The following is a 284,141-nucleotide window of genomic DNA, read 5'->3' on the forward strand; positions in this document are numbered from 1 at the left end:
GAGCTCTGTATCTTGGAAATATAAACCTCATTTGTTAGGACTTTGTTGACAGTCTCTTTCCTGGACCCTGGAGCCCGGGTTGGCTTTTCTAGTTGTGGGTCAAGGAGTTGTTGTTTGATTTCAGGTCCAGTCTTGTCTGTCTTACATATTAATGTGTACCTTTGAACCAACCATTTCCCATCTGTAAATCTCAGTTTCCTCAGTTACCAAGTTGAGATAATAACAGTGGCTCTCTGCCACTGTGACCTGGGACCTCTCTCTTCACCTTTGCCATCGGAGCAAAGCCTCATTTCCTTGGACCGGGTGAGATCCTGGTTGCAGACTGCTCTGAAGGGCACGGGGTCAAATTCTTCCAGGAAGCTTTTAATTTCTTAGAATCGTTTTGATGTAGATCTCTCCTTGCTGTGCTCTCATGCTTCATTTTCTTCCACACAAATGTGGAGTTTTTATGTTAAAAACATCCATATTTTGTGAAATAAAGAAAGATCTCAACCCCATTGGGGGTGTTATTACCATTTGTGCGAACTTATTCAACCTCTAAATAGCTGGCAAAATGGTGACCACTGATACTGCTACTAGCCTCAAATATTTGTTCATATTTTACTAGGATAGGGCTGGAGTTTCCAGGGCTTACAGTATATAATTATAAATATATATTATTTACGTTACCAATTTGATGCTGGATGTTATTTTTCCAACTATGGACATGCTGCAGAATATATATTATTTTAATGAAATTGAATGGTCACATTCTATTATTTTCTGTCTTCAAGAAAACCTTTTGGAATCAGTTATGTGGATAGATAACATGGCTTGAAAATTTGTAGGGTGGGAGACAATGCATTTAAATCATCCAGCTCATGATGTGATGCTCAGTACTTAGTAGGTGTGAGGATGGTTATTAAGTGCAAGCATTTACTCAGTGCCAGCGCTGTGCCTAGGACTAGTTAGTAGCCTAGAATACATGGGTGAATATCATCCTCACCCTCAGGGAACTGAGAGCTGGCTTTACTTATTAAATGGTTTTAGATGCCTTTCTGGTTATACTCCTGCCTATGGGGACAACCTCTTTCTTGCTTAGAGAAGAACAGGATGGTGGGAGCCTGGCCTGAGGTTGAGTTGGACCCTGTCCTAGGGCACCCATGCCCCAGACTGTTCACTGGACTTCTCAGCCACAATATAGCCACTTGTCTCGTAAAACCTAGGTTCCCAGACTACCTCTTATTATAATATTTCCCAATTAAAATTCATATACTGAAACTAGTAGCTTTATCTAAGTAACGGGAAAATAATCTTACTGAACAAATTCATCTCAAGAATGTTATTAAAGGGGCAGGAGGGGGAGATATTACCCAATTTCTATATTCATTCTTTTCTTCATGAGGTTATTCAACAATCATTTATTGATCTTGACAGATAGTAGAGAGACAAAATAAGGAAGATATAGTAGTTCCTGGTTTCAAGGAATTTACATTTAAAAACTTTAAAAACCTTTTTGAGCTAAGTCAGAGAACAACCAAATTATTACTTTATTTTCTGCTCAAGGCAAGTCATCTCTGGATATTCCAAACACGGTAATTTTATGAACAAAATTATATATTTTGTATATTGTAAATTTTATATCGTATACTTTTATGAACAAGTTATATATTTTATATGTCTATCCTAGCAAAGTGACCCTAAATCCTTAAAGTGTATAAAGATAAGTATTACATATATTTAAATTTACCCAAAACATCCATATAAAAGACTTCCTTCTTTTCTATGCCTTCAAAATCTTTGGAAATTCATCTTAAAGTGTGGCTTACTTAGCTATATGTGCAATTCAAAATAATCTATGTTAACTGAAAACACCAAAATTCCAGGTAAAGTGGGGCAAGGATATTTGGGTTTTCAGATGGGAGAATGATGGAAATAGAAGAAATTTTAGAGGAAGGTCATGGTTAAGAGCACAGGCAAGGATTAAACCCTGCTCCATCACTAAATCGTTGTGTAATCTCAGACAATTGGCTCGACTTCTTTGAACTTCAGAGTTGTAAAATAGGAATTATAATACCTAACTCTAAAGGTTGTCATAAGTATTAAATATGAAATGTTTGTAAGCGCCCAACAAATGTTAACTCTCCCATTTTATGGATGAGGATACTGAGAATCTAAGAAAGGCTGCTTACCTGTCTGAGATCACACAGCAAGCCAATGGCATGAAGTCCAAAGCTTCTTCCATTCTATATCGATGTACACTGAGGCAGTTACACTGTATTTAAGTCAAGTACTGCCCCTGAGCTCTTAAGCATACACAAGGATCCCTGCGAATTTTTTTTTTTTTTTTGTGGATGAGGATGATTCACCCTGAGCTAACATCTGTTGCCAATCTTCCTCTTTTTCCTTGAGAAAGACTCGCCCTGAGCTAATATCTGTGCCAATTTTCCTCTATTTTGTGTGTGGGTCATCACCACAGCATGGTTGATGAGTGGTGTATGTCCACGCCTGGGATACGAACCCGCGAACCCCTAGGACTTGTAAGCCTGTCTTGAACCTAGACAGTGTTCCCTTCTTGCTTGTGCATTTGGGTGTTTATGTGTGTGTATGAGTGTGTCCGTGTCTGTGTTCACAGAGACCTATGACTCTGGTCCCACCCCTTCAATCCCTCCTAGGGGAAAGTAGGGGTCCTTTGTTATGCACAGGTCTTTTGATGGAATTGCAGTCTTTCTGTTTAAGGAAAAGAACAGTCAAACAAATTTAGTCTTGACACTTTCTTAATCATTTGAATTCAGAGGCTTGATGAATATTTTCCACATGGATCTTACAGAAAGATGTCTCCAGGCCCAAGAGAATTACGTGAAGACTTATGGAAGTTCTTCCTATAGATCAGTGATTCTCAGACTTGACCATGGCACAGAATCACACAAAGGGCTTGTTAAATCTCAGATTACTGGACCCCACCCCCAGAGTTTCTGATTTGGCAGGTCTGCCCTGGGGCCCTAGAATTTGCATTTCTGGTAAGTTCCCAGGTGATGCTGATGCTGCTTGGCTGGTGGCCACCACACTTTCAGAAGCACTGCTTAGATCTTCATCAAAGAGTACTTCCCAGCCTAAAGAATGATGACACTGGGCAAAGAAAGCCAGCAGACTTAGTGTTTTCAGAATGAGTTCAATTGTCCAGAAAGTGCCAGCAAAAAGAAGAAATACTCCTTTATAGATGGGTTCAGGTACTAGAATAAATCCTACAATGATTTATTCTCTGTGACTAGTGACACCTCGTTGAAAACAGAAGAATTATTTATCAGCTGTAGGAAATTAGAATCCCATTTTCAAAGGATAAATTTTCTTTAGATAGATGGGAAGAACATGAACTTTGGCCTTCGGGGCTCAAATTGTGATCTACAATTTATTTGCTTCAAAACCTTGAGCAAAGTTGGTTAATTTCCCTAAGCTCAACTATAAAATGCAATTATTAACACTTAATCTTGAAAGGCTGTTATGAAGGCTTAACATAGTGCTTGGCTGAAAGTAAGAACTGAATGAAAAGTAGATATTTACGTATTATTCAAAAAAATGGTCACTTTCTTGTCATATGACTTTAGAGTACTGAATCAGAGAATACGAGTTCATAAATGTCTCTAGGCTAAACTTCTAAATATCGTTTCCCTTCAGTCTACCATCGCAACTGAAATTCATATAATTCAATTAAAATTTTTTCATTGATTTAACGTCAAGTTAAGTAGGAGTAGTGGTTCTATACTTCATTCAATTCAATGTGCATAAGTTGTAGGCAAATAGGTCTGAGAGAGTTAACTCTATGGAAAAGTGATTTTGATCATTCAAAGATATGAAAACCACTTGTTAATTAGTTGTTGACATTTTTGAGGCCTGCAAAAATAAACCAAACAAACAAATAAAAAAACTGACTGAGAGTCAGAAAATTTGATAAAAATCATTTATAGGATTATATAGAAAATGTTTCCTATAATTTCTGGATAATTTTTGGAATTTTTAAGAGCACTTTTGCCCACACAGATTTGTTGTCTTGTGTGGGGACTTCAGTGCCTAATGCTCACTTAAGAGGCATCTCTGCCCAACTTCACCAACTCCATAGTTTTCCATTTAAAACTGGTTTTCATGAATTGATGGCAAATGTGTGTTGACAACTTTCTTGATTGGGTAAATGCTCACATGGCTTAAATGGTCAGTCTTGTCTCTGATTTCTAAGACTTTATTTTTCTTGGAGTAGTGTCAGGGTCAGTGCCAAGGAGAGACATTGAACTTAATTTCTTATTCCTAATTGGGTAGCCCCTTATGGATGACTATAAGTTCATTGGTTAATTGATTCTATTTGACAGCCAGATAACGTGACTCTACTCTCAAGGAAGTTATGTGTGGACTGAATGGGTTGCAGCAAGAGTCATGGCATCAGGCTTGGAAAACATAACATAGTAACTTACCACCCCGATTAACCTCTAGAGGGAGCTCAAGATGTCGCTTCCTCCCTCACTCCCTCCATTCAAAGATGAACAAGTTGCAAGTGAGTAAAGGAATAAAAAGGCATTCTCGGGGACACATGATTGAACATGAGGTTCAAGAGAAGAGCTTTAAGTTGAGGAAAAAAGGGTCTTATCTAAAACACTTTTCTTTTGTTTCATAAGTTTGCTGTAGTTGGGTAGTTTAGCATTTTCTCTAGTAGGACAGGATAGGGAATGAGTCACTTAGGCGCATCTATTTCAGGTCTTACCCCACTTTTGATTTAGATTAGCTTTGTGTACTCCTTTCAACATCTGAGATCCAGGAAGGCCAAACCAGAGGAGAGAGGCCAAGAAGAAGGTTGTTTGACTTACCTAGAATATGCAACATAGAATATGACACAAAATGTGATAAGCTAAATAGAACACCAGGTGGCGATTTGGGGCCAAGGCTTATCTAATAATAATGGGCATCCATTTGGGCATATACCAGTTGAGAATTTTGTAGTTGATGACAACAGGACAGGGATTCTGTAGGCCAATAATGTCCTCCAGTCTCTTTGTCCTATCAGAAGTAGGGTGCATCAGTAAAAATATTACCTCATTGTTACATCGTGCATTTGCCAACATTAAAAAGTGCTCTAAAATACATTTAGATCACTTATAAAGTATGTGAATTTATGTGTAATGCTTATACTTGCACAGTAAAATTTTGGAAGGCTAAGCAAGAAACTGTTGATGTTTGTTGCCACTCAGTCACTTTGGGTACTGGTTACCTCTGGGCTCTGGGGCAAAAGAAAGGCTTTATTATTCATTGTACTCGTGTGTGTGTGTGTGTGTGTGTGTGTGTGTGTTACTGGGTGCTTCTATTCCTTTTCGATAAATGTTATACACTGAAATGATCACGATAATTATTTCTAGGTTGTAGAATTAGAAGTGATTTGTTTCTCCCTCTCTCTTTTTATATCTTTCTCTGTTTTCTGATTTTTTTGCAATCATTATCTGTTACTTTAAAACCAAGCAAAAATAATTGAAAGAGATTCCTCATTTAATCCCTAAAACAACCCTACATAATGAATGATATTAATCTGTTTCAGTTTCTAATAGGCTTAAATAATTTGTCTAAGATCTTATCTGGCAAAACTGGGACTCAAACCTGGTTTTCTGACTCATTCCACTATGCCAAGCAGGCCTGATTGTGATAAGGAGAGCAAAATCTTAAGTCTTCTTAATGTCCACTCCCCCTAACAGGCCCCATCAGTCCCAGCACAATTCCATGATGTTTTCTTCTAATGCTTCATCCTGATGAGTCCATTTGGACTTTGGATGCCTATGAGTCAAAGATTTGGGAGATTATGAAAGAAGGGAGATTATGCACCATAAAGAGTACCAAAGGACTGACCTTCTGTTACGCATGTTATTCAAGAGGTTACATTCTTTATCTTTTAAAGCTATGTTTCTCTGGATACATTCACAGGGACCAGGAAGACTTATTAGAATTCAGTCCCTACTGTCAGCAGAAAGACAATTTACATGTGGCACCAGCTCAGACATGCTTCTCCTAATTCATTTGAAGGGCACTGAAGGAGAGCAGCAGAGTTTAATATTCGCCTGCAGCCTCACTGGTGCTTGTTAAGGTGGCTTTATGGTCTCATTTTGGCCTGGCTCCTTTCCAGAAGGATTTACCAGAGTTCTCATGGAGAGGCCACTGAGAGCTGAGGTGAAGGTGAGCCCAAGGCCCAGAATTGAATTCCTGCTGGTCAAAGGATGTAGCTGATCAGACAGGAATGGCCAACACCTAGAGTAAGTGCCACCAGTCCTGCCCCCGTGGCTGTGGCAGTTACGGCTAACTGACTTCTTGGCTGAGTTTGCATATAGTCTCAAGACCCTCATCACATCACTCTAGGAAGTTACAACCAATTGACTATACTAGTCATGCAACAAGTTGAAACCTATTTGCCACTCCTGAAAATAAAGTGGGCATGGAATAGGAAAGTGCTAGCTGAGACTTTCTGGGTTTACTTGCTTAGAACACCACCACCACCAGATTTATTTTATTTGATGATTTCAAGTTTACAACAATCCTAGACACCTTTCTTTGATGGTATTCCAGGTTCTCTTGATCTCTTGAGCTTGCATCATGAGGAACTAAACATAATACATCATTCCAAGAATGATCTGATTACAGCAGAGGAGAAAGACAGGATGCTTACCTTCCTCAGTCTCAGAAAGTTCTACATCTATTGGTGCAGCAACATTTATCACCTCCTAGAACGTGTCTTACTGGTGATCTATGTCTACCCCATCCTATAGAAGAATGTTTACAATTTAAAAAATTGTTTTGAACCCACATGTAGGGCTACACATTTATCCCTATTAGATTTTATTGTAAGACTTGATCCATTGCTCAACATCTGGTAGTCCTTGGTGGAGAATTCTGTTGTAAAACACATTTTCTCTTCCTCAAAGTTTTTCTTACCCACAGGTTTGATTAACAATGTCCTCTGTCTTCATTTATGAATGATCCATGATATTAAATGTCTCTATATCTCTGTACAAGAGGAGAGTACCATAGGCCCTTCTCCTTCTCTGGTTAATGTCCATCTGTTGTTGAATTCTCAGCTGCTATCTTTTTCCTGGGAAGACTTTCTTAACCCCCAACTCTGTTACTTTTCTCAAACGTGTGACCTTGACAGATCAGGTGACTCATCTGTGAATTGAAGGATTAAGCATTAGATTCTATGGAAAGTCTCAGGATGCCACCCTGGGTTATTTGCAAACATCTTGGGTACGTTTATTACCATCTCCGTTTAGTCCAAGGTGTCATTTGGCTTGTCAAGAACTTTTCCTTTCAAATTACTACAAAAAACGTAGAACTTCTCTGATCTTAAAAAAACAAACAAAAATCTAAAAATACCCTGTTGTAAGTACTAGGATTCCTTATTGTTTAAGTTCAAAGCAGATTAAATAATAACTGAGATGAGAAAGTTATTTATATATGGAAATTTTTTGCCACTTCAGGCAAATCGAATTCCAGTTATTCTTTCCTACCATCCTTCCTTCTTGCCTTCATTGACTTTGCTGACTGCTAAATAATTAATTATTGATATAATTATATATATATATACACACACACACACACACACACATGCATATGTATATATATAGTCAGCTCAGCTACTAAATCAAGATAGAGGAGATCAGTACTTTCCTTCCCAAGGGATGTATCAACCATCATTAAAGATGCAGACAGAAAAACAGCAATTTGAGCCTCAGAGAGCAGGTTGGAAAAGAATAATTTACAGTTGTGTTTTTGCTGCTGGCATTACACTAAATCACACCAATCCCCTTCATTTGTTAGGCATACTTTCAGTCTGGGATCAGAACAAGTCTATCAGAGTAGTATTTTTTCCCCCTATTTTTCGCAAATAACATTTTATTTTTCAGAAATCTAAGGCCAAGAAAATGAGAGAGTTGCCTGCTCAGATACTAGTGACTTACTTGTACTTGGATCACAGACAGAGAAATACAGGCGAGGTCGGATGTGAAAGCCTGACTCAGGGCAGTTGGGAGGCGGGGGACAAAAGTCTTTTTTCCCCTTTTCGTGTTCTGAGAGCCTCAATCAATACCCCACTTGTAACTGCACCAAGGGGCACAGGAGCAGAGAATCCAATACAAATGCATTAAAACCTTTTAAATTTGACACAGTGCAAAAGGAGAAGCATTCTTGACATTGAATTTCTTGCATCAGGACAATCATTTCAAATCATCTGGGCAGGAAGTCTTTTGGAATAGAAAGGATTTGTCAACTTAGCATTATCCTTTGTCTTCTCAGAATTTTAAGATGTTTTTAAAAAAATTAATATCTTATGATTTGGCTGAAATTGTCAACAATGATAATGTTGCTTTGAAATTTCTACGGGCCTTCGATATAGATGCATAAAACTTGGAAATCAACTAGATTAATATTACCTATTTTAAAAATGATAATTTTGAGGTTTAGACAGAATGCCTTGACAGTTAATGCAGAATTGGGACGAGCAAAGTTCTGCTGGGTCTCCGTGCAGATTGAGCCTCAGGGTAAAGGCTTTTCAATCGGACCATGTTCGTGTGAGGTCATCAGCTTTCTGCTGTTGTCATGGATATTTCACAATTAGAGGGATAGGAGCCTTGTATCTCTCCTAAGTAGGAAACTGTAGCTCTCACAGGTTCAAACTTTCTTGAGTCTATTCTGAATTGAACACTTTTTAGACAAAAAGCCTCATGGCTTAAAAGCAAAAAGAAAAAAATAAACAAAACAGGCATGGAAAGAAGAACAACATGGAGAAACAATGAGGGAGCATTTTGCTTTGGTGGTGTCAAGGTCACTTTTAAGTATTTAGACAAAGTGCACTTATTGTGAATAATCAGATGCTTTTTCTTTTGAAATTTATGCTAATCTCATCTCTTCTCTTTTAGTAATTTTATTTTTTTTTGCTAATGTCGATTGATTGTTAGTCTGTCATCCAGTGTAAATATGAGTAAGTGAGATCATTTGCTACCCATAAGATGATGGCTATTTTCAAAAGTAGAAAGTGAATTTTTCAATGCCCCGTTCCCTTTGATTCATTTCTCTCTCCCTAACGCTCTTACCCTTTGCCAGATTCTGTGATATACAATGTTGGTTTCACTGTGATATATTAAGATACTGTGATTCTTTGACCTAATTAGGGAATCACATCAACAACTTTAGCACTACCTACAAACCATCTAAGCCATCCTACTTGTCTTCCTTTTCTGTTTTCAATTTTGAGCGACTGTTCTTGGTTCTCTTGGTCTACAGTTGCCGATAAGAAGAACAGCTCAAGCGTCAGGACAGACAGAACGAACCAAAAAAAGATTCACAGCCACTTACTCTGTGAGTCGTGGCTTCTGAGATAAAAGTTGAGGCTGCTAAGAGCCGACTCACTGCTTCGTTGACTGCTCCCTTCATGGGCAGAGTGCTTTGCAGATCAGTGAACTTCTTCCTCTGTTGCCACAGTCTTCACATCCCCTACTTTGCTCCCCTGTAGACTTTAGTGCTATGAAACAAAGTTTTCCTAACACCAGGGAACTGCCTTCCTCCCTCTGAAGCTAGAATCCAAAGGAAGGAAAGGCTCAAACTGAGCCCCACAGAACCCCTCGCAGTGGCATCAGTACCTCTGTTGTCCTTTTTTTAATTCAAAGTAAGAGTGCCACTCTGTTGAAGTAAGTACAGAGAGATGCTGAGAAGTCAGCTTCTTTCTGCCAAACTCGCTTTTTCAGGATTCTGGGGCAGAGTCTCAGCAGAGCCTTCTAAAGACACAGCCACATCCTCCACCTGGGTTTGGAAAATCATGCCTCCTCCTTTCTAACTCTTCCACCAGCCATCCACACTTCTGTCGTCCAGATTGCAGCTGACAATTCTCTTATTGATGTGAAAGGCAAAATAGAGACCTCAGCCCTTCTGGAGTCATTTTGGGAGCTCCAGGACTGACAAGACCCAGTAGAAATGCAGTTTCCCTCTTGAAAATCAGAACTTTTTTTGTATGTGAAATTACTTTGTAAATTCTCCCCTGGCAATTTTCATGACAAGAAAGAGTCATTTTGTAGGCAAAGGAGTAAAGTTCTTGTGCAGTTATCTTTTAAATGTCAGGGTTTAAAAAATATCAAAGATAAGTAGTTCAAGGGAAGGAGAGACTTATGAAATTTACAAAGCATGCAGAATATTGAAAGGGTTTATTGCAAGTTAGAATTTTGTTTTCCTAAGTCTTGGTGTTGAGAATCTGGCTTTGGATTTAAGGACTACTGTCATCGACAAACAGATGTTTACTGAAATTCATTTTATCTATGCCTTTAGGATCACAAACAGCAGTTCTTTCAGATTATATTTGGAACTAGATCAACTATTTAATCCATGCTTATTCTCCATCGCCACATGGGCATGGGGACACACGCACACACACATACACACACACACACACACAGCCCATTCCAAGCAGACATTTGAAGGAAAATATAACCTTGAAAATGAATAAAAAGAAGAATATACAAATTGCAAAGGTAATATTAAAGCTAGAGAAAAAAAAAGACCAGGCAATAGACACTGTTCCTCAGAATATGTTATTTCAGTTAATTCCCTTCTGTGATTATTCATTTCACAACTGAAAAAAAAAATCAGTGTCATCTCAGCGTTGAACAAATCTAATGAAATCTCTCCATAGAGAAGATCTATGGTCCATAGTAGCAGGTGTTGTCCATATCTAGCAATTATATGGGTATTATTTAGTATTTATTAAACAGCATAATAGCAGAGTGCTATAAAATGAATTCTTTTATCTAGTTCTTCCTTCCTTTGAAGTTAATGTTAAATGGACAAAAAAAAAAAAAATGAAGTAGAGAGAGAAAAAGACAAATACCTTTGGGAGAATGCTAAAACAGTTTTGCAAGGTTCAATAATACATGATAGAGTACAGTTGATTCTGTCCATGTTAGAAGTATCTTGAGGATAAAGTATGTTGATGAGAAGGATGCATTTCTAGGAAATAACGAATCTTAAGTCTATATGATGAAGTAAAAACAGGCCTCAAAGTCAGACACTCCAGGGGTTCGAATGTTTTGACTCATACTTCCTAGGGCTCCATTGGTACAGAGTAACCAGAATTTTTGATATTGTAGAAATTTTGAACAACTTTTATTCACCACTTAGTTTGACCTGGGCATCCAGGGAGTGTTTCTCAGCTGCTGCCTCAATGCAGAGGGTGATACAACCTCAGCTCTGCCCATGAATACTTCATACCTAGGCCCAGCACAATATAATAAGATGAGCCGATTTTGTTCTATCAGAACCCCATAACCACATCTCAGAGTTCTCTTCTGTTCCCAACTCAGAATCACATCTCTAGTCTCGGTGGGACTAAGTTTTCTAAGACTCTCTGGTGAAGATATTTAGTCCTAATTAGCCATCTTCTCTACCTCCTTCTACTCTTTCTAACTCCCGAAGATTCTCCTTGCCTAATAATTTCCCCATAGAATTCTGGCTTCTCTACTTCCTAGACGTGCCATCTCAATTAACTTCTCTAAAACTGCAACCTCACTAGAGAAATGGGTAGAACAGTAACTGCTTCATCACTGTTGTAAGTATGAAATGAGCACTGTATTTGGCAGAGAGTAGATGGTCAATAAATGTTAGTCTTCTCTTTTATCCCCATCCTCTGGGGACATCCTTAAATATGTCACAGGGAGACCAGGTTTCTAAGAGAAAAGGACCTAAGACACCTCCTGTTGGTCAGTCCCAGGAACGTCCCTTCTCAGAATATTGCCATAATTCAGGATCATAAATATTCTTTTAAAATAGATACTGATTTATTCATTTAAATTATTTGTATCATTGTACACACAAAACAGTAAGCTAGGGGCCATAACAGATTACTTTTGCCCTCAAGTAATTTACAATGTGGAAGTGGTAGGCAGATACATAAACACAACCATATTATAATAAAGAATGAATTAAAAGTACAGCATTACCCGAAGGATTCTGAAAAAAACTATTAGAACCAATAAATTAATTCAGCAAACTTGCAGGGCACAAAATCAGCACATAAAAATCAGTTGCCTTCCCATACAACTATCAATGAACAATCCCCAAAAGGAAATTAAGAAAACAATTCTATTTATAATAACATTACAAAAATAAGATACCTAGGAACAAACTTAACTAAGGAGGCTAGAGACTTGTACAAGGAAAACTAAAAATGTTGCTGAAAGAAGTTAAAGAAGACACAAATAATTTGAAAGATGTCTCTGTTTATGGTTTGGAAGACAATATTAAGATGTCAATTCCACACAAAGCAATCTGCAATTTAATACAATCCCTATCAAAATCCCAAACTACATTTATTTTACAGAAATAGAAAAGTCTATCCTAAAATTCGTATGGAATCTCAAGAAACCCTAAATAGCCAAAATAATCTTGAAAAAGAACAAAGTTCATGGACTCACACCTCTTGATTTCAAAACTTACTCTGAAACTACAGTAATCAAAACAGCGTGGTACTGGCACAAAGACAGGCATGTAGATTAATGGAATAGAAGAGAGCCCAGAAATAAACCCTCATGGATATGGCCAAATGATTTTCAACAAGGCTGCCAAGACCATTCAATGGAGAAAAGAGTCTTTACAACAAATGGTGCTAGAAAAACTGGACATCCACGTGCAAAAGAATGAAGTTGAATCCTCACCTTATACCATATACAAAAATAAACTCAAAATGGATCAAAGATCTAAACTTAAGAGCCAAAACTATAACTTTTAGGAAAAAAATATAGGGGAAAATCTTCATGACATTGGCTTTGGTGATGGTTTCTTGGATATGACACCAAAACACAGGCAACAAAAGAAAAAAATAGATAAATTGAACCTCGTCAAAATTAAAAATGTTGTGCATCGAAGGACACCACCAACAGAGTGAAAAGGCAACCCACAGATTGGGAGAATATATTTGCAAATAATATATCTGATAAGGGATTAATATCCAGAATATATAAAGATCTCCTACAACTCAACAACAAGAAAACAACCCAATTAAAAAATGGACAAAGGACTTGAATAGACATTTCTCCAAAGAAGATATACAGCTGGCCAACAAGCACATGAAAATATGCTCACTATCACTAATCATTAGAGAAATGCAAATCAAATCCATAATGAAATACCACTTCACGCCTATTAGGATGGCTGTTATCAAAACAAATAAAGAAACCTGAAAATAACATGTGGTGGTGAGGATGTGGAACAAGTGAAACCCTTGTGCATTGCTGATGGGAATGTAAAATGGTGCGGCTGCTGTGGAAAGTGGTGTGGTGGTTCCTCAAAAAATTAAACATAATTAGAAATACCATATGATCCAGCAGTTCTACTTCCAGATATTTCAATACCCAAAATAATTAAAAGCAGGGGTTTGAACAGATATTTGTACACCTATGTTCATAGCAGCATTATTCACAACAACCAAAAGGTGAAAACAACCCAAATGTCCATTGACAGATGAATGGATAAACAAAAATGTGGTATATACATACAATGGAATATTATTCAGCCTTAAAAATGAATGAATTTCTGACAAGCACTACAAAGTGGATGAACCTTGAAGACGTTATGCTAAGTGAAATAAGCCAGACACAAATGACAAATATTGTATAATTCCACCGCTATGAGGTACCTAAAGTAGTCAAATTCATAGAAAGTAGAATGGTGGTGGCTAGGGGCTGGGAGAAGAGGGAAATTGGAAGTTATTGTTTAAGGGTACAGAATTTCAGTTTGAGACATGAAAAAGTTCTGGAGATGATGACTGTAATGGATGTACAACAATGTGAACATACTTAATGCTGCTGAACTGTGTGCGTAAAATGGTTAAAATGGAAATTTTGTTTTGTGTCTTTTACCACAATAAAAAAGTGCAGCATTAAAGGGATAAGGTCCTGTGGGAACAAATGAGACCCTAGTTTTGACTGAGGGTGACAGCAATACTTCTCAGAGGAGGCACTGTTTGAAGAGAATTTTGAAAGATTGCTGGAATTTTTTGATCAGTGTAATTGGAGTCCAGAGCTTTCAAAGCTGAATGTAATTATGCAATGGCTTGTTTAGCATAAGGTGAGGTAGGCCACATTCATTCCATGTTCAACAGATATTTACTGAACACCTACTAAGTACCAGACGTTGTATTAGGCATTGGAGATTCTGTAGAGGACAAAACAGCCCCCCATCTCCATCATATAGCTTGCATTCTACTGCCTGGGGTGGGTGGGGGATTTAGTGGGAAGTAAGCTTGGTAGAAGGAGAACAAATGGGAGATGCCTTTGGATGCAAGCCTAAAGAATTTGGACTTCAGGGAAATACTAGGACCTTCTTTGTGGCTATAATATAAAATATGAATTGGCCAAGTGAGACAAAATCAAAGGAAGACCAGTTGAAATGAATGAGTCACACTAAATGAGAAGTGATGAAGGTTTGGACTAAGCAAGTGGCGGTGGAGAATGAAGAGGAAGGGATTGGAGAGATAGAATCAACCAGGGATGTCAAATGGATAGAGAGGATGGGTTAAAGACGAAAATGGCTTTGATAGTTTTTTAGCCTGGATGCCCGGGAAGAATCAGGAATCTAACCTTTAAGTGTAGCGTCCTCTTTGGAAGGCCAACAAGATCCTGAGAGAAAGATCAACGATTTATAATAATTGACAAGAGAAGGCAACATGAAATCCTTTCTGTAAAGTTCAGCATAGGCTACAATGAAGATGCCCTCCAGAATTTCGTTTATGGTGTTCTATCATTTAACTACCATTTATTGTGGTGGAAGGTTATTTCTTTGACTCTCCCCACATATCTTGCTACTTCTCGTATTATGTTGTTGAAAATGTCTTGAGAGTTTAAATAAAAAGTTGTATTGGATGAAGATAATTTTATTTCATTTGAGGTATCTGATGAGTGATTCGACCAGTGTAGTGAGATCAGATTCTCACCAAGATGACAGATCGATCAGGGAATTGTGTCTGACCCTTCATGATAATTAGGTAATTTCTTTAATCCAACTCTGGGAAGATGTTTTAGATAAGCAAATAGTGAATTCAGATCAGCTCTGTTTATGATATCACACAGTACGCTTACTTAATGATTCAACAGCCATGCTAAACAATTGAGCCTTTTAAAGAAGCCGTGTAAGATGAATGTTAATATAGTCTTATAATTGCCTTTCAAATCTTAGGCAAAATGCTGATTAAAGTTTACATTATGGTTCCTGGTAGAGATGAGTGGAAATTAAATATATATTTATAAATATTTTAATATCATAAACCACATCCCAGCAATCGATTTGAGCAGCAGAATAAATATGGCCTCTATTACTTTCAAGTTTCGTTGTTCATTTTAAAATGTCCTTGGAACGTCACCTGCTCAAATCCACTTCTCCTGCTCTTTGACAGTGAGTTTCCCTGGTTAGTGGCTAACAGTGGTGCCACCTGTTCTGTGGATATAAGGGGTAAATGTGACGTACTGGGCATTGTAACTTATGCGGGTTCTGACTCAGTAAAGATGAGCCCCAAGTGGGAGCCCGGAGACCTGATTCTAATCTTGGTTTTGCCTCTACTTGACCTTGAGGAAGTTATAATACCCCTCTAGGCCTTGATTTTCCTATTTGGAAGATGGGAGAGTAGATGACCTCTCTGACAGAAAGTAAACTGCATGTATTGTGACCACAAATAGACATGGCATGGCTGAGAAGGAGATTGGCTGTCGCAATTAAAATGAACCCATCAGGACCAACTTCACATCCAGCAGACTTGGCTTCAGAGTTATGCTTTTAAACCAGTAAGACTGCAAGCTCCCTGATTTCAGGGACTGAATTTTTTTCTTCTTTGCATTCCCAGCACCTGTCTCATAATATGTACTTGTCTAATTTTCATTTAACAATAATTTGTTGAGTATCCTTTTCGTGCTCAACTGGTTAAGAGCCCAGGCTCTAGAATAAGACTGCTTGGTTGCCTGAAGTTGGACGCTGGCTTGTCATTTACTAGATGTGGGACATTGGGCAAGTTAACTTCTCTGTGCCCCAGTTTCCTCATCTGTGAAATGGAAGTAATAAAATACTTCTTATTCTGGGGTTGTTGTGAACATTAAATGGCATTATCTGTAAAAGAAAGCTTAGACATAGTATCTGGCACAAAGTAATTGCTTAATCATTTTTTGTTGTGATGATGATGAGGAAGAGGAAGAGAAGGGAGAGGGAGGAAGAGACCCCCTGGGGCACGGTAAATGTGTACTGAATAAATATGAGTCTTCACCCTTTGTCTCCATCTATACTCCAGATCTGTCCTCATGTTTTCTTGACTTTGTCACTTGAACCAACACTCTTCTAGGTTCCTGCTTTCTTGATTTGGTACTTAGGCAGGCAGGTGCCCTTTCTGGTCTCTTTTGTCTCCCTTGGTTTTTATTTCTATTTGATGTTTTTGTTTTAAATCAAAATTATACGTGAACGTGGTTTAAAGAGGCAAATAGTCTTATAATTCTCATTATGAAAACAACAATCCCTTAAACCCTTTTTGCATCTCCTATTCTGCAGAGGCAACCAATTTCAACTCTTTCAGCTGATTCTTTTGACATTTACCTTCGTATCTTTAAGTAACATGCTTTTATTGCAATTTCTTGATATTCCACTTTTAGCCATAATCTATGGATTTCCCACTATGGAAAAGGAGGATTTATCTCTCTGTAACCACTGCCACCCCGTATGCACGTGCACACCTCTTATCTCTGCACCCTCCCCAGTAGCTATGCTTAGCATTGTGCTTGGGTCGCTACTCAGTGTTTATACTGCTATGAGTATGTAAATACTATTCACAGCTGAGCCATATAGTGTACATGATTTATTTTCCTTTCATAGTCAACATTTTTTTTCTTGGACTTAGTAATTGTTTGATGATTGGCTTATTTTTCTATGGCTCTATAGTTAACTCATCCCTACACTCTTCCCCCATTGAGTAAATTTCCTCTGAATATGGTCAAATACATTAAGAATTAGTTTTAGTCTTATGTCTTGAAATAATTTTCCCAAACCTTCTGACCAATCTGCTCCCCAGCTGTTGCATTGGGAATCTTCCTTCATCATTAGCCATCATTATTCCTTTGCCCTTTCTTTTATTAATTCCACATGTTCTTTTTTCTTGGTTTACTTTCTCATTTTGATGAAGTGTGGCCTCCAGTACTTTCCTGAGGAAGATAGCATGGGAAGCAGATTTTTGAGACCTTGCATGTCTAGAAATATCTTCATAATATCCTCACACTTAATTAATAGTTTGGCTAGATATACAATTCTAGGTTGGAAATTATTTTTTCCTCAGCATTTGAAGAGTTGCTCCATTCTTTTTTTTAGCTTCTAGTGTTGCCATTGAGAAGTCCCATGACATTCTAACTCTAGAATCTTCCTATGAAAGCATTCTTCTTTTCCCTCTCCAGAAGCTTGTAGGATGTTTTTTGTATTTTCAGTGTTCACAAACTTGATGATGATATGTCTTGGAATAGGTTTACTTTCATTTACTATGTTGGTCACATGATGGCCCGTTTATTCTGTAAACTCATTTCCTTTAGTTCTAGAAATTTTTATTCAATTATTTCTTTGATGATTCCTCCCCCCATGTCACTCTTCCCCATCCCCACCCCTCTCTTTTCTCTTTCTCTCTGTCTCTTCTTCCTTTCTGGAACATTTATTACTTTGACATTGAACCTAGTGGGTCCTCTAGTTTTTAAATCTTTTTTTCTCCTATTTCCCATTTCTTTGTCTTCCTGCTCCCTAAAATCTTCCATTATTCTTTTGAGTTGTTTTCATTTCTGCTATAGTATTTTTATTTCCATACTACTTTTTTTCATTCTTCAAATGTTCCTGTGTTTTATATCACCCTTTTCTTGATTCATCAATTCAGTATCTGCTCTTATAAACTCATGATTTAAGTGCTAGATTTTTGTTTAGTAGTTTGCTTAGTTTTTTCCTCCCAATACTTATTTTTCCTTCAAGTGGTTTTTTTTCCTTCCTGTCTGTCAGTGTTTTTAGAGGCATGCCATTAATAGCTGAAGATCATTGGCTGTCAGCTCATATTTAAGAGTGGAGCACTCAGAAGCTGATGAGGCTTGTCAACTCTGGGTCTCAATAGGGGAGCTGTCTGACTGTAGTATTTCCTTGAGGAAACTCCTATGTCCATATCTTTAGTTCTTTTCTTTTGGACTGGTCAGATTCCTCAGAAAAGTGTCTTCCAGTCTCTTGCTTAGTACGGATATGGCTGGTTTCCAGCATTGTAGAAGAGGCAGATGTAGGGAAAAGGCTAGGGTCTCAATATTCAATATGGAAGCTTTTACTCCTCATGGCCCCATCTCACTTTGGTATTCCTGACTTAACCGTGCCTGAGTGCTCTGAGTCCAGATACCCCACGTTTTAGTATATTCAGAGAATAAACCTCACCTTTATGTTGAGATAAGGGAGGAAATCTTGGGATCCAAGTGCTGTTTAAATACTTTCAACCAAATCTTTTTGTTTTTTATCCTACCTTTACTCCATTGCCTAAGATACCTAGTGCTTGCTAATTGCTGAGCCTCTTGGAGGATCATGAGGTATAAAATGACTCGCTTCTTGTCTTTTCTTACTGCTGGCTAAATTACCCTTGTTCTGCTAAATCAGTTATCTCTTATCTACCCACTTTCCAGCTTCTAAAATTATGAAATTGTGTTGCTGTTGTCTCTTCTTCCACATTATTTGTCCTTGTGGGATATGTCTTTTAAATATCTCTTTCCTGTTGTTTTAATAGAATTTTAGGAGTGAGTAGAGACTATTACTTAAGTTCTGTCTATTGTTTTAATTGGGAGACCAAGTATGTATTCTTTCCTTATTGTTGGAGTCAACCCATGAATCTCTTCACAGCAGCCTCTACTTGCATAGTTCTCTCCTAAGACCTCAGATCCTTATAAACTCCTCCTACAAGTCCCTTTCAGTTTCATGCATCATAGCATTATAATTTTCTTAACATCTTACGTGGACCTCAGACCAGACACTGACAGAATCTGTCTTCATTTATCACACGCATCTGCTCCAGACTTTTCTTCAGCTGGTGAATGTCAGTGACGGGGTCTATATTTCAAAACTGGCGAAAAGGAAAACCATGGGTGGATCATGTTTTATTTTAATCAGTTTTACACAACCGGAGAGTGACTGCTTATTTGACTGAATTTAGCTCTATCAATTTGGACTGTTTCTGAGCTTAAGAGAGAGAACACACAATTTAAACTACTTTAAGTATTCATTGGTTCACGACATTGAAAAGTTTAGGGTAGTTCTGGTGTCAGTCTTGGTTTGGTTCAGGGGGTCAGATGATATCACTATGTATTTCTCTTTAATTAAGCTTGCTGGAACAGGTTTTGAAATGATCAATTCCTAAGACAGAAATCCAAGAGAGTAAATGATGATAGTGTATTGATATTATATGTTTAAAAAGTAAGTATCATACCAACACATAGTATGCACTCAATAAGTTATTATCATTACTATTGTTATTAGTGATGGATTAGTCATTCCACTACTGCATTTAAATTTTTGCAATAACCCTATGTGATATTGCTATTTTTTTAAATTTGGCATTCTTTTTATTTTTTAAAATTTGTTTATTTTTTGTTACTATTATACCCATTTTATAGTTCAGAAAAGCAAGGTTCAGAGAAGTTAATAAAGTTTTCCATAGTAACAAGGCAATAAAGTAACACAGCTGAGGTTTGAACTGAGACACTATTTTCAGGGCTGAATGCTTAGTGTCAATGCACTACCGACTTTAAGAATGGCAATCTCATTCATTGATATTCACTACCCTTAGAAACAGGCTCTTTTCATCTCATTTGACTATCCTAATGTGTAGTATAGTCTCTCTATTGAGATGGGAAGACTGAGTTTGAAAGCATTTAGATGATTTTCCCAAGCTATTCAGCTCTGCATAGCAGAGCTAGGAGTTGGAGCCAAGTTGCATTTTTTTCCTACCCTACACTGTGCTACCTCTGTACTGGGTTGATAGTTTTAACTTCTGGATGAGCATCTAGTTGGCATAGCATTTTTAATCCTTATTAATAGATGAGATCTGGGCAGCTATATATTTTATTGTTATCTGAGAAAACTAAGCAAGTGGGAAACTGAGAGATCACAGAACGTGAATTGGCTTTCCAGCCTTATTGAGACGCTGTTGTACCCAGCTCTGGCAGAAGACTGGAGGCAGGAAAAGGCAGGACTGATGGGATGGGGTGGTCAGTAAGAAAGTTTACCTGATTTCAGGGGGCTTGATATCAAGAACAGAGACATTGGCATTCTGCAGGGCATCTTCATTACCCAAATTAGATTCCAAAGAGGTCCAGAGTGGAGGGGTTTTGTGAATGAGCTTACACATTACACAGGCTTGGGTTTGAATCCTGGTTTTACTATTTATTAGCTGTATGACCTTGAGCTTGTTTCTTAACAAGCCTGAACTTTATTTTTCTTATTACAAAATGGAGGTAAAAAAGTGAGCTGAGCTCATAGAGTTGTTGGGCGGGTTAAATATGACAGTGGAGTTAGGCACTCAAGACTGTGCCTGGCACTTAAAATGGGTCAATAAATATTAGCTATTATTAACAGTATCATTCAGATATGAACAATAGGGATCTTGTTGAGCTTTAGAATCTCATGCCAAAGATCTTTTCTAGAAAACAGATCCTAGTCTCCAAACTGAAGAAGAGCGATTCCTTTCCGCTACTGTAAATTTCTTTCACGTTTCTCTTCCCCTCCCCTTCACCCCCATCTTCTGCCATACTGCCTGCTATCTTAGCCCCAAGTTCTCTGCTTTGACCTTTTCTGAATAAAGCAATTTTATTCTTTGACATTAGCCTTAAGTGTATGCTTAAACTTTGTCTGTAATGAAAGTTTAACTGCAACCATTATCCGTATCTCAGGCCCTAAATCACCTTTGAGCAATTACATACCCAGAAACCTGACTGATTACTTTTCAGCTTTGCTGAGGTTTATCAAAGCTAAGGCTGGGCAGAAACTGCTCTTGCTTTATAGGCTCCTGATGTCAGGTGGGAGGGAATGAGTGGAACCTCAGGTTGAAGAATCTTTCTTTATTCCCATGCTCCAGGTCTAAGTCTATCTTTTCTGTATAAGGCAAGAATATAATTCTCGGAGGCTTCAGGGTGAAATTCTGTCTGTGGTGGATGTCACAGAATCATAGAATGTGAGAACTGGGAAGAGGAACCTTTAGGATCATTGTCCCTAGAATCTTGGTGTTTGTTCTAAGTGCCATGAGGGCAAGAGGTGGCTGAGGGGGTGGGTTCTCAGTCTTCTTGTTTTCACCCTCCACTTTTTCTCTTTCATGTATTGGAATTCAGCTAAAAGGTTTTTACAAAATCAAATTGAGGTTAGCTGCTAAATAAAATATTATAAAACCCTTAGCTAATCAGTGTTTTTCATTTCAAAAAATTGAGGTCAGAAAGATCAAGTTAGCTGTTTTTTAATTTATGCAACAAATATTAATTGAGCATCTTCTGAATGCCAGACATTGGGCTAGCTCCTGAGAATACAATGACACACTCAAAGTAGATCAGATTATCATTAAGGCATTGGCTCTTAGAGGTACTGTTGAACTTGTCTATCCACTCTGGACAGCAGGATTGTGTAAAATCATGTATGTTTTATAAAATATAAATACATCTTTCTGGTCAGTCTCACTATGACCTTTCTTAAGAATATTAATTGAGATTCGATATGATTAATATCTAACCAGATTTTCTTGTTTTTGTTTATTTTTGTCCTATTCCTTGACTCTAGCTTCTCAGGGAAGGGGTTGGCGAGGTGAGGTGGAGCATATAGTCGTATAGTTGTAAGGGTTCTGGTGGGTGTGGGAAATTGGAATTTTAAATTTGGCAGGAAGTGATTTAGCAGAACCTGAGGCAGCCTTGTGGGGAAGAGGTTATGGCTGACCTAACCTTAGGGAGGATTCTTATACCTGCCCACTATTCTGTAATGATACTACATTATAGATGATAATGATACTACATCACAGAATGAACTATTTAAAATTAACTTAAGTGCAAATAGGAACACCTCAATAATACTCCGTGACCACAAATGTGATTTTGCGTTCAACTGGATTTGCTGGATTCTGATGAAATCCTCATCCAGGTGTAGAGAAGGGGAAACTCCTTGTCCTACTTTCAATCTAAGTGCTTTTCTTTCATTGTTCCGATCCTAGGAGTTCTTTTTTTTTTTTTTCTTGTTAAATTATCTTATCCAGATTAATGAAAATCCTCATTGGGCCTGATCATTTTATTTTTAATAGGGTCAAGTTAATACAGTTGTAGAGGGTTCTCAATCTCTCTTTGCAATTATTCAAAGTTTGGATTTTAAAAATATGACATCTTTGTTAACTGATTCTATTTGCTTTTTGTTTCCATGTAATGTGTAATGTCAGATCTCAAAGGTGCAACCTTCCTGGAGCTAAGTGAGCATTCTTGCTGTAGCTGCTTTGGAGGGAGGGTCTGGGACTGGAAGGGGCAAGAAGTGAGTAGAGAGAGGAAGAGAAGAGGGAAAATTGGAGGCCAGCCCGGTGGCATAGTGGTTAAGTCCGCACATCCGCTTCAGCGGCCTGGGGTTTGCAGGGTCGGATCCCAGGTGCAGACCTACACACCACTCGTCAAGCCATGCTGTGGTAGCGTCCCATATACAAAATAGAGGAAGATTGGCACAGATATTAGCTCAGGGACAACCTTCATCACCAAAAAAAAAAAAAAAAGAGAAGAGGGAAATAAAAAGATGATCATTATAGACCATCTTGGGTTTTTTTTTTTATAAATTTTTTGTTTATTGCAGTAACATTGGTTTATAACATTGTAAAAATTTCAGGTGTACATCATTGTACTTCAATTTCTACATGGGCTACATCATGTTCACCACCAAAATACTAATTACAACCCATCACCACACATGTACCAAATTATCCCTTTCACCCTCCTCCCTCCCCCCTTCCCCTCTGGTAACCACCAATCCAATCTCTGTCCCTATGTGTTTGTTTATTGTTGTTATTATCTACTACTTAATGAAGGAAATCATACGGTATTTGACCTTCTCCCTCTGACTTATTTCACTTTGCATTATACCCTCAATGTCCATCCATGTTGTCACAAATGCCTGGATTTCATCGTTTCTTATGGCTGAGTAGTATTCCATTGTGTATATATACCACAGCTTCTTTATCCATTCGTCCCTTGATGGACACTTAGATTGCTTCCAAGTCTTGGCTATTGTGAATAACGCTGCAATGAACACAGGGGTGCATGTACCTTTGCAAATTGGTGTTTTCAAGTTCTTTGGATAAATACCCAACAGTGGAATAGCTGGATCATATGGTAGTTCTATCCTTGATCTTTTGAGGAATCTCCATACTGTTTTCCATAGTGGCTGCACCAGTTTGCACTCCCACCAGCAGTGTATGAGAGTTCCCTTCTCTCCACATCCTCTCCAACACATATTGTTTCCTGTCTTGTTAATTATAGCCATTCTGACGGGCGTGAGGTGATATCTCATTGTAGTTTTGATTTGCATTTCCCTGATAGTTAGTGATTTTGAACATCTTTTCATGTGTCTGTTGGCCATCTGTATATGTTCTTTGGAGAAATGTCTGTTCAGGTCTTTTGCCCATTTTTTAATTGGGTTGGTAGTTTTTTTGTTGTTGAGATGCATGAGTTCTTTATATATTTTGGAGATTAAGCCCTTATCAGATGTATGGTTTGCAAATATCTTCTCCCAATTGTTAGGTTGTCTTTTCGTTTTGTTGATGGTTTCCTTTGCTGTGCAGAAGCTTTTTAGTTTGATGTAGTCCCATTTGTTTATTTTTTCTATTGTTTCTCTTGCCTGGTCAGACGTGGTGTTTGAAAAGATGTTGCTAAGACCGATGTGGAAGAGCGAACTGCCTATGTTTTCTTCTAGAAGTTTCATAGTTTCAGGTCTTACATTCAAGTCTTTAATCCATTTTGAGTTAATTTTTGTGCATGGTGTAAGGTAAGGGTCTACTTTCATTTTTTTGCATGTGGGTCTCCACTTTTCCCAACACCATTTGTTGAAGAGACTTTCTTTTCCCCATTGTATGTTCTTGGCTCCTTTGTCAAAGATTAGCTGTCCATAGATGTGTGGGTTTATTTCTGGGCTTTCGATTCTATTCCATTGATCTGTGGGTCTCTTTTTGTGCCAGTACCATGCTGTTTTGGTTACTATAGTTTTGTAGTATATTTTGAAATCAGGGAGTGTGATACCTCCAGCTTTGTTCTTTTTTCTCAGGATTCCTTTAGCTATTCGGGGTCTTTTGTTGTTCCATATGAATTTTAGGATTCTTTGTTCTATTTCTGTGAAAAATGTTGTTGGAACTTTGACAGGGATTGCATTGAATCTATAGATGGCTTTAGGAAGTATGGACATCTTAACTATGTTAATTCTTCCAATCCAAGAGCACGGAATATCTTTCCATTTCTTTGTGTCTTCTTCAATTTCTTTCAGCAATGTTTTATAGTTTTCGGTGTACAGATCTTTCACCTCTTTGGTTAAGTTTATTCCTAGGTATTTTATTCTTTTTGTTGCAATTGTAAATGGGATGGTATTCTGAATTTCTCTTTCTGCTACTTCGTTGTTAGTGTACAGAAATGCAACTGATTTTTGTATGTTGATTTTGTATCCTGCAACTTTACCATATTCGTTTATTACTTCTAAAAGTTTTCTGGTGGATTCTTTAGGGTTTTCTATATATAAAATCATGTCATCTGCAAATAGTGACAGTTTCACTTCTTCCTTTCCAATTTGGATCCCTTTTATTTCTTTCTCTTGCCTGATTGCTCTGGCTAGGACTTCCAATACTATGTTAAATAGGAGTGGTGACAGTGGGCATCCTTGTCTGGTTCCTGTTCTTAGAGGGATAGCTTTCAGTTTTTCACCATTGAGGATGATATTAGCTGTGGGTTTCTCATATATGGTCTTTATTATGTTGAGGTACTTTCCTTCTATATCCATTTTATTCAGAGTTTTTATCATAAATGGATGCTGTATCTTGTCAAATGCTTTCTCTGCATCTATTGAGATGATCATGTGATTTTTGTTCTTCATTTTATTAATGTGGTGTATTACGTTGATTGATTTGCGAATGTTAAACCATCCCTGCATACCTGGAATAAATCCCACTTGATCATGGTGTATAATCTTTTTAACATATTGTTATATGCGATTTGCTAGTATTTTGTTGAGGATTTTCGCATCAATGTTCATCAGTGATATTGGCCTGTAATTTTCTTTTTTTGTGTTGTCCTTGTCTGATTTTGGTATCAGGGTAATGTCAGCTTCGTAGAATGAGTTAGGGAGCTTCCCCACCTCCTCAATTTTTTGGAAGAGTTTGAGAAGGATAGGTATTAAGTCTTCTTTGAATGTTTGGTAGAATTCACCAGGGAAGCCGTCTGGTCCTGGACTTTTATTTTTGGGGAAGTTTTTGATTACTGTTTCGATCTCCTTACTGGTGATTGGTCTATTCAAATTCTCTACTTCTTCTTGATCCAGTTTTGGAAGGTTGTATGATTCTAAGAATTTATCCATTTCTTCCAGATTGTCGAATTGGTTGGCATATAGCTTTTCATAGTATTCTCTTATAATCTTTTGTATTTCTGAGGTGTCTGTTGTAACCTCTCCTCTTTCATTTCTGATTTTACTTATTTGTGCCTTCTCTCTTTTTTTCTTGGTGAGTCTAGCTAACGGTTTGTCTATTTTGTTGATCTTTTCAAAGAACCAGCTCTTGGTTTTATTAATTTTTTCTATTGTTTTTTTGGTCTCTATTGCATTTATTTCTGCTCTGATTTTTATTATTTCCCTTCTTCTACTGATTTTGGGCTTTGTTTGTTCTTCTTTTTCCAGTTCCTTTAGGTGCATTGTTAGATTGTTTATTTGAGATTTTTCTTGTCTGTTGAGATAGGCCTGTATCACTATAACCTTCCCTCTTAGAACCGCTTTTGCTGTATCCCATAAATTCTGGCATGTCGTATTTTCATTTTCATTTGTCTCCAGGTATTTTTTGATTTCTTCTTTGATTTCTTTGTTAACCCAGTCGTTGTTCAGTAGCGTTTTGTTTAATCTCCATGTATTTGTGGCTTTTCTGATTTTCTTCCTATAGTTGATTTCTAGTTTCATACCGTTGTGGTCAGAAAAGATGCTTGGTATTATTTCAATCTTCTTAAATTTATGGAGACTTGTTTTGTGGCCTAATATGTGATCAATCCTGGAGAATGTTCCATGTGCATTTGAAAAGAACGTGTATTCTTTGGTTTTTGGATGGAATGTTCTGTATATATCTACTAGGTCCATGTGTTCTAGTGTGTCGTTTAAGGCCAATATTTCCTTATTGATCTTCTGTTTGGATGATCTATCCGTTGGTGTAAGTGGAGTGTTAAAGTCCCCTACTATTATTGTGTTACTGTGTATTTCTGTTTTTATGTCTGTTAATAATTGCTTTATATATTTAGGTGCACCTACATTGGGTGCCTAGATATTTACAAGTGTTATATCCTCTTGTTGGATTGTTCCCTTGATCATTATGTAATGCCCTTCTTTGTCTCTTTTTACAGTTTTTGTTTTAAAGTCTATTTTGTCTGATATGAGTACTGCTACCCCAGCTTTCTTTTCATTGCCATTTGCATGGAGTATCTTTTTCCATCCCCTCACTTTCAGTTTGTGAGTATCTTTAGGTCTGAAGTGTGTCTCTTGTATGCAGCATATATATGGGTCTTGTTTTTTTATCCAGTCAGCCACCCTATGCCTTTTAATTGGAGCATTTAGTCCATTGACATTTAAAGTAGCTATTGATAAGTATGTACTTACTGCCATTTTTTAACTTTTTTTTTTTTTCCTCACTGTTTTAGTAGTCCTTCTCTGTTCCTTACTTCTTCTATACAGAATTGATGGTCACTTTAGTTTGACCTCTGTCTGAAAGCTGTACTCTTTAACTCCCCTCCTCCCTCCTTTTATGTTTTTGATATCATATCTAACCTCTTTTTTGTGCATTTGTATCCATTACATTCTAATCATGGAAATAGATAATTTTTTCTATTTTTGGTCTTCTCTTTTCCCCTTAAATCAGTCCCCTTAACATTTCTTGTAGCACTGGTTTCTTGGTGACAAACTCCTTTAATTTTTGCTTATCTGGGAAAATTTTGACCTCTCCTTCCATTTTGAATGATAACCTTGCTGGGTGGAGTATCCTTGGCTGTAAGTTTTTTCCTTTTAGCACTTTAAATATATTGTGCCATTCTCTTCTAGCCTGTAAGGTTTCTGCTGAGAAGTCAGCTGATAGCCTTATGGGGTTTCCTTTGTATGTAACTTGACATTCTCTTGCGGCTTTTAGGATTCTCTCTTTATCTTTAATTCTGGACATTTTGATTATGATGTGTCTTGGTGTGGGCCTCTTTGGGTTTATCTTGTTTGGGGCTCTCTGTTATTCCTGTACCTGGATGTCTGTTTCCTTCCTTAGGTTAGGGAAGTTTTCATCTATTATTTCTTGAAATAGATTCTCTGCCCCTTTGTCTCGCTCTTCTCCTTCCGGGACACCTATAACACGGATGTTAGTGTGCTTGATGTTGTCCCAGAGGTCCCTTAGACTGTCCTCACTCTTTTTAATTCTTTTCTCTTTTAATTGTTCACCTTGGGTAATTTCTTCTAGTCTTTCTTCCAGCTCACTGATCCGTTCTTCTGTATCCTCTACTCTGCTTTTGAGTCCCTCTAATGAATTTTTCATTTCCAGTGTTGTATTCGTCATTTCTGATTGGTTCTTTTTTATATCTTCCATTTCTTTATTGACATTCTCACTGAGTTCATCTATTCTTCTCCCCAGATCAGTGAGCATCCTTAACACTCTTAGTTTGAACTCTCTGTCAGGTAGGTTGCTCATTTCTGTTTCACTTAGTTCCTTTTCTGGGGTTTTGTCCTGTTCCCTTACTTGGAATGTATTCTTTTGCCTCCTCATTTTGCCTCTTTCCCTGTGCTTGTGTCTACATCTTAGGTAGGTCAGCTACGTCTCCTGCTCTTGGATAGGTGACCTTATGTAAGTGATGGCTTAGGAGGCTTCCAGTGTGCTTCCCTCAGTTCTCAATGTTCCAGGGGTGGCCCCTATGTGGGCTACGTGTGTCCTTCTATTGTGGCCTGTTAGCTCTCCCTATAGGCGCCCAGGGAGGCTGAGTTATGCTCCTGGCCAGCTGTTGTTATGCTCAGCTGCTTGTAGTTGTTGTGGGCCCTTCAGTCTCTTTATCAAGTGTGGGGAGCCCCAGCACAGTTGGCTGTAGGTTCTAATACCACATTTGTGTTGCAGTATTTCTTTTAAGTGAGTAGGCCCCCAGTGTGGCAGGTTGTTAGGCTCAGGGCCTTACAATTGCTGTAAGCCTCTAGCCTATTAGGTCTCTTGTCAGCTCTCTGGGGATTGCAGCTGGGTGGGGCTGGCCTCAGGCACAGGAGCACCCAATTGTTTCAGGCTTTGGAAGGTGGGGCAAACCTCCTATGTGGGTCTTTGAGAAGCACAAGTCTTCTGCAGCTGACAAGCCCTGTTGCCCACAGGTCCACACACACAGTCAACACAGTCCTGCCCCGTGTGAGCGCCCCGACCTCCCCAAGCGGACCAAGTCTCACCACGGCGGGAGCCCCACACACTCCGCCACCGCCCCACACTCTCCACCTGCTCCTTGTGCACACCCTGCCCGCTCAAGTCTGCTCAGTTGCCAGGCTGCAGAGAATCCAGTCACCAATCTGTGCAGGCCCACAAACTGCCTGAGGGCTTGTTGTTGGGTGGGGCCAGTCTCTAGGGTGGGCTACCTGCCCTGGCTGAGCTGGATTAAATCGGTGCTCTAGCGGGTGGAGCAGACCCTGGGCTAGCAGGCCTCAGGGAGAACTCCAATGGCGTCTGTGTCAGCACGCTCACACCAGGCCACAACAATGGCCACCGCCAATGTCCCAGTCCCTGGAGAGGTCTCACCCCTCGCCGAGATGCACTCAGGGCCTATTAGGTGAGTCTCTTGTCACCAAAGCACTGTGCACCTTTCTTTCTGGTGATTTTAGGATGCTTTCTGGAACGGGTGAGTTTGTGCGCGGGCCCTTTAGGAGCCAGTTTTAGTTTCTTTGTGAACCGGGTTTTCTGGGGGTGCTCCCCAATGCTTTAGTAGCAGGCAAAGTCAGATATTATGCCGCTGGTGTCGATTGTGCTGGGTCCACAAAATGCCCACAGCGGGGGTGCTCCCCGGCTCAGGACCCCGCGCCTCCAGGGAGGCTGCGTACCTGTGAGCTGCTCCCGGCGGCCGTGAAGCTGGCGGCTTGTGAAGGCGGCGTTTTTCCTCTCCGGAAGGGAGTCTCTGCCTCTTCTACCTCAGTTAGGATTGTCCGTTGTTGCAGGAGTTCCTTTTATCCAGTTTTCACTTCTGTCTCAGGGGTAATTTTTCCATGAGTAGTTGTAAATTGGCTGTGTCCACGGGAGGAGGTGAGTTCAGAGTCTGCCTACGCCGCCATCTTGACTCCGCCCTGCCATCTTGGGTTTTGGACAGCCAAAAGAAACCTGAGGCCTGAGGACTATCACGAACTTTTTTCTTCTCACTACTAGAAACACATAATAACACTCTGTAATTACTTCTCGTTTCCTACTCTGTGACGTCATCCCTGTGAGAAGCAGCCTGGGAATTTGTGGTTTGACTATCGTGCACACACTAATGTGTGGGCTACAGAAAGAGAACTTAGATTAAAAAAAAAAAAAATATGAATGAAGGTCTAAATAGGTGTTGCTTCATTTGCAGTCTGAAAACTCCCCAATCCCTACTACTGTATCCTAGATAAAAGTCAAAGCAGCTAGAAGGCTCATCACATAATATATACAGTTTAAGGCAACACACTGTGCATAGTCTTATCTGTTTCAGATATGTTTGACCTTCATTAATACAAAGGACAATCACAATGACAGCTGAACTTTAAAACAACTTCAGGACCTTGTGATATGGAGAGTCAAAAGGAGGCGTATTGGAGACAGAATCTGTGGGTGACTGATAATAGCACCGAGGTCCCAGGGACTGACTTTGCAAAGTAGTTCTACAGTTACAGGGAGTCTTACATCTGTACAGCAAAGCAGTAACTCTGCTTAGAATCAGTCAGGCAAAAGTCCGTAACACATTAATTGCCCAGGTTCAGAGGGACAGGAGGTTGGTGTCCATACTCTACTTCTCTGTAAAAGGGGGCATGTGTTTTCTCCATTATTCTTCTTTTCCAAGTCATTGATCAATATTATATTATTTCTGCTTTTATCGATTATAACAAAATGAACTACTAAATTCTGTTCAAAAAGGAAGAATGCTAAGAGAGCTGAAATTTAATGTCCTCTAATATATTGGACGGTTCTATCTCTTTCTCTGATATATATATATATATCATCTATATCTATATGTATATCTATACCTATATCTCTATTTGTATCTATATCTATATCCAAAACAGAAGGCACTAGCAAGGAAGGAACAAGATAATCCAGATTTGTTTTTTCAGCTGGGTCTTTCAATCTTGCCAATTTAGTAGTTGGGCAGAAATGATGTTCTCTTTTGCCATAGAAAGTCTTAACCATTGAGTTGAATGTCTTCCATTGCTTAAAGAATTATTATATTTTTCATCTTGATTTGGGAGGCAATGAGGTAGCATGAAATAGGACCGCATCTTTAGAGTCATCTATACCTGGGTTCAAATCTATATTTTTTCCCCTCACTGGCTCTACGACCTTGGGAAGGCTACTTTTCTGAGCCTCAGATTTCTCATGTGTAAAATGAGGATATTGCTGACGTTGTAAGGTTGTTATAAACTTTAGAAGGAAATCAGAATGTTCCAGAAGAGAGCAAGGCGACTGACTGAACAGAGTTAAATGGCCCCTAGGGAGCTGATGCCGGAGTCTGGTGTTCAGGTAAAAGGCTCAGGTGTTGCTTTCTCTTATTTTATCCAAATTGGTTTTCCTCGTCTTTGCTATTGCTGGCCTTCCCAGCCACCTGTCCAGCATCACTACTGCATTACTCTCCCCTGTGGCTTTGCATTTTAGAACATGCTATCTTTTCTCAGATGGTTGGAGTTAATTTAAGACAAAATAGGTTCAACAGCTCAGCAAATAACAGGCTGCTGAAGAAGACAATGTAGTTAGAAAAGCAAACATTGAAAGACAAGAAAACAGATTACTAGAAATCTTCAGCCTAAATCAAAGCTTTGGCAGGGAGGGCAGCTGTGAAAATAAACTAGATGGTAGCGGAATGCGAAGATGCTGAATTGCTGGTCAGAATATTTTAAGTATCTGTTTAGAAGTTTAACTAAATGGGAGGGAAGACTGTCCTTTGTGTCAACATTTGAAAACTTAAAATTTGCTTGCTCCTTCCCTTTTGGAACAATGCCTGCCCATTCTATATTCAATTAATTCAATCATTATTAAAATGCTGTCCCAACTGGGGCCAATCCATTGCTCTAATAGACGTAGAGTGAAAAATTAACCAGGAATATGGTCTTCATTTGAAAGACAGTAGTGATGTGTTCTTATTCTTAGAGAGAGGAGCTCTGGTTGCTATTAATCTGTGAAAGCAAATTAACATTCAGAACAGCTCTCTTAAAACGGCAGATCAAGTAAGAATCCAACTTTTCTCATTCTACCCAGTGCAAATATACCAAAACTTCACGCTTATACATAACATCTTTCACATAAGTCTCTGTTGGTGATTTCACCTATTTCTCCAAGATTTATTGTGGGAGGGAAGGGGATTGTGTGTCTTTAAGAGTAGACCACTTGTTTCTAAAACACTTGTGTCTGCTATAGTTTCTTCAGTGAGAACCAAATAGCTCTATTCCCACTTCTGTTCCTGTCATTGCCTCTGACACAAGAACATTAATTTGGTACCACTATTTCCATCATAATCGTTGTCCTGTAAACAGCTTCATTATGGACCATTTTTAGTTCCTTTTTACTTGTGTTTGTCAAAATCTAGAGATTGCACAATGAGGATAAGAATGCAACTTTCATTAGGAGTCAGTGAATACTTATTGGCTTCCATGACAACTGTGATAATGACATTGTAAGAAAGTGTCAGGGCTCAGCCATGGAGCACAAGTTTGTGTGCATGGGTATGTGCATGGTCCCTGGGGGGCTTAGAACAGCCTCGTGTGAGAGAAGGGTAGAGATACAGAGTGCAGAGGGTGTCTGTAAGTTTTCTCATGGATGGCGCTCGTCAATTAAGTTCCAGTTCCTAGAACTAGCACTTGCTTCTGCTCATGTTCATTACCATTAAGTGCTTTTCAGAGGTAGTGTTATATAGGGAAAAGGATGCAGGCTGACATTATTTGGAATACCAGCTCTGACTTAACCACTTTGTGGCTCAGTTTCCTTATCTGTAGAATGAAGATAATAATAGAACCTCCTTCATAGACCTATTGTGAGAAGACATGAGTTATGAGGATAAAGCATTTGGAAAAGTACCAGGCACATGGTATGCATTTATAGTGTGCAAGTTGCTTTGCATCTTTGGTCTTCTGTTTTTCCCAATAAAAAAATTTACAGTTTTTCCCATCTGTAAATTAGGTAATAATTGCTTTTCAGGGTTGTTGTAAAGATTAGCAATGATAAATGTAAGGGACTTGGTCTTGGCTCTTAATGAATTAATAAGTGTCGGCATTAGCTTCTCACTGAGTACAAAGTAGGTCTAGGAATCATTAAAGGAGTGTTTATGTATAGTCCCCCCCATCGGTTCATTGACATCTTCAACCCTCTAGCAGCATAAGGATAACAAAGGCTCTCCACTATTAAGCTGCATTGGTCATTTCCTTGTTCTAGACTGACTTCTATACTTTTCTCTTTTTCATCTTTGTCACAAGTTCTAGACAATTATTTTGACTCTCCCACTATTAACTGTCTCCCTTTGTCTTCTCTACTGCAAGCTTGGCTGCAGATAGACTTAATTCTCACTGGTCCCCCAAAGATAATCACACAAGCCCTTCCTTTTAAACTCTTTACTTCTAATCCTTGGGAGGAGGCAAAAAAAACACACATGGCGGGCCGGCCCCGTGGCTTAGCGGTTAAGTGCGTGCGCTCCGCTGCCGGCGGCCCGGGTTCGGATCCCGGGTGCGCACTGAGGCACCACTCCTCCAGCCATGCTGAGGCCGCGTCCCACATACAGCAACTAGAAGGATGTGCAGCTATGACAGACAACTATGTACTGGGGCTTTGGGGGAAAAATAAATAAATAAAACCTTAAAAAAAACACACATGGCAAAGGAATATGGGTTTAGGGATATTCCACTGTAGTGCATAGAGTCCTGACTTCTGGTGGGTGGTCCCTAAATCCCTCTTTTATTGCCTGAAGACCTTTGTTGGCCTTCTGCTCTTTTGTTTTATTCCTGCTGCTGGAATTTAGGCAACTAGACCTCTTGATGCTGAGGCCTGGACATGTAATCTAGGCACCCATATGAGTGAATTCACATCTTCTCAGGGCTACTCGTGTGCAGCAGGCCATTGGTATTTCTGAGACCTGGATCATATTCGAGAAGAATTGCTCCTTAAGTTCCTCACCTCTAAATCATGCAGATGACCTCCCTTAGGCTCTTGCTGTTTTCCCACTTGGGGAACATTGTTTCCTTCTCCTCTTTATCTATTTGGAGGCAAAGCATTCTTCAAGGTTCAACTGAACACACCTAATATCATAACGCTGCTCCTTAGTATTTCAGGCTTATCAATACCTATGGCATACATCAGGCATTGTGCCTACCCTGGTCACCCCTTTTACCAAATCCCAGCCAAATTCCAGCTCCAAAATCCTAAAAGATTTAGCATTTGTCCATAACGGTTAATTTTATGATAGTGAACAGTTACATTGTGTAGTATTTTTATTTTTCTCAAAACTATCTCCTATCTATGACTTTATTTTATCTTCATAGTAACCTTATCAAACAGGGAAGTTATTTTTATTTTCATTTGACATATAAAGAAACCAAGCCCCAAGGAACATGTATGTGTTTACATCTTTGTGGGGAGCAAGTAAATGACCTGGGGAAGATCCCACAGCTAATCTGTGGTCAAGTTGGAACTGAAATGCGAGGCTTCTTTCCTTCAAACCTGCACTTTACCCACGAGATCATCTTACCTTCTCATACTCGGTTGTGCCCTTGATGTTTTAATCCATGAATATGATTAGTTCCAAATTCCCCTCTCCCTGCTCTCACACACACCTGTAGGAGAAAGCTCTTATCAGTGACCTTTTAATTCTCATTATAATTAATATAAAAACTGTTGTGTTTTATTAATGAAAATTACATCCAATATTAAACTGGTAATATCAGTAATATTTGTGCATAATTATATACAGTAGGTAAATGTAGGACTTGTCATTTTATTCACAAAATATAAGCTTTTCTGAAGTGGATGGAGTGCGTGGGAGCTGCAATAGCGGCTCTTGTTATCTTCTCAGTTGATTAGAGACTGCAAATCAAGACAACTGGCTGAAGCATTCCGAGGATAGAGGAGCTGCATCTGCACACAGTTTTTAAGATAAAACACTGAATTTTTTGCTGAAACACAGTATTGCAGTGTGAGAGTGTGAAGAATTAAGAGTACCTGAACCACAGACTGAGACTAAGAACATCAGCCTGATGGAAAACTTGACATTCCCTTCCTTTGTGAGAACTTAACCAGGCTGCTCCCTTGTGTGGTGTATACATTGTAAGAGCAAATTTAAAATTCTCTGTGTTGACGGTGGTGAATACATGTATACATATATCAATCATCAGGTTGTACATCTTAAATTTTTAATTGTCATTTATAACTCAATAAAGCTTGAAAAAAAGAAAAAAATTCTCCCTGTTGAAAATAGGGAAGAGACTCACTCTCCCCCATTCCCTCCTTTTTCATAGAGAAATTACTTGAGGAAATTTGTAATTGTAGGTTCTTACTCTGTCTCTATGAAATGTATGTAAATCTTTTTAGAAGTTAAATAAGCCTTTTGTCAGCTTCACATCCCAGGAATGTCTTTCTAAGGACCTGGGATCTATCTCTCTGAAATGTGATCGTCCAGGAAGATAGTGCCTCATCTCTCAATTTCTGTGGGAGGGTAGAAACCTAACTTGAGCAGCTGCCTCAGTCTAAGTTGCAAAACTGTGCTTGTCATAAACATATGAGAAGTTTATATTTCCTTTGGATGAAACCAATTAGCTAACACAGATGGTCAGCCCAATTACCAAGTGAATTTAGGATAAACTATTGTGACAAATGACACTGTCAAGTTCTCTTACTTGAGGACTAGTTATTGTTTATTTTGAGAGCATGTCTATAACGGATTGTGTCTGCTTGACTATATAAAAGGGTGAGATTTCTGTCTATTTTTGCAATCTCTTAGCAGATTTCCTGTGAGCACATTTGTTTTAAGCTTATTCAATAATTACATTGTTTTCTTTCCTCTGCTTTGTGAAGAGGTTATCTGGGTTGGGAAGAGATTTAAAAAAATGTTTTCCAACAACGTGTACACCTTATATGAGCAAAAACTTGTAAGGAAAACATTGCATTGCATGGCTCCAAACAAAGGGTTAGTTCCTTGAGAGCTGTTTCTGGGTCTTCTGTCCATATTTTTGTAGGCCACAAAGCACTGAAAATATCATGATGTGGGACCTTTACTTAAATCTTGTGTGGTTACTTCTGTGTTGTGACCAACAGAAGGCCGTGAATAAATATTTCATCTAATTTGTTATACAGTCAACTTGCTATATAACAAAATTATGCTGCAAGGATTTTGTTTAATAGTGAGTAGAACATAGCAGCATTGAGCTAGTTGCTGGCGTTTAAAGGTGACGCTGGCATGCTCATGAGGGCTGGAAAATAGAGGCATTAGGTCCAAGCCTTGCCTCTTCAACCTGTGTTGATATATCTTGAAGACTCATCTGGGTTCAATAATTCTCAGTGTTTTGAGACCTGTTCTATAATCTGACATAGTGTCAGTAATACATTGATTTCTCTCAAGAGAAGAGGGTAAACCAAGCAGCCAAGTTTAATTTTCTTTTTCCTGGTGTTGCCATCTTATCTTCTCCCATGCACAAACATTATTGCTTCTTCTGTGGTTAATTTTCTAGGCAGAGAGGTACCTCTGCTCTTCCTTAAGGCTTTAACTCCTTAGTGGACCCACCCATCCATCCTCCATCACTTAATACCAAAGTGGGTGGCAGAGAAAGCTTAGGCAGTGCACCTTTTTGAATTGTTGGCCCATTTCCTAGTGGTATCAGAAAAATATATCCAGACAAAGCTACACCCACATCTAGACCTGAGGGTCAAAGCTAATGTCCCCAAGCTCTGGTATTAAGGACACAGGACTTGCACAGCCTGCATTCGGGAAGCAAGTCTTCTATAGGATGGGAAGGAGTGGAAAAGATTGTCAACAGTGGTTGCTATAACTGGCTTAGTAAAAATAATAAACTAGGGGCTTTGAAAATGTCTTAGACATCTGCTTTCCACTTTGTTCAGGCCATAACATGTGGGTTTAATTGAATTTCACAGGCAAGGAATAAATGCAATCCAACATAATAGAACACGTGGAGGTCAACACGGTGCCTTCAGGACAACTGGACTAATAGGGGGTCAAGCCCATGTGGAGAATTTACAAATGAGATGACACTGGTGAAATTTGGGCACAATAGTGCCCTGATGAGGGAGCACAGCTGCTCAGCATCCAGAATCATTCTGTGTTGGTCTCCATTTCAAGCTTACTGTTGCCTTCCTAAAGTTTGGTGTCTCATCACTGAGCTCCTCAGTCCTGTTGAAAAGTAGCAAAGGGGCAAATATGACATCCATACATTCTCAAATGATCAGATCAAATTTGAGGGTTTTTTTTTTGAAAGACTTAAACAACATCTCATCAGTTTTCTGATTGTGCTGATTTCTCTCCTCCCCTCTGCCTTTGCTGCTGTCTTGATGATATTGTGAATATTGAAATGAGTTCATAACAGGAGTAGTTCTACCCAAGTTTACTTCTCGTAAAAATAGAGAAAGCAGGAATACCAGAGAGTCCACTGGGCTTAGAGTTAGACAGGTGCAGCTCTAAATCCCAGTTCCAACCCTTGGCAGCTGTGTGAACTTGGGCAAGTCACTGAGGCTTTCTATGCCATTTTCCTCGCTAGGGATGCAGGATTAATGGAGCTAACGTTCTGGCCCATAGGAGTCACTGCACAAGTGTTAAGTGCATTTGATTCTGAAAAAGGAAGTGTGAGGATAAAGGCAAAAGTTTTCCAGATGGGTTAGAATTTGTAGATTTCAAAGCAGTGGTCCCAAGGTGGAAATGCTCCCTGGGGATATGTCAGAGATAGAGAGAAGGGGTATGTGTATTTCTTTAAACATCTTTAAAATTTCTGTTGTTAGAAAAAATAAAAAGACCAGGGAAAACAGTTCCACAACATCTTCTTAACTATTGGAGGATACCCAGAAGATAAGTAAAAAAGGCAAAGTTGGAAAGAAGGAAAAGAAGAGAAAAATAACTGTGAAAAGGAAAAATAAATAGGAAGTACAAAATAAGACGAGACGTAAATGAAAATATAAAGAAAATCATTGTAAATGGTCTGCACTTGCCAGTTAAAGACAGAGTTTGTTCTGTTGAATTAAAATGAAAAGCCAGCAATTGGCTGCTTATAAGAGACAGACCCAAAATTTTAATCTTAAAATGGGAAAAAATTTGGAAATGAAAGGATGGGAAAAGATACACCAAATATTAACCTAAAGAAAACTTTAATATATAGATATATTCCAAACATGGGTTTAAAAACTTAAAGAGAATTATTATAGATAACTCCTAGATCAGAGAATAGAGCATAATTGACATCAGAAAAATATTTAAAATTGGACTATCAATAAAAATACTGCACATCGAACAACTAAATTAATATAGTGAGTCCTCAACGATTATATTAGGAAAGAAGAAAAACTAGAAATTAGCAAACTAAGTTTGCAACTCAAATGTAGACAAAGAAAAATAGAGTAAACTCAAGGAATGTGGAAGAGTAATTAATATATGTAACAGTTATTGATTAACAAGAAAATGGGAGCTGGTCCCATGGCCTAGTGGTTAAGTTTGGCACACTCTGCTTAGGGGAACTGGGTTTGGTTCCTGGGCGTGGACTGACACCACTCATGCTTTGGAGGTGACCCACATACAAAATAGAGGAAGATGGGCACATATGTTAGCTCAGGGTTAATCTTCCTCAAGCAAAAACAAAAAGATTGGCAATGGATGTTAGCTCAGGGTGAATCTTCCTCAGCAGAAAAAAAAAAAAAAGAAAAAAGGGTAACTGAAGGTCAAAATCGGATTATTTGAAAAGTATAATAAAATAGATATATTTTTGGCAAGATTAATCAAGAATAAAAGGGAGAAGGCTAGCAATAAAAATATGAGAAAAAAATGGAACATACACAATTATAGCAGAAATTTAAAAATAATACAATCTATTAAGAACTCTGTAACAATAAATTTGAATGTAGGCAAATGGACAATATCCTAGAAAGCTATGCCTTACTAAACTCAAAAGCAAATAGAAAACTTGGATAGATATGTAACCATTAAAGACAATAAATGAGTGGTTAAAAAAATCTAAAAAATAGGCAAAATCATATTGCCAAGAGGACTTTTCACAGGCAAGGACTATCAAACATTCAAAAACAGCTAATTCAAAGTTTATGCAAACTACTCTAGAGGACAGAGAAAGACAATGTTTCCCAGTTCATTTTCAGCCAAATATAATCTTGATATGGAAATCAGATGTGAGAAAGAAAAATTAGAGATTAATCTCACTAGTAAATCCAGATTAAATAGTCCTAAATTTAAAAAAAACACGTTGAATCCAGGTATGTTTAGAAAAGAATACATTATGAGCCATTTGAGTTTATTTCAAGAATATATTAGAAAATTTATTAATGCAATTTACCACATTAACAGATGAAAGGAGACAAAACATATTAGATGTAGAAAAACAAGTCAAACAACAGCAATTACCCAAACCTCTTAGCAAACTAGCAATAGTAGTAGGAACTTCCTTAACTGTGTGAAGGTATGTAACAGAAACAGTGAAAAAGTATGGTGCCTGATGGGAAAATATTAGATGTATTTCTTCTAAAGACCAGGACAAACCAATGATGCATCTGTCACAACTTCTATTTTATATTGTATGAGAGTCTTTAACCTGTGTAATAAGACACAAAAATGAAGTCAAAGGTATAAAAATTCAAAAAGAAGAAAGAAAACTATGGTTATTTTCAGATTCCATTATTGCCCACACAGAAAATCCAAGAGAAGCTGAAGATGAACTAATAGAATTAATGAGTTCAATACAGTGATTGGATACAAGACCAATATATAAACATCTTTAATGTTTTTTTATGTCAGCCACAAACAGCAAATGTAATATAAAAAAGATAATATTTACAACATCAAAATAAAAAAATGCTTAATATTTTTATGGAGAAAATTTTAAATCTGTGTTGAAATATGTTAAAGACCCAAATAAGTGGAGAGAGATGATAGGATTGTGGATGGGAAGTCTCAAATCATAAAATCCTCATTCTCTAAAAATTATTTCGTAAATTCATATCATTTGCATTCAAAGTGCCAAAGGGATTTTCCGTGGACCCTGACAAGCTCATTCTAAAGTTTATATGGAAAAACAAGGGATCAAAAATGGTCAGGGCAATTTTGAAGAAGATTAAAATAGGGGGACTCAACTTACCAGATATCAAGTTTCCATATAATGTTTTATTAATTAAAACAACATGCTATTAACACAAAGATAGAAATATGAAACACAGTAGGAAGCCTGTTCAGAGATATATACATATGAAAACTTGATATATGACAGAGATAATGTTGTAGATCAGGGGGAAAGGAGAGGCTATTTAAGAAATGATTCTGGGATAATTAGCTGTCTTTATGAAGAAAGTGAAATTCAATCCATTCCATACAACGTATTCTAAGATCAATCCTGTTTGGATTAAAAATCTGTAAGAGAAACAAAATTTAACAGTTTTTAGAACACAGTATTGGAAAATATCAGCAGGACTGTTGTATAGAGAAGAATTTCTTTAGAAAATGAAAAGAAAATCTATAAAGGCAAAGATTGATAAAATGAACTATGTTAAATATTTAAATCTCTGCATCAAAAGATAGCAAAAACAGTGAGAAGGTGTTTGTCACGAAATGAGACAAGTTTTTTTTTTTTTTTGCGGCCTTTTGTGACTGATTTTTTTTTACTTAGTGTAATGTTTTCAAGGTTTATATATGTTATAGCATGTATCAGTATTTCATTCCTTTTTTTTTCCGTTTTTTTTTTTTAATTTTTTGTTTATTGCAGTAACATTGGTTTATAACATTGTAAAAATTTCAGGTGTACATCATTGTACTTCTATTTCTGCATAGATTACATCATGTTCACCACCAAAATACTAATTACAACCCATCACCACACACATGTACCGAATTATCCCTTTCACCCTCCTCCCTCCTCCCTTCCCCTCTGGTAACCACCAATCCAATCTCTGTCCCTATGTGTTTGTTTACTGTTGTTATTATCTACTACTTAATGAAGGAAATCATACGGTATTTGACCTTCTCCCTCTGACTTATTTCACTTTGCATTATACCCTCAAGGTCCATCCACGTTGTCACAAATTTTTGAAACAAAAATAGCAGATATGGGATCATTGTGCAGCATACTTGGAGAACTGCTAGAAGACACGAAGATAAAACAAATAATTTAATTTAATAATAGATAAAAGAATATGATCAGATAAATCACTGAATAAAAAACTCAAAAGGCCAACAAATGTGAAAAATGCATAATATCAAGACTACGGAGGAAAATGCAACTTAGAACAATGAGGTATCATTTAGTATCAATGGAGACTGACAAAATTAAAATGATTAACAATTTCAATTGTTATAAGGAAGTGGAACCATGGGTACTTTTATACACTGCTGGGAGGAGTGTATATTGATCCAATGACTTGGGAGGGCAATTGACAATAGCTGGTAAAGGAGAGCCTACCCTATGACCTACGTATTAGAATGTTCATTGAAGCATTGCTTGTAATGGCGAAAAAATTGGAGACGGTATAAATGTCCATTAAAAAGATAAAAGATAAATCAATTCTACTATATTCGTACAACAGAATCCTTAACAGTGGTTAAAATTAATGAACTAGAGATAAATGTATCCATATGAATAAATCACAAAAACATAATGCTAAGTGAAGAACGCTAATTGCAAAAGAATACTCTGTTAGTTCAGGTCCTCTAAAATGCAGGTGCCAAGACAAAATTAGATGTGCAAGTAATTTATTGGGGGGAACACCAGTGAACGAGAAAGGGCGGGAGCTGGAGAAGGTGGGGAGAGCTTTCAGACCATGAGGCAGGTCTAAGTCCTGTGGCGGAGCCAGGCTGATAGAGAATTTAGGAACCAAAGTTGCTCATTAAAGTAGGCCTGCATTTTGCTGGAATGGGCCTGCACTGGCAACTCTCTTGTCCTCAGTTATGGGCTATAAGTAGCCTGTGGGAAGAGTAGCGCAAGGCAGGGGTGGACCCAGAAGGCAGCAGCTGAGGCAGTCAGACAATTGCTGCCCCCTAGAGGAAGATCTGAGTGGCACATTTTCATGGCTAGCACAAAGACATGCAGTATGATTCTGATTATATAAAGTTAAAATCTGCAATATCATTCTCCGTATCGTTTGTGGATTCATAGATATAGAGGAAACATTTCAGAACACATCTTGGAATAAGGGACAAATTCAGGATAATGATTGACTACAGGGGCCGGGAAAGAGGAAAATGGGAACAGGCAGAGCATATAGGAGACTTCATTTTGTAAACTTTTATTTTTAAAAACCTCAATGGTGATTACACTGGTATTTACCATATTAAATTCCCTATTGGTTCATTATCTTAATGTATTTTGTAATAATAATACACTAAACTTAACTACTTAAGAAGCAATGTAGCAGGTATGGGTTACAAAAGATGGTTGGGAAATCTCGTTTTAATGGAAAAGCAGAAGTTGGGGATAAGTGTAGAACTCAAAAGTTTTCATTCACTGATGTGAATCAAGTGACATGAAACAAAGTAATCACCGAATGAAGGACAGCTTTACTACAGATCAGCTTTCTTTTCCATTTTGGAGCACTGCAGAGGAAGATATTTTTTAACAGAAGATAGAGGCACAGATTAGTCTGCGTGACAATTGCAAACATCTCAACACACGGAAGGGACTCTCCTTGTCTTGAGAGGAGGGAAACGTGGAACAATGCCATTGCTGTTATTTTTCTGTCATTGTTTCGTTATTAATATTTGGTCACTGGTGTTAGTGTTTTATGGAGATAGCTAAGAGTTTAAATAGGTCCCATTGAGAGTGGAAAAAGAGAATTTAATTTGTAAATCTTATTGTTTAGGCGTCTCAATTCCAGCCCATGATATCGTAATGGATATAGGGCTTTATGTGTTGCGGTGGAAATAATAGAGCAAATGCTTTATAGCTCTTTCAATGTGCCAGGGACTATTATAAACATTTTACGTTTCCTAACTCATAACTACGTTATGAGTTAAATAAGATCCTGATTTTACATTTGCAAAATAAAGACACAGAGAGTTCAAGAAAGTTGTCCAAGTTTGTACAGCTAGCAAACTCCCTACAATGTCTTCAAGGTCCTGTACGATCCTGTCCCCTGCCTACCTCCACCTCATATCATGCCACCTATCTCCTACTCCAGGGACGTAGGTCTTTTTTGAGTTCCGTAAACTCATCACGTCTTCTTGCCTCAGGGTGTTCACCCATAATGATTCCGACCTGGAATGTTATTTCTCCCATTATTCACTTTGGTGAAGTATTTATTTAAAACTTTTGCCCAATTTTTATTTTTTGTCTTGTTATTATTGAGTTGTAAGAATTTTTGTCTATTTTAGATACTAGTCCTTTTCATTTTTGAAACAATGTCTTTTGGAGAACAAAGTTTTTAATATCTATAAACATATACCTGATAAAGCACTTTCATCTAGAATTCACCAAAGAAGACATATAGGTGGCAAATAAGCACATGAAAAGATGCCCAACATCGTTTGTCATTAGAGACGTGAATACTAAAACCACATTTCCTAAATGAAAAGAATTCATTTAGAGAAATGAATACTAAAACCTCATTTAGGTACTACTATGCTCCTGCTGGAGTGGATAAGATAAAAGTAACTGAACATATCAAATGATTTTAGAGATTAGTCAATTTTATTGATCTTCTTAAATTACCAACTTTTGGTTTCATTGACATTCTCTGTTTTTCTATTTTGTATTTCTTTGTTTTCAGTTCTTCATGTATTACTTTTATTCTCATGCTTACTTTAAGGATAATTTGCTATTCTTTTTCTAGTTTCTTAAGGTGGAATCTGAGATCATTGTTTTGAAATCTTTCTTCTTTTTCTGATATACGTATGTTTAATGCTGTATAGTTGACTCTAAGGATTAGTTTAAATGCTTCCCACAAACTTTGATATACTGTGTTTTCATTTTAATTTAGTTGAAAATATTTTCTTATTTCCCTTTTGATTTCTCCTTTGGCTCATGGGTTATTTAGAAATCTGCTCATTTGTTTATAAAAATTGAGAGTTTTCCAAAAATTTTTGTTCTTGACTTTAATTGTATTGTAGTCCAAGAACATGTTTTGTATGATTTGAACCATTTCAAGTTTACTTATGCTTATGATCCAGAATATAGTCTGTCATGGTAAATGTTTTGTGTGCGCTTGAAAGTTATGTGTATTCACTTGTTGTATGGAGTGTTCTTTAAATGTCAATTAGGTCAAGTTGTTTGACCTTATTGATTTGCTGCCCACTTGTTCTATCAATTACTGAGAGAAGGGTGTTAAAATCTCCCACTATAATTACAGTTTGTTTATTTCTCCTTTTGGTCCTATCAGTTTTAGCTTCATGTATTTTGAAACTCTGTTCTTAGGCACATAAACATTTAAGATTGTTACATCCTCTTGCTGAATGGATCCCTTTAACGTTGTAAAATGACACTCTTTATGCCTGATCACATTCTTTGCTCTGAAATATGCTTTGTTTGAAAGAAATGTTGCCCCTTCAGCTTTCTTTTTATTAAAATTAGCATGGTATATCTGTTTCCATCCTCTTGCTTCTAACATGTTTGTCTCTTTGGGAAACATATAATTTGTTCTTATTTTTTATTCATTTATTTTTTGTGAGGAAGATTAGCCCTGAGCTAACATCCAATGCCAATCTTTCTCTTTTTTGTAAGGAAGATTGGCTCTGGGCTAACATCTGTGCCCATCTTCCTCTACTTTCTATGGGACACTGCCACAACATGGCTTGACAAGTTGTGCATTGGTGTGCGCCCGGGATCCGAACCTGCGAACCCCAGGCCGCCGAAGTGGAGCATGCACGCTTAACCACTATGCCACCAGGCTGGGCCCTGTTCTTATGTTTTTAAAATCCAATCTGACAATCTCTGTCTTTTAATTGGGATGTTTAGACCATTTATATTCTATGTGATTATTGATACCGTTGAGCTTAAGTTACTATCTTACTATTTGCGCCTATTTTTCCCACCTGCTCTTTGTTCTCTTTTTCCCTTTTTCTGCCTTCTTTTTGATTAATTGAATAGTTTTTTTTTTTTTTTTGTGAGGAAGATTGGGCCTGAGCTAACATCTGCCAATCCTCCTCTTTTTTGCCGAGGAAGACTGGCCCTGGGCTAACAGCCATGCCCATCTTCCTCTACTTTGTATGGGACACCGCCACAGCATGGCTTGCCAAGCGGTGTGTCAGTGTATGCCTGGGATCCGAACCGGCGAACCCTGGGCCGCCGCAGTGGAGCGCGTGCACTTAACCACTTGCGCCACTGGGGCGGCCCCAATAATTTTTATTATCCCGTTTTATCCTTAGTTGGTTTGTTTAGGTGTTGCTTTAGGGCATGTAGCTTTAACTTATTACACTGTACTTTTGAGTGGTACACCGCTTCATGTCTAGTATCGGAACTTTATAACGGTATACTTCCATATTCTTCCTCCCAGGCTTTGTGCCATTTTGGTCATACATTTTACTTCTATGTTATATTATAAACCCCATAATATATTGTTATCATTTTGCTCTAACAAGTGATTTTAAAGAGATTTTTAAAATTAGAGAAAAAAATCTTTAATATTTACCCACATTTTTACCATTTCCAGTGTTCCTCACGCCTTTGTGTTGATGCAGATTTCTGTCTGGTTTACTTTCTCTCTGCTCCAAGGACTTTTTAAAAACATTTTGTAGTACAGGTTTGCTGGTGATGAATTCTTTCTGATTTTATATATCTAAACATGTCTTTATTTTCTTTGGTTTATAAAATATATTTTTTGGCTGAGAATAGATTTAACAGTTGACAGTTTTTCTTTCAATAATTTAAAGATGTTGTTTTACCGTCTCATTATGCGTTGTATTTTCCTGCTCCTTTGCGTGCCTGCTAGTTTTTTGATTGGATGATAGGCATTGTGAATTTTACCTTGTTAAGTGCTGGATATGTTTGTAGTCTTATAAATATGCTTGAGTTCGTTCTAAAGGTGTATTTAATTGACCTTAAAGTAGTTTGGTCCCTTCAAGGCTTTCTGTTAAACTTTATTGGTGAAACCAGAGCCGTCTTTATTCCAGAACTAATTTAGTTTCATTATGAGCCAATACCCTTATGAATACCCTACCCCGTGCCTGGTTAATTACAAAGGTTTTTCTTTCTGGGTTGTAGGAACAGAAATACTTCCCGCTCTGTGTGTTCTCTAGGGTTGGTTCCCTCTGTTCCTTTTAGGTGGTTCTTTACCTGGCCTTGAGTAGTTTCCTTACCTGCATGTGCTGGTCTGCACTCACATAAAGATTTGAGGGGCACCTTCTACAGATCTCTGAGGTTTTCTCTTTGTGCAGCTGTCTCCTCTTTGGTGCTCTGCTCAATGAACCCCAGACTTCTTGGCCTCTTCAAACTGGGAAATCTCTCTCCTCAATTCAGTAGGATCACTGGGTTCCACCTGGTTTCTCCCTCCCTCTGCTGAGGACTGAAAACTCTCCTGGGACAGTGAGCTGGGGCAATCATAGGGCTCACCTCATTCATTTCCCCTCTCTCAGGGATCACTTTCTCATGCCACCTTATGTTCAACGTCTGAAAATAGTTGTCTGGTTTCTTAATTACTTCAGGCTGGAGGTAGAACTGGTCCCTATTACTCCATTTTTGCCAGAATAAGAAGTAGTTTCTCAGCTAATACTTAGTCATAATTTTAGCCTCTGGTTAAATCTCTCACCACAGATATGCCTTTCCTGATCACCGCATATAAGGTAGGCTCCCCCTGTTCTCATAACATTTTGTTACTTTCCTTCAGAGTCCTTACAGAATTAAAGTTTATAGTCATTTGTGGGTTTGTTTGTTCAGAGTCTATGTCCACTACTAAATAGCAAGCCTTGAGCAAGACTATATCTGTCAGATTTCCCTTTGTATTCTTAATGCCTAACACAGTGCTTGGCATGTGGTATAATTCCAAATATTTGTGGAATAAAGAAATGACTGTAGGGCAGGGACAGTGCACTTCTTTGTGTCACATCTGTGTCAATGTATTCTTATTTGCATTTCCCTCAAAGTCATTTTGTTGGAATATTGCTGGAATGAAAGTAATATTGGAAATGCAGGTTGGTTATCTCAGAGTATTTTCATCTACTTAGCTAACAAAGAGCAATGTTTACTTCAGTAGACATGTGAGGCTGTTAACATTTTGTTTTTACAATATGTTACATTCTAGTCTGTGTACATTTCTACCTATCATAACAGTTGTGGGTGTATGTGTGTGTGTGTGTGTGTGTGTGTTGTGGAGAGTGGCTCATTTGGACTTACTTAGTATCCCTAGTTCCAAACCCAGTCCCCTCTTCTTTGTCACAGATATGGCCGCTATTATGAGTAGAGTTTGTAGACTTTCAGATTTTTTCCTATGATTTTATATATAAAATTTGGCTTTGTATATTTCAAAACTGAAATTGTGTTGCTAGGAGAATACACATTTATGCTTCTTATAACTTGTATAATTGTTCTTTTATCAATATGAAGTATCCCTTTTTGTCTCTTTTAATACTCTTTTTGCTTTAATTGTATGTTGATTCATATTAGTATCACTACAAGATTTTTTTTTTTGATGGGGTGATTTGCCTGATATTTCTTTTTGCAGTCTATTCATTTTCAGTCTTCTGATGCCTTTATTTTTCTTATCCATTTAATAGATGAGTTTAACTGATTTTGTATTCACTATAATTTCTGATATGTTTGGACTCATTCTTGTCATTTAATTTTATATTTTTATTTTCTCTGCTTTATGAGTTATCTGTTGCCATATACCTGATGACCCCTAAACTTCACAGCTTAGAACAACTGTAATTGTTTTATTATCTCTCATAGTTTCTGTGGGTAAGGACTTCAGATGAGGCAGAGCAGAGATGGGTTTTCTCTGTTCTATGATGTTCTGGTTCTCTGCTGGAATCATTTGAAAGCTCATTCACTCATACGTCTGGTAGTTAATGCTGGTGTTGGCTAGGAGTCTAGCTGGGGCTTTTTGACTGAACATCCTCACGTGGCCTCTCCATGAGCTTGGCTTCCTTACAATATGGTTACTGGGTTCAAAGGGCAAGTGCACTGAGAGGCAGAGTTGGAGAGAAGCCATTTTCCTTTTTATGGTCTAGCCTTAGAAGTCAGGAAACATCACATCCACTGAGAATTCTGTTAGCTGAGGTATTTATAAAGTTCTGTCCAGGTTCAAGGGAAAGGAGCACAGACTCCATCCCTCAATGGAGATGCATCAACAACACGTTTTACTAAGAACATATGGGATGGTATATATAGTTGCATGACCACCTTTAGAAAATACAATGTGCCTCATCTGGTTTACATTTTTACCTTTTTTCCTCTATCTTGTTGAATTGATATAGTTTGCTTCACTATAGTTTTGATATAGTTTGCTTCAAAGTTATCATTTTACTTTTAGCTTACTAGTGATTGCTTTTAAATTTTTAATATACATATGTAAACTAACATTTTGCTAACAAACTTGAGAGTTAATTCATATCTAGTTATATCAAACAAGGTAAAAGTAGCACAATTTTACTTCTCTCTGCCTGCCTGCACTCTGCCAAAAATCATGTTGCAATTGACTGGAATTTTAGTTTATGTTGGTTATTAAAATCAATCTTAAAAAAATGAGCATTTACTTTATTTTCTCATTTCCTTTTTGCTTGCTGAGAGATGACAGCATGAAATGCTTAATTTACTGAGGGGTCAGATCGCCTGGGTTTGTTGGAATCTCGACTCTACCACTCACTAGTTGTGTGACTGGACAATTGGCTAATCTGTCTGAGCTTCAGGTATTTTGAATTTAAAATGAGAGAAGGTTCTAAATATTACCTATCTTATAGATAGAAAAAAATCAATGAGAGGATATACACAAAGTACTCAGCACAATGCCTGACGCTGAGTAAACTTTCCATATTGTTTAAAATATTATCTATAGTTTCTAAATATGTAACTATAAAAGCTTCTTGTATTTTCTTTTATTATTAATATCTTCAACTGCTAAAGATCTTCCAGTTTTTTTTCTTAGTTACTCTTGTCTTTCTCTCCGGGTATTACATGACAAGTACATTAGGTATACGGCTTGGGTTTGTTGTGTAAGCACCGACACTCCTAAATATCAATTCATACTTTGATTACTCCTATATCAGTTAAACAAGGACATTCTTTTTTTTTTTTTTTTTTTTTTGTGAGGAAGATCAGCCCTGAGCTAACATCCATGCTAATCCTCCTCTTTTTGCTGAGGAAGACCGGCTCTGAGCTAACATCTATTGCCAATCCTCCTCCTTTCTTTCCCCTAAAGCCCCAGTAGATAGTTGCATGTCATAATTGCACATCCTTCTAGTTGCTGCACGTGGGATGCTGCCCCAGCATGGCCGGAGAAGTGGTGGGTCAGTGCGCGCCCGGGATCCGACCCCGGCCCCCAGTAGCGGAGCGCGCGCACTCAACCGCCAAGCCACAGGGCCAGCCCCAACAAGGACATTCTTAATGAAAGTGGAGAGGAATTTTTTTTTTAAATCACATAAGATTGATTCTGACATTAATAATTTGAACCAGTATCTGTCATATATCCTTGGTATAAGATTAGAATATCTTGAAAGGCATTTAGGCATGTATCCTAGATGGAACAATGTATGTCAGGATGAGGGACTAGACTGTGAACTAGTGATGGTTGATTCTTCTCACTTGCCTGTGTCTCGGGGAAGATAATCAGTACCAAGACAACCTATCTGTGGAAAGTCTCTGTCTTGGTTGGCTGGTACCATGGAAATATCCTAACTATTTAGGGACGTGATTGATTAAACCCACAGATTAGCCAGGGGTTATAAATGTAGTCTCAGTGGAAGATAGGGGCTGGGGGAGGGAGACAAGGTACATATGCCACTCCAACACTTAACGCTATGTCTCTGGAGGAAGGAATTAGAATTGTCAAACACATGTTAGAATTTTCAAAAATACCTGGGAATCATTAGGTGTATCCATTATAAATCATTATTCATGGTCCTATTTGTTCTCTGAAAATGTGATAAAAATCACAAAATATTAATGAATATAGAAAAATAAAAGCAAGGAAGCCTATAAGTACTCTGGCATAACTCAGCTACTGACAGCATCCATTTCAGGAAAAACTCTGTTGGGGTTTTGCTCTCCCACTGGAATAAATGTGTGTAGTCATCTGGACATCTGCACAGGTTAGCATGGCATGGTACCTCAGTTATAAATTGCGTTCAGCTGTGAACAACCAGACTTCTAAAACTAATGGTTTGAAAAATTAGGGGTTTTATTTTTCCAGCATAAGATATGTTTGGCATGCATGGCTGGTATGGTAGCTCCCCTGTGTCAGAATACAGCCTCTTATCTGCCTCCTTAGTCTAAAAATAGATGATTCACTCTTGGTTTTATTTCTGAATTACGTGTAAGAAGAAAGTACAAGGCAGAGGAAAAGGGCATTCACCAAGACAGCAGGCCATCTTTTGAGGATTTTTCCCAACAGCATCCCCAGCAACCTCTGCTTATATTTTATTGGTCGGAATTGTGTCATATGGTCACTGCTATTTTCAAGGGAGTCTAGGAAACAGAATTTCTTTCTCGTTCTCCTTCTTCTTCTTCTTCTCCTCCTTCTCCTCGAAACATATTATGGCTCCCAACAAAATTTGGATTCACTTAGTCAGGAAGAAGAGAGAATGGATATTGGTTAGGCAACCAGCAGTCTACGTCTTACTTGGGTCAATTAAAACAAATTATTCTTCAGTCATTCTGCATTTCAACTGTGATTAGTTTTGGTTTCTTTCTCGGCTATTTTGACTATTTGAAATTAATGTCATTATAAAATTTTCCTTTTATTCTCCCCTGGAAATTTTTCTTATTATCAATCATTATCCAAGAACCTTGTCTCTTATTTGTATTTTAATTTCTTGCTCTTTCCTCTTTGTGATGTCCCTAATGACCAATCAATCCCTCACCTAATTAAGAATGCTTGGGTAAAGTTGAGTAGCAATCATTAGAAGTTCAGATTTAGAAGAATCAGAAATACTGTAAGGTACAGTGATGACTTAGGGTTATAGAAAACAGGACATGTGCCTGTTGGGGATGGAAGTTGGAAAGTAAGGATTTGGGGGGTTCAGCAGTAGGTGGCTTGATGGTGGCAATTGTAGTACAGATATACCAATGTAAAGGGGCAGCATGATTCACCATTATGGAAATGATTCTGGAGGTTATTATAGATGACCTTTGCACCCAAGTACAAAATCTTTTGTCATATCCCCGTTTTGCAAACTAACTGTGGGACAAGTTAAATTGGCCCCTCTAGGCAGTGACTCCAGTCTGATTGGTTATGATGGAGGTAGAAGTATACAATCAGGGAGATGAGAACTCTTTTAGGAATTCTATTTGCATGTGGATTTGGGAGGGTTTATAGGTATCCTAAGAAGACTACCTTGGTCCTCTGGAAGAGGCACTTGTCCCTTGAGGCATGTAGGAAGAGGAGCACACTACACAGTACTCATATATATATATATATATATATATATATATATATATATATATATATATATATATATATGAGCAAACCTCTTTCTTGGCATAAAACCTGTTTCTTGTGACATATCTATTCTTAAGAAATTTCTGGGGCAAAGAACAAGAATAGCACAGTGGTTAAACAAGTGAGCCCTGATTAAGACTGCCTGGTTGTGAAATCTGACTCTAAAACCTACAAGTCATTTCTCAATGGGCAAGTTATTTGACTTTTCTCTGCCTCACTTTTCTCATCCATAAAGTGGAATTATTAGGCCGTTTTGAGGATTAAATGAGGTAATACAGGTAAAACACTTATGACAGTGCTATTCACATCCTAGACGCTCAATGAATATTAGAGATGATTCTTAACATTGAGGGACTGAGGGTGGGGACATGGAGAGTAAGTGCAGAATATTTGGAATCTGTTCTCATACTTGTGACAATTTTTTACTTATTCATTTCTCAGGATATCCTTAAGGAGAGCTGGTGGGTGTGCAGGTGGTTAGAGGAGATGGCGTAATGCACTCGAAAGGACTCAGCTCAAAGCTTTCGAAGTTCTGGATATGCGCTTGGAGAAATCACCTTAGCTTGTTGAGCCTCAGTTTCCTTTTCTTCCTGCCAAGAATATTTATCAGTGTTCTTTCTACCTCACAGGGTTGTCGTAAGATGGAATGCTTTATAAATTATAAAGTGCTGTAGCTGTCTCACATCCTTTTTGGAAGCAGCTGTGTATAAATTATAAATAAAAAGTACTATGCAAATATAAGGAATTATTACCGTTGTATATTCTGGACGTGCCATTCTGATATATGTATCCACTTAATATGAGCGTGTGTGTGTTTGCCAGTGTATAAAGGCACCTAGTTCTAAATGACTGTGTGTGTGTGTATGTGTGCGTGTGTGTGTGTGTGTGTGGTTGGGAGAATGAAATGCATATATATTGAAAAATGTAATGCTTTATGACAAGTTGATTATCTCTTAGAAGGAAAAGGAAAAGAAAACTCTTAAGTTGTCCTGAAAATCAAGTCATCTCACAGTCATCTGGGCATCCACCAGAATGCCCAGGCACAGCTGGCTGAAAACACAGCAGCCATTCATCAGTCAGTCCTGGGAGGCAGTGACCAATGTGTATGTGCAGGTGCTGGGAAGAGCAGTTCTTTGAGCACAAAATGATCTTGGGAAAACATTTTCAGGTTTTTGTCTAATTATCATTTAAACTGAATTGATATTCTCAGGTAAACTGGGAGCAACATTGTCATGGTGCACCAATCTTGGCTGCTTGGGAACTCTATTCTAGTCATTTTCTATTTTGTTTTGGGTTTAAGAGGTAAAGAGGCATCGACATATCGTATTTAATTTGATTAGATGAGAAATGGTCATGTGAGGTCTTCATATTTTTGTAATGAAGCCCATATTCTTAGACCTGAGGAAAGAAAGACTGTTTTACTTGGCTTTTGCTTATTTTTCCGGGCTCATCTCATCCTGATCACTGTTGGAAATTTTCACTCCAACCATTCTGAACAATTTGTGATTCCCTAAATAATATGTTCTCTCCTCCTTTGAACATACTGTTCCTTCTGTCTGCAACATTCATACCTTAAAACCTATCTCTTCACTCTGCTCCAGCAAGTCTCCTCCAGCTCCCCAAGACTGGATCACGATTCCCTGCTATCTGGTTTCCCAAGGTGGCCATTATGGTGCCTGTGACCTGGATCACAATTTCTCATGTACCTGTCTCTCCTACTAGTCTATAAGCAACTTGATGGCAGGGAACTGGATAAACTTGAATTTCAGTTTTAACTATGCTGTGGACTGTATGATCTTAATCAAGACTACCTCTCTAAAGCTTATTTTCTTCATCTATAGAATTATTAGACTAATACCTGCCCCTTTAACCTTGCAGAATATTATAAGGATAAAAAATAGATACAAAGCAAAACCAACATAATGTACAAGTTCTTTTTAAGTGCTGTGGAAATAGTGCATTTATAGATTTTTTTTGTCTTTTTGATATAAACATTATATATTGGTGTTCTACCTCAGAAGAAGATGAAGAGGTTGGGGGACTGGGGTTCTATTGAAATAGAAGAGATTATAGATTCCTTAGAGATTAGGAATAAAGTCAACCATATGCCTGTGGACCTCGGGTTTAGCTAGCTGGAAGTCAGCGCTACTTCCATGGTAAATAGCCTAATAAACTTAGTCTCTTAAAAAACTGTGAAGTCTGTTTTGGGGGGAATCATTGTCATTAGGAACTTGGAAACGGTTTTGGTGTAGTGAGTGGGTATGGTAATGGAGCCTTGTTTCTGAAAACATTGTTGGAGTTTGAGAGGGCCGCCAAAATAACATCCCTCTTTCTGGTCTAAGTGCTGTATCAGTTGAGAATTAAGACAAAAGAGTAAGGCAGATGAGAGACAAAAATATCACCTTTATTGTTTGTAAAGCTGATAATGGAGATTGAGGTTTATAACTATAGGCAAATAAGCTTGTTAATACTGAACTCTGGAATTATATAGACGTTTTCACTCAGTCACAGGTAGTGCTGGACCCTTGTGAAACTATCAAAAACATGGAGGGCAGAGCTGTACACACGTTCCTTTTGGGAGGGCTGGCACCTAATGGGACAGAGAAGAAGAGAATGGTCTACCTGTATCCAGATACATTTTCCCAACTCACCCATCAGATTAGGTGGCTTTGCCTCTTCTAGAGAAGACTGAGTCAGAGTATGGGATAATGGCAGGAGTTTTATTCTGGTCAAGCTTCCTCCTCATGTGAAAATAATAAACACACAAAACAAGAGTGGGAAAGAAGCGTTACCTACTTAACATGAATCTTCTGGCCAATTTGTTCCTCCTGGGGAGTACCATTTCTAAAGGATTGTTTATTCACAAGCCATAGTTGAGTGATTGGTTTATCAGGGAGCTACAACATGATACCATCTCCTATCTCAGACTTCAAGACTCTGGGAAAGGAAAGGAACACCTGATATAATAGAAAGAAGACGACTTTTGTTGCTGCCCCTAAACTCATCTTTCTATAATGGAAAACTAAGCTCACAACTGTTAAAGCCATCTGATGATTGGTAATACCATACCTGACTTTGTGCCATGAATTTGCATACCTCACAACACCTCAGAGATCTTTGGTTTTATTCCCATTTTTTGGATATAGGAATCAAGACTCAGAGAAGTGAAGTAACTTGCTCAAACTCATAAAGACAGTAAGTGGGATTCAAAGTCAGGATTGTCTAATTCTAAAGCTCATTCTATTTCCTCTTTATTGTGAAAATGAAACAAAATATAGTCAGAAAATGGGGAACTCGAGTTCTTCTTCCTGCTGTTCTCTGACACTAGATGGGTATGGATAGTGTGATTCCACCTTAAATCTGGGTCCATATGAAAACTTGATTCCTGGGTCCTGTTTTGCTTCCCTAGAAGTGTGTTGGTTTCTCCATCAATCTATGTGAGATGAATAACAGTCCAGGCATGTGGATGAACGTGATGGTGGGTTAGAGTGGAAAAATTTTGGCAGCCCAGAGAATTGTTTTACAGCTGTAATTATGCCACTCTTGGCTGCTTAAATAATAATAAACAAAATACGTCTTTTAGAAAGGACTGGAAAGAACTCCAGCCAGTCGGAGAGATCACTTAGAATATCTGTCTCTATATTCTAAACTTTCAGCAAGATGAATTTGAGCAACTGTGAAGAAGTATCCAGAGTACATTTGTGTATTAAAGTATAAACAGTTGCTTTGTGGTTTACTCTAGGCTCCCCATATATCCTGATCTAAATGGCTTCTCCTCTCCAGTGATGCTGGATATACCTAGCTATAAAAGAAAAACCTACTGTTCTCCTGTGTGTTTCTCCTTTACCTTTCCACTACTACCACACTCACAACACTTCATTTCTGGTCACCAAATATGTGGAGGTTTTTCTCCACAACAAGTAATTCTCTGTGACACCAGCTGAGTGTCTTACAATTTAACTCAATTCTGACACTGTCTACCTGGAGGCAGTGTCAGATCCCACAAGTTAAGGGTTCAGTCCCTCAAGACTGCTCCCACACCACTTGCCTCTTGCAAATAATGTGTCCCCAGGTTACCCACAACTCCTTTCTAATTTGGCTACAAATGGGAGGTTCCCATAACCTCCTCCTCAGGTTCGATTAATTTGCTAAACCAGCTCATAGAACTCAGGGAAACACAATAAACATTTACCAGTTTATTAAAAGAAATGATAAAGGATATAGATGAGCAGCCAGATGAAGAGACACATAGGGCGAGGTCTGGGAGGGTCCAGAGCACAGGAGCTTCTTTCCCTATGAAGTTGGGGTGCATCACCCTCCCAGTATGGATGCATTTGCCAACATGGATGCTATCTCAACTCCATACTGTTGGGATTTTTATGGAGGCTTCATCACATAGGCATGATTAATCATTAACTTCATTTTCAGTCCCCTTCTTTCTCAAGAGAATGGGGGGTGGGGCTGAAAATTCCATGCTTTTAATCATGGCTTGTTCTTTCGAGTGATCAGCCCTCACCCAGGAGCCACCCAGGAGTCCACCCAAAGTTGCCTCATTAGGACAAAAGACACTTGTATCGTCTAGGAAATTACAAAGGTATCAAGAGCCCTGTGTCAGGAACTGGGGTCAAAGACCAAATATTAGAACAAGAGGTCTCCTAGTGCTCTTATCACTTAGGAAATTTCAAGGGTTTCAGGAGCTCTGTGCTGGGAACCAGGGGCCAATATATATTTTCTCTATTATCTCACATCAGCCTAAAGGAAAACCCTCCTGTGTCATTACTTAAATACCTTATGCTCCAAAATGATTTTTAGGTACTATGCTTGACTGTTTCTTAGCAATAAAGGCATAAAGGTAGCACCCTAGTAAAATAGAAAAACTTGGGGATTTGGAGTCAAATCTGGATTTCAATCATGGCTTCCTACTTACTGGCTGAGTAATTTTGAAAGGCTCAGTTTCCTTATTTGTGAAGTGAGAATTCCAGCCTGTACTGTTGGCTATGTCTCTGGAGTATTAATAAGTCAGATGCAAGCACAAGGCACTAATATTTACTGAGCTACCATCTCTGGGAGTACTTTGAAGGATATCACTTAATATTCCCAACAAGGAAGCTGGAGATTCGCTGCATATGCTAAACTGTACTGCATATTCAGGATTTCTCTCCTCCATCCCTTTCTACCCAAAAAGATGAGGAAGAGTTCCAATATGAGTCAAGGGTAAAATGGATTTCAAGAAGAGCCAGAATTCATAAATGTATAATCTATTTCAACATCTATCATGATTGTTGCCATCTCTCAGTGCTGTTATCACTCACCTCCTTAAAGGAGATGAGCAGGAAAGGAATTCTGGGGGAACAAACACTAATAATTCTTAGCTAGAAATTTGACTCCAAATCCCTATATAATCTCCCATGCTGTTGAATGTGAATATGTATATAAACAGACTCCTTTTGCCTTTGTGATGCAATGTCCAGATTCAAAGTAGGCTTAGGTACTTGAATCTCCCATGGGAAGAGAGCCTACCCAAGAAGGAAGCCAACAGAGGAAAGCACAGCCTGACAAAGAAGACGACAGAGAGGAGAGAAAGGAAGACTTAATCCTCGTGAAATGATCCAGCTCCTGAATCCAACCACTGCTAAAGACGTAATTTCTCTGTAGATTTCAGTTAATGAGCCAATAATTTCCTTTTTGCTTAAGCCAGTTAGAGCTGGCCTCTGCCACTTGTAATCAAAAGATTCCTGCCTAATATAGACCTGAACAAATGGACGTGGCTATCAGGAGATGGTTGTGACAGAAATGGCAGAGAGAAAGTTGACATAATTTCATAACTGAGTTGAAATGGAGCTTTGGAGAGGAAAAGTAGAACATGGCTTTGGGGTTGATATCCTGAGTGGTAGAATAATCATAATAAAGATTGTTTCCCACCGTGCTGGATTTCTGTTTTTGTCCCTCCAGATACACTCTCTCCACTTTTCCACCTTGCTCTTTGCCCTGGAATCCAGACTTGTGTGAATTACATACACAAAAGCTCCTGTGTCACCTGGCTGATCGTAAGGTGTAGCCAATGGGGAGAAAGCAGACTACATCCCTCTGGGTCCTTCACTATGAGGTCTCCTAGGGCCATCTGTATCTCTGAAAGAAGATCTTTGCTCTTCTCAAGGAGCCTGATCTTCATGATTCTGTCATTCTAGGTTCTTTAGGTCATCTCTCCCACCTTACATCTTTCAGGCTTAGCGTAATCACAGTCCTGGTGCTGCTAGTCTCAAGGTCCTGCATGTCCCTTGTGGTTCCTCTACTCCCACCCACGTCTTTGTAATTAATCCCTTGGTGAATCAACGCTCCTGGAATTATCCTAATTTGAATGTTCCATCTGTTTCTGCTTGGGATAGCAAACAGATACACCTCCTCTTGATAACTAATTCATAAAAGGACATGTTTATGCTGAAACAGTTTCCTCATCCATACAGAGTGCTTTACAGTTTTCAAATTTTCATTTTTCTTGTAATAACCTCATGAGGTAGGCAGGTCAGATGATGTTATTCCAATTTTCTAAAGGAAACTGAGTTGGATAAGAAATACTTGTCCTAGGTCACACAACAAGTAGGCTACCCTTGAACCTATGTCTTCTGACTCCAATTGTTGTGTATTTATTCTATCACATCTTTATTTATCTGAAATGAATTAATTTGATTAATTTTATTAATGAATTAATTGCATTTTACTGTTTCTCTTTTATCTCTAAACCAATAGCTAGGTCTTATAGGAATAAGCATAAACAAATATAGTTCTCCATTAGATAGATGCATTCCTCGTTAGATAGACATGTGGTAACACTGAGACAGTGAAAGAGGAAAATTGTCTAAATGAGCACATAATGCATCTAGATTCTGCATATGAAGGGCCCCCTTAGACAGACTGCAAAAATGATTATAGATGTGTTTTCACACCTTAAAACAACAAACAGTTCAATATGATTTATGTAGTTGAGATAGGCTAACACCTCACTAGTATAATAGCTGAGTCATTTGTCTTAGCAAGTATCTTGTTATTGGCAATCAATAATACAGCCGAGATGACTGATGGCTTTGTTTTCTTGTGGTGCCTCAGCTGGTCTAAATTATTTATTTGACATATTGCCTCTTGGCAGATGTGAGGAAACCAATGATAATATGCTTACATTGCTTGGATGTACATCCAAGAGGGAAAAAAGGGTATTTTCTTCCTGTCCTAATCCTTGGTCATATTGTATAGGTAGTGATATATTTTGTAGAATTGTCATGTCATCTGCTACATGTATTGAGAAGAAGAGGCAGTGAGGTTTTTTGAAAGTGCTATTCCTGGTTGTCCATAAATGGAATAAACTTCATTACTGTCAAGAGCACGATTTATTGGCAGGCATCTGACGTCTTCCCAGCCACAGTGAATATATGTGGGCTGAGGGCCCAGGGCTCTATATACTACGTTTTATTGTGGCTTATATGTGAAGATATCTTTCTTTCCCAAGAGACAGGGAAGTCCTTGGGGATAGGAGCTGTGTCTTATTTATCTTTGTAACCCCAGTGCCTGGTACAGAGTCTGACACACAATTGTCACTTAATAAATGTTTGTTGATGAGTGAAAGACAGGAGTGAATGAATCAGGCAAAGAATTTATAGCCTGTGCTTTAGGTTTAGAAGTGGTTAACCTTATTCAATAAAGTACTGCTTTGGAAAGAGGCATAAACTAGAAGTCAGATCCTTTTTCTTGGATCTCAGCAACAACAGGCAAGTTACTTAACCACGTTAAGCTTCAGTTTTCTTTGTGCAAAATTAAGTAAACAGTACTTTCTTCATAGCGTTATTATGGGAATTCAAAGGTAAGAATGAAACTGAAAAACTTTGTAAACTATAAATGACTATATAAATAAGATATTTATGTGAGGGGGTAGTGGTTTACTGGTAAACTGGCTTAAACAAACAAACAAAAAGCTCTGATTTGTAGCATCTGCCAATTTCTATGGTATAAATACTCCCACCGTGGCTGATTTAAAACTAACAAAGGTTTTAAAATCAGCTCACAAAATTCCTGAATATTTAACAACTGGCTCATATGAGCTGGCTTCTAAACAGCATTGGGTGAGAGGAAGGGATTTGGCTTAGATGAGTAAGAAATGTGATGCCCTTAGTATTTGGCTGGCATGTGGAGGAGAGGTCTGTATTTGTATCCCCTGACAGAAAAATTCTGTCAGGGATAGATTGAGACTTCAGATCTGTACTCAGTTAAGTGATATGACACTGTTATAGTGATTATCTTAGTGACAGAGAGGTACCCAGAAGTTCTTTCACTCTTAACTGAGAATTTTGGGGCACCAAAGTTGAATGATTCATTCAACAAATATTCATTTATCTTGGGTGGCAGAGGGTCACTGCTGGAAAAGTACTAAAAATGGGGAATGTACTTATTAGATGATTTGTGATTCAAGGAATAGATTCCCATTGGCCTTTTTAAGAGAAAGGGAGGTTAATGGAATGACGTTCTGGACCTGACCAAGAGACATCAGAATCTGAGATGGCTCTACAGATCTCTTTTCCCTTGGTCTTCCTGATCTCTCATGGTGTGTTTGTTTCTCTCTACTGGTCTACTTCATCCTTTCCACACTGTTAGTAATGCAACAGACACATAGTTATGTTTATAGTTGACAATTCTGTCTGATGGGCTTAGCTTACCATAATCCATATTCATAGGGACATATCAAAATTTCAGTGTGGCTAATGTACAAATCAGGAAGTGGTTCTCGACTTTCAGCATACATCACCCGGAGAGTTAGTGAAAATCAGATTCTGGGAACGTAGCTAGAGTCACAAAAATTCAATATCCTGGGGTGGAGCCCAGGAAAATAAACAACGTTGATGACTGATGCAGGTGGTTGGAAAAGGACGTTTGGAAAAAACCTGCCAATTTTTTAAGTACCTCACCTTTCATGGTTGGACTTTATCTTCTAGGTCAGTGGTTCTCAATCTTGGCTGCGCATTGGAATCACTTGAGAGCTTTGAAAAAATACTGACGCTTGAGACCCCCAAAATTCCGATTTAATTGATCTGGGATGTGGTCTGGCGTCGGGATTTTTTAAAAGCTCCTCAGGTGATTGTAATGTGCAGCCAAGTTTGAAAACCATTGCGCCATGGGGAGCCTCTGAAGGTTTTAAGCAGGTAAGCTGTTTAAGGGTGAGAGAGTCAATTTTGCATTTGAATTATTCTAACAGCTGAGTAGAGAATGGAATCTAGAGGGACAATGGTGGTAGTCTCAAGGACTGGAGGTTGGGACCAGAAAGTAGGATACACAGGTTCCAGGTGAATACAAGCACTAGAATGTGGCCACGGGATAGAGTGGTTGAATTAGAAACTAAGTGAAGGTCATTGGAGTTAAGACGGTCAATGAACAGAGAAGCTGGCCATAGACGGTAGTGATGAAGGATAGAAGGGATATAGTCGCATGTAAGAACCTCAAAGAAATATGTTTTTTACAGAAGAATGGAAGAGTAATAGTCTGGAGGTAGGATGTTGTGAAACAAGAAGTATTCTGACCTTACATGCTGACTCTGAGAAGTAGGAGACTATGTGTAGGAAAGAGAACGGAAAAAAGAAAAGGAAAGGAAAAGTTTGGAGAGGGGTACAGGGGGGATGGTTATCTATGAGAGAGAGAGATATTACTTAAGGCAGGATCTGGAGAGAATACATTAGATACACTTTTTAACTGTTGAAAGGGTTCTAAAACCCTGCATTCCGAATGTCAGAATGGAGACAGAGTTTGGGGTTGGGGTTGTATGAAGTTGGTAGTCATTAGGACTGACCACAAATATTAAAGTTCTCTCTTCTTCAGGGTACATGGCACTTTCCATCCCCCTGTAATTAAGGGTGGCCATGTGGTTTGCTTGGACCAATGTGACAGTGAGCAGAAGTGATATGTGTTACTTCTAGATGGAAGCTTTAAGAGCTAATTCAGGATTTACCATATCCACTTCCCACTGTTTTGGCAATCATTGACTTTCACATACTGAAGTCTAAATCAACGTGGAGTCCTGAACCAGGGTCTTCCTGCTGATCTATGATACACATGTAGCAGGAATAGGGACTGAACGTTTGTGTTTTTTAAGTCACTGAAATTTTGAATTTGTTTGTTACCTCAGAATAACCTAGCTTGTTCTGACTGGTATAGAAATTTGTGCCTCAAAATGGTGCTGCCATTAAAAAATATTAAATATATTGCATTTGCTTAGGGACTGAGTGGAAAAAAACAAGGAACTGCTCCTAAGGCTGGAAAAGTAACAATCCATGCTAGTCTGTGCTAAAGCATTTGGTAAAACTGTCATTGAGGTGACTCAGAAGGCAGACCATGTACCAATGAGTGTATAGGTCCAGGGTAAACGTTTAGAGAACAAAGCATTAGTATCATATGTTAATTGTGGATGGCTATATTTGGGGACAAAAGGCAGATTTGCAAGCAGGAATTTGTTACTGCCCAAGGGGGGGTCGTCTGACTGCTGCAAGACATGCCAATAGTTGAGAGGCAAGGTGGTAGAAGAGAAAGGGTTTTATTATAGGTTGCTAGCAAGGGGGAAGATGGCCAACTAATGTCTGAAAGAACCATCTTATAAGAACAAAGACTACAGGCCAATTATATAGGGCTGGTCTCCGGGTGGGGGAGGCATTTGGTCTCCGGGTGGGGGCATCTATCTGACCTCCAGGTGGGGCAGACATCTGGTCTTCTTTCTTGATAATCTTTCATTTTACTGACTATGCATCAGAGACAGGAGCAATACGCTATTCCCAGATCTTTTAGTTGTCATTGATGATGGCTATCAGCATAGACTCTCTAGATGGGGGTCATCACATTCCTAAGGAACTCACAAGAACAAAGTTATTGACACAGCTGGGAGGGGCAACAAAATCTACAGAGCATGGATATCTCCTGGAGAGTGCATATCCAGTTGGGTTAGTTAATCAGGTCATTCAAAGTTACAATGTGGTTTCTTTTCTACAATATGGCTTCCCTTATATCGACTGTGTGTTGAGCTGGTATCAGAATGGAAGGAAATAAGATATATACACAAAGAAGTATTTCACAGTTGGAATAATAAATTACTTCCAAATTCCTAACAGAAAAAGATATAATTGAAAAACTTTGGAACAGAAAAGAACAATTAAAACTCAGCATTGGGGCAAACATCAAATTAAGAGTATGGCCATCACACTCACTGTAGATTGCCTTACCTCAAAGTTTAAGTTCAACTAAGCATACACTGTCCAATCATGTGGTACCATATGCTACAGAGCTCTCTTGTGATAGGGTGAACAAGTGTCCCAGTTTGCTGGGACTTTCAGTGCAAGAACTGTGAAAGTCCAAGGCAAACCAGGAAGAATTAGTCACCCTATCTGTGGACCCCATGATGGACATTTTGCCTGAAAGAGAAATAAACCTTTATGGTCTTAAGCTGCTGAAAATTTTGGCATGGTTTGTTACTGCAACATAACGTAGTCTATTTTGACTGCTACAGGAGGAGAGGAATCACAGTGTGGAGAGGAAAGGAGATGTTGGGAGCTGTCCAGAGTACTGCATTTTGACTCTTTATGAAGTATGAGGTCGTGAGGCCAATGGGATTAGTTTACTTCAGAGTTGTAATCGGTACACTGGGTCAAAGTGTTTCCAAGTGATGCTGGGAGGAGTGTGAAGGCAGAAGCATATTTACTTTGACAGTTTTTGTTTTGTTTTTCAAATGAACTTCTCTAGGATTCTTAAAATAATTTAATCCACTTCTCAAATTCACACACAAACTTTTGGATGCACACCTACTTCATGGTATGTGGTATTTTTTCCCTGTGAAGTTTTTTGGGTCTCAGCATTGCATATGGACAGGCAGAGGTTTCTAGACCAGTTTGAACTGATCGGGGAAAGCATTAGTTGTATTGCTATCCTCCCTTAGGAGGATAACCTTCGGCTCAGAATTATAGTGACTGAATGTGGATGAGATCTGGGACTTTTTATTTTTATTTACTTTTCTTGTTCAAATGAAATGAATATGCATTGTAGGGGGAAGGCAGACAGGGCTATTACCAGTGCAGCTGAGAACAATTAGTTCTTATTTGCTTAACACCGTTTCTTAATGTGCAATTGTAAAACTTTTCACAGGATGTTTTAAATGTAATCAATGTTTCATTGCCGTTCCTAATAATTCAAAGAGCCTGACATTTGCAATCAAGCCAACTGTGGTCGATACCTATTTTCTCTTAGTTAAATAGGAATTTAACTCAGTGACACAAGTGGTGGCTTCTGGAAGTGATTTTGTGTATTTATTATTTTGTGAGGGCTACGCTCAGATTCATGAGTTTACAGAGAGACTGTCAAGTGTCACAGGGCCACCTGGGCTTACTGCAGAGTGTGGGTCATCAGCCCCATCAGAACTCACCATCTGGCTCTACTTCTTCCTAGAAGTGTGCACTTTGGCAATTTGCTTCTATGCACCTCAGTTTCCTTACTTATAAAATGAGAAAGAATTTCTTTCATTGAGTTGTATTAAGATTAAATGAAATAATGCATTATTAATCAGGATATATTAATCACTATTAGCTGCAAGTGACAAAAATCCAACCAAACTAACAAAAGCTAAAAGGAAATTTAAAGGCTTGATAGGTTTCAGGACATGCTGCCCCAAAGTATGGCATCTTGGCATATTCGGTATTTTAAGCAGAAGGAATATGAGAAACAGCAGGTGCAGGAAGAACTTTCTAACATTCCTCTGAAGCAGGTCATAAGACCCTCATGTGAGAGGTGCCCTCCCTATGCTCTAATGATAGGAGCATCTTTATTTCCAAAGATAGAGGGATGCTGAGAGGAATTTGAAGGAACAGGCTTTGCTAGGTTTTCGCTGGTTTACTACTCTTAGCTCATACCCCTTTGTCTTATCACATTTTTCCCATGACTTTCCACTCTTTATCAGACCTGGTATAAAAACACTCAAGTTTAACTGTTTCTCCGAGTCTTCATTTCCTTATGAAGCATCCCATGTCACGGAAAACTTACATTAAATAAATTTGCATCTCTTGTTAGTCTGTCTTTTGTTACAGAGACCCAGCTGAGAACCTAAGATGGGTAGGTGAAAGATTCCTTCCATACAGGGTCCTGTAGGAAGCATATTTGTAGTTTGCTGATTTCAGGGATCAGCAGGTGCTCAAATGATGTCGGGATTCTCTTCCTGCTGTTTGTATCGATGTATGTTGGTTTCCTTCTCTCATTTTTAGATCCAGGTCCTAAATCAGGGGCAACAGGTCTGGGATCATGAGGCAGAAAAGAGTTTTGGGGAGAATAAACACAGAAAACATGGTGGCTTTAGTGATTTTTTTCAATAGTTCTCATGGGCTTGCCTTCACACTGCTTCCTTGAACACCTTTTCATCACATTTTAAGCCAGGGATTGGCAAACTATGGCCAGCTAGCAGGGCCATAGCTGGCCTGTTGCCTGTTTTTGTAAGTAGAGTTTCATTGGAATACAACCAGACTTGCTTATTTATGTATTGTCTGTGGCTGCTTTCATGGTACAATGGCATTGTTGATAGCTGTGACAGGGACCACGTGACCCGCAAAGCCTAAAATGTTTAGTATCTGGCCATTTACAGAAAACCTTGCTGGCCCTTTACAGAAATAGGTTTAAACTAGTTGTCTTCAAAGTGGCGTGTTTACCAGGTGATTTGCAAGACAATCAATTGGGAAAACAGAAAAAGTATTTTTCAGCTGTATTCTTTCTCATTTTCTTTTTTTTAAATTTCAACTTCATTGAGATATAATTGACATATAAAATTATAAGGTATTTAAAGTGTACATTGAGATGATTTGATATATTATATATTGTCAAAGGATTCCTCTCATCTAGTTAACACATCCATGACCTCACATATTTATCTTTTTTTTTTTTTTAGAGAGAGAGCATTTAAATTCTACTCCCTCAGCAAATTTTAATTATATAACACGGTGTTATCAACTATAGTCTCCATGTTATACATTAGATCCTCAGACATTATTCATCTTATTGCTGAAAGTTTGTACCCCTTCACCAATCTCTCCCTATTTCCCCCACCCCCCAGCTCCTGGCAACCATTTTTCTAGTCTGTGTTTCTATGAGTTTGACTTTTTTCTTTGATTGCACATAAGTGATATCATGCAGTATTTGTCCTTCTCTATCTGGTGTTTATTTCACTCAGCATAATGCCCTAACGTCCATCCATGTTGTCGCAAATGGCAGGATTTCCTTCTTTCTTATGGCTGAATAATATTCCAGTGTACATATATATATACCACATCTTATTTATCTCATTTACTTTCTAAAATATTTAAAGAGTAAACTTTTCTAATATTTGCTATACATTGTGACGGTAGTTAGTGAATGTATGCAACTAAAAAATATATTTATATATTTAATACAATACATATTACATTTATATACTTAATATGATATGCTAAATATATGGCTATATTATATTAAATATATATTAATAAAGTATATAAAATATAAATATATATTTGTATATGTTCTCTCTCTCTCTCTCTCTATATATATAAAATATATACAGAGAAGAATTCAAAATTTTGTGCTGCTAGTACATCACTTTAGGTGATGTACCTGTATTTAACTCTGCTCTCCTTTCCATCCTAGCTAGCTGTGTGTATCTGTTCCTAGTGTAGACCTGTGTCTCTCACCCCTGCATGATGAGAATGGTGTGCTAAATCTAAATGTTCATTTAGAGATAGATATAAAATAATAAAAATACAACGTAAGGAAGAGTAAGGGAGGCAGGCTGGGCCTCTGATTATTGAAGCCAGGCACACTGTAGAAGCATCAAAAGAATAAGCAATCGGATCTCTTATTTCTGAATTTTAAAAGAGAATGGTATTTCTAGTCATCATTTATCTCACCTGAGATTTGAACAAATAACAGGATTTCTGGCAGCAATTATTGATTTTTCAATATTTGTAGAAAATGACACATGTTCTGCCAAATGTGATATTTAAGAAGTGAGGTGAATTCTATAAATCCAGAGGATTGGCAATCATGCTACCAGGACAGTTTGTAAAATATGTTAAAGCTGATTAATAAGATATAGAAATGTCAATGAGTCATTAAAGTGAAACAATAAAGGGGTGTGGGACCCCAGTGGGGGCACCTTAGGCTTGATTCTACAGGGACTGGCTGGGCTCAGAGCGTGGAAGCCCGGATCAACCTTTCATCCTCCTGGAAAGATTTGGTGATGGGGGCAAAGAAGCCTTTACTGAGGAGCAACAGGTGTGGGAGAGGAGGGGGAGGTATTTACAAACGTTCTTTCTGTCAATCTGGCCCTCTTTTTCTGTAGGATTTGCTGTTTGGATCTGTTGGCTTTCTCTTTCACTTAATACATACACATGTGCATGAGAGAGGAAGACTATTGTTATATGGTAAAAACTGTTTAAGAAATAGGACTATTTGCATAAGGGGTTGGGAGAAAGGATGGAGATCCTAAATCCTCATTCTAAGACAGAGGTTTCTAGCAGCTCTTGGGATGAGTGTACCAGGTTAACTCTGACCAAATCCCCAGGGTGGGCATTGGCCCCAATGCTTCTGCTATAAAATCTCCGCTAGGGAGGAGAGATGGGGCAAGCAAACTGGCTCCTGCACTGAATCTGTAACCGCAGGCCCTCCAGGACCAGTTCAACTGACCCCATCTCTTATCAACAGAGTGATTAAGAATTGTCTTTCAGAAAAACTACAAAATCATGTGGCCAGGGCATGCATAAAAGAAGAAATTGTGACTTGAAATGAACTTGGAACTAAAGATCCTGTTCCCCACGGAACCCATGGACCTGGACGTGACCAGAACTTGAAAGTCAGACTCTTGTCAGAAACGGGATCCTTCATTCAGGAAGATCCAGTGTTAAAATTCCTTCCCCACCTCATCAAAATGTTTAGAACCCCATCATAAACGTTTAGAACCCTGTCATAAATGTTTAAAACCTTACCATAAATGCCTGAAGCCCACCAATCAAAACCTGTCCCACCAGCGTTTCCGTGTGCCAGCGTGTTCTCCCTAACCTCTTAAATTCTGCCCCAAATCCTGAATTAGGGAGACAGATCTGAGGGCACATGCCTCCTGTCTCCCTACAGATCAATCTCACAGAATAAAGGCTGATTTAACCCCCCAAAGTCTGATGCTGTAATTAATTGGCTTGTTTATGCACATTGGGCAGAGAATCCTAATTTTGTGCAGTAACAAATCAGTTAAAAGGGGAAGAGGGAAGAGTAAGTCTGTGTCTTTGACAAAATTATGTTCCAGGTCCTTCTCTATCCCCATCTGCCTTCCTATGGCAAATTTGTGCCCTGGGGAAACAGAGAGAGAAACCTATTCCAGAGTTGTGATACTGGAAACCTTGGGTCAATTTTGGGGTGGAGCAGACCTAACTGAGTATTAAAAGAGAGGAAACTTCTTTTCTTCATACTTTGAAAAACATTTGCATTCTTGGCAAGGAGTTGTACGAACATCAGGGAATAGAGCAGGAGATCTGACCTCAACCTGGTTGCTTCAGATGAGATAGACAGCCCAGAGCAACCATCTGATGGCTCTTTCCCAAGTAACCAATTTTCTATAGTTGTTGTGGGATGTGCCAGCCACAAGGGGGCACCACTGAACTGTGGTTCCTGTACTGAGGCAAAAGAAATTAGCATTTTTGAGATGGGGGATTTTGGGGCAAGCAGGGGAAGGGACTGCTACATAGGAAAAGACTAGATTTCTTGCTTACATGCGCAGGTGGGGTGCATGAGTTGAAACCATACTTGGAAGCCATTGTTCCCACCTCATTTGTAAAGTAGGTACTCTAATTACATTTGTATTATGTCCTTGCTGTGTGCCATGCAGTGCTGTCCTAGCCTTTGAGGACTCAGAGGTGAATTAGACATGTGATGTGTGCGATGATAGGCTTACTCAAACGTGCAGTGAGAACAGATAAGACGAGCCCACGATCTTAGTGTACAGTCAAGAAAGGCTTCCTGGAATAGAAATGTTGGAACTGATTCTTATCAGGAGGTGAAGGGACTGGGGTTGTATCTAGGCAGAAAGTCCTCTTGTGAGAAAGAGTAGAGTTATAACGAAGCAACGTGACCCAGGGAATGGCAAGCAGTTTGGTACCACTGGGGAGAGGGGCTCAGTGGGAGAGTAGCACCCAATGGGGGTCCTTGTGAGGTCGAGAAAGCTCAGGTGATCAGAGGAAAGGCCTTGAATACTAACCTAAGAAGTTTGGATTTTAGACAAAATGCAGTGAGACACCATTAAAAAATTTTATGAAAGGGTAATGTCACTGTATTTTTATTTCAGAAAGCTAATTTGGTTGTGAGTTAAGATCTAGCAGTGAGGTGACCATAGGGGTGAGAATTGTACTAATCAGGATTTGTTATCAAACCATCATGCACACCTTCCGTAGCATTCACTGTGTGATCTGAAATTTGGGCAAATAATTTATTTACCTTTGCAGATAAAGTCCTGTGCACCCATATTAGACCAGATAATTGAGAGAATTTAGATGTGAAATCCAATGTTTTTACCTTTTTGACCTGTTCAGCCCTAACTGATATCCTTTCTTCTCAGCAACTCATATATCTACTTTTGTCCCTTCACAGTGTGAACTTGGGTATTGATCTCTCACTGTATGCGCTGACCGGGTCCCGGCGTTCAGGATAAGTCCCAATTACAAACGTGCAATAAACAATGTTGTCTTCTATTCAACATGATTTCTTCCTTTATGCTGGATGAAACTGTACTTGCAAGTCTTATTTATAACCCAGTGTGCCCATTTCTTTCTGGTCAGATCGTGAAAAGCTGTTTCTGTAGGTCTGGCTAGGAGAATCACAGTATATATTAAGCCATGCTAAAGGCTCTGAGAAGTCCTGCAGGAGAGAATCTAGGTTTGTTTTTTAACTCAAAATTTCTCAAACTTATGGGATCAAAGAATCTCTTGTGCAAGTAATCTATTAAATTCTGCAGAACGAGTGTTTCAGATAATGTACTTTGGGACTTTCTGTCTTATGTGACTATATTTATAATTAAAATATTAACATAAGTCCCAGATACCCAATGATCAAGCAAAATTTTCTTGCGTTGAACCTCTTGGTTATTCAATAATCCTTGCAGGCTCTTGGGTAGCATTTAGCTCTCTGGCAGCTAGGAAACAGGCAAATGATGTTCTCAATAATTGAAGCCAGCAACCCTCTTACAGAAACGCAAATGTTAATATTAAGCATTCATGACAAATGCCCAATTGTTGAGTTGGTCAAAAAAATGAATGCTGATTTGTTGATGGAGATGGGGAAGAGGTACAGACTATGAGACCTGGGTTTTGTTTTCTGGCCTTAACACTCTGGACCCGGTGTATGCCTTAGCTGGATGTATCCTGGACAGGGTACCTGTTTTGCGGAAACAGGGCTGTGAGATGCTGCTGAGCTGAAAGAGTTAAAAATGTAACCTACAGACATTTATTGATTTCACAGGCAGAGGAATACAGCAGACTCTGGACCCGGACTGCCCAGGGCCTCCACTTATTAGCTATGTGACCCTGGACATGTTGACTAATTAGTTCTCTTCTTCATAAAATGGGACAACTTATAGTGCCTACATCATAGAGTTATTAAGGGGACTGAATGAGTTCATCCACGTGAAGTTCTGAAATAGTGCCAGGCACATTATTAGTGCTCTGTACATGTTTTGCTCCTATTTTGTACTTGGTACTGTGTGAGATGGGAGACATGCAAAAATGAATGAGACATCATCCCCGCCCTCAAGCTCACAGATGAATATGAGTAAATTATAGTGATTTAGGGTGAGAAATAGATCTATGAAAGCATGCAGGAGAGGGGTAGTACAATATTTGTTAAGAGAGCAATTTCCAGGGTCAAAGAGATGTGGGTTCGGATCCTGGCTCTGCTACTGGTATGATCTTAGCCAAGTGACAGACTTTCTGGGCCCGATTTAGTCATGTGGAAAATGGCATAATGCTCCAGGGATGGTTCCAGATGCTAGTTGTTATTGTTATTATTACGGGGCTAGCACAGAGGAGGGGAGAAGAAGAGCTTTGTGGAGATGCCATCTGAATTGGCCCACCTACCTGCTCTGGGGAATTCTTTCCAGCAGGGTCTGAATCTGCCTGTCTCTCTCTTCCCAGGGAAGCAGAGAGTTTGGTGGTGCGGAGCATGTGCCGGAGGGTCTCCCCAAGTTGGTTGCTGCACTTTCCTCTGAGACAGGAGAGCACAAGATCCTTTCCTGGCCTGCCACACCACTTCCTCCAGGTTCTGCATTTCTGTCTCTCAGGGCTGAATTCAGCCCAGGAATCCACCCCTGACTGACTTAATAGCATCCTCTCCATCTCTTCCTCATCACAGGCAGGGCAGAGGTGGTCGTCAGCACTAACGTAAGCTCGGGCTGGCAATTCTGCGTGAGGTGTTGGGGAGCAGTCTCCTGGCCTTCATGAGTCCCACTGTGGCAGATCCTGAACAGCTGGACTCCCTGGCTTGGCGTTTTGAAGTCTTGCCAGGTGGATGACATCTGATTGAGCTGTTACAAGAGCACATCTGGAAGGGCAGCCCCAGCCTGCAGCCTAGAAGGGGGCCAGGAGGTAATAAGCATTTTTTTTAGCCTTTCGATATGGAGCCAGAATAAACAGATCTCTGGCTGCGTGGCTCCGACTCTTGCCTTCTCACACGTCCTGAGAGGGACTTGACCTTGCTTTCACGGCTCTGCCTTGAGGCAGGATGCTTCTGAAACAAAACACTATCCCGGGCTGCTGATGGGAGCAGAGCGTCACCTGAGGGGAAGAGAAGACCAGTGTGGACAGAGCTCCCTCCTGGAGTTTCTCGCCTCTCACTCCCAGGCGCTGAGAGCCCGAGAATCTTCTGTCTTCTGCTCCTCAGGGATAAGGAGGGAGGAAAGGCAGCAACTGTAAATGCAGGAGTGCAGGAAGGAACGAGTGAAAGCATCTTGCTGTTAAATGATTTTTTCATGTTCTCTTTGTGGGGATTTTTTTGGTCACTGGCTCCCTTTGGGGGGATAAAGCTTTCATCCAGCCAGGAAAATCTTAGCTTCATGGATACAATTAGTTCTGGCTGAGAGAAGTCCCAATTGCTACCTCTGCTCTTGCATACCTGAGCCATTTTCTCTGTGTGCCCACCCTCTCCTGTGGATGTATGGGGACCCTGGCAGATTCCTGATAGAAGTGAGAACTGGCGCAGATAGATATTCAGGGTAGAAACTTGGCAGCATTTAATCAGACATGTATACATGTGCCTTATGATCCAGCAAGTCATCTTCTGAGTACACATTCAAACAAATTCTCACGTGGACCTGTAAGGGGACATGTATGGGGATATTTACTGTAGTATTGTTTGTAAAAATTTGGAAGCAATCTGGGTGATCTGGGTGTTCATCATTGGAAAAATAAATAGGTACAGCGTAGTAGATTTCACCAAGCAGCGCTATGCATTTAGAAGCAATAGAATAGATGTACAAATAGCAATACGTGTAAATCTTAAAAATGCAATGCTAGATTTTTTAAAAAGTAGAACACAGATTTATAGCATAACACTATGTAAAAAAATGCATGCAGAGAAAATAATACATGTTTTTATAAGAACCCATACAAATAAAAGGGTAAACATCAAATATATTAGAATATTTGGGATAAATGAGAACAAATAATACAGGAAAGAAATCATATGCAAACCAATGATGGTGGTGTAGCAAGAAATGTATTAACCCTCTGCAAATGAGGTTACAAAAATCTGATCAAAAGCAATTAATACTTGAAGTCACATCAAGTTAAATGAGTAGGAGAAATGATGTCATTCCTGCCTGTCACTAATTTATCCCAAAACCTGGTTGTTTGGAGCACTAACTCACAGTTGAACTTGAAATTCAAGTCAAAATTGCTCTCCTGAAAACCCCTGGGACAACTAGATTTGGCTCATAACATTTATAAATTCCTTTGTAGATCATTCCAGGCACATTCTAGTCTTTTGTGGCAGCAAGCTTCCAGTCATTTTCATCTCTTCCTTCTATTATGGGTTTTGAGAAAACTGTCCCTGCACCGCTACTGACCCCACCAGCTCCTGTTAGATTCCATCTTAGCACCGCTCAGGATCCCTTATGACGTTACTCGCACTTCTCTCTCTCCTGTCTTTGGTTTCCAATCTCCGTGTTGCAGGACAGCATTTCTTCTTCCATCTAATAATTTTATTAACTGAATATGTGTTTTACGCAAGCCTTGGCTTAGGTGTTAGGGGGAAAAAACCCATATGATACAGTCTGTATTAGTTTCCTATTCCTGCTGCAAAAAATTGCCATAAACTTGGTGGGTTAAAACAACACAAATTTACTATTTTACAGTTTTGGAAGTTGGAAGTCCAAAATCAGTTTCACTGGACTAAAATTAAGGTGTCAGCAGGCCTGTGTTCCTTCTGGAGGCTCTAGGGAAGAATCAATTTCTTTTGCCTTTTCCAGCTTCTAGAGGCCACCTGCATTCTTTGGCTCATGGCCTCTTCCTCCATCTTTAAAGCCAGCAGCTTAGCATCTTTTCCCCTCTCTGACCTCTGCTTCCGTTATTACATCTCTCTTTGACTCCGATCCTGCTGTCACCCTCTTATAACTACTCTTGTGATTACATTGGGTTCATCCAGATGTCCAGGATCTTCTTCCAATCTCAAGGTCCTCAACTTAATCACATCTGCAAAGTCGCTTTTACAATGTAAGATAACATATTCATAGGTTCTGGGGATTGGGACATGGATCTCTTTTGGAGGGTAATTATTCAGCCTACTACAGAGTCCTTGCTATTAAGCCATCCACAGCCTAGTGGGAGACACCAATAGGTGGATAGGCAATTATAGTAGACAATGGTGAATGTCATGACCAGGGAAGTACAGGACAAAATAAGGATAATCTAGTCTAATAATCTAGTCTAGGGTTGGGGCTGGCTCCCCAGAGTTATGTTCAAGAGAGGTATAAGCTACTAGGGTGTGCTGCGTGAAGAGAGGTGGGGGATAGCACCCTGTGCCAAGACCTGGAAGTGAGAATTAGCAGAGCTGAGCAGACCTACCTCCTGATCTCTCTGCTCATCCTCTTTCTTCCACCTTACTGCCTTTGCTTTTCTTCTTTTTGTTTGTAATGCCTCTCTCAGCACTCTACTTGTGCACTCAGCTTTTCCATCAGAAAGTCTACATCCGTACTCCACAATTAGCATAATCACTCCAATGAATTCTCATAACTTTTTCTGCACTCTTCTTACACTTGTTTACTTTTTTTTTTTTTGTGAGGAAGATCAGCCCTGAGCTAACATTCATGCCAATCCTTCTCTTTTTTTTGCTGAGGAAGACTGGCCCTGAGCTAACATCTATTGCCAATCCTCCTCCTTCTTTTTTTTTTTTTCCCTTTTTCTCCCCAAAGCCCCAGTAGATAGTTGTATGTCATAGTTGCACATCCTTCTAGTTGCTGTATGTGGGACGCCGCCTCAGCGTGGCCGGAGAGGCGGTGCATTGGTGCGCGCCCAGGATCCAAACCTAGGCTGCCAGTAGCAGAGCATGTGCACTTAACCGCTAAGCCATGGGGCTGGCCCCCCTCTTACACTTGTTTTATTTTAACATATAGATTATAGGCTCTGAAATGCTTGTTAAAAGTGTTTTCTTTCATCTCTTTTTTTCCTTTCTGAACTTGAGACTGGAATCAGTAAGAGGCTGTAAATTCTTCCTCCCCACACCCTTTTCCCCTTCCAAACTGTTTATTCCAGCACCAAGCACATGACAGATGATCAGCAAATACTGACTGCTTAAACTAACAATGACACATCTAAATTCAATCGTATATGAGGTTCTCTGGCTCTAGTCAGACTGGGCATACCCTGAGAAACACATGGTTTCCGCATTGAGGAGGTTTTGAATTTGATTTTTAAAGATACAATTATTGCACATTGAGTCTAAATATCCATCTATTCATTTAAAGTGACCATTATAATAAGTACATAGGGCCAAAACAATACCCTTTATTGATAATGATTAATTGTACTAAAAGTTGACTCAATATTAACCTGAGGAAGTGGTGGTGGTATGTGCACATTCACTGTTTTGGTGTAGAGATAAAGAGCGGGTAGATGGTGGAGAATTGGATGGGTGGAAGAGGACAAATTCATAGTTATCATTATTTCTCATTGTGTAGCTATGATCCTGAAGTAAAATTTAGATATCAAGTAAGGCTCATTGAAAATATTTTGTGTGAAAAGAACTGAGAATCTCAATTACATACATCATGACATAATTCCCACCTAAATGAGATCATACTGTCATCCTCTAGAGAACAAATGCATGTCTGTTTCAGTCCTCCAGAAACGTTTTTCTTGAGCAAAATATGCTAGAGTAGATAAAATAAAATTCACATCTTATCCAAAAATAACGTAAATGTCATATTTAGGGAAGTTTTTTAAATCAAATCATTTTTTGAGATAACGTTTTACTATATTTTTTTCCAAGCTTTCTTTGTTTTCCCTGGCTATAGTCGACATGTTCCTGGCAGTTTCTTGTGTGTCTGACTCTTACAGCCTCTGAGACCAGACTGTCCACTGGGACGTTCATATCACCTACTTCTCTTCAGAGAGAGTCCCCAGCCTGTGCTGTCGCCACTGTCAGGATCTGACTCCCAGGAGGTTTTCTTATCTCCTGATCTCGGGAACCAGCAGAACCGCCATGCTCAACTAACTAAGTTCACTGTCACCTGAGGTGGCCCTTCTCCATTCTCTATTCACTCTGACAACTTTGGGATTTAAGATTTGCCAGTGGTCCATATTTTCCAGCAAAATATTCTGGACTATAATTACTTTCCTGCATGAGACACTCAGGACAAATTCCATCATGATTGTCTTCGCTTTTTACCTTAGGCATCATCAGATGATCATGGCTTCAAGATAACCTGTCACCTGAACAATTGGAATTGAGGCTAAGAACTTGAGGAGACAAACCTTAGAAAATGGAAAAAAAAAAATTGGAGGCTACCTCTGATTTACAGAGTATGCATTTTCAACCCCATTACACCAACATCCAATTGTCTACTTGACTTCTCTTGGATATCTCAAAGGTACTTCAAACTTGGAAGGTCCACAATCAACCCATCCTCCCCTCAAAGCCTAGTCCTATACCATTGTTCCTTATAGTGAATAGCACCACCGTTTATGCAGTTGCATGATCCAGAAATCTGGGGTGAATTCTTATCTCCTCGATTTCTCTTCCTGCCCACATCCAGTACAGCACCACCTCATGTTGATTTTACCTCCTAAATGTGTCTTAAATTCATCATCTTCTCTTCATCTCATGCACTACTGATCTATCAATCCATCATCTCTGAGGCTTCTTATCTGTGAAAGGAATGATTATTTCCCTCTCCCCAGCTTTTGCAATAGTTTCCTCAAGTCCCATGCTTTATTCTGCCCTTTCTCTAATCCATTCACTAATCTTTAGTCAAAGGGGTCTTTAAAATATATATATATGATCATGCAACTATCCTTCCTAAAAATATTCTGTGACTTTCCACTGCTTTTAGATTAAATAAAATGCTGACATGGCTTATAGTGACTTGTGTGATCTGGTCACTTCCTACCTCACACCATTCAGCATCCCCACTCTGATCACCACCACCACCTTGCTCTTGCCGCATACTTTTTAGTTCTTCCTACTTACCATTATCTCCCTCCTGGCTCTCCACCAAAGCATATTACACTTATATACTCCCTTTCCTCCCTTCTTGACTAGTTTTATTATCCTCCGTTTTCCGCTCACTCAGGGAAATTCCTGATGTCTCTGAGTGGATCAAACCTTCCTATATAGACTGGCATAGTACAGTGAATTTCTTCCTAGCACTTGTCAGAGTTGAAATTTTACATTTCCTCCCCTAAATATTTAATTCATGTCAATTTTTCTTAATAAATTGTAAGTTCCATGAGGGTAGGGCCATGTCTCATCATTGTTTTCCCCGGAGTTTGGTACAGAGTAGGAGTTTAATAAATATTTGTTGAATGAACAAATTAAAGTCTCTTACTCACAGTCAACTCTGAATGACTGCTGTCTGAAATAAAATAGGATTTATTCCTGAAAGTGGCAAACAAAAGTCCCTGCATATTTTGAAATGTGGAGTGACATACAACTATAGACATGAAGAGAGAAAGAGAAGAGACAGTGGCTTGATTCAAAAATACATTTCTAAAAATAGTTTGAAACAGTCTGGTTTGGTCAGGAAAATAGCTATTACAAAAAACAGAAGTAGGGCCGGCCCCGTGGCTTAGCAGTTAAGTGCGCGCGCTCTGCTGCTGGCAGCCTGGGTTCAGATCCAAGGCTTGCACCGACGCACCGCTTCTCCGGCCATGCTGAGGCCGAGTCCCACATGCAGCAGCTAGAAGGATGTGCAGCTATGACATACAACTATCTACTGGGGCTTTGGGGGAAAATAAATAAATAAATAAATAAATAAAATTATTAAAAAAAACAACAAAAAACAGAAGTAAAGATTTTAATACAGGAATTAGCATGCATTCGAATGTGGGAGGAGCTGAGGAGTAAGGGCTATAGCAAGAGGATGGAGACACAGTCTCTAACCACTTCAGTCCAAAGCATTGGCAGGGGTAGGATCACGGGAGCTTTTGTGGAAGTTTGAGAAAGCACTTAAGCGTGGCTACTACAAAGAGGGAGCCCATGCAAGTCTTCTGCTGCTGTGATTGCAGAGTGGGGAGGTCTGGAAAACTGCCACGTCAGGGGAAGCTGCCTTGTCTGACCCTTATGACCTCCTAAGATTAATGACCTCAGCTTCATTTGTGCTTTCCAAATCTTCTGTGAGTTCCTCTCATTGGCAGACCCTGACTTAAAACCATATAGGAAAAGGATTCTGGGAAGAATGTGAAAGTGATAGTGGTGCTGACAATTTGGCAATAGACTACATAGCCCAGGAAGGCTATTGCTTGATTCCATTCCAGGGCTTTCTCTGGGCACATCATTTTGACCCAGAACTACTAAAGGAAAACTCAGTCCTGAGGTCCACTCCAGAATTTGACTTTTTTTTTTTTTGAGGTCTCATGGTTCTAGATAAAAATAAAAATAAATTTAACATGTATTAACTAACCTTAAGGTTAAATCTGGATTTTCTGGTCTTTGGGATGGTTTTCAAAAGAATAAATAATAAATGTATGCTCTGAGTCTAAAGGATCATTAGAGAGTGTATGAGCCTGACTGGTCTTGTAACTATATGCAACCATTTCTCCTCTTTGGTCTGGAGCTTTCCTATTTGATAAAAGAAATAAAAATCCTCTTCCCCCATGGTACCATGATGATAATAGTAACTATAGTGTTTGTTTATGGAATGCTTATCATGTATCACGTTTGACGTACTTTAGCTCTTATTCATACAATCATCCGGGAAGAATGAAGGTACAGAAGCAGTACTGCATCTTTGGGTGGTTATGAGGCTTAAATGAGATAACTGTTATGCACCTAGAGTATTTCCATACAGAATTGGCATTCAGGTGACATACCCTACTGTCATACTGCCAGTAAATGACAGTGTAGAGATTCAACACTTTATCACACAGATTTTTTAAAAGGTGGACATCATTGTTATATAAACCTCATAAATAAGAGTGATTAATTATAAAAATATGAAAGTTTTATTTAGTCTTTTGGTTCTCATCCTTTCTTGGTATATCATTTATCATTGACGTATTTGCACACAAGTCAATAATGAATAATAAGGATAGCATACTACCCTAATCTTTGTGGTTAATTTTAACTTTTTAAAGTATTTTCACATACATTATCTCATTTTATCCCCTTAACAATCTTGTAAGATAGGTTGGCCAATAATTATTATCTTCATTTTATAGACGTGGAAACTAAAACTCTTGGCTGGGTAATGAAGAAAGAAAAAATTATATTTATTGGGTTCTTACAATGTACGGAGAATTTTTAGTCCCTATTACAGTCATGTGAGTTTCCCCTTTTATGGATACAAAATAGAGACTCATAATTTAATTAACTAAATAAAATTATACAACTGGTGAAAACATTCCAATCTGATCATTCAAACCCAGGGCTGTCTGGTTTCAAAAAAACTGTTAATTTTTCCATTACATCTTGGTACTTGAAGTCAAGGACACAGCCTAAACTAGGACCTTAGACTTGTGACCTTTTTCCAAACTGGTAATCTAATCAACAAGGTATTTTTCTACCAAAAACTCTAGTTATGATGAATATTATGAAATTAACCATTAGAAAGAGTTGGAACTGTGCTATACTGATATTTTATTCAACACAGTGTTATAGAAAGGGTGTCACTCAAATGATCAGGCCTATTCCTTTTTCTTCAATGAAAATATTGGTATCATTTTAGTTATTTCATGTTTGCTTTTATCCACTGGCTTTTTTTGTTTATTAGCTAAATGTTCTGTGTTGTGTGTGTTTGTGTTTGTGTACGTACACTACACATATATACATCTAATTGGGCTCTATTTAAACAAAGAATTTCTATTTTGTATGCTGAGAGTTCTCGCTACAATAGATTACACGGGGTTAAGATGGTGATTACCTCTGCCTGCATCTGGGAACTGAGACCATTTAAAAAATCCCAGCCTCTGGAATGGACTCTGCAATTTCTCCTTATCTGAAAGGTTACTCATTCCCACCTTTAAACTTGCTGAGCAATTTACTTCAATAATACCCCTTGATTCAAAGCTTCATAGATTAATTTTACATTATGTAAAGATCACTTTCCTTTGATCTAAACACTGTCATAGTCTTGTATTATGGGACAAGGTTAATCGGATCACACCATTAGTTCTTTTATATCATTCTCATTATTTCATATATCTTTACCTCATCTCCTCTTATTCCCTTTTCAGAGTCTTTTAAATCATATGCCACATGCAGAATGTATTTTAAAAGTTCTTTGAAAAGCTAAATTGCTCTGAGGTTAGAAATTGGCATAAACACTATTAATAACAGCTTCTGTATGCTATAAAGAAGTCTACCTTAAATATGGGCACTCACACAATGAAAAGAGCTTACAGTCACAGCATTTTAGTTAGAAAGGATCTTAGAAGGCTGTTTTCTATGGGAGTGGGTTCAAAAAATGCTTTTGCATTTGGAAATTAGAGTGTCATTGGTGTTCACTGAGAGAGCAGTTTTTGTAGAATGATGGAGCTGAAGGCAGATTCCCATACAGTGAAGGGATCCAGTGGAAGTAAAAGTAGAGGTGGATGGTAGACTATACTTTCAATGTATTTAATAGAGAAGACATGGCAGATTGCATGTAGAGAATTAGGGTTGACAGAAGGACCTTGAAGGAATTAGAAGACACATATGCTAACTCTTGAACAGATTGGCATTATTTCATGAATGAAATGTTTTCAGTATGGTTATTTGGTCATTTACTGATTCACCTAAACAAACTACTGAATACTTTTTAAAATCCCATGCCTGCACTGCACATTTCCTTCCTTCCTTCCTTCCTTCCTTCCTTCCTTCCTTCCTTCCTTTCTTCCTTCCTTCCTTCCTTCCTTCCTACCTTCCTTCCTTCCTTCTTTCCTTCCCTCTCTACCTCCCTCCCTCTGTAGGCACATGAATGAATAGATGGGTACCCTATTTTAAAAGCATTATGCTTTTTTCCCCATTGTGCCTGCTGGGCAGAATATAACTTCATTTCCTAACTGAGTTTTAAAGTGATATCTTGATAGAAATGCATTATTCCCTTTTAATTAGAATGAAAAATATTGCCAAGGGAAATTTTTGAAAAGAATTTTGGCTATTGGGTGAAGAATGGATTGTAGAGGGGCAAGAGAGGAGGCAAGAAGGCCAGCTAGGAGGCTCTTGCAGTCATCCTGGTGAGAGATGATGATGGCTTGAACTAGGATGGTGGCTGTGGAGGTGGAGAATGATGTTCAGTTTCAAAATATGCTTTTGAGGTGTTATCAATAGGACTTGTACATGGATTGAATGTGGATGCTGAGGGAAAAAGGGAACATGCTTATAAAAATTGTTAAAAATCATTTTCAAAACAAAATACATTTTTTCTCCTCTGAATATTATTCTAGGTTGAACTACAATTTTGCTCTGATAACATTTTATTTAGACATATGATAAAGCGAGTATTTTTAGTAACCAGGTCTCCTTGGACAATTTAGGTGGTCAATGAAACCTCTGAAACTGCATGTAAAATTTTAAATTTATGCATGTACTTTTACTAGGAAGAAAGTCCACAGCTTTCATCATATTCTCAAAGAAGCTTTTGAAAAAAAACAGGTTTGTCCATTATCCCACTAACTGTCGTATAACAAATCAGTGGCTTAAACCACCATCATTTGCTCTCACTCACATGCTTGTGTGCCAACCAGGGTTGTTCTGCTGATCTTGATTGGGCTGGGTTGGACTCTGCTCCAGGTCTTGGGTTCAGGTCAGGACTGTCCCTTGTGTCACTCATCCTTCTGAGTCTAGTGAGCCACTTGGAATACATTGTCTTCGTGGTGGTGGCAGAAGTACACGAGTCCAGCCCCGAGAGCATATTTCCAGCCTCGGCTTGTGTAGTGTCTGCTGACATTCCATTGGTTGAAGCAAATCACATGACGGATCCCTAAAACAAGGGGTGGGGAAGTTCCCTGTGCCTCCAAGTGGGAGAGACTGCAAAGTCACGTGGCGAGGGTCATGCAAAAGTCACAAGGTGAACTAGTATCTTGTTCATTTATTTCTGATTTCTTGTTTCCCTTTCCAAACTTGTACTGCCAAAAAAGTCAAGCTGGCATTTTATAGAGAATTAATATTCCAGTTTCTCCCACTCATGCAGCACCTCACCTCCTGCCTGGGCTTTTTACTTGAGATCTTTCTCAACTGAAGTCATGATCTTTGGATGCTGCTTGGTGGGGACTAATGCCAGATCCTGGAATTTTGTTTTTCCAAATGAGCTTAACTCAATATCCAACTCCAGGACTTGCTAAGGTGAAAAGTTTCTGCCCTGATTGACTTTATGCTTCCTCCTGACAGTTTGTAGTCAGATCTCAAAGGAACAAAAATTGAATAAAACCAACATACACACACACAATCTGTAGAAAAAAATTTATATTCCTTGCAATACCATTTCAGTTTTCCAGCAATTAGGTATCCCTTGGAGCTATTAATGAAGGGCCTCAAAACTCAGAATATCTTCTCATTCCTCCAACTTCAACTCATTCCAAGAAGGAAATATTCTATCCTGCACCTTTTAGATGAAAATGCAAGCAGTGAGATGATTTACATACAAAATCATCTAGCAAATGTATGCTGCTATCTCCCTTGGCCAACAGGATTAAAACTCATCTGTGGAATCAGGAAGTCAATGTAATCATATCCAACCAGACTTCAATCAGAGCCCAGGCATATGAAAGCCTCTTGGTTTCAGATGTATTTAAAACACATTTCTTTTCATTCTCTGGATCTCTCTTGAAGAATAAACTTTACATTTTCTTGAAAGCATCTCCTCTGATATGCACATGCAGTTTTTAATCTTTTCCTCTCACCAGGGCAAAGATTGAAGTGACCTGTAATTAATGACTTGAAAAATATTTCGTTAGATTTAAAGAAAGAGACCCAAACAGTAAAAAGCTCCACATAATTACATGTGTCCTTTAACTGAAGGAATGCTAGAGAATTCTGCAAAAATTGCTGAGACGCAGAAGCGATTCCACACTGATTCATATAAGGGGTATGGAAGCCTGCATATCGGTATGTTAGTGGCTCTCCTGACACTGGTTACAGAGTTAAGATGCCTAAAGATGATCAATAATTAATCTTGGCTGTTTCAGGTGTTGACCTTTAACAAATAGACAGCCTGTTATTTTTCCAGTAAAAATAGATTTTTGGGGATCAGCAAAGAACTGCATTTCGGGATCTGCAACCATGGCCAGCCACATGCAAGTCCCTACCAGCAAAGGGGAGGAGAAATTCTTTCATAAAGGGGAAGAGGAAGTTGGGAGGGCTATTGTAAAGGAAGAGTTTGGGGTGTAGAGGCTTTTCATTGGCTGTGTTGTGGCAGTAGCTCCCTGGCCGAGCTTCTTGCCAGTTAAGAAGAGGGAGTCTTTCTTCTTCCTGTAGGGCCCTGCTATCTATGTGGGGCATAAGGACTCCACCTTCTGGCCTCCCAACTCCATCTTAAAGAGGTTTCTGTTTACTAATTTCCACAAAGATATGTTTTTATTTGGTGGCAGGGGACTCACCTAGATGACCTCTCTGCATCTCCTCCAATTTACTCCAAACCAAGTTGACTTCATTAAACAGGATTCTCTTTCTCCTTCAAAGTTATCTATGTTTAGGGAGAAACAATGTAAGTCTATCTGTGCCTATCAATTTCTTATAGAATGTGTGAAAGAGAAACATCTTGCAAGATCTTTCTTTGACATAGGAATAAGCAAAGAATCCAATTTTAAAGGCAATTTTAAAACATAAGGGCTTAAACCTGAAGCTCTGGTGTCAGAACAGTGCGCATTTGAATCCCGACTCAGTGGCCTATTTACTCTGTGGCCTTAGGTTAGTGAGTAATCTGGTTTAACCTCAGTTTCCTTCAAAGATTTTTGTGGAGATCACAGGATACAATATATGTAGACTCAGTCCTTAGTTCAATTCCTGCCACAAAGTAAGCATTTAAAAACATTGTTTAATGATAAATTGCTGTATCTACTGGCTTTATTTCAATCTTCAAAAATAAGTGGTAGTATGTGCTATGAAAATGAGTGAAATATTCGTTTAATTTATTGATTAAAAAATAACATTTGAGTATACTGTGCACAAAAGCTAGCTCTACCTTCTGGGTGACATGGAACATTCTTATTAAATGGCTTTCTAATGAGAAGATATCCTCAGAGCAATTTGTCTGTAAGAGCTTGTCATCCAGGTCTAACCAAATTATGAGAGTGGGGGCCACAGTGTCATAGGGTGATCAGTTAGATGGATTAGTTTTTAGATGAGGTCCTAGAAGGGGAAAATTTAGAACTAGATTTTAAATAGATAGAAAGGAACTAGGAGGAGTTTCTTCTCTTTGTTATTTATCTTTTATGTACCGTGATATGTACCCTATCCTGGGTGTAATGAGGGAATCAAAGGTGGAAAGGGGAAGTCTCAGAGTAAGCAGGGCCCTGGCCTAACGCATGCCTGTGCCAGACCTGTGCTCTGCGGGGAAGGCCGGAAAACCTGCCCTCTCCTGAGAGAGAAACCCGTAAGCGTTGGAGTGGGAGCATAAAAAATGATGCTGGTGAGCTGGGTGGAAACATTTGGGGAAAGATTTCAGAGGCCATCCTGAGAAATCTGAGAAAAATTGAGTAGGAAAAATTAGAGGGAACACTAATAGGTTCTTGATGCTTTTGTAGGAAGGAATGGAATGACCAAGTGGTATTGGAGAATGCTTACTTCAGCAGCTGTACATGCAATGGACTAGATAAGGGACAGAATTAGGTTAATTGGACTAAATATATATTTTTATTTATTTATTGAACAAACAATTCCATATTATACATCTGTTCTCTAGGGAACAGAATTATTGTCTTCATTTGTGGAGTGTGAGAGACTAACTGTAGTAGTGAATGAAACCTGAGGAACCAGCAGATCACCCAGGAGGTCACTACAGAAGCTGGTTCTGATACTCGTGTCCACATTTTCCCAGCATCGGAAGCTATCACTGGTTATTTCTCCATCCTTCAATTCTTAGTTTAGCGAGAGGACATTAAAAGAGGAAATGGTTAGGATCCTAGCTCCAGTAGGAGGATGTCTAGTCAGCTGACCTATTTCTAGGATGCTTCAGAGTCACAGGCAATCAGAGAAGCTGATATCTACGTGTCTTAGAAACTGAAAGTGATGATTGCAGAAGTAGAGATAAGGTGGGGGAAAAATGCTTACTGTTATTCAGAGACAAGCTAGATTTGATGTTTTATGTTTTCTAGTGAATTTTTCAGAAAGATACATAAAGGTTTTTTTTTTAAATTTTAAAGTGGTATTTATAATATTGTTACATCAAATGATATTTATAATATCCCTTTCACGGACTGCCCCTCAAAATTCGTATGTTGAAGCTCTAACCCCCATTGTGACTGTATTTTGAGATAGGATCTTTAAGGAAGTAATTAGCTTAAATGAGGTTATGAGAGGGGGGCCCTAACCAATAAGACCGGTATCTTTATAAGAAGAGAGACACCAGGGATGTGCACACAGTAGGGAAAGACCATGTAAAGACACAGCGAGAAGGCAGCCATCTACAAGTCAAGGAAAGAAGCTTCAGGAGAAACCAATCCTGCCGGCACCTTGATCTGGAACTTCTAGCCTCCACACTATAAGAAAATAAGTTTCTGTTGTTTAAGGCTCCCAGTCTGTGGTATTTTGTAATGGGATCCCTAGCAGACTAATACAACCTCTGTATGCAAAACATAAATATGATATTTAAACATAATACTACAATGTCTATTTCACATTCTTCTTCAGCAAACAGCCTCGATTGAGCAGGTACTGGGCAGTGTCTCTACATACATTATTTTATTCAAGTGTCACAGTTTTGCTATGTGATAGTTATCCCTCTTGCCTAAGGCCAAATAGGTGGGAAGTAGTGAAGTTTAAATCCAATTCCAAGTCTCAGTTTACAAATGTTAATTATTTTTTCATAATTCTATGCTAGATGCCACTGAATGGAACTTAAAAACCCACTGAGATTTAACTCATCGCCATTATTGTGTGACCTCTGGAGATAGAATTATCACACTGTCCCTTTAATTCTCTTTCTTGAATTCAGATGTTGAAGTACTACCTCATAGCAACATTGATCAACTGAAAAAGAGAGCATCTGGTTTTGCTGCAGGCAACAAGCACATCATTTTCCATGAACACACGTATTATGAACTCATGGTTAGGAAAACCTTGCATCGTGTTTCAATTTAATGGCTATTACTTCTTGTTCAAAGGTCTTGCTGTGTATTCCATTTTCCCTCCAAATGTCAGAGGGAAATGGGAAATTGCAGTGCCATAAAACACTTGGAGCCTTCATTTGTTGCAGATTAATTAGAGAATCAAAGGGGAGAAAGGAGCAGATCTGTTTCCAAACCCTGGAGAATGAGTGTGTAGCAGAATGAACCAAATAGACACTGGGGATTGAGATTTGTTGTGTGTGCAGAGGAGTGAGGTTCATAGAAGCACGACTGATGTGTGTGAAACTAATCGTGTTGTGAATAATGTAGATTAGGAGAGTGTGATAACTGGGATTTGTTTACTAAATCCTGAACCTCCAGAATGAGGACTTCTATGAAACTCTCCAGATAATGTGCAGCCAGTTTGGGAGTTTTATCTGAAAAACACCTCTCATTTCCACATGATCAACATTCCAGTTGACCCAGTCCTTGACTACAAGGTTGTGACCTTCCCTTTAATGCTGTTCCAATTCCTCTCTGTCTCTTTCTCCAACAAAACAATGACAGTGTGATGTAACAAGAGGTATACACAGATGGTAGTAGGGGAGCTGTTTCCTCACATTGTTTCCTTTCTTGGCCACTGGATCATAACTAAAAACCTGGGAGTCCATTTCTAAAAGAAGAGACCACATGTGTTATGTGTGGAATTTCTTCTGAACCACTGAACTTTTCACACAATTATCAGTGCACTGATGACTTCCTAATGAACTTGGAACTTTTAACTTCTTGTTTATTTGGAAGGCTCAGCCTGTTGTGCATGAGGAATTGGAATTGGAAAAGCCCAGACACTGTTTCTTTGGCAGCATTAAGGAAACATTTGGAGAGATGGCAGGAGGGGTTTCTCTGATGTTGAGGAATGTGCCAGAAAGGATGGGTTACAAAATCCTGTAGGTCTATCACCTTTTGCCTTTGTGCCACGCCTGCTGTGAGATTAGATGGACATCACTATGACTCATTTTCAGTACACATGCTGTCTTTTTTTGACTTTTCTCTCTCATGCTGTTATCTCTATGGATGTGATAGTTGGGAACCTGACAAATGGCTGTCTTTGGATTCATGAAAGAAAATTCTATCCAATGAGGGGCCGAAAAGCAGTCTATAAAGGATGCTAGATTAGCATCTTGGGATGATTTGTTGGAAAGATAAATAGATTTTCATTTCTAATGAGATGGATCTGTCCTAGCTCCAGGAAGTGTGTGTGTGTGTGTGTGTGAGAGAGAGAGAGAGATAGAGAGAGAGAAAGAGAGACAGAGAGAGAATCCATACTTGTAAAAGACTTCTGACCAATATGTTATTTGTATAGGAGCAGAAGCCCACAGTTTATACAGTGCTTTTCATGTATGTTATATCATTTGATTCTTATAACATCTGTACATTTAAATATTACCCTAGGTTGACAAATAAGAAGGCTGAAAGGTTAAATGGCTTGGCCCAGTCCATAGGTGGGAGAAGTGAGTTGAATCTATTTTCGGGCCAACACGCTCCAGCCGTGGTGTTACACTGAACATTTATATAGGATCTGACCTAAGCCATAGGAGGCAGTACCCCTACTTACAGGAATTTACTTTAAAAAATAAAATAAGTTAATTTTTCACCCCTAAAAATAAGTAAGATTGGGCCTAGTGGATTTGTTAAACCAATGGTTGTAGTGAAAGTTTTTTTCTTTCCTTTCTTTTAACATGGTTTTCTGATTACAAAAGCAATATATGGATATCTAGTTTCAACTCTGACATGTAAAGAGCTTGGAAGTCATCACTCCTGTCTTTACAACAAGAAAAAACATAAACAGAAAAATCAATGATACTTATTGGACCCATCAGAGAACTGAGGTACCGGGCAAACCATCACCCTGGAATCTAGAGAGATGGGTGACTGCAGAGAGTGACAGCCGAACTCTACTTACCTGGAGCAGAACGCACTAGAACCATAGCTGATAGGAACACTTCAATGATAATTTTGATAAGTTGCTGCAGGCTGAGTGTTCTCTGGTATGAAGTGAGAAGCTCCTGGGAGGCCAGTTTTGGTGGGGGTCCCACACTTCTGGAGTTTTACCTTCAGGAACTCCACCAAGCACTCATGGTGTGATGTGAGAAAGATCTCCTCATGGTTCTGACAGAGCAAGAGACAAAGTAGTCATTGTAAAATATGTTCAGTGTAAGAAAGGACTACTCTCCAGAAGAAAGGATGTTACGAGTCTTATTCCAGCTGGGGGAAGACATTCCTCCCACTTTATCACCCTCTAACCTTCTTGTCTCACCCGAGATAGTGGTGGGGTGGGGAAGCTATACCACTGGATCAACACTTGTGTAGGTCACAAGCCAGGAACACAGGCCCACTAAGGACTAAGATTACTCGTAAGATTATAGAATGCTTCTCCTCTCCAACATCTTACCACTACATCAACAGGGCTGTGTATATAACAGTGGATTCCCAGCTGAACAAGCTACAAGACACAAACTCTCTGTGAGGAGGAGAACCTAGGGAGGCTCAAAGTCAGGAGGAGACACAAAAACAAGGGCGTTTGAGGAACTTGAAGCCTCTGGCACCTACAGTTTCAGAAAACATTAAACCCAGCCCAACTCCTAGTCAGAGCGATATAAATCCTCACAGTAAAAGCCTCATGTCCCATTGTCCAATATAACATGTCCAACTTTCAGCAAAAAGTTATAAGGCAAGAAAAAAACACAGTCTGAAGAAACAAGGCAATCTTCAGAACTAGACTCAGATAAGACATAGATCTTAGAATTATTAGACAGGGATTTATAATAACTGTGATGAATGTGTTAAGGGGTCTAATGGAAAAAGTAGATAGCATGAAAGAATAGTTGGGTAATGAACACAAAGAAATGGAAATTTTAAGAAATAATCAAAAGGAAATGCTAGAAATAAAAATTTGTGACAGAAATGAAAGCCTTTGACGGGCTTATCGGTAGACTAGACATAGCCAAGGAAACAATTGGTGAGCTTGAAAATAAGTCAATAGAAACTTTCAAAACTGAAATACAAAGAAGAAAAAAAGAAAAAAAAATACAGAACAAAACATTCAAGAACTGTAGGACGATTTCAAAAGGTGCATATGCCAAAAGGAGAAGCGAGAGAGAATGAAACAGAAGAAATATTTCAATAAGGGCTGCAAAGATTTCAAAACCACCAAAGCACAGATACAGGAAGCTCAGAGAACACTAAGTAGGGTAACTATCAGAAGAAAACAACACATAGCATAATATATTCAGACTTCAGAAAACCAAAGAGAAAAAGAACACCTTGAAAGAAGCTGGAGGAAAAAAAATACCTTACCTATAGAGAAGCAGGCATAAGAATTATAGTGGACTTCTCATCAGAAAACATGCAGGCAAAAAGAGAGTGGAGTGAACTATTTAAAGTGTTGGAAATAACACCTACCCAACCTAGAATTCTGCATCGAACGAAATGGTCCTTTGAAAGTGAAGGAGAAGCAAAGGCTTTCACAGAAAGATGAGAGTGGAGAGAACTCAGCAGCAGTAGACCTGCCCTGCAAGAAATGTTAGTTAATGCTCTTCAAGGGGAAGGAAAATTATACAGGCCAGGAACACGGATCTACATAAAGAAAGGAAGAGTGTCAGAGAAGTAATAAATGAGGGTAAAATAAAATATTTTATTTTTCTTAGTCTTAATTGATCTAAAAGATAACGGTTTAAAGTAATCATAGTAACAGTGAATTGGGTGATTATAGCATATGGATAAGTTAAATAAATGACATCCATGTCATAGGAAATGAGAGGGAAGAATTAGGAGTACTGTTTTAAGATACTTAAGATACCACATGAAGTGGTACAGTGTTATTTCAAAATGGAATTAGAATAGATAAAAATGTATACTGGACACTCTTTAGTAACCACTAAAAACTTTAAGAGAGAAGTATAAGTCATATGCTAAGAGAAGAGATCAAATGGATCATATAAAGTGCTTTATTAAAATCAGAGAAGGCAATAGTGAGTAAGTTCGGCATGCTCTGCTTCGGCAGCCCGGGTTCGCAGGTTCAGATCCCAGCATGGACCTACACCACTCATCAGTCATGCCGTGATGGCGACCCACATACAAAATAGAGCAAGACTGGTATAGATGTTAGCTCAGGGTGAATCTTCCTCAGCAAAAAAAAAAAAAAAAAAAAAAAAAAATCAGAAAAGGCAAAAGAAGAGGGCATGGGGAAAGAAAGAACAAATACAATAAACAGAAAACAGTTATGAACATGGTGGATATTTAACCAATATCAATAATCACTTTAATATGAATGGCCTAAATATTCCAATAAAAGAGAGACTGTTAGAGTGGATAAAGTTGCTGATTCTAGGACTCAAGACAGGAAATATATAAGATGAGCCTGGAACATCTATAGTACCAGAAAGTAAAGAACTGCTCTAAAAAACAAAACGAAATATCCACAATGATGCAATGTGTCAAAGGGACACAGGAGCCAACGGAGGAGCTCCCAATGGCCAAAGCTGGGCAATTTCAGCAGCAACATAAAGTAGTGTTGGATTACATCGCAAAGTCTGAAGCAAATATCCATGAGTGCACACTGATCTAGATCAATGATTAAATAAATCGGTGGTGGGAAATAGACAGATTTCTCATGCAGAATTCTAAATAGTTTATGCAGATACTCTGCCCTCAAGGAAGTGGAACATAACTCCCCACTCAGTAAGTGCAGGCTGCTTGTAGTGACTTCCTTCCAAAGAGCGCTGCAGGGAAAGAGGGAAGGAAGAGTCACTTTGTAGTGGAGAAATCTGACAGACACTACCTCAAAATCAACAGTGGTAAGTTATGTTGATAGCATGTACACTTAATATGATGTGATGGAAATACTACTTTTTTCCAATGGTTTTCCTCTGCAAAACACGTAGCACCAGTCCGATCACAAGAAAACATCAGACAAATCTCCATTGAGAGACATTCCACAAAATACTTGAGCAATACCCACAACCATTAAGCTCACCCAAAACAGGGAAAGTCTGAGAAACTGTCACAGCCAAGAGGAACCTAAGGACACATGACCACTAGATGTAAAGTGATATCCTGGATGGGATCCTAGAGCAGAAAAAAGACATTTAGGTTAAAGCTGAAGAAATCTGAGTAATGTATGAATTTCAGTGATTAAAAAAGATAATGCATAATTTAAAATTATAGAAAACACTGAAAGTATGAAGAGGAATGAAATTTTCCCATGAAATAACCATTTGGGTATATTTCCTTTCAGTCTTTTATATGTATGAATGAATGCATATCTAAATGCACACCATGGGATGTATCTTTTCCCTGAAATAATGTCAATGAATGTCAGACAGATTTAATGAGTATATACGTATACATACATATGTATGTGTATATATATATATACATACATGCACAATACATGCATACAAGTGGAATTATACTTTTTAAAAGTTGTATGTGCTGCTTTTCACTTGTTTATCATGTTTTTTCCATGTCATTAGGTATTCCTAGAAGAGATGGTTTTAGGTTCTCCATGGTAATTGACCGATGATACTTTATTTGATGAGACCGCTCTCTTTTGCTTGTGTGTCATGTGTGTTCCTGGTGAGCAGGCTCACCGTGCCAGGCTGAGTGTCCTCTGCACTTAGGTTTACCTTGGCGGGGCCACAGAGAACATGCCAGATGACTCTGCAGTCCGTGAAATCTGGGCTTTCGTCTCTACTGCTTAATTCTTAAGGCAAGCCCCTTAACTTTTCTGAGCAGCAATGATCTCCTTCAGAGTTGTCGTAAGAATAAGACAAGGAGCTTGCGGGTTCTTATTACAGTATCTGATGCATAGACGGAAATCAATGAGTGAGGATTGTTTTTCCCACTTCTTAAGTTAGACTGAAGAGGCCTCTGCTGCATCCCAGGGGGCCCAGCTTCAATAGATTCCTGGAACTTGGTGACTTCAGTTTAGGCAGAAGATCAGGGCTTATGCATCCTCAACACACTCCCTTTGCTTGGAATGTCATTGGGAAGGTGCTGAGAGATACCAGTTACTGACTATGTTCCAGCCACCATGCTTAGCTCTCAATATTCAATAAATATGGACTATGCCCCCAAACCATCCAAGGTATCATAACTTGCCTAAGCTAACATCATTCCTGTATTAGTCTGTGCAGGCTGCCATGACAAGATACCATAGACTGAGTGTCTTACATAACAGACATTTGTTTTCTTACAGTTCTGGAGGCTGGAAATCCAAGATTAAGGGGCCAGAAGGGTTGAATTCTGGAGAGGCCTCCCTTCCTGCTTTGCAGATGGCCATCATCTGTCTGTGTCCTCACATGGACTTTCTTCTATGTGCATGCAGAAAGGAAAGATCTCCAGTGCAGTTTCCTTTTCTTATAATGACACCAGTCCTGCCAGATTAGAGCCCCACTCTTATGACCTCATTTAACCTTAAATACCTCCTAAAAGCCACTGTCTCTAAGTACAGTCACATTGGGGGTTAGGACTTCAACATATGAATTTTAGAGGAACACAATTTAGTTCATAAGAGCTCCTAAGTGGTGGAGTCAGGATCAAAATATAATTTCATGTGCAAATTTACAGCCATATCTGCCAAGTAGTATTGCTTATAATGGAAAGGAAAACATGCCGTTGGTCAGCATCATGGATTGTCATTATCATCCTCATCATCATTTTTCAAAACTGATGAACTGCTCTGTATCTGCAGCCATCATTTTTTTCAGTCTCTTTCTTTTCTCTGGGCTGTGGTTAGATCCCTTTCCTGAAATGGTGTCAAATGAATGTCAGAGGGAGCTAATGAATTGTGACAACAGACTGAAAGGGGCTGCCTGATAGTGGGAAGGTTTCGTTGGCTCCAGCTGTGCACATCTCTCCTCATGACACCAAACCTTTGATCCTGGGAACTTCCATCCAGTCCTTTAGGATCCATGAATTCAATCTTGTGAATGATTGGACTCATTGGAGGCTGTTCTGAAGGCTAAGGTTTATTTCTTCTTATTCTTGTATGGCCTTTGGTCAGTCTAGGTGTCTGTCTGCTCTTCCCTTGGTTTTACATCATAATCCCCTCCCTGTCTTTTTTTGGTATCAGGTGCAATTTGTAGTCTTGTCTGAAGCCACCAGCTCGCTTCACAGATGGCGAATTGCAGTTGAGAGTAATGGGCCTATTCGGTTCAGCCCAGAGAGTATATTAGTGTCTGATAGCCTATAACTGCTGAACATTAGACGTTATTCACACTGCTCCAAGGTCATCTGTAGAGCTGCCTCTCCCTCCCTTTTCTCATTCTCCTCCATTCCTCTCTCTACCTCCATCAGATATGAATTACATGAAAGTCATGAGGCCATTAGGAGTTAGTTCTGGGACTGTGGAACAATGAGTCTTTGTTACCAGTCTGGCTCAGTTTTGCTTCAACAAACTGAGAAGACTGGCTGAGCACTTGAAAGAGAACTCAATAAAACAGTAAATCCAAATCTAACTGCTAAGAATGAATGGGTCTTCTCTTGGAGGAAGTACCAGCCCCTGCTCTGGAAGGCATCATTTCAAATAGAAAATCAGAAATCGAGCATCTGGCATAGTATGTTAATGGATCATTTGAAATATTAGTTACTATATGTACAATATGGTGCTGGACATTTTGATCCTACATTCTGGGCTAAATCTTAATTAAATGAAGTAAGATATGTGAATGTGCCTAGCTTAATGCTTGGCATCCAATAGTGTAAATGTTGTTTTTCTTCCTTCTCTCCTTCCTTCCTTCTGTCCTTCCCTCCCTCCCTCCTTCCTTCCTTCCTTTCTTCTTTCCTTCCTTCCCTCCCTCCCCCTTTCATTTCTTCTTTTTCTTTTTTTCTTTCTTTCATTTTCTCTTTCTTTCCCTTCTGTTTTTCTCTTCTTCCCTCTATCACTTTTCTTCCTTTCTGATTCATCATATTCACTAGGGAACACTGAGTAACTGGAAAAAGACTTCATAATCTGAGCTGTATTGGAGCTGTGGCTGGGCATTTCCAAATGCATCTTTCTTCTTGGTTTCACATGCTTTCCCAGGAAACATTGAGAATCTTTTTTGGAAATATTTTGAAATTTTACTTATTAAGACTTCCATAGTAAGGCAGCTTTCAAACCATAGGAATGCCCAGGCCCAGCTCCATTATGGAGGGTTGCATGTCTCAGACTGAGAGGTTTTTGTCAGCGCTGAAGAGAGAGGAGGATGAGGATAGAATTAGGGAAAAGACAGAACTTAGCAACCCAAGGCTGGCAGTCTTTCTCAGTGATGGGCAAGGGGTCCTTGGGTGGGGCAACTTATCTATGTAGATTTTGAGAACTAATAGAAAAAGGATGAAAGAAGATTTCAGCAATTGTCAAAATCGTTAAGTAGGCCAAATGGCAGCTAGCCTTGGGACCATGGAATATTGAAGCTCAGCAAATACATGGAAGTCATCTAGTTCAGAGATGAAAAATTTTACCTCACTTGCTTTCATTCACTCTGAGTAGAGGCAAAGTTGACAAAGGCAACACTGATATTAGAACCTGGGTTTTCTGGATCTTAGTCTAGAGCTTTTTTGTTTTGTTTTGAAATACCACACACGGACTCTGTTGAGACGCCACTCTTTGGCTACAGTTCCAAACTGTTTAACATTTTCCTTACCTCCCCACCTACCTGGAGCTGATATCCAATATTTAATGGTAGAGTTTTAGGGGGCTAGATAAACAGTACTTTTCTTTCCCACCTGAATTTTGAGCCAACTGAGAGATAAGACAAAAGAATAGGCAAATGGAGACCACTATCGATGTTATCATTAATAAAGCTAATGTTGAAGAATGAGGTTTAGATCTGAGGCAACATTGACCTTTCTGATATTGATTCCCTCTAGAAATCTCACGAGGCATGTCTCTCTCTACCTCTAAGAAAGTAGGAAGGGAGCTGGAAAAGAAGCCAAGAGCGTTTAGGAAAAGTCATTTTCATGGGAACCAGAGGATTGAGGAATAAATATCCTCCTGCATGCCCTCCTCTTCCTTCCCAAGCATGTAAGCCAACAAGCAAACCCAAAGTCAGAATATACTGTCTGATAATAGAATGTGATTTTTAAAACCTGGTTGAACCTTAGAAATTCAAAGTAGTCACCATATTTTCCTTCAGGAAGTTTCTAATCCTTATCCAAATCCCAGAGCAGAATCTGTTCTATATAAAATTATAATAAATTAATATGATAAATTTAGTTTGCACTAATGATCAAATTGGAGATGACCAGGAGAGGAATACATGGTTTTCGAGAGCCTACATTCCTTTTTGAGTAACTTTAACAAAGTAACAGCTTTCTGGAAATAGTATCTCTGCCTTTAGTTGTCTACCTCAAAGAGTCGTCGTGATGTATTATGGATGGATTCATTTGGAATTGATGAGCTATTTGGACTCTTAGAAAGTAGTGACCTGGATTCAAAGTTTAATATTTTTGTCTTATGTTCTTCAGACATGTATATTTCTTTATTAAACAGAGTCAATGATGGCAAACTCTAGTACCTTTCGTCATAGAATACTTTATCTTTCCTCCGGTTTATTTGTAGCATCTGCTTTTTTGTTCTCCTTTTTTTGATGTTAACCATTGGGGAAGTTTCCAAGCATCAAGATGGCAAGATTAATGTCACAGCATGCTGATAGCTGCTCACAAAGAGAACCTAGGAGAAGACCTCTAAGAACAAACATCTCCAAATTAGGGTGCAGTTCAGAGGAGGAAGGTGTGGGAAGTTTTTATTTCTAAACCAGGATTTGTTCAGAGTTTTCACTTAAGAGGTGAGTGGGGTAGTATGCCACTGATACCATCTCCTAAGGCTCTGTTAACCCCATTGATATTGATATTTATTAATTTTTATTAAGTTAATAAAGTATTAAGTATTTATTGAGTTATGTCAGGACATCAAAGAACCATAGAAAAGGAGTTACAGAAAAGGAAGACTTCATACTGATAACAAAATTATGATAATTTTGGATCTGGTCAGGGGAAAGAGCAGTGGAATGACAAGGCATTTGGTAAGATCTTGTTTGAGCGGAGGAGGGAGTGTGCACAGAGAGGAATGACATAACTTGATGTCTCACCGACATCTGTCCTCACAAATGTCAGGTCCTGTTGAGGTTTAAAACCCAGTTGCTGCCATGAATTCTTTAGCCCCTGAGTTTCATGATCAACTCATCTCCTTGTTCACCAGTCCGCGCTATGGAGCTCTCACTTGCAGGCTCTGCTAAATTCAATGGAATCCCCCTAGCAGGATGGATGGTAGATTCAGAGCTCTGGGGCTCGGCTTCTTTAGCCATTTCGTTCACTCCATTCTGCCTTGCTTTCCATTTCCAACAAGCAGCCTCCTGCATGAGGCAAGCTGCCTCATGATGTAGCAGCTTGTTCTCTTTCCTTTTCTTTCTTGTTCTCCTGCACCTGAGTCACTAGACTTGCCTAGGAATCTAAGATCATTCATATCTGAGGCTATCACTTCACTTCTCTCTCAAGGACTGAAATCTTATCCTTGAAAGACAGTCTTTACATCTAGTCCTGTATTATCTGCTGGACCTGCATTTACTTGCTATTTCTCCCCATTGTGATTCTCCAACCATTTGTTTAGGAATTCATCTATTGGCCATGGACTTACATATCTTGGCTTTATGTGGCTCTGGAGGTAATAGAGTCCAGGTTTTCCAGAGCAAACTCTAATTTGGAGACGTGTGCAGGAAGTTTATTAGAGAAACATTTCTTGGGGCATGAAGGAAAATGGATCAGACAGAGTTGAGTTGTGGTCCATTCTCTAGAAAGGCCTCAGCCAATTCCACAGAAGCTTTGATGCTGGGATAGCTCCTTAGAGTTGTGCTGAAAGGAGGCAATGGGGCCAGGCCTTACTTGTTCACATCTGCCAGTCACTGAGGCTGTCCCTAGGGAGGATGCTTGGTTTGGGAGAGGAGGCTCTCTTCAGATAAAAGACTCCCCTAATTGCTGTCGTCTGCCAGCACTCTGAGCAGCTAGGGAATGAGTCCCAAAGGGAGGCCTTGCAGTGTGCACCACACTCACCATACAGTGTAACATGAAGATCTGAGATAAGATGAGGGAGGCCCATCACATGCATTTTAAGTACTTTCTTAGGTTATCTCATTCATTACTCACCATGATCCTGTAAGGTAGGTATCATTATTATTATTATTTTAATTTTATTTTATTGTGGAAAGACGCTACCCTCTTACATTTTTAAGTGTATGTTATTGACTATAGCTACAATATTGTACAGCAGATCACTAGAGCTTATTCATCTTGCTTTACTGAAACTTTACACCCATTGATTAATAACTCCCAATCTCCCACTCCCCCAAGCCCCTGAAAACCATCATTCCACTCTTTAATTCTATGAATTTGACTATTTTAGATACCTCATTTGAGTGGAATCATGTACTATATGTCTTTCTGCGACTGGCTTATTTCACTTAGCCTAATGTCCTCAAGGTTCATCCATGTTGTACCATTATTATCTCTATTTTGCTAATGAGAAAATTTAGGGAGGTTACACTGTATGAGGGGATTCTAAGTCTGTAGCCCTTGTCCTGTGAGGATGTTTGGGGACTATGGGGATTCTGTAGACTCCATAAAACCGTTAGGGACTCTGCAAAACAATGTGTGTATGATTCATGACCCCCAAAATATTAACCTCACACCGGAGGACCTCAAAGATCTCGTCTAGCTTGGAAATACAAAATGGTTACGTGATTTTTTCTGTTGCAGGATTGTGGTCTACCATATTTAATAGATTACACTTCTAACAAAACTTCTCAAATCCAAATAAAGGTTGAAAGCATGGGATCTCAATGTTTGTCACTTACTTGCCTTTATTTAGAGAGAACAAACTATGATTCAACATTAATCGATGTCACATGATCTATGAGTGGCGGCCAAGTTGGAAGGACCTAGGAGTCTCTAATGTTTTGAAACACAGCTGATGAAAGTCAGAGATTTCCTCTCGTGTAGTTAGGACATAAACCTTTTAGGGACCCCAGCTTGTGTTTGGGTGAGGCCTACAGCTGTCTGCCTCCTCCTCCCCTTATTCTTCTTCCCTCTCTGTCTCTCTCTCTCCCTTTCTTTTGGTTTTTTAACAACAGAGACCTCAAGTTGCTCTAGCTTTAAGCTGCCTGGAATTGATAGAGACATTTAAACAGTAGCAAGGTCTGCAAAGAATTTGCCTCCTGACACTGCCTGTCAGGTGAATAGGGCTTAGCAGGGAACCATGTAAAACTCCCCTCTCTGCAAAAGAGGGGAGGATTGGGTTATTATCTTGCTCGTTAAGGTTTTGTCTGATTAGCTTCAATTAAGTTGAAGCTGGAAGAAGTTTATTTGTCTCTGTAACTTTTGCTGGTACGGCCGAGAGTGGAAACAGGAGGCCAGGATCCTTTCATAGAGTTCAGACCTAAGAAGGGCCCCGTGCTTGGTTTAATACTCTGCTGTTGATATCTTATAATTCTTAATGATATTTGAACAAAGGTCCCCACATTTTCAGTTCGCAGTAGTACCTGCAAGTTATGTATATCTTGTCCTGTTTCAGTGACCCTGAGTCATTAATTCACCCTGGATTCAGAGATTTTTGCACGTAGTTTCAAATCCTACGGACGTCACTCTCTCTTTGAAAATAAGATAGTTTTTTTCCTTCTTCCAGCCTTATTGAGATATAATTGACATGTAATATTGTGTAAGTTTCAGATACACAATGTTTATCTGAATGTGATGATTTGATACATGTATATATTATGAAATGTTTACAACAATAAGATTAGTTAACACCTCCTTCACTTCATGTAATTACATTTTTGTTGTTGTTATGGGGAGAATATTTAAGATCTACTCTCATAGCAACTTTCAAGTATACAATATAGTATTGTTAACTATAGTCAGCATCCTGTACATTAGATCCCCAGAACATATTCATTCCTCTTATAACTGGAAGTTTGTACCATTTGAGCAACATCTCCTCATTTCCCCCACCCATCAGCACCTGGAAACCACTGTTTTACTCTCTGCTTCTATGAATTCAGCTTTTTTAGATTCCACATATGAGATCACATGGTATTTGTCTTTCTCTGTCTGAATTATTTCACTTAGCATAATGCCCTCAGGGTCTACCCATGTTGTCACAAATGGCAGATTTTCCTACTTTCTCATGGCTGAATAATTTTCCCTTGTATATATACCCCATTTTCTTTATCCATTCATCCATCCATCGACACTTAGGTTGTTTCCACATCTTGGCTATTGTGAATAATGCTGCAAAGAAAATAGGAGTACAGATATCTCGTTGACATAGCAATTCCATTTCCTTTGGATATATACCCAGAAGCAGGATTGCTGGATCATATGGTAGTTTTATTTTTAATTTTTTGAGGAACCTCCATACCGTTCTCCATAGTGGCTGTGCCAATCTACATCCCCACCAGTGGTGCACAAGGATTCCCTTTTCTCCACATCTTCACCATCTCTTGTCTTTTTGATAATAGCCATTATAACAGGGGTGAGGTGATATCTTGTTGGGGTTTTTATTTGTATTTCTCTGATAATTAGTGATGTTCATGTCTTTGGAAAAATGTCTATTCATGTTGTTTGCTCATTTTGTGAATTAGATTATTTGTGTTGAGTTGTATGAGTTATTGAGTTGTATGAGTTCCTTATACGTTTTGGATATTCGCATCTTATTAGATATATGGTTTACAAATATTGGCTCCCACTCTTTAGGTTGCCTTTTCATTTTGTTGACTTTTTTGCAGTGCAGAAGTTTTTAATTTGATGCAGTCCCACTTATTTATTTATTTATTTATTTATTTTTGTGAGGAAGATCAGCCCTGAGCTAACATCCATGCTAATCCTCCTCCTTTTGCTGAGGAAGACCAGCTCTGAGCTAACATCTATTGCCAATCCTCCTCCTTTTTTCCCCCAAAGCCCCAGTAGATAGTTGTATGTCATAGCTGCACATCCTTCTAGTTGCTGTATTTGGGACGTGGCCTTAGCATGGCCAGAGAGGCGGTGCATCAGTGCGCGCCCGGGATCTGAACCTGGGACGCCAGTAGCGGAGCGCACGCACTTAACCGCTAAGCCACGGAGCCGGCCCTATTTTTGCTTTTGTTACTTGTGCTTTTGGTGCCATATCCAAAAAGTCATTGCCAAGACTGATATCAAGGAGCTTTTCCCTATGTCTTCTTCTAGGAGTTTTAAAGTTTCAGGTCTTCATATATTCTACAATCCATTTCTATTTAATTTTTGTGATGTGAGATAGGGGTTCAATTTCATTCTTTTGCACGTGAATATCCAGTTTTGCCCACCTTGTTTATTGAAGGGAAAATCTTTTCCCCACTGAGTATTCTTGGTGCCTTTGTCAAAAATTAGTTGCCCTTATATGTGTGGGTTTATTTCTGGGCACTAGATTCTATTCCATTAGTCTATAAGTCTGTTTTTATGCCAGTACCATAGTGTTTGCATTACTATAGCCTTGTAATATAGCTTGAAATCAGGAAGTGTGATGTCTCCAGCTTTGTTCTTTCAAAAGACTGCTGTGGCAAAATAATCACTTAATCATGGTGAATCTTTTTAATGTGCTATTGAATTTGGTTTGCAGATATTTTGTAGAGGATTTTTGCATCTATGCTTATCAGGGATATTGGCCTGTAGTTTTCTTTTCTTATAGTGTCCTTATCTGGCTTTGGTAGTGGGATAATGCTGACCTCATAAACAAGTTTGAGAATGTTCTCTTCTCCTCTTTAATTTTTTAGAAGAGCTTGAGAAGGATTGCCATTAATTCTTCTTTAAATGTTTTGTATAATTTACCAGTGAAGCCATATGGTTCTGGGCTTTTCTTTGTTGGAAGGTTTTTGATTACTGATTCAATCTCCTTACTCGTGATTAGTCTCTTCAGATTTTCTATTTCTTCATGATTCAGTCTTGGTTGGTTGTATGTTTCCAGGAATTTATCCATTTTTTCTAGGTTGTTCACTTTGTTTTGGGTGTAATTGTTGATAGTAGTCTCATATGAACCTTTGTAATTTCTTTGATGTTATTTATAATGTTTCCTCTTTCATTTCTAATTGTATTTATTTGAGTCCTCTCTTTTTTTTTCTTGGTAAGTCACTGGGAGCTGCAGTTTCTCCGTCTGCATGGCCAATATTGGTTTCTCCTGCCCTTCCTCCTTATTCCTAGCCATCTCTATATATCTCAGCATTCACGGTCTCTGTGTGGGGTGGAACCAGCGTGAGTCCTCATGCAGTGCCCTGGAAGGCTGAGAAGCTAGTCACTCACCCCTTCCTCCCTTTCCTGGTGAGGGGAACTCTTTCTAGCTGGGGAGTTCCCTCTTGGCTACTGAGCAGTGCAGGCCTGGGGGATAGGATGATGCAAGCGAAATGAAGCTGTTCTTCTTTTGCTTTTTGCACAATTATTCTCAGGGTTTTTTGTTTCACTGTGTTGCTGAAGTTTTTTAAATGGACACCTGAACTCTCCCAGATCTGCTTTGCTTCTTGGATAGCTGTCAAATTGTTGATCTTCCTGGGGGTATGGAAGCTGGGCCCCCTCTCCCCTATCTTGGTGACGTTACTCCCCAAAATAGGATGTTGATTTCCAATTGCTGTGTGGGAAAGAGCAAGGAAAAAGATGCTGGGATTTGACTGGAGTCTATATGGCAAAACTCTTAATTAACAGCCTGAGGGAAAATCGTGGGTAAAGGTAACAGACCTTAGTATTTGTTGAGCCTCTACAATGTGCCTGGCATTTTATAACTATTATAGCACTTAATCATCACAATAATTCTCCAAGGCAGATATTTTACAGATGAGGGTCAATGAGGCTAAGTAACTTACCTATGATCACACAACCAATAAATGACAGAGCTTGGAATTGATCTTAGATCACTCTGGCTCTAACTGTGGACAAATATATTATCTTCTGAACATAGCTGCTATTTAATAAGTCTAATTAGGATTGGCTTAAGCTAGGTGAAATGACTGGATGGAAAAGTCCTGTAGTGAACTGGGGAAAGGGCATGATTTTAGAATCTCAAGTTTGAGAGAGAGCTGAAGAGGTCAGACCTGGAACTAAAACCAGAATGTGACAACACGTGTTAAAGTTAAACGGTTACAGAAGTGCTAAGATACAGAGGACACTATATTCAAAGTGAAGTGCAAGATGCAGATGCACTTTTAAAAGATTTATCCAAAAAGCTGATTATAAAACTCTTGGACCCCTTACCCACATTACAGTTGATTGAACAAGTCAGAAAAAGTGGAAACCGAGAGAGAAGCTTTGTAAAGAGGAATTCTGGAGAAAGCGTTTGGTGAATCCCTCGCTCACCTCAAGTGAGATGGGGAAGGTCCTTGCCTTGTAACTCAAACCTAATGAACGGCCTCAATGGTCAGGACATAATAGGTGTCCTCTTTGGTTTGAAGGACACAGTGGCTTGTTTCTAAAAACTGCTTGAGAAATCTAAAGGGCAGGAGCCTGATGAGCCACCTGCTTTAGGGTAGAGAAAGGAGTGTTACTGTAGCATAGGGAACATCTTACATTTATGGGGCTTGGGGGAAAGAATGAGTGAGTTTTTCCCATCAGCTAGATGCAAAGGAGAGAGCTTAAATTTGATTCACTCACGTTGGAGCTGCATGGAGGGCTGAACCTACTTTAACTAACGGGAATTAACATTACCACTGCATCCCTAAGGACTGACAAAGGAGTAAGTGACCAGCTGAAATGAGATTTATTTGTCAAGATCCAGAAAATTGCAGATAAGAAAATTTCAGTGGTGAATGACATGTTTTTGAAAAACTCTTGAAAGTGAGTCTCAGAGAAAGAGTCAGCTCTTATATAGACTGAGCGCAGAGAGTACAAAGAAACCCACAAGAGTCCCACCGAGGAAGAATGTTCCTGCCTTACCTTCTTACCACCCCAGCCTCCTCAGCACCAACCTGGGAAGAGAACCCAACCACACTTCCGTTCCCCAAATTTAGGGAGCCAAAAATAAGGAAGGGGAGAGTCTTGAACTTTACAGCCAGTTTGTAGTTTTGACTGTTGGGTTGGATATGTTAATTTCTAGTCTGTTTAAGAAGAGTGATAAAACTCATAGGGTCCACCTGAGTTTGTGCTTAAAGCAATTGAAAAGATCTCCCCATTGAGCACATTTAAAAGGGACAGGGCTACGAAATAAAACTGCTTTGTAATTACCTCCCATGACTCATACTTGTGCACCATGCTGACTGATGAGACATGTTCTCTGATTGTGGCAGGTGCTAAAGGTGGCTGACACTAGGCAGTACCCAACAACACAGTCAGTGGGTGGCGTTTGGGAAGTATGATAAAGATGACGTGTGGCAGTCTAGGCAGGTAGCCAGCAGGGTAGTTGATTACTTGACTCGTGGGTCAAGTATACTGATGGATATCTTGGAACTCATGTTTCCTGCAGCAGACTCTTTTGGTGGTCCATCCAGATACCCTTTACTGGTGCTCCCATCCCCCAGTTACTGAAAATGGTGGCTGGTAAAGGCTCACACCTACATCCATCTCCTAAGTACTTTTCTTAGCTGACATGAACTCTTTACATTGAAATGTTTGGAAGACTATGCTTACTTTCCTGGGGTAGGTCACAGCCAATGCCTGGCAAACATGGGGGTTCAAAAGTCTCACCACCTTGCCTCAAAATGGGACAACTCTGTAGGTCTATATATGTTCTAGAGCTCTCTAAGAGATATCTAATGATAGATTTCAGCAAAAATACATCTTTGCTTAGCTTCTTTCCATGCTCTATCCTGACTTCCTATCTTTCTTACAATTTTCTTTTGAGAACATTCTCTTAATAAATCACTTGCACAAAACTCCCTTCTCAGACTGTGCTTCCAGGCAATCTGACAGAAGACCAGGAGTGATCCTAGAAAGCTGACTTTAAAGGATGGGATTCTGGAGTTGAATCATTCGCTGGCTGAATGGCAATGTGGACCCCGTCACTGCTGGTAGATGGAGTATTAATGATCCCTGGCATCGTGCTGCAGCAGAGAAAGTGCTTAGGTTTTCACCTGTGATGAACTGGGATACAAGTGGAAGGGGATACATTGGCTTGTGCAATCGCCGAAATTTTATTGCAATAATAATTAGAGGGCTTGTGGAATTGGGTGGCGGTAAAAAGCGCCACTGATGCGTTGAAGAGGGAAAATCACAACTTTGCATCCGTTAATTACCAATTTGAAACAAAGTGTGAAATTCAGACAGCCTCCTTGGCAACTTTTAAAGAGATAATCTCCTGAAGCTGGAGGGCAGTCTGAGCTGATGACCAGGATTCCTTGGGTTTTAGAGGTAGCATGTTCTGCGGTTGTGTATACTGCTTTCATCCATTTTTTGGATGATGTCAAAGGCTACTTATTTTGAGTGAGGCTCAGAGCGAGAAAATCCTTTGTAGCAGGTCCAGGCTGTTGCTTTGCCACTTGAGCCATATGGCTAGGCTGATCTCATGTTGCTAGAGGTATTTGTATTGAGCAAAGTTGCCATGTGGTGTCTCTGGCAAACCCCAATAGAAGAGTTATGGCACAGACCCCTAAGGTTCTGGAGCAAGGCCATGCCATCTGCAAAAAGGAGCTATACACTATTCAAAAAGTAGCTACTAGAATGATACTGGGCCCTGGTAGAAACCAGTTATGTGACCACAGGGCATCAAGAGAGTGTGCAGCCAGCAGTGCTCATCATGAACTACAAACTGTTAGACCCACCAAGTCTAAGGTTCAGTGGACCCAGCAGAAATCCATTTGCAAGATGTTATAGTATTTCTGGAATTAGGTTCAGAGTTCACAAGTAAGCTGCATGAACAGGTGTCCCTGACTCCCATGTCACTCACTATTGTTGCACTCATGACCCTCCCTCAATTCACACCTGTGGCTTCATGGAGAGCTCTTTATGATCAACTAATAGAGGAGGAAACAAACAAACAAACTGTGCTTGATTTATGCAGAAGTCAGCTCTAACATGTTTGTGCAAACCAAAAATAGAGCATGGTTGCAGGACAGCCCTACCCTTGAGTGGCCCTCTAAAATAGCGGTGATTGGAAATCCTCCCAATGGGAAGAGTGGAAGAGCTTTAGCTGGTTTGCTTCTTTATCTACTTTGTATGGACAAAGAAGTGGGCTGAGTTACACAAACTCAAGTGCAGTGATGAATTGTTGTACTAGTTGGTTAGGAGCCTGAAAGGAGCAAGATTGGAGATCTATGACAAGGATCTCTGGGGCAGAATCATGTGGATGGACCTCATGGGAGTAGATACAAAGTGTGGGGATCTTTGTATCACACATTAATGCTTACCACAGAGTACCTGTTGCAGAAGAGGTTTTTTTTTTTTTTTAAATGAGCATACAGGATGAGTTGGTTGGTAGATGTTAGCCAGTCTCTGTCCTCAGTCACTCCTTAATTGCACAATGAATTAATGAAGGAAAAAGCCATGGTGATGGAGATGAAGGCTGTACATGGGAGCCTGGGCTTCCTCTGACCAAGGCTGATCTAGTTACTACAATTGCCGTATGTCATCTTTCCAGTAACAGAGACCAACGCCGATCCTTTAATACTGTACCTTTCTCAGAGAAGACCAGCCATCCACCTGGTGTAAAGTTGATTACATTAGATCCTTCACCATTCTGGAAAAGGTAACAATTCACCCAGATTTGGACTGACACATATTCTAAGGTTGGTTTGCCTTTTCTGGCTACAGTGCTCAGTCAACACCACTATCTGAGAGCACTTCCAACATGAGATTCTGTATAACTTCTCTTTGAAATAAGGGACCCACTTTATAGCAATGAAGGTATGTCAGTGGGCCCACGATCATGGACCCAGACCCACTGGACCCACCACATGCCATGCTATCCAGAAACTATTAGTCTGATAGAGCAGTGAGTGGCTACTTGAAGATACAGCTGTGGTACCAGCTTGGAGAGAGCACCTTGTGAGGATGAGGCACTATCCTTCAACATGTAATATATCTACTTAATCCAACAGCCATTGTATGCGTGTGTCTACAAGAGGTAGACTAGTTGAGTCTGGGAACCAACAAATGGAATTTGGAATGTCCTATTCACTATCACTCCCAGTGACCCACTTGGGGAATTTGTTTTTCTCATCCTTACAACTTCAGGCTATGTAGGTCTGGAGTACTTATTCCTAGTGGGGAGATGCTTCCAATGGGAGACCTATTAAAAGTGTCATTAAACTTAAAGTTATGGCTGTTCTCTGGTCACTTTAGGCTTCTCTTGTCAATAGATCAGCATGCACAGAGCAGAGTTACCAAACTGGAAGGGGTAATTGAGCCTGATCACCATGAGGAATTAAGGCAGCTGCTATATCATGGGAGCAGGGAAGAATATATTTGATGTATTCTTGGCACTACCATGCCAAGTTTTAACTGTAAATGGCAAGTATAGCAACCAAGATCTGATAAACATGTGCTTAGATCCCTCAGGGATGAGGATCTGGGTCTTCCATCCAGGTAAGCCACCAGCAGAGGTGAAGGGGGTCTCCTTGTGGTAGAAGATGATGAGTATTAGTTACCACCTCAAGACCAACTTCAGGAACTGGGGCTGGAGTTCACCCCACTGATCCTCTGCTTGTAAATTTCCCCAGAAATTGTGACCAGCTAGAATCTTAGCGAGTCTGTGTCTGGATAGAATAAACTCAGTGTAAGATAAAAGTGACTCTAAGCAGTGCAAGATGCAGAGTGAAGTAGATACTTTTGGTTCTCTACTCAGATCCCCTTTACTGAACTGGTATGGTCATCTCCCAGCTGTTGAAATACTGGCTACTAATGGCTCACACAAGCATCCTTCTTTTGAGAACTTCCCTTAGCTGACAGAAATCACCTTGTCTGTGAATATCTAGGAAATTGTACCCAGGGCCTGTACTGTGGTGACACAAGCAAGGCACCTAGAGAACAAAATTCAAGGAGGCACTCATTCGCAGGGTGGTATAAGCACAGAGTCACTCCCAAGAGTGAGTGCCTCCTTAAATTTTGCATCCTAGGTCCTTGATTCCCTCACTCTAGTACTGGACCTTCCTGTTCTCTCCTCCAGGGGATGCCCTGTGTCCAGGGACTCATTGTTATAGTGGTACAATAGCCTGGCTCCTTTTCCTCACAGTGAGACAACTCTGGGGACTATTCATGCTTCAGATCTCTCTGCAGGATCAGGCTGAGGCCAGATTTCACCTGAAACTGTATCTTTCTGTAGCTTCTTCTCCTGCTCTATTCTTGTTTACTTCATTTGCTTACAGGTTTCTCCTGAGATGACTCCTTCCGTGAATCACTTGCCATGGAATATATTTCATTTCATGCAGCTAATGAACATGACATATGACTCTCCAGATCTGGCAGCATCAACAGGCTTCTGGGACAAGATTAAACTTTATAGTACCCTTTGGCACTAGCATTCCACAGAAAGCTGTGTGGCCTTGAGTGAAATTCCTATATGCCTGAGTGTCAGTTTTCTGTTATGAAAAACAGGGTTATTAATATATTCTTTGGAAGATTTAAATATATAATATATATATTTTTAAATATATTTAATATATAAAAAAAGATATTTTTTATAAATTAAAAAAATTAATATATATTAAATATATTTATATTTATGTCATATATTTATGTCAACTGTCATATATTTTTAAAATATATATGTTTAATATATTAAATATATATTTTTAAAAAATATATATTATATTATATTTAAAAATGTATATATAAATGTATTTAAAAATATATATTATATATTTACGTATATAAAACTTTTAGCACTAGATCTGGCACACAAGTGTTCAACAAATGATAGATGCTTTCATTATTAGTAGTATAATTAGTCTATGTTCAACATTTCCTCTAAACTTCTCTGTGTTTATTCACTCCCTTGAATAATTTTATTTAATTTTGGGGAATAAAATCCCAGCTTTATTACTGATTAGAGCTAATTTGGAAATGTAGCTTAGATATATATCCACAATCAAGCTTTCTATGACTTTTCCTTGATTTAAACATAATCACAATTAATAGGCAACGTTGGGCAATTGTAGGACTTTCTCTCTGAGGAGTAGAACTTACTGAGATGACTATTCTAAATCCCTTGTGTTATTTTCTCTTTCTTCAACTCTGTCATAAAATGATATGATTTTCTGCTTCTTTCCTGTGGACTTATGTCTTCTAATTAGGATGCTTGAAAACTGGAGATGTCTCTCTTACACTGACTGTCTGTTTAGCCTCATGCCTGGCACTGATTATACACCCAATAAAAGCTGGGAGAATAAGTAATAAATGTAACAACATTGATTGGTTCTTGCTGCTACTCCTCAGGGAATAATCAAATCTAACCTAGAATTGTCTATGCGAGAAGTAACGCAGTCACAGATCACTGCCTACAATCTGGAGATTTATCCTTAACTTTGAGCTAGTATTTGAAACCAATCCTTTTTTTCTCTAACTCCAGCAACTCTCTCTCTCTCCTTTCATCCCTTTATCTAATCTTTTTTTCTCCAGTCTGCAGTCACACTAACGTTTTTCTGTGCTTTTATGTCAGTTGCTGTGGAAAATAGATGACTATCCCATTTGAACTCTACCCATGGGGTTTTATGTGTGCCTATTGCATATCAGACTATTCTAAACAGACTCTAAATTTTGTTAAAAGCCGTGGAGCTACTATTGTAAGATGCTGTGACAGACTTGCTCAAGGTCTCACAGCTGGTAAGAGGAAGAGTCAAGATTCTAGTCTTGGTTTGCATAGCTCCAAAGCCCATTATACATTATTCAACAGTTGTATTCTGCAGTAGACAAATGTACGGTTTGCTTTGGTGATCAACTTTCTCATCTCATTCCTAGGTTTCTATTGTAAGATGGTTGATATGGGAAACACTTTTTCCCCATTTCTCACATTTCTAAAAAGGGGCTTCTACTTCACCTTTTAATAGGAAACGTTATTAGAAGGAATCCTCCAAGATTCCTGTCTCCCTGTCTCAGATGCTCATCCTCATAAGAGGAGAGGGCTTTTGCTTTTATTTTTTTTAAAGCCGATTGGCGAGAAGTGCAGGGCTTGTCATCTATTGGGTAATGCTAACGGCACAAGAGATCATCTCTCTATTAAGAGGCAGACCTAGAGGGCTCTCGTTATTTCTTTCTCTCACTTACTTAACTTGCTCTTGTTTTTATTCTTGCCCGTACCCTAACCATCATGGTGTCTCGTGCAGCTATCTGCCACATGAACTAGTAAGAAGTGTGTAGGAATCTTTATTGGTGTATTTCTCCATTTGAAAAGCAGACTGAGTAAGCTGTGTTTCATCAGGACCATGGTTTTTCAATGTCTCTGACTACAACTAGCTGGTTAATTTCACTGCTTAAAGTTTTGGTGAGAGCAGGAGGCCCTGTCATGATCTCTAATTTGACCTTCTTACTAATAAGCAACATTTGACTCCCTTTACCCTCAATTAGTTAAAATCTGGAGTCTCCCCCAAACCTCCAAAAGTATTATTTTGTTGAAGAATTCACCAGTGAAGCTATCTAATCATGAAATTGCTTTGTGGGAAGATTTTTTAATATTGCAGATTAATTTCTTTAATAGATAAGAGACTAATCCAATATCTAATACTTCTGGTTATCAGTTTAGATAAATTATGTTTTTTAAAGCAATTTGCTCCTGTCAACTGAATTTTAAAATTTGTTGGCATAGGGTTATTCAGATTATCCTTTTATTTCTTCTAAATATTTGTAGGATCTATTGTTATATCTCTTTTTTCATATATGGAATTAGTAGATTATTGATTTTCATCTATTCTCATTTTCTAATATACACATACAAGGCTATGAAATTCCCTCAAAGCACTGCTTCAGCTGCATCCCATAATTTGGACATGTCATATTTGTATTATCATTCAGTTAAAATATGTTCTAATTCTCCCTGTGATTCCTTTTTAAATTCCATGTCCTATTTAAAAGTGTATTGCATAGTTACCAAATATTTGGGTATTTTCTAGTTTTTCTTTTTGTTTTTGTTTCTAGCTTAATTTTTACTGTGGCAAGAGAATATACTTTAAATGATTTCAATTACTTAAAATTTAATGAAATTTACTATTTTGTTATAAATTGCATCTGTGTTTGAAAATAATATGCATTTTGTCATTTTTTTGTTGCAACATTCTCTATGTATGTTGGTTTGGTCAGTTTTTAAAAGCATTATTTAGATTTTCTATATTGTTACTTATTTCTTGTAAGTTATTGAAGAAGAGTATTAAAAGTTCTCAATATGATTGCAACTTTATTATTTCTTCTTTAGGTTCTGTCAATTTTTGCCTTATATATATTAAAATTGTATTATTACATATGTATATATTAAGAACTGTTATAGCTTCCTGGTTAATTTACTCTTTTGTTATTATGAAATGTTCCTCTTTATCTCTAATAATTCTTCTTTCCTTAATGATTACTTAGTCTTATGTTAGTGGGGCTACATCTGCTTTCTTTTGGTTAATGTTTACATAGCTCATTCCTTCACCTTTCTATAAATTAATAAATATTAATTTATTTTTAAAGAAAGTCTCTTGTAACCTTAAGTTATTTTTTTTCTTTTAAATCAAGTTTCAAAAATTAAATGATGTTTTAAATCAGGCTTTTAATTGGAATATTAGTCCATTTACATGCTGTGTAATTATTGACACATTTGTGTTTATAAATATTATTTTACCATTTGTCTTCCCTTTGTCCTATGCTTCTTATGATCCTTTTCCTTTACATTTTCTTCTGTTAGAAGATATTTGGTTTTAAAATTTTTCTTCTATTGGTTTATTAATTTTACATTCTTTTGTATTTCTTTTAGTGTTTGCCTTAGACATATTACGACATGCATCCTTGATTCATTAGAATTTAACATAAATTAGTACTTTTACTGTTTCACAGACTGGCTGGATTTTTAAAAACCTTCAATTAAATTTACCCTCTCCTGCTTTATGTGCCATTGTCATCCTGCATTTTAATTCCACCTATATTATAAATCCTACTATTATCATTGTGGGATAAAATGACATTATTATCATTGTTTTGTATTGTAAATATTATATATATTCATCCACATATTAACACTTTATGCTGCTTCTAACTCCTTCTATTCCCTTGCTTTCATCTGAGGTCATTTTCCTTTTTTCTGAAAAACTACTGTATTCTTAGTATTTCTGTTACTGAGGGACTGCTGGTAGCTAATTCCATCAGTATTTTCCTGGAAATATTTTTATTTTGCTCTTACTTTTTAAAAATTTTATTTTATTTTGTTTTGTTTTACTTTTTATTGTGGTAACATTGGTTTATAACATTATGTAAAATTTAGGTGTACATCATTATATTTCTATTTCTGTGTAGATTACATCATCTTCACTACCCAAAGACTAAATACAATCCATCACCACACACATGTGCCTAATCATCCCTTTACCCCCCTACCTCCCCCCTTCCCTTCTGGTAACCAACAATCCAATCTCTGTCTCTATGTGTTTGTGTTATTGTTTTTCTCTTCCACTTATGAGTGAGATCACGCAGTATTTGACTTTCTCCCTCTGACTATTTTGCTTAGCATAATACCTTCAAGGTCCATCCATGTTGTCACAAATGGCTGGATTTCATCGGTTCTTGTGGCTGAATAGTATTCCATTGTGTATATATACCACATCTTTATCTATTCGTCCCTTGCTGGGCACCTAGACTGCTTCCAAGTCTTGGCTATTGTGAATAATGCTACAATGAACATAGGGGTGCATGTATCTTTATGCATTAGTGTTTTCATATTCTTTGGATAAATACTCAGCAGTGGAATAGCTGGATCAAATGGCACTTCTATTCTTAATTTTTTGAGGAATCTCCGTACTGTTTCCCATAGAGGCTGCACCAGTTTGCACTCCCACCAGCAGTGTATGAGAGTTCCCTTCTCTCCACATCTGCTCCAACACTTGTTGTTTTTTGTCTTGTTAATTATAGCCATTGTGATGGGAGTGAGGTGATATCTCATTGTTTTGATTTGCATTTCCCTGATAGTTAATGATGTTGAACATCTTTTCATGTGCCTGTTGGCCATCTGTATATCTTCTTTGGAGAAATGTCTGTCAAGGTCTTTAGCCCATTTTTTAACTGGGTTGTTAGTTTTTTTGTTGTTGAGATGCATGAGTTCTTTACATATTTTGGAGATTAACCCCTTATCAGATAGATGGTTTGCAAATATCTTCTCTCAATTGTTAGGTTGTCTTTTTGTTTTGTTGGTGGTTTCATTTGCCGTGCAGAAGCTATTTAGTTTGATGTAGTCCCATTTGTTTATTTTTTCTATTATTTGCCTTGTCCAGTCAAACATGATACTTGAAAATGTACTGCTAAGACCAATGTTGAAGAGTGTACTGCCTATGTTTTCTTCTAGAAGTTTCATGGTTTCAAGTCTTACATTCAAGTCTTTAATCCATTTTGAGTTAATTTTGTGTATGGTGTAAGATAATGGTCTACTTTCATTTTTTTCGCATGTGGCTGTCCAGTTTCCCCAACACCATTTATTGAAGAGACTTTCTTTTCTCCACTATGTGTTCTTGGCTCCCTTGTCAAAAGTTAGCTGTCCGTAGATGTGTGGGTTTATTTCTGGGCTCTCAATTCTGTTCCATTGACCTGTGTGTCTGTTTTTGTGCCAGTACCATGCTGCTTTGGTTACTATAGCTTTGCAGTATATTTTGAAATCAGGGAGTGTTGTACTTCCCGTTTTGTTCTTTTTTCTCAGGATTTCTTTGGCTATTCGGGGTCAGCTACATCTCTAGACCTTGGAGAGGTGGCCTTATGTGAGAGATGCCTTATGAGGCCGAGGAGTGTGCTTCCCTCTTGTCACTAGTTCCAAATGTTCCAGGAGTGTCCCCTGTGTGGGCTATCTGTGTGCTGTTGTGGCAGGGTTGCTCTTGCTTCAGGTGCCCGGGGATGCTGAGCTGTCCCCCTGGCCAGCTGGTTGCATTGCTCAGCTGCATGTGGCTGCTATGGACCCTTTGGTCACTTTATCAGATGTGAGGGGCAGCAGAGTTGGTGCAAGGTCTAATAGCACATTTCTATTAAGGAATTTCTGTTAAGTGAGTAGGCCCCCAGTGTGGCTGGTTGTTAGGCTCAGGGTCTTACAATTGCTGTAGGCCTCTGGCCTACGAGGCTGTTGTCAGCTCTGTCAGGATTGCAGCTGGGTGGGGCTGGCCTCAGGTACGGGAGCACCCAGTTGTTTCAGGTTTCAGTTGTTTGGAAGGTGGGGCTGATCCCCTATGTGGCTGTTTGAGAAGCACAAGTCTTCTGCACCTGACAAGCCCCGCTGCCAACAGGGCCACACACTCCATCAACACAGTCCTGCCCCATGCGCGTGCCCCAACCCCCTGATGCAGACCCAGACACCCCACTACAGAGGCCCCACACACTCCACCTGCTCCTCGCATGTGCCTTGCTTTGCAGAAGTGGATCCACTTGCCTGGTTGCAGACGATCCAGGCACCCAGCCTATACAGGCCCACCAGTTGCCTGAGAGCTTGCTGTTGGGTGAGGCCAGTCCCTAGGGCCGGCTACCTGCTTTGAATGAGCTAGATTAAATTGGTGGTCTAGTGATTGGGGCAGACTCCTGTGCTAACAGGCCAGGGGAAGAACTCCAACGGCGTCTGCCAGTGCCTGTGTCAGCACCGCTGTACTAGGTCACAGTAATGCCTGCCACCAATGTCTCAGTCCCTGGAGAGATCTCATCTCTCACCTAGATGCACCCAGAATCTATCAGGTGAGTCTCTTTTCACCAAAGGACTGTGAACCTTTCTTTCTGGTGATTTTAGGCTGGTTTCTGAAATGTGCAAATTTGTGCATGGGTCCTTTAAGAGCCGGATTTGTATTTCCTGACGGGTATAGCTTTTCTGGGGGTATTCCCCGCCACTGTTAGCAGCTGGCAAAGCCAGACATTATGACATTCATCTCGGTTGTGCTGGGACCAAAGGATGCTTATAGCGGTAATGCTCCCCTTTCCAGGTCCCCCACTCCTTCAAGGAAGGCTGTGTACCTTTGGATTGCTCCTGGGCGGCCATGAAGCACTGTGGCTTGCGAAGGTGGCTTTTTACCTCTCCAGAGAGGAATATCTGCCTCTTCCACCTCAGTCAGGACTGTCCCTTGTTGTGGGGGTTCTTTTTTGTCCAGTTTTCAGTTCTCTCTCAGGGGTAATTGTTCCAAGAGTAGCTGTGAATTTGTTGTGTCTGCGGGAGGAGGTGAGTTCAGAGTCTGCCTCTGCCGCCATCTTGACAGCAACCCTGCTCTTACTTTTGAAGGGTGTTTTCCGTGGGTGTAGAATTCTAAGTTGGCACCTTCAGTATTTGAATAATGTCCTTCTATTGTCTTCTTGATCTCATCATTTCTGTCTACAAGTCACCTATAATTCTTATTGCTTCTGTGTAGGTAATGTGTCTTTTATCTCTGATTGCTTTTAAGATTTTTTGTTTGTTTTAAGTTTTCAGCAATTATGATGTATCTGGGTGTGGTTTTATTTATATTTATACTGCTTGGGTTTCATACTGATTCTTTAATCTGTGAGTTGATGTTTTTCATGGATATTTACAAGATTCTTGGCCATTGCCTCTCCAAATTTTTTTCTTGCCCTCTCTTACAATCTACTCCTTATCAAATTCCAATTACATGTATATTAAAGTTTTTTGCTGTATCACATATGTATCTCTTTTCCTCTTTCTATGCTCATTTCTCTCCATGTTTTAATCTGGACATTTTCTATGAACTTTTTAAAAAAAATGTAATTAATCCACACTTCAGCTATGCCAAGCTATTCTGAGCTCCTAATTTTACTTATAGTATTTTTTACTTCTTGAACTCCATTTGATTTTTTAAAAACAATTGTAACTTCTCTAGCAAAATTCTCTATTTTTTTCTTAGATATATTAATTAAAAAAATTTCAAAGTCAATTTCTGATTAGCTCCAATTCTGGATCATCTGAGAGTTTGTTTTCATTGTGTGTTTTTATCTTAATCCTGTTTCTTGGTATGAATATATGGATGCCGGAAAACTGTATGGAAAAATCTCAAAATAACATCCTGGGTGAAAGAAGCCAGACTGTAAAGAGTGCCTACCATTTGATTCCATTTATATAAAATTCTACAAAATGCAAACTAATCTATAGTGACAGAAAGCAAACTACTAGTTGTCTGGGAAAGGGGCAGAAACCAGTCTGTAGGCATTTGATACATCATAACAACAAAATCTAATTAACAATAGGATATGAGAAGGAAAGTTAGGAGAGGGTCAGGAAAGGATTATTTTGAGAAGTTACATTTAATCTGAAACTTAAAGTAAAAGAATGTATTACATATGAAAAGAAGTGGAAGGAAAGAAATATGTTCCAGGCAGTGAGAAAAGTATCTGTTATGATCTGGCACGATAGAGTAGAATAAGTAGGTTAGAATAACCCTGAGTCAAAGGAGGTGAAGAGGTAATTGTAAGAGATGAGGTGGGAGACAGAATCAGAGGCCAGATCACAGAAATCGGAACTGGGACTAAGATAATTGGAAATGCACCAAAGAATTTTAAGTATTTGGGAGTGGGTGACAAAATTAGTTTTGCTTCTCAGAAATTAAGATGGTGTGTAGATATAGTTTCAATGTGGGGGTACAACTAGAAGTGTGAAGACCAGTTAAATCTTCTATTGTAGTACATATGAACTATATTACTGGTATGGGTCAGGCCAGTGTAGATGTCGGGAAGAATTTTGGCTGATTTGGTGATAGACTGAATGGGAGGAGTGAAGGAAATGTAACAGTCTGAACTAATACCGAGGTTTCTTTCTTGGATGACTGTATTGGTGATGGTGCCATTTACTGAGGTAACACAGGGGTAGGAGCAGGGTTTTTGAAGAGAAAATGTTGAAAATACTTTCAAACATTTAGTGTTTTAGGTGTTTATGTTACATTTAAGTGAATATTTCTATTATCCAGTTATATTTATGGATTTGGAGCTCAGAAGAGAGATCTGGGAGATAAATAGAAGACAATGGAAGCCAAGGCAGAGTGTATAAAGAAAGAAGAGAAGGCTGAGGACAGAGCCTTTAGGAAAACCAACAGTTAAACAGGGAAAGAGGACATTAACAAGGTGTCATGCAACCAAAAATAAGGAGGTTGTCAACAAGATAGTGTGTCATCCAACGTCAAGAGGTGGGGCAAGCTCTCTGGAGCTTCTCAATACCCTGTCCCAGTTAAGTGATATTCCCTCTGCACCCTATGCTCTTCCTCCTTGTATCTCTTGTAAATTCCTCTTCCTCCTTCAAGTCAGCTCAAAAGCCACCTCTTTTGGAAAGTTCCCCTGAGTCCCACAGGCAGACTTTGGAGCACACTTTTTATAGTTCCTTTTGTTTTGATTCCGCTCATCATGTTGCATTTTAATTATCAGTCTACAAGCGTATTTCCTTGCCAGATTGTGACTTTTGATTTTATATTCTCAGCATCACTACATTTCAACCTTGGCTGAATCTCTAGTGCCTAGTATAGTAATTTTACGGAAGATACTCAAAAATTATTTGTTGAATGAATAAAAAGCTATTGAAAAAAAGTGAGAGAATCTGAATTGCTAATGATGAAAAAAGGCAAACGATGTGTGTCTTTCTTAGGAATTGTGCCACAAACTAGCTTAGGCAAGTTACTGCATTTTCTAGGGAACCAGCTTCCTCATTAGTAAAATCAAGCTGTTGGTTAATGGTGACATTCTATGTGCTATTACCAGTTCTCTTTCAGCAATTATTTTATTTCTGGATTAAAATAAATATTTTGATTGAAAAAGAATCTTCCTCTTTCTGCCTGTCTTGGTTCTTCCTCTGGTTTGTGAATGGGTATTGTCTGAGTCTAGAATGTATTGAATCTCAGTCTCCCATGTGCCTTTGTTACTTTTATTTTCATGAGAATTTCTGGGCACAGAGTGGTTAAGACTCGCAGACCCAGCAATGTCCTAAATATGTGTCAGCACATGTTGAAAGTCTGTGGATGAGAAAGTGCCATCGCTTCCTGGGTAATTGGAACAAGGAAGAGGACACCATGCACAGGGATTTGACAAAGGATTAACCTGTCTCCTCTACTGTAAAGCAGTAATGGGGTCATTTGTTACTCATGGCACTGCCTGTCACCACATGACAGAGGTAACACAGTTCCTAACTCACTTGCCCAGGATCCCTGACCAAATAGCTGAAAATGGAGATGTGAAGATGGGACCTAGAAATTGATCTTCATTGCACACAATTCAAAGTTCCTGGGGTGTTTAGCTGTAGCCATGGATGTGAGTATCAGCTCGTGTGCCTAGTGGCTCAATAAACTCTAGGTAGAAAAAGGGCACTAGACTGTGGGCCTGAAAGTCATGCTTCTCATTTCATATCCGTTTTTTTGTATGATTTTTTTGATAATTCATGATTAGGGAAACACTGAGGATATTTACTTGTAGGGTATTTGTGAAATATGGCCATTCATGTAACCAGAAGAAATATATGCTATAGTTCCTAGCATAGTACCTGACACTATGAAAATAGAATTGGGACCTTATGGTAATAGGTTTTAATATATAAATGCTGATTGATTAAAAAAGAGAGAGTATTTTTATGTGTTGGCAAGAAAATGAACATTTTGTGGACTATATTCACTTTTGCATCATAATGAGTTGAAGGTGTTTAACATGCCAAGCATATAAATGAAAATATATTTAAACTATATACATAAGAAGATGTTCATTACAGAATTATTTATAATAGTAAGAGCTTGAAATAAAATACCTTTCATTATGGGGTTGGCTAAATAACTTCTGGCATGACAACCCAAATGATATGAAGCCATTTTTTAAAAAATGGTAATAAGACTACCTAGCAAAGTCATTGCATATACATGAGAATTGTAACCATATAACCATAAGCATGTGAAAAAAAGCCCATAAAAGTAACTGTGTGAGGATAGTGGTCTTTGGGTAGATATTTTTCTTATATCTAATTTCCAAACTTTCAGGGGTTAAATATCTCACATATTTTTTTAAATTGGTTTCAAGAAGATTGCCAATTATCTCGCACATTGACATTTCACCAAGGAAATACATATGGCTAAACTTTTCTTGTGGATGGGATCTGGGAAAGTCAGAGGACCCTGAACAAGAACAGTGTTTTGACATACTGAAAGATAAAAACTAGTAGTGGTGGCTTTATGTGGTTTCCTTCACCTGGGAACTCCAGGTAGGTTGAGGTTTGGATAATTGTCTTTGGATTCAGAGAGGTTTAAGCTTCAATCCTAGCTCTGGTCTCTGGGGAAATTACATAACCTCTCTGAGCCTTGATTCTCTTCTCTGTGACCTGGTGATAATATCTCTTTCATAGGGTTTTTTTTAAAAGAATGAATGAAGTGGGATAATACATATGAAATACTTAGCACAGTGTTGAATTCCTAATAAGTTCTTAGAAAATGGTAGCTGTTTATGCTGCTTGATGTGATGCGCTCCTTGGTTCTTTCAATGTTCTTGTGAATGGAAAGGGGTAACCATTCATCACCTTTACTTTGCAAGTAGGGAAATGGGATGCACTAGTCCAAAGTCAGCACCAAGTCAGGTAAAAAACACTGAAAAAGTGAATATACAGATTCCACCCTCTTAATCCCAGCATTACACCACCTACAAGGCTTCTGTAGAAGAAAAATAGCAGTTACCAGCTCTCCTACCTCTTGTCCTCTGAGAGGCAATCTCTTCAATTACTTCAATTGTTCCCTCTGGTACTTACCTTCTTATTCTAAATAATATTCTTTATTTTTCAATTTTAGATGTCATATATTTGTGTTTCAACTATGGAGGATGATACCATCTTCCCAGTGTTTTCCTCTGATATAGTTATATCACATGTGGCATAAGTAACTATTCATTGTTTACACTATTATTATTACTAAATAAGTATTATTCATGGACTACATTCCCTTTTTGTGCATAGATATTCATGTTAGCTGGAGTTAATAAGTCTCTCATTTATTCCTTCTCTTAGTTATCTGTCTCCATCCCTAATTCTTTTTTCCCAAGCTCAATTTTCCCCCAAGTTGTATAAGTTTTATTAGATACATGAAGAATATGTTGGCTCTTTTTCATTTTTTCTTCAAGCACTACCTTCTGGGGTTCCACCTTCCTGCTTTATTCTGGACTTGGTCTTCAGATTTGCTACATAGCTCCTTTCCTTGGACTTCCCATCACTTCCAACCAGGGTTAGAGCCAGTGTGTTCAGGATCTTTTTTCTTGATTTGCTCCCTCATCTTGGTGGGGCAAATGTCTGAGGATCTTCCTAGAAAGAAAATGTATGAGCCATAAATTTTGTGCTCCATGAGTATCATTTAGAGACTGTGTCATCTGTATTGACAGATTGTGTACATTTCTTCTCAAGTCTGCATTCAGTGACATTACATTAGTAACTTGAATTGACCATAGTATATTTGCACCGTGGAAATCAGCAAACATTGCAAATCAGCTTTTGTTTGTTTTTTTCTCTTGGAAAGCCAGTTGCTAAACATTTACCAGCATGCCACTGCTGCTACCTGTTACTCATGAGCCTTTCAGGGGTTGTGGGGAGGTTTACAGTGAAAATTGATGACCCAATTGGTTTCTCATCAGCATTCTTCTCTGCTGGCACTGACTAATTGGCTTTTTCTGATCTGCTTACTCTTCCAACATCTTTCCATCTTGTAGAAGTTTGTGATTTCTTAGTCATATATCCTTACCTTTTAACTCTCAATTGAGACAAGTTTGAAGAGAGAGAAGTGATGAACATGTTTTTTAATTCCACCATGCATATCCAGAAATCCCACATTAAAATCGAAGAAAACTCCCTGAGCTCATTATTGAGGACAGTAGAACAGACAAGAGATGATGTTGCCTTGGATCAGAGAGGTGGCAGTAGAGATGGAGACATTCACTTGTGAGATTTCTAAGAATAGGAATGAAGGAAGTTTTGAGAATGTCTCCCAACCGCTTTAATGGATGGGTTCATGAAGTGCCATTTCTCATTTAATGAGAAGATGAAATCTGAAGAAGGGGTAGAGCAGGCAGGGAAGATCAAGAATTTGTATTTGGATGTGTTAAGTTTGAGATGCCTTTGGGACACAGAAGTAAAGATGTCAAGTTGTCTTTTGACTATATGAAAGTGGAGCACAATAGAGAGGCCCATTACATTTCCAACCCTCCAATTCTGATTTGTTTTTCTTCTACACAAGATGCTGGTTTAGTGTGGATGCGTACACATGTATCCTCATGACCAAAAGTGGGAAAGGGTCAGCAGATCCGTGTGTAACTTATTATGCTGTCTTGGGGATCCTTGGTAAATTCCATAGAGATATCCTTTAATCCATCTGGTCATTGGCATCCTGATGGCATCTGGTGTTGAAGCCTGCTGCTAATGAAGCAAAAAGTCTTTTATCATGTTATTGTCAGGGCTCTTACATCTCCTCTTGCTCCCATTTCTGGCTGACATAGCAGAAATTCTAGACTTTGGCAACACCTTCCATCCCATGCATAGATAGAGCTATCACCCTTCAACTTCCACTCTAGGATGCTTCATAACTTCCTAAGGTAGTTCCATGACAGACCCTAGACTGTTGACTCAGCTTCCTTTTGCTTCCTCCAGTGAGATACATAGGAATTTCTAGATACCATCATTACTCATGGATGGTAAGGGAGACTCTAGTGGAATTATCTTTGATTCTTTCTCTTAGATTTATCCCTCAGCTATTTGTTAGCCTACCACCTAGATAGCATCTTCTTGAACTCAGTACTGCTTCAAAGGAAACTATGGCCAGAGAAGTAAGAAACAAGCGCTAATCTGCTCTTAGCCCAAATTTTATGGTTATTTTAAACAGCATTATCCACCCGTGGTTTTGACCCAGAATGGAGAGCTAGGACACATATGTTTCCTTACTTTCATCCCTTTCCGATCTAAAACCTGCTAGACTGTCTTTCTTCTTCCCCTTCCTATCAGGTGGGGAGATAGAAACTTGCTCACATAATATCTTCCATCTCTCTAATCCATGGTTCCTGGTAAGCCTCTACTTTCAGACAGCAAGTCTTTATTTTCTGTAGAGGTAGGTTCTGGAATTTGAAAATTCAATTTCTTTCTTGACCAACTCTGCCCTTCAAAACTAATGTATGTTTGTATACTCTAAAATGTCAGCTTTGAGAAGTGATACAAAGGGTGGTTTCTTTCTTTTGGATTTTTTGCTTTAACAATATGAGTCCTTCCCAAAGCAAAGTCTGACTTCAAAAAAACGAGAGAAATGCCAAAATGTAAGAGAGAAATGGAATGTACATCTATCTATGTATCCATCTATCCTTCTATCTACCTACCTTTCTATCTATCTATCTACCCATATTTTATGTGAATGGTAATTGAAGTAGTGGGTAGTGTGTGTGTGTGCATGTGTTTGTGTTATGCACAAACTCTTTTAAAAAGCTTAACAGAAAGAAATATCAGTACCTGGTAGGGGCCAATGTGGGCTGGACCAATAGATAGTTTTTAAAAAATAAGAAATAGTAGAGCATGTTCGATTGCCAATGGGAATGATTCAGTAGGGAGAGAGACAAGAGATAAGAAAGCGAGAGAATAATTCAAGAATTGAGATTACTTAGCAGTCGAGGGAGATGGGATCTAAGGCTTCTGAAAGGAGGTTGGAGGACTTCTCTTATTAAAAACAAGAGGAAAGGTGAAGGTGCTGACGTGTTTATAGATTTGGTAGTGAGAGCTGTGGAAGTTCATGGTTAATAGCTCCTACTTTCTCATGAAGTGTGAGGTAAGGTCATTAATGTGAAAGAGAGGGGAAGGAGGTGGAAAATGTGAAGAGAATGGAGAAGGTATGAACTCATAATTGCAATAATGCAATAAAAGAGCAAGAGAAATACCAAATACAAGATCTAGATTTGCTTATCTTTAGGGTCCTGTTGGGTTCTAGACCTTTGTAATTCTTTTACTGGTCCATTGGCCATGTGAGTGTTTTTCTGATCAACAAGAGTTGAAGCAAGCATCTTCAGAATTTCCCCCACACCATAGTGATATCTCATGCACCTTTGCAAATTCTGAAGTCTTGTCATTAGAAGCCTTGAGACACTCTTTCCCTGGTCTTCCTGACTCAATGGATAGAGGAGACGGATTGCTCTCTAAGATTCCATCAGTGCACAATTCACTATTCTGTTCTGATTCCCGTGTCCTCTTCAAATTGGCCAGTTCTCCCGAAATGTGTGAACAAAAAATCAGGAAAAATTAATATAGTGACTTTTAATTTGTTTATTATCAGAATCTTTGCCTGCTATGAAAAGTATGCATGGAATACAAAACTTAAAACAGGCGAGAGAAAACGTGTTTCTCTCACCTGTGGTTCATGATGGGATGAGGTTCTGAAGCCACGGCAAATGGGTCTTGACCTTGTTCCTCCAGTTATCTCCATGATACTTAAGGCTTTGCAGTGCACACTTTGTGGATCACTTCTTCCACTTGTTCTAGCTTTGGCATAGACATGAAACTTTGGTTCTTTACTTAAATCATTTAAGAAATTTAAATCATAGCTTCTTAGAGTTGTAAGACTATCTGTGAACTAACTCCCTATTTCACACATAAGAAAACTGAGACCCAAAGAGTGATTTGATTTGTCTTAGGTCATTTAGATGATGACAGAGCCAGAACTGGAACTCTAGTCTCCCAATATCTAAATTGATGCCTTTTCCACTACAGCGACCTACTCTGAAGCTCAGCCGGTACTTGCAGAAGATCTGTTCTTTACAATCATGCAGAGAAAGCTATGTCTGGACTCTGGAAGAGGAATATTTGTGCCTGCTTGTCTCTTCCCTAGCACTGACACATTGTTCGTTTAATTTGCTCAGTCTACTACTCCATTAGCCTTGTCCTATGGTGGGGCTGGCCCATTTATCCCTGCTTAAAATTTAATCAGACATTTCACTGCTCATCAACACTTTAACGGGACCATTTAGAGCACTGAAATTCCACACATCTCTGCTTAATTACTGCTAGCCAACAGATGTCACTTTCACTGTCCTCTCTTCCCTGTCTCCTCCACTTGCACAGACCTGAAGGAGAACCTTATTCTTTAAATAAACCTTAAAGCAGAAACATGATCAGAGATTAATGGAGAGACACCAACCCCATGTTTCTGCCTGATTGGCATCTAGTCATTTGGGGAAGTTAAATGCTATATCTGGTACCTTATCAGGACTTGAAGCCCACCTTCAATTTTTTTGTTACATAAAGTGAAAGGGTCATGGGAAATAGGAGGATGCAGAATAAATGACTAGGCTCCCTCCTCTGCCGTGCTTGTCCTGCCGTTCTTAGGCCACTCTCTGCTCATGCTTGTTCCTTATTCAACTGTGAAATTGGAATCCCAAGAGGAATGTTGCATTTCCATTGCCCAGACACTTCTCACGATGGAGCACAATGAAAGGGGACTGCGTTTGGAACCAGAGAAAGAAATTGGCAGGTGACAAGCACACTTGGCATGTAACAATAGGCCCAATTTATTTGGTATCCTCAAATCTTGGTTCTCTCGAACCACGTACTTCCTGTCCCTCAACACATATAAATGCTGTTTTCAAGGACACTGTAAATATTATTGCAGGAAGCCTCTGAATATGGAAAATTCATTTAAACTGAGATGTTAATGGCTCATGCCGTTTTCTTGGAAACAGTTGTAGAAAGAATAGGGCCATGTTTGATGCTTTGAGCATATGGAAGAATTTCAGATGACTAATTGATATTCTTGGATTGAATAAAATGGAATTTACACAAGCTGATTCTAATCTACTATATCAGTTATCTAGTGCCACAATAATGCTGCATAACAAACAATCATAAAATTTCAGTGGCATAGAGCAATAAATGTGTTTGTAAGCTTCAGCTGCTCTGACCTGGCTGTTAGATGGGCTTGTTCACGAACCTGCAGTCAGCTGTAACTTGACTGAGTGGTTTGGCTCTTTTTGGTTGGGCTTGCTCATAAGTCTGGAGGTCACTGGATGACAGGGTTGATTTGTGATGGACTTGGCTAGGATGATTGGGTCAACTTGGCTGTGCTCTACATGTCCTTCATTTCTAGCAGACTAGCTTTGAATGTTTTTATTGAAATGAAAGGGCGAGAGAGCAAGCGGAAATGCTTAAGCACATTTTCCAACCTCTTCTTGAATCATATCTATTTAAACCCCATTGACCAAGGTAAGTCACATGGCAAGGTCCAGAGTCAGAGTGGTAGCGTACCACGAGGTTATATTGGAAAGGTTGTAGATAGAGGGAATCGGTCAAAGAATACAATAAATTTACTATGCCTAAGGATGAAAGACTGAATGCTTCCTATCTAATATTAGGAACAAGACAAGAATATTCACTCTTGCCACTTTTATTTAACCTTGACCTGGAAAACCTTGCCAGTGCAATAAGATAAGGGGAAAAAAAGGCATATATACTGAAAACAAAGAAGTAAATCTGTCTTTCTTCAAGAAGACAGGGTCAAATTTATAGAAAACCCCAAGGAATATACTAAAAATGTTAGAACTGCTAAGTGGATTTAGCAAGGTAACAGGACATCAGAATAATAGGCAAAAATCTATTGTATTTGTAGATGCTAGCAACTTAAAATCTGAAAATGAAACTCAAAAAATATGTAGGAATAAAGTTTGATGTGCAAAGGCTTATTACTTCAAACTACAAGATATTAGTGAGATAAATTAAAGATCTAAATAGATAGAGAGTTGCATGATGTTCTTGGATTGAAAAACTTCAATATGGTTAAGATAGCAATTTCCCTAAAATTTGTCTCTAGATTTAATACAGTCCTTATCAGAATCCCAGCAAAAATTTTTTTATAATTTGACAACTTGATTCTAAAATTTATATGAAATTGCAAAACACCTAAAATACACACACCTAGAATACACAAAACAACTTTTTAAAAAAGAAGAACGTTAGGGGACTTACACTGTCTGATTTTAAAATCGGTTACAAAGCTGCAGTAATCAAGACCATCTGGTTTTCATGGAAGAATAAATGCATAGATCAGTGAAACAGCATTGAGAATTCAAAAATAGAGCTATACTCATATGTTCAATTGCTTTCTGACAAAGATGTTTTGTGGTCACAAAACTAGAGGTGGATGAGCCACCTCCCAGTTAATAGGTGGGATGATGACACTGCGCACACCAAGGGGATTTGAGAGAAAATGTATTAGTCACACAAGGGTCTCCTGGGGAGAGCAGGTCAGGCACAGGCAGGTCCAGGCTGGCTTGAGAGAGACAGAGAGAGTGGGTGGGGACTTTATAGTGGTTGGGAGGGCACAGGGGAAATGTGTCCGCGTGCTGGCTGGCGCTTTGGAAGGTCTGAATTTTCTGCTGGTACCTGCCCAGATGTGGGGCAGAAGGGGAAGAGGGAAGTGTGGCTTGAAAGCTGTCAGCAGTTAAACATCCAAAATGGAGCCAAACTCTTAATTACTGGTACAGAGGTAACTTAGTGTTGAAAGGATCTTATTTTTAATAAATAGTGCTGGAATAACTGGATATACACATGGAAAACATGAACCTTGATCCTCTTATCACACCTTACAGAAAAATTGATTGAAAATGAATCATAGATTAAACATAAGAGTTAAAACCATAAAAATTCTAGAAGAAAACATAAAATCTTTGTTACCTTGAGTTAGGCAAAGTTCTCTTAGTTTGGACACAAAAAGCACAAGCCATAAAAGAATAAAAAAAGATGAAATAGACTTCATCAAAATTAAAACTTGCTCAATGAAAGCTACTGTTAAGGAAATGAAACAGCAAGCCACAGATTTGGAGAAAACATTTTCAAAAAACACATCTGACCAAGAAATTGTATCACAAATAGATATAAAGAAATTCTATGGCTCAATAATAATTCGTATAACCCCATTTTAAAAATGACCAAAGAGTTGAACAGACACTCACATACACGCAAAATGAATACCAATAGCAGGTAGCACATGAAAAGATGCTCAATGTCATTGGTCATCAGGGAAATGCAAACTAAAACCACAATGAGATACCATTAGACACCCACCAGAAAAACTGAAATTAAGAAGACTGAAGGGCCAGCCCCGTGGCTTAGTGGTTAAGTGCGCGCCTTCTGCCACTGGCAGCCCGGGTTCGGATCCCAGGTGCGCACTGATGCACCGCTTCTCCGGCCATGCTGAGGCTGCGTCGCACATACAGCAACTAGAAGGATGTGCAACTATGACATACAACTATCTACTGGGGCTTTGGGGAGAGAAAAAAAAGGAGGAGGATTGGCAATAGATGTTAGCTCAGTGCCAGTCTTCCTCAGCAAAAAGAGGAGGATTAGCATAGATGTTAGCTCAGGGCCAATCCTTTTTTTTTTTTTTTTTTTTTTTTTGCTGAGGAAGACTGGCCCTGGGCTAACATCCGTGCCCGTCTTCCTCCACTTTATATGGGACGCCGCCACAGCATGGCCTGACAAGTGGTGAGTTGGGGCACGCTGGGGATCCGAACCGGCGAAACTTGGGCCGCCGCAACAGAGCACACACTTAATCGCTTGTGCCACCTGGCCGGCCCCTCAACTGGATTTAAATGGCTATTTGTAAAGTCACATTTTGTCACAGTTAAAACCTTATGTTCCCAAGTAGTTGTTGCTCAGTCGATTTGTCTTGTTTTGGAGAATGCTCACAGAGCGCATGTGCAGGCAATACCTAAAATGTGTTACTTGGTAGTGGATGCGGTGTTGAGAAGGCAGGCTGGTGCCTAGAGGCTCGTATTGTTTGCTAAACGTTAAGACTCCAATCATGTAGAACATACATTAAAAGATTTTGGAGGTCATTTAATTGAAACTCTCATTATATACATTAGGAAAATGAGGCACAGAGAAGATAAATGACTTATCCAAGGTAACAAAGTACGTTAGTGTTAGACCTGGGACTAAAACTGAGGTTTTCTCTTATTCTAACATTCTTACCACTATACCATGCTATATACTTCAAGGCTAATAAAAAAAACATTCAGTACGGGGGACTTCCCCTAAAGGAGAGTGGGGCAAGGGCCCTATATTCTAATGCTGAGTTGATTCTAACCAATATTTGTGGCGTTCAAAGGAACTCATATTTGCAGGCTCACAGCATTATTTTAGTTGGTAAGAGGCAGAAAGTAACTGGGTGGGGATTTTAATAGCTTCTGGTAGTAAAATGGAGTGACAGCCTCATAGAATTTGATTCTGTTTTCAATATTTTATAACAAGTTCACGTTACTCCAAATGAATGGTGGTTCATGTGGTTCCAGGACGAATTTCTTTTAAAAATTTCTTACTCTTTAAGAAATATAGACGTAGCCATAAAAACAATTCAGTCTTTTACCTCATTGCCTCCTTTTTCAACTGGTAATAAATTGTTGGCTGAGGCTTAGATAGGCACATAATAGGCAGTGGGAAACCCACCATCAATAAAGAGATTTATCTCTGAATAATCTGAGAAACATTCTTTTATGCAATAAATTCTAAAGGTGGGAGATATGGGCCAACAAGGAATGAATAGACTATAAAAAGGCATTTGTCAGGGTGATGGTAAATATCAACCTTCAAAAAAGGAGAATTTTATAAACCACAGTCAGTACCTAAATTTTTTATGTGCTACTTTTGACAGGATCTGCCTTAAGCATATCTCCTTAAACAAATTTATTCTAGACTTCTACAGAGATTTTGCCCATGACACTTCTCTATGTCGTATGTTAAAGCCTTATTGCTATGTATCATTAGCTACTTTTTTTGGGTAATTTGATTTAGTTTATTAGTTTATCAGAGTTCAGTTTATTCCATTTTTTATTCCTCATACCTGTTCAGGTGATTATCCGGAGAATTTCCGAGGTTATTCTTAGATAAGCTTTTGGAAAATGTTGAATACATAGAAAGTGTCAATAATCAGCTACTGATTGCTTGTTGGAACTGGCTGTTCTACTCCCGCAAGACTCTTGACTTATTTTTTCAAATGATTATTTTTAAGATGTTACTAATTTTCTGTGAACTCTTCATTGTAGATTTTTAGGATTCTCTCTTCTCTTTGAGGTATCATTATTCTTATAATTCCTTACATCATGGAGGAGACCCCTGGTGGACAAGCACCCTGTGTATTTTGCATCATACCTCTAAACGTCTGCTAATTTTACTGAAGTGCAGGGAGCGAAGCTGGACCTAAATAATGGAAGATGCGGTTTGATTTACCAAGAACTATATTCTGATTCATCATCCATGTTGTATTTTCTTTAACCAGAAATTGAAATTGTGGAATATCAGTGGATTTGCAGACTGCTTGTTGATCATAATCTTAACTTTATATCAATATAAACAATTTGGTGTTAATTTGAGAGATTTGGACTGCAATACACAAGTTACACACAACCCTACCCCCCACCTACCCCCAAATACCTTTTAACTTCCCCAACTTAAGTTGAGAGTCCTCAATTTAATGTCTGATGTTGCATCAACTGATTGCATTGGGGATGGAATATTTGGACTGGCTTTAGTCAGCAAACATTTATCGGGAAGCTTCTATGTTTTTAGTCTAGTAGGTTAACATAAATGAGGCAGGATCAGCATATATCTAAAGCTGAAATTTACTGAGCACCTACTATGTATCTGATTAGCACTTTACCTATAGTATTTCATTTAATAGTCACAAAAATCTTGAGGTAGGTACTGCTAGTCCCCACATTTTATAGACAGAAGAATTGCGACTCAAGTAGGTCATGTAATTCGCCCGAGGTCACTCACCTTATAGCAAAACTGGGACTTGAGCTCACACTTGTGAGACTCTGGAGTCCCTGGTCCCAACCTCAATGCTGTGCAGCATCACAACTGAAGGCTTGGATGGACCTGATTGCCCTCTGCAGTTTCACCCAGCGTTGGCATTAGGATACCTGGATTTTGTTCTTTCTTTATTCTCAGTAACTGACAACCTACTTGGCATTTAGTTTGTGTTCAATAAATGTTTGCTGAATGAATGCGTGCGCAGGAAAGGTTGCTCCTCCTCAGGGTTTTTGCACTGACTTTGGATGGCTTCTCATTTCGTTTGTTAAAACACCAATGGTAATGCAGGGGCACTAAGAAGGACAAAGAAGATCAAATAACCAAGTTAAAATGTTCTATTCCGAACACTAACAGTACAATATTGGAACGAAACTGCTGAACATAACAGATTTTTTTCCCTTCTCCAAAGAGTACAATTATTCATGAAGTGAAGGACAAAGACATTTTGTAGCATTTTTATGAAAGAGAAACATATATCAGAGGGCATAATGAAATTTCGATAATAAAGTTTGCCTTTCTTCACCAAGCCTATCTTGCAACATACATTCTTAATGAAGGAAAAGATCAACAAGCCACAAACAGATCTTTTCTGTGAGAAATAAAGCAATTAGGAAATACAAAAGAAAGGAAAGAAAAAAGTTCGAGCAAACTGGAACATTTACAAGCATGTTAAGAAAATCAGTAAAATCAGACCTACTCTTAAGGCAACAAGTCTATTCAAGCATTGTTACAGATTGTCTGATCATTGCAAAGAAATCTCAGTTTGGAAGATTACAGTGGGATTAAAACCAAAAATGTTAGGACTCAAGCAAGGCATGTGAGAGACAGCTTTTATGGTTCACAACCATGTCACCTCATGAACTATGTCCTTATGCAGAAGGAGATCTACAGAGGTGCTCAAATTAACTGAATCAGAGCAGAATAGACAGGAGTTGGGATTTACTTTCTTTCAACCGAGTTATTGGTTAGTCATTTCAGTCTTATTCATCTGTCAATAATATTGAATTACAATTGAAAGCGTAGGACTGTGCTAGATAATGCAGGAAGAAACCGCTTTTCAAGCGCTCTCTCCTCCCTGTTGGTTTCAAAAGACTCTTACTCATCCCTCAAGAGTCATATGAGTTGCTGCCTCCTCTGGGACACTGTCCCTGATTCCTTTAGGCAAAGTGAATCACTTTCTTTTCTGGGCCGGGCACTAATTTATTTGGTCCTGAGCTCTCCCCTGCATATCTCACACAGCCCTTAGTCAATGTATTGTTACCATGTGCTTATGGCTGTCTCCTTGGATGAAGAACTGTCATACTGACTGTCAGCATAGAAGCAGGTGGTTAGAGTGTTTTTTTTGAGGGATGCATAAAGGAATGAGTCTAGAAAACAGAACAATTGTCTTAACCTGCTCCCATTTACCAACCTCTGCCTATGAAATGAGTTTTATATCATTCATTCATTCAACATTTACGAAGAAACAGTCATATTCCAGGCACCTTGTTAGGCATGAGGGATACAGAAATAAGATATGATACCTCAAATCAAAGAGATTTGGAAAATTGGTAAACTTATTAAAAATACTTTCCCATATGCTAAATTTAATGTTATATGTTTTTTACCACAATTAAAAAAACGTATATAACTGTCCTGTTATCTTCAAAAGTGTCAAAGATAAGGAAAGGCTGAGGAATTGTTTCAGATTGAAGGAGATGAAAGAGCCATGACAACAAAATGCAATGCCTGAATCTGCAACTGCATCCTTCTGCTGTAAAGGAATTTATGGGGACAACTGGATGGAAGGGGGTCTGAGGATTGGATGGTAGTGATATACGCGTGGTAATACCCTGATTTTGATGATTGTACTGTGGTTATGTAAGAGAATGTTCTTCTCATTGGAAGTCACTTGGGCAGAAGAAAATATTACCAGATGGAAATCTGGATCTACTAAAGAGCACTGGAAATAATATATGTTAAAACACACACACACACACACACACACGCACACACATACACCTTTCTCATAGACTCTCACAGAGAGACATTTTTAATTTCAGTAACTTCAATGAGTTGATGTTGCAAGCAGAATGGTCATTTGTTGTTGTTCTTTTATTTTTTATACTTGGGGAACTTTATACTCTTTCAACGTCCAACAAAATCATTATGCGTGCTGGAACAGACCACTAGTGAGAGTTTTTCAAGGATGGAAACTTTTTAAGAGCCAGAGTGTTTCCCTGATCATAACAGTTGCTCCAGTTTCTCAAGGGCCAGAACCAGGCACAAAGTTTGACTTTGTTGCAAAGAAAGGTGGGGCCCACTGCTCCCAGGCAAAATCATTGTATCATCTTTGGCAGAGTCATGGGTAGGAAGGTGAGGTTTTTGCTCTTTTATTTTTAAAAATAACTTAAAATGTGTATATATAATTATGAGGAAAAAATTGAATGTTACATGTAATAACACCATACAGAGATACTGCCTTAATCCCTCAGTGTACTTCTGTCTTCTATTATGCATAGGTAATGTGTACGAATTCTGCCCTACAACTATAGGGGCAGAAGCATGACACATTTTTATTTCTCCAAATCAAATTAAATGAATCTTTGCATCCTTTTCACTATTCTCCCTTTCTAGGGTCCCTAGAAAGAAATCTGGAGATTTACATGGTACCCTAAAAGTGAAGGGACACTAGTTTTTAGTCCATCAGAGTCTCAACTGAGATGTTCACTGACCAAGATCTCTTGATTCATCTTCTCTATCCCCCTGTACCAGGGAGTTTCATGTAAGGCTTCAAAAGCCACAGCTCTCAACGCCACAGCTCTTAGTGTTGAGGTTTCCAACATCGACTTGCCACATGGTCAAAGGTCAAAGGTCTCCTAGACATCTTTCACTCATAAATCTCCCTCAAATCCCCAACTCCTTTCATCTGCCTTAGAACATTCGCTTTTAGCTGCCTCACCCATGCACATATCTCAGGACTGTATCCTTCACCCTATGCGTAGACTTTAGCTCTTTGCCTCTGTAAGCCATGACTTTTAACGACAAAGCAGCTTAATTCTCTTGTGGAGATCTCTGGATTTCACGATCCAAAGACTTCTATCTTCTCCTTGGGGATGAATATTATATGTCTATTTCTTTCTGATTCTTCTGCAGTAGGGAAAATACATCACACGTTAATAAATCTTCCTGCCACACTTTTCATAAGTTTGTATTTTATAGTATTTAACTCTTTCAGCTCAGTTGAATAACTATTTGTTGAGTTGTCTACCACGTGGACACAGTGATGAGGAAGATATTTTCTACAGTTGAAAAACTCGTGGTTTGATGAGGAGCATTGGTCCCCACATGGCTACTTATTCTATGACTCTGAGTGATGATTTAGGTGACTACTTCTGAGAATGGGTCTTTTTTCCTCGATGTTCCTCTTTCTCTTTTTTTTCCCCTCTCTCCTTTTTCACACATAAGCACAGGTGCAAGTTACTAGCATCTGTGCTGCCTCGTAGGGAAGCAATTCAGCCGATTTTTAGGCTTAGTAATGCCAAGAACCATAGGTGTTTCTGATACCTTCGTTTTTCAGTTGATTTCAACCCTTTACTCGTCTCTTATAGTAGGAATGGGAGTCATTGGGGTCCACAGACACCCACTGGGTGCAGAGATTAGCTCCAGATGCTGCTATAATGTGTAGTTCACCCAGGCAGAAATACCAGTCATTAAGACAAAATTCTGCCAGCAGGGATGCTTACCTGGCTTTTCCTACCATGTGGTACCTGAATATCGACTGTGATTCTTCCATTGGGTCCACCCAATCCTAACACTATAACATCCCAGGAGCAATTGCTTAACTGGATCTTTATGAAAACAACAAATAATTAGTTTAAAGTGCCAACATTTGGAATGATAATTCTATCGATATAGGAATTAAATATAACACACATAGATGACATTTACTGAACTCATTATATACAGGTACTGTGCTAAGTGTTTTATGTTGAATTAACCCATTTAATTTTCATCACTCTGTAAGGTAGACGCTATTATTTTTCATTTTATTTATAAAGAAATGTGAGCTTTGAGTATTTATGCCCAATGTCAACAGAACGAACAGTTGACAGAGCTAAATATTCTGGTCTTAGCACCCATGCTCCAAACCATGAGATTTTACTGCCTCAGAATATGTGCAAAACCTGTAAATGATATTCAGTGCAGTTCTGGTTTTAAGCTATTAGTTCCTTTTCACTCCCTGAGAAAGTGCCCATATTCTTGTCTTTACGTGGTCTGCATCAAAATTACTGGTATATTTTTTAGGGTACATTTTATGGTTTACAGAAAATTTTAGTTGTTGCATGTACATTTGCTCCAAGTTACTCATCAACTGGTTTCTATGAAAATTTGTTTCCGCCTCTGCTAATGCCTGCTGTTAATTCTTCCTTATGGTGTGTATTAGTTTCCTATTGCTGGTATAACAAATTACCACAAACTTAGTGACTTAAAACAATACAAGTTTACTGTCTTACAGTTCTGGATGTCAGAAGTCTGAAATAGGTTTCAGTGGGCTAAAATCAAGGTGTCAACAGGGCTGTTTTCCTTTTGAGGGCTTTAGGGAAGTGTCCACTTTCTTGCCTTTTCCTGGTTCTAGAGGCTCCCACATTCCTTGGCTCATGACCCCTTCCATCTAGCATCAGCAATGGCTGGTCAAGTCTTCCTCATGCTGCATCACCCTGACACTGACTCTTCTGCTTCCCACTTTCACTCTAAAGGACTCTTGTGATTACATTGGGCCTACCTGGATAATCTAGAATAATCTCTTTAAGTGAGCTGATTAACAATCTTAATTCCTTCTGCAACCTTAGTTCTCCCATGCCCTGTCATGGTCATGTAACATTTTCACAGGTTCTGGGATTGGGACACTGATATCTTTGGGGGATCATTATTCTGCCTACCACATGGAAGGATAGTTTTGCTTCCTTTTGTCTGGAGCTTCTACCTGCTTATCTCTGCACTCTGATTCAGAGCTCTCTCCCTCTCTTCATTCTCTGTTGTATTCTGATAATCTGTAAGAGGTTATATACCATTTATTAGGGGGAAGAGATACTTTTTGATTGGGAGTGAGCTAGAATTAAAGTTTATGTTGGGGAGAATGAAGGCCATTCATAACACTTCCTCGGTAACCCCAATACATTCTCCCCTTTGCTGGAACAACTAGGAGTCATTCTTGTTTCACTGTTACCCATCCAGGGTGACATGGGTAAAGTTATTCAGGGTTCTGGGAGAGCTTACATAGACAGAAACTAGGGCTTGGGGCTATAGGATTAGATAGATAATTGAAAACTCCAATTTTCAATGGATATGGGGTCATTCTTGCAAAAGCATTATTTGTAATCATTGATATTCTTAGTTTATGGAGCTTTAGATAATCTGTCTTAATCCACTCCTTTCACTGACAAGGAAGTCAAATCCCAGAAACATGAAATGACTTGTCCAAGGTTCTACTTCCAATAAATTGCAGGGTTGGAGCTGGAATTCAAATCACTACTTTTCCAGCTCACCACATTTCCTTCCATGAAGTAGTGACCCCCTTTACACTGGCTCCAGTGGGTTCAGCGACTGGCCAAGGGCCACAGGCTCTAAGCTGTAGAAGACTGTAGCCTATGATTCCTGTTTCCTGTCCTCTAGTCCAAAAAGATGGATCCTGGGATATAGTATTCTTGGGGATGTGTTCCAACCCTGGGTGAGGTGTTTCTTGTATGTTGGGGGAATAATGAAATTTGAGTAACTCTAAGGGCAAGAGGACAAGGTTGATGACAGGGGTCTGGAGTAATAACTGCTGCGATTTTTGAAGACTTCTACTTTGCCATGCCAAGCACTTTACTGACCCTGTTATTGGCGTTTTGTCGCTTAATCCTCACAACAGCCTCATGTCTCCCTGCAGTAAATGTTACTGAGGTTTGTCAATATCTTATTATCTTTTTTTTTTTTCAAGCACAAAGAAGACTACTTCTCAGCCCCATGGTGGGAAGAGGTCCCAAAGTGACAAGCCAGTTCATGTGAGTATGACACTTGAGTAGAAGGGACACGCTTCACTTCCAGGCTGAGGCTGTGTGAAGCCCTGTGCTGTCAATCCTTCAGGCTCTCTCTTCCTCTCTTCCCTTGTGGCAATGACAGAGGCCTTAGTCTTCCTGGCTGCAGGAGTGGGGAGTGATTGTGGGTGGCAGAGCCCCCTCCTGACTGGTGTGGGACATGCAGTTTGAGTGGTAAATACACTTTTGGTGGGTGAAGCTCCTGACCCAGTGGGATTGCGACCTGAACCTAGCCCAGGCTAATATAAGTAGGTATGGTTATCTACAATTTTAGCTGGTGAAAACTTAGAGGTAGACTAGTTAAGTGGATTGTTGGTAATTGACAGAGCAGGGATGCAACAAGTCCTTGCCCGCCTGACTTCAGAGCCTGTCCTGTGAATCCCTTCACCACACTTACTCCTGGTAGAGGACAGGCACAGGGGGAAGGTGTCAGCCGGAGGATAAGCTGCTTTGAGGAAGGGTCTGCACATTCCTACAGCCAAGTCTGGTGTCTTTTTTACTTTAAGTCTCCAGAACTTCCTGTTTTCCTTTATTCTCTTATTCCATTCTTTATTCTGATCCTGTGCCTTCCTGTAACTTTAAACACTTTAAAAAATTAAGCCCAGTTCTAGTATTCCCTCCACACTTCAGGGGTTGTGCACATGCCCTTGGATGATTTTCAACATTAAATACGTCCTCCGTCTCCCTCTCTCTCCATCGTCCCTGAGAAGCGAGTCTGCTTCCATCGCTTTCATGGAAGAAGACACTTTGTTCTAAACAAACAACACACAGAAAGAGACAGGAGTGAGCGAGGTGGGAAAGGCGGGGAACAAAGAGAGCTGCTTAGCGGAGATGGGGAGCGGGCTAGGCCTGTCAGTTCAGCTGGAGTGGAGAAAAGAGGCAGGGACAGCGTGGCACCTGGCGACACCATCGCTTCAGACTTGCCTTCCCAGGGGTGCCCTCTAGGGCTGCGTTTCACTCCTCAGGCTGGGGAAGCTGTGGGGAGGAAGGAAATCACTCTGCCTTTGACTTTGTCCCAGAGAATGACTGTGGTTGAGAAAAGTTAACGGTTGGAAAACAGATGTAGCTCTGTTCTGTGCAGCCGGGCCTTTCTGGTTTCTGAACTAGACCCAGAGGCTTTGCATTAGGCTCATGGCTGTCTGTGCGCCATAAGACAGCAAGAAGCTGCATTGTCAACGATTTAAATTCTTTTTTCTTTTTTTTTTTTTTTTTTAGTTGGAGAAGGGTTTTGGCCATAGGTGAGAGAAGTCACAAGGTAAAAGGAGTGAGAGATGAACTAGAGGAATTTTACATCTCCATTTCCCCCCAGAATGAGGAGTCTTGGAAAGGTTATAAATGCTCAAAACGTTAACACACTGCTTTGGGAGCAAACCTTTGTGTGGCCCGGGAAGGCAGGATTAAATCCTGTGGGGGAGAGCTTCAGGGGCAGGTTTCTGGGAAAAAATATAAAAGACTGTTCTGAATAGACCTACAATAAGGGGAAGGTGTTACAATGGTATTAAGCTTCTCCTAATTGGAATGAGTTTAAGCCAAAGTGAGGGTACGTCACAAGAGGGACTCAAACAACTGATAGGCAGAATTTCCTAAATTGTGCCCTGTAGTTGACCTCCTTCAGAATCAACTAAGGGACTTGTCAAAAATACGTATTTCCAGGCTTCACCTCAGACTCAGCATTTGAGAATGTCTTCAGTTGGGGGCTGGAATCTGAGTTCCTTCAGAAAATCTTTTATACTCTAAGGACCACTTTCAGACAGAGCGTTATGCCAGGATGACTTTCGAAGATGCTTTTAATTCGAGAATTTGTGACTTAGGTTCTAGAACTGCTTTTGCTGTTGACAAGATATGCAACTTTCAACAAATCATTTAATCCCTCAATTTCCTTGTCTATCTGGATGATCTCAGTTACATTTGGGGACTTAAACATTAATATCTATTCCTGGCTCCTGCCTCTGAAAATTCTGATTCAGTAAGTCTAGGGTAATTTGTATGGTCAGCCAGGTTTGGTAACCAATGAAGTAAATTATCTCCAAGGATTTTCTAGCATCAAAATTTCATGAGTCTACATTATTTAACATTATCAAAAAGGTATTATGCATCATCTTATCCATATCTACTCCAGCCAGAATGTTTCGGGAGCTGGCTCCCCAATTTGGACCAAGTTTTGATCATTTATTTATTTATTTTCCACAATCACAATGAGGTAGACATTATCTAGGAATATGCTCCTTTTTTTTTTTTTTCTCCCAGCAAATATAGAATCAAACTACTGTAGTACCAAAAGATGTCCAAGTATTACCTACATTGTACCTACTTTCTTCCAGGAGATGGTTTTCTCTAATTGTCTGGGGACTGGACCCCAGAATTTGCATGGCTCCATGGTGATAGAGGGTCGCTTGCTCTTTGTACCGTACTCTGTACACTACACTGAGGGATTGCTATGGAATTGAGGGGTCTCCTTTTAATTTTCTCTCCCAGAGCAGAAATTATGGGTCACAATGCATTTTAATCACAATAATCTCCACCTTACTTACAATACCATGGGGCAAAAATTTCCCCAGTGTTTTATAGAAATATACAAGTCAGGCAAGCTAAGCTTCTTAACACAGGAAAACTTTAAGGGAGGAGATTTTTAGATTGCACATGTTTTTCTAAGTATAGTAGATATGTAGCATATATTTTAAAAAGGGTTCAGAGAATATAGTACATGTTATGTAAAAAAAAAAAAAACTACGGTTATTCAATACATCTATTCTTGGGAGAAGGAAAAATCATTACTTGGTACTTGCAGGGATCTCAGGCTTCGTAAAGGGAAATTTCCCAAGAGTTTGCAGAGTTTGGAGGTTTTTGACAGGATGGTCTCACCAACATTCACCTGAATTATTAAGTGTAAATCCATATGCTGGTGGCTCTGTCCTAAACAAAGGGGGGGCAGATGTCCAAAAATAACCCCTGTGTCCTGATTCATTTATTATCCTGAAAATAATTTTGGAAGAGATTCTCAGGCCTGATGTTGGGACATTAAGCAGCTTCCAACTTCACCAGCTCTAGAGTAGAGTGTTTTTTTTGTAACACCTTTGGTTGTCTAAAATAATCTTTCTTGCTTAGAAATTTTCCTCTTCTAGGAGAAGCAAGTGCTTATTAACAATTAACTTCATCTCTGCTACCGTAGTGAGTCTTTTGAAATGAGAGCGATGCTTTGCTTCCCTCTGCCCCTCAAGTCAAAGAAAATCACAGTGATTCTCATTCTTAGTGAGCAGAGAATGCACCTGGGTGAAATTGGGAAAAAAAGAAAAAGAGAGAGAGATGAGAGAGAATTTCTGACATCCACTGCCAGAGATCTGACTTGGTGGATATAGGTCTGGGATGTGTCGGCATTTTAACAGCAATCCTATGCACAGTTCATTTGGGGATGTAGTCCTTCTCTCCTGGCAATGAACATGGCTTGTGGGTTAGAATGGGGCAGCTTCCTACCCCAGAATTACCTCTAGACATTATGTCTGCACACTGGTTGCCTTGTTTTGAAAAACAGTGGGAATATACCCTATAAATAAAAAGAAAGAAAAATCACTCGACTCTTAAAAGATAAAAATGGGAACCAAGAGAAGGGAGTTGGAGAAGTTTGCTTGAGTTTTGAACAGATTCAGACAAAAAACAAACTTCTTATGTAGGTATCACTTTGGAGACTTAAAAAGTATAGGAGGGTTATTTTACATAAGAGCAAGGAAGGGAAACACACAATCAAGCACCAGATGAGAAGCTGGATTTGATAAAGTGTTATTTATGCAATGACCTTACTTATATAATGATTTTACGGTATTTGTTCTTTCATTTGATGTTTTAGTCCTCTATTTATTCAGTAAGTATTTATTGAGAATCTGCCAGCACAGAGAATATGAAGTTCTGTGCTAGGCATTGTCAGGAATTTTAAAAAGCAGCACACATACCCCTTTCTTTAGGAGTTTAAAATGTAGTAGGAGATTCAAGACACGCTCACATGAAAAGCTACGTAACAACACAAGACATGATGCACAGAGTGTCGCTAGGCAGTATGTGGTTTAGCACCAAGTAGTGCAGACGTGTGTCGGATGTACTTCTCTCTTCTCCATGATGCCTCCCACCAACTACGTAGAACCTGTTCTTCTGTTCTGTTTGCCCTTTGGTATTAGGTCCAAACCCAAAAAAACCATCTTCAGAAAATATCTTGTCGGTAGAATCTGGCTTGAGAATCAAGGTTTCTTTTTCTGGCCCCTCAAGCCTGTCTACATGCCCGCTTTGCTAAAAATTTCTGATGCTTGTGCAACAATCCATGTTGGCAACATGCTTAGCGTTTTGTCCCATAGACTTACCTTGAGTGTTTGTCAGGGCTCATTTTGTTGCTAGACACAGAAACCTAATGTGACTTAGGTGTGGATGAATCCAAAGTTTAACTTGTATCAGCGGTCATTCTCACTCATTTCTCAGCTCTGCCTTCTCTTCATTGGTTTAAAACATTGGTAAGTTTCTGTCACGTGGTAGTAAAGAAGGCTCGTGGCAGCACCAAGCCTATGTTTGTTCAATGCCATCGTTTCAAAAGGAGAGTGCTTGTTTTCCTCACATTTCCAGCAAATATCATCGGGAGGAAGGTAACAACTCAACTTCAACCAACAACTGTGATCTAGGTGATTGGTTTGTTTTCACTCCTAGAACCAGTGCATGATAGAAACTCAGGAGCTGCTGGGCAGGTAAAAGTCATTACATGGTCCTTACACCTTGCCCTTCGGATTATGACAAAAGAAGTATAATTTCATAAATATGCCAATACTTTTATTGCTGTATGCTTTCAGTCTACTTGAAAACACAAATGCATTTTAATAAATACATGTCTGGCTGCATATAATGCTCCCCAAATAAAACCCAACAGTGTTCTAAAATGTAGCAAGAAAGATATAGGAATGATAAATGATTTTGTCAAATTAATAGAAGAGAACTTTACTTGAAAACTCTAAATTCCTGTGACTTTTAGGGCAAGTGTCTGCCTTCCTTATTTCTTTTACATTAGCAAAAGCCACCTTAACTATATTATACAATGTAAAATTGACATGTTGTCTTTTTATTATTATTTACAGCTGACAATGATTATTTACTCTATGGGAAAGTAAAATGCTGTCCAGGGAATCCTGTAATAATTAGTTTCAAAGGTGTGTGTGCACATGGATGGGGAAGGAAGTAATTATAAGTAAATTTGCAGGTTGTCATCCAATAAATTTGCTTTAGGGTAAACCTATTTATTTTTAAAATGCCATTGGAAATACATCAAAGCTATATTTTGTCTTTTAATTCTCTTGTAATTGAGTTTACCAACACCAGTGGGGTTATTCATAGGATCTGCTCACAATACAGTGGCTTTCAGGGTATTATGTTATTTGAAACTTAGCTCAGGGACCAAAATGGAGATGGTCAATTTAGAAAGAGGGAAGACAGCTATAACAACTTAAGGAGATTGAAAGAGAGTGAATGATCTAGTGGGTAAAGAACAGCTGTTAAGTACTCTCCATCTATTTCCTTGGTTCCTAATGTCCTTCAGATCTCTTCTGTGAATGGTCACAAGATATAAGAGAAAGAATCGTGGTTTTGGATTTAGGCAAACATGGATTCAAATCCTGCTTCTACCACCAAGTGGCCAAGTGACTATGGCAAAGTCTTAGTTTTCTTATCCATGTAATGGAATCAAATAGATACTTAATAGTACCAATAAAAGTATTAATTGAGATGATGTTCTTAAAGTGCTTCCTGAAGCACCTGGCAAAACCTGAATACTCAGTAATTGGTAGTTCCCTCTGCTTAACTTTAGAAAGCACCAAGATTTGCACCGGAGAGGATTGGACGCATGGACAGAGATTTAGATTTCTGTAGTACGTCATCTAGCTTCTTTGAAATGCTTTCTTTCTTAGACAGAGTGCTTAATGGTCATCAAGGAACATCTCAGGAAAGGGGCAGGTTTCAACATGATTTGGGCATTATTCTGTCTTGTTTGTCCTTGCAGGTAGTGAGCATAGAAACTCATAGAAACCACCCCTGTTCTGGAAGGAAGCTGTGCCTTTAGGACCCTATAAAAAGAAAATTTATTTTTTAAAAAAGCACAAAAGTAATTCAATGGAGAAAGAAAAATATTTTTGAGAAACCTCCTGGAACCACTGGATAACCATATAGAAAAACAAAACAAGGCATTAAACTCAATCCTTGCCTCATACCGTACACAAAAATTAATTTGAGATGGATAATATTCCTAAAGGAAAACAAAGACTAATATGTCTGCAACCTTGGAGTAGACACGGATATCTTAGAACTCAAAAAGCACTAAATAAAGAAAAATATGTTATGCTGGATCTCATAAAAATAAAAATAAGAAAATCCCTGCTTCTCACAAGACACCATTAAAGAATGGCAAGCCACTGTCTGGAGAACAAATTTGCAGTGCATGTCTATGACAAATGGTTTGTTTCTAGAACATAAAAAAAAAATACAATGCCTCAGTAAGAAGACAAACAACCCAATAAAAGTAGGCAAAAACAAAACAAAAAACCTTGAATGGACATTTCACAGAAGATATACAAATGGCCGAAAAGCAAACACATTCAGTATTGTAAGATATCACTTTTCACCTAGGATAATGGCTAAAATTGAGAAGACCGACAATACCAAATGTTTGTGAAGACGTGGAGCAACTGGAATTCTTTTGCGTTTCTGGTGGGACTATAAAATAGTATAACATCTTTGGAAAACAGGTAGGCAACTTCGTAAAAAGTTAAACATCCACCTACCCTGTGGCACAGCAATCTCATTTCTAAATATTTACTGAAAAAAAAAATGAAGACATATGTGCACAAAAGGACATGTATAAAATTTTTCCTAGCATGTTTTTTTTTTCTTAACAGTTCAAACTGGAAAGTATCCAAATAGCCACCAACAGATGGACAAATTGTGAAATATTCACTCAATGTAGTACCTATCAGCAACACAAAAAGAGCAAACTATTATTAATACATGCAACAACATGGATAAATCTCAAAAATATTATGCTGAGCAAAAGAATCTAGACACAGAATGAATACGTACTGTGCATGAACATTTATACAAGGTCTAACAGACAGACAGAAACTCTGATCACAGATGTTAACTGCAGTGGTTTCCTAGGGGAGTGTTGGTTTCCCTGAAACGAACATGACGGAACTTTCTAGGTGGTGGAAATGCTCTATATCCTGATTGGGGTGATGTTGACTCAGGTATTTACACTTGTCAAAACCCATCAAAACGTTAACTATCATGGGTGTATTTTGTTTGTAAATTGTACTTTAAAAGGTAGATAAGGGAATGTAGTGGAGTATATGTAATTACATAATTATCAGGCCAATCTCTTCCCAAGAAAATAATATTCAGTTTCTTCAGAATGGTCTGAATTAGTCCTTAATAGATCCCCCAAGGCACACAGTTTCTATCATCCACGCTTATGTATACTTGAGAGGGAGGTGTAGAGAGTAGGGTTCGTGGCTAGGACCACTAGGCTCCTTCTCCTGGAGTCATGGTGACTACCATCACCTCCTCCTCCCCCTCTGCTCTTCCGTCCCGCTCCTTCTTCTCTCCTCCTTCCCCTTTCTCTTCTGCCTTCTCCTATTCTTCTTCCCCTCTTCCTTTTTATGTGCATTTTAACAATTTTGGAAAACACAGGTACACAGGAAAAGCAGCAGAGAAGACCACTCATTTATACCTCCTCATGTATACAGATATCCAGATATGTATACAGATATTTCCATTGTTCAGTTAATTTCTCTCCTACTTGAGTTAATTTTTCCCTGAGACGATGCTGACTGTACAGTTTTGAAGTCTCTCTATGAACTTATCATAGCGTATATCTACCATAACTCATTCTGAAGATATTTCATTAGTCATACATTCCTTTACATAACACATAGTAATTTAGCCATTCATTTTGTGAATGTGGATATTTACGTAGTGTTAAATTTTTTATTTTTATAAACAACTCTATGATGAGTATCTTTGTATATAAACCTTTTACAGTAATTTTAAAATTTTAATGCAAGTTGTATATACACATATTTTAAAGAATCAATTACTTGTACAAGGCATATTAAAAAACAACAACACTGTACTACACCCCTCTCTCTCATCACCACAAATTTTCTCTCTCTAGAAGCAACCACTTTCTATTATTGTAGCTATTCCTTTTGATATTTACTTCTGTATTTCTAATTAATGTGCTATGTTAGCACTTGTTGATTTTAACATTTTGAACATGGTCTGTTGAATTTACACTATGGGAAATGAGATTGAATTATCTTTTACACCACTCCTCACCGTGCACCACACATACACCCATCTATGCATCATCTCAATAGAGCTGTGAAGGTCCATAATCCATTAAATATTGCTTTGAAAAGGTGGCTGTGGCTAAGAGTAGGTTATGAACATCCCTTGTTCGTCTGATGAAGTACTATCATCATATAATCTTAATGGTGCCTCAGTCTCATTATGGCTTTTGATGTGTATGGACATATTTAAAGCTATTACATATTGGCAGATAAATCAGCTTTTTATGGTCTTGTATGACCTCGGGCTTTCTAAATTGCTTTCTGGAAAAAAGACATAGGAGACTCTCATGAGGGTTTCTCGTTGTCTAGGCTTTGGGGTTGATAATACGTATCAGTCAGGCTTCAATCAGAGAAGCAGAACCATGAGCAGAAATATATATACGTGGTTTCGTGGGTCTTCAGCTTGCTGACTGCAGATCTTGAGGCTTAGCCTCCATAATTGCATGAGCCTATTCCTTATAATAAATCTCTTTATTATAAACAATAATTATATATTTTTTATAAAGAATATAATCAGGTGTTCCTTTCTCTCTGAGCACACTGCTCTTCTTTATGAGATACTTTCACTCTGTCATTTGCTCCAAGACCACATGCTGGGGTTGACAGCCACACATATACTCGGTCAACATGTGGAGAATCATTTTCAGTTTCTCACAATGACGTGTAGGTGACTTCACTCTCCAGGACTTCACTATCTTACTTCCAAGTTTTACACTTATAAAACCTATAGGATCTATAACAGCACATAATAATAAGGCTTGCTGTCTCTAAAAAGGCAAGGTTTGTAAAATACTTTCATAAATTCTCCTGAAACTCCTTTAATAGATGATAACACGCTATTGCACCTTGCCAATTAATACACTTTTTTAGATGCCCTAATTGCAAGCAAACTTTTGTTGAGAATTTACTATATGTCAGCTACTGTGCAAGGTGTTTTTATATATAGCATCATTCAGTCTTCAAAACACATGAGAGATAGGTAGCATTAATTCCATTTAAAATGGATAAATTGAGGCCTATCCTAATAGCCGTTCCTAATGCCTATATCTAATGATCAGGATTTAAACTAAGTCTACCAGGTTTTGTTTCATGTGATGTGAGTATATGTTTTGTCCATGTGAATAAACTGATAAACCTTTTCGTGAAAGAGGAATTTAATTCATTATGTAATTTTTCAAAATTGCTTTTAAAGATCATTAATTTAGCCAATTTCAGCTAGCAAGAACTTTTAAAGGATTACATGTAGCTATTTTTTGTTTATGAACCAGAAGATACATTTGCATCGAGAGTTTCAGTGAATCCAACTTTTCCTTCTAATATCATGGCCAGTATTGGGAATTGAAATAGAGGCTGCTATTGAAAGTTTCATAACATTTAATTTTGCTATACTTAAACTCGGATGCATGACTTGAAATAAACATTTACGGTCATTTTTGTTCTTGTCATTTATAGAGAGGAGCATTGCCCTTACTACCCAAAGGACTTCGAAACATTCATCATCTGGGTGCTTCATTAATGCCCCTTCTTCTCCATGGTGGCCATCATCAGGACCACCAAAGGAGACTCCGTCTCTGGATGGGGCCAGGTACAACTGAGGCAGAGATTTGAGGGAGGCAGCATAGGATAGAGGCTAAGATCGCGGGTTCTGGAGTCAGGGAGATCTCAGCTCATAACTAAACTCTGCTACTAACTAGCTTATGAACTCTTCTATATTGCTTAATCTTGCTGAGTCTTGTGTTCATCTGTAAACAAGGATTAATAATGGTAGCTACCTGACAGATTCGTTGTGAGAAGTAAATGAGATAATGCATGAGAAATTCTTAGTACAATCACTGATGATTTGTAAACAATAAATGTTAGCTCATGTTGTCACATCCTCATCATCATTGTCATCATCATTACTGCCATAAAATAGCAGGAAAATTGTCTTGAAGGAAATGAGACGTCCTTGTAACTCTGAAGGAGCTGCAGATTATGAAACAGCCCTGTAGAGGGTCCATGTAGACCTATTCATGAGAAGCACACAGAGTGAGAAAGAGGGGATGTGAGTCGGCCTCAGACCACAGCCTTCTTACTGTAGAGGGAGAGGCAGTGGACTGGATGATTTTGAAGATCATGGCCTACTATAGTTGTTTGATCCTCAGTCATTATGTGAATACTTTATGGTATTAAATAGGAAGTGGGTTAGCGGGGAAGGAATTCATTCATTCATTCAAAATATATTTACTGGGTGCTTATTCCAGATCTGACACACATTCTTTTAGGAACTGGGGCACAGCCTTGAATTAAAAAGATAAAAATTCCTGACTTCATGGAATTTGCATACACAGGAGGAGACAGACAATACATCAAAAAGGATAAAATATACGGTATGGCAGATAGTGATAAATGTTAGGAAGAAAAATGAAAACCAAAGCATAGAAGAGTGATAGGTAATTCTGGGAGGTTGTTGCAATTTAAAATAGGATGGTCAGAGAAGTTCTCACAGAGAAGGTGACATTTTAATCAAAGAATTGAAGGAGGTGAGGGATGCAGGAAAGAACATTCTGGGCAGAGGAAAGAGCAAATGCAAAGCTTTGAAGTGGGGCCTAACTGTTGTGTTCAATGAAGAATAAGAAAGGATCATTGTGCTAGAGTGGAGTGAGCCAGTGAGAGAGTCACAGAGGATGGGGTCAGAGAGGTGGGTGGGAGGGTGCATACTATTTAAAGCCTTCTAAGCCATTGTAAGGACTTTGGCTTTTACCCTGAGATAGGAGACCATTAGCAGGTTTTGAATAGAAGAGTAACATATTGTGACTTACTTTTAAAAGGTATCACTCTAGTTGTCGAAAATAGAATATAGAGGACAAAGCCAAAAACAGGGAGATGTGTTACACTAATCCAGGTAGCAGGTTAGTTGCTTGGATCAGGGTGGTAAGTGGTAGATGTGGTAAAAAATGATAGATTTCTGGAGATATTTTAAAAAGCAATCCATCAAGATTCGTTGCTGGGTTGGATTTGGAATGTAAGAGAAATTGATGAAACATGTTTGTAGATATTGAGAGATAAATGTATATAGATATTTATATATATAAAATATATATACTTTTATATATTTGTTAAATTTCAGATGCCATCCAAATGAAGATGTTGAATAGGCAGTAGGCTGAGTCTGGGGTTCAGGAAATAGGAGATCAGGACTGGAGAAGTACATTTGTGAATATATTTAAATGGCATTTAAAACCATGAGATTAGATGAGATCACCAAGGGAGGGAATGCAGATAGAAAAGATAAGAAGCTCAACTGAAGAGACCTAAAGTACTCCAAAATTTAGAGGGCAGGTTGATGAAAAGGAATTAGTAAAGAATTCTGAGAGCCAGAGTGGTAATAAGAGGAAAACCAGAGGTTGGGGATCCTGGATGTCAAGTGAAAAATGTGTTATAAGGACCAGGAACTGTCCGTTGGATTTAAAAGCAGGAAAGTCTGGTGATCTTGACACTAAATTAGTAGAAAGCTGGTATGATTTAGAAATTAAGCTGAGCTTTGCCCCTGTTCAGTAATAGAACTCCAGGTGGACACATTGAACTAAATGCGTGGACACAGACAGAAATAGGATGTTGCATCAGAAGAAGTCCCAGCCACCTTGGGTAAAGTAATGAGAAATTTGCCCAAGGGTGCTCACTGATGAACAGGAGCTAAGAGAACGGCAGTGCTCACATTGCATTCCATATCACATCCTGGATATGACAGCTAAAAATAGGCTCACTTCCCACTTGGCTGATACTGAAGGATTTTTAAAAAATTAACTATTCATATTCTTTTATTTAAAGGTATGGCCTATATGTGTAATTCTATATAGGATGCTTTTGAATTTCAGGTCTTAAGATATCCCCCTTGGGTCTTCTCAAAGCGCTTCCTTTCAGTACTCATAGCATTAGAACGCTATCTTGGTAATTATGTTTATTAAATGAATTAGTGAGTGCAGAAAAATGTAGTCATTTATTTTTCCTCTGGGGCAATCTTAAACTTCAATTTATTCTGTGTATCCAATTTCATTCAGCCTTACAACTTGAGCTTTTTTGACAAAGCTGATTTGATCTTATAGTGCTTCCTGTGATTCTGTCTAAATTGCTAGGAGGTGCCTATAGAAGAGAAGGGTCAGCCCTCTTACTGTCTGGATTATACCTGAGATACAGCTTCTTCCATTTCCTATTATGGCAAATGTCTGTGCTTTGTAATTACCTAAGGCCATTAAAATATCTCCTCTTAGCCTACCCCAGGGTCCCTGGCCATTTGCAGCTATGATGTATGGTTTTCCTTATTAGTGAAACTAGAGACAGAATTTCCCCTTGGTTGTTCTCTGGAATTGGGTTAACTGTGGGGGTGTTGCTGAGATCAGACACCAAAGCAGAAGGGTGTAATCATATTATTAGCAACGGGATGGGGTATTCAGGGTATTAGTGGAGCAGCAAAAGGCTTTTGATTATAGCATTCAGGCTCATCAAACGTTTTCTAAATAGCTCTGTGTCCTTTTCTCTTCCTTCAGTAAATGCAATTATATGTCAATAAAAAAATAATTTTATGTTAAAAAATACATATTTTGCACCTATCGTGAGCAATATTACCTTGCTATCTACAAAGACATCACCATGCACTTTTTCCTATTGCTGACTCTACTACTCATTCACTCTTCAGAAACAATGTATCAACTAAGTAAGAATAATATCACAAGGTGTTTTGCAAGCCCTGTCATAAGTTTGGAGATGCAAGTGTGAGATTTTTCTCTTTCATTACTAGCAGTGTGACTCAGAGTTAGACGTTTGTTCTTTCAGAGAGTCAGCTTACTTATAAAATGGAAATAGCAACATTTACCTCCCATGATGTGGACTAACTGTGCTTTGCACTCAATAGATATTTTAATAAATGGTAGGATTCCTCCATAAAATATTTTATTTATTCTTATTCCTACCTCAAGTACCAGACTCAATTATAAATCATAATCAATATTTTCCGCAAAATGAAATCCTCTTTCAAAGGATTTGTCTTACAAGCAATCATATTAAAAAGTATGGGCGGGGCCGGCCTGGTGGCACAGCAAAGTTCACATGTTCTGCTTCGGTGGCCCAGGTTCATGGGTCCTGGGTGTGGACCTACTCATCACTCATCAAGCCATGCTGAGGCAGCATCCCACATAGAAGAACTAGAAGGACCTACAACTAGGATATACAACTATGTACTTGGGGCTTTAGGGAGAAAAAAAAAAGGAAGATTGGCAACAGATGTTAGCTCAGGGCCAATCTTCCTTTAAAAAAATATAGCAGGCATTTAAAAAAACAACAGTATGGGCCATGGCAAGATTCCATCTTTTTTATGGCTAACTAGTATTCCATTGGATATATATATATGTATACCACATCTTCTTTATCCACTTATCTGTTGATGAGCACTTAGGTTGTTTCCAAGTATTAGCTATTGTGAATAACGTTGCAATGGACATGGGGTTGCATAGATCTTTTTGAGTTAGTGTTTTCATGTTCTTTGGATAAATACCCAGAAGTGGAACAGCTAGATTGTATGATAGTTTTAGCTTTAATTTTTTGAGGAATCTCCACACTGTTTTCCATAGTGGCTGCACCAATTTGCATTCCCACCAGCAATGTATGAGGGTTCCCTTCTCTCCACATCTTCTCCAACACTTGCTGTCTCTTGTCCTTTATGGACCTAGAGGGTATTATGCTAAGTGAAATAAGTCAGATGGAGAAAGAAAAATACTGTATGATTTCACTCATGTGGAAGATACAACAACAAACAAGCCCATAGACACAGAGAACAGATTGGAGGTTACTAGAAGAAAAGGAGGGTGGGGGAGGACAAAAGGGGTAAAGAGGGACATTTGTATGGTGGTGGATGAAAACTAGACTTAGTGGTGAACATGATGTAGTTTACACAGAAGTCTAAATATGATGATGTACAGCTGAAATTTATATAATGTTATAAACTGATGTTACCTCAATAAAAGAAAAACGGTATGTGCCGTGAGCACCTGATCATTGTACCACTCTCTCATTTACGTAACAGAGAATCCACTTAGCAGACAAGGTTGTTGACTGCAGTCCTTTCAAGTGTGGGTGTTAAAGCTTTTCCCTTTGACCCAACCCTGCCCCTAGCCCGTCTCTTAGACTACTCTTTGGCTTACAATTGTCCTTGGAGCACTGCAGGGAGGCGTCCTCAAGGGACGTCCAGATAGTGGCAGAGTTATCTCCTGTATTGCCCTTGTTCATGGTGAGGGTTGGGTGTGGACAGAGGGACATTCCTGCCCATGTGATGTCGGAACACAGGTGCAGTCCTATTGGGCTGGTTGTCAAGGACACTAAGTAGTGGTAGGACGCTCACAAGAGCCCTCTCACCCACCAACATACACTTATCAGATTTTCCCCTCTGGGATCACTTTTCCAGCTTTGGTTGCCTAGAATTTTTCTCTATTGCCTGCCTCCTTCAAACTCCCTCAGCTTCCCATCTATACTTCCTTTATCCCTCCACACCAAAAGCTCTCCCCCTCCCTTCTCTTAGTATCTTACACAAACACTCTCTCTTTCCCTCTCACAGTAGCCCTTAATGGCCAACCAAGAAGTATCTAAATGCAAATCATTACCAAGCTCAAACTATTAACCACGGAATAAATGGTTCCCCTTGACTCTAGGGTCAGTTCTGAAATAAGCACAATGACTACATGACTACTTTCCTATTTTCTGGGATGAGGAAGTATTTTCATCCTTTCCTGGAGAAAGTGGCCTTCTTCAACAGATTGTATCTAATGATTCCCTGTAATGTGTCATAGACAAGCGTACCCTTGGAGTTTTCATGAGAAAATAGGTTGAACTTTCATATCCTACTGCATTTGCTATGATTTAGTGGCCACAACAGGAAAAACACTTCTGCAGAATAAAATGCCTCTTGTGTATTATTGCTGCCTCTTCCATTGTCTACAGCAGATTGTTTGATTCAGCACATTCTTTAGTCTCTGTCTTATCTGAAGAATAAGACAACTAAGGATATTGTTTCTATAGTAGGTGAATAATTTCTGGAAGGAATAGATTTCCCCACAGGGAAGTATCACTTGTGTCTTCAGATGTCTGAAACAACCATTGTAAAATAATGTAAGAGAGAAGGCCCATTGTCTTGTCATAGAGGTTCATAAGTCAAAGACTCATGCCTGAGTGGTTTTCTTCCACAGCTGTATTCAGATATAATTCACACACCATACAGTTCAATGGTTTTTAGTGTATTCACAGAATTGTGCAACCATCACTACAATCAATTTTAGGATATTTTTATCATCTCAAAAAGAAACACTTTACCCATTAGTGTCGCTTCTCATTTCCTCCCTTTCTCAAACTCTAGGCAACCACTAATCTACTTTGTGTCTTTGTAGATTTGCCTATTTTGGACATTTCATGTAAATAGAATCATACAATAATCTTTTATGACTGTCTTATTTCACTTTGAATACTGTTTTCAAGGTTTATCCATGTTGTAGCATGTACTAATGCTTCATTCTTTTTTATTGCTAAATAATATATTATTGTGTGGATATACTATGTTTTACTTATTCATTTATCAGTTTATGAGCATTGAGTTGTTTCCAGTTTTTGGCTATCGTGTATAATGGTGCTATGAACATTTGTGTACAAGTTTTAGTATGGACATATATTTTCATTTATGTTAGATATATATCTAGGAGTTGAATTGATGGATCATAGGGTAACTCTATGTTTAATCTTTTGAAGAACCACTAGATCGTTTTCCAAAGGCTGCACCATTTTACAGTACCACCACAAGTGTATGAGTGTTCAAATTTCTCTACATCCTCACCAACACTTGTTACTATTTTTTTTTCAATTAGAACCATCCTAGTGCGTGTGAACTCTTATGTCATTGTGGTTTTTATTTACATGTCCCCAATAGCTAATGATGATGAGCATCTTTTCATGCGTTTATCGGCAATTTATGTACCTTCTTTGGAGAAATGTCCATTCAGATCCTTTGACCATTTTAACTTTAGGTTATTTGTCTTTTATTTTTGAATTGTAAGAGTTCCTTATGTATTCTAGATACAAGTTCCTTAGCAGATATGTGATTTGAAAATATTTTCTCCCATTCCCTTGGTTACCTTTTCAATTTATTATATATATATTTTTTTACTTTTTTTGCATTTGTTGGAGGTATCCTTTGAAGCACAAAAATTTCGCATTTTTATAGAGTCCAATTTACCTATTTTTTCTTCTGTCACTTATGATTTTGGAGTCATCTCTATGAAGGTGTGGACTAACCCAAGGTCATGAAGATTTACTCTTACATTTTCTTCTAGGAGTTTTATAGTTTCAGCTCTTACAGGTCTGTCTGATTCATTTTGAGTTAATTTTTGTGTATGGTATGACGTAGAGGTCCAGCTTTATTCTTTTTGATATGGCTATACAGTTGTCCCAGCACCATTTCTTGTAAAGAGTCTGCTTTCACCATTGAATTGTCTTGGCACCTTTGTCAAAAATCAATTGACCAACATTGTTACAGTTTACTCCTGGGCTCTCAGTTCTAGTCCATTGATCTATGTCTACCCTTATGCCAGTACCACGTTATCTTTATTACTGTAGGCTTTTAGTAAGTTCTGAGTTTGGGAAGTGTGAGCCCCCAACATTGTTATTTTTTTTCAAAATTGTTTTGACTATTCTGGGTCCCTTGCATTTCCATGTGAATTTTAGGGGGAAAGTGTTCAGTCTTTCACCATTAAGTATGATGCTAGTTGTGTATTTTCCATAGATGCCCTTTATTCAGCTATAGGAGCATTCTCTATTCCTAGCTTACTGATGTTTTTTATAATGAAAGGATGTGGGATTTTTCAAGCTTGTCAGTTTCTGGAAAAATTCAGCTGAGATTTGGTAGGGATTGCATTGAACTGTAGATAATATGGGGAGCGCCACCATCTTAACTTAAATATTGAGTCTTTGTATTCTTGAATGCAGATATCTTTTTATTTATTTTGTCTTTTTTAATGTCTTTCAACAACCTTTTGTAGTTTTCAGAATATAAATTTTGCACTTCTTTTGTTGAGTTTATTCCTAAGTATTTTGTTCTTTTTGGTGCTAAGTGGAATTGTTTTCTTAACTTTATTTTGGGGTTGCTCATTGCTAGTGCATAGACATATAATTGATTTTTATATATTGATCTTGTACTCTGCTACTTTACTGAATGTTTTTATTAGTTCTAATAGATTTTTAGTAGATTTCTTAGGATTCTCTATGTACAAAATCATGTGGTTTGCAAATAAAGATAGTTTTACTTCTTCCTCTCCAATCTGGATACCTTTTATTTCATTGTCTTTCCTGATTGCCCCTGCTGGAATCTCCATTACCATGTTGAATAGAAGTGGTGAGAACAGACATCCTATCTTGGTCCTGATATTAGGGGGAAAGTATTCAATCTTTCACCATTAAGTGTGATACTAGTTGTGCATTTTCCATAGATGCCCTTTATTCAGCTTTGGGAGTGTTCTCTATTCCTAGCTTACTAACTTTTTTTTTTAGAATGAAGGGAGGTAGGATTTTTCAAATTCTTTTTCTGCGTTTATTGAGATGATTATATGTGTTTTGTCCTATAGTCTATTGATGTAGCTTATTGCATTAGTTAATTTTCAGAAGTTAAAACAACCTTGCATTCTTGGCGTAAATCCCACTTGGCGGCTTATATAATCCTTTTTATTGAGGATGGAATTAGTTTGGTTACATTTTGTTAAGGACTGCTTAAAGTTTAATAAGAAAAAAATAAGGAGGAAAGTGTTCACCTTTCAATATTTTTCTCAATTGTTTCCCTCAGGAAGAAACATAGATAGACGTGTGTGCATGCACACACGCAGATACACACACACACATACTACTAGCAAAACACATTCTTGGTATTTTTCTTTGATTTGATGAAAATAATAATTTTTCCCTTCCTGTTTGATGGTCTTGGCTCCATTATCAATAGAATATCTTTTTGATATTATCACTTTCTTCTCCCAGAGCATAATGATGTGGAGTAAGTGAGCAGAATTGGTTCAAGGAGACAGAAATTGACAGAGAAAGATGAAAGCAAATGCTGAGCTCATGCCCAACCAACCTTTCAAAAAAAAGGTATATGGTAAAAGTACGTGGGTAAGTATCTTCAATGATTCTCACTTCCCTAGGGCTTTACACTTTATGAGGCTTAGTACCTATTTGATTCAATGATACAGGACCGTGAGAAGGAGTGGAAGAAGGTGCTCAGCATTGTGAAGTGGGAGCAGTGCTGAGAGTAGAGGTTGCTTTTGTTTTGGATCTCAGTTTTCCCATCGTTACGTCTTAGACTCCTTGGCATTTCAGCAACTCTCTTCTGTGTCACAGAATCAAACATTAGCCACATTGAAAATCTTAGTAAAAGTCTGGTATAATAAATCATTCCTGTCCTGTGATAGAGATACATGACCAGGCTGTTTCCTACCCATAAAATTAAATTGCTATAATAACTCCCCAAACCAAGCCTGAAGCCCTGAATATCTTTGACTCTCTCCTCTTCAATAACTGTAGATAAGGTTCATGTGTTTTGATTAACTCTATCTTATTTAGTCCTCCACAACATGATGAGATATCTTATGAGATGAGATATCATTATCTCCATTTTATAGATGAGGAAACTGAAGCATAGTATGCACTTAGCCCAGAACCATACAGCTAACAAGGCAGAACCTGAACCCGTCTGACCCCAGAGATAGTGTTCTTACCACTCTGCGGTCAGGGTCAGAGATTTGATTCCCTTGCACCTGGGAAGCAGTATATGAAAAATAGCTGATACTTGGATCAAACAAGTCAATTTCATTATGAAGAGCTGAGTGCATTGTGATGATTTGTCTTCTCAACCAAGCCACATTTCATCTTGAACCTACCAATCAGAGAGGAGAAGATGGTACTTAAATCTCTTCTTTATAATATCCAACATTGAAATAAGTCTCTTATTTCTTGGACGGCACTCTTTCATCCTCCAACAAAGTTTATTTATACTCCCCTTTTGGACCATGATGTGTCATGGTAGGGGAAAAAGAAACAATTCCCATCTCAGCTCTCACAAAATCCAGTACTGAAGACTTAAACTTCAAGTTGATGTTTGAACACTGGAGATGGAGGGAGAGGAGTAGAAAATACAATTTACATTCTTATATAATTTGTACTGCTGTGGGCACAGCCTGAGAACTCAGGTTCAAATGCCCGCACATTCAAGCCTAATATTTGTCATACCATCTACAGTCACTTCACTGCAAGGAACTGTTTATTCACAGTTTATTACCACTGAATCTAAAACCATATCACATATTAGTATCTTTCTGGCACACGTTCTGAGTCTAGTATTGGCTTCTATGTTTATATTTGCAGTGATTCAGGTTTGCACCTCGTCCATCTCATTCAACACAAAAAATGACCCAAAATGAAGCATCAAATGGGCTTCTATGACCAGTTGGAAGTAGATATTTAAAAACTCTGGCATGGTAATGCTTTGCTATTTAAAAATTAAGTGAGGTTTGGAATGGTGGAAGCAACACTGGACCTGAAGCCAAGAGCTGCAAGATGCACAGTATCATAGCCAACTTGGTTCTGAGAAATGACAGAATGTGGTGGTGAGTCAAGGAGAGAGGGACATGATCCTTTGGAACAGAAGATCTACTGTTGATTGTAGGACTGATTGTAGGACTTGCCCTCAGAGGGGGTACCCAAAAGTTCAAATAATACCTTAAAATGAAGCATGGAAAAATCAGTTAAATTAAAAGTGAATATTATGTAGTCCTAGTGAATATTCAGGGAAATGGATGCTTATATTGTATATTGTTGACATGAGTAACAATTAATACTTTCCTGGAGCATAATTTGGCAATATTAATCGAGTTGCTTATTTTTCACTATATTTTCATTGGCATGTTCATATAGCATTTTATTTGCTAAAATATTACTTCTAATGGCTGCATTATATTCTATTATATGGATGCACCATAATTTTTTTAAATCACATATCCTGTTATTGTACTGTTAGGTTGTTTCCAATTTCTACAACCATAAATAAACCTGTTAATAAGAGATAGTAAAGATGTTTTTTAATTTTTGTAAAATATACGCATACTTATAAAAAGAATAAAATGAAATAAAATAACCATGGTTAATCCCTGAGAGGTGACATAGGGGTCATTTTAATATTTTTTGTCCTAGTTTTTTTCAGTTTCTCAATTTTCCAAAAATGAGCATATAATATTTGCAAATAATTTAAAAAATTGTTGAAGCGCATTTTGTCTCTTAGCAACTTTGAAGTACATAATATAGTATTGTTAACTATAATCACAATGCTGTGCATTAGATCCCCAGAACTTATTTATCTTCTGACTGCAAGTTTGTACCCTTTACCAACATCTCCCCATTTCTACTACCCCTAGCCCATATCAACCAGTTTTCTACTCCCTGTTTCTATGTTTGATATTTTTTTGTTATTTTTTTTAGATTCCATGTATAAGTGATACTGTGTAGTATTTGTATTTCTCTGTGTAGCTTATTTCTAAAGTCCATCCATGTTGTCGCAAACGGCAGAGTTTCCTTCTTTCTCATGGCTAAAGGATATTCCATAGTATATATATATATCACATCTTCTTTATCCATTCATCCATTGACAGACACTTAGGTTGTTTCCATAGCTTGGCTATTATGAATGATACTGCCAGTAAACATGGGCATGCAGATAATTTTTAGATACCTTGTTTTCCTTTCTTTTGGATATATACCCAGAAATGGGATTGCTGGATCAAATGGTAGTTCTATCTTTAACTTTTTGAGGAACCTCTTTACTATTTTTCATAGTGGCTGTACCAGTTTGCATTGCCACTAACAGTGTACAAGTGTTCCCTTTTCTCCTCATCTTCACCACTTGTTATCTCTTGACTTTTTTAGATCCTAAATGTTCTCACCACAACAAAGAAATGGTAATTATGTGATGTGATGGAGGTGTTAGCTAACACTACAGTGGTAATCATATTGCAACATATAAGTGGATCAAATCATCATGTTGTACACATTAAACTTACACAATGTTATGTCAATTATATCTTAATAAAAAAATGTAAAAATGTGAAATTAAAAAAATGCATCTTGTCATACAGAAAAAAGAAAGCTATTGAGGGTTGCATTAAAAGGTTTCAGGAACCAACTTGAAGAGGCTCTTACTGACTAAATTTAGGATAATTTGAGCATTAATAAGAATCACAGAAATTGTACAAATCAAATACATTAAATCCATGAATTCATAATCATACTATAAATGAAAATCTCATTGATCATCTTTGGAGGATTCTAGGAATCAAATCATTATTTTGAAAACTGATAAATTAGAGAAAAGAATTAAGCATTTATCCTTATTTTCCTTTAGAAACTATACATGAGAGTAACCAAATAGTTACTAAATAGTGATTTTTATTTATCAAAGCATTCTAGCTAATAAATGAAGAGATTGTAGAAATAGAATACCACCAGTTTGCAATCTTAGATGAAATAATAGTTGTAGACAATGATCATCAATGGCTGCTCACATTACAAAAAGGAAGACAGCCTACAGTATGTGTCTTCTTATGGAAGTACACATGGCATCTGAAATATTCTTGACAAAATATCAACTCTGATTCTGGTTGAGTCTCTAGATCCAATTATCAATTTGGAAAGATAATAGAGGGGAAAGAGCAACATGTTAAAAGACACTACATTGATTTATTCAGACAGTGGAAAATTACAGTATCTAATTTGTTCATAAATAAAAAAAAAGAGGGAAACTATAGGTTATAAGCGACATATTTGTTACTTGTTGAGGACATATCAACCATTGAGACTTTATGTGATTCCTGATTTGAACAAATAATTGTATATTTGCTCTATGGGACAGTCAGGTAACTTTGATTATGGGCTGGATATTTGATGATATTAATAAATAATTTTTAAGTTTTATTAGTCATGATAATGGTATGATAGTTAATTTTTAAGAAAAAGTCCTTATCATTTTCATATATATATATCCTTAAATATTTCTTTATGAAATGATATGATGCCTGGGATTTGTTTCACAATAACCCAGTGGGGGAGGGAGAAATGAATATGAGTGTGGATGAGATAAGATTTTTCAGAAGATGATAATTATTAAACCCAGAAGTTAAGTACTTTGAGATTTATTAAGTGAGTCTTCTACTTTTGTGTATGTTTGAAATTTTTTACAATAGTTGTCAGAGAATCAGTCTTGTTTAGTAGTTAGGTTATATAAATTGGGGAGGAAAGGGATGAACTCTGGTCATGGGGCTCAGAATCAAAAGTCACCAAGATATAGAAATACTCTAAGTTAGGTGATATTGGTGCCATGTGATGGGAGAACATCACTTTAACTGACTTTGAGAATTAGTCCCATAGCACCCCAGAACTCAGAAGAAACAGATCTCAGAGGCATCCTTGGAAAATGATTGAACCTGATATAAAATGTGTCCTGGTATAAAATGCCATAATCTTAACTAGGCCGGCCTGGGCCTGAGCGTCTGTTGCTATTCCTAAAACTTCTGGTCTGCCATGAGAATTTAGGACTGAGCCACTTAGTTTCCTGACTTTCAATTCTCCCACTTTGGAGGTAGAAATTCTTGGAATCCTTTTCAGGAAAGTGCTGTTAGCCTCTCAAGGGCTGGGCTCACACCCAGGAAATCAAACCATATTAAGGATTAAACTAATTGAAAACGCGTCCCTGAGGTCTTGGCGAATTAACAACAGCTCCTTTGCTGGCACAAGTGGCCTCTCTTCGTACAACAGGTGGTCCCTCTGAAATCGTGTGCTAATTGAGCTTATAGAAATCTAATGATGTGTTAATAGTTCTTTGGAAGAAATTTAAAGTTGACCATCTTCTAACACGTTTTTAACACAATGAATCACCTCACCCTCATTTTATTCCTTTGTAAATCCGGATGTGGGGTATGGTATATCAGAGTATGTATATGGAGTTGGCTTTTTGAGAACAACATCTTAACAGTATCAAGTCACCTCCACTTTGACTTTTCCAGGTATTGTAAAAAGTGAACTACAAGCATCATCCTGGCTTTCAGTAAAGTCTAGGGAGACAAGTGATTTGGTGAATGAGAGTGGGTACTTCTGAGCCAGAAAGACTTGGGTCTGAATTCCTTTTCTGTCCCTTGTCAGCTAAGTAAATTTGGAGGCTAACTCCCATCTAATCTGAAAACAACTGGATCTCAGTGTCCCCATCTGTAATGGGGTGTAATAATACATACCTTAGAAAATTGTGACAATTAATACAAGTATCCTAAGTAGTTGGTGCTTGATAAGTGGTAGATTTCAGACTCTTATGATATTTTGTGAATTTTTAACAAAGTAAATTGATAATACGATTGTTAATATAATTGTAATTGTTAGAGTAATTGTTAATATAATGATAAATTGTTGTCATTAATTATTAGGTCTGAGAGGGAACTGAAGAAACCGGCAAACAGTTAGCCATTGATGATTAAGCAGCTAGTAACTATGGGGGATCAGAATTGTCCACCTCAAAATATGTCTCTGCCTGAAAGACACTTTGGCACCCACCCGCACTAACTGGCCAGAAGAGTTTGGGATGGGAGGCCTGCCCCCAGAACAGGCATCACCATAGACATTTCTGGGTATCTGGGAGGGTCCTTGCTAAGCCAATTCTTAGTTCTGGTTACCCTTTGTGAGAGACATTTACATTTGTAAAGGAAATCTCCATGTGTAAAGGGATCTTCTTCCCTGTACCAGGAAGAAGGGGGGGGGGATGGCCTTACCTAGAAACTTATCAGAATGGAAGGTGGAAGGGAGGACTTAAATCTGCATGATAAACTTACCTGTTGTTAACTGTGCTGTTTAGGCAATGTGCTATCATCTGACTCCCACTAGGTTCCTATAGATAATGTCTCCCTGGAGCCTGGGTCACCACGGTAACGGGTGTTTGAGCTGTTTTTTCAGGAATTGGAACCCCTTGTCCACTTCAGGCTGGTTGAGACCACCAACCTATCAACTGGGCCCTCGCAGACATATGACCCATGAGTGACCTTTTGACGTCAAGAGGTTAAAACTCCACCCTCAGGGCATGCTAACGTGCCATTCTCTGAACATGTGTCCTAAGAAGAGGCATGAAGCCTGACTATGCTTGGGCAGATCATCGGTTACCTCATCTCGTCTCACTTCCAATCGTTTCAGACCTCCTTGCTCCCTACCCCACAAATGTCGCTGAGTCCCTATTTTTGACGAAGTGGATTTGAGATGCATTCTCTCGTTTCCTCACTTGGCTGCCTTGTGATTAATAAACCCTCTCTCTCTGCTGCCATCTTGTCATCTCGGCGGTTGGCTTTCTGGGTGGCGGGCAAAAACGGACCTGGTGCGGTAACACTGAGAGCTCATGTAGTTCAATTCTCTGAGTTTTCTTTGAAGATGCCCAGAGTGACAGTTACTCAAGCAAAGTCATGTAACTAGTTCAGATTTAGATTCAACCTGCATTTATTGACCCACCCACTGTACTTATACATTCATATACCAATGCCAAGAGTAATAACAAAATTTTATGACTGAGAGCCAAGCACTAGATTTTACACTTTACTGGCATTACTGTTCATACCAGAACCCTTGGGGGTATATTTTGTTATTTCCATTTTACATATTAGGAAAGTTAAGGGTGTGAGAATTAGACATTTATTCAAGGTCATGATGCACTAAGAGGCTAAAGCCTGGGGCTCTCTACCCTCCAAACCATGTTTCTGTGGGCTACCTCTCTTTGAATACCTCTAAACCTTTCTTCCGATATGCTTCTCAAATTTTCCACCTGGGTAAGAGTACTGCAAATAGAGTATGCATGGGGAAGTGAAAAAGCTCTCAGGCCCTGGACTCATACCATTTGATTCAAATATCATTCACTTCATCCATTCAGTAGCTGCATGATTTTCAGAAGTTAAATAACCTGTCTGTATGTAGATCTGGGAATAATCCTAATGCCTCTGTTGTTCTGAGAATTGAAGGAGTTAACACATGAACCGCACCTTAAAAGAGTACCTGGTGGTAGGAAGTACTCTTTATGGGAGGTACTCGTGAATGGGCCACAGCTATAAATAGTAACAGATGAGGGAGCTGAAGCTCAGAGAGGTGGATGGCAGGGCTATTTGAGCTCAGGTCATCTAATTCCAGGTCTGACTTTCTCACCGCTGTAGCAAACTGCTTTTCTAACTGCTTAGCCCAATGTTAAATACAGATCTACTTTGTCATTTATGAGGGAGTCTTAGGTCATTTTGTCTAGGAATGACCTCATCCAATCTGAAAATTCTTCCTCTGAGTTCCATTTTGAATCTCCTTTCTAGTTGGGCGGACCTCTGAAATGAGAACCTCTTTTCCCACCTAGTCTTGTCCAGCAGAAAATGTGCCCTGTTTGCTTGCCTTTTTCTGAAGGCTGAGTCTGGGAAGTTTTCTTTTTTTTTTTTTTAAACGACTTTATTGAGATATAAGTTAGATACTCTAAAATCCATCCTTCACCTAGTTTAACTATACAATTGAATGGACGTTAGTGTGTTTACAGAGTTATACAACCATCACCACAATGTAATTCTAGAACATTTCCATCAACCTAAAAAGAAACCCCAATTCCATTTATAGTCACTCCCCATTTCCATCCTTAGCCCTAAATAATCACTGTTTCTCTCTCTATAGATTTACCTTTTCTGAACATTTTATATACATGGATCATTTGGCATGTGTTCTTTTATGTCTTGCTTTTTTCACTGAGCATAATGTATTTAAAGTTCATCATGTTTTAGTGTGTATCAGTGTTTCCATTCTTCTTTGTTGCTGAATAGTATTCCATTGAGTGGATATACATTTTGTTTATTCATTCACCAATTATTGGACTTTCAGGTTATTTCCACTCTTTGGCTATTGTGAATAATGCTGCTGTAAACATTGGCATACAGGTCTCTGTAGACATATATGTAGACACATATTTTTATTTCTCCTGGGTAGATACCTAGGAATAGAATTGTTGTGTCACATGAAATGACTCTGTATATAACTTTTTAGGAAACTCTACTGTTAATTCATCAAAGCTGCCCCATGCTGGGTGCCATGGGGCACAAAAGAGAAGTAAAAGTTGTGGCCCTATGCTTAAAGCACTAACACTCTAGGTGGGAAGACACGAGTTAAGACAGTAAATCACAATGATTTCAAATCAATTGCCAAACTGAATATATTCTAGGAACAGAAGGGTAGGCTCTAGGAGGTGGTGGTTAGAATTCTGAGGGACAGCTTCATGGTCTAAATAGGAGATAAGGCAGACTTGAAAAATTTCTAGAATTTCTACTAATGTAGAATTTGAAGGAGCCTAAGATATCCTGACATCTGGCTGAGCAGACATCACGTTTTCTGCTATAGGTTTGAAAATAGCAAATCTCTCAGCAATGGGAAGGAAGGAAATTTGAATAGAGGAAATAGGTGGGCATTATTATCTCTATGCTTGTCTTACACAGTTGGGAGAGAGGAGTCTTATTCCAGGACACTTTCACTTATGAGTTGCTTCTCTCTATGGCTGAACATTTGTCCCTTAAATGAGACATTCAGCATACTTCCTCAATTACCTATAACCCAGTCTCTACTTTATTTAAACCAAAGGTATGTTTTGTTTCGGACGATGACAGAGGTTGAAAAAATTCTGACAATTACATCAATTAATAATAAAACCAGTCAAACAAGAAACATAAAAATTCAACCTCTCAGTCCTGTAACTTGAATCCTTTGCATGATAAAAAATTCACAGAAATATTCTCATTTGCTTTTTAACAAAGGCTTGATTACTGGTTGGTTTCAGTTCAGTTATACCTGAAAGTATGTTTTAGGAGAGGATAAGAAAGTTCTGTAGTCGTTAAATTGAACATGTTCTATGCTGTCATTATTTTTAAAATATGAAGTTATTTAAAATACACTTATTTTTCTCATTGGCTCCTTAGGTCAAAGCACACACTTTAAAATTCTATCTATGGAATTGTCATAAATTCACCATAAAATTTTAGGCAGACATTTTTTAATTTCATAAAATAGCAAAAAGTTCCTATTCTTTTAGACATTGGTAATAACTAGATCATATATAGAACCTTAACTAAATTTGAACATGAGAAAACTGAATCTGCAAGAGAAGTAAATTCTCCCAAGATCACACAGCTTAGTAGAGGCAGAGCCTAGATTCAAAATGAGATCTATCTGCTCCAAATCATAACATTTTTGCTTCATTTATTCCAAAATTAAAATATCCCCATAATCTCAAAATTTGGCTATGCACTTATGTGTATGCACATAAGAAAAATATAAAATTAGCGAAAAGCATTTTCTAAATATTATTTATAACATAGTCTTATAGAAAGCCGAATTTCTAAAAGAAATTTTACAATTTACAGTTAATTTATACTTTTTTAGCTTTATGAAAATTATTATTGTTCAGAATGAATCAAAGTGAGGAATTACATAAAAATATTAAAATTGGTTATATATGGCAAGTAGGGTTATTAGTCTTAAAAAACATCGTTTTTTTTTTTTATTTCTCAAATTTTGGCAATTGTTTTTTTACAAAATAACTGCTGTAATTTAGTTGCCTGTGTATCTTTTCACTGCTGTGCCATTGGTGCCGGTCACACGGTGGGTACCCAGTGAACAAGTGTTGACAAAATGAATGGATGAGAACAATGAATGAGCTGTGCTAACTTTCTTACATAAATTGTTTCTTTCTTTAATCATCATTTAACATGAAGACACTGCAGCTCAGAATGGTTAAGTAACCCGTCTGAAATCAAAAGGCGAGTAAGTCAAGAGCTGACATTTAAAACCATTCTGTCCCATTATTATGATGATGAAGGTATTTCTTTTTATATCAGAAACTCAACATATCTGAAAGTTTAACATGAACTCTTCAGAAAGGTGGGTAATACTGATCGGAACCAAACTCTGAGGGTGTTTGGTAAATTTTGGTGAGTAGTTTGGATTTTACTCCAGTGAATGCTCAGAGCCAGGCCTCTCTCCCTCCCTACCAAGGGAACATCATGTCCTATGGAAGGAGAGTGTTCTGGAAACTTCTCCTGTGAAACTGGGAATTGTGTACCTGGATGAGTCCTAATTTCTTTGCTTACTTTCTTAACTACAAAAATGTGTCCAGTTGTTTTTGAAAATTAAGAAGGAAGAAGAAAATAACTCATAAGTTTTTCCCTTCTCCAAACCAGCGTTTTTCTATAGCAGGGAAAGGCTGACAGAATCAGCAGACTTCCGACTGACTACTGCCTTCCTAATTGACTGTGTTGTGTTCTTGGCTCTCACTGGCTTTTTCACTAAGGCGTAAGAACAAGCCCCAGATGGTTCCTCTGAAACTAACCTTTGTGCTCCAGGCCTTGGCCAGTCCATCTGGCCTTTCATGCCTATTAATAGATTTTTTACCTGAGCCCTAGAAGTCAGGAATGGAAATGTGCTTGTTTCATTGGTTCCTGTGTTGCCAAGAGATAAATCATTGAAGACCATTGGAAAGATTTAAACCAAGCGGTGTCTTTTCCCAAAGATAGAAATTCCTGGCTGCTTAGGATTATGCTAACTCCTTTGTCTGGCAGTGTTAAACAGGACTTTGAAAGATAGTCATTAGACCATATTTTAAATTCCTTCGTTCTTATTCTTCATTCAAGCTTCTCTTATTTTCCTCTATGACCTCCTCCTTTCCAGACCTTATTTTCACCATGATAATGCTGACTCTTTTGAGTTATTTGCTCTGCAGTGGACAGATGTTATAGGAAATAAATATCCTATTATCATATTTATAATAATGATTTTCATTTATTGAGTACTACCAATCCTGTAAAGAATCTCCATTTTAGGTTACTGTATATGTAGAGATGGGATAAGCTAACTGTTGGTCTCATATCATATATTTGTATATATGTGTATACATATATAATGTATTTATAGGAAACACATTAATAAAATAAATGTATGTAAAATTTTCTTACAAAAAAAGAATCTATTGTATACATGATTATCCTGTGTCTAAGAGAGAGTAACTGACTTGCCCACTTAACACACAGCTATGTATGTGTATTAAGATCCAGAATATGAACATTTTCTGTTATCAAATCCAAGCTTTTTTTAAAAATGCCAAATGCTGTGTTATTAAAATTCATAGTCATGGCTGTTGCTTTAGCCATGGACATGACTCTTACTGTTTTATTAACCTTTTGAACCTGACTATGGCTTGCACCAAGGAGAATCACTTGCTGTAATGGAAAGAGCAGGACAAGGGGGCATTGTGAGCATATGCATTTTAACCCATTAAAATGCCAGTGGATTAGGGGCCGGCCCGGTGGCGCAAGCGGTTAAGTGCGTGCGCTCCGCATCGGCGGCCTGGGTTTCGCATGTTCGGATCCCCGGCGAGCACCGAGCACCGCTTGGTAGGCCATGCTGTGGCGGTGTCCCATATAAAGTAGAGGAAGATGGGCACAGATGTTAGCTCAGGACCACTCTTCCTCAAGAAAAAAGGGGAAGATTGGCACCGGATGTTAGCTCAGGGCTAGCCCTCCTCACAAAAAAATAAAAAATAAATAAAATAAAATAAAATGCCAGTGGATTAAAAACTATAAGAAAAAAACCTTGTATGAACATGGGAGTCACAGAAGGATTATATTCAAAGCAAGAACAAGTAAAAGTCAACCAACCAAACACAGAACACGTGTTCCAGCCAGATAAAATGATCTGGAAATTTGCCATATTTTCCATGCTCTAAAACATTATATTATAAAAGAATTATCTATTTCTTGAAGATTTGAGCTTTTCCTTATAGTATTAGATAAAGAGTTTTGTACTATTAACTCAGCAATTTCTAAACTTTTTGATTACACATTTGTAGTAAAGGATGTTGGAACATTTATCCCAATTCATGAATATACAATATATGAATTTTGGATCAAGTTCTCACTTGCATTGACCTGCTAATGTTAGAAGCACTCCCACCGAGAGTATATTAAATGTTAATAAAGCATACTTTCTTCCCCGTTATTTTACTAATGGTAGTTCTAATTTTTCTTCCCACATCCTAGCGGTTTACCTTGTGCATTCATATATTATTTGTATAATAATACTACCGTTAGGCTTAGGTAATCTGATTTTTTCCCCCACTAATTATTATATCTCTGCCCGACCATCACTTAGTTGCAGCAAAACCCGTGCCAGATCAAGGAAGTTGAATAGTCACACTCTGAGCATCCTGGTGCACCCAGAGTGTGTGATATAGGGAAATGGTTTATGTGGTATGGCATTACCTTTTCCTAATACCTAGGGCTTCCCTACTACCTTCCAAGGACCAGTTATTAAAAGCCTCTTCCTTTCTCTCTGAGTTTCTTAAGGCTAACTGAGACCACTGATTTGAAAACTAATCATCTGGTCTACTTTGTCTTAGGAATTTGTTGTAAATGATGCAATGAATAAACACACTCAAGAAAAGCATGATTTTTTTTGTAGGTTCATATAGCAGACCATAAAAAATATATATACTTGGCTGGCAGTAAAATCTATCAAAGTTTTTCAATAGCCCCATATTTTTTACATTCCTTTGCTGCCACCAGCAGCTGCCTCTACATATGTTCCTTGATTTTATGGGTGCATTACGACGGCATCAAAGCTGTTGTAACATTGCAGGCACGTTTTTATGGGGAGTGATTTCAGCACCATGCCATCCGTCTGGCCCACCCCGGCCTTCTGTTGCTGGAATGGAATGGCAAAGCATTTAATGAAGGCGATAGAGAGTAAGAGAGAGAGTGGGTGGCCCAAGATGAATATTGCCTTTCCTCCATGCTAGAGGAAGGGGCTTGGAGGTTAGCTCTTTTAGCAGCTCATCAGGGCAAACAACATCCCTAGAGGTGGCTAGGAGGACAAAGCATGGGAGCATCCTCATTTCTGTGATGAAATAGCCCATGAAGAAGCAAATTATAACCTCCATAATGACAGCATGATGTGTATATGTCTAAATGAGAGTATGTATATGGCTAAATGAGAGTGTTTGTGTTCCACTAGGGTGGTCAGAATGATTATATCATTATTATCATCGCATGTAATAATTACATAATTATGTCATTAACATTGAACATTTAGGCTGTATCTATAAGAGGGATGCATCTTTAAGAATATTGCGGGCCGGCCCCGTGGCTTAGCGGTTAAGTGCGCACGCTCCGCTGCTGGCGGCCTGGGTTCGGATCCTGGGCGCGCACCGACGCACCACTTCTCCGGCCTGCATGGCCCTCGTCCCACATACAGCAACTAGAAGGATGTGCGGCTATGACATACAACTATCTACTGTGGCTTTGGGGGGTGAAAAAAAAAGGGGTCCCATTTTTCTTGGTAGGTCTAGTTAGGAAATGAGCAGGTGGTGTGTAGGTGGCCTTGTATTCATGTCCTTAAGGCCCCCAGACACCATCCCCTTCCCCCAAACTCGTCTCTGCTTTCTGCACAGGACATGGACTTGAACATGTCTAACCCATGTCTCACGATAAAGAAGTGCCAGACGCTGAGACTAGGGAGAAGGACGCAGGGATGTGTGTGAAAGAGGAGATGGAGACTTCCCTCTTGGCTTAGAAGACAGTGGCTCATGTCACCACTTTTAAGACTCTGAACAAGAACTCTTGTAAAGAAGTGAGGGAGACTCCTCAGTTCTCAGGGAAGTTCCACTTTAATGCCAAAAGCTTCTGGGTCAGGGTTTTGGTCTGTACTGGTTCCAATGTAGTGAAAGCCAACGTCCTCAAAGTGATCTCATGTTTCAGTTAACCGGATGTTAACTAACCACTCTGAATGTTAACTAGACATTCACTGATTGATTTTAATTTTGAAGCAGTACACTTCCAGGCATGTTTTTGCATTCAACTTCTACTGTTCCAGGCTCCATGCTAGGAGCTGTCTGGCAATTTGCTGACTTCTTGATGCTAATCAATCTTGAATACCTTTGACAGAAAAGAAACATAGCATTTGTTGGTGCTGAAAGTGACCTCAGAAATTACCTAGTGCACCCTCACTCCATCTTACATGGTACGCTGAGGCATAGAGAAAGGGAGAAGTGATCTGTTCAGGGTAGAAAGCAGAGTGGAGAACTGGCCAGAGGTGAAATCTTCTGATACTTTTTCCACTGTCTGTTTTCGGAGTTGCTTTTAACTTTAGGTTTGGAAGTCACAGTGTCCTTACCTGTAGGTTGTCCCTTCTGATTTGCCTTTCATGCACTCAGACAGTCCTCCTTGAAGGGATGTGTGTTTTGGACATATTTTTCCAGGGACAGTGATGGACTGGCACCAACCCCACTGTAACCAACTTCCCGATACATCTGTTGAGCAGGACTACAGCTCTTGAAAGGTGTGCCCCTGGATAGAGACCCCACGTGCTCTTTCTGTCTTTTCTTTGCACCATCCAGAATAGTCAGCATTCTTCCCAATGGTCCAAACACTTACCATCTGGCTTCATCCCTGTGAATTTCTCTGCTGACATTTTATTTGTTACTTTATTTCTTTATTTCATTTTATTTTTTTGTGAGGGAGATCAGCCCTGAGCTAACATCCATGCCCATCCTCCTCTTTTTGCTGAGGAAGACCGGCCCTGAGCTAACATCTATTGTCAATCCTCCTCCTTATTTTTTTTTCCCTTTTTCTCCCCAAAGCCCCAGTAGATAGTTGCATGTCATAGTTGCACATCCTTCTAGTTGCTGTATCTGAGATGCTGCCTCAGCATGGCCAGACAAGCATTGTGTCGGTGCACGCCCGGGATCCGAACCCGGGCCGCTAGTAGTGGAGCACATGCACTTAACTCTTAAGCCATGGGGCGGGCCCCTATTTATTTATTTATTTATTTATTTATTTATTTATTTATTTTTTCTGAGGAAGGTTAGCCTTGAACTAACATCTGTTGCCAATCTTCCTTGTTTTTTGCTTGAGGAAGATTAGCCCTGAGCAAGCATATGTACCAATCTTCTTCCACTTTATATGTGGGTTACCACCACAGGGTGGCTGATGAGTGGTGTAGGTCTGAGCCCGAGATCTGAACCCAGGCCCCCGAAGTGGAACATGCCAAACTTAACCACTACATCACAGGGCTGGCCCTCTCTGCTGACATTTTAAACTCAAAAATCACAGAATCACTGGTATCCTGTTTTATCACAATTATGACTCTCTTCATCTATTTTTGAATGTCAGTATATAAAAAATCAGAAGGTATATTTTCTTGGCATTATTGTTTTAATTATTCTTTGTAAATTCTTTACTTCATAGGAAAGTCTCCTGGATTTTTCTTTATATTTTATAAATTCGTGTTAGACGTCTTCTTTCAATAACACGCATTCTTCTTACTACCTCCTTGGTAAAACCCCAAATTAGCAGATTATACAGGTTTGCATTTTCTAATGAGATTCCATGGAAGTGAAAGGAAAAAGAAATTTTTTTTGAATTTTGTAAAAATAAGGATAACTCAGGAAACAGGCTTTGCACTAGGCACTTTACAAATAATACTTCTAATCTTAACAATAAATTTTCAAATTCAGTGTTATTTGGTATTTCATAAATGAGGCAAATGAGACTCAGAACACCTGAGTTACTTGTACAAATTTTCATAGATAAGAAGTAGCACAGCCAGGATTCCTCCGTCTAGCTTTGAAGTGCATGTTCTTTCTAATGCACCATATGGCCAGGCTGCACGCTGAGCACATTCACATCACTTCTCTCTTTCATCCTCCCAATAATCCTCTGGGACAGGTATTGTAAGTCCATTTTACAGATAAGGAAACTGAGGATGAGAGAGGTTAAATAATCTTTCTAAGGTCACTCAGCAAGTAAGCAGCAGAGCCAAGGTTCAAATTCAAGTTGGCTTGACATCAGAGTCCATGTCCTTCCTACGTAACATCTGCCTTTTAAGTGACCTGTATTTATGGCCTCTATTTGATCACACTGCCAATCTCAAGTATGTTTTGGAATTAAACCATACTATTATTATTATTTTTTAATTTCAAACGCAGTTAGCTATTTAGATACTTTCCAAGTTATTTCTCTGATCTCCCTGAGTGGTGGGAAATAAGTGAGGAACCCATGAAGGATATGGAGTTGTCTAGCCAGAAGAAGTGACAACCAAGAGAAAACGTGACCGAGATTTCCAAATTTTTTCAAGAGTTGCCATATGGAGAAAGGATTAACTTTTGTTCTAAATGACTTAATAGATTAGATTTACAACAAATGATGAACATAAGCTACAGGGAAAATATTTTGGATGAGTATGAAGAAAAGCCTTCTAAAAGTCAGAGCTGTCTAAACACGGAATAGGCTGTCTCAAAATGTGGCAATGTGGCAATGTTCAGGAGAAGCGCGGCGACCACTTGGCAAGGTTGCTGTAGCAGGGTTCTGCTGACATTTAAGGTCCTTGAGATTGGATGATTTTCTGACACGGCTTTGCATTCCTACGTACTCATCACCGGATGCTTGCCTGCTATTTCCGCAGAATCTGGCACGTGTTCCCTAACAGTTGGCACAGTGGCTTAGAAAAATAGAGAGCCAGGAAGCGGGGATCTCTGCCTCAGTCTTCATTAACCCTGGGAGTGTCAGTCCACAACCCAAGGGAATGAGGTACATCAGTGCCAGTGTCATCAATGGGCCTCTGTCAAAGCTCTAGACAAAGGGAGAGAGGAGATATAATTTACAGCGTACCTTTTCCTTTGTGTTTTCCTGTGTGTTGGTGTCACAATAATCAGAAAAGAAGGAAAAAAAACACTCCCTGGCTATTATTTTGAAAGGGTACAGAATAGCTAAAACCTCAGGCTTTGAGTAAGGTTACTGTTTGCAGCATTGCTAGTTTTCTTTTTTGTTTGAATGGCAATCACAAAATTATTATATATAACAGTGATAATGATAAGATGATAATGCTAATTTATCGGGAGGTTACTGTATTTTAGATATCATTATTCCTGATATCTTATAGATGAGCAAAGTAAGGTGTAAAAAGCTTACGGAACAAGGTCACCCAGCTATGAAATGGCAGAACTAGGGTTCAAATCCAAGTTCATTTGATGATGTCAGAGCATGTATTCTTATTTTATTTTTGTTGCTGATTATTTCCATCACCTATGATATTTCTTACTCTTTATATAATGGGGTTTATTATATTTCTGTATTGCTGGATTATATCTTTTTGGATGAGAGCTAAGAAGGAACCACAGTAGGTCTCTTCTGGGTGTGTTTTGCAGCCATGTGGCCTGTCCATCCATAAATAGGGCAGTGGGAAGAACACTGCCCTTGGTCTAGTTACACAGTTTTCTTCTCACCTTAATTTCTTTGTCTTTAAACTAAAAAGTTTCTTAGTTTGTGTCCCTGAGACGACTACTTGGGTAGAAGTGGTTTTTTAGGAGGTGAACTTAGGAAACAGATGTGAAGGAGCAAGGAAGGAAAAAAAGCCAATTAAGGGAACATTATTGAGGTCACTATTGTAGGCAACAGGGTTCAATTCTTCTGGGACTCCTGAGCAGCATACCAAATGTGGTCCAGAATCATCCACCTGAAAGATGGGAGACTGGAGCACTTATCCAGCCACTGCTGTCCCCTATTTGTTGAGGGTTGCACCCAAGGGCTCTCGTTGCACGATGCTCAGTGAGCTGACCCTGAAGCAGAATGTGGAAAAGCAGGGCACATGCTTGCGGTGGGAAATGGACCGTGCAAAGAAGCATAAACTTGCACAGAACTGTCCACCCGTTGCAGCTGAAATCAGAGGTGGGCTTAGGGGATGTGATGCCTACCACACAGAATCAGACAGATGCTCCTTAAAATGTCTTTCAGTATAAGATTAATAAATCCATACAACTTTTGATCTGGTGTTATATGCAACCACTTAATCTAACTCCATTTTTCAGTGGCGGAAGCTGAGGTACAAAAAGAGAAATGATTTATCCAAGTCCTGTAATGAATTAGTGGATGAACTGGACCTCAGGTTCACATCCCCTGAACTCTGGCCACTATACTTCTTGGCCCACTTCCTGGCTGATGCTAATTAATGCCTAATTAATGCCAGCTTCCTTTTCGTAGCCTGGAAGTTCTGAAGATGGTTATCTCCACTGGCTTAGTTGAGTTTTTCAGAAGCTATCCCAACAGAGTTGCCTTATCCATGTTAGTTGATTCCCCCGAGACTCCTGGATAAGAGGGATCAGGATGATAATTAGGGAGAGGCAGGCAGCTTCTTCTCCAGAACTGTGCATCTCTCATATTGCTCATCTCTACCTCTTGTAATCCTCTCACACTGCCGTTGCCAGTTGCATTTGCATACATCTATTGTGCACGGCAAAGGCTCAGAGAGTGATGAGGAGGGATTGCGAGAACATGAAATCCAATAAGGATACTGAGTTCCATCTTCTGAACTAAAGAGCATGGTAATTAAAGCAGTATTTACAATGCAATAAAGGCAGAGCTAATTACTGGCGAATGAGATTGAGATGATGCTCTTTCCCAGTGAAAGTAGGCTGGGATCAGCCTGCACTATAAATCCTCCAACTGCCTCCTTTGTTAATTATGATCTTCATAATTCCCTTCTTGGCAGTATTTGCCTAATTTATTGCTACTCAATAGCAAAGAATTAATGGAAACTGAGGTAGGAGTGATAGAGAGAGATCAGGGCAACTGTTTGTGCCGCTGGATCACTAACACAGAAATAAAGACCTGGAGGAGAAGGGGCTGTTGGTAAAAACCTTAAGGCAAAGTGAGGGCATTCTTCCAAGTAAGCAGCAAGACTTGATCCTTTGCTGAGGTGCATGGATCTTTATATTTGATAAGTGCTTCCAGACTGTATACAAGTGTGGCACATTAGGACCTGTCTATTCTTCATTTTCATTATTAAAAATAGATCCCAGGTTAGGGGCCTTTCTGCATGGTGCTGTGACTAATGAATGCTGTCTAAGGAGAGTCACAATCACATCCCTGTTCTCAAAATGCTTGAAGTACCAATTATTAATACAGAGGTCAGCAAACTTTTTCTATAAAGACCCAGATAGTAAATATTTTAGGCTTTGTGAGGACACACACAATCTTTGTCGCATGTTGTCCTCCTCCTGCCCCTCCTCCTCTTCTTTCTTCTTCTTAAAAACCCTTCAAAAATGTAAATAACATTCTTAGCTTCTGGGTCAGACAAGAACAGGGCATGGCTGAATGGGGCCCGCAGGCCGTGGTGTGCTCACCACTGCAATACTGTTATGTACTCATGTATAATACATTATATACCCTATTGGTGCAGAACCAGATAATCAAGCTGTGATATCCTATTCATCTACTCCTGTCCAGGATTAAATTTGGGGTTGAAATAAGATGTACAATTAGGGGAGGGTGCAAGAGACAGAACTCTAGGACAGTGGTGAACAATATTATTTTTTATATGGTGATCCTTTCTAGGTTGACCCTTATTTTTTTCTAAGTTGTATTTAAAATAAAGAAATGTGATATCTGTAACTTTAAGAATTCTTGTATTATTTCCCCCATTTACTCTCTTTCCCCCCATTATTTATCATTTATGGCTAACTTTTTAGAAAATATCTACCTAATATTAATTTTAGTATCTGAGGCAATGCTGGTTTTTAGTAACACCTTTTGTGTGAGAGAAGTGTCATGGTTTGAGGGATTGAGGGGCAAGGAAGTAATTTGGCAAAACAGTTTAACCACAGGCTTGGGTCCAAACGACAGTTCTATGGCAGTATTTCCCAGCAAAGGATTGGTCTCTCCATATTTTGCAGGACAGTTTCATGTACCACCTTTAGATCTCTGGTCCCCTCCCACTAAAGGACAGACCAACTCTCCAGTCCATGTGACAGTAGTAACACTTCTCACACCTCACACACATCTCCAAATCCCATCAATAACACCACTACCCCAGGAGTTAAGGGTGGGCGGTATCCCCATGGTTGAGAACCACTGCATTATCCAGTTCTTAGCTGCTGGGAGTGGAATATGAAGGGGTATCTCATAAGTCATTAAGAATATGGCTGCAGGGAGAAGGCTTGAAAATGGCAGACGCAGAGCTCTGAGCTAATGACGTATTCCCCTTCTTCAATCCTGTTTTATATTACAGCTACAAGAGAACATTCTTGCTGCAATCTTTCCTCAGGAAAAGAGTAGGGCCAATTTTCCTATGTCTGTGAGCCCTATCATCCATGCTGTCATATACTAGGTGATCAAGATTTGGAAAATCACATCACCAGTGGCCTGTCCCATAGCTCCATCCAGTGTGGCCCCAGTGGAGTCTAGGTGGGAGAACTGCCAGAATCAATGGGTGGCTTTCTCAGTGTGTGTGAAGAGTGAGTGGATTACAGTATGTTGATTTGCATATTTTTGGTTTCGTATTTCTGAAAGGAGATGGAATTCCAGAGCTAGGTGAGTCAAGGTGGCTATTCCAGGCCATTCCAAATTCCATATGTGGTTTTGTGTCTCTTGTACATTGGGAGAGCATTGGGAGAGGGCAGAGGTGGCCATGCAATGAACCTTCTCTTCTCCTTCAATAATGGCTCAAGGGTAAGTGCTGTGAATAGAAGATGGCCCTTATGATTCAGAGCCAACAAGAGTTCCATATTTGAAAGTGTTACAGCAGGATGTGTGGAAAGAACATGTGTTTTAGAGTTAGATAATTGTATATTTAAATCCCTTATCTACCACTTGCTAGCAGAGGAACCCTAGGAAAGTTACTCAACTTCTTTGAATCTCAGAGATTATGATGCCTGCCTTGCAGAGGATAGGAGAAGATGATTCTCTATAACTGAAGTGTATAGTACAAAGCCCAGGCTATAGTAGTTGCTCAATATTCCATTGCTATTGATAACAATAAAAATAAATCTGATCACCCTCTGCACAAAACCACAGCTTATTGACTAATCACAATTGATTGCTGCTAATCAGTGCTGAGTGAGATGTGTTCTGCGCATATCTAGGAGTGCAGAATGAGGGGCTCTCTTTTTTTCAGGCCAGCATCCTCTTGCATGTGACTTTAAGCACAGAGATATGGGAGGCAGTGTGGCATAGTAGGTGGGAGAAATCTGTCTCTGTCCTAATCCCAGGTCTGCCTCTTCCCAATTCTATGTCTTTGGGGGAAGTTTTTCAATCCTAATATACCTTTCCTCCTTCTCTGTAAAATAAAGGTATCTCAATAAACCTCTCTGGGTAATTGTGAGCATTAACTATGACAACACACCACGAGCTGCAGCTTCTAATACATCCCAGTTGCTCAGTACAAGTAAATTTTCTTTATCTTCCTGTTTGGGGTTTGTCCTTGGCAAGATTTGCAATAGACAACGTTTGTCTTTGACTTGATTTTCTTGCTTCTCTGCAATTTTCTCTCTCCATGTATTGAATTTTCTGGTCTCTGAGGAACCCAATAATAGTCCATTCACATTAAGGTGAAGGTAATTTCTTACTTTGCTGTCTCTTTCCTTTTGGCACACAGAGGGTGAACCTTGCCTCCATTACTGTTAAAGAGGGATTTTATGGTTCATGGTCACTAAAATGGTGACGATATTTCAAGGTGAGCTATAAGAGGCAACTTTGGCCATTTGGAGCCAATATGGGGTACCTGGATAGGTCAGCCCCAAGTTGGGGTTGGATTGGAGTTGATCATGTACCTGGGGTGGCGATAATCCAGCCACCATAAGACAATATGGCAACCTGCACCAAGTTTGACATAAGACAATCCGTGCACAGCAAGCCAGAAGGAAGTAAAGAGGCAAAAGTTGAGATGATCCGTGAATTTCATCAGGCTCATGGTAATGTTTTATAGGTTTACAATTTTTTTTTAATCTAAAACTTGTGGGGGCAAATGTGTTTTGAAATTCAAAATTTTTCAGATTTTAGAAAGGTGCAACAGTACATATAGTGCCTGTTATACAACACCCCCAGCGAGGCACAGGGCAGCACCCCATTATCAAACACAATATGACTTTCTCAGCAGAGTGGCTACATATTTGCACTAATTAGAGTAAACAAAGATTAAAAATAGCCTTACGTCAGTCCAGGTCAGGTTTTTCCACCAAATGAGATCAAGTCAGTTTATATTTTGACATCGAATGAGTTAGGAAAGTACTTTTGGTTTTCAGAAGTTTGTGTATTTTTAACAATGGATGTGAACCTGAATCAGAAGGCAGACAGAGAGCCGGCCCCGTGGCTTAGCGGTTAAGTGTGCGCGCTCTGCTACTGGCGGCCCGGGTTCGGATCCCGGGCGCACACCGACGCACCGCTTCTCCGGCCATGCTGAGGCCGCGGCCCACATACAACAACTAGAAGGATGTGCAACTATGACATACAACTATCTACTGGGGCTTTGGGGAAAAAAAGGAGGAGGATTGGCAATAGAGGTTAGCTCAGAGCTGGTCTTCCTCAGCAAAAAAAAAAAGAGGAGGATTAGCATGGATGTTAGCTCAGGGCTGATCTTCCTCACAAAAAAAAAGAAAAAAAAAAAAAAAGAAGGCAGACAGATAGAAAATTATGGTTGAACACGAGTCAAAATGACAAAACTTCTCACATTCCGTTATCCTTGTACCAGAGTTCATCTATCTGTCCACTAAGTATTTATTGAGTGACAACAGTAACATGCCAGGCAGGAGACATGACAGTGAACAAGGCAGACAAAATCCCTGCTTATGTGCATCTTCTACCACACCTCAGCCACATGTACACTTCCCTGTCTCTTTCTCTTTTCTTTCTCTTTCAGGTAAAAGAACTGTTATCCTTCATCTGCCTTCACCTTTTCTGTGAGATTTCCTGCACTTATCCAGGAAGAAAAAGTAGTTCCCTCCTCTGTGAGCCTGGGGTAGTTGGTACTTGTCTCTATTGTAGCATATAGCACAGTGTGATCTATTCTCCTCCCAATTAAAATGTGAGCACTTGAGAAAAGGGAGTTTTAGAGCCTGGATGCCTAATCTAGGACCCTGCACATAGTAGGTATTCAGCAAATAAACATTTGTTCCTCTGGATGATGGAAACACCTTCATAGCTCACTTTTATTGAATTATATAAATAATTCAGGGGGAAAAAGAGAATTTATCCACTCCCCCTTTTTCTAGTTCTCTGATTGATTGGCTACTTTTCTTCTGAATTAAGTCAGAACCAAGTAATAAAGCATATTTTTCGCATCACCTACCAGCGGTGAATCACCAATGGTGACGCTAATTTTACCTCTTCCTCCTGTCTTAGCTCTACAACATTATTACCCTTTTGCACTATTGGATATTAAAACCATATTAATAATCAGGAACTGTATTAAACTGTCTAAAAGTTAAATAATATAGTAGCACATTTGAAGGTTAGTGGCACCCGTTGGGCGTAATTCACCAAGAACAAACTTAGCTCCTTGCTTCTCTGGAGATACAACAGACGGTATTGTTTTCTAGGAGGTAAATTATCGCTATGATGTCTTGGAATATGCGATAAAACCCATGTCATTTGGCTGACTAGGCTTTTTAAGTTACAAATTAGAAGTTAAGAGAATGGAATCACTCACCAGAGGCAGAGTATAAGGGCCACTTACTATGGAAGGAATGTCCACACTTCCCAATTGTTTTCTTTGGTGTGGTTAGGAATAGGGTCTGAGAAGGAGTTCAGATGCTGAGATGCTGGGGTCTCACTTACCCGAATCTGACTGGCGGGGCATCTTTGGGCACTTAAAATCTATAGAACTTAGTTTTTCTGTTTATAGTAGAAGGGAAATATCTTCCCCCTCTTTTCTCTCCCAATAATACTGTGAAGTTGAATGTGGTTATTTCCTGAGAATTTCTTGTCAACTCTTGAAAGGAGAGGCATGTTGGTTCAGGTGTAGTGTGAAGAGAATTCGGGGTCGGCTCTGATGCTCATTGGCTGTGCTATCTTAGGGAAGAGTCTTGACTTCTCTTTCCCCAGTTTACTTAACATTAAAAAAGGAATAACAGTTTATACCCTCTCTACCTCGAAAGAATGTTATAAAGCACAATTGTTTGCAAAAGCACTTTATAAAATATCAGTTACTAATCACTAATCTATAAAGATAAAAATATCTTTATTTTTTACTGATAATGATAAGATGGGGTTATTCACATCATTACTGCTCATGACTTCACACTCCTGGAACCAAGACCAGGGTCTGTGTTGAGTTCTAGAAGTTGACTCTTTCACACATGAGGTAACTCTCTGAGTGACCTTGAGACCTGAGGACCACCTGGCCCCTACGAGAATTTAGATGGGTTTTAAGGGCCCGGGATATGCGTTATGTCCTTGAGGACACCAATCACAGATGTACATGGACAAAGACCTCATTAGCGCACTCTCTGGGACTGCCTCTTGCAGAAGGAATTGTAATAGAAGGTGCTATGAATCGATGATCTAATCTTGCTCTTTGTGAGCTCAGAAGAGGTTTTCCCACTAGGAGGCAGGGGCAAGATTGGCCTATGAGTCTCAGAAAGGAACTAATCCAAAGTTCTGAGCATTTCAAGTCAGACTAACAAATTGACTCAATGAAAAAGTAAATAATCAAACATTTCTGGTAGGAAGTAAAGCCAAAAGAAATAAATAAAATAGAGAAAAAAGAGGATTTGGGGGAGGATTGAGAGAAATAGTCTTTCTAGAGTTTTAGTACTGTGAATGCTTAGAATCATCTTGAATCTCTCTCTTAAAACACTGACTTATAGAATTTGATAAATTATCATGCAGTATGTCAGAAGGAAGCTCTTTGTCAAGACCGAGGTGGATTAGCTTAAATCTCCTGTGGTCTGCAGGAAGCCCAACACTTCAAGATGTTGGTGAATCTGGAGGAGGGAGTTCTGTTTTCAGGATTTTCTCTTCCTACTGCCTCTTCTAGACGAGCTATTCTGTGCTGTCTTTTTTCATTCAAAGAAACTATTTGTGAACCTGGACTTTATTAAAGATTTGGAGTCCCCTTTGCCCGTTTTATAGTCTCTAGTGGAAGATGTGTCAGTTTGGCTAAGACTAGAAATCCTTAAGTCTAGCCATGATTGGCACAATGAAAAGAAAAAACAAAAACACATTTTTTTTATTTGGTAAAGTAAAAAAATAAATTAATAACATGAAATAGGAGTTTGTCAAAAGAAGAACTTGCATGGGATTTAGAAGGTGGAAATGAAGTTGAAACCACTGCTCTCAGAAGATTGTTGTGGTCGGACGGTGACAGGAAGACAAAGAGGTGCCCTGAGCATCCCAGCTTGTCTCCCTAACTGCTGGCTGTGTTGATAACTGTGGGCCCAGGTCACCACCAGGCCACTGTCTGGGGCCTACTGAGGAGGTCGATATACAGACCCAAGAGCTCCCCCTGAAGCAGTAATGTCCATAGACCTCTACACGAGCTCCATCTTTGTGGTCCAACTTCAGGGGCCACACATGCTTGGCTCCCACTTGTCGATCCATGTCAAGACCTCAGACAGACTGGTTGGTTAAGGTTTCTCTGACCTTCCTGCTCACCCATTCCAGATATTCATTTCCTTAACTCCTGCCACAATTGTCTCAAGTCTAATTCCTACGCTAAATCTTTGTTCCTGTATTACTGATAGTACCTTGGCTGATACACAGCCTTTACTCTAATCCTTGCTCCTCTCCCCCAACCCCACTCACCTGTTGCTTCTCTCTCATCTTCCCCTCCTTGTCTGGAGCAACAAATAACATTTCCTTTTTCTTATGCCTAAAGAGATTTTTCCTGCATCAGATCTTCAGGAACTCTATTTTTACTCCAATCTCATATCAAAGTATTGCCAAAATTCAATTAATTTCCTCTTTAAGGAAAATGTGAGCACTAGATATTTATATTTCAGTATTTTATCTGTGGTTCCAAATATTTGGAGACATGCCAGGGCTTGTGATTTTTCTCCATTTGATTACTTATGGACATTCCTGTTGGATTAGCATACAAGGAACTCGTGAGACCTATGTGATAGGCTGAAAATGGCCCCCCAAAGATATGTCCACATTTTATTCCCTGGAACCTGTAAATACTACTATATTTGGGGGAAAAAAGGTCTTTGCCGATGCGATTAAGTGGAAGATCTTGAGATGAGGAGATCATCCTGGATTATCCAAGTGGGCCTTAAATATCATCATATATACCCTTATAAGAGGGGGGCAGAGTGAGAGTAGACCACCACACAGAAGACAAGGAGGAAATGTGGCCACTGAAGCAGAAACTGGAGTGATGCAGACACAAGTCAAAGAATGCCAACAACCCCCGGAATCTGGAAGAGGTGAAGAACAGATTCTCCCTTAGAGCCTCAAAAGGGAGTATGGCCCTGCTGACACCTTCATTTCAGTTCAGTGAAACTGGTTTCCAACTGCTGGCCTCCAGAACTGTGAGAAAATAAATTTGTGCTGTTTAAGGCACCAAGTTTGTGGTAATTTCTTACAACAGCCATAAGAAACTAACACACCACTCTAGTGTTGTTTTCTGTGACTCAATTGCTTGCAAATCATAGAGCCCATCCTGCTTGCCCTTACCTCTGTGCTCTCCCATGTGCAGTTCTGCTCCCTGGAGGGCTACCTCCTCCAAATGTGTGCATTTATATAACTTCTATTTTCCCTTAAAAAATCAAATGAGATATCACTATCTCGACAAAATCTTCACTGGATCTTAATTTGGCTTAGATACTCCTCTTTTGCCTTCCAAGGCCACCTATATTGCTGTATTAGAGCCCTTGTCATATTATACTGTAATTACAATAAAGTTGACTTTTCCATCACCCCCAATAGAAAGCCCTTGAAGGCAGGAACTATGTTCTCTATAGTTCTAATATCTAGCATTGGGCCTGGTGGAATACATTAAAAACACGGTAACTGTTTGTTGAATAAAAGAAATAGAATAACTGAGACTGCGTATATAGAGTGAAGGAAGTAACTCATATTGAATATTTTGCCACTTATAAATTGCTTCAGGAAAAAACATTTTCTAGAAAGGTGTATATTGTAAAGTCGAGGGATTTTTTTGAGATTGCAGTTGTCTCTGCTAACCGAATGTTTCCTTCACATGGATTATAAGAGATGATTGAGGAATGAGGTCGCTCCAAGGATTGATTCACTCTTCAGTGTATTATTTCACTCACCAAATATGCAGTGTACAACTAATGTGTAAAAGACACTACTGGCACAAGAAAGGTGAGGGAAAAAATGATTCTTATCATCAAGGAGTTTTTATGGTAAGGGAATGCAGTCTGTTTATAGATAACTATAATAAAATTCTATATGTTATAAGTGATGTAGTGGTTCATTGAAAAGAAGGAGAGTTCATTGTAGTAAGAGATCAGGAAAATTTTTGTAAAAGAAGTGGTTTTATAGCTGGGGTTTGAAAAATGGACTAACAGGGAGATAGAAACCAACTTGCAGGCAGAACATGTGGAAGTGCATGCAAATGGACAACGCAGGGCATTTTCTGGAAATGGCAAGTAGCACAACCTTCTAAGTTGTAAAGTTCAGAGTAGGATACTGGCTGGGGACAAAGCTGGAAAGATGGGTTGGGTCTAGATTATGGAAGACACCGAATGTAAAATTAAGGAATTGGGATCTTATTTTATAGGATTATGGGACTTATCAAAAGTCTTTTTTTTTTTTTTTTTTGCCTGTTTTTTTTTCCTTTATTTTCTAGGTAACATTGGTTTATAACATTATACAAATATAAGGTGTGAATCATTATATTTTGTTTTCTGTGTAGACTACATCATGTTCACCTCCCAAAGAGTAATTACCATCCATCACTGTAAACAAAAGCCTTTGATGAAAGGAGGAACATTACCAGAATCGTGTTTTAAGGGCCTTGACCTATTAGAAGGGGAAAATACATATCAGAGTGGCAGAGATGGGAGGCAAGGAAGTCTCTAAAGAGATCTTTACAGAAGTCTATTTAAAAGAAAATAAATGAACAAAGAGGGCAAGGGACAAAGGAAAGGAACGGAGAGAAGTCATAGGACTTGGTGCTTTGACATTGAGCATGAGGGAGATGCTGAGGCAAAGATAATCCTAGTATTTTGATTATATGAGATTGGTATTGTTCAAATTGTAAGGAGAAATAAGGAAACAAGAGATAGATGTGAGTACAAAAGACATGACTGTATACATGATTGATAAAAGATCAAACCCAATAAAATTCAATGCAGTAGATTAAAAATGACAATTAGAGCCACAATTTTAGAGTCATATATTGATCAGCCTTCATAAGCTACCTTCCAGAGGATCCCTAAGTGAACTCTGTATTGGCAGCAGAAGAGTAGCACTGTATCAAAGTACTCACTCAACTTGGCTAAGAAGCCTAAAAACCAGGCTCAGCATCTTCCTAGGCTGTGAAGGAAAGACTGAAGTAACTGAGGTTTATGAAACACTGGTTGTGGCTATTCTAATCACTATAGTGGTTCCTCAACTGGGCAGAACATAATTTTAAAATCCAGGATGGATCCTTAACATACTCAGAACATCTTCACCATCCACTCACCTTGGGTTTGCCACGGAAATCCTCTTTTGACTCAGCCTGTTCCTCTTTGGTCCATGAAATTTTAGCTCTTCACTCTTGTCATTAACTGGAGTGAGTCCCCAGATCTTCACTGGCTCACACTTACTTTAACCGCCCTATGCCATATTTGACTTATGATACATTATAATTTGAATCCTCTAGTCCTTTTGTACCATTATTTGATTTTTTCAGTTCCATTGCTTCTTTTCTTGCCTTCATTTCTGACTACCGTCTTTTTTTGAATGATTCTTGTATATTCAATATCCAGCTCCCAACTATATTGTGACACTCAGCAGAGGAACAAAAGCTAAGAGCACAAGGTGACTAAATTGCTCAAGAAGAGAGAGTCAATATGTTTTATTTTGCATGCTAGCTCTAGTAAAATGGAAGTGGCATTTTGGAGCACTGGGTTGAGAAGTATTTCTGTAATTGATTAACATTTTGTTCCTCATGTACATGAAGAGAGCAAGATGGCATTCATGCAGAATCGTGCCGTTCTTGTCCTTGAGACCTGAGGGTAGTAGTCTGAAAGTAGAACCTTGGTAGGTTCTTTTGTTAATAGGTGTGATGGTTAAATTTTATGTCAACCTAGCCTGGCTAGGCTATGGTGCCCAGTTGTTTGGTCAAAACCTTGTATAGACGTTGCCGTGAAGGTATATGATCAACATCTATGATCAGTTGACTTTCGGTAAAGAAGATTATTCTCAATAATGTGGGTAGATCTCATCAAATCAGTTGAAGGCCTTAAGAGCAAAAACTGGGGTTTCTCAGAGAAGAAATTTTGTGACTGATTTTAACATAGAAATCCTTCCTGAATTTTCAGCCTGCCAGCCCGATCTAAAAATTTCAGGCTGGAGAGTGACAACATCAACTCCTGTCTTGAGTTTTCAGCCTGCCAGCCTGTCCTTCAGGTTTCGGACTTGCTGGTTCCCACAACTCCGTGAGCCAGTTCTTTAATGATATATACATATCACACACACACACATATATATACCCTGTTGGTTCTGTTTCTCTGGAGAACCCTGACTGATACAATAGGGGTCCATCCTTAAAGAGGACATCAGACCAGAGTGTAAGTCTAATTCCAGTTATCCTTTTAATAAAAGAATAGTTATACCTGCTACTAGTTTGGACAACACAAGATTAGCATTTACTGTCCAAGAAGCAGCTACATTCAGGGATCAACGTTCTCTTTCATATCCCTTGAAGTTAAGGTGATACCATGTTATGGGGAAATAGAATTTATTGAGCCAGAGTGGACCCTGGTTCTGCAAGTACTTGTACTTGCTGTTGCTTGTGCGTCCTGCACCAGTAACATTAGTGATAAAGTTCAGAGCTGTTGATCAGATGAAATATGACAGATGGCAGACTTCCTTTCCCTCCACATAATGCATTCCTAAAGACTTAAGCGCCACTTGGATTTCCCAGCAGAGTTTGCCATTTTCTGTTACTCAATCCTATTCTTTCCACGTGACCTGCAACAGCTGCCCTTCCCCCAGTTATGCCATTTCTTCTTGATAAATTAGAAACAGTTCTAATTAAATGGTATGAGGAAACCACCAGTCTGCGTTAGTGTGGCAGAACTGTAATGTAATTAGTTATTGATACTGCAAAGCAGGGCTTTGTTAGGATGAGAGGAGAATGGGCAGCTGGCTCTAGGATTCTCACAAGGTACCTGATCATTGTTGCAGATATGTATGTGATTTATCTGGTTGTTTTCCCAAAGGAAATTTGTTTTGTTAATATGGTCCCTGGGAGCGGTATAATAATATTATATTTAACTATAATACAACAGTTCTCAATATTCAGTGAAATGTACAGGAACAGAGTTGGTTATTTTCCTTGGATAGTCTTAGTAATAAATAATTTTCAGGCAAAGAACAATAGATTTGAGGAATGAATAAAAATTATGGAAGCATAATGCTGACTTTCCTAGTTTGGATACCATTCTTATTCCAAGGAAACTATAACAGTGAGAGTTCCTTGATAACTGAGACTATTTCCTATTATTAATTTTGTGCATTTCATCTTTGCTACCCACTGCACACAGAAAGTACTCAGTAATTGCTGACAGAATGAATACTTTAGTGTTTAGAGGAATTATATTAGGCAGCCCAGTTTCATCTTCCATAGAAGTGTATTAAAATGAATCACCAGTAATAAACACTATACCTGTAAACACTCCCTCCTTTTACAATTCAAAAATACATGCACATAATCATAAAAGAAAGATGTAAAAAATCTATTAGCGTACTAAGATTGGGTCACCATGTCCTCTGGACTATATAAAAAATGCCTACTGTTTTACATATTTGAATTTTTTTCCCCTTAGAATTTTAGCAACAGTGTTAACATGTCAACATGAATGAGATTAGTTTTTTTAACATAGTTTATAAACTATGTTTGTACATAGCACTGTATCATTAGTTATTTATTTGTTCAGGAACTACAAAAGTGTTTTGCATTGCAAACAATGTCTAGTTTTACCAGAACAAGAATTTATAAAAGGTTACTTGTAACTTATGACTCTCCAGGTGGTCATGAGAACTAGATTCTCCAACTAAAACTTCAGGGACAATTCTTAGCCCCACTAAAGGGACTTCCATAGAAACATGCCACCCCAACACTCCTTGGCCTACGATACTCTACGATTCTTAGGTCTGGATGCCAGAAGCTCTGCCACTGCTACCCGCGAGGAACTAGGTGCCTCTCTCACCACAATTGCCAGAATATCAACTCCCAAGTGCTCGCAAGTGTGTCTTTCATCTCCTTTAGAACATAAATGTGCTCAGGTACATGCTAGCGGCAGAGTCCATGTCCTGTATCTACACCCACGTAGCAGGGATGTCTGGTGATGCAAGTTCCCTGGCTCTGCCATGGAACGACAAGATTCCTAAAGGAGAAAATGACCACCATATAAGAAGGGTATTGAAGGCATGTTGTGGAGCCACAAACGATACATGTTCACCACACAGAGTCAGTCCAGGTGGACGACTTATACACAGTATTAGAGGCTTATGAGCTCTTGAAACATTTGAACTATCTTCAAATAAAAGGGAACATTCACTAATCTATAAATTACAGCTTCAGCAAGCTATTTATAGGGCTCCCAGACTAGTGCAAGTTTGGATTTTTATTATGAATGTGGGGCAAAGTGACCTAACCAATAAGAAATTTCTGGAATTGCATGATGCAAGAGACACACAGACATGGTCTGTGGACTTTTAGTGATGCTTTCTTTGTGAAGGAATTTGTAAACTCTAAAGGAAAATAGCTGAGTAGATTACATTGCTTTGGAAAGGATTAATTTATTGAGGAATTTGAAAAGAAAACTTTATCTGTATGATTTAGAAAGACATCCAAGGGCAAGGCCAGGATGACCAGTTATTGGTGTTGGATATATTTCATTGAGGGAAAAGTTCAACTTCTAATAGTGAGGTCTATTGAAGAAAACAAAGATTTATCCCTGGAGATGTTTCAGGGTGTACCATGAAGTCTACCGAAGAATATGTAATAGGAAAGAATACCTTTGTCACAAGGTTCTCTGAAAGAAGTTCAAAGCTCTGTTCTATAGGATTGCGTGGAGGCAAAGCGATCAGTAAAATCAGAGTAACTGATTCTAATTTATGCTAATTTCTTCCACCTAACCTCAACTTTATGCTAATTTTCTTCCATATAACCTAATAGATATTTTTCCTATTTTCTGGGAAAGTTTTGAAATATTAAACAATGTTTTTTTTTTTTCACCCTTCCTGATAATTCCATCCTTCTGAACTTTCTTCTTAATCAAACAGCTAGGGCATCCTGGGCCATTGCCTCGGGAGAGGGATGTGGCAAGCCAAAAAGAAAAAAATAGCCTGCCAATCTCTTCTTGGCTTCGGTTTACAGCGTAAAGCACTTAAAAGAATTGAGAGGACTCCAAGCCCAGACAAAATGTTTGGACATAATAAAAGTGTATCACCTCCCCTGGTGACTCTGCACGTTCCACAGTCCCACCCCTTCTGTTACTGTGCCCATCTTTTCTAGACTAGATTCACCTAAGCTTAACTCTGGGAAGCAACAATATCCCCAGACATGGCTGCTTGCTGAGTCCAACCCAGTGGGGTCTTTCCAAAGCCTCAGAGTGTTCGCCAGAGGGACCTGGAGACTGAATGGTTCCCCTAACACGAAACATTGCATGAAAGCAGCAAAGACTCTGTACCTGTAGGGCTCATGAGAGTGGGAATGAGGCATATTCCTGTAGCTACCTGTGTGGACAGTGACCAAAGACAAAACAGGATGATGGAATTACCAATCGATGCCTACATGGAGAAATGACATCAAGGAACAGAATCTCCACCTTGTCTTGGCAGCCTATACAAGCCCTATCTGGAACTTGGAAGCTTCCCCAGGGACAAGAGAGGTGAAACATCAGATTGGCTGACATTTCGAGACATTATCTAGATCTTGAAAGATAAATTATGCTTCTGTAGAAAAAACTAGAGTTTCTCTATATGCCTGAACTGTGGACTGGGGTACCACTTATATGCAAAAATGGAAGAAAAAGTTCTGCTCTTTGTTTTGTATTAGAATGAATTAAAATACAGTTATTTTATTGATCACAAAAGGCATTTACCTGCTAATTATAGAATTAAGCATTCTACTTGAATAATAATAAATCTTTTTTCTCTACTCTTTATACTTTACTGGGGGGTATGTGATTTTGTACTATTTATTTATATGAATGGGAACAAACTCAAAAGGATGTGTTGTCTTTATTCTCTTTCTGCAATGTAATTATACTAGAAAAACTCTTAAAAGTTTTACACATAGTTTATTTATTTTTTCAACTTTACTGAGATATAATTGACAGGAACTTGTTCTTTATGACAGTAGTAACTGCTCATCAACTAAGGTTTTAGGATCTCTTATTTGTCTATCACCATTATTGGCCTCTAGTTTTATACTTTTTATAAATAATTCCATTATACCTGGGTCTAATAATTTCTTTTTGAATGTGAACAAGGTGAAGTAATAAATCAATACTACCACATTTTCCAGTAGAAAAGTGTAGACTTTGAGAATATCAGTGTGTTAAACTATGTATGTATTTTAGAGCTAGGTTTGAATGAAATCGATGAACAAGACACAACTGGCTACTCAGACCTTAAGAATTTTTGACTGTTCATAATTCAGGTTTCCTTGTGTTTAGGATAGACTAACAGGCTTGAAAGGAATACTTCTTTTGCCAACATGGTATCTTTTCATCTCAGCTTAGAAGTCTTTCAAAAACTTATAAATCTGTCTCTTGTTGTTTGGAAATTTAGAGAAGTTTTACATGACCAATCTCTCTCTCTCTCTATTTCTCTCTCTCAGGATATTTCTTCTCTATATTTCAATTTTTTCTACCACAGAAATAAATAATCAAGAAATCCTTTAATTTCCCTTTTGTAACTTGCTAGGGGAAAAGCCACTTTTCATTTGCCTTTCTCTCATGTCATAATTAAGCAAGAGGAGTGATAAGAAAATAAATTTGTGGCCAGCCAGGTGGAGTTGTGGTTAAATTCCCGTGCTCCATTTGGATCCTGGGCTAGGACCAACACACCACTCATCAAGCCATGCTGTGACAGGCATCCTACATACAAAATAGAAGAAGATTGGCACAGATGTTAGCTCAGGGACAATCTTCCTCACCAAAAAAAAAAAAAAAGAAAGAAAGGAAATTCCATGATGTCGCTGACTGCATAAAATACTGAGATCGGGAAAAATGGAACAATTTTCCATCTCGCCATAGAATTAACTTGCTCTAATTTTCCTTTGATTCTTAATTTTGAAGCCAGGTATCTGAGGGGTACTATAGATATTAAACCAGTTTGCTGTTTTTCTTGTTTAACTTGAGGGGTGACTCAGGGGTCTCAAGGATTTGTGAGCTTGTTTGGTAGGAGAAAGATAATGCCTTCAGGGAGGTTGCGATCACCGGATGGCTGGTCACTGGATGGATGGCCGGCCCTCAGCAGCTGTTGAAGCCCAGAAGTCAGATTGACCAGAAGCTTATCAGGAGTGACCCCTTTGTTTCCCTGAAGCCCCTCCTGCCAAGTCCCTTAGCTTATAAAACTGCCCTGCTCTCTGTTCCAGAGGAGATGGATTTGAGTGAACTCAGGCTCCCACCTACTCATTTTGGCCAATTCGAATAAACCTTTCTCATCTCCAAGCACCGATGTCTCAGTGTTTGGCTTGCTGGGCATCGGGCACAAGAACTTGAGATTAAGAGGTTCGGTATCAATTTCATCAATGGCTTTTATAGATATTAGTTCAGTTAATGAATGAGTTTATATGTATGAATGAGTTATTGAGTTTCTATAGAACAAATTTCCTCACTGAAGTTTGAACTACAACTCGTTATCAACTCTTACAACTTTCTTCCAACCCAATCTCCTGTAACAATTGTCAAGGAGGAAACATTTTCCTCTACCCTTCTAGGTTCTTCTGGCTGATCTAAGAATTAAATTGACATGAGACAGAGTAACAGGAGAAAATCAAAATTTTGTACATATGGGGGCTCCATATGAATATGAGGCCCAAAGGAGTAACCAAAGCAGGCAGCTTTTATACCTTTTGGACAAAGAAACAATAAATTTGTGAAGAACTGACAGGACAAAAAAATTTTGGCTTGGGTACTAATTAGTGAAGAAACCAAGCAGAGTTTGTTTACATAGCCTTCTCTGCCCTGAATTTCCTATCTTTGGCGATAAGGATGTTTCTCTACCTCCTGGTGCAGGAAGGGTACCTTTCACATTGGGGATTTATTTCTTCCTTTCAGGGAGACAAAGGAGGGTCAGAGTGTCCTTCTTGCACTGGGTGTTTCTTAAGCAACTTTAATTAAAAATAGTCAATATGCCAAATTGGCATGTTTTGGGATGGCCAATTTTGCTCCCCTGTGTAAGCAAAAAGCTTTCTGTTTCCATCCAGGTTTACCCTGCTTTTAAAAAATATACTTAGGGGCTGGCCCTGTGGCTTAGCGGTTAAGTGCACACGGTCTGCTGCTGGCGGCCCGGGTTTGGATCCCGGGCGCGCACCGACGCACCGCTTGTCCGGCCATGCTGAGGCTGCGTCCCACATACAGCAACTAGAAGGATGTGCAGCTATGACATACAACTATCTGCTGGGGCTTTGGGGAGAAAAAGGAGGAGGATTGGCAATAGACGTTAGCTCAGAGCCAATCTTCCTCAGCAAAAAGAGGAGGATTAGCACAGATGTTAGCTCAGGGCTGATCTTCCTCACAAAAAAAAAATATAATAAAAAATATATTTAACATTTTTTCGTTTTTCTAATATTTATGGAATGTCCAATATCTGCAAACTACTGTGTTATGTCATGTCTGAGATACAAGGATAAACAAGATCCGTCCCCTCAAGGAGTCCACATTCTTGTAGAAAAGATAAGACTTATACACATATAACGATAATAAAAATAGCAAATGATAAATTCCATAGGAGAGGTGCAGATAAATTGCTATGGGTGTGAAAGGCTAGGAAGATTACAGAACATAACAAGGTTTTAAAATAGATATAAAATGTTCCCTTCAAAATGAAAATACTGTAAAACAGTGCATATATTTGTTTAGTATGGCTCTTGAATATATCTGACTGCATTATTATTCTCTTTGCTCTAGTTTTCAAAGATGGTCTATTGATGCTTTTCTTTGACACAGAGTTTGTCTTTTCATTTGGAAAAGGCTCTGCCATTTTGGTCCTTGGCAACGATGCCTGGAGACATTATTGCACTCTGCCTGGGGAGTGGGTACCATTTTGATGTGCTGGGGGAGCCTGCCCCCAGGACATAGAGTGTAGTAACAAAAGACTTTGTTTATTTGTAAGGTATTCATTAAACTTGATGAGGACAGGTGGGGAAATAACTTTTTGTTGTATTGAACCACAGATCTCTTTTCCAAGTGCAACCACCTCATGAGAGAACTTTTATAATCCGGTTGTAAGATTTTCTTTCCTGATTGATATTCATCAAAATTTTGCAGTTTCTATTTGCTTGTTGAGCTTGAGGAATTAGAACAATTTTTGGCATTTAGAGACCCATGACATAGAAGGATATTGAAATACACAGAAAAAAAGGCCTTTCCAACAAGACACATGGGATGATTTGTTCTAATGGGCCATGTGTTCTTGGCTGGCTTAAGTCCGAGTATGCCGACTCTCTTTGCCCATTTGGTTTATACCGAAAAGAAATTTCTTTTCAAGCAAAAGGGACATAGGGGAGGCGTTGGGACTAAAACTCAGGTTTGGCTTCTATGATTTGTGCTTGTAACAGTTAAGATTTTTTCTATTTCAAGCAAGTGCAACTTTGCTCAAATCAGCTAAATTAAGAACAGGAGTTTATTTGCTTATGTAATTGAGGAGGCCAGAGTTTAAACTTACTCAGATATTGATCTAGGGACTCAAAAATTACCATTGATACTTAGGATTTTCACCATCTCTCAGCAAAACTGGCCCTGTGATAGTTTCATTTGCAGGCTCCCTATGGTGGCCTCAGGTCTAACAGAAAAGAGAGCACTTCTACACTAGTCCTGAGATGTATTCTGACTGGACCAATGTGGATCATATGTCTATTGTTCCCGAACCAACCACAGTGGCAACGGAACGCTTTTGCTGATTGGCTGAGACTGGGTGATGTGCTCCCATCTGGAAACAGGACTGATGCCCCACCTGAGGTTCATGGTCTAAGAATGGGGTAAGTTTAGTGGATAGTCAGAAAAATTAATGCCCACTACAGTGTTCTAGAGGCCTTGCTACTTTTTATTTGGATCAGTTGCTTGCTAATAGCAAAGAGGTCTAAGGACATAGTCATACACACAAATAGTTATTAAGAACCACAAAAACATGCAACCCTAAAAATAGAATATGTGGATATGTTTGTGTGTGCATGTGTGTGTATATAGAGGAGGAAGAGAGAAATATGCATACATATTTGATAGGAAAATTCTAAAAGGATATATATATCCCCCAAATGATTCACATAATAGTTTAGAATACTAAATAGTAACTAAATACTAAATAGTTTAGTAACACTAAATAGTAACGCTAAACTATATATGTATATATGCATACATATATGATGACATTACTATTCATATATAATTCATAAAATAATTTCAATTTTGTTTTTTCATTTTGTTTATCTGAATTTTCCAGTTTCTATAATCGTCTATTGTAATTAAAATAACTAGGTATTTTAGAACTGTGTAGTTGAAATAAACAAAGTAACAGCGTTACTAAACTATTATTTGAAGTAAATCATTCTTTTTCTCAATTGATTTGCATAGATAAAGCCAATGTAAATCTGATAATTGATCTAGATCCTACAAAGGAGATGCTGAATTGAAGATGTGCCATGCTGAGTCATCCTCTCTGAAGTCCCTACTGGCTACCCTATTAGGAGGGAGGAAAATAATCTCTCCTTTTTTCCTCTATAAATTCTCTCCAGTAACTAGGCTTATATTTTGGGGCTTTACTGTGTACCTACATATTTTTTTCTCTCCTTTAATAAATACCTATAACAAAAATGGTAATAATGGCACTAAGAATAACAACACAGCAGCTGCCATTTATTGAGCAGTCACTATGTTCCAGGTGCAGAACTCAGTGCTTTGTAGGCATTATCTAATTTGATCCATTCAACAACTCTGGCTTTCATTGACTATTACTTAATCAAGAGAAATTTATTGAACAAATACTACCTTCTAAGAAATGACCTGAAAGGTGGATATTTTATTACAAAGCTGAGTTGTGAAAAATGGAAACCACTAAGGAATCGAGAGTGGTCCATTCTAAGAATGAGATGAGTTTCTTGGAAGTATAGCAGGGTATCAGGTGCTAAGAATGGAGGACACCCACGCCAAACTCTGGGTAGCCTCTTAGAGGTAGGTAGCAGGAATTTTGATGACGGAGAGGAGGTGTGCATGCTTGGGGACTGAAAACTTAGTACCATGCTGGACTTCGTCCACAGAGGAAATAAAGAGGCATTTGCTTTTAAGAGCAAGACCATGCTGTCTTTTAGCTAAAGCCTTGGTGTGAGTTTTCTGTGCCTCCTCCTCTGACATTAATTTAGAGAGGGATGATCATAAAATTGTCTTTTCTCTTGTAACTTCAGTTTCTTTCTATATATCTTGCAGATTATGATACTTCTTAATATTTAAGAGTGAGAGCACTGGTGTTTGAGAGACCCGAGTTCCAAACACAAATCTGCCACTCACTATCCAAGTGATCTTGGTAAAATAACCTAACCCCTTCAAGGCCTTGTTTCCCCATTTGTAAAATTGGCTTAGTGTAATTGTTAACAGCATTTGGAAAATGCCTGTAGCAGAATGTTATGCTGAAGCAATGTAGTTTAGTGGTACATTGCACAGAATGGAGTCAGATTGTTGGGTACAAACCCTAGATCCACCTCTTACTAGCTGTGTGAGCTTGGACAATCTACTTAAGTTTTCACTGACTTAGTTTCCTCATTTGAAAAACGATGATAATAATATGAGCAGTTCCTTTCTCATAGTATTGTTGAGGATTATATGAGTTAATTTATGTAAAGTGTTTAGAACAGGGCTGGACTCATAGTAAGTACTATATTCATCTTTATTCTTAATATGTTAATACTTTCTTGTAGGCTAGTTGAGAGGACTCAAAGAGTGACTGTTGATTAAAAAGCACTTTACATAACACTTTTACACACTAAGTGCTCTGTTTTATGTTAAGGTTAAGGAACCATAATATTAAACAGGTTGACACAAACATTGCAGGCTAACAAGCACACTCCAAGATTCACTCTCATTTCTGTTCTCACATTAGGGATTTGATAGTTCTTTTAAGATAGTATTGTCTCAATGATGAGATACCTGCATAAACACTTTCTTTTGTAACTTCCTTCAGTTTGACGGTTTGTTTCAGGGTGTCTCTGATCTTCCTATAAACTGTTTGTTTCAGCTACCTTGCCATTTTTTCTCAGTATTCATCACTGGTTCTTCCTCCCCATCTTCCTCTATTTTCTGTATATTTTAGGGTACAATTCTAAAGGATGGGGAGCCCTGCTATTTTATCCTGGGTCCCTTTATTTTCTCTTTCAGTTGAGTCTCCATAGGTGCATTAACCCAGGCCTATGACTTAAATAACATTTAATCACTAAGCTAATATTCCCAAACACTATCTGTAATCCTGACTTCTCTCTGGAACTTCAACTGCATGCATGATATCTTCACATGAATGTCTAATAGGCATCTCAAATTTAACACAGTCAGAACAAAACTCTTAACTCTGAGCCTCTTCCCTCCACCAGTCTTCTCAACTAACTCTTCATTCAGTTGTTCTAGACAAAATAAAGGAGGGAGGAGGATGATCTTTGGTATTTCTCTCTCTTCTTTATCACGTTCTGTCAAACATATCATTTATTCATTCACTCAATTAATTTCTCTCCATCCCCACCAACACCATCTTCATCCAAACCACCATTATCTTTCTATTGGAATTCTGCAACAGTGTCCCAACTACCTAGTTTTCTGGCTTTTACTCGTATCTCTCTTCAGTCTGTCCTGGACACAGAAGACCAGGTCATGTTGCTTAAAACCAGTGGATGTCCATTGCATGATATTAGATCAGAATTCCTTACCCTCGTGTGCCTGATCTGTCCTCTGTTTTCTTCCATGTCTTCCCCTTGAACTACTCTCTCCTTTCTCTTCTGTTCACTCTAACTTGGCCTTCTTTCTGACCCTAGAACTAGTTAAGCCTGTAGCTTTCTCAGGGCCTTTGCCATAGATTCATTCTGTACTTGGAATGCTGTTTTCCGTAATCTTTGTTCTTGACATCCAGATCTCAGTTTAGATGCCAGCTCCTCAAGGGGCCATCCTGACCACCCAACGCAGAGTAGCCACACAGTCATTTCCTACAATATCACTATCTTTTAATACTTTGCAAAACACTTTTTAACCATCTGATACTTTTTATCATTTACTGATTTATTTCTTCATTTGTTTTCAATTTGATTCACATTAGAACAGTGGTTTTGGGGGTAGTTTTGGCCCCCTACCCAGGGAACATTTAGTAATGTCTGGAGACATTTTTGGTTTTCATAATGAGAGGCATGGTAAACATCCTACAATAGATTAGCTCCCCACAACAAATAATTATCTGCCCCTAAATGTCCATGGTGGCTGAGGTTGAGAAACTGCACTAGAAGAAAGCACTAAAATAGCAGGGACTTTGCCAGTGTTATTCGTGTTCCATTCCTAGTGCCTAGAACAGTACCAGGCATATAGTGAGCATTCAGTAAATATACTGATTAAATAAATGCATGAACATAGGCTTTTTAATACCTTAGTAAGATCAATAGTTCTTTCTGATACAAAATATTCAATTTTTGATCTCAAATGCTTGATAAATATTGTGATCTCATAAAAATTTAAACTGATGGTATTTGTCATTAATGGGATAAAAATTGTATGACTTAGGAAGTGATGGTCACCTGAATCCCTACCATTACTGCACTTTGGCTAGAAGAGGTCTCTGTGACAACATAAATGTAGATCAAAATCTTTTCCTTTGAACGAGCTTTCCTCTCCTATGAAGGCAGTTTGCATCGTGATTATGAGTAAGCATAAAAAACTGCCTTGGCTCAAGTTCCCCTCTACCATTTCATAGCTATGTGACCCTATATAGCTCCCTGAGATTCTTCATGCCTCAGTTTCTCATTTGTGAAATGGAGGTAATAGTTAAAATATCTTCCCCATGGAGCTGTTATGAGAATTATATGAGTTCATATATGTAGAGCAATTAGAGCTTGGCACTTTATAAATACTATATGTGTTAAGTCTCTTCATGTGTTAAAAAAAGTGGTTCTGTCTCTTCTTGATATCTAAGCAGATCCTCTAGGAATCTTGGCTATTCAGGAGAGAGCTTCCTGATGATGGGAGTCATGTTAGTTGTGATAATCATTCATTGTAAAAAAATAGTGAGCTACAATTGTGATATTTTTATATATGTTAATAATAATAACAACAACAATAAGATGGTGATGATAATGATGGAATTCTCAATCTGCTAACCTCCCTTCAAGTTCTTGTGGACATAGGACTCAGGTGAGCAAATGGAATTCCAGCTCTCACAGGATCACCTTGGAATCAGAGAATTGAATACACAGAAAAGTGAACTGTGAGTTGAAAGCTTCGCATGCACATCTACCGTCACATCCACACGGCTGTGTGGCGCTCCCTCCTCCTTCTGCCCTCTCTGGTCTCATCTTTGATTATAACTCCTCTTCCTGCTCTGCCTCTTGGCAGATGGTGAAAATCAATAGGAAATAATAGGTGAGAAATGGTTGTTTCTTGGAGGAATTTCTGAGATAAGCAGGAGGACATGTGGTTATTATATGACTAATGAATGCTGTTTTCCCCACTGCACTTAAATTTGGCAGTGTTATTGAACCTGGTCTTGGTCAACTGTGGTATTGATTTTCTTTTGTGATTTCAGATTATCTTTTCAAGTAACCTTAACTAAAGACTCGAAATAGGAAAACCAGTACAAATAAGACAAAGTGTGCGCTGAACTTCAGACCTAGATTTTAATTATTGCTTTTTGATAAAATCTTAGGTTGACGTCTCTCATTATTTATCTATTTATGTTTATTCTTAATGCTTTTTGATTATTCTTTTTACTGTAAAGTGTCCTTTATTGATGCTTCATTAATATGTGGCAAATCATCTTTCTTTTTTAACAACTTTATCCAGATATAACTTACATACCATAAAATTCACTAATTTAAAATTTAGAATTTGATGTTTTGGGTATATTTAAAGAGTCATGCAGCCATCACCATGATCCAGTTTTAGAATATTTTGACACCTTAAAAAGAAACCTTGTGCCCAATAGCTCCTTATGCCCTGACCAAGCCCTAGGCAACCAGTAATCTACTTTCTGTCTGTATAGATTTGCTTATTCTGGACATTTTCTGTAAATGGAATCATACAATATGTGATTTTTGTGTCTGGATTTTTTCACATAGCATATCATAAGTCCGCTTTGTTAGGATCTCAGCTTTTATATTGATTGTGCCAAATTAGTTATGAAATCATAACTAATTTTCCATTTAATTTGGCTCGTCAGCACCTTGAATTGCTGTTTGGGAGTCACCTGTCTGAGTTGTCCTGGTGAATGTTGGAAAGGGGTATTTTATATGAATATTATTTCCTCTGGATCTCTCCTCAGGAGCTAGTGGAGGCCTGTATGTATTTGGGGTCATTCTGAGGAGTTATGTTTGGATCCCATGGATTCTAGTAACTTGATAATAGGTTTAGTAGGTATTACAAATATTGCCTTGAATTTTCCCACTCCTGTATTTCTTTCCTCTTCTACAGAACTTTAATGGGTGCTGGTGAGTCTCTCAATGACTCTGTGGAGGGAAGACCATCTTCCTTGAGAATTCTGGAGTCTGACTAAAGACTTCCAAATAGACTTCAATCTAGAGGAGAGGATACAGCTCACTAAATTCTGGTTTACTGCTAAAAAAGGAGAACCTACTGGCTTCTGACATGAATCTGCCTCCACAGCAGTTAGTGTAGACAATATCAGATGACTTCTCCTGTAGACTGTAGAGATGTGTGGACGTTCCCATGTGACTTCTCTGAGCTCTCTATTTCCTCACCTAGAAGACAGACCATGAACAGAGTGGAAGGGATGCACACCCAGCGAACAGCGAGACCTAGGACCAAATCCTGGCACGGCCAACTTATCAGCTCATTGATTCTTGGCAAGTTTTCCTAGGCTCATTTTCCACGTGGGAAAAACAGGAAAATAAATGCTGTAAACATTCAGTTATGTAATATATGTAAAGCATTTTACACTGAGTAGGGACTCAATAACCAATCACTGCTGTTAAAGGCAGTGTGATATAGGAGAAAGAGCAAAGGCTGAGGGGCCAGAAGACCAGCATTTGAACCTTAGCTTTCAACTTACTAACTATGTGACAATGAGCAAGTTTTTTCCCCATTTGTTACCTTCCGTTTACTGATCTATAAAAGAGGAATAATATATTTCTTAAAGAGTTGATATACAAATTAAAAACATTATTTACAAATTGTCCACCCAGTGCTGGAGATTATAGAAAGTAGTCGATAATTGATAACTATGACTACTTTTTATTGTTTTCAAGGCGACCATGGCCAGTGAGGATCTCTCTAAGCCAGGGGTATAAAGTGCCTACAATTATACGTGGCACAGCTTAGAGTGATGTTATTAATGCTTCCCAAACACATTCACTCCTTAGGGTTGGGGTGCCACTCACCCCTCCACTCCTCTGGGATTGTGACTGATGGAACATATATACAGGGATGTCAAAGAGTTAGCAAAGTAGGAAAAAAATAACCCAGTCTAACTCCAAAGTGGAATTTTCTGGTAAAAGTTGGCTGAAACAAAATGATAGGTCTAATGACAAAGTGGGACCACTTATCTCTCATTTTGAATTTACACTTAGGGATCTGCAAATTCAGGCATGCCCAGGAAGAGTGAGAGCAAGAACGAGAGCGAGACAGAGACTGAGATGGAGAAGAGTGACTGAATGTGAGCACAAATTGCCCCCTGAGTTCACTTACCCAGCTTAGTGCACAGGGAGGGGGCGTGGTGAATATTGCCTCATCCACCCAGTCAGAGCCATAAGCAGGAGCAAAATGGCAGGGGAGTCCTAGCCCTGTATGCTTACTGCATTAGGAACGAGATATAAAGGAGGGTTGGCCATACCCGGGCCTAGAAAGTGAAAAGAGGAAGGAGTTAGTGCGAACCAGCATCTTTGCCCGTTGGCAACCACATACATTGACTGGCTGATGTGGGTTATAATGGCCTGGCCCGCTTGCCCCAATTTGGAACAACTCTGAAGAGCCATCTGAGTTCTAAAGCTCCCCATGGTTTCTGCTGAAGCCTTTGCTATGACTGCATAATGGCACAGCATCACCTTTTCCCAGCCTTGCTTCTTTCACTCTCCAACAGGTGTTGATCCTGAGAGCATCTTTAATAAGCCACCTGTGTGCAAACCTCCAGCTCAGAGTCTGATTCCCAGAGAATGGAACCTGGGAAACATCCTTCATGAAGTCCTCCCTCACCCATTACCCGTGGACATGAGTTTTCCTTTTGCTGTAATCCTCTACCCTTTTAGAAACCCCTCTTATGGTGTTGGTACATTTCTGCCTTGAAATTTCTTTCCATGTTTTGTCTTCCTTATAAGACCAGCTTTCCAAGGATGGGGTCTATGTCTGATCCATTTCTGTATATTCTCCAGGTCCCAGCCTCTTGCCTTGCATGTAACAAATATTTACTGAAATAATTACCTACGTCCAGGTTGCAATACGAATTGTCACCCCAGGGTTATCTCGATAACTATATTTTAAAATGTGATTATGGAGCACCTAGAGAAAAGCGACCTATTTAAGGATGTTAGTATGGCTGCACAGAGTTAAAACTACGATTTCAAGCTTGATTACCTCCAGGGTGAGCAGCTAAAGTAAATAGTGAAAGTGTAGCAAATGTAGGAAAATAGATCACTGGTGAACTGTGTATCCTGTGTCTGGTAAAGAGGAGAGAGTTACCAGTACTCAGATGCAGCCAAATACTGTCATGAGGGATGTGCACTCAGTGTTGCCACATCCATCGATTTTTTCAAGAGAAGATGGAAACCCAGACTTCATGTGAAATTTTCTAATCTTTCAAACATGTGCAGGCCAAACACACAATGTACATGAATTGGATTCAGCCCTGGGGCTGCAAGCCAGAAACTGCTGGGAAGGACCTCTTAGGTTTCATACACCTTTGGTTTTCTAAATTGTGTCTATCTGTCCAAAATAGTTGTATTTCATGAGAGAATGATGAACTGTTATTTATTTGGAGAGTCATCTTTATCCACTGTCATGTTCTTGTATTTCTCACTGAGAGGACCAGAGGAGGATGGTATTTGGACCATAATTTCAAGAATGTTTTAAGAGTCTTGGAGGAAAGGTACAATACAGCTGAAAGATAATTGTTGTTGTGTTTTATAATGCCTCTTTTTTCACCTTTAAGATAAGCTCGTGAAATGGGCCGTCTAACAGTCTTGCTGTTTACTGAGAAAGGCAGCCAGGTCCTTTTGTGCCAGCGATATTGCATTTGTATTTTCAAGGATACATAACTAGAAAATCCAGACCCAAATCCAAATCCTTTCTTCTATAATACAGAGAAATATATCTCCTTTTTCTTCCATCTGATCACTCCTGACATCTGTGCAGTAAATATGGATTAGATAAGGGCACAAGCACTAAATTTCTTTTGTTGCTTCTAACTTATAAAATAAGATTATTTTTGTGGGTAAGAAAAGAGCCTTATCTGTGAACAAGAGGCTACTTACAGGTGATATTGTAAATGAAAGAGGCGTGTGTGTGTGTGTGTGTGTGTGTGTGTGAGTTATCCAAGCTCAGAATCTGGGGGCTGGAGGAGTACAGTACTCTTTGGTGCAAATGTTGGGAAATTCAATGGCCTACTGTGCAAAATGCTAGGAAATCCTAGTATCTTGCTAGTGGGGAATTCAGCTCAAAGAGTTACATTTTGTCTGCTAAGGAGAGAATAATTAAGTTAGAATCTGGTTTACTTAATTTGGGACATTAGAGTGGGGCTAATAAAATAAATTGAGAAAGAAATGAATATCAAGATTTATGATTTACCATGCTAAAATTGTCTGTGGAAAACACATAGAAAAGTCCCAATTTAAGGTACGCTCTTATTTTGTACAAAGGGAGAGAAATCAGATATATTATTATGAGCTGTTACCATTTATATGGAGTTAAGTCTGGCTGCTGAACGTCAGTCTTAAGTAGAGAATAGAGATAAGAGGTAGAGGGTAAGTATGTCTTTTTTATCAGTTGTAATCATATGCCTATTTGGATTAAGATGCCTTACTTTCAACAGCAAAATTCGATAAACAAGGTAAACTTAACATATTATTATCCAAAGATATTCTTAAACTTTATATCTTGCTTTACAACATGGGGATTTTGTCTCAGCTGATATTTTTAAAAACCATTCTTGTTTTTGTTATTCAATTTATTTAAAAAAAAACCCTCCAAAATGGTTCACCCCTTTCTGCCAGCTCCTACTCGCTCCCTCTAGCAAGCACTAATCTGTTCTCTGTATCTATGAGCTTGTTTTTTTTCATATATGTATATATATATATTTTTTTAGATTCCACATATGAGATAGATCATATGGTATTTGTCTATCTCTGTTTGACTTATTTCACCTAGCATAATTCCCTCAGGATCCATCCATGTTGTTGCAAATGGCATGATTTCATTCCTTTTTTATGGCTGAATGATATTCCATTGTGTATATACATACCACTATTTCTTTATCCATTCATCCATGAATGGACACTTACATTGCTTCCATATCTTGGCTATTGTAAATAATGCTGCAATGAACATGAAGGTCCATATATTTTTTTGAGTTAATGTTTTCATTTTCTTCTGCTAAATACCCAGAAGTGGAATTGCTAGATCATATGGTAGTTCTATGTTTAAATTTTTGAGTGAGCTCCATATTGTTTTCCATAGTGGTTGCACCAATTTACATTCCCACCAGCAGTGTATGCGAGTTCCCTTTTCTCCACATCCTCACCAAGACTTGCTATTTCTAGTTTTTTTGGTAATAGCCATTCTAACAGGTGTGAGGTGATATCTCATTGCAGTTTTGATTTGCATTTCCCTGATGATTAGTGATATAGAGTATCTTTTATGTACCTGTTGGCCATCTGTATGTCTTCTTTGAAAAAATGTTTATTCAGATCTTATGCCCACTTTTTAATCAGATTGTTTGTCTTTTGCTATTGAGTTGTATGACTTTTTTATATATTTTGGATATTAGCCACTTATTAGATATATGATTTGCAAATATTTTCTTCCATTCAGTAGGTTGCCTTTTTGTTTTGTTGATGGCTTCCTTTGCTGTACAGAAGCTTTTTAATTTAATGTAGTCCCACTTATTTATTTTTGCTTCTCTTTTTTTTTTAATTTTTATGTTTTTATTTTTGTGAGGAGGACTAGCCCTGAGCTAACATCTGATACAAATCCTCCCCTTTTTTCTTGAGGAAGATTGGCCCTGAGCTAACATCTGTGCCCATCTTCCTCTACTTTATATGGGACGCCGCCACAGCATAGCTTAACAAGCGGTGCGTCAGTGCGCGCCGGGGATCCGACCCTGCGAACCCCGAGCCGCCACAGTGGAGCGTGCGCACTTAACCACTTGCGCCACCAGGCCGGCCCCTATTTTTGCTTCTCTTGCTTTTGCTTTTGGTGTCAGATTCAAAAAATCGTTGCCAAGATCCATGTCAAGGAGCTTGCCACCTATGTTTTCTTCTAGGAGTTTTATGGCTTCGGGTCTTAGGTCCAAGTCTTTAATCCATTTTGAGTTAATGTTTGCCTGTGGTCTAAGATAGTGATCCAGTTTCAGAGTTCTTAAACAGCTACCACCCCCAAAGCACAGCAAGAGGCAACAGACCCAGGACCTTGGTCTTTCTGTGAAGAAGGCCTATTAGCTAATCATCGTGACCACAGCCTGAGAGGCAGGCTTCTAATTAAACATGCATCTTGAGGCTGACTGTAATCCTTTCCAGAGACCTTGGAAGGCAGGTGCTATCCTTGTGCTCACCCTCTGCCATGCTTCAGAACACCAGTGTCTCCCGTAGGGGAACTTTACATGTGTCTGATGCCCTGGTTTTTATGTCTGGTGCCTAGTTTTTGACGCTGCGACCCAGGAGATGCCCATTGATTGCCTGGCTCTGGTTGCCAGGGGGGCTTGCATTCCTGGGTCCCACGGGACTGTGGCAATCAGAGAGATGGTTCTTGGCAAGCTACCACTCCAGGGCTCTGCACAGACAGTGGACTGAGGCACACTCCCCAGTCTTTCTGTGAAGGAGGCCTCTTCGCTTGTCCTGGAGCTTCAGCCTGAGGGGCAGTCTTCAGGATTGGCACACATTTAGTGACCTGCATAGCTGCTTTCAACGAACCTAGGCTGTTGACATCATCTTGCTACTCTCCGCCCCCCGCTCCAGCTCTCCAATATCACCCAGAAAAGAGCTCATACACTCATCTGGAGCCCCAATTTCTGTGACTGGTGCCCCGGGGACACCTTCTGATCACCTGGCTCTGGGTGCCAGTGGGGCTTGCCATCCCACATGACTGTTTATATTTGTATACTTTAAAAAACTGATGCCTGAGGATCTGGCTTCCAGTCAGCCTGAATTTAGGTGCTGAGATTCTCCCCTTTGGGACACTGACAGGTCTTGGCACATCCTCAGCTACTGGGAGGTATTAAAAATATAGTAGGCTGCTTGGACAAGCAGAAAGGTTTGAGAGACAACCAAGAGCCAAGGCAGGATTGAACAACAAGTTTCACCTCCTACACGAGGCTACTCCTTCAAGACTGGGAGAGGTAGTATCTACTGTATAGAAACAACACAGAGATTCAAGCAAAATGAAGAAACAAAGGAGGATGTTCAAATGAAATAACAAGATAAAACCTCAGGAAAAACCTTAATGAAATGGAGATAAGTAATTTACCTTCGAGAGAGTTCAAAGTAATGGTCATTAAGACGTTCAATGAAATGGGGAGAAGAATGGATGAACACAGTGAGAACGTCAACAAAGAGACAGAAAATATAAGAAAGTACCAAATAGAAGTCACAGAGCTAAAGGACACAATAACTGAACTGAAAAATACACTAGAGGGTGTCAACAGCAGACTAGATAAAGAAGAATAAAGGACCTGTCAACACTGAAACAAGGCAGTGGAACTCATCCAATCAGAGCAGCAAAAAGAATTTTGGATTTTGCTCATCCAAAAAGCAGCATCTATATGCTGCCTACGAGAGACTCACTTTAGATGTAAGAATGCATACAGACTGAAAGTGAAGGGATGGACAAAGATATTCCATGCAAATGGAGACCAAAAGAAAGCTGTAATAGCTATACTTATATCAGGCAAAATAGACTTTAAAACAAAGACTATAATAAGAGACAAAGAAGGTTGTTACATAATGATAAAGGGGTCAATCCAACAAGAAGATATAACGTTTGTAAATATTTATGCATCCAACATAGGAGCATTTAAATATATAAAGCAAATATTAACAGACTTAAAGGGAGAAATAGATAGCAATACAATAATAGTAGGAGACTTTAATACCCCACTTACATCAATGGATAGATCATCCAGACAGAAAATCAATAAGAAAATGTCAACATTAAATGACATGTTAGAACATATGGACTTAGATATTTACAGAACATTCCATCCAAAAGCACCAGAATACACATTCTTCTCAAGTGTACATTGGATGTTTTCCAAGATGAATCATATGTTAGGCCACAAAACAAATTCTTAATAAATTTAATAGGATTGAAAGCATATCAAGCATCTTTCCCAACCACAATGGTATGAAACTAGAAATTAATTACACACAAAAAACTGGAATATTCATAAATATGTGGAGATTAAACAACATGCTACTGAGCAACCAATGAGCCAAAGAAGAAATCAAAAGAGAAATCAAAAAATATGTTGATACAAATGAGGATGGAAATGTAACATACTAAAATTTATGGGATGCAGCAAAAGCAGTTCTAAGGGGGAAGTTCAAATGCTTATCTCAAGAAACAAGAAAATTCTCAAATAAACAACCTAACTTTATACCTCAAGGAACTATAAAACAAGAACATATGAAGCCCAAAGTTAGTATAAGGAAGGAAATAACAAAGACTAGAGCAGAAATAAATGAAATAGAGATTAAAAGACAATAGAAAAGATTAATGAAACTAAGAGCTGGTTCTTTGGATAGATAAACAAAATTGACAAACCTTTAGCTAGACTCACCAAGAAGAAACAAGAGAGGACTCAAATAAATAAAATCAGAGATGAAAGAGGAGATATTACAACTGATACCACAGAAATACAAAGGATCACAAGAAACTGCTATGAACAATTATATGCTAATAAATTGGACAACCTAGAAGAAATGTACAAATGCCTAGAAACATATACCTACCAAGGCTAAATCATGAAGAAATAGAAAATCTAAGTGGACCAATTACTAGTAAGGAGACTGAATCAGTAATCAAAAACCTCCCAACAAACAAAAGTCCAGGACCAGACAGCTTCACTGATGAATTCTACCAAACATTCAAAGAAGAATTAACACCAATCCTTCTTAAACTCTTCCAAAAATAATAGAAAAGGAAAGAACTCTTCCAAATTCATTTTATGAGGCCAGCATTACCACGATACCAAAACCAGACAAGGATGCCGCAAGAAAAGAAAATTACAGGCCAATATCCCTGATAAGCATAGATGAAATAATCCTCAACAAAATACTAGCAAACTGAAATCATAAATATGTTAAAAAAATCATACACCATCATCAAGTGGGATTTATTCCAAGGATACAAGGATGGTTCAACATCCACAAATCAGTCAATGTCATGCACCACATTAACAAAATGAAGGACAAAAATCACATGATGGTCTCAACAGATGCAGAGAAAGCATTTGACAAAATTCAACATCCATTTATAATAAATAAAACTTTATATGCTTTATACAGAAATAAAACGGGCATAGGGAAAGGTACCTCAACATAATAAAGGCCCTATATGATAAGCCTGGGGATAACATCATACTCAATGATGAAAAACTGAAAACTTTTTCTCTAAGATCAGGAAAAAGACAAGGATGCCCACTCTCTCCACTTTCATTCAACATAGTATTGAAAGTCCTAGCCAGAGCAATTAGGTAAGAAAAAGAAATAAAGGGCATCCAGACGAGAAAGGAAGAAGTAAAACTGTCACTATTTGCAGGTGACATGATATTATATATGGAAAACCCTAAAGACTCCATCAAAAAACTATTAGAACTCATAAACAAATTTAGTAAAGTTGCAGGATACAAAATACACAAAAATCTGTTGCGTTTCTGTACTTTAATGATGGACTAAGAGAAAGAAAAATTAAGAAAATAATCCCATTTACAGTCTCATCAAAAAAGAATAAAATACTTAGGAATAAATTTAACCAAGGAGGTAAAAGAACTGTATATTGAAAACTACAAGACATTAATGAAAGAACTTAAAGAAGACACAAATAAATGGAAAGATATTCTATGCTCATGGATTGGACGAATTAATATTGTTAAAATGTCCATACTACCCAAAGCAATGTACAGATTCAATGCAATCCCTATCAAAATTCCAGTGGCATTTTTCATAGAAATAGAACAAACAGTCCCAAAATTTGTATGGAATCATAAAAGACCCCGAATAGGCAAAGCAATCTTGAGAAAGAAGAACAAAGCCGGAGAAATCATGCTCCCTAATTTCAAACTATATCACAAAGCTATAGTAATTAAAATAGCATGGTATTGGCACAAAAATAGACAGATCAATGGAACAGAATAGACAGCCCAGAAGTAAGCCCATGCATATATGGCCAATTAATTTACAACAAAAGAGCCAAGAGTGTACAAGGGAGAAAGGATAGTCTCTTCAGTAAATGGTGTTGGGAAAACTGGACACCTACATGCTAAAACCATTCTTTGCAAATAAGCTTAAAGGCATTAATTTAACTTCTAAGAATTTTGATGTGTATGATAAAGATATTGACTTGATTCTGACTAGTGACCATGCCAAGTTTCTGTACTTGTTTTGTACACAAGTTCATTGATTTTGAAGAAAAGATATATAAATGTCTATGAAATAAATCTATAAATGTGATTTTAAAGTTGTCTTTTGAAAAGCACCAAGCATTTTATCTCAATGGGGTTTTGTTGAAACATATCCTCCATTTTAGAAAGTAGGGGAACAGGCACAAAGAAAGCAAATGTTTCAGAGTTAATGAGAAATAGAATTCCTCAGATTTCACGGGCCTTCCATTTACACTGGTCAACAGCCCTCTTTCCCATATGGTGTTTCCAAGCAGCATTGCTGACTGAATAGTATTCTCATGGAAGGAAAAGCCCATCTCTCCCGTGCATAGTTTTCAGTGAACGGGAGGTGAAGAGTGGGCTGGGACTATGTTAGATCCTCTCTGACCAGAGTCCTTGCCCAGTCCTCAGAGTTTTATAGCTGTCATAAAGGGGAAGTTGAGACATTTGGTTTCAGTTCTCCATGTCCCTTGCATTAAATCAGACTAGCCTGTTGCCTTAAAGATATGGCTCTGTTTGAAGATACTGACAATAAGGTGCACTGGTTAGAAACCAACAGAAGCCTTTCAACTTCTGAAGGGCTTGTCCAGCCATGTCTGGCTTTCTGTATGAAATGTCAACAGGAACACTCTGGCAGCATTTACTATCCTGGTTCTCTCTCAGAGGTTCCTGAATTCAAAGATCTTTGAAGCATGACTACTTAGTCCCATCTTCATAGCTCCCTTAAGCAATCGGGACATTTATTCAGACCTTCACACGAGGAACTATGGCTCTTAGCTCTCACCTGCTAAGAACTTGTCTGACTCATCCTAAGTAACAGTGCTCTAAACTGATCACGAGGCTGAAACACCTTTCCACCGGATCAGCGCATCTGGCAAAATACTTCTCAAATGTCTCACTAAAGTTCCCTTAAATAAAAAGGATAGTGAACATATATTTTTAAATAGGATGGGGGGAGAAAAGTTGGAGAAATTGGGAGACTACATAAAAAGTATTGCTACTGATATCTGAAGGTATACCCCAAAGCTTGATTTTTTGATAATTGTTGCAATCTATCTTATAGATTCCCCCCACAATTTAACATTCCATCCTGTGATATACAATGCCAAACTACATAATACAATATGTAATTTTAATATTTGACACTATTAATTATATGTTCATATCAAATACATTGATATTTAAAATAATATGATTTTTACTCGTTCCATATAAAATAATTCCTGTAAATATTTGAGCAAAGATGATCGACCAGGATATTGTGCTAACTTCATCCAATGGTTTCTTGTACTTTTATTGCAGATTCCTCTGCAGCCTCATATCCACCACTGCCCAGGGCTGTAAGGGATAAGAGACCTGAAACATTGTCTTATCAGGTATGCTGGTTAGTTAGCTCAATATTGCCTTAAATATTTGCTCAGAGGCCTGGGATTTTACATTTTTATGCAGTTTTTACCTTTATTTTTGGTGAGGAAGATTGTCCCTGAGCTAACATCTGTTGCCAATCTTCCTCTGTTTTGTATGTGGGACACCACCACAACATGCTGTGACAAGTGGTGTGTATGTCTGCGCCTGGGATCTGAACCTGCAAACCCCTGACCACTGAAGTGGAGAGTACAAACCCAACCACTATGCCACTGGGCCAGCCCCTGCGTTTTTTACTTTTGGTGTAGCTCATCCATTTCATCCTTTCCCTCTTTAAAAATTTCTATAAGGAATAACAAAATAAAGTCACAATTAAGAGTGCTGTTAAACATGATTTGCCCAGAATTGGCAGCCAGGAAAATGGCGTGGAAGAGGGACCTCAGAAAGGGTTTTTGGAAGGGAGCTACTTTATCTTTTTATAAACTGCATGAGGTTAGAATTTCATGCAAAATAAGAAAATAAATCTAAAAAATAATACAATATAGTTAAATCAATATTGATTATTTAGAGTGAAAATGCTTTATGGGAGGCAATAAAATCCTTTAGGATCCTGGGGGAAAAATATGGGTGTAAAAGTGGAATAAATTACTACAGTTTAATCACTTGGTAAATAACTAAAATACTGTTCCTGGATTTATGGTGTCAGAGAGCAGCCTCCTATTAAATATAGAACGTTAGCGATTCAGTTGTGATGGATTTTAGAGAAATGGTGCGAGAGCCATTGCTGTCTTCACAGCTTACCTTTAGCATTTCTCTTCATTATTCTTCCCTGTGTGTGGGTCCATTTTAAAATGTCCTGTGTTTGGAAAACCATAAATTCTCATTTAAAGGGATCTGACAGATTCTGAAACATCCATTTAAGAGCCTTACTTACCTGGGCTGCTCACACCACTGATTATTTTCATCGAAACCATTTATGACTCTAGTTTACTTTTCTCCATTACAGCCAGGGTCAGCCTTTCAGCTTCAACCCCATGGCTGTATTTGACTCCAAAATGTTTTGAGGTGACAGCTATCGTTATAATTTTGTGCACGGAGTCAAAAATAATGGATCTTCAGATATTTAACATTTTCTGGCTTCCACTAGCATTATGATGGGAAAGCATTGATCTGAAGAAGTAGAGAAACTGGGAGAGTAATAGAGCCTCTTGTCAAAACTATCCAGTTGGTAAAGCTAGATGTTGCCCCCAAGAGCAGAAAAGGCCATACATTTCCAGTATCCTTCTCGCCAAAATATTTTGCCAAGGTCTTTCTTTCTTGAGCAATTCTGAAATTTTGAAAGCTTTTTCTTAACATTCTCATCAAAAGTTATGTCTCCTTTGTCTCATTTTTATCAATTGACCAGAAAATAATAACATAGACTAAGCCTCACTAAATAGCAATTAATTAATAAAATAATAATGTTTTAGTTATGTTTTATATTTATTACACATATTCAGGTATTTATATTAAAATAACAAATGGAAGTACAAAATGTTAAGAACATAATGTACAGAGAAGGTAATATTCAATTATAACATAGCTGCTTTCTCATACTCATTTTAAAATTTTCTTATTTTCAGTAAACTTTACATTTTTCTCATACATGATATTTCCTTTGCCAAATGACCCTATATCAGATTGAACCACGTGAGATTGCTGATAGTTGAGTGTACCGGTCGGAGTTCAACCCCGAGGAAAAGAACCCATAGGAGATATAAATTAAGAGGTTTACTGCAAAAAATTGTCTTATATGACTGTGGGGAGTGGCTAGGAAAGTCCCAAATCATAGGGCAGGGAGCCAGGAAAGGGAGGCTGGAACTCTCAGTGCCTGCTGAAGCTGCTATCCCTAGTTGAGTATCTTCATCAGCGAAGCCTCAGCCCTCTTCTTAAGGCCTTTCAACTGATGGAAGGAGGCCCACCCTGATTATCTAGGATAATCTCGCTTATTCAAAGTCACCTGACTACAGACTTTACTCACATATAGCAAACATCTTCAGAACAACACCTTTGTTAGTGTTTTGATTATATTACGGGGCGGTAGCCTAGCCTAGATGAAACATCAAAGGACCACCCCCATGAACATTTTTTGACTACTACAAAAAGCAGGTGAATGTGGTTTGACCTGATAGTTAAACACAGCTTCCCAGATTCTTCCTATATCGAGATGACTTACCTATTTTAGAACTCCAGAAAATTGTTCAGAAATTACCTTGGGCTCATCAAAGAGAAGACATTTGATACCTTCCTAGAGTTTTCCAAGCCCCTTGAATCATATTAGAATGTTATTATTATTATTCCAACTGAAATCCCTTCTATTATTGGAAGGCCTTCCTTTAGTTATTCTTTTCTTCCAGAACGGCCAGCTTCATTAATTGAGCTCTCATTTTTTTTGTTTCATTCACAACAAAATAACAAAATAGTATCTGTTAAAGAAAGTCCAGTGCATTTTTTCTATAGAATTTCTTTGCCCCTCAGGCTAAGACCACAGCAATAAACAAAGCAATAGTTTTAATTATTTTCTAATCTTGAACCAATCAGATATCGTACTTTGTTCACATACATAGGGAGGACCCAGGATTTATTTTTTGTTTGTTTTTAAATAAGCAATATGGTGACTTGGTGGTACTCACAAAAAGAAATTGCAAAGCAAACCGTTGACCCAAGTTCCAAGAGTGAGTCTTTCCACAGCAGGGGCAGCTACCTGCTGCTTCTTAAAGGAAGGTGGGAAATACAGTGTTGTACTTTGCTCTTCACACTGTCCTCAGAAGCCTTGAAGAACTAGCTGCATTTTTTGGATTAAACAAGCCAAGGTACCAGTTTAGCTAAGGAGAGCGTGGCGAAAATGTCAGTATGGTCAATGAAAAATAGTGGTTTTAAACTTCAAAATCTTCAAACAGATGTTAGAAAAATGTCAACCCTGTAAACAATTGATTGCCAGGAGAGAGTTTTGCCTTATACTCTTGAGTCAGTATATTTCCAGCATCATTGAAGTTATGAAATTCGCAGAGAGTAAATCTGCATTATTTATGGCAAAGGACACACCTGTATTGTTTTTTTTCTGCCGTGCTTTGGATAAATTAAGTCCCCTTGTACTCTGAGTCAATAGAAGCTTTATTGGCTTTCAATCTTCAATTCTCACTGCAGTAGTTGGGAAAAAAAGTAGTATCTGTGGCTAAGAAAACAGAGGAGTCATTTTTTCTTTGCTTTCTTTCCTGGAGTGGAGTTTGGGGCCCTTAAAACCACCATGTCATGATGAAACCAATGTGAACCTAGCTGAAGATCTTGAGTTGGGGCACTGGGGGGAACATTCTAGCAGTGGGGTGAAGAGAGGAGGTTTATCGGACCCTCAGCATCTGCAGATCCCAGTAGCTACTTCAGAACCAGGGGTTACCTAAGAGGGCAGTAGACAATCCTTGACTGTCCTTGGACTCAAGATGATGTGGTGCTATTTGCCATCCTACTGTCTCTGTGATAGTCTGTCGTCAACTTTACCTTCCCAAAGATGTGGCCAGTTTCTCTCCAGAAGTGAACAGAGATAGCAGGCTAAGGGGAAACTATTTTTATTTAAGGGACAAACCAAGAACCAGGGATCAGTGGATTCCAATAATAGTAATAATATTACTATTTAAATATTTAATACAGAATTTATTGATTTTTTAAAATCTACTATGTGCCAGCCTATGAGAAGGGTGCTACCATTATCTTCTTTCTCCACATAAAGAAACTATGGCTCATGGAGATTAAGTAATTTGCCCAAAGTTATGAGCTATTAGGTGAGGTATGGAGGACTTGGACTCAGGTCTAACTCTGGCCCTGCTCTCTATGCTCTGTTGCATGAAGCAAAGTAAAAGTGACTTCTCCAAACCAGCCCACTAATTCAAAAGCTCCCTCTACTCCAGCTATGAGAATTATTTTAGTCCCTTCAATGCACCTCTTTCTATCTTGTACGTTCTGCCCTCTCTGCTTGCCTCCTCACTTGTTGGAATGGCTAACTTCCCCTGGGTCTCAAAGAGTCAGTTAAACACTACCTCTCCTTAGAAGCCTTCTCTTTGCCCACAGTTTAGGTCAGGTTCCTTTCTTTTTTTTCTTTGGTGAGGAAGATCAGCCCTGAGCTAACATCCATGCCAATCCTCCTCTTTTTTTTTTTTTTTGCTGAGGAATACTGGCCCTGAGCTAACATCGAGCCACTCTTCCTCCACTTTATGTGGGACGCCGCCACAGCATAGCCTGACAAGTGGTGTGTCAGTGCACGCCCGGGATCCGAACCAGGGCCACCAGTAGTGGAGCGCGTGCACTTAACCGCTATGCCACGGGGCTGGCCCCTAGGTCAGGTTCCTTTCTATGGGCACCTGCAGAATCCCAGGTTTATCTCTGGTATAACAGTGATTTCTTGTTGGTGTTCTCCATGAGACTCTGAGCTTCTCAAAAACAAAGGACTTCATCTTTTATGTTAATCTCCAGGGCTTAGCAGAGTTTTTAGCACACAGTAGATATCTCAGGAATGTAAGTCAAATGACGTAAATTAGCAAGACCATGACCAAATCCTTCATTTGATACAGGCTTCCTTTTCTACCTTTGGAATATTATACATATATTATATATATAGGATATATATATACACATATATAACCTATATATGTAATAATATATACTATGTATCCTATTTATAATAATATATATATCCTCAGTGTTTTATTCTCTATTAGTTTTGGTCTTTTAGTGACTTTTGCTAACTGCATGAAAGAAAGTTAGATGGACATACAAACTAGTTTTTTAATGATGCTAAGTGACAGAGCAAAGAATTTACCAAAGAATTCTCTTTGCTTTTCCATTTCAACTCCTAGCAAAGACTGTCATGCTCTCATCTTGGCTGCTATGTCTCCTTCTTACCCTTGACCTTTCCCTTTTCTGGGGGCTGCCATTGCGAATCCAGCATGAAGATACAACCCTGATGAATTGGCGTGTCCAATCAGTCATCATCGCACTGTATAAACTTGGTTATCATTTATTAATCAATTTATCACTCCAAGCAAAGGTGCCAATGCTGCTACCCTGGCTGCCACTCTTGGCGAGCCAGCGAAGTCCTGGCCAGGGCTCTGTGGAACCCTGGAACATTCATTAACAAAGGTCTTTAGCCAGAAACTCTCAGTGGATTCATGCTGTTATGCCAGGAAATATCAGATAGCAATAGCTATTATATCTTATCCCCTCCTTTTAAAACAATGCCTTGTTTTACATTTTATTGCCATTGACATGATTAGGAATTGTTCTTGGAACAGAAGATGCTGTTCATGAAATTTCATGATAAATATGAAATAAAATACGTAGTTTACAAATAGATAAACATATGAATAAACAAATACATAACATAGATGAAACAAGTTAACTTAAAACCTTCATTAATTTAATGATATTTGTGAACTACATCTAAGATTTTTTTCCTATTGATTGACAAAACACTTTCATTCAATCTGGTGGGTTTTTTTTTGCAACATTCAAGGAGTGTTCAGGTTTTCAACGTGCAACTACCGTACTGAAAATCCAGGAACAGCATCTGGAGTGAGGAAAGGGGCCATGGTGAGGAGAAATAAAAGCTCATTTATTTACAAGCTGGAAGGTGGTAAAAGAAAAGGACAACATTCACACTTGGGTGTGCAAATCAATGTCTATTACATTCCATTCAAAAATGCTAGCAGCCCCTACTATAAGGCTGGTGTGAATATATAAGATAACTCGGCTACAGGCTTTTGTTGTTATAATGACAGCTGAATGATGGAGCACCTAGTATCTAGGGCAGGTAAAACTTGGCTACAGTGAGGCAATTTTAACTGATTTTACTATATATGTTTTGAGTCAGCTAATAAAATACAATTTCATATCATCCAATCATCATTTCTGCTGCTGACAGAATAACTTCTGCCTTGGGAAGCTCATTGCTAGAATTTACCGCCGGCCTTGTGTTTAGGGACCAATGATTGAACTGGGCTTGTAATACAGGTAACTATAATTTACAGATAAAGAGATAAAAGTGTAAGTAATGATATTCATTTGGGACATTCATTGCTAGAGGTTGGGGGCCTCTGTCAGGAAAAGGAACTGCTAAGATGCTTGTCTGGTTTTATTATAAAATAGTTGTCAAACCCTGAAGGACATCTTTCCTTCCTTTTGTCAAAATAAAGCTGGATTCTTTCGTGATCAATTCTCTGCTTGTGTCTCCAGAGTTGGCTGCTGTTTAATTATGTATTGTTTAAATATTATCTTGACACCATAAATAATATATAGGCAATTGGTCTGGGGTATTTGTAAAGTTTGGAAAGATAATATTGATCAGCACTTCCCAGACATGACTGAATCTACATGGTCCAGAGCTGGGGAACAGCACCATTTTTATTGCTTGATGAATTGCCGAATAGGAATTGTCTCCTTTTCCCTGCCTTCTTGCCAGACTCCAGACTATCTATGTATCTATCTATCTAGCTTGATTGTAAACAAATATGTTTATTGAATAAACTTGGAAAATATAGAAAGTCACATGAAGAAATTAAAATCACCATAAACCTGCTACCCAAATACAAGCATTTCATACCTATCACTCAACATTCATTCATTCATCAAATATTTACTAAGCCATCTACTGTACACAGGCAGTCTTCCGGGTGCTGGAAATACATTAGTGGTAAAACAGACAAAAATCCCTATCCTCTTAGAAATTATATTTTAGTAGGGTGAGTCAATATACAAAAAAATAAGTAAACTTTGCAGTTGTTGCGAATATCCTCTTGGATATTTCCACAATGCTCTGTGGGAGAATGAACTTTAAGGACCACATCATCCAGCTCCTTTGTCCTCTGCATTTTGGTTGGCTTCGGGAAGTGGGAGGCCCTGGCTGGAGATCAGAAGGTGGAAGGCGAGAGAGGCCAGAGTATTTATTCCTGTTGGGCTGTGGGTCCACAGTGGCTTTGTTCCTTCGTTCAGGCTACAGCTCCTGTCTGGTGGCCCTCTTCTGCAGTCACCGCTTTCTCTCCACGTTCTGATAACTGCCGTCTCCTCTTGCCCCTTCATTCCCAGAGATGGCATTGGCTCGCCCATTATTGCTCATCCTGCAACGCGTTGCAATGTCTTGCTGATTTTCCTTAACTCTGCCCACACCCTGGTAAATAGTCCTTGCATTAAAATCTTTTCAATTACTATACTCTGTGCGCCATCTGTTTCTTTCCAGGACCTTGACAGATACATTTAGTATGCTACAGAGTTATAAATGCTGAGGAAGAAAAATAAACAAGAGTACAGGGATTGAAGTATTTGAGAGGAGCTTGAGATTTTAGATGGAGTGTCTGGGGAAGGCTTCAATGAGAAAGCAAGTTCTGAGTGAGATCTGAAAAAAGAGAGTGAGTGCATTCTACACACACACACACAGGGAACGTTCTAGGCATATATGCATTAATATATTGCAAGAATAGAATCATATTGTTACACATTGTGTTCTGAAACTTCACACTGCAGGAGCAGTTCCCCATGCCATCAAATATGCTTTTATTATTAGATTGTAATGCCTGTATGAAATTTCATTTTAAGATTATAGCATACTTTATTTAATTGATCCCCTGCTTTTAGACAATTAGGTTGATTTTACAACTCCATTATTATAAATGAACCCTGTTGACAGTCCTTACTTTCTGAAAGCATTTTAACCGATTTCCAGGGCCTACTGGGTCATCTTTCAGGAATCACTGTTTTGCTCTCGCATAAAATGGCAGAATGGGCTCAGTTCTGGGGGCTGTTAGTGTCAGTCTTTGGAACAGATTCATCACTGGTGTGCAAGAGAGTAATTTTGCAAATGGGTGTGGGATGTGTAATTACCATATTGAGCAACATCTGGAATAAGGGAAAAGATAACAAAGGGAGCGATAATTCTTTTTTCCCCTAAACTGGAAGCTTGTGTAGTGAAATGGAAGTACAGTATTCATAACCACAGCCCTCTTTAACCTGAAGAGTCTTTTCCTCACCCACTGGCTCTCTCTTCCTCAAGCTGATCAAGAAATGAAGAGTCCCTGGAAGTGCAAAACAGGTTGTCTTGTTGGCTAAGCTTCATTCTTTGGATAAGTTAAGATACATGAAGATTGTGCTGGCATGCATGCTTGCTCATTTGGTTGAGTTTGAGGACAGAAGGGTTGTACTTCTGGCTGGGGCTGGAGTCTTTAGTGAAGGATGAGAATGGTATTTTGATTTGCTCCATCACACTAGTCTTGGTGTGCTATCCTCCTGTTAGCCAATCTCAGAGGACATATGTCATCCACAGAATCATGTTCTCTTAGAAGTGTACTTTTGTGAAGAGCCTGAATCCCCTGCCTCTAATTTTGTCCTTGGACAAATTTTACTCTGCACTGATCTATTTCTGAAAAATAAGAAATAAAATAATAGTTTAAGGAAGTAACTCTTTTCTCATAAATATTTAATGAATATTAGTTGAAATTATATCTGAATATACTTTACATCCTTTAAATTTTTTCTTCCTCTCTCTCTCCTCTCTCTCTCTGTCTCTCTCTCTCTCTGTCAGGATCCCTCTCCTTGGTGAGATTATCCAGAAAGACACCTCAAAAAGTTATTTAGAAGTCAACCCAAAGAGAAGAGACAAACTCTGGCACTTGCTCTGGCTTTTAAAAAGTTATCTTTTCTCTTGTCTTTTTTCATATCTCAATCATACCTCCTGAGACTCCAAATGCCAGCATAAATATGAACACAAGCCACTAAGCTTCTCAGGCACTGACACAAAATGAATCAACAACGGCAGCCCCACACTGCTCAGACTGAAGGAGCCTTCATTGTTAAGCCATGTTTAGATCAGAGTCTTTTCTCTCTGAGGAGATTTACCATCTCTTCCCAACTTTGGAGTGGGTTATAATGACACTTCTGGGGTATGGAACACAGCAAGCGTTCGTGTCATCAAGGAAATCCCATATTCCTATAAGTGATATCTTTGCAAACATTATTATTGCATATTCACAAATGAAGAAACTGCAGCTCAAAGAAATCCAAAACTACACAGCTCTTAAGTGTTGGAGCTAAGCCATGAACCTGAACACACCTTCATCATGAGGACCAAACATGGAGGTGTTCCATGTTACATTGTGATGACTCCAGAGAAAATTGGAGAACTAAACCCATCATCAAAGTCACATAGCAGATCCAATAGGCATGTGTTAGGACCCTCCATTAATAGTGAAAAGGTGACAGAAAGTTTCTAATTCAATATCTCTAGCTAGGTATGCCTTTTTTACATCAGAAAACTGAAAAAATAACCTTTCTGAATATAAAGTTGACTGACTTTACTCATAATATTGGATGGTCTGGCTTTCCAGGTTGTATTAGAACAGCTCTTCAGAGACTCAAAGAGCAGACACATTCTGTCATTACAGTAAATTATTGAAATACTTTTAGTTCCCTAAATATCCCAATTCTTTCTTTACTGCTAGACCTTTTTGCATGCTTTCTATCTTTTTGGACCATTCCCTCTGCCCCCAATTGCAATTCCATAACATTCTCCCCCATATTTATGCTTACATGTTTTGTTTGACTAATTCCTGCTCATCTTTCAATTCTCACTTCAAGTCACTACATTTAAGTGGAGCAGATGTTTCTCCTCAGTGTTCCCACCACTCCCCAAATTTGACCCATTTTAGCACCTATCACTTAGTGATGTAATTGTCTGTTTACTTCTCTATATTTCCCATTAAATGGGAAATACATGAAGGTAGGGATATTGTATGTCATGTGTACTACTATATCCCTAGCATCTAACACAGTGCTGGTACACAACAGATGCTCAATAAATCCTTTCAGAATTAATGATGGATGAAATCATGAATGAATGAACAGAATAAGCAGATTAATCCTTCCAGCAGTTAAAGAGTTTGTTTTAAACACTTTTCACTTAGAACCACTAAGATCAGGTTGCTCAGTACTTGAAATATTTGCCTGATACAGTTGAAGAGTTATCATTTAGAAGCTTCAGATCCCTGTTTATATCACCAATAACCATGCTTTGGTGTTCTGACTTTAGGGTGTCCCACATACTCCCTTCTCGAGATACCCACATCATTATGCCACCACAGAGAATGGAATGGACCTCCACCCAAAATCTGGTTCAGGTGTCAAGACTGATGACACCACACACTACCCAAGAGAGTATGAAAATGCTTATTACTCACATAATGAAGCTTTCTGGGGACACTAAAGTGGCTCCCAAGAAAGTCCGAAGTGGCTTGAAGTTTTTATGGTGTTTAGGGGGTGTGGCTGGAATGAGGGTTCCAGTGCATAGCCAAGGGCTTGCATGTTTTGGACTTCCTGCCAGTGTCAAATGAGGGAGCACTCAGGCTTCCTTATCGGCTTTGCCCCGATACAGGGCAGAAGAAGAGAGAGTAGTGAGGTTTAAAAGCCATCAGCAGTCAAACATCAAAAAAGAGAGTCAGACTCTTTAAAATACACACCCTTATAATAACCCATTCCCTTGAGTGCAGGTGGGATTTATGACTTGTTTCTAACCAATAGAATATGATAAATGTAATGGATGGTCTCCTTTAAAATCACTCTTGTGAATATATTGCAATGAATAAGAGTCCATCTTAGCACATTGCATCTAGAGACCTGCTGAAGGAAGTGACCAGGGTGGAGAAGCCCACGTGGCAAAGAAGTGTTCTTGGCCTGTGGGAACTGCAGGTGGCCTTCACAACCTGATGGCGGCCTCTAGCCAACAGCCAACAAGAAGCAAGGTCCTGAATCTTCTGGCCACAAGGAAAGGAATTCTGCCAGCAACCTGAATGAGCATAGAGTTGGATTCTTTCTCAGTCAAACCTTCAGATGAAAACATAGCCCAACAACACCTTGATCATAGCCTTGGGACACTGTGCAGAGGACTCCTCTATGCCATGCCCAAACTCATGATGTACAAAAACTGTGAGATAATAAAAGTGTGTATTGTTCTAAGCTGCTACATTTGTGCTAATTTCTTGTCACAACAGAAAACTAATGTACATTCCAACCAAATAATCTGTCTGTCACATAGTTTTTCCAAAATTGCCTTTTCAACTGATGTCACACCTCCATCATGAATCCTTTCTAGTTAGTTTACTTTTCAGAATCACTCAGTTACTCCACTACTGTGGTGATCTTGTACATCAGATGAGTTTTTAGACTTTTCCAGGTCTTCATGGTTGACCACAATCATACAACAAGGTAAATGACACCTTAACAATTCCTCATAATTATTGAGAATTTTTTATGGCCATTACTTCGCAGAATGTTTTTCATCAATTACCCCATTTAATTCTCACAATAAAACTATTAAATGTTAACATCATTTCCCCCATTGTACAGATAAGAAAATAGAGATTCACAGGTTTTGAGGAACTTGTGAGAAATAACCCAGCTAGTCAAATTCAGATCTGGAATTCAAGTCTAGATCTGTGCTTTTGGTACAAACACTGTTTCTCTCCTATGGGAGGGTTTTGTCAACTGGTATCTCCCAGTGACACTGTGACTTTAAAACATACCTTTCTTTAAATCTTTCTTTTTTCTAGAACCAGTTATATTTATAATAAGTCTAGGCTTCCCACGTTCAAAAGAATCCACTGCCGTGACTAAAGCACCAAAAATCAAGAGCATGGACTTCTGTTTCCTTAAACTGGGGTCAAATTTATTCTCATCATGATATACTAGGACTTCTGAGTTGTTTCTCTGGAAAAATCAGCATGTGTCCATCCGCCTACTTTTTACCCAGTGACCTATTCTCATGACTTTAGGATATAGCATGTATTGCTCAAAGAAAAACATGAAGCAGAAGCAAGCAGAATAAAATTTTGTAAGAATTATTAAAGGAAACCAACTGGAACCAGTAAATTTGGGGGCAGATTAATTTTGTTCAAGTGATGCATAATGCTAACTTATGCCTGGACTAGAGGTCTATTTGTTAAGGAACATTTATGCTGAAAGGTAATCTAGATCTCCTTTTGATTCTCTGGGAAAATAATACATCTGTTTATTTACCCTTGTGTAATTAATTCAGGCCTTTATGGTATTAGCTAAGAGGTGGAGGATTTAAAAATAAAAAGGTTTCAATGATTCTGGGAATATGCATTTATTACTGTGATAAAGGAGCTGTCTCACCCAGTCTCCATTTGCTGCATTGTTTCCATGCTTTTCATCTCCAATAAATTACAGGGGCTAGAATCTGGTCCCTTGGCTGAGAACAGTGCCTGAAACGGACGCTGTAGGTTGCCTAATAAAGCTTTTAGCTTAGGGCTTCCATTTTTGACCATCACCTGGAAGGTACATCTTCCTGTGAACTGATATCATTGTTCTGGCCTTGGCCTGACTTCTACCTTGAACTCAAGAGGAACATATGGGTTTTTCCTGGTATTCCTGGAAATGAAGCACATAAAAGAAAGACTCCATTCCCATCCTAAGAAAAGGTGGTGGTGGTGGTGGTGATGATGATGATGATGATGATGATGATGATGATGATGATGATGATGATGTCACTGCAGTAGACACTGACTGATCTCCCCAGATCTCTTAGGATCTCCTATTTGTTCATACATTCACCACTTCCAACTCCCCTCCTGGCCCCCATCTTGTCCTGTTACTCTGCCACTAGGGTACTCCAGATACTTTGCCTGCAGGTACATAGAGCTGAAAGATGCTACAATTTTACATATCATCTTTCCTCACTACCCCTAGCCACAACTTCTATTCAATGAAGGAGTGATGGCAGGAGTATGAAAGCTCATCTCCCTTCCTTGCAAAGGAAGGTGGGGAGCATGAAAAACTCTGAGGTATAATTTATACCTGCGTCTTCTCCTGCAGGATTAGGCTGAAGCTGGGACTTGTCCTTTGCTTGGCTCCTTTCCCTTCCCTGTCCTGCTTCTGCCACTCTCTTCTGGTTTTCTCTTGGGAGCACCCATCTTCGTTTCATGGTCTGCTTCTGGAGAGCCCCACCCAAGAAAACCGCCCACTTTTTATTGAGCATTTACTGCTGGCCAGTAACAATAAATTGTTTAATTCTCCCAAAAACCCTTTGCGGTAAATGTCATTAACATTGTGCTACAGAAGAATGCATTAACCAATTTTCCCAAATAGCTACTAGATGTTTTCAGCCCAGATTTGAAAGGATTCATGCAACTCTAAGATCTATTCCCTGAACATGTGATGTATACCTCTCAATAGAAAAAGTGTGATATTAAGAGTCAATAGTTTCACCAAATAGTAGCCAAGGAACTGATTTACGCGTCAGAATATTTGAATTCACACCACCCTTTACTTGGTGTATGAATTTAGGCAAGTTACTTCATTTTTCTGAGCCTTAGTTTCTTCCTATGTAAAAACAGAGAAACCGATATCTTCCCTCCTTATTCTCACCTTTTAAAAATTAGGATAGAATAATATGATGAAGGTGAGAATTGCTCTGGATGTGTACCATAGTAGAGGAAAGAACATAATCTTTGGATCCGGATTTGATGCTTGGTTTAACAACTAACTAGCAGTGTTGTCTTGGTTAAAATATTCACCCCTGTGAGCAATGTCTGCTTCTGTAAAATGGGGATAGCCAGGCATTCTTCATAAAGGTGCTGGGATTGGATGAGCGAGGCTGCTCTGTGAATTCTGTTGTGAAAGTCGGCTATGTCCACTGTCGGGCACAGGGTGGTTCCTTGAGAAATGTCAGCCCTGCCCACCCTCTTCTTTACTTCTCTTCTTCAAGTAGGTGCTTGGACTCAAAAATAACCTTGAATTGTCACTGTTTCCCCAGCCACTTGCTCATACAGGGAGCATGTCTTTGTGTGTGTGTGTGTTTTATGTATACACACAAGCACATATTTTGATTTAGCTTTTATTTGCTTTTGTCAGTTGGTACACTTTCATTTTTGCTGTCTTTTCATGTATATTTTATTCCCAATCAATGTCAGAAACTTTATGCAAATATCTTGTTTGTTTCTGTTTTCTTCCTTTATCTACACAGCTCTGTACTTTTATGAAGCTTATATTTCTCTCTAACTTCTTTTAACTTTCATGTATTTTAAATCAAGCACCATGAAAAGAAAATGTGTGTTCAGTGTGCATGTGTGTGCATGCATGTGTGTGTGTTTGTGTGTGTGTGTGTGTGTGGTTCTCACTGTCAGGGACTCTGGGCCATGCTCATGGTAGAATACTGCACATTTGGGCATCAGTCCCAGTGACCAGGACTTGCTCCCTGGGAAGTACCATAAACATTCAGGTAGAGTAACCTGAAAGACTATTCGAGTTTCTCATTCACAAATAGAAAAGTTGGCTTATTCAAGACTAGAGCCCAGAACTTTTGCTTCAGATCCAAAGCTTTTTCACCACACTTTCCTTTGAGATGTATGCGAGATATAAATTACCTATAGAAAGGATTTAAAAAATATTGATGGTTGTTATTCAGAGTCTATTTGTAAAATTTGTTTCTTCTCTTCTCTTGCCAGCTGTCAGGCTTTCTGACAATACTGTTTGGATTCAGTTGAAATCCAGTCCTTTGGCAGTTTCTGATGTTGCCAATTTTATTAGAGATGAGGCAGACTCAAAAGAGAGTCAGATTGGCTTTGAATTGTAACTAGGCCTGTCACTGGTTGCACAAACTTGGAAGGTTATTTCACCTCCCAGTTTCTTCATCAATAAATTTAGAATGATAATGTATGTCTTAAAGAATTGTTGAGAGGATAAGATTTTATAATATAGACAAATTGCCTAATCTAGAGCCACACACATTAATTACTAATAAGTGGGTCTTAGAACACTAATATAAGACCTTCCTCTGAATTACAGAATATATTTGGTTCTCTGTGGGAGTAAGGAGGCATATAATACATTCCAGAGTAAGAGGAGTTGTTTGGGGGAAGTTTTAAACAGTTTCAGTACCCTAGACAGATGCAAAATTGCTATTTACTTCCTTCTTGGGTAGATAAAGTAAAAGAACCTCGGAACGGGCTGATTTACCTTGCAACGGTGATGTCAAGGTAACGGAAGGCCCCATCCTGACCTACCCATCTTCTGCAGGAGGACAGCTGACATCGGAAAGTGTTCTTGTTTTGTTTCCTTTGTTCTCTTACTCTGAGAGCTGCACATGGGCGAGGTTACTCCTTAAAGAGTGTTCCCCTTGTATATGTCACATTGAATTTTTATGTCCCTAAGGCTCTCTCTAGCCACCCCAAATGCACCCCAATAAAAAATAACTAGAGAAAAGGAGCCTACTACTTAGAGAGGATCTATTTTGCGTCTGGAATTGCCCTGGATGCTTTTTATACACTTTTTAATTTAATTCTCACCACAGTTTTGTGTTAGACATAATTCCCTGCATTCTACAGATGAAGAAACTGAAGATCCACCATATTTTATGGAAGAGGTCAGAGGATAAATATTTATGGCTTTGCAGGCCACGTCCTTTCTCCTCAGCTTGGCTGTGGTAATGTGCAAGCAGCCATAGACAGTCTATAAATGAATGAGTGTAGCCATGTTCCAATACAACTTTATTTTCAAAAACAGACAGTGGGATGGATTTGATCCATAGGTTGAAGTGTGCCGACCTCTGCTCTACAGTGATGATGAGGTAAAACCGGTATTTGAAACAAGTTTTGTCTGCCTTCAGAGCCTATATACTTTGCACTAATCTCTACTCTCTCCCTAACAGGTTTTGAGATTAGAAAGAAACCCAAACATATCCTGCTAGGTGGTGGTTCTCTGTTTCCAAGCGTTAAGGAGAGTCTATAGCTTATAAACTGGAATAACAGCTTACTCAGGGGCAGGTCCTTGAATTAGAGGCTTTGTGTCTGGAAAGAAAATGCTGTGTCTCTCAGGCTCGCCTTGCATGTTTGGCTCTGCTGAGTGAGGACAAGCATGACACCAATAGGCCAGATGCACTCTGATTGTGTCTTGACACTCTCCAGCCTGGACCATGAACCGTGTCAATGCTTTGAGTTTACATTGAGGGTTCCAGAAGGGCTTCTCTCTGAATCACTCTAAATTCACCTTCAAGAAGGCAGAGAGCCTGATATCCAAAGGTGAAGAAAGAACCTAAAGCAGGACCCAGAGCAAGTAAAGAATAATCTAGATGTGGCCAGTGCCTCTCAGTAAAGCCACACTTTATTGCCTTTGAAAAATAGCCCAATTATCCTCAATTTCAGCGTGCAGAAAAACGATGCAGCAATATGACCTCATACCATAAATCCCACACACATAAACACTCCTTATGCTATTAGTTGTTGCTCTAAATTGCTCTCACCTAAGGGAAATGAATAGTTGGTTCTAACTTGTCACCCAGGGGAGATCCAAAGCAGTCACAGAGTAAGACCATTCTCTGCTGTCTCAGCCGTTACAGAAGAGAAAGGTTGGGTTTCTAGTTTAGTGAATGTGCTAGCTCTCAGATCACCTGGAATAAAGCACGATGTAGTGATGGAAAGAACCCAGCCATTTGGAGTTCATCAACATGATTCTGCCAGCCGGAAAAGGTGGGAGAAAAGACCCTGGAATTCAAAATCTGGACACGTGGTTTCTGTTTTCACGTAGGACCTTGAGCAATTGTAGAGGAAATCTTTCTGGACCTGGAGTCAGATGACTTGCTTTAAAGTTCTTGCTCTCGCAGTTATCAGTTGGGTGGGCCTGGGCAGAGTTACTTCATGCGGCACAGATGGCTCTATGTTCATGCAAAGTCATTCTCTGCTCTTCTGAAGCACGTAATTAGGCTGCATTTCTCAGGCTCCTTGCAGTTGGTCTCGCCATGTGGCTGAGTTATGGTTAATGGGATGTGGGTGGAAGGAATGAAGGGCACTCCCAGGCCTAGACTGTGGAAACCTCCCTTCATTCTCTCTCCCTTTCTTCATCTGTAGTCCAGTACAGGGGATCCTTCCAGGAACCCCAAAGCCCTAGAGGCTGATGGAGGACCCTCGTTTTCTGAGTGGAGCACAGCCCATTTCTATCTTCCTATTCCTCCCACCACCCTCTGTCTGCCAACTGGACTTTATATAATTGGGTCAAACCACTGAGATTCCCAATTTATCTGTTACAGTAGTTAATATTAACTTAACATCTTAATAACCACAATGATGATAATAAGAGCTGATATTTTTGAGCCCTTACATTAAGATAGGCCAATATTGGACCCCCATGAACTAGCTCTTATGATCTTCAAAACATTAACTTTATAAGTTCCATTAATGTTCCTCTTTCAAAGTTGAAGCTGAGAGGTACCCAAAATGTTATCACCTGTGTCACATGAGTTAGGATATAGAAAGGCACTTGGAGGAATAAAAGCATCATGTAAATGCTAGATATTATTATTATTGTTCTCTCTGATCCTCGGTTTTTATAGTTATAACATTTGTTCTACTTAATCACTATTTTTAACACAGTAAGACGAGACATTTATGTGTTCCATGGAGGCAGTTGATGGTGACAAGCTAACATTCCTTGCCATGTGAATGGCATTTAGTGGTAATAAGTGCAATACAGAGCAGGGAGCGGGAGAGGTAAGTACAAGTAGAAAGATGAAGCAGGAAGAGGCACTTACAAGAAGTCTTCTCTTTTCTCATCCTCTTCTCCTCTACTCCCTCCAACTAAATATTTCCTCTGGTCTGTAATCAGGAACACTATTGCTAACTGCTAGATGACATCCTAAATTATCGTAAATGACTCCATCATTTCTCAAGTGGCTGATATAACACTCAGGGAAGGCCAGGTCTTAGGACCTAAGGAAATAGGAAAAATCAACTTTTTTGGTTTTTCTTTAAATAAAAGGTAGAAAATTGTTATAGCACATGCTAGTTGATACTGCTGTTCAATTCTTATGTAATTCTCTATCCAGGCCAGATGGACATAAAGAAATGGGGAGAATCAGGTTTTATGGCTTTCCTTTAGGAAAAAAAAAAGATAAGTTATTATACCATTTACCAATTGATTCCGAAATTTAATTCAAACTCGGGAAAAATTCATAATAGATTATTGAAGTATATTTTTAGTATGTCTGTCATCTGAGTTTTAATTCAAAGATAAGAAGCTATAGGGCTCTGGTATGTCTCTGACCTGTAGATATGTTTTGTTTGACTCAAAGAGCGACATTCATAGAGTGTTAAATTGGTATCAGGATATTTCTTACATATGCACAATCTAGATCTGCTTGACAATAAGAAAGATCTGGGAACTTTGAGGCCATGTTCCTGCGTGACAACAATTGTTGAGAACTGAAGTGTGCTGTTCATCTAGACAGGCCCTGCGCTCTCTGTTTTGCCCCAGTCTTCACTACTCACTATTATTTCTCAACATGGTAGCCAAGTGTCAGTTACCACTTAACCCCTTCCATCTCGACTGATTGCCTCATTTACACTGATTTTCTGCTCCCTGTACTGAGTCTGCTACCTCTGCTTTAGAATATAGCTTCTCTGGGAAGACAATATTTAGTGCTAATAAAATTAGATCCTTCTCCTCCTTGTTGCTTCTGAGGCAGAGAGAACGTACTACTCACTCTGGTTATTGAGTAAATCAAGCCTTTCAATGTCTGTTCAGGTACTGTGTATTTGCATAAAAATCCTTCCTTACCATCCATCTTCTATTTGAATATCCTCTATTTATCATTCAAACTCACCTATAGTGTCACCTCCTCCAGGAAGTCTTCCATAACCTCAACCACGTCAACAGGTTGGGTTGATTTGCCTTTATATGTTTTCACATAGCACCATATGCTTATTTCTGTCAAAAGGTTTATCACTGCAAGTGTTGATTGATTTGTTTACCTATTCCACTAAAACATAAAGTTGGAAGAATCATCACTCCTTCTGAATATGTCACGTTCTACCCAGTCACCATGCCTTTGTATACATTGTTTCCTCTTCCTAGAAGGCCCCCTCCTATCTGCAGCACTCTCCTTGGCACAAGTAAATGCTACTCATCTTTTAGGGCTTCTCAAGCATTGAATTTTCAATGAAACCATCCACGGAAACCTCACACTGGCTTGTTTCCCCTAACCTACACTCCCATAATGTAATTCTAGACCATAGTAACCATCACAGGGTGCTCTTCCTCTCACACCAGACTGTCATCTCCTTGACTTGAGAATGATCCTTGAGGAAAAGACAGAGTATTTACTCTCCCTAACTTTAGCATTAAGTAGTACGCCTGGGACATAATACGCGCACACACATACCCCCACAGGCATACCTCATTTTTTTTTTTTTTTTGTGAGGAAGATCAGCCCTGAGCTAACATCCATGCTAATCCTCCTCTTTTTGCTGAGGAAGACCGGCTCTGAGCTAACATCTATTGCCAATCCTCCTCCTTTTTTTTTCTCCCCAAAGCCCCAGTAGATAGTTGTATGTCATAGTTGCACATCCTTCTAGTTGCTGTATGTGGGAAGTGGCCTCAGCATGGCCAGAGAAGCAGTGCGTCAGTGCGCGCCCGGGATCCGAACCCAGGGTGCCAGCAGCAGAGCCGCGCACTTAACCGCTAAGCCACGGGGCCGGCCACAGGCATACCTCATTTTATTGCACTTTTCTTTATTGTGCTTTGCAGATACTGCTTTTTTAATAAGATCCTCCACTAGAAAAAAGATTACTACTCACTGAAGGCTCAGATGATGGTTAGCATTTTTTACTAAGAAAGTATGTTTTAATTAAGGTGTGTACACTGTTTTCTTAGACGTAATGCTATTGCACACATTACTTTTATATGCACTGGGAAACCAAAAAATTTGTGTGACTTATTTTATTGCAATATTTGCTTTATTGCAGTGGTCTGTAACCAAATCCACAATATCTCAGAGATATGCTATATATATATATAGAGAGAGAGAGAGAGAGAGAGAGAGAGAAGGAAGGAAAGAAGGAAGAAAAGAATTTCTTTGTGACATAGTAGGCTCTTGTCCAATCTCCTAGTGTTGTCCTCTGCCCTCTTCTCTTCCACTCCAAATCCATTTGGGCTGTTGCTCATTTCTCACTGAATACTGTGGCCTGGTTTGCTTCCTCTATGGTCTAGTAATTTCTTATGAAACTATTATGCAATATCTTATTTGGTCAGACAACCTCTCAATGGCTTTCTCTGTTGTTTGAGTCTCCCTATCTTGCCTTTGGAAAAGTTCCAGGTAAATGTCTATAATTCTGTTGTGTAGTTTAGTCTTATTTATTCCTCTGTGTTCTTCAGGCTTTATCATTACCTGTGTCTTTTACCAGAATGGTCTCTGCAATCATTAAGGTTCTTTTGGAAGTAAGTGACAAAAGTCCATCTTGAACAAGCTTAAGCAAAAAAAAAAAAAATGCATTAGACATTTGCCCAGATGTCACACAGCACAACTATGTCATAGAAAGGACAGGTTTGCAACTTAACCTGAAGGACAATCCCACTCAAAATCTTTGGGGTCATCGTGACTATCTCTTTACCTTAATTTCTCCGTTGAACAGCTCTAGCTAACCAACTTGATTCACCATGTCCCAAGTCCAAAAATCCTAGGAAAGAGCCACGATCAGCAGTTTGATTATGGTTTCTCTTCCCTGGATCCATCAACTCCAGGTGGGAGAAAGCCACACATTTTTTAAAGTGGCAACTTCTGCAGTTACCGTGTGGTAAGTGGAGGAAGGGCCAGAAAAGTAGGGGCAGGTCAGGCAAAGCAGCACGTCCATTACATTCCCTGGCTAGATATTTGGGAATTGGTGTCCAGTTAACTGAAGGTCACTTATTGAATATCTACCATCTAGATACCAAAGATTGAGCAATGACTAAACTCACTAAGATCCCTCCTATCATGAAATCAACAATTTTTTATTCATCAACAAATACTTACTGGGCACCTACTGTATACAGAGACTGTACTGGCACTATAATGCAAGTTAAAGATGGAAAGATAGATATAGTCTCAGCTCTCATAAAACTTGCCGACTAAATGGGAAATAAAAGGTTTGAACAACTACATGTTACACAAGACTGGTCAGTCCATTCATTTTAGCAGATGTTCACTGTGTATACGGCACATGCCATTGTGTTAGACATCGAGGATATCAAGACGAATGAGAAACTGCTGTGGTTGTTAAGATGTTCACAGACTAGAACAAGAAGCTGATGTACAAACAGTTAATTCCAACGTAGGGTAATTCAATATTTTCTGACAAAGCTGTTTAAAAAAGGAGATACCTATATGAAGCAAAACGTTTTAGAAGAGTCCAGAAAAGAGAGACAGTACTGTTGGCAGAAAAGCCTCAATAGAAAGAAGAAATCTAAGCCCAGTGGAAGCAGCTGGAACCAAAATGCAGAAGCCGGTGGTTACAGGATAGATTCAGAAACATGACAACCAGTCAGGAATTTTACAAGAGATATAGAGGATAAACTTGGAAATGCAGGTGGGACCCGATTACAGCATGTTAATAAGTTCAGAGTTTTTTGCTTAATAATGAGCAGTCACTGAATGTTTTTGAACAGCAATACCTTGATCAAAGTACATTTTTAAGTGATTAACTAAAAGACGGGCTGCTTCCTGGTATTCCTGCGGGTGAAGGGGGTGGGGTACTGTTTGGAGGATGGAAAGAGACAAAAGTGTCTGCTTAAAAACTACTGTAATGGAGATTATCTTCTTCTTTAATTTCTATGACATTTTGTAGCTCTTGAGGGGCTTATACTACATCTCTCTGTGTTATTGTCTTTCCAATTAAACTGTAAGCTCTTTGAAAATAAGGAGTGTTGTTCATTTTTGCGTTCTCTGGAGCCTCGCAGAGAGCCTGGTTTAAAGTAGGCTCAAAGTAAGTACTTATTGAACGGATGCAAAAATTGATGGATCAATGAGTGAGTGAAAAGTGAAAAATGGCTCCGAAAGAGGAATTTAAATATACCCTGAGTGTCCCTAGCATTTGTTCAAATCTCAAGCGTTATGGGGAGACAGCGCATCATGATGCAAATATTGACTGTTACTTTCTGAATGTGTAAACTTGTGTAAGTTTCTCTATTTCTTGAGCCTCTAATTATTTTTTTCCTGCTGAAATGGGGCTAATGATTCTTACTATCTCACAGTGGTAGTGTGAAGATGAAAAGGAACTCTGTATATAAAGCACTTAGCTTGTTACTAGCACAAAGTGAGAACTCGTTAAATGGTATAGTTTAATATGTTTCCAATAGCCTACTAGTGATAGACAGATGGAAAGGGCTTCTTGCCTTTTCTCATTCCTTTATTTATTCTTTCATGTATTTAGTTTTGAGTCAAAAATATTAATAAATGTGTATTATTAGGCACTGAAGGCACAAGAGTGAAAAGGATCCAGCACATCACACTCAAAGAGCTCACCACATAATGGAGAGTACTGGTGAGTAAGCAGGCATTTACAACACAATGGGGTAAGTGCTGCTAAAAGGGAGTGTATCTGGAGGATGCAATTTTTCAGCAAACCTGTAAGGGGAGAGAGGGCATGGCTAGTTCTAGGAACTGTGAGTAACTCATTCGGCTGGAGCTTCAAGGGCAAGCAAGTGTAGTCATGGGGCTGGAGAAGTGGGCTAAGTCACGTCATGGTAGACTTGTCAGTTTTTCACAACTCTGAGATGGGAGTCCTAAATTCCCCACTGTTCATCCACTTCAACCCCAAATATCTATTTCCTTAGGTCTAACTCTTTAGTTCCCCCCTCTGACTCTGCAGAGTAACCCATGTCTTAAGAAGTACCAGGATTCTGAGAAAGCTCTGGCTGCTCTGGATGGCAGATGGCTCTTTGCTGGATTCTAGGCTGCCTCTTTGGGATTGCCTTTTCAGCAGAAGAAAGGATCCAGCTGGGGCTAACTTGAGTCAACTTGCAAAACTCATTCCCACACGTGTTCTCTGAGAGCCGCCTAAGAAGTCCTTCGCTGGTGGCATTAAAAATCAGTATTTGGGGGCTGGCCCTGTGGCTTAGCAGTTAAGTGTGCGTGCTCCGCTACTGGCGGCCCAGGTTCAGATCCCGGGCGCGCACTGATGCACCACTTCTCCGGCCATGCTGAGGCCGCGTCCCACATACAGCAACTAGAAGGATGTGCAACTATGACATACAACTATCTACTGGGGCTTTGGGGAAAAAAAAGGAGGAGGATTGGCAATAGATGTTAGCTCAGAGCCGGTCTTCCTCAGCAAAAAAAAAGAGGAGGATTAGCATGGATGTTAGCTCAGGGCTGATCTTCCTCACACACACACACAAAAAAATCAGTATTTGGGGGCCAGCCCCATGCTTTAGCGGTTAAGTGCGCACGCTCCACTACTGGCAGCCTGGGTTCAGATCCCGGGCGCGCACCGACACATTGCTTGTCCGGCCATGCCAAGGTGGTGTCCCACATACAGTAGTTAGAAGGATGTGCAACTATGACATACAACTATCTACTGGGGCTTTGGGGAGAAAAAGGGAAAAAAAGGAGGAGGATTGGCAATAGAAGTTAGCTCAGGGCCGGTCTTCCTCAGCAAAAAAGAGGAGGATTGGCATGGATGTTAGCTCAGGGCTGATCTTCCTCACACACACACACAAAAATCAGTATTTGTAAGTCTGTTTGAATATGGGAGGTCTGGTGCTGGCTGTGCAAGGAGACCCTGAATAGAGCAAAATCAGAGGCATCAATTGGTTTCACTGAGTACTGAGTCTTTAAAAATTAAAGTTGTGGTTTCTTCCCCCAGGGTTTTGTTTTATTTAGGTTCCTGAACGAAACCATCATTCCCTGTTATTAAAGACAGAAAAGATAGGGCTGCATTGAGTGTTTTCTCACTCTCCAAGATGTCACAGCATAACCACTTTGACACTACAGGACTCTTCCATTCTTCATGCTTTCTTCCTTCAGAGTGCTAGCTGGGAAAATTGATTTTTTTTTTTCTTTTTCAGAGTAAGGTAGGCAAAACATGATTGGGTCTGAGACGGGGGGAAAAATGGAATGACTTCACCAGACTACCTTCCAACCTTGCTAGAAAGAAATGAAAAATGAAGCTCAAGTTAGGGTCTGTTCAGTCTGATACTTTCCCTGAGAAATGGACCTCATCCTCTGGTTGGTCACACTGATTCTGCACTGGCCACATTAGCAGTCTTTGCCAAGTGACATTTATTTTCAGAATGGATGCTGTCGTTAGCCTCTGGTCGCCCAGCTTCAGTATTTCAGAATATGCCTGAAATAAGGTTGGGTAAACAAATGCTCAGGTTTTTCATTCTGGATGATCTAAAGCCAAGAGGACAACTTCTCTTAGCAGCCCGTGATCTGGCTGAGACATGCCAAAAGTAAACTGTGTCTTCCAAGGTGGTAACCAGCTAATCTGATAAGCGTCACTGATACATTTGTTTGGTACTAGACCTGTCCCAGGGGCTTTACCTACACAAGGTAATTTCATCCTCACTACCATCCGATGTAGCACGTGGAATTATTCCTCTTGTATCAGATGGTACAAATGGCTCAGAGAGGCCAGTGATCTGTCAATGATCACAGCCAGTACATAGGAGTTGGATTTACATTTGGATTTATTTGATTCCTCAACTTGCGTTTATTCTTCTGCATCCTTAGGGAAAAAGGTAGAGAAATGGGTTTGCGTTCTCATTGATACCTTTCTGAGACTAATGCCCCTCTCCTTAGTGTGTCCGTAGGAGTGAAAATTTCAGAGTCTCTAAGAGAAATGGCAACACACTGGTAGGCTCTGAGGAGGAACAGTGTTATGCAAGGAATTCAAGGCTGCTCCCTGTTAACACTTCCCCTGGGCCTCACCAACATTGTTGGAAAGAGTCCAGGTTCAAATAAATAAACCAGCAATTTCTCCTCAGTGCTCAAACACACAGGATGAAGATCCTGGAACCTAAGAGCAACTTGAGAGAATGGAAACTTGGATTATTTTTTTCTTTGCTGAGGAAGATTCACCCTGAGCTAACGTCTGTTGCCAATCTTCCTTGTTTTTTAGCTTGAGGAAGATTAGCCCTGAGCTAACATCTGTTGCCAACCCTCGTCTACCTGTTTATATGTGGGTCGCAGTCACAGCGTAGCCGATGAATGGTGTAGGTCTGTGCCCAGGATCCTAACCTGTGAACCTGGGCCGCTGAAGCGGATTGTGCTGAACCCAACCACTATGCCACAGGGCCAGCCCCGGAAACTTGAATTTCCATTACAAAAATGGGCTTTGGGGCACAGATTAGGCTCCGTTTCTGGATAAATGTTTTACTTGCTGTGTTTTCTTGGGCAAGTTACTGTACATCTCTGAGGCTCAGATTCCTCGCCTACAAAATGATAATATAAGATGACTTTCCTCTCAGTTATTTTGATGATTTAATGTGATAATTAACGTATGCACTTGGCACATAATAGGCTATCATTAGCTTGAAGTCAGAATATTTGAGATCTGATTCTTGTTCTTTTATTTGCTTACCCTTAAAACTTGTGCTTAATGACTGAATATTTATGGGCCTAATCTAAAACGAAACCAATGTGGGGAAAAAAAAACACCAAAAGACAAAACAAAACAACAAATAAAAACAACCCCATAAAATAAGGGGTTGGAATTAGTTCCCAAAATTTCAGTACCAAGTATTCCTTTTCTTAATCTTCATCTACTACTTGAAGTGCATTTATTAATACTTAATTTGTTTTCTTATTTTTAATTAATCAAAGATACATATATCTGAGCACGCAGCACAACCCATAAGTATTAAGCCAACAATAGGAAGACAAAATGGAAAAAAAGCAGTAGTAAATCTTATTAATGAGTCTATGTTTTCACGAGCAAATGAAGCCTGTCTGGTGTAAATATTCAGTTTCCAATACCTAGTTTTTGAATATCTAAAATAATTCAAAGATGCCCGTTGATGATTTCTCGGATCCCTAGAGATTTGAGAACTCCCAGTTTGGCACTACTGGCCTTGTCTGAGGTCCCTTCAGCTATACTAGGTCTTCGAAACCCTGAGCCTGTCCTTACATTTTAAGGTTGCTTTTCCCTATTTTCCCACATTTTTTCTTTTAACTTCTGCTGACCCAATTCACCATTGCTATCATTCATGTGCTCTGATTTTCCCCACTTTGTGATAATATGTGCTTTTAGGTCAAGGACGTCACTCTGGATCCCTGCTACTCAAAGCAAGGTCCATGGACCGGCAGCGTCAGCATCACCTGGCAGCTTGTTAGAAATGCTGAATCTCAGACCCCACTCCAGATCTACGAAGCCTGAATCTATAATTGAACAATGTCCCCAAATTGTTTGTATATACATGAAGTTTGAGAAGCCCTGGATTAGAATCCAGATTAGAACTGAGCATGGAGCAAGTCCCTAGTAAATTCGAACTCCTGACCTATTGCCTTGCACAAGCCATTGAACCTCCGTGATCCTCAGTAAAATAGGGATAGAAGTGCCTGCTTGTCTTACCTGAAGGTTTTGTTGTTAGTGTCAAGAAAATAATCATAAGAAGATGTTTCATAAGCTCGTTAACTGATCTATAAACTCAAAGTGCACATGGTTTTATCATTATTACATAACATTTTTTTCTAAGAATCAGAATGAAAAGCATACTTAAAAAATTCCTTTTACAATTCAGAAAACTCTTCAGAATCACCTCACCACTCCTCTGCATTTCCCTTGGGGATTGTGAATGCCTCCCTCTCAGCTCTGTCCAGATTGCATTAGCATTATCTGTTTACCCATCTGCCTCCTCTTGAGATTTATTAATTCCTTGAAAACATTTATATGGAGACCTATATGACTCACCTTTGCTTTCTCTCCTTCCTTCTCTATGCTCCTCCACCTTCCCCGAGTGCCTAGAACAGAGTTGGCCCTCCATAGACGCTTGTTGAATGAACAAATAGATACAATACCACTTGACAGCATCTCTCTGAAAAGCAAAGTGCAGCCAGTGCAGTGGGTACCTGCACCACCTGTTTAATAGGGTTGTTAAGAGACTTAAATGAGACTGGGCATGTGGTGGCCCTATGTGAGCTGTGAAACACTGGGTAAAAATGAGAGAGTATTATTAGGCATATGTGGTCTGGCAGAGTCTTACAGATGGCAGTCACCTGTCGTTATGAAAACTCTCTGTAGCCAAAGCTGAAACAGTAGTGACTTCAGAGGCTCTTGAGGAACTGAGCTGTTGCCTCTGCTCCATCCTTAGTCAGCGCTGTCATTTACCACGTGTCTTTGCTCCTGGGCTGTGTGTCTGCTGTTGTGCTGGGGTAGCGTGGCCACGTTGTCAAGCGGGTGCGCACACCTTGCTCTTGGAGCCGTGGGTGGCCTTCTGAGGTGCCGCATTTGCTTGGCAAGGGCTCTGGTCCTGTGCCACGTGCTTGCTGCATTTACATGCTGTGTTGCTTCATTAGGGAGCCTCGCTCAGACTGTTTCACTAAAAAACAATAAGGCTTGCACTGGATAGAACAGAGTGAATAGACATTTACCTTTTTACAGTGCAAATCAATGAGTAATTTTCTGGTTTGAATGCTATATTTAACACTCTGTCTGGGGAAAAGCTGTCAACCTTGTCCTATTCCAAGGTAGCTTTATTAAAGAGATTGTAAAAAAAAAAAAGTCTTGCTTAAGATTCGTAGACTATATCTTTTCTTTGCTTAAACATTTCGAGGGAGTTGCTTCCTATGTCCTGATCCTGATGGGCAGTCCTCTTAGACCTTTCCACATGCTGACAACGTGCACTTGTGCAGGTAGGCTTTCTTTGAATGCTGTGAAGTAGAAAGGCAGACAGGCTCTTAACTACATCAAATTCCAAACCCTACCTCTCTTCTCTACTGCATGTCAAAGGCAAGGATGGGAAGACACTTCCGCCTGTCAATAATTGGCTTACCGCCCAAAGCAAAGGAGAGAAGAGGGTCACCGGTGGGGGGGGGGGCGGGCAGGAGGGGTGTCCATGGATGACCAGTGCCGTGTGTTGTCATCAACAGTGGAATAGTCCAGTTGGCTTGAATCCCTTTCAGTAACTGAGCCACTTCCAATTTGTGAGCTAAGAAGCCTCAAGCTTCATTGTCTTTTTAAATTTTCAACTTCTGTTCCAGCATCCCAAAGCTGGATCCTTTCACCTAACCTTGTTAGTGTACAGACAAAAAAAAAAAAAAAAAAAAAAAAGAAGGCTCAGATGGGTCAAGTGACTGGTGCAAAATCACACAGCTAATATTAGCAGAATTAGCAGAGCTGGGACGACATCCTCTGTTGGCGAATTAGCCCCATTGTCCTCCTAGAGGTAATTTGTAGCTGTGGGACCTTGGGAAAGCTACTCAGATATTTTTGAAGACCTCTCATCTATAAAATGGGGATACCAGTAGTACTTACTATAGATTTCATGTGTATTAAATGAAAAGTGTTTGTAAATTCTTAAGACATTGTAGGAACATTGTAGAGATATAAAGACTCCAAACAGACCCTTCTATTTCTGACAAATTCTTTGGGCTGTACAAATACTGAGTTGTCATTCATCATGTATTAGAAAGTATCCAGATGTTACACATAATGCAACTTGGAGAATCTGACCATATAACATTACAACCAAGATTCTTTACACTGAGTATAGCAACATAAAGAGATTTTAACACTGATTTTAGAAACTCTTTAAGTCTGTTTTCAAAGAAAGGTCCCACGCAGTGCTGCAGCCCCCTCTGACTGGGTAAACTGAGAATCCGGGGGAAGGCTGTTGTTTTTTCCCTAGGGACATAGGGGTCATTCGTGCGATTTCATGGGAATCCGCTCTTTGTGGCATGTTCACATTGACACTAGCTTAGCCTAGTGCAGGACGACATGCTGTAGGTCCAAACACCAAGGAAGGCAGCCCTGTTCCGTGGAAACCAATGTCGTCCTACCTCCCTGGCCAGTGCCCCGACTTACTAAAACCACTGGATTTTGCAAGTGATGAGATTCTGAGCAGTTTCCGGGGCTCAGCGACTCCCTCGGAGCAGTTGTCACAGTCAGCTGTAGATGGCGATGTTGCACCAAGAACCTCCTCCACGGAGGCAGCGGGGAGCGGAGGAGCATCCAGCTGTGGCCTGCGGAGGCTCAAGTCTGTGGATCCTGTTTTAAGTTCCTCTGGTTGGTCATAACCCAGCAGTTACCCTCCTGGGCCCCCCCTGCTTACCCATCACTCTGCCCCGCTACAAGGCGGGAAGGAGAGCTCTGTCTCCTCTACCTCCTCCCTACTCTCCTTTTCTTTTACAGTAATGTGTCATTAATGACAGCACCAGTGAACAACTGAGAGGGAGAAGGTGCTTGCGTAATGGAACAGCAGATAGATTAAATGCAACCGGATGCCGAACCTCTTTAGTGAGAGCATCCTTGCAAATTTGTTTTCCCTTCCCTCCCACAGCGGCCCCCTCCTCAGAGCAGAGGCGGGCGCGGCGACTTCATTAATCAAGGCGCTTTGCAGGGGCTGATGAATTTTAACAGCAAATTGTCACTTACAATCCTTTGCTGTCTCCTGTATCCGTGAGCACTGGTTATTGCATCGTTGCCAATTAATCAAGGCAGCCACAAAAGCCACTCTGGAGTTTATTAGCAGAAAACAGGTTGTCTCTTCCCCCAGGGACAAGCTTTTTCTGTTACTTCAAATGTAAAGAGTACCTTTGCCTGAGTTTTTTGGTTGAGACACACCCAGGTTGTTTCTTATCTTCCTATCTTTCTAAGATGATCGTTTATCAGATTTTTTGCAAGTCTTAGTACATTTCCCTGCTCTAAGGACCGTAGCACCTTAAACGGAAGGTTGACAGAAACCAACCTGAGACAAGATACCTTTTTACCGTTAATAGTTCTCGAAGCTGGCTGCATGTTAGAGTTATTCAGAGGGCTTTTCAAAACACACCCATGCTCTTAGGCCACATCAAAGTCAAATTATCACAGAGTTTCTGGAGCTGTGGTCTGGGCATGGATATCTTAAAATTTCTGATACTGAACTAAGTGGGGTCGCCTCCTGGTGAGTTAAATAAGACTCTACACCAGTGGAAGTTGTCTCACAAAGTAAAATGTATTTGCAGCAAGTAGGAGGCCATGAGGAATCATTTCCAAAGTCATGGTGTCCCTGAACAAAGGAGAGCAGGAAATTTTATTTGGTTGGGGAATGAATATTCAAAAGGGAGAGGCGGGTATTCGCTTGCACCGGCTCAGTTAGAGAACATGCTTCCACATAATGAGGCCTAAGCTCCGCCTAGAGAGTTCTTTGTATTAAAGATAAGGCAAAGGTCATGGGCATAGCTCTTGCAGTGAGGCTTGGTCAGTTTCAGGACTGCTGGTGTTTACATGCTGGCTTGGTCAATTTCAGGATGGCTGCTGGTTACATCTCCCTTGAATGCCTCCTTGGTCAGTTTCAGGATGGCTGGTGGTTACATCTCCTTAACACACAAAAGGAAAAGAAACAACTTGGAAAAACAGTTAATTGCTTACAAACCCACCTTTGAGTTTCTGGAGGCTGCTAGTCCATGACATTTCCTCCTGTAATCTGTAGTTCTTTGCTCACCTGGAGTTGGTATGTCCATTTATAAAATGAGGAACTTAGATCAATGATTTTCATAGTAATAGCATAATCCTCTTTAATTTCCAAAATAAATATTTTGAGGACTGCACTGGCTGAAGCAGTGTGTGTGTGTGTGTGTGTGTGTGTGTGTGTTTAGTTTCAGTGCTGCATTAGTGATGTTACCCATCCCTTTCCTCATCACTTATCCTCAAGACAGAACAGCTTTTGTGCCCATATATTTGCATAATGCATTTTTTCTGTTCTTCTTTTCATTCATTCATTTATTTCAACAAATATTTATTGAACATATTCTTCTGAGCCAGATTAAATCTCTGCCATCATGCATCTTAAAATTCAACAAATACACAAGTTACATTTCATTACACTGACGATAAGTCCGGTGAAGTGAGAGTGTTTGATAGAGAGACTGAATCTAGCCTTTAAGTCAGAGAAGGCTCCCCAAGGAGGTGACATTTATAGGGAGACCTGAGAGTTGATAGGAATTAGCCTGGTGGGAGGTGGGATGGGGGAGGGAAAGGGCTATAGGCAAAGGAGTAATCTGTGCACAAGGCCAGCAGGAAGGTGGTTTATTGTAGGTATTGAAAGGAGGCCCAAGGGGAGAATGCTGGAGTTTGAAGCTAAGAGGGAGGGAGGGACCAGACTACATGGGGCTTTGTAAGTCATTTTCGGGACTTTATCTGAAAATTAAAGGAAAATCATTGCATAATTTTAAGAAGTGGAGTGAAATGCTTAGACTAGTGCTTTTAAAAATATTACTGTAGGAGAAGCATTTCCAGAATGGCAAAGTAAGAACCTCAAAAACCCACTCTTTCATTAAAGCAACAGTGGCAAAATTGTCAAAATTAACTTTTTCAGAACCCTGAAAATTAACCAAAGGCTTGCAAAAATTTGAAGGCTGTTTATTTAAGAAAAATGGTTGAAGCTCCGTAAGAACAGTGAGTCTGTGGTGTTTTAACTTGCCCTATTTCAATCTCCCACTCCCCAGCTCTCCAATGGTCTTGAAAACTAGCAGCCTTGCAAGCGTGGTAGCTGTGGAATCCAGAAGCCTAACAGCCGCTGCAGAGGGCACAAAGGGTTTAGAGCCTCTTCAGAAATCCTATGTCCAGAGAATGTCACTATTTGACCTGCTTAGCAGCAACCTGGAAAAGTCCCATTCACAGGGCTTGTTTTTATTTGATCTGACTCAGAGATCACTCAGTGGGAAAAGTCTTTTTCCCAGAGCGTTTGCTGACAATCATTGGCAATTGTTTAACATCACAACTGTCTAAGGCAGTGATGCCAGTTGAGGCAAATGAGACTGGCCAAAAAACTTAAAGGGAAATCTAGGGGATGAGGTGTCTATAGGGGCCTTTGAAAAGCTGTGACATATTCATGGAGATTTAGAAGTTCATACACGTGCAGGGCTATTCATGTACTCAAAAAAACCTAAGGCTTCCCTAATTTTTTATTTCTGGCTGACCTGGAGAGTCTTTGCAAGCAGGAAGCAAAGGCTAATGCACATTTGTAAACTTTTGGAGTGTTGAAGATGTGCCCTCTCACACACACAGAGCCCCAAAGCAAAGGGTGGGAGACTTGTTGGTTCAAGGCATTTAAGAAAATCTCTGTCTGATCCTTGGCTAACCACTGGGCTAACCAAGCAGAAACTTCAGTCAGTGGTTAGATATAACAAAGAATACATGGTTTGTGCAATTAGACCAAGAAATTTATTAAAGGAACAAATAGCAGTAGCAGCAGCAACAACAACAAGAACAAAAAACCTGCCATGGGTGGGGGTTCTGATTTCCAGAGTTGCCACAGTATATTATTTATAATGTTCAGTTTTAAACAAAAAATTTAGAAGACATGAAAATGCTGGGGCTGCTGAGTCATGAGTTGAAAAAGAATTTTCAGACATGAGGGGCTTGTTCGTGCACCTTTATTTTGTGTTCAGTGTGGGGACAGGACCCATTGGTAGTAAAGAGCTGCATGGAAGTGTCTGTATGGGGCCATTATATAAGACTTTTAGCTATTTTTACTATTCTATAGAAATGTCAAAGGAAAAAGTATTAGGTGATCTGGTTAGTCTCAAAGATTAGGGCGTGGGAGCGGATGAATGAGATGTGTCCTTGCATTCCAAGGTACAATATGCCTCAAGGAACACATAGGCAGGAGATTAAAGTCATTGATCACCTCCTGAGGTAAATTCCTTTGCCCCCAGCCAGAGGCAATTGAGTAAGTAGGGGCACGTGAGATTGAGTGGAGTTCTCATGGATATTGTAAAATGAGTCATAAACAAGGTTTGAACCACATCACAGAAAAATAGAGAAGTATGGACTGTACACAGGACAAAAAGCAGTCACTAGAAACTGTTCCTGAGGAAGTCCAGAAGTTAGACTTACTACAAAGACTTTAAATTAGCTATTATGAATATGTTCAAAGAACCAAAGGAAACAATGTCTAAAGAATTAAAGAAAAGTGTAAGAACAATGTCACCCCAAATAGAGAATATCAATAAAACAAAAGAAAAAATAAGAAAGAACCAAATAGAAATTCTACAGTTGAAAAGTATAATAATTAAAGTGCAAAAATCACTAGAGGGTCTCAATAGCAGATTTGACCTGGTAGAAGAGAGAACCAATGAACTTAAAGATAGGTCAATTGAAATTATGCATTCTGAAAATCAAAGAGGAAAAAGAATGAAGAAAAACAAATAGAAACTGAGAGACCTGTGGGACACAACCAAGCATACAAACATGTACATAATACTAGTTCAAGAAAGAGAGAAGAGAGACAAAGCAGAGGGTGGGCAGAACAAATATTTAAAGAAATAATGCACAAAAACTTCCTAAATTGGATGAAAAAATCAATTTACACATTTAAGAAGTTCAATGATCTCCAATAGGATACACTGAAAGAGTTCCCCAGCTAGACGCATTATATTCAAATTGCTAAAAGCCAAAGACAAGTAGAGAATCTTGAAGCATCAAGAGAAAAACAACTCATCACATACAAAGGATCCTCAATAAGATTAACAGCTGGCTTCTCATCGGAAAGCATGGACGTGAAAAAGCATTAGAATGATATATTCAAAGTGTTGAAAGAGACAGAATGCCAACCAAAATTTCCATATCCAGGAAAACTGTCCTTCAAAAACGAATGTGAAATGAATGGTGAAGACATTTCCAGTCAAACAAAAAGTGAGTTAATTTGACATCAGCAGATCTGCCCTACAAGAAATTCAAAAGAGAGTCCTTTGGGCTAAAATGAAAAGATATTAGACAATAACTCAAATCCACATGACGAAATATAGTACACTGGTAATGGTGACTACAGTGGTAAATATAAATGACAGTATAAATGTGTTTTTGTTTTCAAATCTTTTCATATTTAATTTGAAAGATATCATTATAAAGCAATAATTGAAACACTAGCAATATCCCCTAAATACAAAAGAAGGCAATAATGAAGGAATTGAGGAACACAAAAATACATAAGACATGTAGAAAATAATTAGTAAAATTGCAGACATAAATTTTAAATGATCAGTAATTACATTAAATGAAAATAGAGTAGACACTCCAAGCAAAAGTAAGAGATTGAAAGGTAGATTAAAAAAATTTATCCAGCTCTATGGTTTCTACAACAGACATATTTTAAATTCAAAGATACAAATAGGTTGAATGTAACATGATGGAAAAAGATATGTCATCACAGTAATCAAGAGAGCTAAGTGGCAATAATAATATAAGACAAAATAGATATTATGACAAATATTGTTACTAGAGACAAAGAAGAACATTTTATAAGGGTAAAAGGGTCAAGCCATCAGAAAAACGTAAATATCATAACATATATGTCCCTAACAACAGAGCCCCGAAATATATGAAGCAAAAATTGACAGATTTGAAAGGAAAAACAAAAGTTGGGTTTTTGAAAAGATCAACAAAGTTGACAAAACTTTAACTAAACTGACCAAGAAAAAATAAGGAAATAATAATCAAAGATTTAAATACCACATTTTCAATAACAGATATAACAAATAGATAGAAGATCAATAAGGAAGTAGAAGACTTGTAAAACTCTGTAACCTGACTATACACAACAGACATCTATAGAACACTCCAGCTAAGTACAGCAGAATACATACTCCTCTCAAGTGCATGAGGAAAATTCTCCAGAAGAGACTATGTGTTAGATCATAACATAAGTGTCAATAAATTTAAAAAGATTAAAATCATATATAGTATGTTCTAAAACCACAAAGGATCAAAATGAAATACAAAAGGAAATTTGAAAAATTCACAAGTATGTGGAAACTAAAAAATACAATTCTAAATAGCCAATGGGAGAAGAAATCACAAGGAAAATGAGCAAGAATTTTGAGATGAATGAAAATGAAGATACAACATATCAAAACTTACAGGATGCAGCTAAAGCAGTGCTTGGAGGAAAATTTACATATGTATCTGACAATATTATAAAAGAAGATCTCATATCAATAATCTAACCTTCACCTTAAGAAACTGGGGAAAAATGTGCAAACTAAGTCCAAAGCACCAGAGGAAGGAAATAATAAAGACTAGAATGAAAATAAGTGAAATAGAGAATAGAAAAGCAATAGAGAAAAGCAACAACATCAAAAGTTGATTCTTTGAAAAGATAAACAAAATTGACAATCCTTTAGCTAGACTGACCAAGAAAAAAGAGAGGAGACTCAAATTACTAAAATCAGGAATGAAAGAAGGGATGGACAGTCCTACCAACTTGTCAGTAAAAAAAAAGAATATAACAGAATACTATGAACAATTAATTAGGTAACTTAAACAAACAAATTCCTAGGAAAAAACACACTACCAAAACTGACGCAAGCAGATACAGAAAGTCTAAATAGACCTATAACAAGTGAACAGGTTGATTTAGTAATCAAAAAACCTTTCTACAAAGAAAAGGCCAGAGATGGCTTCACTGGTGAATTCTACCCAAATATTCAAAGAATTAGCACCAATCCTTCACATACTCTTCCAAAAACAGAAGAGGGAATACTTTGAAACTCATTCTATGAGGTCAGTATTACTCTAATATCAAAACACAACAAAGACATCAGAAGAAAAGAAAACTACAGATCAATACCTTTTATGAATATAGATGCAAAAATCCTTTAAAAAATGCTAGAAAATCAAATCAAATAACATACACAAAAGGATTTTTGTACCACAACCAAGTGGGATTTGTCCTGGGAATGAAAGATTGGTTTAACATCTGAAGGTTTGTTAATGTAACACACCATATTAATAGACTAAAAGACAAAAACCATATGGTCCTATGTGTAAATGCAGAAAAGGCAGGTGAAACACTTTATGATTAAAAAAGCTCAATAAAGTAGGAATAGAAGGAAATTTCTTCAACATAATAAAGGGCAACTATAAAAGACCCACAGCTCATGTCATACTTAGTAGTAAAAGATTGAACATTTCTCCCCTAAGATCTGGGGCAATATAATGATGTACACTCTCACCACATGTATTCAACATTGTAGTGGCAATTCTAGTAAGGGCAATTGACAAGAAGATGAAGTAAAACGTATCCCAAATAGAAAGGAAGAAGTAAAACTATTCTTAGCCACAGATGACACAATATTGCATATAGAGTATCCTAAGAAATCTACTAGAAAACTATTAGAACTAATAAATGAGTTCAGCAAGATTGGAAGATACAAGATCAATATACAGAAATCATTTGGAATTTTATACACTAGCTATGAGCAATCTAAACGTGAAATCAAGAAAAACATTTTCCTTTACAATAGAATCAAAAAGAATAAAATATTTAGGAATAAATTTCACACACATGCAGAAAATGCAAAGTGTATATTCTGAAACCTACAAAAAAGTGTTGAAAGAAATTAAAAATGACCTAAAGTAAAGGAAAGACACCCTATGTTCATGAATCAGAAGCAGTAATACTATTAAGATGGCAATAGTCCCCAAGTTATCTACAGATTCAATGCAAACCCCATCAAAGTCCCAGCTGGCTTCCATGCAGAAATTAACAAGTTGATCCTAAAATTCACATGGAAATGCAAGAGACCTACAATTGCCAAAAAAGAAAATAAAAATCTTGAAAAGTAGCAAAATTGGAAGACTTCCACTTGCCAATTTGAAAACTTACTGAAAAGTGACAGTAATCAATATAGTGTGGTTCTAGTATAAGGGTAGGCATACAGATCAACAGAATAGAATTGAAAGTCCAGAAATAAACCCTTATTATTTATAGTCAATTGATTTTTGACAAGAGTGCCAAGACCATCTAAAGGGGAAATAAAAGTCTTTTGAACAAATAGTACTGGAACAACTGAATATCCACATGCAAAAGGATGAAATTGGATCCCTACCTCATACCATATACAAAAATTAATTACAAATGTACTATAGCCATAAATATATGAGCTAAAACTATAAAACTCTTAGAAGAAAACATAAGAATGACTCTTCATGACCTTTGGTTAGGCAATGATTTCTTAATTATGACACCAAAAGCACAAGAGACAAAAGAACAAATAGATAAATTGGATTTCATCAAAATTTAAAACCTCTGTACATCAAAGACCCCATTGAGAAAATGAAAAGGCAACCCATAGAATGGTAGAAAATATTTGCGAATAATATATCTGATAAGGGACACCGATCCAAAATATATATAGAATATTTACAACTCCACAATAGAGACAACTAACCCAATTACAAAATGGGCAATGATTTGAATAGATATTTCTCTAAAGAAGATATATAAATGGCCAATAATCTCACAAAAAGATGGTAAATATCTTAGTCATTATGGAAATAGAACTCAAATTCACAATGAGATATCACTTCACACCCACTAGGATGGCTAAAATCAAATAGTCAGACAATAACAAGTGTTGACAAGAATGTGGGAAAATTGGAACCCTCATACATTTTTTTTTTTAATTTTTTGTTTATTGCAGTAACATTGGTTTATAACATTGTAAAAATTTCAGGTGTACATCATTGTACTTCTATTTCTGCATAGATTACATCATGTTCACCACCCAAATACTAATTACAACCCATCACCACACACATGTACTGAATTATCCCTTGCACCCTCCTCCCTCCCCCCTTCCCCTCTGGTAACCACCAATCCAATCTCTGTCCCTATGTGTTTGTTTATTGTTGTTATTATCTACTACTTAATGAAGGAAATCATATGGTATTTGACCTTCACCCTCTGACTTATTTCACTTTGCATTATACCCTCAATGTCCATCCATGTTGTCACAAATGGCTGGATTTCATCGTTTCTTATGGCTGAACTGTCAAACTTCTAGAAGAAAACATAGGCAGTACGCTCTTCCACATCGGTCTTAGCAACATCTTTTCAAACACCACATCTGACCCGGCAAGAGAAACAATAGAAAAAATAAACAAATGGGACTACATCAAACTAAAAAGCTTCTGCACAGCAAAGGAAACCATCAACAAAATGAAAAGACAACCTAACAATTGGGAGAAGATATTTGCAAACCATACTTCTGATAAGGGCTTAATCCCCTCATACATTTTTGATGGGATTGGAAAATGATGCTGCCACATTGGAAAACAGTTTGACTCAAAATAAACAGTTATATCATGTGAAATTCCACTTTTAGCCATATAGCTACAATAAATAAAAACATATGCCCACATAAAAACTTGTAGATGAATGTCATAGCACCATGATACATAATAGCTGAAAAGTGGAAACAACATAAATATTTCTCAACTGATGAATAGATAAACAAACAGTGGCTTATCCATTCAAGAGAATATTATTTCAACAATAAAAAGGACTGAGGTACTAATACACACTAAAATATGAATGAATCTTGAAAACAATTTTGTAAGTAAAGAAGCCAGTCGCCAAAGACCACATATTGTACGATTCCATTCAGTCCAGAATAAGCAAATCTATAGAGATAGAAAGTGGGTTGGTGGTTGTCAGGGGCTGGATGGTGGGGTAATGGGGAGGGACTGCTAATGGGTATGGGGTTTCTTTTGGGGGTGATGAAAATGTTCTAAAATTATATAGTGGTATAGTTACACAATTCTGTGAATATACTAAAAGCCAGTGAATTGTATAACCTAAAACAGTAGATTTTATGGTATTTGGATTATATCTCAAAGCTGTTATCAAAAAATCCTACTTTATATGCTTCATGGATATGTTTGGAGAGGCAAGAGTACATATACAGATGAACAATTTAGAGACAATTGCAGCAATTCAGTGAGTGATGATGGTGGCCAGGACTAGGGCGGTAGCAATAGAAGTAGAAAGAATTGGAAAAGTGGCAAATTTGAAAACTATTTTGGTGGCATATATAATATCAATAATACTAACCTTTATTGATCTCTTTTAATTTTCTGACTCTGTGCTAAATTCTTTGCAAATATCAATTCATAATCCCCCCAATGACTCTTTGTGAGGTGCTATTTTAACCTACATTTTACTGATGGGGAAACTGATAAACAGAGAGATGAAGTCATTCTATGCTCAGTATCTCTGTGTAAGGAGCTTAATAAAATATTGTTATGCTCTCTTAATGAAGCATAGTTTTAGGAAATGTCAGATGACCCTGATTCCCGTCTGGAGGCTGCTTAGCTAGTTAAGCTAATTTCACATTGTATGGTACTTTAATACCTTCTAAATATGTACTCTTATATTATGCCTCTCCTAGATTTATTCGCTCCATGATCAGAGATTGGTAGTAAGCTCACAGGCTGGGACTAAGCCCACTTCTCCAGACATCCTCTCCCTCATTGAAAGAATCAAGAGAAAGAGACACCCACAACTCTTGACCTCACAATATCCTCAACCTTACCACCACCATCTGCTTTCAGCTGATGGGCACTGATTTCATTATATACTTTATCCCTTGTCAGGTCAGTCATAAAAAGAAGCCACAGACAACCTGGTTACTCCTTATCTCCCCGTTCTTTTCACTATAATGTTCTACATATCCACTGTTCTCCCCCTTTCTCCTCTCCCACCCTAATTGCTGAATCTCTTCTACTATGCCTTCTGAATTTGTGGTCTATAATCTGCAAAAGCCCCTATTTCTTTAAACCTGTTCTTTAAGCATTTTCTTCATCTTCTTGCTTTGAATGAAACGTTTCTCACCTCTTCTCTCACTCTCTTTCTAGTCTCTTTTTAATGATTTCATCCAGACTTATATCAACAGTTTTATCCTTATGACTCCCGAAATTTTTATATTTATCCAAGACCTCTCTTCCAAAGTCTCGATGTGTCTCTCTCTCTGTCTCTGTCTTTGTGTCTCTCTGTTTCTCTGTTTGTGTCTACTCTGCTTCCATCATGCTCTGAGCCATTATTATCTCCACCTTCCAAAATGGTCTCATTACATCTTTGCTCTGTCCCTATAGTCTATTCACGCGACAGCCAAAGAGATCTTTTAAAAACTTAAGTCCAATCTTGTCATTCCTCTGCTGAAAGTCCTGCATTAACTCCCCATTTCAACCCAACTATAAGCCAAAGTGCTTGTGGTAGCTTTCTACCCACCTATTACCTGTTTGACTTTATTACCTGTCACTCTTCCTCTTGGTCATTCCCCTCTCTGTAAAAGCTCCAAGTACAACTCTGTCCCAGGACACATACTGCCTAGAACTGTCTTCCCTTAGATATTTCCATAGCCCATTAATTCACTTTCTTCAGAGCTTTCTTCAAATGCCACTTTCTCAGTGAGGTCTTCTCCAACCATCTTATTTAAAATTGGACCTTCCTTGGCCTCCACACATCTAACTCTCTTGATCCTCCCTTACTTTGTTCAACTTTTTTCTTTTTTCAAATATACATATAATCATTAAACATGCTATCTACTTCAGTCATATACTATCTTTATTGCTTGTTTGTCATCTCCATATCCTAGAAGACAAGCTCCTTTAGGGAATAAATTTTTGTTAGGTTTGGTTTTTTCTCCAGTATATCCCAAGTAATAACTAGAACAGTATCTGGCACAGAGTAGGTGCTTAATCAATATTTGCTGAATGGATATATAAATAACCCTATGTTCAAGTATTAAAATTTATTGGAGAATGCAATGAAATGTTTTTGATCCCTTTGTGAACGTATAACTAAACCTTGATCCCAACTCATTGCAGGTAAAGAGGAAGGAAAATGTCGAACTTTTTGTTTTCACAGACAAGAAATAGTATCTATAAAACTAGCCAGGTACATCCCTGGATAGATTGCATTAAACCAATTATAATGAACTCTCCAAAATATTTACCTTCTTTAGACTTTATTAAATTAGGCCACCTTACTGAGTTTAGTCTTAAAAAGGAAAATGTTAAAAAGAGAATTGTATGTTTTTGTATGGAATATCAACTTTTCTTGTTATGATTTTCTTCTTTGCATCATAGATTCTCTTCATCTTATGGCTGGTGTTTTTTTTTTTTAATTCTCATGTTTTCTTTAATTTCATGTTGAACTGTATCTGTCCTCCGCCTGACTTCCTTCCTCTGATCGTATTAGGTCTTCTGGACACTGCCTTTCTCCCTGTCCATATCAGAATAAATCCAGGTTAATGGATTAGATACCTATGGTTTAGATACCTTCTGTGTATGAACTCTGATGTTCTGGGGGACATTTCAAAGGAAATGAAACAAGTTGTCCATATTCATTAGGACTTTCTTCATTGCAAATGATAGTAATCCAATTTGTGTTGATCACCAAACCCAAAGAAAGGCTGAAGAATCAGTTGATTGTATAGGGCAGTGCTGGGCTTCAGAAACATTTTAACCAAGGACTCAAATACCATGAGGGTCCTCTCTCCATCTGTTTATTTTACCTTACTTGGGAATTTTACTTTATTTTATTTCCCTGCCGTTGTGCTTTATTCTCATGGTAGGAAACCTAGTTTTTGACAACTCACAAATTTTATGTTTTAAAGGTTTGCTCACTGAAAGGAGACTTTTCTGAGATTTTCTCTGGCCCAAATACTATCCACCTGGAGGAAGGGTCTCATCATCCAGCCAGGGTCTGCTGCTTACCTCTGGGAAAAATGTGGGAGGATGATATTGCACAAAGTTGCTGTTTCTACAGAAGCCAAGTGGATGACAGCTTGCATTTCCCATAAAAGCAGGTGCTGTTTTGATGAATCAATATATCCTCTACCTGAAACCCATAATCGCAGAGTTTGTGTTTGCAGAGAAAGACTAAATAATAATTGAGAGAAGTAAGCATTTAGAGGAAAGTTTATAATCAAACTGCATAGAAGGGTTGCTGAAAAAATGGAGCAACTATGGGCTGATGGTGTCAATTTGAAGAGTTTTGAGAGGTTAATATTAAACCAGTATCATGTAAAGTTGAATTTTAGAAAGAGAAAGGGATACAGGATTATTTACTCCAGTGATTCCATACTAGAGTGTCTGGGCCCTTCAGAATCCTGGAAAAGGAGAGAGGGTTTTCTGTGAACAATTTTTTTAAACATATTTTTATTCTATTAAATTTCTCTTTTACAATACAAAACAACAGCAACATCAACAAGAAACCTCTATTTACTGAAACTACTGAAATAGCATAAAGCTGTAAATAAACTAAGTGCATAATCTCTTCCTATCCTCATTTTCATTGCCTCCTTGATCATAGAAAGATATGTAAATATAGAAAGACACATGGGAGTTATTTCTTTTTGCAAAACACTATCATATTTTACATATTACTTTGAAACTTGATTTTCTTTCTTAGTAATATGTCATGACCATTTCTCCAAGTCAGTAACTGTAACTGTAAAGCATTATTTCAAGTAGGTGCATAACTTTTCACAGCAATAAAGTCCTACACTTTATTTAACCATTCCTTTATTGTTTTTGTTCAGATTCTTTCCAGTTTTTCACCTTTTCAAACAATGATCCAATAAAATTTCCCTTAATACCTTGGCTTGGCAACTTGTACTTTTATTTCAATAAGATAGAGTCCTAAAACTGTTATTTCTCTATCAAAGGTTATATCTATTTTAAATTTTAATGGATATCACTAGATACTTTACAAAAAGATTGTAACAATTTATTTTTATACCAGCAATATATATATAAGAATAGCCATTTCTCCATGTCTTCAAAGATGCGATATTGTATTTCATTTTAAGTGTGGAAATGTAATTTCATTATTAACTTGCTTTGTTCTTGTGACTATTGTAGTTGAATATATTGTTATTCATTTATTGCCAATTGAAATTTTTTCTTTCATGCATTGCAAATTCATGTTCTTTTATGATCAGTCCATTGATTGGTTTGTCTTTTTCCTGGTCAGGTTAGAAGAGTTATTTGTGTATTATGGAATGATAATTATTTCTCTATTATATATGTTGCAAATTTTCTCTAGCCTAAAGTATGTGGATGTGACTTTTTGTTATTTTATCTATACACACATGCACACATAGTTATTTTCCTATTTTATATATACTTTTCCTTTATAGCATTTGAGTTTTTGTGTTTTGAAAAATTTAGCAAGAAGACAACCCCATGTAGCTTATTAGAAGCTCTCATTTTGGGAGTAGAAATAAAATTTTGATGAATAAAAAATTATACAGTGAGATAATTTCTTAGTAACTGGAACTTTCTTAGTAGTTTTCATCTTTCAATGTGGTAACTTCAACAAAAGCTGTCCTTGGCTGTAAAATGTGGGAAAGTTTCTGATCTAATACAAGTGACTCATTTTATGGTGGAAGCAAAAAAGACAGAATAGTGAAACCGCTTGTGTGTGTCTCTGCTGTTGAAAATGAGCAAATTTAATGAATCTGTGAAGTAAAATATTATCTGTAAATACATTTAATGAGAACAAGATGAAACTGGCTACATATAATTTCTCACTGATTTCTGCTTGACTACAAGCTTCTTTCCGCTGACTCTTACATTACTTTTCAGAAAAGAGCTAGCCCAACAAAGCAGTAATGGGTTAATCCTTTACAGATCTTTAAAGGCACACTTGCGGGTAGAGTTACCATAACCAGACATGGCCAACCTTAAGAACAGATAAGATTTCTCTAAATCTATACACATTCTTTACTGTTATCACCATAACAATGTACCCCCATGATAAGAAAATGGCATTACAATAAAGAAAAAGACTGCATAAAGTGAACTGATAAGCTAACTTGAAAACAAGTGCAAGATTTCTGACAACAGGGACATGAGTTTTATAGGGATGGTCCAGAACAAGGGAAGACAATTTATGAACATAGAAATCAAGAGGGAGGGACCACCTACAAATTCCAGTCCTTGAGAAACATGGTGCTTGGCTCTAAAGTCAGATATTAACAGCCCAACAGTACTAATAAACAGAATATTTTTGAAACTTTATTGGTTTTGTCATCTTTGACAAGGCATATCGCTATGAGAAAATCAATAGGGCTTGGCTCCCTTGCCAGCATCCTGAATATTTGAATCAACTTTTAAGAGTTCCTCGTCTACCAATTGCAAGTGTAGGGACAACTCTGCACGTCCCAGAGAACAGTCTAAGATTTGAGGTCAGTAGGAAGCAGAGCTTGAAATAGGATCTAAGCATCTCAAATATCAGTCCAACGCTAATGACTGATCTCAAAAGTATCTGGAGTCTACTCAAAATTTTACCTGAATTATGAGTTGCTTCCCTATGACACATCTCTTCTTTGGCATGATCTACCTGATACACTCATGTAATCCTCAGAGACTCCCTTTTCAAGAGTGGTCCATGGGGTTCAATGTTTTCCATATTGAGGGGCCATTTCATCTTAAGCTACGTATTGAATTTGCGGTGGTTGTTTTGTCGGAATCCAAATCAGTTATGATTTTGAGAAAATGTAATCTGCTAATATAATTTTTTTCCCGCTAAGGATTACATCTCTCTCAAATTTGTCCCTATCTCTCCACATCATCTCTTCGGAGCCCCACGGATCTCTATTTGGGAGTTTCTATTATCTCTCACCTAAGTCACTGCAATAGCCTAAATGTCCTCTTGATCTTTGATCTCATTTCCCCATTACTTTCTCCAAATTGCAGCCAAATCAATATTTCTAAAATGTAAATCTCATCATGCTTAAAATACTTCAAGAATCTCCCATGAGCACCTTTTTGTACAGTTTGAATACTTTGGGATGGCATTCTGTAATAGAGTCTGACTTCATTTTTTGATGTTTGACTACTAACAAGTTTCAAACCTCATCCCTCCCTCTTCCTCTTCTGCCCATATCTGGGTCAGCTTATAAGAAAGCCTGGGTTCTTCCTCCTTTGCTGATGTGAGATTCAATCCACATAAACCCCTATCCACATGCAAGAATCCTCACCCTTGGCCTCACATCCTAACCACAGTAAAAATGCCAAGCCACTCTCCTTACTTTAGTCCCTTAAGCCATTTTTAGACCAGCTTGGGAAGCCTCCCGTGTTGTCCCCCAAAAGTCTCATTATGTAATTAATAAACATTTTCATACTCACTTAGTGTGTGTGGCATCATCAGTCTTGGTCTGAACCACATATTGGTTGGGAGTCCATCCTATTTATCAGTGTGGCTACAACATAGACCAGGCTTTTCTATCTAGAGCTTGCCTACTTCTACATTCTCATTAAGCCAGCAAATATTTATTGTGGACCTACTATGTGCTATGTACTCTCTAGGCATTTGGGAAATGGTGGGAAACAACATAAATAAGGTCTTGTATTCTAGTGCAGTGAAACAAACCATCAGTAAACCAATTAATAAATGAATTTATATGGTGATAATTGCTATAAGGAAAGATAAACAGGGTGAAATGACATAACCTGGGCAGATAGGATTAGACTGGATTGTTAGAGAAGGATTCATTGAGAAGGTGACATATGACTTGAACACTATGAGCAGGAAATTCTTACCCATGCAAATATTTAGGATAGAGTCATTCTAGGCAAGGAGAATAACAAGCATAAAGTCCCCACGATGGGAAAGAAAGGACTTGTGTTTTAGAAATAGAATAAAGGCCACTGATGGTGAGCATAGTGAGTAAGGGAGAGAAAAACAAATGGTAAGGACTGGAGGGTAGGCAAGAGCTAGATCAGGACTTGGTAGGTCATGTCAAGGAATATGAATTTTATCCTAAGTTCAGTGGAAAGCCAGTGAAGGGTTTAAGCATGATCTGATTTGCTTTTTAACCAATAATTCTGGCTGCTAGGAGAATGAATTGCACTGAGCAAGAGTGGAAGGAGAACAATTAGTGTGCTAAGGAAAATAATTCGGGTAACAGATGATGGAGGCTTGGACAACAGTCGTAGTCGTAGTATTGGGGAAGAGAAGTGGATGCATTTTGAGTATATTTAGGACGTAGAATAAAGAAGGTTTACTATTTTATTAACTGAGGGTTGCAAGCACCCTTTCTCTGGGTATATCAAACATCATACAGTTCCGGAACACTCCTCTATGATTTCTACTTGATGTGCCTTGTAAACGTCACACTCCTCTGCTGAGAACCCTTTCTTGCCTGTTCCTATCATGTTGGGCTCACACCTAATCCTGTGGATACTTTTATCACAGAACCTATCAGAAATACTGTAATTGTTTCTCTCCCTAAGTAGGAAGTTCACGCAGTGATGAACACAGTATTCAACAGTGTCAGCATTTAGTAAATCTGCTGAATGAATAAGTGAGAGCTGCCTTATGAGACTGCAGTGGCGGGGTATAAACAAGGCCTTGGAGATTTGCAACAGTCCTAGCATTGATGAGTACCACCAAAGGTCACGGATCCGTCCAGAGGATTTCTTTTAATTACTTCTGGAACTCTCAAGAAGAATGATCAGAACATCTTAAATGGTAATGATCTGGAAAATGGAAAGGGGCTTAAACATTGGAAAATGAAAATAGTAACCTCAGATGCTACAAAATTAGCTTAAAATGCAAGCCAACTGGAGAGAGGAAAGCAAGTCATCCCAAGAGAAAAGATTAAATTCACCTGAGTACAGGTCAAGTTCTATTAGCTAATACATTAATCTTGCAGGGTTTTTTCATTTCCAAAAATTACTTTTTAAGCCCTGACTGACGTCCTATTATTCCAAGGTGTATTTCATACTACAAAAGCCCCAGAGGAAAAAAACAGATTTTTGAATAGTACAGAGGTGGAAAGTTACATAAAACTGAAATTTCTGATTCAGGTCTTTATTTTGCTCTGTCAAGTAAGTGGGTCTCTGAGACTCAATTCCTCATACATTAAAGAAAAATAACAACATAAAAGTAGTATTCTACATTCTTTCCAATTCTTCTATTCCATAACTTCTATGGCATTCATTGTTTTAAGATTTGTCTTATTGGTTTGGTGATGATGTGATAAGAAGCAGAGAATCATAATTCCACTTAAAAATGTATCAAATGTTGGTGTAAGTATAGTAAGTTTAGAGGCATAATAATTGGAATTCTGATGAGAACACTGAGATGTGTGTCAGCTGAACAGTCACTGCGCTTTGATGAATGTTACCTCGAAGTTATGGTTAACGCTTTTACAGTTTACAAAGTGCCTCCACATCCATCATTTAAGGATATTATCAAAACCGTTGGCTACTACACAACGTTGGTGCTGTCACTTACATTTTAGAGATGAGTACACTGAGCCTAACAGATGTCATATCATGAAGCTAGATAACTTGCATGAAGCATAACCAAGGCTTGAACCCAGATCTTCTGGCTCCTAGTCTAGAACTCCTTCCCTAACTCCAGAAATCTCTATGGCTAAGATTTTACGTGTAGTATATTATGAAATCCCTAAGCAGTCCTATGATGTAGTTCCCATTGATAGTTCCCAGTGTCAAATGAAAAAAACCAAAAATCCAAGAAGTTAAGTAACTTGCCAAAGATCTCAGAGATATGAAGTAACTGAGTTGCGATTCCACTCAAGAGCTAATTCTAAAGATCACACCATAAAGGACTGTCTTCCCAACTGCTGTGGGAAATAAATGCCAAACTCTTAAGGAATTATAAAAAACACCCAAGTAGAGTTGGCCAGGTAGAGATAGTAGAGTGAAAAATCATAAGGTAAATTGTAAACCCAGGATTTTCCATAGGATGATTTTGATGAGGCCATTTTGAACATATATTTGACATGGAATCCCGTCTATTTATCTCTGCATATCTATAGAGCAAAGATATCTGAGCTTAATTTAGTGATATATAAAAGTAATGGCCATGACATAAGGATCCATAATATTTTATATGTAGAGAATGCATCATTCCTCCCAGGAAAAATCTGTAGGTATGTATGATTATGAAATATGATGATGTTTCCCAGTCTAATGTTTTTTATATCCAACTGCTTCACTGATAATGGTCTATCATATTCTTATGAATAGTCCATGAACTATATCCTTAACTATGTAGGTGTTGGAGATTCATCCAATTTCCCCCTTTTGCTATGTATCAAGACACCTTTTAAAAATTAAATGCTAGGGATTTGCTAAGTTCATTAATTAAGTTCTGAAAGACTCAGGATCATCTCCTCCAGACCAAGTGGCCTCTAAATTCTCTATAATTTAATCTAAACATACTCAAGCCTACTCTTTACCAGCTCTAGCACTTTTGTTTGAAGGTTTATTATTCCAAGAAGTCTGTATTATTATTCTTTTCCTGTTGAGAGTGTGTATTTAAAGAAAACAGTTTAGAAACAGATTGCATCTGTTAGTGACCCTTTCTTTTTTGAGGTTGGCAGGGGATGCCTTTTCCTTTTTATGTTTTAATTCTTTCTTCAGCCCCTCCAATCATGTTGTCTCTGTATTGCTTTCCTAGACCTTTTGTCTTCCCTTTAGTGTCTATTGGATTCAATCTTTTATGGAGTCATTTTCCTTGTATACTTTCTAACCTCTCTCATCATATCTCAGAATACCCCAGAACAAAAAAAAAAAAATAGCATTGCATAGAGGGAAAAACAATGCTCTACTTTTGCTTTTGGGTTAGATTTATACATTTATCTTATACCAGAAGAGATCATTTAAAAAATAAATGACATTGATTAAGCAAATAGTATACACCCTGAACTTTAGATAATCAGGAGTATACTTGTAGAGTAGCTTTTTCCTGCTTCCAAGAAATGAAAAATCTAAAGGGAAATCTGAGTCACATACGTAGATCTTAAGAAACATTCCTCACCTTGTGGAATTTTGGGAAAATTGAAGGCTTTGAAGTCAAAGTTATCTGGATTCAGATCATGAATTGATCAAATGATATTTCTGTCACCTTGAACAAATTCCTTCTTTGCAACTCAGTTCTTCCTCATCACGTTGATCACAAAGGGTTGCAGTGAGGATAAAATGAAATATGTATGTGAAAATGTCAACTAGTATAGTCCTTATGAAGGACTTTTGATGTTTTCTTTTTGACAGTTCAGCATCTAACCCTTGGCCTATTAGCTATCTGATCTTCCTTCTGGGGGACTTTCTCTTAATGTGCTGCCTTAGTGGGAAGGAATATCCTAGTCCCTACCTCCTCTTGATGACTCACTCTAGGGAAATGGTGGAAGCTTGATCTTTCCTCTACATATTCTATCCAGGGAATGAGCGAGGGACCTACGCTTGGCCAAACAGAATCTTGCCTATAGAACATTAAACATTAGATTAGTGAACTAAGTGGGGGAAATATTTGGAGTTTAGGTTGATTACAGAGATAGTAATGATCTAGCAAACTCTTTCTATGGCATGATGGCAGTAGAGTATCTTATTCTAAACAGATATCAATATTATGGAAATTTCTCAGTAGATGGAAATTAAGTGTCTTTCAATAGCTTTAATTAAAATGTCTAGTTTATAGTTGGCACAAAGACCTTGTATAGCAAGCATTGGCTCTGATACCTTGTCAAGTCACTTAACATCTATTTTCCCTTTGAAAGGGGAAATAATAACACAGTTCATGTTGATATTGTGAAAATCAAGTAAGAAAACAGGGGTGAATGTATTCTGTATAGGCCTAACAGAATATGACCTAATGCTTATTTTGTTGGTATGGAAATAAGGACGTAAGAGTTGAGAGAAGTAATAGTGTTTTCCCGTGCAGTTGTAGGAGGCTTGTCGACCATGGGAAACCTAAAAGTAAAGATATTACCTAAAATAATGGAAAGAAGTAGTTGTTTTTTGTCCTGGGATATGAGAAATATATGTAGAAAGAATAAAAGTATAATGATATATTTACCAAGACAAGTGTGAATAACAGATGCAACTAAAGAAAAGGTAGCTTTTGGATTTTGATGACACCAATTAATACCATACGGTTAGCATGTTTCATTTCAATATTTCTTCTTTTCCCTGAATGAAAGAACCACATATTTCTTTCCAATGCCTTAGCCCATCCCTCCAAGCCAATCTCAGTGCTTTGTTCCTAGTGGGAATTCCTCACTAGATGTATTTTTGCATAGTGATTATTGCTATGTTCTGTTCTCTCACATCGGTAATTTGTTTATCAGTGAAACACCACATTCATAGAAAATTAGAAAGAAGCAAAAACAACAAAAGGATTCCCACCTGGTTTTCTTCTGAGGAATTAGGAACAACTCTAATGAGGTATTTTTCAAGGGAAACAATGAACTGATGAAAAATCTGCTCTGTGTCTCTCTAGGCACAATGTAGCTACCTATCCTGAGAAGAATGACGCTCAGTTTTGTGTAGATTGTGGAGTCTGAAATCACAACTGTTGAAAAGTTTGGGGAAATTAGAAGTTCTGAGCAGATTTCACTGAGCAATCCCCAAATATAAGCTAGATGGGAAAGGATGCATGAAATCTTGCAAAGTGACAAAGTTGAGCTATAGACTATGGTGAAATTGGTAATTTATACCTTTTTAGGAAGAGTCACTTTCATCTCCACCATCAGATACATGTGCAAAAATAAATTTATATTCCAATGGTAGTCAGCAATGGCATCCACAGATACAACCTACTCCTGTGGATGTTCCTGATAAGTTAGCTGTATGTGCATGATTGTACCCACACACAAACACACACGCTCATATACACATAAATTGTGTATGGGAATATTTTTTTATTTTTCGTGAGAAGATTAATAGCTTCTATTAGATTCTCAAAGGGCTATCATCCATATAAAGTTAAGAGTTGTTACTCTTCCTTGATTTTCTCCCACTTAATGAAATATATGAAAATTCAAGCAAATGATAGTTGACATAATGAATGGGATAACCTCGAAAAAATTCCAAGTATTTTACCCATATGATGCTTTAACTATTCCTAAGAAAAGACCTCAAAATTGATTGTTAGCGCCCAGTGTGTAGCTACCAAGACTGAGATTTGCTGCTTCAGTAAGCTACCCAGAATCAGAGAAGCACAGACTTTCAGAGTTGGCTGTTAGAGTTCATTTAGAACAAATGATTTCCAAATCTATTTTCCATAAGAAACACAATGCAACTCTTTTCTCAAATAAAGTATCAAGCAAAAATCCCAATATATAAAACACAAAAAAGAAACTACTTTGATGGAAATTGTCTGTGACCTTGGATTGTTCCTGTTTAGCCTCCTCCTCACGTCCCCCACAGCCACTCAAGGTCTTATTTCCTTTATGATCAGTTATTTTCTGCTTTATCTGTTGTGGTTGTTTCAATGTTTTGTTAGTGACTTTTCAAAGTATGAGTTATGTCATGTAGCTTCTTATGAGAGAGTTGGAAACTAAAGGTCTTGGCTGACTCCCTATTAAGTTTGCCTCACATTGATCTGAATGTTCTTGGTATTGATCTCAGAGTCAGATAGATTTGGAATCATGGCTCTGTCATTTATTAGCTGTGTGATCTTAGGCAAGTCCCCGAACTGCTTTATGCTTCAGTTTCCTTATCCGGGAATTAGGATAAAAATTAATTATGTTAATAACGATAATAATACCAATGATGATAATAATAATGTAGTACATACCCGCAAGGTTGCTGTAAGGTTTAAATGAAAGAGTGTTCGTGAAAGGTCATTTTCTTAATGACCTAAATTCATTCTTGATAACCCCGCCTCTAGCTGAAAAGCTATTAAATATAATTCTATTAATTTTAATGGTAAAATTATACTTTTGGTCCCAATCTAAGGCAGACAGTTTTTAAAGATAGAAAAAGATGTATCAATTGCATAGAGAAAAGAAGTTCATATGAGCAATAAACAACTCCTTAAAGTAAATTAATATGATTTGTATGTAAAATTTAATGTAGCAAAGGTTTACTTACTCACTGAAGGAGTAAGGGAAAGATGGATAATGGATAGTTGTGGAAGAGGGTGCAAAGAGTTGTTCTTTAGAAGTGCAATATTTTTCTTTTCTTTCTTTTTATTTTAGTTTTATTGAGGTATAATTGACATAAGATATTTAAAGTGTACATCATGGTGATTTGATATATGTATACACTGTGAAAGGATTCTCTCATCTAGTTAATTAATACATTCATCACTTCACATATTTATCTTTATTTTTTGTGTGTGATAACATTTAAGTTCTATTTTCTAAGCAAAATTCAATTATACAGTACAGTGTTATCGACTATAGTCACCATGTGATACACTAGATTTTCAGAGCTTATTCATTTTATTGTTGAAAATTTGTACACTTTTACTAACCTCTCCCTATTTCCCCCACCCTCCAACCCCTGGCAATCACTTTTCAACTCTCTGTTTTGATGAGTTTGACTTTTTTTTTTTTTTTCCAGATTCCACATATAGGTGATACCATATAGCACTTGTCTTTCTCTGTCTGGCTTATTTCACACAGCATAACGCCCTCAAGTTCCACTCATGTTGTTGCAAATGGCACGATTTCCTTCTTTCTCATGGTTGAGTAATATTCCATGTGTATTGTGTAAACATCTGCTTTATCCATTAATCCATTGATGGACATTTAGGCACTTAGGTTGTTTCCTTATCTTGGCTACTGTGAATAATGCTGCAATGAACATGGAGGTTCAGATCTCTTCAATATCTTGTTTTCATTTCCTTTGGAGAGATATATATATATACACACACACACACTCTAAGTACATTATTTTAAAACTTTTTTGTTCAAAAAATTTTCAGCCTTTTGAGGCTTATGGTGATCTTGCCCTCAAACTACACTTAATAAATTTATAGAACAGAAAAACCCCTTTTATGCCAAAATAAAAGTTACAACAATGGTACTTTGAAACACATGAAAACAACACACATGCACAGCAAACTGAAGAGTCTTAGTGCCACCTGCAATTCTCACTCGCATGGCATCTATATGCAAAGCAAAACCGTTTAAGTTCATTGGAAATGTAACTCATTCAAATTTATTCTTTATGTTATTTTTTAACTGGAAACTTTGGTGTCAAGTAAATTGGTGGATATGTCTTTGCCTGAAGCCATAATGTTGAAATATTACCTTCTATACTGTATTTATTTAATGTGTTTTGGGAAGAAAAAAGTCATCACACTGAAAACAAGAGAGTCACTGTCCAAAAACCAGCCTGACTTTTCCAGATGGTACTTAATCTTTAACTGAACAGTCATTATGTGCAATGAAGTCTGTACTTTGCATATTTCCTGACACCCAAGTAAGAAATTAACAAATCTAATTGTCTCTCCTCATTCAGCATTCTTTCCCTTCCTCTTTTTCTTCCTATACTCCTTCCATCTCTAAATACTAAATTGAAAACTTCAACTTCACAGAATAACTCAATAAGGGCCTACAATTTCTATTAACTGCAAAACAACACCTCAAAATCATGCAAGACAATCTCTCTTCATCTCTGCAAAACCTCAAACTGACTTCAAATCTGCATCTAGGCTCTGTCTTTTTCCTAAGAATATTGAAATATTTCACAGGCCTGTTGTGTTGTTTTCCAACATCCCTGTGAGGTCTACTGATAAATATGCACTGTTTTTCAGATAAGAAACTCAGGGAGGCAAAATGAGCTGGCCAGATTTATAAAAGCTGAATTCCCACAACGTCATTGCCTATCTGTATTACCTTGTTCCCTCATTTATGCTTTTCTCAGAGTGAGCACTTTGAATAGAAACAGCAGAGGTTCAAACAAACATCTCTTTCCCCATTGGTATTCCCAAACTCAAAAGATAAGTTAAAATTACTAGAAGCATCTGTTTGATACTTTCCCATGAGAGACTCACAGTTTGTTGCTCATCCTACATTCTAGTCATTTCGAATTCACAGACTCATGTAAGTAAGTACATACACCTAACGGCACTCCACTTTTGGCCAACTCTATATACTTGAGGGCACCCCTATCTCTAGTAGTGGCTCATTGCCGCTATTGTATTGGAGGTGGTGGATGGAGGAGGCCTAAAGTGCTGGAGAATTATAGTTTGAAATGTTGTAGCAGCCATGAGCATTTGCCTTGTAGACTTCAGCTTTGGGGAGCATAATTGACTCATAAGGGCCCCAGCTGCACTCTGAAATCCATCAATGTGTTTGAACATGCTTCCCGTGGCTGCACTCAGCCGATGATTGAGCACAACATGGCTCCTAAAGCAGATTTGTTCTTGGGAACATTTCTTGGACTGTAGGGAAGTCTAGGATACTTCTACCTATCCTTCCTTCTCTCTCTTCTTAATTTTGGGCACACTTCCATTCCAGCGTGTTGGCTCTCCCAGTCTTACTTGTGTCAAATAAGAAATAAATCCAGACTTAGGTAAGGAGAGACTTTATTCAAAAAGACTATTGCAATAATGGGAGGGGACTATTGAAATAAGGAGAGCTCTCTGACCAAGAGAGTTGCAACATCAGGCAGAAAAGGGCTTTCCTTTTATAGAGAGAAGTAAACAAGCCTGTAAAGAACCAAGTGTGGGCATGTGGGGTTAGTGAGTGGTGTGATCAGGCAATTAATCAGGGAATATTTTCCCCTGGAGTCAGCTTATTCTTGGAGGGCTATTAAGAAGAAGTTATTCTGTTTTCCCATCCTCAATGGTGCGCCCAAAGTTCAGGGACCTGGCAGAATTAGTGAAGCCTGATTCAAGTTTGTTGAAGTCAAGCTAACGGGCATTTCATCTAGTTGGACAGTGGTGACAAATAGTTGAGCCAATAATTTATGACACAACAATGGGAATTTGAAGTCTGTGCCTGGCTTTGTCTTAATTAAACAAAGGGCTTATCCACCTGTCTTGTCCTGGTTAAGGAAGAAGGGTGGTTCTTTGAATTAAGCCATTTCTTAGAACACAAAAGGGGAATGGGTTTCTTGACCATCGCTGTTTTCCAGAAGCATGGGGCTCAGGTAAAGCTCAACATTGTCTTTTGGCTTCCTTTCCATTTTGTCTCACAGGCTTTTCTCTGAACAAAAATTTTTGCTCACTTAATCCTTTTGTTACCAAATCAAGTGGCCTTGCCTCCTGGTGAGTTAAATAAGACTCTGCACCAGTGGAAGTTGTCTCACATAGTAAAATGTATTTGCAGCAGATAGGAGGGCAGGAGGAATCATTTCCAAAGTCATGGCATCCCCTAACAAAGGGAAGCAGGAACTTTCATTTGAGTTGGAGAATGACTATTCAAAGGGAGAGGCCAGTATTCGCTTGCACAGGCTCAGTTGGAGAACATGGTTCCACATAATGAGGCCTAAGCGCCTCTTGGAGAGACATTTGCATTAAAAATAAGGCAAAGGTCATGGGCATACCTCTTGTGGTGAGGCTTGGTCAGTTTCAGGATGGTTGGTGGTTACATCTCCTTAACATACAAAAGGAAAAGAAACAACTTGGAAAAACAGTTAATTTCTTCCAAACTCACCTTTGAGTTTCTCGAGGCACCTAGTCAGTGACACTTTCTTGCCGTCTGATTCTTGGAGGACCTGGACTAACATATGTGTTCCTTATGTGCCTTTCTTTGCCTTCCCCATTAGTATAACACTATACCAGCGGTTCTCAAATTTTGCATAGAAATGATATATGGTGCTTGCTACAATGCAGTCTCCTAAAAATGAGTACAAAAAGATTTCATAGATCTGGGGTGAAGCCAGGAGTTAAGCATTCAGGTGACTTAGTTGTGAGAGGTCTTTAAACCATGCATTGAATAACACTGCTGAAATCAGTCAATGCAATGTGGGAAAGGTTGTGTAATTATATGTGAACATATGTATTCATAAAGCTTTATGGTAATGTTCATGTCTCATAGGAATATCTATTTATACAAAATCCTCTGATTTTCATTGACTGTGGCTATTTTGGCCTTGCTGCTACTAGTAGTATAGCATAATATTTTGGAGCCCAGGCTCTGGACTTTGAGCACCTGCATTTGAATTCTACCCCATCCTTCCTGACTGTGTAACTTGGGCAAATTGCTTAACTTCTCTGTAAAATACCTACCTTGAAGAATTTTTATGAGGATTAAATTAGTTAGTACATGTGAAGTACTTACTATTATGTCTAGCACTATAGTGAGGTCTCAATAAAAGTTAATCATATCTGCTAGAATTATTATTAACCACGGATTTCACTAGCTAGCATTTATTGAATAGTCTATCAGTCAGGCACTATGCCAAGTAATTTGCATGAACTGACTCATTTAATTCTCTCACTGTGTTGTAGGACAGAATTATGGTTCTAGAACAAAGAGGCTCTCAACCAAAACTGTTATCTTCTCCTTCCGCCTAATGGTGCTTGTTACCATGTATTATAATCATTTTGTTTATGTATCTATCTCTCCCACCAGGAAGGAGGTTGAGAGGCCAGGAAGTAGGTTCAACTTACTGTTGTATCCAGAGACCAAGCTATTTCAGTTTACCTAAAATTCTTTCAGTTCATAAATTGATGAAAAAGAAAACTACAAGCCATTCACTAACAATGTAGAAAACTTAGAAAAGTGTTTGACAGGAAGATACTTGTCACTCATCCTCCACCTCCCTACTCTCCAGTTCTCAAATGCTTTTTATATGCTCTTTGGAATTCATGATCAGTTCTCAGCTTTAAATTTATCCAAAGCTTATTTCCAAGAACTAATTTTAATGGGTATTTACCTAAACAATACAATATTCATTTATTTATCATTTTTTAATTGTAGACATTTTATCTTAGACATCAAAGAGCTGAGAACTTAACGTAATTTGCCCCTTTTTAGAAATTGATAGTGTTTCAGCATTATGCTTCAGCTTGTATTAACAGATAAAACTAGAAAAATAGCAACATAATTCCTTTTTCTTTGTTGTAGGAATGTTACTGAAAACAAAGGCCACAAATCAACATATACATATGAGACTCTAAGGGAGAAATTTGACTCAGGAAAACTCAGGAGAGCTTAAAAGAGGAAACAAGAGAGTGAAGATCACTGCTTTGTCTAAAGGATATACTTGTTTGTAACATCTGAATTTTGTAATTAGCTATATTTTATTCATTTTTTTCTGCTAGGAAACTTAAAACCAAATTTACAACCCTCTTCTTCTTACAAATATGCTTCGTTTCCTTTGTTTTTCAAGACCTTCTACTTCAGGAGGTTCTCACTTACCTTTAAGTGTTCTTGTGTGTTTCATCCATGGAAATTCCTTTGGATGCAGCTCCATTAGTACTATGGAAACAATGTACCATTATTTAACTGGCTTTGAGTTTGCTGTGTTCTAATTCAGGAGGAGAATTTCATCAGTGAAAAGTTTCTCAGACCTATGTTAATCATAATACGAGTTGCACAGATTATTCCCTGCACCTCTGAGAATATTTTTGTACAGTAAATGAAGAATCACCCATTCTATACTCTAGAAATTTATATTATGATTAGTTTAGTTCATGGTGGTGAGGAATTTAATAGTTATGTGCCAAATTTAATAGGTTTGTTGAGTAAAAATGTTTCTCTTTGTGGGTTAGGGAAATCTGTTAGACACTAATTCAAAACTAATTCAAGACACTAATTCAAGTATTCAGAGTAAGATATAAGTCCCAGCAACAAGATGAAACAGGGCACACACTTGTCAAAGAATTGGGAAGGTGTTTGACCAAGAGCCAATGATATTAAATCTGGAAGAGGCAGCTACTCCACAAAAAATCAAATAAAGAAAGCAATAATCACAATTTATGAGTAAATGTAGTTATGCTGTTTAGCATTTAGCATCAATCCTGGAATGACATAAATAATCACTGTTTTGGGGCTCTCAAAACTTTTGTTCTTCCCAGCATATGGCCTTGGACACTTAAAGAAGAAGTGCAATGGTAAGATCAAACAAAATTAAATATAAATAAATAAACAAACATATACATGTATGCATTTACATATATATATGTAAAACTATTAACCCGGATCCTCTTTAAAATTATGGAGAAATTAATTAATGATGATTTATTTCTTATTGCTCATCCTACCAAAATTCACCTCTGATGTAATTGTAAATATTAAATGATACCCAGAAGCATGTTGACATGCTCAAATCCATCAACTTGAAACTCAAGTAGGTCTTTTCTTGATTTCCTCTGACAACCTGGAGCTTCCCAGAAGTGCCACCTAGCACCAGCTATCAATGAAATCCACTGTTTAAAACTTAATTAAAGGAGTAGATCAAAATAAACCCCTAGATAGGTCTATTGTTTTAAATTGGTCACCTCTGAGGTTCTGGTCTATTGTTGAGGTAATCATCTAAATAAAAGGGAGTGAGTGTAGGACTTCCTGACTTAGGTCATTACTTCTCAAATCATTGACTCATCCTAGAAATGCCAACAAGCCACCTGACAAACTCATACCTCTTGACATAAAACTAAAGAGAATAGAATAGATGATAGCCATTTCTGGATGGGGTTAAGGGATTGGCTTCCTGCATTACTTTCCTTTCATATTCTCAGCCATTGTGGGAACACCAAGAAACCCATAATGAGAGTTCAGGAATGAGACATGTATCTTCACATCATCATTGAAACTCCCAGAGAACAGAGTGGGTGATATCTTACTCCCAAGAATAGTCTTCTAGTTTTTGGATAGTCTCTTCTGAAATTTGTGAACATCTTAGGTGTTCCAGTTTTATATTTATTTTTCTTATCTCTTCAGCATCAACTTGACATTCTTTCATCTGTATTTAAGCTTAAAAAAAAAAGTAGCTGATGGTTAATTCCCAAATGGGAATCTTGCCTCTTGTCCTATAATAATCTTTGAAATCTTTACTCATCATTGAAGAATGCATTGGATGCCTGGCTTCCTGTGAGAGCCTTTCCGGACATAGAACTATCACCATTATCTCTACATCACTGCATTTCTCTTCCTCTTAAAACTCCTGGGTATGACTGTTGCTTTAAGTTTTTCTCCTTGGAAATCTTGAGGAATGTATGCATAGCTATGGGCCACCATACAGTGTTAGGCAATTGGTGTCTGATAATCTTATGTTAACTACAGTTTTAATTTTGTAAAATGGATAATGAGTAATTTCTACTCCTAGGAATTCCTCCTTTATTAGAATCATCTTCCTTGAAATATAAATTCAACTCAGGGAATATCATACATCTCAGAGTAATTGTATTGTTTTAGCCTTTTTTCTCCTGCTATTCTTAACCAATACGGGAGTGCTCCTCAGACTAATCTACATCATCCCATTTAAATTTCCTTAGAGAAATGGGTAATATTTCACTCTGAGGATGACTTCCTGGTCTCAGTTGGTCTCCTAGGAGATCCTTGCTCATTATGGCAATGACCATCAGGATCATAACCCCTAAAGGTCATTCTATTTTAATTTCATTGAAATAAGAGTTGTAAGAAGATATAGCCAGTTTTTCTACCTGATTTCCTAATTTGTAAAGGTATCAAAAGAAGTTTGTAAAATAGAATGATCACAGCTGATCATAGCTGAATTAGCTTTCTAAAGACAAAAGATGAAATGTCTGAAAGTCACACTGAAGGAAAGAAATGAAAACATGCACACAATGCAAAAACAAGCCCACAGCCCTTTCTCTTTTTAATCTTTATGTGATTTTTACCTTAGGGACATTATTTCTTCCCTTGCATTAGGATTTTGACCATGTCCATTCCCCCCATGCCCCCTACCCCCCATCGGTTTCAACAATTTGAATTCAAAGGGAGATATGCTAATGTCTCTATTCCTTCATTTCCACACATGCCCTGGACTCCATACGTAAATTTGACTATTGCTTCCTCTGCATGCTTCTAGTGCTGCATCTTCCACATTTCTTCTCTCACCTCTGTCAAAATAAGATTTCAATTTTATAGGATACTCCTTTACTTTGGATTCATCTTATCATCTTTTTCAAAAGAATATCAGGATTATGTGGGGCAACATAGCTGTATTCTCTGGTACTTGAGGAAGGAAGCTGAAGACAAAACTAACTGTATTTAGGAGATTTCAACTTTTCTACTTTTATCAGTTCATGTTATGTAAAAGGAAATAAATAGCACTTTAATTACACTCTCAGATGTTACTAAATAGGGAATGTTGCAAACTAGAGGAACGAGAAAGGAATAATACTACAGGGACTAAAGAGGTTTAGCTATGTGGTTGGGTAGGACCAAGAGAACAAAACTCACCCCAGAAAAAGCTCTAAGTAATTTAAAATTACCCTGTGCTTATGCATATATGTATATATTTGGGTTTCTGTGTGCACCTGTTCTGTTACACTATTTAAGTTTAAACACATATAATTTCATGGAGGAAAAGCAAGCCAGGACTGGCCATAATAATCTAGGGTACCTACTTCCTCCTCTCTGCAGTGCTTTGGCCTCGGGATTGACCTATATCAAATCAAGAAGTACTGTTTTTGCATAGAATTTATGAGCCCTCCAACCTTGAAAAAGTACATGAATAAATATTTGAGTCATGGTTTTTATGGCAACTAGATTATAAAACATGTAGTTGTTCAAAAATAAGTAGAATATTAACTTAATTGTCTCTGCTGATAATCTTATTCTTAAAGTGAGTGTCCCTTATGACTTCTCTACATAATCTCACTTTTCATCAGAAATTAATTAGCTTTGTTTGGGCTTAAGCCTCACTGGTGACTTCAACCAGAAGACTCACGTTTATTTTGGCCTCGTGATACCCATGACACGGAAGGCATACTTGGGCATTATTTGGAAAAAAATGGGCACCAAAGCCAATATCCACATGTTGACCTAAGGATGATCTGCCAAACTGTAGAAAATTTAGCTGAACCCTGGGGAAATTTGATCATTATAAATGTAGGAAGTAGGAAGTACCAAGAGACCAATTACTTGAAACCGATGAGAGTCAAGTGTTCAAAAATAAGCAAAGTTCCTAGGACAGTAAGTTCACAGTAGATTGATTCACCTGCCCCAGGAGAGTACCACTCACAATATACTCAATATTTGCCTCTCCCTTGGAGTCACAGCCTGGTTAGGTTAGGACTGATTAGGCTAGGAATCAAGAGACTGCAGTTCTAGTCCCAAGCCTATAGTTACAAATAATAACATCATGGGTAGTTTCCTTCCCATCCCTCCCCTTCTCCTTAGTTCAGCTTCCATATCTAGAAAAAGAAAGGAGTTAGTCTAGAGGAGTAGTGAGCTCCAGCCTCCTGGGGCCCATGGTGTTATCAGAAGGGACGCTTGAATCCTTACGTGGATTTAGATGCTTGAAGTTTGGCCATTGGATGAGTAGGAAAATGACAGTGGCTTTGAGAGAGTGCAGTCAAGAGGAGAAATGAGTTTCAGGGTGAAGAGTGGTAGAGGAAAGAGTGCTCAATTGGGAAAGAATACTTGAGTTTTCAAGCTTGTTCAGTCATTTGCCATCAATACTGTGATGTATTTGAACCACTATTTTCTCAACTGTTACATGAGAATTTTACTATTAGTTTTGTTATAAAGATGGAACTGAAAATGAGCCATCAGACATCCAGGTGTTATATCTCAGGCAATCTGAAATAGGCTAGCAGTGTCTAATGGTACAGGAAGAAAGGAAGAAAATGCCTAACAAAAGCCCATTAGAGTGGGTGCGTAGAGAATCATTGGTGACTTTCATGTATACAGTTGTGTATTTTTTTTTTTTGCCTCAGAATCTTAGTTGACTTTAATGCAATGTGATGCATGATGACATCACCTTTTCTTTAAATTAATAGACGTTAGTTTTTTGAGCAATTTTATGTTTACAGAAAAATTGAGCATAAAGTACGTAGAGTTGCAATATATCCCTTCAACCCTTCTACCGATTTCTCCTATTACTAACATCTTCCATTATACAGTTTTAATTAGGTAACGTAATTCAGATCTCAAGAAGGTGAGCAGTGAGGGTGGGTAGACATAACAGAGAAGAACAGGCTGCTCTTTAAGAGTATTGGTGGTAATCAGAAGAACGAAGAGAAAATGGAAACCAAATAGAATAACAGGCTAAACAGTTTTTCTGTTATTTGTAGTGTTTGTTTTGACTTTTTTCTCCTTTTTTTTTTTATCAGGTTGTGGGTTATAGGATTTGTAAGTCTATTTGAAATTAGAAGAGAAATAGCCAGGGATTGGGGCCATAGCAAAGAAATAAGAGAAAACAAGAAAATGAGAAGAAATGCTGGAGAGGTGAGAGGAGTTGATACTGGAATTATGGGAGAAGAATTTTCCTTGAAACTGAACAGAAATACTTGGAACATTTCCTCTGAGATTAGAGGGAAGGAGGAGTAGTGGAGGAAAAATGAAAACATGTGTAGTTAGGGAGAGAAGGAGAATTGAGGGTGTTTAACTCGGTTGGGCTTGATTTTTATGTCTAGTGTGGCTGAGGAGTGAGGCTGAGGAAGGGTGAGTGTGGTTAGACAGGAAGTATTTGGTTGAGGAGAGGAAGCACTTGAAGGTGATGTGCTGGCTGGACTATTGTATTCAAAAGCAAGGGGGAGAGAAGTCAAAAGCTTTCCAATGGAGCTGTGTGTGCAGATGGAGACTTGTCTGCTGATGGGTACATGGGTCTTTTGGAAAGAAATAGTTTGGGTTTTGGCCTTTCTCTTACTAAGTGGTCTGTAGGAAAGCCTACCGAGAAGGAGCTACCAATTTCCTCTAGGGCAGGAGATGACAAGTGATTTTTGCTGTCTCCGAGAAGCAGAAGGAACCTTGACGTCTATCATTTAGGGCTGGCAGGATTTTCAGGCTTAGGACTTTGCAGGTCTCCATGCCCATTGCTCTCAGTAGGTGGCATTTTGTATCTTTCACAGGTTGAGAGGGTACAGGAAGGAACCAGACTTAAGCAGGCTTCTCTTTGTATGCTTTTTGTCTTTCTCCCACAAGTAGGCTCTTACTGTTGTTAACTCTCTGTGGGTTGGGTCTATCATGTCACGAGTTATTGGTTCTTTCAATCCTTTCACCTTTTATCACCTGAGTAACCCATTTTGAGATTGCCCTAGCCTCCAAATGGTTTTGGGCACATTAAATCTCTCTATTCCCATTTTCTTCCCATATCTCTGAACCTTGCTATAGAGCCCCCCATCTGTCTGTTACCAATAGAGATGGAAGTGAAGAAATGTGTCTTTATTGGATTATTAGTCTGTGACATTTTTCAAAGCAAATGTAAAATAGGAGGATGTGGTGATGGTTATGACAATCATGTTATCATGATGATGACAGATAATTCTTATTGGCTACATATTATGTGTGAGGCACATCCTCACTTAATACCCACAACAGCAACCCACTTATGTACTATGAGGTAATACTATTCTTGTTTCCATTTTACAGAATAGGAAACCAATTTGATTCAAAGAAGTTAGCCAAATTTTCCAAGATCATACGTTTTTATTACAAGTGATGATGCCCATCTCAAATTGGCCTAAGCAAAGTGGAGAGTATTGGCTCACATTGCTGAAATGTCTATTGGTGGTCCTGTCTACAGCCCAAGATGGATTCAGAGACTTACATAGTGTAATCAGAATTGACTTTCCCTCCATGTCTTGGTCTGATATCCTCTGTTGGCTTTATTTTAACATAGACTCCCCCAGTATGTTGTCCTTAATGGCCAATTTAGCTCTAAGCTTATATTGCATGTTCAGCATGCAATCATGAGAAAAGACAGAGCATCTCAATCTTTGTAGCTTCAGAAAAGGCCTTAGGAAGAGCCATGATTGGCCAGGCTTTGGTCATGTGCCCATCTGTGACCCAAACACCGTGGTACTAGTGGTGCAGTACTTGATTTAGTAGGTCATAGATATACACCCACTTCTGATGTACAAGACTGAGGTGGAGGCACACCTTCACATAAATTACATTGAATATGTTTCCCACAAAAAAAAGACTGTTCACAGATGAAGGGATGGAGGGAGAGAATACATGTGGGCAGTCAAAAGTTTATGCATTTCAAAATCCTCTACTCCCAGTCAGACGGTATGAGATCCAGGATTTGGATATGGATAATGCATCCCTAGATCCAGCACTATTCTAAGCAGGCCTTGTGCTAGTTGATTTGTAGAATTTGTCTCATTTAATACTCATCATAGGGCCGGTCCTGTGGCTTAGCAGTTAAGTGCTCGAGCTCCACTACTGGTGGCCCGGGTTCGGATCCCGGGCATGCACCGACGCACCGCATCTCCAGCCATGCTGAAGCCATGTCCCACGTACAGCAACTAGAAGGATGTGCAACTATGACATACAACTATCTACTGGGGCTTTGGGGAAAAAAAAAAGGAGGAGGATTGGCAATAGATGTTAGCTCAGAGGCGGTCTTCCTCAGCAAAAAAAGGAGGATTAGCATGGATCTTAGCTTAGGGCTGATCTTCCTCACACACACACACAAATATATATATACTCATCATAAACACTGGGAGCAAATATTATTAGCCCCATGTTATAAGTAAGGAGCTAAAGTGAAGCATGGTAAAGTGGCTTGCCTGACTCTATTTCTGAGTGACCAAGCCAGGAACTAAACTTAAGACTATTTGACTTTTCTTTTAGATTCCTTTCACCCGGCCATGAACATCATAACAAGCATCATCTGAATGGTTTTGAATGTCAGCAGGAGACTAGGGATGTGGTCTGTAATAATCAGTTTTGCTGTTGACAACCAAGCACAATAGCTTGGTGGCTTACAACACAGATAATTATTTTCATCACTCATGGTCTCTCGGTCAGCTGGGGCAGCTCTGCTTCTGGCTGGGGGTGGAGTTCAAGTTGGCTCCATCTGTTGCATTCTTGAGCCCAAGCTAGAGTAGCAGAAGCCATCCAGGGGAAGCTCTTTTCGTGGTGGATCATTGAAATGTCGGAAGGCAAGTCCACCCAGGCAAGCACATTTCAAGTCTCTGCTTGCATCCGGTCCACTAACATCTTATTGGTTGCAGCGAAATACATGGTCCAGCTCTGCCTCAGTGGGCTGGAGAAGTACGCTCTACCCACAGTGGCAGGAGGGGTGTGACTAGTCTCTGAATAATCCAAACTATCATAAGGTACTTTGAAGAAACTAGAGTAAGGGCCTTCAATTCAGACTTGTGCTAGTTGTTACTGTTTTTGTTTTTGTTTTTGTTGGTTCTTTCCAAAATGCAACTTATTAGAAAGCATTGTCAATCAGTAAGCCTAGAAACGTAGAGGTCACAAGTCAAATTTAGGAGGTATTGATAGTGGTATTGACATCATATAATGGTAAACATATAAAATAGAGTCATTTCTAACAGTCTTCGAAACCTGGCTGAAGTATCTTTAAATATTGCTGTCTGGCATGGATATTATAATCACAGTACTCTTTTGTGCGTTTTGGGGGGCAATTTATTAAGTGTTGGGGCAATATTTTAAACTAAAATAGAAGAAGATATGCAACTCTGGAGTGAAAAATGGCTGTGACAATTGACAGCTTGGGGAGCTAAATGCAACTGTTTGTTGAGGTGTGAAATAATAGCTATCAGTCTTTTTATTCTAGCAACAGTTCAGGACATTGGAGCTTCATAGATGAATTATGTTCTACTGGTTTTATTCATGACTAATAGTTTAAATTCATTCCATTCAAAAGTTCTTTATACTCATGTATAACTACAACCTGATTTTCCTACCAGAAATACTTCCCTACCCTACCCAAAGCTGTGGAAAGCTAGAAGGGGTGATTCTGACATTATTTGTGTTCAAGAAAAGGCAATATTTCTCCTATATTTGAAACTGCAGACACAATTATTAAGCAAAAAATGGTCAGAATTTCAGGTGGAATTGGAATCGGTGAGTTGGTTTCATTATTGAGGGTGAGAGGTGTTGAATACATTCAATTGTTGTTCAATAAGAAGTAAACATTTCAGTGTAGCAGTGTACCTCGTAGGGTATAGGTACTGAGGAGGAGAAAAGGTATGATTTCTAACTGCAGTGGAGAGAAAGTATGTCCAAAGAGAAGAGAGTTGCTCTAATAATCAGAAATCCTGGATTTTATTATTAACTAGTTTTTGGACTTTGAAGGAATAATAAAATGTTTCTAGGATGTTATTTTCTTATCTCAAAAATAAGACAATTTATCTAGATTTACTTCAGTGACAACTCTGATTCAAACATTATAGAATGTTGAGTTTGCTACCAAATCTGAAAGGCACAAAACATGTGAATACTTCATGTAACGACGTGTTGAATGCCTACTGATTTGTGGTAGGCTTTGTACTCAGTAGGGGGAGTGTAGTCATGAAAGAGATAAAGCTCCTGCCCTAGAGAGCTTACATTCTGGAAGAGATACAGTCAATAAACAAGTAAACAAATAATTATATGATTTAATTTCAGATGTTAATAAATGCTGTGAAAAATTAAAACAGGTTAAAAAGAGAGAGAGTGATGAGGAAGGAGAATTTATTTTTAAATAATTAGGAAATCTCTATCTGAGGAGATAGCACTGGAGATTTGAATTAAATTATTAAGTTAGTTTTGCAATTATTTGGGGAAAAACTGTCTCTCTAACAAATGCAATGAGCCTGAGGTCAGAAATCCTTTCGTATGTTTAAGGAATAACAAAAACAATAGCTTAATTATACAGCATAGTCTATATATGACAAAACAAAGTAGTGTAAACTGTATTCTGTGGCATGACATAAAGATGTGTTAAATTAATCAGAGAAGGTGGTGAGCTGATAATTCCCATGATTAGGTCTTGGCTTCATTTCTTTTGTCTCATTGATCACCAAGTTCTGGATATTTTACTATCTTAACTTGTGGTATCTACACTCATTTTCATTCCAACATCTGGACTTGAACTCAGGTGGACGGTTGCAAAGACCATTGGCTTTGAGCCATCCTCTACCAAAAAGTAAAGCCGATCACATAATTCACTTCTAAACAATATATAGTTTTTAGATGATTCTCTATCAACTGAAGAGAAAAGTAAATTCAAACTACTTAACATAAGAGGACTTTTGTGATTCGTCCCTACTCACTTGTTTAGCCTCTATTTGTAAAATTCCCTCCTTACCCTAATTCTACAGCCATGCTAAACTACTTGCTGTTTTCCCAAATGCCATGCTCCCCCATATCTTCATCTGTGACCTCTACGCTCCCAACTTCCTTCCTGTGTTTCAGGAACCAGTTAGGGTGTATCTCAGCCAGGGATTTCCCTTCACCTAACAGTGTGTTTCTGCAGCACTTAGCATACTGTGGTGGAATTGTCTCTCCATTACCTCTTTCCCACTAGACTGTGAGTTCCCTGAGGGTCTGGAAAATGTTATTAATCTCTGTATTTTTGGCATCCAGTTCAATGCCTGGCACCAGGTTCAATAAATCTTTCTAAAAATAATGAATGTGGGACATAATATATGCATTATCTGATTTTAAGAGACAGGCTATATCTTTAAACTAGTCAATTATTTTGCCCCATTTGTTTCTCTTCCTTTCCTCTGCCTTCCACACCTCACTTCATGTTTATACATCAATCCAAGTGATCATTCCCAAAACTGGTGTCTCATGATAAAGGGAGAGAACAGCATGCCATGTGAAAGAGTGGTCTTTGCTAAAGACATACTGAAAAAGAAGTATTTTTTATTTAAACTCCACTCATGGATATCCCATTGGTGGTCATTATTATTGCATTAGCAACTCTCTGAGTCATTCCCACCCTATTTGCTTCCAAAAACAATGAACTTTTTGCTTTAGCATTTGCAGTTGTAGTCCAGTCATGATATTGGCAGGATTATTTTTCTCACTAAGGTGAACAGATTAAGTTAGATTATGAAAAATCTCATCATTTACTAGTAATCTTTTTAGATGGGCTTCCCCTCTCCTTTGATCAGTGAGTATTGTTTTATCCTTTCCCAAGATGCAAGAAAGATGGGAACTGAGAGACAGATTGTAGGTCTTTTCTATTGCTTTTAACAACCAGTGAGGCAGTGGTGTTATCTCCATTTTCCAGCTGACAAAAATGAGATTCCAAGAAGTTAAGTGGTTTGTCTGGGCAGCTAATTGGTGGAAGAGGGGGAATTGAACCTAAAACAATTCTCTTTACTCCACCATGTCCCTTCATTAAGGAATGATCTAAGCAAAAGATCTGCTTGTTCTGATGTATCATACCACACAAAAATGACACACACACGTGTATACACAAAACTTAACTACATTTCCTAAATGGCAGAGATAGCTTATTTGCAAAGTCTGGAAAACAATTAAGCAGATTTTCTGGTATTGGAGCGTAGGCAGACTCTGAGAACTCCTCCATAGACACCCTTAATTCCTCTGACCCAAATATGAACTCACATTTATACCAGAAGGCAGATTTAGAAGCATGATGTGAGCAATATCTACAGCTGGAAGAATCAAATTAATGACTTATTTTGAAATGACCTTTTCTGATTCATTATTCATAACAAGAAAAACACATGGCGATCTTTATTCCCAGCTGACTCACAGTGGTCAATGGCATCATCGTTGTCAAGATTTCATTCTTGAATATGAGGTTGTTAATGAATATTCTAACATCTAACACTTATTGAGCTGTTACAATGTTCCAGGCAGTGTGTTAGGGTCTTTATTTCTAATTATTATCAGCATATTCCTTAAGATAGGTGACATTTTCTAACAAATTAGCTGAGGGTTAAAAAAGTTAAATAACTAGTCCAAGGTTGCACCTGCTGGAAAATGGCAAAACAAGATTTGAATCCAGTTAATCCAGTTCATCTGACTATGAAGGCTGTGCTTGAGCTTATCCATTCTTGGTTTGAGTTCTTGAGAATGCATTTGGCCTGGAGTCAGGAAACCTAGCTTTAGTCCTGACAAGCTGTGTGAATTCGGGCAAGTCACTCTCCTTCTCTGAGCCTGTTTTTCTCATTTGTGAAGGAGAATGGATGATGAAAACAGGGATTTCTGATGTATCTTACAACTGAAAAATTAAAGGATTGAAATGCCAGAAATGGAAGCTCATTAACTCACAACAGGATATAGTAATTTCCGAAGATCATCTTGGCATAAATATCAGTACTTGTTGCACCACAATATTTTTTAAATTAAAATTTATTTTTACTTGATATTTAAGACTATGCTCCTTATTATCATTTCCTATAAAATTCCATTAGAGTGCTGATCATGTTTTATTAACTCCAAATTAGGATGCACAACATAGAGTACGTAAATATATTTATGGAAACCACAAGACAGGATGTTTGAAATGAGAGCTGCCCTTGTGAGGCAGTCATTCTCTTCCACATTTTGCCAATGAAGAAACCACATCTTCAAAAGCTCAAAGGATGACATATGAAAACTACTAATGGGTAATTTGACTACTTACCTTGATTCCCCAAGGTCTGGACTTGCTATGTTCTGGGAGTGTTTATTTTTCTGGAGCTTCAAATTCAGCAGCACCTTCCTTTGCGACTTGGGAGAAAGATGATTAGTGTCTTGTTACGTTTTGTAAATCCAAGAAGATGAAGGTTGGCAATGCCCATAATGGCTTGGAAGGTGCTGAGGTAAGATGATTTTTTAAAATCTCAAGATCTCTAGATATATTTCCAATTTCTTGAACATTATTTTTCCTCAACTCTGCATAAGCACATTCCATTCATACTGTACTGCATTTCTTACCTATATAATTATTTTATGTTTCCAACTTCGACCAAAATTAATGAAAAACTGAAAAGAAGTTTCTGACCGTGTGGGTATACATAATAGTTTCTTGAGTAACAAAGAGTTCACTTGGTCATATTTTTAGATGAATTGAAATATCCTCAGCATCTTCATTCTCCTTTCCTTCCTCTTCCTCCCCATCATCTTAATGACAATGTGAAAAAGAATCCTTTGCATAAATCATTGACTTCTGCTAATCTTTGTTGAGTCCCTCTGTAGATATTATTTCATTAATTCTTCATCATAACACTGAGAGGTAAATATGATTTTCCCCACTTTACAGATGAGGTAACTGATTCTGAGAGAGATTAAAGAATTTAGCTAAGAACACATAGCTAGCTAGCCAGGGAAAGAACAGACCAAGTTCCTTTTGACTTACAAACTTATGATCTTTCTATGATGCTACATTATCTGAGAACTGAAACTCTTTGCATCAGCATAGTTATCTTGCTGTCTTAGGAACATCTTTCTTCACGGGCACCCTCCAATTGTATGTCTATAACATATTTTATACATTTTTTATGGAAGTAATATCTGTCTGTCTGTCTGTCTATCTATCTATCTATCTATCCATCCATCTATCTGTCATAATGTACACAAATACATTACATCTACAACTCAGTAAAATTTTATGAAGTCAACACATACATGTAACTAACACTCACATCAATATAGAGAAACTGACCAGCAACCCACACAGTCATTACTCTCCCCAGAGGTTACCATGGTTCTCACTTCTGTCATTAAAATTTAGTGGTCCCCTTTTTCAAACTTGAAATACATGGAAACATGCAGTGTGTACTCCTTTGTGCATGATTTTTTTCATTTATTTCCTTACATCCAAGTTTCTTTCTGGTATCATATTCTACTTGCTTGGAGAAATCATATATATATATATATCAAAATATGTGTGTGTGTGTGTGTGTGTGTGTGTGTATATATATATATATATATATATATATATATATATATATATTTTGCAGCACAAGTGTGTTAGGGTTCCCTAAGACCACCTGCAGGTTCAATGATTTGCTAGAAAGACTCACAGAACTTAGAAAAATTGGAAGATACTCGTGGTTATAGTTTATCATAGTAAAAGGATATAGATTAAAATCAACACAAGTAAAAGGCATATAGCACAAAGTCTAGGGGAGACCACGTGCAAGCTTCCAATTGCCCTCCCCCAGTGGGGTGCTTCTGTCCTCCTCCCAGACAGTGCTTAATTCTCCCAGCAATGATGTGTGACAATATCTACAGAGTATTGCCAACCAGGGAAGCTAACCCAAGCCTTAGTATTCTAGGATTTTTGCTTTGGATGAGTTAGTAGGCATGGAGCAACAGTGTATCCAACCTTAGCTACTCAATCTCCAGCCCCTCTAGAGGTCAAACTCTGATATAGTGGGACCCAAAGCCCCCAGCATAAATCACATTGTTAGCATGAACTATCTGGTGTGGCTCAAGACCCTGGGTATACAAAGACACTCTAGTCAGGCAGAATATTTCAGGGACTTAGAGGTTATCTCCCAGGAAGACTTTTCTTTGGGATGTGCAGAGTTTGAACACCCAAAACCACTGAATTAACTGTTTACTGCACAGTATACGTCAAGCTTGCTTAGTTAACCCTTTACTGCTTATCAGGCCTCCTAACTGAATTTTCTCAGCTTTTGTTTCCCTGAAAAAGTCCTACTTTACCTTTATTTTTGAAAGATATTTTCACTGGATATAGAATTCTGGGCTGACAATGTTTTCCTCTCTGTACCCTAAAAATATCACTCCTTTGTCTTGTATAGTTTTTAATGAGGAATCTACTAATTCTTATCATTTCCCTTGTGTAGTTATTGTTACTTTTTTCTCTGGATGCCAACAAGATTTTAAAAAAATCTTGCAGTGTGAAGATGATCTATCTAGATATGTGTGTGTGTGTGTGAGTGTGTGTGTGCACGTGTGCATGTGTGTTATTTATCCTGCTTGGCATTGTCTGAAATTCTTGAAATAACATTTCTATCCCCAACCTCCCTATCTCTTTGGTTGCTCTTAAGATTCTCTCTTCGTTTTTGCTTTTCAGTAATTTTGCTATGATATGTCTAGATGTCTCTTGTTGTGTACACATGCTGCTTCTGACCCACAAAGTGTCTTAAGTCTGTGGTTTTGTCACCAGTTTGCAGCAATTTTGTCATGCTGTGCCTTGTTGTCTTCCTGGTGTTTGTCCAGATGGGGGTCTGCTGAGCTTCCTGAAAGGGTAGCTCTACAGGTTTTATCAAAGATGGAAAATTTTGATACATTAGTATCAAATATTATTGACCTTTCCTCCCATTTCTCTCCTCTACTTCTTAGACTCTCATATTTCAGACCACTTTATGTTGCCCCACAGGTGATTGAGACTCTTAATTTTTCTCAGCCTTTTATCTCTTGTCCTTTATTTCAAATACAGTTTCTATTGCCTCGTTTTCAAGGTGACTGATCTTTTCTTCTGTAGAGCCTAATCTGCCATTAAGCCTATCCAATGAATTTTCCATTTTATATATCGTGTCTTTTAGCTTTGCATGTTCCTTTAGGTTCTTTCTCAGAGTTTGCATTTTTCTGTCTGTTAGGTTTTATGTTTTTGCTTTACATCTTTGAACATATTTACAAGAGCTGTTTTAAATTCCTAGTCTGCTACTTTCATCATTTCTGTCATTTGGGGACCTGTTTCTACTGACTGACTTCTCTTTGTTTATGGGTCACATTTTCCTGATTCTTTGCATTTTTTTTTGTGCCTATACTTGACATTGTGCCTATAATGTTAAGAGTCTGGATATTTTTGGCTTTCCTTATAGATTGTGGGAGTTTGTTTTGACAAAGCCGCTTAATTTAATTACAGTTCAGCTTCATACGTTCAAATGTTCCTTTTTGAGCTCTCTGAATTTGTGTATAAAGTAGGTCTACCATGTCCTATAAGAACTTTCATAATCTGGTTTATAACTGTGTCTTTTCCTTCATATCTCATGTTCATTTGCCTTTGCTCCATCTGTTTTAGGCACGTTTGTCTTTTTGCTATTCTTAAAACATGCCAAGTTTGCTTCAGACTTGAGTCTCTATTCTTGCTTCTCCCCTGCCAAGAATGCTCTTGTTCAATTTGTTTGTAAGACTTGTACCCTCACTTCAAGATTTGTTTGGTTGTCACCTCTTCAGAGAGTACTTCCCTGACTTCCATTTTAAAAATAGATACCTTTTCATTTTCCCACCTAATCACTCTTTCCTTACCCCACCTGTGTTTTCTTCATAGCAAATGTTACTATCCGCTATAATAAATTCCTCTACCTATAGCCCCCGGACTGTAATATGCGCTGCTGAATTTAGTCTTTTTCACAAGTATCCCAAGTGACTAACAGAAACCCTGGCGCGTTCAGAAGGTATTTGTTGAATAAATTAGTAAACAATTCCTAGTTCCTTATGCATCAGATAGTTATGATAATACGTGCTCTGGAAATCTCATGTTTATTTTTCCTGAGTGTTAAATGAAATATTACCTGTGTCGTACATGTTTGTCATTTTTTAAAATGCTCTTTCTATATTTGGGAAAATCTTTACACTTCTCAGGGGTGTACAAGGACTTACTTACTGCTCTTGAAAGTGAAATAATCAGATATTCATTTCCCCAGCTCCCTTACATGGGGTGACCTCTGTTCTGGTTTTATTGGGACTGAAGGGTTCCCTGAGTCATGGGATTTTAACATATATTTGACCAGTCATATGCTACTACCTGAGTTTGACTGTGTAGTGAGTGATGTAAACGAGTCAGTAGAGAATTCAGTCCAGCCATAGCAGGGGTATCGAGGGTCCAAGAGCTGTGCAGGAAGCAGCAGGGGTGTCTATTGTTCAATGACAGTGGTCTTCTGACAAAGGACACCCTATATCACACTCTTTTCTATGAATTAAGCCATCCAGCTCCCTAATATTCCTCCCTAAACCTTCGTTTTTGGTTAATTTAGTAAAGGAAAGTTTTTGTTGTTTGTAGGCCAGAACCCTGGCTGATACACTCTTGAAACACTTTAGAAGAGGCAAATTGTTAAAAAATACAAAAGCATTCATCATGATTTTTTATTAGTGCAGAACACAGCTCAGCTGAACATCTAGACAGCCAGTGGGAAACACCTGCAAATATAAAAGGTTTTGCTGAAATGGGATTGCACGTGTTTTAAGGAGTTTGATTATAGCAAATCTCAGGCTGTGCAGGAAAATTATGTTATTTTTTAGTTTTTATACCTGTTGTGTTCTATTCAAACATGGTTCCATGGCATAATACGTAGAGATGAGCTTAGCTCCCTTAAAACATATAGGAGTAGCTGATCATGCTAGTCAGTTGAGAAGAAAATCAAATATATTTTAATGGCAAGGGAACCAGGAACATGACCATTAAAGTTGACTAATAAGGCAACTGTGTCCATATGGGGAAAAGAAAACCTCATCACAGAATTTATAGTAAACTAGGGGATCTTCCTGTTATGCAACTTTATTTTTTCTGTTTTGTCATAAAGAAAAGGTTGAAGAACATTTTAGAGGGAATTTGAAAGGGTGTGTTTATCAGTTAGCTTTTGATATATAATGAACAACTGCATAAACTCAGTGATATATAACAGAATGTGTTTATTGCACATGTATATGTGTTCAGCCTCTATTGCGTAGGTGGCTCTGCTGATTTTGGCTGGTCTCTGCTGGAATGACTGAGGTGACTCAGTTCTGTTCCATGTGTCTGTTATCCTTCAATAGGCTAGCCCAGAGATGTTCTCGTGGTGATGGCAGAAATGTAGGAAAGGAAACAGAAACTGGCATGTCTTCTTGAAGCCCAAGTTTGGAACTGGCACATGGTCAGTCCCTCCTCATTCTCTAAGTTTAAGCAAATCACATAGTCAAGCTCCAAATCCAGAGGCAATGCAGGTGACCTTGTGCACAGGAAGAAGGCATTGAAAAGCTTCATGACAAAAGGCATGGATCTAGAGATGGGTGAAGAATTTGGGTCATCATTGCAATCTACCATAATGTGTTTATTCCATCCTGGATGTATAAAACTGGCTTTCTGGGCAATTATTTAAATAGGAGAAGGTAAGTGCTATCACATTGCCTAATACTTTCATGGCTATACCAATTGGTGTATCCTACAAAAGTTCCCTTGAATTCTTTGTCCTAAAGTTCTCTGTATGGAGAGCCCCGACCAGCAAGACTGTCAGCCCTCAGCCACCCTCTGTCAAACCTTGCTTATTTCTCCTTCCTTGCTTCCATCTGGCCATAAAATAAAACCTATCTCGGTAATGTAAATTCTGTGTAAACCGTCTTGTTAGTCCCTGGAGACTAAGGGTTACAAAAGCTCAACATAGTCCCTGTCCTCATAGGCTCTAAATTCTAGTGATGAAGACAGACACTAATAAGTAATATACACAATTAAATTTATTATTTAAATTAGAATTCCTTCCACTTTTTCCCTTACTCATTCCTCTCTACTGTTGCTTCAATACAAGGAGTACACTTTCTCTGCAGGGCCTTTGCAGTTACTGCTTCTGTTTGGAATACTCATCCTACAGATTACCATATTGGTCACTCCTAAATAGCCAGCACTGATGATCTAGTGGTTAAGATTTGGCACTCTTACCACTATGGCCTGGGTTCATTTCCCAGTCAGGGAACCGCACCACCCGTCTGTTGGTTGTCATACTGTGGTGGCTGCATGTTGCTGTGATGCTGAAAGCTATGCCATTGGTATTTCAAATACTAGCAGGATCACCCATGGTGGACAGGTTTCAGCAGAGCTTTTAGACTAAGATAAACTAGGAAGAAGGACCTGGCCACCTACTTCTGCAAAAATTGGCCATGAAAACACTATGAATTGCAACAAAACATTATCCGATAGTGTGCCAGAAAGTGAGAGGATGGTGCAAAAAGATTGGGAAAGGTTATGCTCCGCTGTACACAGGGGCGCTAGGAGCCAGAATCAACTCGATGGCACTAACAACAACACTCCTCAATGCCACGGGCCTGTGCTCAAAAGTCAGAGAGGCTTTCCCTGCCCACCTGTCTTAAATGACACACCTCCAATCACTCACTTCCCTTAATCCCTACTTTAGGAGTCTCTTTATAGAGACTATGTGTGCATGTGTGTGTGTTTATCATGTTCCTCCATCTTGCCCAGATGATAAATTCCATGAGAGCAAGGACTTAAGCTGTTTTGTGCACTGATCTTTTGTGTGCTTTCAACAATAAGTAGCATGTAGTAGCCTTCAGTATTTTTTTTTTTTTAAAGATTTTATTTATTTATTTTTTCCCCCAAAGCCCCAGTAGATAGTCGTATGTCATAGCTGCACATCCTTCTAGTTGCTGTATGTGGGACTCAGCCTCAGGATGGACGGAGAAGTGGTGCCTCGGTGCGTGCCCGGGATCCGAACCCGGGCCGCCAGCATCGGAGCGTGCGCACTTAACCACCAAGCCACGGGGCCGGCCCATCCTTCAGTATTTTTTAAATGCACTATGCCCATATGACGTCATTACTAAACCTATGAAACAATATATTCTTATCCTTATTCACTGGTCGTGGCTACTAAATCTGTGCCTCCCATAAGGTTCTTTCTTTGTGAATGTTTCATGAGTGGACAAGAAGTAGTCAAGAAGTGATTCTCCAGCCTTGGTTGCAGGGTCCGTGGACTTTCTGGCTTCCACATCCAACTTTGATAGCTACTTGTGCCACAACATGCTGACATACCAGTATTAAATTATTGATTGGGGCTATACTAGAACCTTACTTTTGTGATTCATTTTGAACCAAATTTCCTAGCTGACACTGAGTAGAAAGAGCTTTGTGCAGGTTCTTCAGGCTTCTAAACCTTACAGTGAGCCAGGTACTCTGCTCAATCCTTCGCTGAAATAATTTAATCCTTACAACAGCTGTGTAAATGAGGTACTACCATGATTCTACTTACAGATGATGACATGGAAGGCCAGATGTTTAACCAGCTTGTTCAAGGTCACACAGCTCTGAGGTGGTAGAGCTGGTGTACAAGAACAGACAGTGAAACTCTGCCAAAGCCAGTATTCTAACCATGATGCACTGCCCTCTTTGTGTTCAAGGAAAGAAAACCAAGCTACTTTCACATAGTTAAAGATCATTGTACGAGTAGAATAAAAAACACAGGTCCTTAAGATTGAAATTAACCAGTCAACTTTTCTGAGGAAAGAAAACTATATTCAGCGATGAAACATAACACTTGAAACAAATTTGGCACAATTTGACACCAAAGGCATAGGTATCAAAGAAAAAATAGACAAACTGGACTTCATGAAAACAAAAAAGTTCCGTGCATCAAAAGACATTATCAACAGAATGAAAAGGCAGCTCACAAAATGGTAGAAAATATATCTGATAGAGATTAGTATCCAGAAGGCATAGAGAACTCCTGAAACTCAACAACAACAACAACAAATCCAATTTAAAAATGGGCAAAAGACTTGAATAGACATTTCTTCAAAGATATACAAATGGCCAATAAGCACATGAAAAGATGCTCAATAACACTAATCATCAGGGAAATGCAAATCAAAACCACAATGCGGTATCACTTCACATCCATGGGGATGGCCACTATCAAAACAAAAACAAAAACAAAATGAAAAATAGAAAATTACAAGTGTTGGCAAGGATGTGCAGAAAATAAATGGAATCCTTGTGCATTGTTGGTGGGAACGTAAAATGGTAAAGCTACTGTGGAAAAACAGTGTGGTTGTTCCTCAAAAAATTAAAAATAGAATTACCATAAGACCTACCAACTCCACTTTTGGGTATATACCCAACAGAATTTAAAGCAGAACCTCGAAGAGATTTGTACACCCATGTTCACAGCAGCATTGTTCACAATAGCCAAGAGGAGGAAGCAACCTAAAAGTACATTGTTGGAAGAAAGGAAAACAAAATGTGGTATATACATACAATGGAATATTATTCAGCCTTAAAAAAGAAGGAAATGCTGACATGTACTACAACATGGATGACACTTGAGGATATTATGCTAAATGAAATAAGCCAGTCACAAAAAGACAAATACTGAATGATTCCACTTACATGAGTTACCTAGAGTAGTCAAGTTCGTAGAGACAGAAAGTGTAATGGTAGTTGCCAGGGACTAGGGTAAGAGGGAATGGGGGGAGTTTAACTGGTACAGAGTCTCAGCTTTGCAAGACGAAGGGTGCTGGTGGTAGATAGTTGTGATGGTTGTATAACAATATGAATGTACTTAATACCACTAAACTGGACACTTAAAAACAGTTAAGAGGGTAAATTTTATGTTATGTGTATTTTACCACAAGAAAAAATAATGTTAAAAAATTGGCACAGCAAAAGGAAATTTTAAAATATATTATATTTTACAGAAAATATATTAACACAATATATATTATATATATTAATATAATATATATTATATTATATAGAAAATATATTAACACAGCACGTTAGCAGTGTGTTTTACTATAGCCAATATGGAATTACCCACAACTGTATTCTTGTGTAGGCTAGAAATCACTTTGCTAATCTTG

The 284,141-nt window shown here is 38.6% G+C and overlaps 1 protein-coding gene across 4 annotated transcripts; it reads left to right on the top strand.

Moving 5' to 3' along the window:
- The first annotated feature begins 28,948 nt into the window (after positions 1-28,948).
- Positions 28,949-228,649, top strand: LOC147912658 (uncharacterized). Of its 4 annotated transcripts, XR_015549751.1 has the most exons (6): positions 28,949-29,078; positions 134,091-134,154; positions 144,006-144,138; positions 152,592-152,723; positions 206,165-206,238; positions 228,530-228,649. XR_015549751.1 is itself a non-coding variant. In XM_087423117.1 (4 exons), the coding sequence occupies exons 1-4, from the start codon at positions 28,969-28,971 to the stop codon at positions 152,609-152,611; spliced, it is 327 nt and encodes a 108-aa protein (XP_087279243.1). In that variant the 5' UTR covers positions 28,949-28,968; the 3' UTR covers positions 152,612-154,550. The 4 variants fall into 4 exon arrangements, 1 of the variants encoding a protein (XP_087279243.1); XR_015549753.1 differs by lacking the exon at positions 144,006-144,138; XR_015549752.1 differs by lacking the exons at positions 206,165-206,238; positions 228,530-228,649 and adding an exon at positions 153,975-154,550.
- The last annotated feature ends 55,492 nt before the right edge of the window (positions 228,650-284,141 follow it).

Source organism: Ceratotherium simum, chromosome 34 (genome assembly GCF_057802395.1).
Source record: "Ceratotherium simum simum isolate JZ-2026a chromosome 34, ASM5780239v1, whole genome shotgun sequence".
Lineage (NCBI taxonomy): Eukaryota > Metazoa > Chordata > Mammalia > Perissodactyla > Rhinocerotidae > Ceratotherium > Ceratotherium simum.

Bases quoted from the DNA above. Each gene is read 5' to 3' on its own strand.
- LOC147912658 (XM_087423117.1), top strand. From the start codon at position 28,969: ATGGCGTCTGTGTCAGCACGCTCACACCAGGCCACAACAATGGCCACC. The intron at 29,079-134,090 runs GTGAGTCTCTTG...TTTTTTTTCAAG, and splicing joins ATGCACTCAGGGCCTATTAG to CACAAAGAAGACTACTTCTC. The intron at 144,139-152,591 runs GTACAACTGAGG...TTCTTCTCCCAG, and splicing joins CCGTCTCTGGATGGGGCCAG to AGCATAATGATGTGGAGTAA.